Below are 273,410 nucleotides of genomic sequence, written 5' to 3'. Positions count from 1 at the left end.
GATGAGGTTCAAGTCTAAATGTTGTTTCTTGGTTCACTTTGATGGAGCAACGTAGGTGTTCGGGCCGATCGCCCTTCCTTGAAGATCTGGTCCTTAAATAGTATTTTTTCCCTCCTGCAGAGGGCTCCGGGGTTCACTTTTGTCAACCCTCGGAATTTCTTTCTTTTGGCGGACAAGTGTGTTTTTAAAAAGAGCCGTTAGACCAGTTGCTTTTGTGTGGCGCGTCCCTATGATGTGAACGTGTGGTCGTCGTCGTGCCTACAGTGTTTTAGTGGACAATACCGCTTCCATAGTTTGAATTTAATGTGTTCCTACAGTTATAATTAATTGTTTGATCCAGTTATTAATAAATAATATATTCAGTTATAGAAGTTTCTAATTTTAATATATGTGCATAGCAAAATACCTTTGCTTGATTCGTACATATTTAATGGTCCTCCGGTCGTGGATCAGTGTAGGACACAGTCATTACAGACAGAGTGTGAGTGATTTCAATTAAAACATTTTGTGTCGTGCGAACAAATAACTATGGAAGCTCTAGCAATCAAAAAACGGACTCTTAAATCGAAAATCACGCGGGAGGAGAAAGCGATCGCTGCTTTATCGGCAACAGAAACCAGCTTCATTGTGGTTCACCAGGGAAGGGTCAGTGACCTTCAACGGGATTGTTCGAAGCTTCTGGATGAGATTGCAACCATTTCAAATGATGAGCAGTTTCAAAAAGAAGAAGAAGAGCTAGCGGAGATGGACAATCGATTACTGAAGACATGTGTGGTGCTAAGGGATTTACAAGTTGTGGAAAACAGTTCGGTTTCTTCTTCAGAAACAAAGCAAAGTAGTGAGGTGAAATTACCAAAAATACAGTTACCCACATTTACAGGCAATTTGTTCGAGTGGCTTTCCTTCCACGATTTGTTCGTAGCCTCAGTACACAGCAACGATAAATTATCTGGTGCTCAAAAACTGCAATATCTAAAAACATTCCTGAAGGGGGAGCCAGCCCAACTCCTTCAGGCGATGCAAATTACGAACAGTAATTCCAAAGAAGCATGGGACATTCTGAACGCGCGGTATCACAATAAACGTGAAATTGTGAACTCAATTCTCAAACGCTTAATTACGCAACCACCCATCCAACAAGAATCGGCAACGGCGTTGCGCAAATTAATTGACACAACAATGGAGTGTACTCGATCGCTGAAAGTGCTTGAGCAACCAGTGGAGCACTGGGACGTGATTTTAGTTTATCACACCGCGGATAAACTAGACAGTGAGACGCGAAGACAGTGGGAACTTTCGTTAAATTCCAGTGAACAGCCATCTTTCGACAAGCTGGCGGCATTTCTGGACAACAGAGCCCGCGCTCTGGCTGTTTCGAACAATGGAAAGACTCGACACTCCACAAGCAGTGATACAGTGAAAAACCGCGAAAAAGAGGCTTGCATCTTCTCATGTGACAACTGAACAACGGACTCAAAGTTTGTGTGAACTATGTAATTCAAACCATCTACTATACAGGTGTTCCGAGTTCGTCAAACGTTCAGTGGCGGAGCGTATCGTCCTCGTGAAAGAAAAGAACTTGTGTTTCAATTGTATGCGCAAGTCTTGTCGGAAGGACAGCTGTTCATCCGGAAATTGCCGCAAGTGTGACAAAAAGCACAATACAATGTTACATTTCGAACGAGATGATGCGTTACCAGAGCATGATTCTAGTGTCACGTCACATTGTGCTTCCGAAGCAAGTGTGCCGCATGTTCTGTTGTGCACAGCGATTGTAAAAATAAAGGGAAAAAACAGTGTGTCATATCCCTTCAGAGCTCTTCTAGACTGTGCGTCAGAGACTAGTTTTGTAACCGAAAAGTGCGTACAAAAGCTCGGACTACAAAAAATAAAATCCAGTGTGGTGATCTCGGGCATAACGGGAGCAGGGGTAGGATCTGCAAAAGCGATGGTGGACTTGCAGTTTCAGCCGTTAGGTCAGATGAACGAAACGTTCGAAACAAGAGCGATCGTAGTGACGAAGGTAACGTCTGATCTCCCAAAGCAACCCTGTGCCAGTACTTCATATTGGCCACATTTGAAAGGGTTAAAGTTAGCGGACCCCACTTACAATATAGTGGGCCCCATTGACGTGCTTCTTGGAGCGGATGTGTTTCCATTATTAATGCTCAGTGGAAAGCGTGTTGGACCACCGGGTACAACCGTAGCTCTAGAGACTGTTCTTGGTTGGGTGCTTTCTGGTAGCGTAGGTACCACAAGTTGAGCCGTAACAGTGGCGGCATATCGTGCGTCATGTGAAGTGGACACAACCCTTCCTAAGTTTTGGGAGCTAGAAGAAGTTACTCCCAAAAAATACTTGTCCGAAGAAGAGAAGAACTGTGAAAAGCATTTTGCAGATACTCACTACCGTGACGAATATGGCCGTTATGTAGTGAGATTACCATTCAAGAAGCATGCATCGTCCTTGGGAAAATCACGTGACATTGCAGTCAGAAGATTGTTACATTGTGAGCGCAAGTTAGCAAAACAACCTCAACTTCAGGAACAATATTGTGCGTTCATGGAAGAATATCTGAGGTTGGGGCACATGGAGCTTGTTCCGCCAGAAGAGAAGAACGTGGCACCTGAGAAGAGCTGTTACCTCCCCCACCACGCAGTTCTAAAACCCACGAGTTCAACAACAAAATTACGAGTGGTCTTTGATGGCAGTGCGAAGACAACATCCGGGCTTTCTCTCAATGAACGGCTAATGGTGGGCCCGAAGCTACAAGACGACGTTTTCCCACTTTTGGTGCGATTTCGTGGACATCAAGTGGCCTTATGCGCGGACATTGCCAAAATGTATCGGACAGTGATAGTAAATAGAAAAGATGTTGACTTTCAAAGAATTGTGTGGCGCAATTCCGCGAACTCTCCTGTAGAAGACTACCGATTATTAACGGTGACATACGGAACTGCCTCTGCTAGTTTTTAGCTACTAGGTGCCTCCAACAGATAGCAGCAGACGAAGGTGAAAACTATCCCTTGGCAGCAAGTGTACTAGTGAGGGACCTCTTCATGGACGATTTTCTGGGTGGCTGTGAAACTGTGCGCGAAGCGATCGAGCTCCAACAACAGCTAATTCGGTTGCTGAAAAAAGCAGGCTTTGAGTTGCGAAAATGGGCATCCAGTGAACCGGAAGTGCTAGAAGACGTACCGTCTCATATGCGCGAAGTGTCTGTGCCTTTCAAGTTCAACGATGATAACACCATCAAGACCCTCGGAGTGCAGTGGTCGCCAGTCAGTGACGAGTTTGGATTCAGTGTTTCTCCCCCCTTGCAGCGCGACGTGTGGACCAAGCGCATGATACTATCTGAGATCGCCAAAATCTTCGATCCACTTGGTTTCCTTTCAGCAGTAACCATCAAGGGGAAGGTGCTTCTGCAGTCGTTGTGGAAGGAAAACTTGGGATGGGATGAAAACCTCCCTAGTTCAATGTGCGCGGAGTGGAAAGAATATTGCAAGGAACTGTCCCTATTAGAGGAAGCAAAGATTGAGCGGTGCATCATACCTCCCAACACTCAAAAATGTCAAGTAATTGGCTTTTCAGATGCCAGCGAGCGTGCTTATGCCGCAGTGGCGTATTTGCGGGCCGAGCTTTCAAACGGAACGGTCAGTGTGCAGCTAATTGCTGCAGAAACAAAGGTGGCTCCAATTAAAACTGTTTCTCCCCTCGATTGGAGTTGTGCGCTGCATTATTGCTGGCGAAGTTGCTTAACGCAATCTCAAACGCCCTTGTGTTTGAGGTGCAAGAGGTAAAGGCATTTACCGATTCACAGGTTGTGTTGGCATGGATTACTTCTTCCCCTGACAAATGGAAAACATTTGTGGCGAATCGTGTCGCGGAAATACAAGAAACAGCTCGTGCAGCGCAATGGTGTTTTGTAGACGGCTTGCTAAACCCCGCTGATTGTGCCTCCAGAGTTGTGAACCCTAGTGAATTATTGTGTCTTTCATTGTGGTGGAACGGTCCCAACTGGTTGTATGATGCAGTGTTGCCAACGGCTGCAGGACCACCCCTCATATCTGACAAGGTGACGGAAGGAAGTAAAAGGTGTCAGTGCTATGTGTGCAGCCACAGTGGATGATATCAGTAGCCGTTATTCATCTCTGCTCAAAGTGAAACGCGTTGTAGCCTGGTGTCGTCGCTTTGTCTACAACAGCAGAAGCCAAAGTGGTGGACCCGACGTGATAACCTCAAAGAAGGAGACTTGGTGCTATTAAAGGAAACTCACCTCCCCCCTCTACAGTGGAGGCTAGGTCGTGTCAAGGACATCCATAGTGGTAGCGACAAGGATCTTATAAAATAGAGGATCTGCCCTTACAACAAGATCTTGAAGCCATACGTCACTGTTTCGCCACCCCTACTCTGCCCACTCTGCCCAATAGGATTGCAATGTTTCGAGCCAACAATCATGGCGGAAACGAAAGTAGCCAATCAGACGATGGCAGAACGAGAGTAGCCAATCAGACGTGCCGATGCTCGGTTGCTTTTTGGCTTCATCGATTTAATAGGATGAAGATACATATGGGCAGATCCTCTATTTATAACATCCTTGGGTAGCGATGGTCTTGTGCGAACTGTCACCGTAAGAACAGCCGCTGGGGATTTAAGGCGCCCCATTGTGAAGCTTTCTCGTTTATCGTTTGATGCAAATAGATAGATATACTCGTGCATTCAAATATCAACTTTTCATATTGTATTTATGATACTCTTATTCATATTTCGTGTTTTGATTTTCATTTTTTTCTTTTTTTTATGTTGTGCTTATATTATTTATCTCATATTTAGTGTCTCGATTTTCTTTACTTGTTTATTTTGTCTATACATATTGGTGTTGTTTTTCTATTTTGTTGTATTACATATCTCATTATAATATTCATGTTCTTAAAACGCGAGCATTTCAAGGTGGGGGCTATGTTCGGGCCGATCGCCCTTCCTTGAAGATCTGGTCCTTAAATAGTTTTTTTCCCTCCTGCAGAGGGCTCCGGGGTTCACTTTTGTCAACCCTCGGAATTTCTTTCTTTTGGGCGGACAAGTGTGTTTTTAAAAAGAGCCGTTAGACCAGTTGCTTTTGTGTGTGCGCGTCCCTATGATGTGAACGTGTGGTCGTCGTCGTGCCTACAGTATTTTAGTGGACAATACCGCTTCCATAGTTTGAATTTAATGTGTTCCTACAGTTATAATTAAGCTGGATCGCTACTCACCTTTAGGGTAAAACTTTCACACTAGATGGCAGAGCACATTGCGGTACATGCGATGTTGCCACATGCGTTATGGATAGAAAAGTGTTTAGTTCCTTCAAGCGTGGTATTTTGTCAGTTGTATTCCCGTGCAGGTATTTTGTAAGTTGTGTTCCCCAGTGCATATATTTTGTAAGTTGAATGTCTTAGTGTAACTTTACTTTAGATGGCATAATCATCAGGCCCGTATCCAGGGGGGTCTAGGCGGGCCGGGCCCCCCTAAAATTTTCACGGTAGGCTTCCAAATGAACTATAATATGGTAATGAACTATAATATTGTTGGATCGAGCCACCTCTAACTTCAGCCGGGCCCCCTACAATTTTGGAGTGGCTACCGAGATGATAATCATTATGGCTAAAATTCCAGTTTTCTGGACCAAACATGGCTTCGTTAAATGAAAACTATCACCAACTTTTACCATGTTGCTTACTTACATAGATTTTGTTCCACAATCCACGTGGAATGAGGAATCTAAGATAGGGCTTTATGCAGAGTCGTTTTGACGTATGATTAGCGTCATACTAAAGACCTGACTACTGCAGGAAACATATGTTAGTCGAACTCTTGAGTAATCACGCGTCAGAATGACTCTGCATAAGTTCCCGCAGCGAGTAAAACTACTCGATTAGCACGGGTGTTAGGGTGCCGAAGGCGCTATTTTTAATTTTCCAAGATTATAACTCGAATCTAAAAGGAGCAGTGATGATGATTATCGAAATGGTGGACTGAAGGACGTGGGAAAACACCGAGAAAATCCATGCACACTATGGGTCCTACAGAAAGTCTTCCTGGCGAAAAGTGGGATCGAACCAGCGATCTCGTGTACCAGAGGTGATCTATCTACCAAGCTATTTACAGCTAATTTTATTAAAATCTAGTATATTTAACCTACTTCATTTCTCCAAGTGTTTTGCAGAAAGTGCTATTTCGGTCCCAGAAGAAAGTACCCACTTTCCTGTAGATGGTTGTGTCCGATAATGGATACTGCCATTGCATGCTCGCTTTCTTACTTCCGGAATGTAGTAGTGTACCCATATTTCATACCCAGTAACGAATCTCTTCTGAAAGTTACTACCTTCTCGTTTACGGCGTGGCAAAATCTCGTGACACATCAATACATCGCTGCTTCAGTTCGTCTATCAACTGGCGTGATACCATCTTGGCACACAAATTCCAAAATCTGAGCACAGCTTGGATAATGTTACATATTGAACAGTGACTTATGCCAATGATTGTGGCTACTTCATCCAGTCACTCTGCATTGCCCCTTATCACACTTTCAATTTACATAGAGCAAACCGGTAAGCGATAACAAGAAATTATTTGTTGATATAGATTTAGCGTCCCAAGCATGGGTTCCATCTCCGCTCCTTATTCTTATGTTGAAACCGCAAGCGGTAAAGTATCACTTACAAATCGGAATTCACAGATAATATGCGTCAGAATATTGGATCAATAAGAGCTAGACATAGATCACTCACTTCTAGTGAGTCAGGTTTTTGGCTGGATCCCAGCTCGCGCCAAGTGAGCTTTGTGGTGGACAAACCATAAGTGGAGTTTCCTCCGGGTCCCCCCCTTTCTTTCATTCAACCATTTCGTTCGTTGTCATCATCACCTTCTATCTTTCCTTCGAAACACAATGATAGGACATTACAGGAAAAAAAATCATGTCTCTTGGTTATGCCATATAGGCTAAACAAGACGGTGATGATAAGAATGAATTAAATGGTAGAATGAGAAAGTAGGAGCACAAAGAAACTGAGAAAATCCACACACACACATGGTGTGTGTCCACCAAAAAGCTCACCTGGCTAAGCTGGGATCGAACCAGTGACCCCGCATACAAGATGTCAATGCTCTACCACGGAGTCATTGTAGCTCCGGAGTAGAAAAGGATTTGCATTTCAACATGAGTGGTTCCGTTTCTCAAGTGAAGCTATAGGGTCTGAATACTTTCTTTTCATTATAGGAAAAAAAAAAAAAAAAACAACAATTCAAGCTGTACAGTTTTATGAATTTTTAAATACTAAGTAGAGAAGGTCGCGGGATATTACTCTGCCTTCGTTTCGATATTATGCTCAGTCAATGCCTTTTTACATATGAAACAATTAGGCAACCGGAGAAATCGTCGATCGCAAGCGTGTTCGAATTATGAGAGTTAAAAGTTCAAAATTGAACAGATTTTGCAGAAAATTTGAAGTACCATTTCTTGAGATAGACTTTGCAGTTTTGATATCAGGGAGTTCTCCTGGATACCCAACACAGTAATAAGATCAAAAGGTATGCATTTTGCAAGATAAGGGCAATTATTTAGAATGGTGTGAAGGGTAATGGCGTCTCACATCATGCAAATTGCCTCCCATTTGGCATACTGGGAGTCTAGGAGGTTTAGGTGGGTGGGTCATGTAGCTAGAATGGAAGAAAGTAGAAACGCTTTTAAGGTCTTGAATGGAAGACCAATCGGAAAACGACCATTAGGAAGACCTAGGCGCAGATGAGAGAACAATATTAAGATGGATCTCGCAGAGATGGGAATACAAAGTAGAAACTGGATGCAGTTAGCCAAGGATAGAAGTCCGTGGAGAGCTTTTGTGAACGCGGCGTTGAACCTCCGGGTTCCATAGGCCATAGAGTGAGTTAGTTAGTTAATTCGACTATATTGTTATTCAAATATCACTTTCCTGTGTGGCCACCTTCAAATTCAACAATCACATTTGTCTTGGAAACGCTTGCCAGGCGTGCAAAATTCAATGAAGAACGACGTGATATTCATAATTAAACTTGTGATGATCTATATTGTTGTGTTCTTCCCAGGCTCGTATCCTCGGGGGGTCTAGGAGGCCGGATTTTCCCTAAATTTTTACTGCTCCCCTAAAATTTTCACGATAAGCTTGCAAATGAACAATAATATGTGATGATCTATATAATATGGTTTGATCGGCCTCCCTAACTTCTACCGCTCCCCTGCATTTTTGGACTGACTACTGGCTTGGTTCTTCCCCTTCTGTAGCTAGGTCCAAACAGCTCGAGCAGCGCTAGACAGGCTTGCCCTGCCGCGGTACTCCGAATCCTTTCGGCCTATGCTTATGCATCGGAGAATACGGTGTTCTAATACATCATCGCTAACCATGTGCTTAGTTTTTAGCAATTGGAATGTCGATTATGGGGAAATATTGGTCAAGCTCCAGGAATTATTTAAAGATAATCAACGAGAAAATAGACCGAAAAATTTAAAGAAGAAAAAAATGAAAAAAATGTGCGCTCAAAGTTGTGAACCAGGTGACTTTTATTTTCCAGAAAACTACTGTTTGCATACATCATCTCTAGCCGATTGTTTGTTTTTTGGTCACATTTCTCGCGAAATACCGTAAAATATTGTCTGAAGTTTGGCCACTATTTTCAAACATCGCCATTGAAATCCGTTGAAAATTTTAAAAAATGGCTAGCGATGAAATATTGAAACACCGTCTTCCACAATGGATTTTATCATGTCCATGGGTTTTCTCGGAGTACTCCGGTTTCCTCCCTTCTTATCATTCCTTCAATTCTTCCATAATCATTCACTTGCCTTAATCATTGTCTTCCTTAGCCTAAAGGGTATAATCATCGGATGTTAAACTGAATTATTTCATTTTTTCCACAATGCACAGAGGCCGGCTGAGTTGGGAGTCGCGTTGAAGTTAGTCCCGCGGCAAAGCGTTTGGGACACAAATGTCATTGTTTAATGTTTAGGTGGCCACACAGAAAGTGACCTTTGAATGACAATACAGTTGATTTCAAATAAATTTTATTAGCCTATTTATCCGGTGTGCCAAATAGGATGCAATTTGAAAGTTGTAAGACTACATTACCCTTCAACCCTTCCCCAATAAGTTCTCTCATCTTGCAAAATGCGTACGTTTTGACCTCACCATTCTGTCGAGTACCCAAGAAAATACCCCAGTAACAAAAATTAAGCGTGTATCTCAAAAAATAGTTTCTTCAAACTTTTTTCAAAATCTGTTCAATTTTGAAATTTTAACGCCCATAATTCGAACAAGCTTGAGATCGAGGATTTCTCCGGTTGCCTAATTGTTTCATATGTCAAAAGGAGTCGACTGAGCATAGTATCAATATGAAGTCAGAGTAACACCTCACGACCTTCCCTAGTAAGTGGAATTAATTACTATTTTCCACTAACGGGTTCAGGCAACTATTCGTGTATGTATAAAAGCTCAAAAACATATATAGATTATTTTCAAGAAGATATAATATTTTACCTAAGTGAATTAAGTTTCAGCAAACATAAAGAAAGAAAGAAAGAAAGGAAAGGAAAGAAGAAAAAGAAAGAACATATATTAGGCTACATATTTAACATTCAAAATGATAATCAAAATAAACTATCTTTTTATTATTATCTTTGTATTACGTGGAAACAAACAGTTAAATATATATAATTCCTTCCGTTTCCTCGTCACAATTCGCAAGTTTCGCCTCTGGACTTCAAACGCTAACAAAGAATTGCTTTACTACTGTGACTGCAACAGTACACATGTAAGTTTGGCAACGAAGCATTATGGCGTCCTGCGTAAGCATGATATTCAGCCGCTAACACTATTTCCGTAAACACAAAATAATATTTGGATAAAATGTAAAACATAACACGAAAAATGGTAATATAATATCCATATTCCGTAATGAGACAACTACTTGTAAAATAATTTATGCTTATAAGTAAAAATTTCATAAAACCGAGCATAGGAGTAGTAAAATCTAACAGCAAGCGCCATCTTGCGTACTCATCTTAAAACTGATCAAGTTTTCCTCTTATATGTTACTTTTTAGCTAACAGAATACATAAGCACAGAAAATAGTACATCATGTTGTAGCTGACGCATAACTCTATTTTATAGTGTAATACTTATAATATGTGCCATTTATTTACGCGTTGGTTAAGGCAATGAACTAATGATTATACTGACTTCCGGGTAGTGATCCACCTTAATTGTTTGATCCAGTTATTAATAAATAATATATTCAGTTGTAGAACTTTCTAATTTTAATATATGTGCATAGCAAAATACCTTTGCTTGGTTCGTACAGTAGGGGAGGAGGAGGAGGAGATGTACAAAAATCTGTGTAAATAAAAATAAAGTGATAAAGTTTGTGACTTAATAATTATTGAACCACCCAACCGATCCCAATCAAATTTTTAACATAGATGAAGTTTAGGTCTGAAACGATTTTTATCATTTTACTTTGACGGTGCAACGTAGACGAGGGGAAGGAGGGAAATATATATGTCAAAAAATAAAAATATAAATGGCTGTCTTTGTGACATCACTCTCGAATCAGCCGATCGGTCTCAAAATTTCAACATAGATGAGGTTCGGACTTCGGGTGTTTTTTATCATATCACTTTGACGGTGCAGCTTAGGGGAGGGGGCAGGGGCGGACCCAGGAGGGGCGATCGTCCCCCCAGAAGAGGAAACTCTTATATTTTATATATAAATAAAACCCATCCCAGAGTTTGGAGCTCATAAAAGTACTTTAAGTAGCAGTACTACAATAGGGTGGGTCGTTTTGCCACTTTTTCTTCGGAACGAAATGTAATACCTGGCAAAAGTGGCCAATCCACATGGACATTTCAGGTGTAGATTTTTTTTCAAATCAGATAATATCTTCTGTGAGAACTATTGCATCAAAGTTTCAAAATTTACCTGAAAATTACAAAAAATACCAAAGTTGTTCATTAATTTTAGTTATGTTAAAATAAACGTATTTTTGGTTAAATACATGTCAGTTGCTATGAAAACTGACATTCAAGTATAAAAATGCCAGTTATATGCCCTTGGGAGGAATAGGGGTGCCTCCTCTGGGGCCAGAAAAGGGGGCAAATTCAGTACAATTAAGCGTTTCTAGAGCTTTTTTCGTCCTTGCCTTTTCCTTTGGGACCTGCTGGGCCAATATGAAGATGAACTTGACAATTTTTTGGATAGCATCGTCACTGGAGATGATACGTGGTGTTATCACTACGAGCCGGAATCCAGAAGACAATCCATGGAATGCCGATTTTTACAAGCGCGACATGCAGGCTCTGGTTCATCATTGGCAAAAGTGCATAACAAATGGTGAGAACTATGTGGAAAAATGAGTCTGTAGCTGAGATATTGCTCTGTTTAGCTGTGCTGTTGTTAATTATAAAAATATGAACCAGCTACAATATTAGTATTAGTTAGCTCCATTAGTTTCCATAAAAAAAAATATGCATTACTTTGGGAACGACTTTCGTAGATTTGACTGAAACTGTTATGATTGCTCACAGATACAATGTAAGCGAAAGGGCTGCGGCACATATAACAGCTGTGCTTCAGGCAGCTTCAAAGGCTGGAATTATAACTTCTAAAAAATCTAGCGACATAACATCTGCTTTAACTGTAGACAGGAACAAAATAAGGCGTGCGAAACTTAAACTTGCTTCTAGAAATGATGATCCCATTAAAATCCTATACTTTGATGATAGAAGGGATGACACTGAAACACACACAGGCATCGTTAGAGAAGAGCACTTATCACTTGTGTCTGAACGTAACTCTCAATACGTAGGTCACGTGACACCATCCTCTGGCTCTGCACATGACGAGACCAGAGCTATTTTCGAATACATCATGAACCAACTCAAAGTTGACTTTGATAAAGTTGAGGTTCTTGAGTGTGATGGAACATACACTAACATGCTTGGAATGGAGTTGTTCTTCGAAAATTAGAGGAACTAACAGGAAGACAAATGCAATGGGCCATTTGTCTCTTGCATTTTAATGAACTGCTGTTCCGAGCTCTTTTCACGCATATTCACGGCGCTTATTCAAGCCCCTATTCTTACACACGTCTCATAGTTTCAAAACTATCTAACTGTGAAAAAGCTTTCAGTGTTGCTATTCAAACCAATAAAATGTGACTTACCTCATCATAGTCCAGAAGAGCACAGAAAACTCAGTAAGGACCTGAGATGCTTGTTCCAGATATCTCAAGCCATTGATTCCAGAGCATGCCCGGAAGAGCTTGTTTCTATGTTCCCTGGCAAACTAAACGAAGCTAGCTGGTTGACTAGTGCAAAAAGAATTTTAACATTGTATATTACAACAAAAAACCTACCAAGAAATTAATAGAAATTGCGATATTCATACTTAGAGTCTGTGTGGTTATGCAATGCCGTATCAGAACACGGTCTTCCATTGCTGATGGTCCTCTCACGTCTTTGAGGTCATTCAATGTCTAGATACTTACCAAGGGAATACCAGGCTGTAATCCGTTCATCCATTCAGACGAATGCATTCTTTGCACTCCCAGAAAAATTCTTCTCGCCATGATGACTGATGGTCGACTTGCTGTCCGACAAGATGCATTACATAAGATTCTTAGTGCTCGAGAATACGAAGCAGGGAATCTCCATAACTCCATTAGATATAAAATCATTCCCAGACTGAATTTTGAGGCAAACGATTACACTGCAATGATCTTTTGGGAAAGCACTGATGTTTCAATAACTGTACTACCAGTAAGTTCTATGGACGGTACCAAACAAACAGCTCATGGTCAAACTTTCACTTCCTGACAACACATTGCCAGAATAGTCCTTCACCGTCCATCCGTGCCACACGGTGGCAGTAGAACGGATAGTGAAATTGGTCACTGAAGAAGCCTCCCGCGTATGTGCCAGTGAGGCTAGAGGCGGAATAATCAGGTCAACCTTACTTTCTAGGCAAGCTGCGTCTAAATTTCAATCAAAGTCCCAATTTGTGACAATTTTTCCTGACAGTGACTAATCGGATCAGTTCATCCGGCCTAACATATGGTTGGTTGATTGGATAGGCCTAGCAGAGGAGCCCTAGGTGCAGCCACCTCTACATGGTGGGCTCTGGGTCACTTGGCCAAGCTATATTGCCAGGTGAGCGAGGAGCTGCACAACCGCTTAACTGTACTGAATTTGCTCCCTTTTCTGGCCCCAGAGGAGGCACCCCTATTCCCCCCAAGGGCATATAACTGGCATTTTTATACTTGAATGTCAGTTTTCATAGCAACTGACATGTATTTAACCAAAAATATGTTTCCTTTAACATAACTAAAATTAATGAACAACTTTGGTATTTTTTTGTAATTTTCAGGTAAATTTTGAAACTTTGAGGCAATAGTTCTCACAGAAGATATTATCTGATTTAAAAAAAATCTATACCTGAAATGTCCATGTGGATTGGCCACTTTTGCCAGGTATTACATTTCATTCCGAGAAAAAAGTGGTAAAACGCTGCACCCTAGTACTACAACCCATCGCCCTCCCCCCAGAAGTCCGTCCTGGATCCGCCCCTGGGAGGGGGAGGGAAGAGATATTTAAAAATGATCGAAAATGACCAATATTAAAGTAGAATCTATAGTTTTGGGTGTCGCTAAGATAAACAGTGACACTTCCGATGCTGTTTAAATCCAAATTCAGTCCCGTAGCTTGGCGTAGGGGAGGGAAGATATATAAAAATGATCGAAAATGACGAATATTTGTGTCAAATTCATAGTTTGGAGGTCGCTGAATTGAATATTGACACTTCCGATACCGTTTACGACCAAATTCAGCCACGTAACTTCGGGAAGGGGGAGATACATAATAATGATCAAAATGACCAAATATTAGTGTCGAATCCATAGTTTTCGGCGTCGCTAAAGTGAACAATGATACTTCCGGTCTCGTTTAACTGCAAATTCAGCACCGCAACTTGGGAGAGGGGGAGGAAGTATATATATATATATATATATATATATATATATATATATATATATATATATATATATATATATATATATATATATATATATATATTATGGAAAATGACCACTATCAATGTCGAACTCATAGTTTTCGAGGTCATTGAGATGAACAATGACACTTCCGATGCCGTGTCTCGCAACATGGGGGAGGAGATATATAAGTTTATTGAAAATGACCGATATTAGTGCCGAGTCCTTAGTTTTCGGGGTCTCTGAGACTAGTGTTTTAAAGGCCTGGAAAAAAAAACGGAAATTTTGGGTAAAAAACAGTTTTTTTTACCGAGCTTGAAAAAAAAACGGAAAAATTGGAAAAAATTGAAATTTTCGAATATTTTACTACATTATGCTTTTAAAATGAAAACTATTTTATATTTACTAGTTTACAGTTAAGATCATTAAGTAGTTATGTTTCTTGTATTAGAATAGGGAAATTTTGTGGCAACAAATATATTTGTACTACTCCTTCAAAGTTAGCACCGTGATAGAATGGAGTTAATGGCTACAAAAGATCCTAAAATATAATCCTAGTTAGACTAATTAATATAAACGCATTTAAATTATCTTAAGTAATCATATAAAGTTACCGTTTTATGGCAGGGAAGTGTTAAAATAACAGGGCCAGAATCATTTTAGTTAATACCAATATGTTAAAATCAAATTATATTTTATGGAGATGTGTATCTTCCTTGTGCTGTGTAAAATTTCCGAAAATTTTGAACCCATTAGAAAAAATCTTCTGTCTAAAAAAATCTAATATATGTAACGTATTTCGCTAGCAGGAAAAATACTTAAAACAACAGCTTTTAATTTTACTTTTTAGTTTTCTGATTTCTGATAAAAATCCGTCTTTATTATTTGTAATTATATTTTTCGAACAACTCAAAAAGAGAGATTATCTTATTTGCATATATACACATACTGCACAAGTGCGTAAATTTGAGCAGTGACAAATATATTAAAGAATTTAACATGTGAAATATCCGTTCCTTATTATTAAAGACTAGCAGAATACCCGTTCTTCGCACGGGGAGAATAAGTTAATTTGGGTATAAAGGGCACCAAAACTGTCACCAATGAACTTAGAGACCCCAAAAACTATGCATTCGACACTAGTATCAGTCATTTTCAATTACTTTTATATGTCACTCTCGCCCTTTAGGAGTAACTAATGGTGGCTGAATTTGGATTTAAACGGCATCGGAAGTGTCACTGTTCATCTCAACGACCTCGAAAACTATGGATTTGACACTAATATCGGCCACTTTCAGTCATTTTTATGTATCTCTTCCTACCCAAATTGCGGACCTGAATTTGGATTTAAATGGCATCGGAAGTGTTACCCCAAAAACTATGGATTCGACACTAATATTGGTCATTTTTGATCATTTGTAATCTCCCCCAGGGTGCGAATTACGCCAGGGATGAGGGAAAAAATCCCCCTCTGGAAAGCTTTTATCCCTGGCTGAAATTCAGAAAAAAATTCCCAGGAGGATGCTATTTTCTAGGGATGGGCACGAGTCGAGCTGAAACTCGACTCGAATTCGAGTCGAGCCGAGTCAAAGTTGGTTTTCTCGAGTCGAGTTCCGAGCCGAGTTATTGTTTTTGAGATCGAGTTTCGAGTCGAGTCGAGTTTGATACATGGCTCGCTCGTTTAGCTCGTTTTGAAATTATGCCTGATTAAACTGGAAAGCGAAAGCTATGAGAAATGTAAGCCATATTGTGGAATATTTTTAGTGTTGCTCACGAGAGGGGACACTCCTTGCATCTAGTCTCGTCTCGATAACGAGACGACAATAGATTTTTATAAAGAGACAGCCTCAAATGTCGTGAGCACCAATATAAGTATATACTGTAGTTCTTAGCATCAAGGCTGAGACCTGCACTTTCGAATTTCTGAACCTAAGCAGAAGCCCAACTCGGGTAGTGATGTCAACCGACTCGGCTCGGTTCAATTGAGTGAACAGCTCGAGCCAGCTCGGTTTGGATGAGCCATCGGCTTGGCTCAATTAAGCCGATGGCCTGAGCCGGCTCGGTCGGGATGAGCCACCGACTCGGTTCGGTTCGGCTCTGGTGAGCCATCGGCTTTTGCTGGCTAGGTTGGGTGAGGTGTTGGCTCGGCTCACTTCTCGGTTCGGCTCGATAGTAGATGAGCTGTGAGCCGAGCCACTCGAGCCGTTGACAACCCTAAACCCGGGCTGAGCACCGCGGTGATTCAGATAACTGCTACCTACAGAACAGAAAAATAACAGGGTTGCCGGTGTATTCAAAAATGAGTATAGGCCTATACAGGATGTGTCTCACGTAACCCCTCTTTAATCAAATTGATGTCGGTATCAATTTATCTCCTGGTATACACCTTTATACTATAGCCGTGTTGAAGCAGCTCTCACGTTATGAATACTCGTAATTAATTAATTAATATGTAAACATAAAATTTACTATATTTTCGAATATTTTATCATATATATATATCTCGAATTACCCCCTCCAACCATAATTATCAACATTAAATCTCCTTGTCTTTATATTTGTGACTGTGTATAGCTGTGTTGAAATGGCTCCTATTATGAATGAATAATAAAAGGGATAATTCAAAATTGATTACCTTTCTGAATATCTTATCATATATGGAGAAATTTCTAATTTTTTAGTAATAACATATTGCTTTATTAGTCTGTTTTTCCGTTAGTATCAATCATTATAAAGAATTCTAGTGACAAAAGAAATCATACTTAACTTTAAATTATCTTTATAATACTCTTTCGTAATATTCCTATATTGTCTATTTTAAATTCCTCATATTTAGAATTTCTTGCGAGAAGAATAATTGTCATCTAGTTTCTGCATATATTATTATTATTATTATTATTATTATTATTATTATTATTTACTGGTTCTTAAGCTGACCGAGAACACCAATATTTTCATCATTAATAGTGAAAGGATACCAATATTTGCAAAAAGCTTATTCCGGATAACAATGTTGTTATTTGTATAATATGGGCAGCGCGTGGAAACATAATGGTATGCCACATGTTCTAACTTTCGAGTAAATATGAAAAGAAAGTTCATCATTCCTATGGAATGACACACCAAACAAGTTTCCCTTGCGGTTTAATACCAATCCAGTCCACCTAATAACTTAATTTACCAGAAGTGACAATTATCATGATGTTCGCTCAGTCCTCTCATATCATGGTAAATAAAATGCTGACTTCGCTTCTTTATATTTTGTATGGCCGGAAATTCTCTTTTATCTTATCCATTGGAGGTAAACGTTCTTACAGATTTAGACTCGACTGCAACTGAACACATGTGGTTGATTGTTCAACAGCCCTGCAAACAGCATCGGAAGTGTTACTGTTCATCTCAGCAACCACGAAAACTATGGATTTGATACGAATATCTCTCATTTATGATCATTTTATGTATTTCCCCTCCCTCAAGTTGCAATGCTGAATTTGGATTTAAACTGCATCGGAAATGTCATTGTTCCTCTCAGCGGCCCTGAAAACTGTGGATTCACACTAATATCGATCATTTTGCATCATTTTTATATATCTCCCTCCTCCCATAGTTTGCAGGAAGTAAAATGGTAAAATCCATCCCAGGCCCGAATCTCATCTATGTTGAAATTTTTTATCGAGATCAGTCTGGTGGTTGAAGAGTTAAGTTACAAATATAGTCACTTTCATTTTGTATATTTTTTATTTATTTAACAATTACCAGATACAGCTCTGAGGCCATTTTATACTGGATATCTAACAATAACAACAACAACAATGGAAAGGATTTGGGAAGGTATCGGCCAGGGCCTATTTTTTAGTAGGTACCCTCCCGGCATTTGCCTGGTAGGATTGAGGGAAACCCTGGAAAACCCCAATCAGGATGGTCGGCAGCGGGAATCGAACCTGCGACCTCCCGAATGCAAAGCCAACGCTCTACCACTTGAGCTACTTCGCTCGGTAATTCGGTAAATATGTAGATAATTTGTCGCACTTGAAAACAGGTATTTGTTTACATACAAAATTTTGTACATAAAGTTTTTATTAAAGTCTGTATTTAAATATTAAATAATAGTAATTATATGTCTTAGTGCATCAGTATTAGTGAAATTTGCCTACTGCTCTTTCCTTTTAGAAGTAATTTGGTTAAAATTAACAAAATTTTACAAGTTCAAAGAGCACATTAAGAACTCAGTTTCATTCAAGAACCCTATTTGTTGTAACAGAAACGCTTCATGATGTGTATCCAACCGTAAAAGTTATGTAATTAATGCACAACTATTAGTAAACGACTAAAAGGCACATAAAGGAAATGAGTGCAGACTATTAGTTTTCAATAATAATTACAAGTTTTTTTTTTCTAATGCTTCTTTCTTAAATATTCACAATATTAAAATTTCTCAATTTTCATTTTTCACGCGTTTGAAAAGAAACGGTTCCATTACTAGTAAAACTAAAATAATGGGAAGATTTTTGTTATTTTCCCAATTATTCCGAAAAAAAAAACGTTTTTTTTACCAGCCGGTTCAAAATTTCCAGAAATTTTACAACACTATCTGAGACGAATAGTGACACTTCTGATGCCGTTTAAATTCAAATTCAGCCCCGCAACTTGGGGAGGAGGAGGGGAGAGAAACATAGAAATAATCGAAAATGACCGATATCAGAGAGCGCTTTAGTTATAGTAAAAGGTGACTGACTAACGAAATATAGACCTATTATTATTTTTTTTCTTTTAGTTTAACCCAACGAAGTGCTAGTAATCCATATTCACAATTGATGCTAGTAATCCATATTCACAATTGATGCTAGTAATCCATATTCACAAGTGAGACTTCAAATAACTTGGAATTTGATGCCATTATTTTGTATTTCTAATACAGGTCAAAAGTATTTATATAAATTGTGTTTACACAAAAGACGTAGACAGTTGAGTCGTTTTCAGTTTTCACTCAAACTATTGTAAAATTTTAAAAGGTTTGATTATAATCATTATTATTTTAATTTTTTCTCTCTTTTTTTGTCAATATTGCTGAACATATCATCATCATCATCATAGCTATTCTGCTATTATTGGCAGGTTACTTGCTGCAACTGAGAAGCTTCGACATACGGTAGTCCTCAGCTAGCTTCTTCGTCTTGACGTAGCAATTTTCTGTTTTAATACCCTTCAACTAGTCTCCTTCGCTCTCTCCCTCTCTTTCCTTCCGCAATACCCTCTAGCACGTCCCTCATAATGCAGTTCCTCCTCAGCCAAAATCCAAATTAGTTCCTCTTCCTCCTCTTAACAATATCTAAAATTCTTCTTTTTTTTTTCCCTATTGCTAATATTTCTAACATCTCATTCGTTTTCCGTTCAACACCGCTACTTCTCTCCCCCCCCTTTTTTTTTATCCATGTCCATGTTTCGAAAGCCTGCAATTTTTTAACCGCTTTTGCGTAACGTCAATGTTTCTGCCCCATAGATTACATATTGGAATCAGTAAAACAAAATCTCAATATTTAATTATAAGTTTGTTTAATACAAATATCAGCTAATCGTGGTTGAAAAGAAAAATTTAACACCTTTAGAGTGTAAAAATAATGTTGCAATCCGTAATATTTCAATAATCTGCGTTGTCTTGATTTTCTTTCTTGTCTCAGGAGTAGCCTCCCCAGTTTGGGAACCAGAGGAGTGTTGGAACTGTTAAAAAATATAAACAGATTACGAAACGTTGTGATTTATCTTATAGGTAGTGAAGCGTGGGGACATTAAAAAAAATAAAGGTCATCACCTATGTTGTACACTATCATCATACTTACACGAAGGTAAAACTATATTACATTTAGAAACATACATTGTATTTCCGTTACTATTGGCGCATTGTAGCGTTTATTATCCCTTATATCCAGAGTAAAATTTACCTATGAAAAGCATAAAAATGTTTAAATGCAAGACTTGCTAGACTCTTGCAAGCAAGACCAAGACCAGGACTGGATGCGCAAGACCAAGACCAAGACCATTGCTCATCACTACCCAGGATTATCTTCTGTTCTTCTACATTCTCATTTCACGAATTCTTTCGTAATAATTACCTTTCATCTCTTATCTATCTTTATTATTGGATCGGAAGCTACGGCTTAACGTGGGATCCGAATCGCATACACTCTCACCAGGAATCGAAACCGAGTCTCCTATGCCAAAGTTGCACACGCTACCCACATAGTCATGAGTAATCTGCCTTCACTAGCCTAGAAGGCACAGAAGTTAAACGTTATGGACTTCATATCATTTCAGTTCTTCCTCTGATATCCAATTCTGTACTGCGACAAAGTAAGCCTACATCAATCAAGTGAATCTCTCCTTTTCTCTAGCTTAGACGACGTGCTGCGACTATTCCTTGAAATATCACATTAAATTTTAGTTAATGTACTTCAGTTAACGTTTGATAAAATATCCTAGGAATTCTTCAGTTTCTTTAGAGGTCACCCTTGCGCCGCCCCTGCACCACGTCGAATTGTGCATTAATGGTATCTACGGCTAAAAATAGTGGATATTTCCTTTTACTCGACTTCGATCCGACATTTTGTTCTCGAGTTACGGCTGTTTTTGCATTTTTTCGTGGGCTGCTCATAGCGCTGAAAGGAAGCATTTTTTTTATCCAGTTGGTCTATGCTTTTTGTCTTATCTTGGAGTCATAAATCACCTCCCAAACGTTGTCGGTGTTGTTTCGAAACCCGAACTCGGTTACGACGACACCAAAAAGGGCTCAAAAGAAGAAAATAGTGTCGTTGTAACAGACGGGTAATATCATTATTAGCATCGAAGATTGTGAATAATTAAGCATTTGACCACTCGATCAAGCCTATGTTACGGATATATATTGCTTTCTTTTACTATATATAAATTTTATACATTTGTGAAGTCGAAGTTAGCATGGTATAAAATGAAACCACTTTCTTTTGAGAAATTCAGTTTCACTGAATATTTGACGCAACAGACGAAGTGTCGCATAAACCGATGTTGCTACAGCAAGGTTCAACTATGTGTATACATGAGGGACGTTCAATTATAAACAGAATCCAGGTGTTGCTGTGTGCAGCTTGGCGTCCGTGTCCGTCATGTGATAGGGCAGTCTTGACACTTTTCTGCGTTAAGGAGATATAGTCTCAGACTCTCAGGGAGCAGCGATGGACGATAGCATCAAGCCTGGCAGTGTGAAGTTGACGGCATCACCAAGCTCTTCCTGAAGGAAGGCGTGAAACCTGCTGAAATCTTTAGAAGATTACGCGCGCAATATGTCGAAGAAACTCTCTCTCAGTCGCAAGTGTAAAAGTTGAGTCCAAAGTTCAAGGCAGGAAGAGAATCCGTTCTCAACGTGGCCCGTACTCCACGCCGAGCTACTGCAGTCAACGAAACCAAATTCGTCGGGATGAGCAGCTCATTCTGCGTAATCGACGCATCAGTGTCAGAGATTTGAGTGCGAAAACAAACATCAGGGTGGGAAGTATGGAAACGATCATCCTCAGACACTTGCACTTCCGGAAAATCACAGCCATATAGGACCCAAAAATGCTAACGTTCGACCAGAAGCAGTGTAGGGAAAACGTCTGCTATCAGTATCTGCAGCGATTTCAGACATAAGGCGAGAGCTTTCTTGCAAAAATAATCACCTGCGATGAAAGTTGGGTGCATCATTACACTCCGGAGCCAAAGAGCTTCAGCATGGAGTGGAGGCATCCAGACTCCACCGCTGAAAAATTAAGGCACAAGCATCCGCTGGCATAGTGATGCTGACGATATTCTGGGGCAAAGGCGGGGTGATAAACACTGATTTCAAGGCACGCGGGGCCACAACCAATGCCGTGTACTACAGCAACCTCCTTCAGATCAAGGCTTTGAGAAGAAAACGGTCTCAGACGATGTAATCATCCTGCATAACAAAGCGCGTCCTCATACGGCCAAGATAACGGTCACATCTATCGCCAAACTTGATTGGGAAATCTTAGAATATTTCCCATACAGCCCTGATCTGTCGCCTTGCAACTTCCATCTTTTTGGTCCCCTGAAGCAGCACTTGGGAGGACAAAAATTCCACATGGTTGACGAAATCAAAACGTGTGCTGAAATGGCTGAAAGACCGTCCCAAAGAATTCTATGCCGCACGGATACGAGCACTCGCACAACGATGGGACAAATGTGTGCGTGTACATAGGGTGTGTTTTTTTCAAAAAGAACAGTAATTGATTTTCATGTTGTCTTCTCTATGTAACAGAAAAAAAAAGAAATTCCGGTTATAACTTGAACGTTCCTCGAATATACATGTGGAATCTGACTTTTTTAAAAAGATTTTAATTCCTCTTTTGCACTTCCTTTCAAAATTATCATTCGGAAAGTTCATGATAGAGCAGCAAAGAAATATTCTGAAAGTTTATTTAGTACTCAATAAGATACCGTTGCTATATGACCTAAGTAAAAGAATATATTGTACAAATATTTCAATATAAAAAAGTATTACATAATGATAAAGAAAAATGTAAATGAAAATATATATAAACTAAATATATGTTTAACTTGACAAATTATGCGTAATTTGCTCAAAATTACTAAGTAGAGTTATAATACTAAGTCTTAGACATAAATTTGTCTACATAACTTGGAAACAGAGTACGCAAAGTCTACATTTGAAATTTAACTTTCTTCCGTGCATGCCTCGATTCCGGCTGCCGGCATTCATCACAATAGTTTGCAGTTATGCGTCTTTTTTTGATAAGGACAAATCTTGCATATTGTCCATTTTTCTTGCCGGGGAATAGCAGGGACCTCTTCTGGAAGGCGCAGAACGTTGGTTATCATTGTCCTAATGGACCGCTGGATTGTTGGCAAGTTCCGCCTCCGCTCCAGCCAGGGAAAATGAAATGAAATCTTTGAGTTTTACGTCCCACGGTTATGCCGATTAGGCTAAAGGAGACGGTGATAATGAGAGATGAGTGAAATGGTGGAATGAAGAAAGTGGGAGGAAACGGGAGAACCCCGAGAAAACCCACGAGCACGGTGTTTGTTCACCACAAAGTTCACTTGGCGGGGGCTGGGATCGAACCCGGGACCCCAAACACCAGAGGTGAACGCTCTACCACTGAGCCACCGCGCCTCCAGTCCAGCCAGGGAGTTAGTAGCTGGGTGTAGAGCTCACAGAGAAATCTCTTTCTTGATACTGGCTTTTCCTTCTTTGTTCTCAAAATCTCGTTTCGAATAATCCAAGAATTTATGCCAGCAATGTTTAGCATCCCAAAGAACACACAAAGCGGCCATCGTTTTGTCTTTCTTGAACATGATGTTGTGCTGCACATCTGGTCGAGTGCACCAACAGCCCCTTTTTTCCTTTTTGGCCAAGTGTCTTCAAACTCATAGTCAGATATCAGTTCATCTGAGGACGGTTCATAACCTCTGACCCAGAATAAGTCAAAATATTATCATGTAATTCACTGCCACTTTCCTCGAATTCATCACTAGATGTTATTGGAGACTCATCGTCTAACAATTTGGCTATTTCAGATGAACTTAACGCCATGTCCTGCCTAAAAATATGGGATATTTGAAACGTTTTCACAGCACAACCACCAAAACAAAACAAAAAAGTTAGTTAACAAAAAGTAACACTACAGGCAAGCATTCGTAAATTTCACGACTACGCCATCAGATCAGGGGTAAGGAACGGACTCCAGCGGAAGCCGCCACCACACTGACCTTGAGACAGCACGGGGCGGGAATAGCCGGACTGCCACAGATGCCAACGCAACAATTAATTAGTACCCGCCAAAAGTTTAACGCGCTTCATAAAATTTACGAATGCTTGCCATTCTAGGGTTAATTTTAGATATAGTTAGTGTACAATGGGATATAGTGCAATGGAGGCGCAAGGGTGACTCCCAAAGAAAGTGGAGTATTTCTTTGAGTATTTTATCAAACGTTGAGTGAGGGAAATGAACAAAAAGTCAAATTCAAAATTTCATCAATCAGAAATAATAGGGAGCAACTGGATTGCGCACAAATCTGTTGGCTTTTCTGAACAGATTTGTGTGCAACATTTCCACAATGATAGCTTTAAAATCTGTGCGCAAACAGGGTTTTCCTTCAGACTAGAATAGAAACAAAAATTAGAAATAAAATGCAAATTATATTGAGGCTTAATTAAATATTTGATCAGTAAATACAAGTCAAGGTATCTCCAAAACCAAGTTTTCATATTTATAATCCACATGCTAAAACTTTCCTGGTTGCAATTTTGAGCCTACAATTTTTAGAAATTTAATTCTCCTTGCCTGATACTCTGAATATGTATCACCTTTAAGTATCTGATACAGTTTCAATATTAAGTTATGTCTCCTCAAATCTTCCTTTCTTTGTGTATTGATATATCCTTTCGTAAATGATCTTAATTTCAATTTTGTTTCCTGATTGTATCTTCACCAAAGATGAAATCACTTAATAAATATTTGGACCCGGAGAATATACTTGTTCATTGTAATGCTTATGAAATGCTTCCGCCCCAATCGTCGATTGAAGAGTAATTGAGGGTTTTGAAGCCCATATTCTACGTAGAAATCTAAATAAAACGAAGCAAACCATTACGATGACATTCTCAAAGTCATTATTAATAATAATATAGACGCCATACTTCCCACTACTAGCCAGGGACGATAATCTTAGCTTTTTCATTTGCAAATAGAAACTTTTTCTTCATCATGACTTAACTCATCTTCTCTTTCAACTCTTTGCTCAACAGCCTCTGTAATATTTCTCGGATGAACTGGTGCGAGTTTTTTTCGAATACAGTACATCACATCTCTGCACTTCATATGCTTATATATTAATTCCTCTGTATTTTCAAAATTACACTTGTCAATAGTCACACCCATATACAAACATGACAAAAGAGAAAATATTGTCCATCTGACAACATTGCTTAATATTTTTGTGCGCAATCTTGTAGATTATGAGAGCTTGTGAACGGCTTATCAGATAAAACTAATAAAATCGGAAAAGTGTGAGAGAGACATGTCGGAGAGAGAGACATGTGTAATTGATGTATTTTGTCTCAGCACAAAACAAACTCTCGGAAGAAAAATTTAGATGAAACGGAATCTTTAACGTATCACAGTTATGTCTTCTAGGCTAATGGTTGCGGATGATAAATGAACAGCTCCCTGTCCAAGTTAAGAGTGTGTGAAAATTAAAAAAATAATAACTTTGATTAAGTATAGGTTTAAAACGACTGTGCATAGGACAGTCAGGTGGCATGTAAATAAACACAACATGTAGTATCAAAAAATGCAAAGATCATAAGTGAGGAACGAATGTACAATGGAACGTACAATGTCCACATAACACAAGGATTCCCAAATATTTCCTGAATATATATTTGTCAAAAGTAAGCTGGATTAGAGGGTTTCCTCCTCGTAATATATAATTCCGTGGTATATATTATTTCTGTGCACAGAAGCAACAAAAATAGACGAAATACGAGATGATGTACACGTTACATATCGAGACAAAGAAATGCACTGAGTCAGTATACTTGATTATCCGTTAGGTGAATATTCTTCCAGGGATACTTTCGAGGGACTTTTCACCTCTCTTGGAGTTGGCAAACCGCCCCTTACCCATGAGCTACGAAAAACTACATTGCTATTGTGAATATACCAAAATCGCGTCCTAGTGTAGCTCAATTTCATTCTGATTTTGTCATTGTTGTACAAAATTTCTAGAAGAAAGCTCGTTGGAATTACATCCAAAAATGGGGGGAATTTTTTTTTTCTCCGTTCTAATGTACCTTGTAGCTCTCGATGGAATACCTACATGGAAGAAAGAGAATGTGGCATTTTTCCGTACATGTAGCAGTACATACGTAGCTTATAGTACTTTCACTAAGGGCATGATGCTTTGGTCGCACACTACTGAACTATCGTCCCTTGTGTGTCAATTGCGAGTGTCTCGCAGAAGACTATCTTGCAGTTTTGTTGTGGAATAGCGTCAGTTAGCCTGGCTGTGTTATAGTAGGTATCTACGCAACTTGAGTGATATACATAGTACCATGGAATTGCTGTATAACACAATAGCAAGTGATGCGTTCAACGTTAGAGGGTTGTGTCTAGGTATTCACGGTCGATTAGAAGTGTAGACGTGGTGTTTAAGTAAAATTGATTGTGTTAATCTGTATGTGCCTGCGCAATGGCAGATTACCCTATCCATGAGCTGGCAGATATGCAGCTCATTTATGGAGAGGCAAAAGAAATAGTCCAGAGGCGATTCGTTTATATCGTGACCGTCGCCCTCAAAGGAGTGATTTTCCTCGTATTTTTTCCACGCGTCCATATTCGCATTCGAGAGATAAGGTCTCTTTAATTTCCCTTACGTGAAATCGGAATCGCACCATATGGGCAGTTGAATTTGAAGACAGCGAACTTGGTCTGGTCAGAGACCGTCCTGAAACTATCAATAGCCAAGTGTAGTGCGTAAAAGTCCACACTCAACTCTAGTGAAGGATCAGCAGGAGAGATTTAATGCGAGCGTGCTGTGCAGTATGGTGGATAATTTTGTGGCAGGACCTTATTTATTACGGACTCGTCTGTGTGGGACGTATTTTTAATTTTTACGTAATGTTCTCCCGAAATTGTTAGAACATATGCCCTTGAACATAAGACAGCAGATGTGATCCCAGCATAACAACACCTGCACATTTTAACAAAAATATGCAGACCTACCTAAATAAAACATCCCAGATCTTTGGACTGGGGAGAAGGACCTGTGTTATGATGACCTCATTCACCCTACCTCACGCCCCTTTGATTCCTTTTTAAGGGGGTGATTGAAATGCGTTTTGTATGCAACACAGCAATAGAACTTGTTGCTCGAATTAATATAGATGCGGCAGTCATCTCCGACATTTCAAGTGTTTCACTGCATGTGGAAAAATTTTCTTCGCCGATATCATTTTCGCATTACTGTCAATGGTCCACAATATCAGGCTGAACTCTCGTATTATTCACATCTGTCTCGTGTACACACACTGCATTCCACAAATACTGTACAAGGTACCTATGAGTATTTCATAGTTACCCTACTTGTACGAAAAGGGATAAATCGGTAGTTTGAAACTGCATTTCTTTGTATCATTGTGCAACACACGCAACAGCTTGTATATCGAGTTTCATTGCTTCTGTGCTCGGACTTATCTTTTACAGAATTACGTATTACAAGGAGGAAATCTTTTAATACAGCTTACTTTCGCCCAAATTGTATTGACATAATTTCTGACAATCACTGTTGTGATGTGAAGAATTCCTTGTACTCTCGTTCATCATACATGATCTTTGCTGTCTGACTGTCTTATGCACAGTCATTATAAACCTAATCTGGATCAAAGTTATTTTTTCCATTTTCACACACTCTTACTTTGGACAGGAAGCAGTTAATTTGTCATCCGTTACCATTAGCCTAGAAGATATAACTGGGATGCGCTAAAGACTTCTTTCCATTTAAACTTTTCTTCCGAGAGTTTATCTTGTGCTAAGACAAAATAGATCAATCACACATGTGTATTTTTCTTTCGAATTCTAAGTGTTATAATTTGAACTCTGTGCTATTACTTTTGATTGTTGAAATCTTGTACTTGATTAATGTACATTTTCTCATTCAACGTTTGATAAAATACTCGAAGGCATTCTCCAGTTTCTTTGAGAGTCACTTTTGCATCGCCATTGCGCTATACACGATTGTACACTAATGGAATCTACAATTAAATAATTGAACATTTTTTGCCCAGTTTCGATCCGACATTTTGTTCTCAAGTATGACTGTTTTTGCATTTTTCTGAAAATTTTCGCGTGTTCATAGCTCCGATGCATCTCTACACCCAGATTGGTCTATACTTTCCGTTTTATCTCGGGGACAGGAAACACCTCCGGATGTTTAAGACATTAAGTTATAACACACACACACACACACACATATATATATATATATATATATATATATACGTTTGTATGGGCGCCCTTTTGGTAGACTTGTCCACCGCCCTCGTTAGTATCCCAGCACGGCCCTGTTACCTAATCGAATGCCCCATTACTAAATTTGTGTTCACATCGAATCGCCGCTACTGGTTAAATTTATTGAATTATAGTGTACGTTTGGTGTGCAGGTATTTTACACTTGCAGATTGTATAGCGTGCTTCATTAAAAGTATAGTACAGTATTCTTCTTACTTTCCTATTTGGTCTAGGAATTAATTCGTGCGGGTGGACAAGAGATGGCGCAACGAACGGAGCGTCCCACAGTTCCGTGTATCCACACATGTGTTGCAAACCCCTGTCATCGCGTATCGTTCGTAGTATAGGGCAGTGGATTAAAGCGTAAACAACACCAGTTTGTAGTTAAGTGAACATGGCGCAATTTGTGCCTGATAAAGTGTTTTTGCGGGGTGTCCTGCCGCATTACTTTAACATGCAAAAAAGTGCGACTGAAAGTCATCGTATTTTGGTGGAAGTGTATGGTGACCATGCTCTAGCTGAGCGAACGTGTCAGAAGTGGTTTGCTCGGTTTAGAAGTGGTGATTTCGGCTTGGCAGACCAAGAGCGAGCTGGACAGCCAAAAAAATTTTAAGACGAAGAATTGACAGCATTGCTCGAGCAGGATTCGTGTCAAACGCAGGAACAACTTGCAGCAGCATTAGGCGTTGATCAAACAACAGTCTCCAAACGCTTGAAAGCCATGGGAATGATTCAAAAGATGTCGCATTGGGTTTCACATGAATTGAAAGACAGAGATGTTGAAAGACGAAAAACCATTTGCGAATTGCTGCTTCAACGACAGAGCAGAAAGGGGTTTCTGCATCGAATTATTACGGGTGATGAGAAGTGGATCCATTACGAGAACCCTAAACGAAAAAAGGCCTGGGTGAAACCAGGTGAACCAGGTCCATCACAACCAAAACGAGATATTCACTGTGCAAAGGTTATGCTGTGCATATGGTGGGATATGAAAGGTGTGGTGTACTATGAGCTGCTGCAACCGGGTGAAACTATGAATGGAGAACGTTATCGACGAGAATTAATGCGTTTGAAGCAAGCTCTGGCCAGAACACGACCAGAATGGGAGAACAGACATGATAAACTTATTGTTCAACATGATAACGCTCGCCCACATGTCGCAAAACCGGTCAAAACCTATTTAGAAAATGTCGGATGGGAAGTTTTACCCCACCCGCCGTATTCACCAGACGTTGCTCCTTCGGACTACTACTTGTTCGATTGCATGAACAACGATTTGATTGGACAGCGGTTTACTTCTTCAGAAGATATCGAAACATGGGTCTCTGACTGGATCGCTTCCAAGGATGAGGACTTCTTTCGCCACGGAATCCGTACATTGCCTGACAGATGGGCGAAAGTGGTGGCTAGCGATGGACAATATTTTTCTTAAGGTATCTTTGTATTTTGTGTTTGTACTACAGCTTCAATGTGTGCGTACCAACCGCACGAATTAATTCCTAGACCAAATATATTGTCGCAGAATTGCGGAATGTAATTCTTGAATTGCTTCCAGAGAAATAATGTACTATTCTTCATTACGACACTCACTCACGTGAGCAATAATGGAAAAGGAAGTCTTGATCACGAAATTTCTAGAAAGAGCGTATGTAAATGAACAAGATGCATGCACTTGTTTAGTAGTAGTAATAGTTGTAACAGAAGCTACTACACTGTGCTTGAATTACCTTGCTCTTTCTTTTTCAAAGTAAGATCTGACATTGTGTATCATTCCCTACTTTGACTTTTGATCAAAGTACTACGCCCGAACTTTTTAAAAGACCTTTTGTCTTCTATAATCGTAGTTTTAACAAATCACAACACAAGGAAATTTAAAATCATTTATTTAAAAAAAAAGTAACAAATATCTCCACCCAATCCCAGAAATTCAGGGCAGACTTCTTTCTTCTAATTCTTTCCAATTGAGACCCACGCAAGAGCGTAATCTACTCTCAGCTTGTCAAATACACACAAGAACACACAACAATATGCGATTTTTTTGACAATCCCAATTATTGTAGCATCTGGGGAAAGGAGTTTTTCCGAGTTTTTCCACGTGGAAACTGATCAAAACAGTTGAAATCATCAAATCAGCAAGAACGTTTGAAGAGCCACAGTAATGCCTGTCTTTTGAGTATCCTTGTGTTTGATGGATACACTCCTAAAATATCGAGATGCTGTATATTATCTTTTAAGCCTATGTAATTCTTACACAAATAATATCAGTTTGATAAAGATATTCATAAGGTCAAATAAATAGGTTAACCGTATGTCAGCATTCATGTGGACATATCCGCATTTTCTGAGTCAAAGTTCCCGTCTGCATACATTTTTCGAAATTTCTCGATTTGTCCACATTTTCTGAGCTTAAGTTTATTGTCAAGTAAATTTCAGTTATTTTGCATCTAAAGAAATGTTTAACTATTTATATTTAAAGAAGGAATCGTTAAAGAAGAGCAGATCTGCTGAAAAATAGGAATAGGCAAATTCAACATGATATGTAAGAACTCTTGTTTTTATTCATTTAAATGTATTTTTATAATGAAATAAAATCCTTCAGTTTAATGTCCCACGATTATGCCCTTTAGGCTAAGAGAGACGGATTGTTAAGGCAAGTGAATTATGGGAGAATTAGTGGAATGAGAATGTGGGAGGAAATGTGAGTACCTGAAAAACCCACGGGCATGTTATCCGCTACAAATTTTGCCGGGGATCGAACCAGGGACCCCACACACCAGAGGTTAGCGCTCTACTACTGAGCCACCATGCTCCTACAAGAAATCGAACACGGGTCTTCCGCAACTAAGACGCGTGCGCTAACCATATAGCTACAGGAAAGCTCACCCAACTTACAGAATAATAGTACATGGTATCTTCATACAATAGCATATCTTCAAGGCCCCACACATATTTAGCTAAATTAAGCAAGTAGCAAACTTAGAGACACGCCAATTTAACAGGTTTTAAGCTGTATTTAAAGATGATCTGAATGAGTAGCTGGTATGGTGAACAAATATAATAGACGCTTCGGAATCAGGTTATGAACAGAAGGTGAATAATCCCTCTGGTGCTATATACGTATAACGAACGTATAGGAAAAGAGATCCACAATACATATTTATTTACAAGCATAATATCCGTTGAGTTGAGTTGATTTTAGCTTAGTGTCCCTTCAGCAACGAAGCTATATGAGACGTGGACCTACTGATTAACATGGAATCCGAACCACATGAGCTCCTGCCGGGAATCGAAAGCATAATATCCGTACTGTTTATCTGTGTGTAGATACGAACATTTCAATTATATAGGGTATAAAGAGTTTTTTAACATGGCATGTAACAATTCATTATTAACTGTTAACTACGTTTATTGTTCTTAGCAAATAATTAATAATTTTGAACAAAATAAATTCACATTTTTTTTTTTTTTTTTTTTTTTTAGTTAACAAACTTCTCTAAATAAATAGCAAGTAACTAATTACATTTAGAAAACTGACTTCTCTACTCTTTGTATACACCGTCTTGTAATATTTTATTATCTGTAAAAGAATACAAAGGAACTAGGATAGGTTTATTATGAAGACACCTCTCTTCACTGTTAAGGCGGGATGACCAACAATCTATCAGTTCTCTTAGAGTTGTTCTATCAAATATGGCAGGAGATTGTCGACTCATTCTCTTAGCTTCTTCCTGTTAAAAAAAGTAGAAAAAACTAGTATAAAATATTTATTGTTGTCCATTCAGCTGAAAAACTAAGCAGACTGAAATAATTTGATATTTTTTTTATTCAATAATATATGGTATAACTGCTGATAGATGCTATGAAATACACAATGCCCTTTCACAAAAATGAATAATTCAAATATCCTAGTCTTACTTTATAGCGCACAGTACGAGGCGCATCCAGAGAAGTATGTTCAGATGAACTGTAAAATGAAAGAAGATCTATAAAAAGGATTTTATTATCATAAAGTTAGTGATACTTAATCTGCTTTTCAATATATGCACATCCTTCTAGAGGCATTTCTTACAACGTGACCAGCTTTTGTATACCTGTTTCAAAGAATACTGTCGCCAATGATTGCAACCAGAATGTTACCAACCGTCTGTAACTCAGCTTTGCTGTCCGAAAGTTGTCTGGTCATAAATCGCTTTAGCTGGAGAATAAGTGGAAGTCGCTAGGTGCAAAGTTGGAGTTGTAGAGGAGATCATCATATATATTCCAACTAGCTGCGGTCGGCCACTATTGGTTCGTCATAGACATTGGTGCGACCTGCTGTCTTTGAGTTTTACGTCCCACGGTTATGCCGGCAAGGCTAAAGGTGACGGTGAAGATGAGAAATGAATATAATGATGAAATGAAGTGCAAGGAAACGGGAGAACCCCGAGAAAATTATGCACACGGTGTTTGTCCATCACAAAGTTCACATGACGCGAGCTGGGATCGAACCAGGACCCCATGCACCAGAGGTGAACAACGCTCTACCACTGAGCCACCGCGATCCCACGCGACCTGCTGTTAATCGTGTGCACAATTTTCTGACCATACCTTCACTTACGACATCAGGACCATATATTTCATGTAACTGCTTGTGGGCCAAGGACACTGACAGCTTCTTAGCGTGGAGATACTTGTTCACCGCGTGTATCTCGCATTTGGAGGGAGACTATATGCACACAGCCATGTTTATCGTACTACAGTTCTCTCATCACTAAGTCCACACAACTGTGCTCGCGCCAGCTTATAGCTAGATGTTTCTTCTCCACTCCTACGCATGCAAGTTCCGATCTGACCACTCGTGCGATGTTTTAGAACTTACTTTCTGGGTGCACCTCATAGCTGTATTTTAATCAAACAATTTCAGAGTGTGCTGACTCTTCTATCGATGACTTCTAAATACTGCTCAACTGAACACAAGTGTGAAGATCCCTGCCTAACTACGAAACCTCTCTGAAAGAAAAGTAAAATAATATCACTTCTCAAAATTGTAACGAACTAAGCTTTTAGAAAAGGTACGATGCATAGCTTATGGTCTTATCAATGATATTATTTGTTTTCCTTCCTAGAGATGAAGTTGTTGATAACTGTGATTTACTTCTTCAGATAGTTCGAAACTGTAACAAACTCGGATTTTTGGACAAACAACGCTCCACAGATAATAAACTTATCATTGACTTTAATTTCTTGTCCCTCCTTGAGTAAATCTGGTGTTGAATTTCTAATATTGTAACTCATTTCTCAGATAGATACAGAATCTAAGAACAAAAATCTGAATATATACTCAATGCTCTTTGTTCTCTTATTTCAATGAAAAGACAACGTCTGAAACAGTGTGAACAGTCCATAGCGCGATTTGATTCCCACTTCAAATTTCACATGAGAGCAAATGATAGTCTCACCATACTCCTATCGTTTGTTGACAATTCTATTTTGTGCTTTCGATCTGTAGATGAATACACAACTTCCAGCTTTCAATAAAGTAAATCATATTTAAATATGTTCAGTAAACTTATCAGTAAAATATATCAAAATTGCGAACAAAATGTTAAAACGTGTAGAAAATTTGCTGCACTTTCCATCATATTGACATTTATGTAATTACTTAACACATAAGTGTACAAAGAAACGCCATGATGGCATCCAAAAGCCTATATATATTTTTTAACATTTTGTCTTTTCTATAATATTCGTTTCTTCCTACTTTTTCTCATCCTACCTCTCCCCTCAAACCTAATGTTATGTTGTTATAGTTTCCTTTTAATTTAGTTTCCCCTATAATTTGAGTGAAAATGTTTTATCTAACTCCTAGTAAGTAATTTTCCATGTTTATTATTCCAACTTCAATGTATACATATACAGTGTGTTTCTAAATAATTATCGGGGTTGTACTTATGTGTATCTTCTCTTTCATATACAATGTAGAAATAAAACATATCTTGAAAAGGAAAGGTAACTCAAACAGTAAGAAACTGACTACAGACAGACTAAATACTTGCCGTGTCACAAGGGGATACCACATCGAACACTTTCCAATATTTCAACAGCCTAAACACCAGGCGCGTGTATACACTGTGATCGACCAAAACTGACCCAAGCGGTAGTATGGAAGAGACTATTCAATATTCAGTATCTTCAGTTAGTTTTTAGCAGCAGTCACGATAAGTGCTTAACAACGTCCGATACATGAACTGTCACTATATGAGTTCGAACTCGGGCATAACGCTGTGCAGCAATTCAAAATATTTTTCATACGAAAAGAGAAGGTGCAGTGAGCTACAGCACAGCAACTCATAGATTCCAGAAATTTCATGCAGGTTGTTGACTCGATTTCCTTTTATGGATTACTATTTCCCAACAATTTCTGAACGAATCAATTTCGGCACTGTTGTTTTCTACATGTTAAAGACAAAGTAATTATTGGGTCAGGTCATAAATTATTGAAAAAAACTAACATTATCAGTGAGATTGCATCTCGCACTTAGTTGTGCAATCATCAATAAAAAATTGGACTACACACTTCACGTGTTATTTCGCCAATAATTTCCGAACTCATCAACCAATTTTAATTTAATTTTCTTCGATGTACAAAGTACACAACTCTGTGTACGGTACTGAAAATTTTAATTGATTAATTTATTTGAAAATAGAAAAAGAAAAAAAGAAAAGCAGTGTGTATATAAATTTTTGCTGATGTCCATACAGTATATTAACCTTCTTATTAAAATATTGAATACCTTAAGATAATCCGAAACTTTAGAAGGTCTGCAATTCTTCAGCTTAGCTTCTCCATTCAGTTTCACCAATTGAAGCACCTCTCTCAGATCATTAATAGTAGAAAAACCACTAACATCTGCAACTGCTGTGACATAAGCGACTTGCGAAGCAACATCTGTAAAAGTAATACTCATTACTTACATTCTGATAATAATATGAAACTTATGAAATATGAATCTCAATGTTTCATTATTCTTACTTGACAGTAAATATTAATTATAAAAACTACACGAATATTTCAATCTTTATAGGCAACAATGAACTGTCATTACACTACCATTCTTGTAGTTCAATACTAGTGGGGAAAAATGGGATATCAATAGTAATACTTTGTGCATATATATAATGGAGCGATCATGATCTGTCTGAACAAAAAGAAGACAAATGGAGGAATTAGGATCATAACATAACCACAACAGCATAACAATAAAATAAACGAGGACAGAGGATAATTTTTGACTTACCCTCGTGTAATATATATATATAAGAAGGTAAGTAAAAAATTATATGAGGGTAAGTCAAAAATTATCCGCAATGTTCATACTGACCTCTGTCCTTGTTTATTTCATTGTTATGCTGTTGTGATCATGCTATGACAGTTTGATCCTAATCCCTCCATTTGTCTTCCTTTTGTTGCAGACAGATCATGGTCGCTTCGTTAGAAGTTTGTACCAAAGAGGAACAATGAGCAGTATCCGGTTTCTGTAATCGGAAGGTGTACCATGGGTTACAATTCATCAAAGACTTTCGCCACAATACGGGAACAGTGTCTTGCCGCAATAGAGGGTCAACGAATGCATTGAAAAATTCAAAGATGGTCACACAAGAGTTACGCACAAGGAAGGAGCCGCATGAGTTTAAAATAATGGCTCATCTTCCATACAGTCCTGATCTTGCCCCTTCCGACTACCACTTGTTTGGTTCACTCAAATAGGTATTGAGGGATGTCGATTCACCTCTGACCAAGAAGTGAAGGAAGCGGTGCATGCATGGCTCGCAGCTCTTTTCTGAGGGTATCGGTAGTTTGTGCAACGATGGACCAACTGGTTGAAAAGCAAGGGGACTATATTGAAAAATGATGTTAGAGTGAGTTTACTATTTGTATTGCAAAAAAAAAAAAAAAAAAAAAAAAAAGTTATAGCTACATTGCGTATATTTTTTTACTTACCCTCGGGTATATATATATCTCGGGAGACCCTGGTTTGATTCCCGGCGGGAGCTCATGTAGTTCGGATTCCACGTTAATCAGTAGGTCCACGTCTCATATAGCCTCGCTGCTGAAAGGGACGCTAAACTAAAATCACCTCACCATATATATATATATATATATATATATATATATATATATATATATATATATATATATAGAGAGAGAGAGAGAGAGAGAGAGAGAGAGAGATAGTAGAGATGCAAAAAAAGCCGACTCTTTTGAAAAAAAAAACTAGAATTTTGAAAATTTTGGCTTTTTTCATTTTCATGATTTTTCTGTTTAAATAGCTTTCTTATAGTATACTCTAAAGTTAAATAAGATTCCATGACCTAAATGCCATATTTCGCTCTGGAATTCACTCACCATCATGATGGATGGAGCATATGGTTTATGAATTAAAGTAAACATAAAGTACGTAGTATTTGAGAGCAATTTTAGAAACTACGAGGGTGGGCTTATGTTCTCGGTCCGACCCAGAAGGACTTGAGCTGCAGGCATGAAAGTGTAAGGCTATTCAACATAGTCCCCTCGAAGGTCAACACACTTGGCACTTCGATGCTGCAACTTCTCCAACCCTTAAAAAAAAAAAAAAAAACTCAAGGTCTGCAAAAAAAACTGTTCTGCAGCTGTTATCACCTCTTCACCACTGTGAAATTTCTGTCCTTTCAGTGCTGTTTTGAGTTTTGGAAACAGATAATAATCAGAAGGGGCAAGATCTGGCGAGTAAGGTGCGTGGCCAATGCACTAAAACCGTAGGTCCCTCAGAAAATCCATTGTTCTGCCAGCCTTGTGGACGGGAGCATTGTCCTGCAAGAACAAGACAACTCGTGTAAACTTCTATAAACTTCCCCCGGCGCCTTTCTTTAATAGCACCCTTTACCTTAGCCAGCAGACTGCATTAATACTCTGCAGTTATGGTTTGGCCTTTGGAAGGTAGTCTGAGAGCAAAACACTATCCTTATCCCAGAATATTGAGGCAAGCACCTTCCCTACGGACTTTTGTGCTTCGAATTTTTTGGGCCTTGGAGATCCTGAGTGGCGCCACTCGCATGACTGCTCTTTGGTTTCCGGATTAAAGTAATGCAACCACGTTTCATCCTGGGTAACAAGCCGATTCAAAAAATCGTCCTTGGAGTTCGCAAAATGCCGTAAAATCACCTGCGATGATCTCACACGTTCGCGTTTCTGATCCACGTTCAAACATTTCGGAATCCATTTCGCAGAAAGCTTGTGCATGTCCAACTGATCATGGATTATTGAGCCAACACGTTCTTTGGATACGTGCACTTTGTCAGCTATCTCCTGAAGCGGAATCCGTCTGTTGCTCAAAATCAGGTCATGAATCTGGTCCACTTTTTCCGGAGTTGACACTGACACTGGTCTGCCACACCAGTCACCATCTTCTGTTGAAAATTCACCATGCTTGAAGTTCGCACACCATTTTTTCACAGTGGAGTATGAAGGGCACTGTCCACCCAATGTGTCTAGCATGCATCCTTGGGCGACTTCAGTTGCAGGAAGAACTTCATTACACCTCGCAACTCCTCTTTGGTGAATTTGACATCTGGCTCCGCTATGGTTCATTCAATTACCTGTAAAATAAAAACCGTTCATGGTAGAATCGTGAAATTTGGTACTCAAACATATAAAAGATCAACATTTCACATGACATCAATTACATCAAGATAGTACATTCGGAAGGGGGTCGGGCCGAGAACTTATCAGCCGACCCTCGTATTTAACTTTATTTCAACTTCTGAATTATCGACATTTTTTTCTTCTCTAGATCATTTCTTTTTAGCCGTTTCACTTCTTAGAGCTTAGTACTCTAGCTTCTAGCACATAATTAAACTTATGTTTTTCAATATATCCATCAGAGCGTACGTTTTTCAATATATCTGTCAGAGCGTACTTCCACATTTCCGTTGTGCTGTGGTCTGCAATGATTAAACAATAATCTTCTGGACACAACCTTGAGTACCATTTGATAGAAATAATCAGTATCGGATTTAGAAAAATATTTGGGAGGGTTTTTTCTGAATAGTGTTTGGTTTTTCTAAAAATTCCTAACATATTTAAGAGGAGCTTAAGTTTATGAGTACAGGTGTAACAAATATTTCGTTTTGTTTGCATATTCAACTATAATCTTCCAGATACAACCTTGAAGACCATTTTATACTGATAATCAGTGGCGGATTTAGAAAAGTATTTTGGGAGGGGCTTTTCTTATTGGTGCTTAGTTTTTCTAAAAATTCCTAATTTTCTATTTGAGGACAGCTTGAAGTTTATGAGTAAAGGCAAAACTAATATTTAGTTTGTTTTAGAAATTCCGCAATTTCGGGATAGAGGCTTCAATCCGAAAGACATCCCCACCCTAACCCTCTTCGCAAATCCATCACTGCTGGTAATTAGTAATAACAAAGATTTAAAAACGATTAGAAAGGAAGTCGGCCAGGACTCACAGTACACGCACTATCTCTACATTCACAGATGGAATTAAGAAAAACTTTTGTCAAAATGGTTGAATGCGGGATTGAATCCCGGACTTCACGATAGAAGCGCGAAAGCTAACCACTCACTCATGTTTGTTGTGCAGCTGTGCTTAACTTAAATGTATTCTCTTTCTCTATGGCCACAAAAGCTCTCCATTGACTTCTGTTCTTATCCAATTCAATCCAGTTTCTACTCTGTATTCCTATTTCTGCTAGATCCATCTTAATATTGTCCTCCCATCTGGGCCTAGGTTTTCCAAATGGACGTTTCCCGATTGGATTTCCAGTTAAAACTTTGAAAGCGTTAATACTTTCTTCCATTCTGGCTACATGACCTGTCCACCTGAGCCTCCGAGACTTGATGACTCTTAACGATGTTTGGTAAACCGTATAAATTATGTAGTTCCTCCTTATGAAGTTTCTGCTATTCCCCATTCCCGTTCCTCTTGGGTCCAAATATTCGTCTCAGAATTTTATTCTCAAATAATTTCCGCCTGCGTTCTTCCCTCAGCGTAAGCGACCATATTTCACAACCATAAAGTATAACAGGCATGATTAATATTTTATATATTTTAAGCTTTAAATTCCTTGGCAGAATTCGCGACGACAAAATGTTTTGAACTGAATAACAAGAATTTCCTGATTTCAGTCGACATTTAATTTCTTTGTGGGTATGATTTTGGTCTGGTAATACTGATCCAAGATATTTGAAAGTATCCACTGTGTCGAAAGTATTAATTGATATTTTAACGCATTCATAATTTGCCGTATTACGATCCTTGTGAACTTCCTTGTATTTAGATTTCTCTGCATTTACTCATGTCCCTGCAAGCGTTTAATAAGGCCTCTGCATTTCTTTCGATTGTTCTCCTACCAGATTTACTTCATAGCCTGGCGAATACCATACAACTCTAGGCCCTGGTCCCTATCTTTGATTTTTCTTATAGCGTACTCCGGAACAAAGCTGAGTAATAACGGCGATAACGCATATCCTTGTTTCAGGCCAATCTCGATGTGGAAGCTTGCATTTTTCTACTCGGACTTTACTCTGGGATTCATTTAAACACTTAATAAATCTAGATTTTCGGTATTCCAAATTCTGTAAGAATGTTGTACAATGTTTCCCTCCTAACCGAGTTGTAAGCCTTTCTAAAATCAATAAACAGTTGATGTACTGGGTAATATATTCCCATTTCTTTTCGAGTATTTGTCAAATGGTAAATATCTGGTCGATTTCGACTAAATCCACACTGATAATCTCTAATAATTTCATCTGCGTATGGGGTCAATCTTATTAATAGAATGTTAAGAGAAATGCCTCGATAATTATTACAATCAATGTTTCGTCTTTCTTGTGAATTGGAACAGTGATTGATTTTTCTACTCTTTTTAAATGTATTCCATAGTTTTTTGTATTAAAAAAAAGTTTCGTAACGATATGTTGAATTTTCTTGTTAAAAATTCAGAAACCTTCAGGACTGGGTAAACCGTGATGGTGGTTATATATTCTAGGAAACTATACGCTCAGATGAACCGTCTATTACGTATATGATCCATGAACAGAAAATTCGATACTTTCCCGATTCTGAACAAGCTTAAGGAACAGTCAGTGCATTACAGAATTTGGAGCTTTACCAATTTTGCAGATCCGAAGCACCTGATAGGTGGTAACAGATTATTACGTATGTGATCAATCAATGAAACATTTGTTCGAAATATTCATACAATGTATATGAAAGTTAAAACAACTGCAAAATTTCAAGAATGTACAGAACCACCCGAAACGAAACTCTTGATGTGCAAATTTCTCTCATGTTTTTCTTTATTTTGCTTCAAAAGGAGGGTGTGTGATATTTTGAAGTAAAAATACTACATACAATTTTGCTATTTATTTGTGTATCATTTTTTAAAGTACTTATTGTATATAAGAGGTTAAAATATTTCATATATTGGCTAATGCTTTGGAATTCATAATGCCAATGCATCTCTAATAGATAGATATAAAATTTTCACCCCTAGTATCGAACTATAATAACGATAGTTTAACGACAGTTCGTTGTTGCTTATAAAGATTGAAATTGTTGTGTATTTCTTGAATTAACATTCACTGTCAAGTATAAATAATAAGGGTGGTACTTATTTTATTTTTTCGACTTCCGAGTTTTCTATAGTCTTACATGGTTCCATAGCAGACCAAAGTAAATCACGGGAAAAATTAGTTATATTGAATAATATTAACCCTTTAACTCTTTGCGGTACGGAGTTTCTAAAACGTTATGTAAAAGGTGGTATAATGCAAGTACCACGGTGCTTCAAAGAGTTAATGGGCAAGAATTGATAGCATTATTATTTAAATATTTAATTTGCTTTTATGGTTGAACCATGTCTTCTTGACCATAATTTCGTAATTTTTAAAGTATTTTTGTACTTTGGTTACAAAATACAGGGTGTTTATTTCAAAGCAACATGTCCATAAAATAGGTCTTATGTGTAGTTACTGAGCAGCATTGCCATATGATGGTAAAATATCATAAGAATACTCTCAGTAATTACCAACAGTTTCGTTGAAATATTTTCCTACAGAGCAAGAAATCACAAATAAATAAATAAATAAATAAAGAGAAAAGAACTTTCACGGAACGTAGGAGATAAAGCTTCTACAATTCTACAATACTAAATTTGACTTGTCCCCTGTTTGACGAAGCTTAGAAGTATCTAAAGAAGCGACCAACGAATCATGTATATGAATATTGTATGAAAGTAAAAACGCCAATTAAATGATCACTGAAGTTATAATCCGTGCGAATAATGCAATAGAATGCGATGTTGCTTGAGAGTAACGCTGCCCAATAAAGGGTTAAAAGGTGCCCCAAGTAACCTTAAGTTTTTAATGCATTTACAGTATACAATACGAAGCAAAGGTACCTTATAAATGGAACCGCTACGGGGAGTGACATCATATCTGGGATTGGGGCAACGGAGGCAGAATCGCATGTATTAACTGTATAGTACCATAATGGCAATAATTTTTAAGTCCGCCATCTTGAACTCAGGTTCAAAACTTTTACTAGGAAGGTGGTCATCTTACATATCGGTTTGGGGTAGTTTTACATCACAAATATACGTACTTGTCCATTTCCAACATTTCCAAATGACGTTATTTCCAACTAGTATTTAATCACTTAATAATTATTACATTCATAATGTCTCTTACAACTATCGTTCCAAAGTTACAAGGTATATTTGCCTCATATTGTACACTGTAAATACATTCAAAATTTGAGGTCGCTTGGGGCACCTTATATTTTCACACCATTGTTTGCTTTAACATAAACATGTGAATGACAGCATAAAGGATATTCTTAAGCCTTAGCCCCGAAGAGTACCCGTGGGACGTACTGGAAATATCGACAAAAAATTTATTAAAAAGCAACATTAACTTTAATTTTTATATTTTACTCTTGGGTTACTTTGGTCAGATATGTAACCATTTTAGGCGGGGAGGTGAGAAATGAGCAGAGATCTGGACGTCCAAAAATAGCATCAACTGATGCTAACTTTGTCCTGTTGAAAATTTTATCATGGAAGATAGACATGTCACCATGCAAGAGATTTGTGATATACTGGGGCTAACAATTGGAACTGTAGAACGAATGTTTAATGACGATCAAAAAGAGGGAAGGATTCGATCAAGTGTTGCAGTTGACGCGCTTCAGAAGAGGGATGCAATTTCTTGAAAACGGTTGTGATAATGGATGAATCATAGATTCCATTATTCAACCCAGAAACAAAAAGGCAGTCGATGCAGTGGAAACACACAGACTACTCCCCCCCCCAAAAAAAAAAAAAAAAAAACTCGGCAGGTGGCATCTAATGAGACAGTCTATACTCTATCTTCCGGGATTCCCAGGGAGTGATGATGTCCCACCTCCGTTCTTTTCATACAGTAAAGATCATACAATTATGGAAATTTTCGTACACTTTTGGATACAGAATTTTTGCCAAAATTGACTGAGAAACGACCGCAAATGATGATTTCATCCTCTACATGGACAATGCATCGTCGTTTGTGACCTCATTCTTGGCTAGCCATGGTATTGAACTTATGCCACATCCACCTTACTCATCATATTTAGCCCTGAGTGACTTCTTGTAGTTCACCAACCTCAAGGATTCTGTTCGTGGACTCCATTTTGCCAGTAGATCATCCATGGGAAGTGATATTTTTCAATATCTTGAAACAAAGCCCCAAAGATGACTATGCCATATGCTCACAAAATGAACGGAGCGATGGCAAATGTTCATCAATAAAGAAGGAGAGTTTGTTGACAAACACACATCTTAGTTACCTGTATTTATTTGTTTTTGGAAATTAGAAAGAAACGGCGCGTACTTTTGTTTTGCATATCGTAGAACCTAATAGAAGTTCAGTTTACAAAATTAAAATTATTACCGGTCATTTTTGGTATGATATAAGTTTAACAGTGCTAAAAGTTTATTGTTAGCTTCCGACGTAAAAGAACGGGAGATTATAGTTTCACTCTAGATGTACGTGTGTCTATGTGTATGTGGTATTTAATTTCTCGGTAACTACTGACTGGATATAAATGAAACTTGGTAGGGAAGTGGTCCATCCTCTACGAAATAAAGATCGCCACATTTAATGGAGATCGGCCAGCCTTGTATGTGGTACTTTACTTCTTGGTAACTACTACCCAGAAATAAGTGAAACTTGGTGGGCAGGTAGCCCATCGTCTTAAGGAATAAAGATCGCTATATTTAATGGAAAGCTCGGCCAGTCTTATATGTGGTACTTTGTTTTTCGGTAACTACTGACCGGATATAAATGAGACCTGGTGGGAAGGTAGCCTATCGTCTAAGGAATAAGGATCGCTATATTTGGTAGCCGGGGTCGGCCAGGGATAGGCAGCTACACTTGTTGCATATAATTTCCTACATAAAAAGTGTTATTAGCTCCAAAACAGCTGAAGTATTAGTTTATGCATAATTCCTGCTGGATGCATAAATGATAATTTTGTTCCACTAAATCAAACTATTATATTTTCAAAACACTGCTAATATTATTAAATTTTTACTAAAACATTTTTGAGTTTAGTTGATTTTGAGTTTAACGTCCCTTTCAGCAGCGAGGCTATGTGAAACGGGACCTACTGATTAACGTGGAACCCGAACCACATGAGGTCCCGCCGGGAATCGAACCCAGGTCTCCCACACCAAAGGCGCGGACGCTAACTGCTTAGCCACGAAGGAGCTCTAAAACATTTTTGTCTAGGACATTTGCTCAAATAGCTTTTATAAATAATTCGTCCAAGAACTAGGAAATCCAATGCGTTCACCGATTTCCCCTTTTCCTTTTCTATCAAGTGACTAATTAACCTTGACTATATGGAACTTCTCATTTTTTCTTCAGAATACATAAATTAAATGCTTTTTCATGTTATAAAGGGAAAAGAAAGACGAAATATACTGCTGTTTTCATTAAAGTTGAAATGCTCCAAAAACTCAAAATTTCCCAAGCAAAATGCTTTGAAAACATATTTTTTTCTATAAAAATAAATCCAGAGCCCCTGCATCTCTGGTTCCCACATTTTCTAATATTTTGATAGTTAGCAATACAGAATTAAAATAAATAAGTACATATCTGAATTTAATTAAAAAAAAAAAAAAGAATTACGATTTTATTAAACCAGGGATGCAAATAAGCAACAAAATTTTACTAGCCCAAGAAAAAAGCTACTAGCCCAAATCCCAGAATAGAAATAGTTTATTTACTTTCGGTATGATATTAAATACTCGCCCGCAGCGATGAACCACTCGTCCCGGGCAAGTGGTTATTTGCATCCCCGTATTACACATTTGGATTTTAATATTATATATATATATATATCGGGTGTTACAAAATAAGTGTTACAACTCTTGGGAGGTGACTCCTGCCATTGAGACAAGAAAAAAAGTTCTTTTGAACTATCGGCTATCGGACACAGTTTCGGATCTACAAGGTGCCGAAAGCGCGGGAAAATGACTTTCGGACGCCAATAGTTCGGAAACTATACAACGTAAAGAGTGCGGGTAAAAAATTAACTGAAGAAGTCATACCTGCTCTATTGAATTTTGCATGTTTCACAATCCTACAATGCACGCGCAAGGGATTCCCCAAAGGAACGTAGGGAGTCCCGAATAATCTGCCAAATGAAAATTGGTCTAAATGGATATGAATTGATACGGTTTCTACCGGGTAACAATAATTCGTTTGTATTAAGTCGATATCTGGAACAAATACAAAATGGCGGACAACTTCATGCCCGTTGTGTGTGGTTGCATAATCGCCAGGTACGGATCTGGCCAACAGTGACGTTCTGAGTATTAAGTATAGCGAATTTGTACTCAAATACTCTAGAAAGGCTTCTGGAGTGTCGGTAGAGCACAACACATGAAGCAGGGTGATTCACATGTGTGGAAATACCTAACGAAAAATGCCCAGAAATGCACTCATACTCAGTAAACGTGAGTTCAAAGCGTCGGAAATGTAAGGAATAGCATCAATAACATGAAAGGCATTGCCAATTCTCCAATAATATTTTATCAATCCGATGCAATATGATCTGCACGGTTGCATACCAATAAGGATGCAACAACTGAGGCCAAGTAGAAATTGTGCAAGGACACTAACTAAGAAACTTGGTAAACTCAAGAAATGTCAGTAGTGGGATCGCATGATAGATATTGAAATGTGGCCAATGTGTGGGTTGATATCAACATGTAGCTAATGAACAAATATCAAATATCCCACCACTGCTGGAATACCGTCCCAGGTGCGAAAACTAGGAAAGTAACGTTGTACATTCTGCTATTACATCTGGTGCACTTTTTGGTAGAAAGTAACTAGAACACGATTGTATCAATGTCTCTCTTTGTTTGAGACAATGTCCCACAGTCGACACATATGAAAATAAAATTTCTCTTAATCCATGGTTCAATTTCTGATAGAGCGTGAAAATAACGAACTTGTATTATGTCCCACGTCTTCTGGGACATATGACGTACTCGAAATATAGGAAAATACCTCCAGAAATTCGTATCTTACACAGAGTGCACATGCCAAGATAAAGACGAAAATGAACCAATTTGTCACATGTAACACTGCTGCTGGAACACCATACATATGGAAAATAAAACGACATGAGACATAGGAAGAAACGTCTTAAAGCTCTGATTGTTTACAGCTGTGCAGTAGGAGTAACAAAATGAAACACACAAGCATGTCGGGAGGCTGTACAAAAGCGCTCGCCAAACAAAGTGGGTACTCCTCAAAGAAATGAATACAGAGAAAGTGAGGCTCCCTCGAAATCACAGGGCTGGAGCGCTCGCTTTCGCTCGCGTGGTAGCAGTTTCCAATCTTACTGGGAGCCCACGGCCTCAGATTCAAGACCCTAGTAGTTATTTTCCTATTAGCCGCACGTGGGACGTTGTTCCAGTAGTAGTGGGACATGCTGACATTTGTCCATTAGCTACATGTCAATATCAACACACATTCACCACATTTCAATATCGATCATGCGATCCCACTAGTGACATTCAGTTAGTTTACCAAGTTTCTTAGTTAGTCCCCTTGCACAATTTCAACTTTGCCTCAGTTGTTGCATCCTTATTGGTATGCAACTGTGCACATCATATTGCATCGGTTTGAGGGATATTATTGGTGAATTGGTAATGCCTTTCATGTTATTGACGCTAATCCTTACATTTCCGACGCTTTGAACTCATGTTTACTCAGTATGAGTGCATTTCTGGGCATTTTTCGTTAGGTATTTCCACACATGTGAATCACCCTGCTTCATGTGTTGTGCTCTACCGACACTCCAGAAGCCTTTCTAGAGTATTTGAGTACAAATTCGCTACACTTAATACTCAGAACGTCACTGTGGGCCAGCATCCGTACCTGGCGATTATGCAACCACACACAACGGGCATGAAGTTGTCCGCCATTTTGTATTTGTTCCAGATATCGACTTAATACAAACGAATTATTGTTACCCGGTAGAAACCGTATCAATTCATATCCATTTAGACCAATTTTCATTTGGCAGATTATCCGGGACTCCCTACGTTCCTTTGAGGAATCCCTTGCGCGTGCATTGTAGGATTATGAAACATGCAAAATTCAATAGAGCAGGTATGACTTCTTCAGTTAATTTTTTACCCGCCCTCTTTACGTTGGATAGTTTCCGAACTATTGGCGTCCGGAAGATATATTTGCATGCTTCCGGCACCTTGTAGATCCGAAACTATGTCCGATAGCCGAAAGTTCAAGAGAACTTTTTTTCTTGTCTCAGTGGCAGGAGTCACCTCCCAAGAGTTGTAACACTTATTTTGCAACACCCGATATATATATCTATATATATATAGATATAGATAGATAGATAGATATCTTCAACCGGTCTAAATGTAACGAAAACGTTACATAGAGGCCTGTGAGGAAATCTAGTCTGGGGTTGAGCGGTCTCTTTTAACTAAAGAGGTTTCTTTGTAACGGAAGAGTGGGTTCTTTGTAACATCGATAATAACCAGATTCTGTGCACCATGAATGGTCTCTTCGTAACATTCAGTGCTACCACCTTACCTAAAATCATAATTTGTAATTCCGCATTTAAAAGTTAAATTGGCTTACTTTCGACGGTGTACTGAGATGCACTTATGATTTGGTGTCAGTTAAGTTTATTTCCTTCTCTTCAGCTTTCTTCGTTCAAGATATTTCTCAGTAATCTTCTTTTTCTCATTGTCTATATTTATTTGTCGTCTCTGTATAAAGACAACCTATAATATTCACTCGAACTATCACATGGTCGAATTGTAAGCGCTTCTCATACAGGTCGGTCAGTATGGGAAAGATAACATGCTAGCGAATGTTTCCTCTCGTAGCCGGCTAGTAGTTAAACGAGGATATTAGTGAAATCAGATCAATCATGGGATGTCCAAACTGTTTTATACGAGTCTGTATACTATACTAGTTTCAACTGAAAGCAAAAAGGAAATGATCTAAATGTATATTTATTTTTCCCAAAATACAAGTATTTTTCTCCATACTTACGTGCAACACTACTCTATACAAAGCAAAAGTACAACTATAAATACTAAATTACGAAAGAAGATATATCGTTGTTTGTACTGTTGCAATAACATGAGAAACAATACCGCAAAATCACTTATCGTATTTCGATATTCATTACCAAGGAATTGATATTTTTATACTTATGTACGAGAAAGTAGAATAGAACTGGGTAACTAAAATTTGTTGGCTTATCAAAGCCAAAATTGTTTAGAAAATTGAATGTAAATTAATACAATTAATCTTCATTTTTATTATTTAAGGCTTCAGCTACAAAACTGACACAGGTTTTAAAATCTATTTTATTTTAATATTTTTACCAATTCAAACCAACCATAACTATTCCCACTTCCTTTATTCCTGGGGCCGCGGTTTACTCAGTGGTAGAACGTTTGCCTCTGGTGCTTGGGGTACTGGTTCGATCCCAACTAGTGGGCTTTGTGTTGGACAAGCACTGTGTGCGGGGTTTTCTCGGGTTTCTCTAATTTCTTCCCACTTTCTTCATTCCACCATTTGATTCATTTCTCATCATCATCGTCTCCCTTAGCCTTGGTGAATAGTCATGGGACGTTAAATTAAATATTTCATTTCATTTCAGTTTTCTTCATTCCACCAATCATTCCAGCATCATCTATCTTCGCTGAGTTTTAGTTCTCTAATAGCCTTAAAAATTAAATTCACATTCAAATTTATAATCGTATTTTTTAGCTTTCAATTTCTAATATAATTTAAACCCCAAACTAATAATGTCACAAACTACCTATGTACGTTAATATCTTATTAATGGTCTTGCTCTTCTGCTGAGACCACAAAGCCTGCGTACCCATTCTAAATGAGTCAAAGGACGGCAACTTTTAAAAAGTACATTACCTCAGCCTGCGCTGTCTATACAGCGCATCACTTTAATATGAACGCTGGCACTTTAATAGAGGCATCGCTGAAAAATAGTTTGAAGAATATATTCACGTGCAAGTTAGCGTTCTTTTAGCCTGACATGTTAAATACATTCATACATTTGAACAGATTGTTACAATTACAAGAATAAATATTGGAGTTTGACCAGTAAACAAAATTATAAGTCTCTGCACTACCTGCAATACGAAATGTAAAAAAAGAAATATATTTGGTGGGAGCGGGGATCGAACCAAAGACCCCACGCTCCATACATAAGTGATCTACCATATCTTTATTCAATCAGACTTTATTACTATTGAACCACTGAACACATATGTAGGTGAGTAGAGAACATAATACTGTAAACTCGTAGCACTGTTAAATACATTTAATTTCATACATTTGTTCAGACTGTTACTCGCACAAGAATAAACATAAATTGATCATTAAACAAAATTACAAGTATGTAAACTGCCTGGCGTATGAAATCTTGAAAAAAAAAAAAACTGACTTGGTGGAAACAGGGATCGATCCAAAGATAAGCGCTATGCAATATTTTATTTTTATTATAAAAAAAAAACTTTCTCACCCTTTTCTCCATTTTTACCACTTATCAGGCCTACTGGACATGACAGAAAAACGAACACAGAAACATCGAGGACAGTTAAAATCACAAAAGCTCTCCTACCGGACATCAAACCCGGTATCTCCTTCCCACATAAAGCGTACGAGCTAGTCACTACACCAGTAGGGAAGGATATTATTTAGTCACTGAATACGTATGTGAAAAGGAAAAGAGTATAACACCGTAAGTCTACTGCACGTCTTGATACAATTCAAGGAATTCTAAATTATCTCTTACCACTTTTTCTCCTTCCAAAATAGAAGTAGGCTGAAGAAGATTTGTAACTTAATATCTCGTCTAATCGTACGTGAAATGTTTTAAGGACTAAGCATCAACTGTCTAATGCAAAATAATAATAATAATAATAATAATAATAATAATGTCTAGTTGGTGGAAGCGGAGATCAAACATAAGACCCCATGCAACATAGATGAGTGCTCTGCCAGTTTCCTTGTATTTAACCAGACTTCATTACCATTGAGTCACTGAATACGTATGTAGGTGAGAAGAGAAGAGAATAGTGTAAATCGTTGCACTGTTAAATACATTTCATACATTTGTAAACGTCATATATATACTCGTATATGGTGTTCATAGGACAACACACTACATGAATAAAGATTCACCTTAAACTGAAGAAATGGTTATCCTCCGTCAATGCAGTACATTGGTACAGCGTTCACCTCTGGTACGTGGAGTCCCTGGTTCGTTCCCAGCTCGCGCCAGGTGGGCTTTGTGCTGGACAAACACCGCATGCTTGGGTTTTCTCGAGGTTCCCACTTTCTTCATTCCATCACTTTATTAATTTCTCGTCATCACCGTCTCCCTTAGCCTCGATGCATAACCGTGGGACGTTAAAATAAATATTTCATTTCATTTCAACTCTGTCAATGCAGATTTATCGTAATTTGGAGAAATTATTATGTTCCGACCATGAAACAAACGCCGGAGAGATATACTAACCCGATATACAAAGATTTGTTGGATGTATAACTCGCAGGATAAAATGCTTTTTGTTTTTAAATTTCAGAAAATCCTTAAAAGTGAAATAGAGAAATAACAGCCCTTTTTTGAAATATTTAAAGACAACCAACAAATCTACAGAAAATTTGCAATCCGAGAGCGAAAGCCACATGTTTCTAGAGCTTGTAGTTCCCGAGATCTCACTGTTCAAAGGAATCGGAGACAAACATATAAACCTTGACGAGGAGACAAACATGTAAGATTACCATTTTAATATATAGATCATCTTTCGAAACTCTCGAGACGAGACCGAGATTAAAAGTCTTGATAGAGTTTACAATCGAGACCGAAACGAAGATCAAGACCGAATTTTTTAGATCGAGACGAGACAAAGACCAAGACCCCCTAAAAGAATTCAAGGTAAGAACTAGATTTATGTCAATCTAGTCTCGCCTCATCCCAATACCATCCTTAAACCGAATTTTTTAGATCGAGACGAGACAAAGACCAAGACCCCCTAAAAAAATTCAAGGTAAGAACTAGATTTATGTCAATCTAGTCTCGTCTCATCCCAATACCATCCTTAATAAGAAATTTGTTCAAAGAATTATAGTATCAACATTTACCATTTAAGGCACTGGGTCTTCAAGAAATCTTTATGTGATTGGTGTCGTGCTCCTAGCGCACATCGCCTGGGGCAAAGATACCAAAATACCGTAAATAAATTCAATTGGCCTACAGACCTTTATCGTGTTCCTATTGCACTAAAATATTTCGAGGTACTTCTTACGTAAGCAGGCGTCCTAAGACAAAACTGTGCCTATGTCCTATACGGAGTGGTTATATTCATTCTTGGTAATTGCTGCTGCTTATATTGTGTTTCAGTCTGATGTCTTACAAGCTTGATGGTGTTAGGATAGCTTTTCCCAGAGTTTTTGCTGAGTTTAGTTGATTTTGAGTTTAACGTCCCGTTCAGCAGCGAGGCTATATGAGACGTGGACCTACTGATTAACGTGGAATCCGAACCACATAAGCTCCCTGCGGGAAAATAACCCGGGCCTCCCAGAGTTGTTGTTATCACTATTTTTGTTATAATTGTTTTCTCACCTAAAATCTATGTAGGTGTACGGTTGTTTGGAGCACTGAGTTTTGAAAGTAATTTCAGCATGGATTTTAAAATCCGTTTAGTCAAATTGCGCTTATGTCACTTTGTAGTACAGGCAGTGATTAATATTCGATGCTATCGTCTTCGTCAACACTTTTATGCACAGTGTGAACACCATGTTCTTTCAGGCAGATTTAGCCAACTCCATTTTTGTATTTCCGAGTGTGTCACAATAGTCGTGTGTGGACTGCGCATACATGTATCAGCAGAATCCCTTTGTTGTACTAATTGTTCCTGGCAGCAGGAAATATTTTACCCTTTATGTTCATTTGCATATCCCCAAGTGGAGCTAAGATGCTTTGTCTAGTTACATGCGTAAACTAAAACACATATTTTTAGAGGAATATTGTTGAACTCCTGAGGTGCTGTCAACTTCTTCCCCTCGACAGGATTCGGCGAAATGTACCCAGAGTTTCTGCAGGAAATTTTGTGCTTTTAATTATTAATAAATTCTCAAATGGTTATGTTTCCCTATAGCAGACTTCATCCTTAGTGAAGTCTCGAATGCTCAATTTTGAGGGCGTTGTTAATGTGTAAGTAATTTTGAAAGTAGCATAGGTGTAAGTCATTAAAATTAAAACAGCAATTTTCCTGAAAATTACTACCCATAATGAACTCACCCCCTTCCCCCTGGGTTTGGGTAAATGCTCTTAATTCATCACTACCAAAATTTCTATATAGAACTCATGAACAATGAATGAATAGTGCTTGAAAATACACCTAAATGGCAGTGAACCTATTATTTAATATTGCTATTCTTATCGACTTCAACGGTAATTCTTTATGACAGTGTTGATAATCATTTTTCTGTCAGGTCCTACCATTTAAGAGAATCCCTAAAATTGATCGGAATCACAGCCATATTGAATGGGGTCTCTCCCTGGAGAGAGGAAATTGGCCTACTGTTCCCACCCTGACTAGACAAGTTGGGAGAGACAGCCAAAGCTCTTACTGTGATCGCCACTGTCTTTTATTCATAGCAGCTCCACAATTGCATCATGATGCTACGTGGACACGCGTGGCAACACAAATACCCGTGGAAAGAATCCTTGATAGTGCCGAAGTAAACCCTTCAACCCTCAATCCTTATGAGCAGGGTCCAGATCTTGTTGACCTAAAATTTTTTAAAAAGTGACCTATAAAATGACACTAAAATTCCTGTAAAATGACCCTAAAAATCACAAAAATTGACCTTAAAACTTACATTTTTTCAAACTTTTATTTCGTTAAACATTGACATTTTTTAATATCCATTGGATTTTTAATTAGCATTTCTCACTTATATTCAAAAAGTTTTGTTTCAGTTAGTTGCAGTCCATTGATCATTTATTTCTATTGATCAGTCCATTGTACGGCATTGTAAGTATTGAAAGCGTCAATTCACTTCCGAGTTGAAACTAGGAAGCACTCTTAAACAATAAAAGTTAGCAAGTGTAGACTACATGAAAATAATAGATAAAAACCTGTTTAAAACCCTTGTACGCCTTCTAAGCCATTTTTAGTTATTCATCTGATCACATTCTTTGTGGTCAATAACCCAAAACTATCTGTTTGGCCACCTACCAACCCCCACCTTTCGTTAAACAGCTACAGTTCAGTTTTCATTAGCTTGTTAAGAATGCAGTTTTTCCACTACAATGGTCAGAAAGTAAGAAAAGAGATTATTCAACTTCGTAATTTCCACATCCGTAAACCGTGTTCATTTAAAGATGTCCTTATGTAGAAAAAGAAAGAATTAAAAGACCATAAGTGACCTAAAAGTTATCTTAAAATATTAAAAAATGACCTGAAGTTTCAAAACGGCAAAAAGTGACCAAAAGTTGACCCTTAAAAAATTATATTTTCAGAACCTAGAGTTGATGGATAACGTTTTTATTTGAACTTGCCTTGGCCTATGTGTAACAGAAAAAAGGTGACTTGTCAACAAGATCCGGGCCCTGCTTATGAGCAACACTAATAACTATAGTTGTTACTGCAGTACACAAACACATCCAAAACACAGAACATCGCCGGCCCCCCAAAAATTGAGATGCTCAAGGAAGTTAATACTGAATATCACAGAGAGAAAATAATATCACAGGTCATCTGCACAGGTTGTACTAATTACATTATAAATCAAAGAAGCTGTCAGATATCTGACGCGAACTCCCTGTCAAAATCGGGAAAAAACAAATATTTTACTTGCTAGTAGCTCGATTCGGGCGGATTTATCAATATCGAGTACACAAAACAAATATTATTGCTAGAAACATCTTTGGCAAAAATGCTTATAATTTCAAACATTGCACCACTACTTATATTAAATATGGCAAATATCCTTACGGTTAGTAACACTGTTTAATATGTAACATTGGACTTTCTGCACAAAGGCCACACAACTGATTTTTTTTTTTTTTTTTTTTTTTAATCGTAATGTTGACTTAAAAGCATTAAAGACCATTCTCATTTGACAAAACTGTCACAAGTTTATCAACATCATTCGTCGGTATGCAAAGTATGAATGGCATGTCAAACCGACAATGGTAAAAGAGAAGTTTCGAATTAGTGTTTCCTCGTATGAAGTCATCGTAGTCAGTCTTTCTACTATTGTTAAGGAGTTTGGTTTACCAAAACTCCATTATTTATTTAGCATGTTCTTGTGTGTGTGTCCGTCAGGGAGACAAAAAATATGAAGAACTAATTGATGGATCATCAGCAAATTTGGTTAAAATATAGAAGATCAAACTAGTTTGTTACTAGAATCACCTACTCAAACTGGAAGTGATTCAAGTAAACCTTTTCCGGTTTTACCATTGATCACCATACAGCAATAATGGTAATAGACAGCGAGGAGCAGTTTTCTGCAATCGATTAAGCACCTCAAGAACATATTTCAATTTCATTCGCAACTCTTTACTAAAATCGAAAGTGGTTTATATTCACTATAACTTCTGGTTTCAATAAATATTTATCTACATAGAGCAGAAACAGTAAAAGATACAAAAAAGGTTTTTTTTTTTCAGTCGATTCAGCATCCGAAGAATAGTTTCCATCACCGTCGTCAATCTTAAACTAAAACCAGAAGCGTAGAAATTAACCACTTCCGGTTTCAATACTTATCTCAACAGAATAGAAGTGGTAACATATAGCGAAAAGCGTTTTTTTAGAATTGATTCAGCGTTTTAATAAAAGGTTCAATCTCTTCCATTAATACTCTATTTAAACCGGAAGTGGTAGAAATAAAACACTTGCGATTTCAATATTGATCTCCATATAACAGGAATGGTAACATATACCAAGAAACCTTTTTCATAATCGATTAAGCGTCTCAAGAATACACTCTCTCTACTAAAAGCTTAAGTGATAAAAATCTACTACCATTTCCGGTTTCAGGAGGGCCAATTGAGAAAATATCGCACCATACAAACCAAACTCCTTCATGTGGTGTACACATGGCACTACTACTTGTTATAATAAGTAATTGACATAATTGATACTTTGTACTCAAGTTGACTGCCTAATAAATATCTGCGAAATAAATTTTAGTCAGTTGTAAAATTACTTTCGTTTTAAAGTACAACGTTTTAATAAGTAACGTCAATATTTCCAAATAGGAAATGACATGTGAAAACAAGAAGAAAGCGTATATTTAAAATATATTGCTTTTTGTATGTGAACGCCATGAGAAAGTGAAAACTCATCAAATTTTTAAAATTTATGTTATTTTACGTTAGTAGCAGTAAGAAAAACATTTTATTTACTTACATTATTTGTTTATTATTACTTTATTATAAATACATAAATAACAATGCTAAGATTCATTTCTAGGAGTAAGTAAACATAATATTATTCAGATATTGCTGAAATATTAGAAAATTTCCAAGTGATATCAAATTGGAAATTGATTAAAAATTAACAATTATAATGCAATTCTTGTTACAAGTTCGGAAGGTCAGCATCACAGTCACTGCAGATCGTCATCATTAAGTAATTCTGATAAGTCATTGAAATAGTCGACATGAACTGCTTTCTCATTTGCTGCCAAATCCACTAACAGGTCACCAGAACCATCTGCCTCTTCCATTTTCATATGTGGTTGAGCTCTTTCAGGAAACGTTTCATCTGCAACAACAGTAGACTTAATGTTAACAGTTACCTACTTATAGTGAAAAACGTTACGAAATAAATCAAAATTATTGTAGGAATATCTCATCCAGTTCTTTGTCTTTAGGTATGGCTCCCTGTATTGAGACGACATTACCTCTTTGAACTCCTATGTTTATTCTTTGAATTATGAAGATGTAATTGCTTAGTATTACAACGATATTATCATTATTTCTATACATAGGAAAATGTATATTTCATCTGAATATTCGTAGACAGTTTATTAACAACACGTTATACTAGGCTTTAAATTAACGTATTCATTTCATCAAACACTCCAGATAAATTACAAACTTTATGCTGATTTTTTTTATTGCCTTCCTATTTTATATCAAACAAACTCTTAAAAAAATAACGTATTCAAGGCATTTAACAGCCAACTGCAACTGCATCCACAATTAGTATATTCTTTACTCTTCAAGTTTTCTGCCAATGAAAATAATTTTTAAGAGACCATTATTAGAAAATAAATGCTAGGAGTGTTATATATGTGAAGATTGTCTCAAAATACATTTTTTAATATCTTACTACATTTGGTGCTTACACGAGGTAATATTTAAAGTATAGCAGAATTACAAACTAAATCAACTTTTCTTATCAGCAGTAAAAGTGTCAGAAAGTCATTAAAATCGCCTGCAAACTGTGAATGAATCAAATGTTGCCCCCGTTACAATGGGTTAGCCACCTGTCATTATCAACATGAGTAGAGACAGAATGTTAGCCGAATGCCTATTCTTTATTATTAAAGATATGACCAAAAATAACGTTTTAACCCTTTTCCCTTGAATGCGGCGAGAGCCCCGACATTCGAGATTTTCCTTTCCTCTCGTATGTCGGGGCTACCCCGCACTAATTTTGACGCTTTAATTAATCGCATGTCGACAGAGCCCCGCTTGTATGATTTAGTTGACAACTTCTGTCAACTTTTGGCTGTCTATTCAATTCCTTATTCGGCTGTTCCTGCCACAGTTTTCAACAAACGAAAAGCGATATACAAATGTAAACAAACACCAAAGATGGCTGGGTTTGTGAAAGACAAAGATATACAAGGTGTTTTGGAAGCTTCAGATACCAATTTCAGTGATAGTGGTAACGAATATTTAGATAATGATAGTTTGAGTTAAGAAAGTAGTGGTGATAAATCTTCCGATTCCAATGAAAATATGACCAAGTGACAGGTGATGTGTTGACAAGGGACAATTGGACTCCCTATGGTAATGATGATGTAGATTTTCCATAAATACTCTTCACAGCAAATTCCGGGTATAAACCACCAGTTGTTGGAAGGCCAACTACAGAAATTGAATTTTTCCAATTATTTTTAGTGACACTTTGCTTGTAGTGGAATAGCTTAGCGAAAAAATATTTCACTTCCGGATACCAGTCTGTCCTTTTCAGCGCAGTAAGTATAGGTCATAAGAAATTGAAAAAGACCGGGACACAGGTTTTCCCTGGTCTAGGGTGGTTGTGGCTGCCATTTTCTAAAATGGCCGCCCTGTACCACAAAGTGTAGGTGTAAGTCAGGTGCAAGTATCTCAAATGAGCAATATTGGTGTCTATTCATTGATTTTTGATGACGCTGAGTCGATTGGAATAGTTTCTTAACATGTAAAATACATAATGAATGACAAGGCCGCCATTTTTAAAGATGGCGGACCTATAATGCTATTTATGGAAGTAAATCAGAGAGCAAAAGTCCTACAAGTGTAAATTTGGTGTCCATTTATAGGTTTTTGAGGTCGCTGAGTTGATTGGAACAGTTTTTGGAATGGTGAGACATATGCTTGATTGCCGGAAGTCGCAATTTTCAAAAATGGCCGACGTATAAGGCTCAAGCTGAGCATAAATCAGGAAGGAAAAGCGCTAAATGTGTAAAATTCATGTCGATTTATAGGTTTCAGAGGTGACTCAGTTTATTGGAATATTTTTAAGTTGTTTAGTACTGAAACAAATACATTTACATTTATTAAGTGCATTTACAATAGTTAATAAAGGAAAAAGTTGTGAACAATTTGAACTTAATTTTACGAAAAATCAGCTGTAGAGCAGTGTCCTTCGCGTGTGCACAGTTGGGAACATGGTAAACTCTTTTTCACACACTTTCATGTAGAGTAGCGCTTTTTGCAAAAACATGCAACGAGTTGCTTACAACTTTTGGATATGTCTGGAATTGCTGTCTAAATAGGTGTATACTGATCTCCACTTCGTTTCCATCAATAGCTGTCTGGATCTGGTGTCATGTATTCATGATTTGTACAATTTTGCCATAGTTTTGCTTGCAAAGCAGCACGCTTTATATGCTGAATAAGTGCATTCTTCGTAGGTAGTATGTTTTCTATTGCGCGATTTTTCTTCGTATACAGTATCCGTGTACACTCGTTCACATCATTCAAGGGAGACGTTCTATCATATAAGAGAACGACATACCGCTCTATAACAGCAGCACCTCTTCCTCTACCTCAACACCCATTTCGTACATATGTCGAAATGCTGAATCCATTTCTCTGTACTGCATCCATGCTTTCCACGCCGTTCGTTTGCCTATTCCACAGAATGCTGACACAGTGTCACACCCACTAAAAGCATGAAATGCAGGTAGATTTTTCAGGATCTGGGGACATAGGCGGGAGCAGATATCATGAACTGCGATATAGTGCCTGAACTTTCCACATCCATAATCAATCCATAGTTCATCAAGGTGCTGTATCTTGCTAAACACACCGATCGCAATTACTACAACATCTGAGTCTACTGTTCGAATACATACTTTTCTGTGACCATGTTCAGCTGCATTTTTGACGTTTAACATAAGTCGTCCATCTGCTTCCTCATGCCATGCTGGTGAAATCACTCACATCTAGCACTAAGGATGAAGTCACAACATTCTCGCCAATAGTACACACAACTTCTTTACCATCATATATTTCTTGGATGAGCAGCTCCGCTAGAAGCGTAGATAATTGTTCTTTGTTACTATCTTCTTTAGAAATCACTAAAATTTCTAGAAACTTGAGTAGATGGCCGAACACGTACGTAAACGCCTCTATTGCATTTTCTTCTCTGTCTGGTATCGCTCTTAAGAGAAGTGGACTTGTACGTATCAAAGACGACATCTACTCGAGTTACGGTCTTCAACACATAATTTATATATGGTTTAAAAACTTGGTGGAAGTAGTCTTGAAACGTCTTAGATTTACCGACCTTAAGAATGTGCACTATAGCCGCACCATGTAGAATAGTGGCACTGAAGTCAGGTGCGTCAGATCTCTCCTTCTCTTCGATGTTAATACACTCCGAGTACGTCTTGTTTGTTAGCAGATTGATGTAGTCGTCCGTTGTCAGAGAGAGAGGGGGTCATGGTTGGTTCTCGTGAGCAAAGAACTGATAAATATCACTTTCACGTGATTGCGATGCGATGAACAATTTACAAAAGAGATTATAATCTCTTTGCAAATTCACTATCTTCTCGTTTGTGGCACATTTCTTCTTCACGGGTGAGTTGAATATTGAAATATTGTTTTTCGGAATGACATTGTGTATCAAGAGTTTAACATAATCGAGACGATTTGTTACGTATTCCTCATACTGCCGAAGTCCCTTCTCATGCAATTCTTTAATTCTCTGTCTCATTTCATTTTTTGGCGTTATCTGCCGAATGTCAATTGATACCAACACCTCGCCTTCAAATGGATTTCCATGTTCATTTAGAGCAGCAATAAAATTTCTCACGTGTTTCCGAAATCTTTCATTATGAACATTAGTATCTTCGTGATGATCCAGTGGTCGCGATGATGTTGATTGCGCTTGGAAAAATATACTCTCCTCGGATTTGGATAACATTGCAGAAAGTTAGGACCTGCCAACATCCACTTCAATAAAGCGTCTTTGTTATCCAGAATTCCTATGGCACCTCCATTTCCTTTCACAAGCTTATTGTTTTGTTCGTGGTATTGGTCATTGGGGATAGATGAAAACAATGCTCCAGTTCTAGAACTAGTAAAATGGCCGTTGCAGAATTCCGCGTAAATCTCTGGATGTCTGGTTGGTAACTCCTTCAGAGTGCGAACAAATACAGGCAACCACCGAGAATAATGAACAGCATCCAGGGCAAATGTCCATGGGCATGTAAGTTCCAATGTCTCCAAAAACATGTGGTAATTAGATGTTTGGATGCTAAAAATGAAGCATAGAAGCAAACTTTCCAGCTCCATGACTTGATTCCAGAAAAGGAATTGTGGGGACTTTGCTTTCCTTCTTAAAATCCACGACTGAATTGATTCATCATCTGTACTTGAATTTGCAGTCACTTGAAATGCCTGCATTCTCATGTAGTGCAATGATGCGAGGGTTACTTCATGAGAATATCTCGACCGTTTTACGTGAGATGATGTGAGGCATGTTTCTGCAACCCCTGGTGTAGCAACTCCAGCTTCTATGAAAGTTTCCGTCCAACCACTGCCTGGCAGCAGTTTTCCCAGCAAGTTGAGTAGCATCATCTCTATGTGGAGGGAACCCATCATTAGCACAACTTTATTGTCTCCGTACTGATCAGGATATCTCCATTGGAGCTGTTTCCCAACAGCATACACTGGTTGAACTGCTGTAATTACTGGAATCTGTGAATTGTTCAGTTTTGATGTTGCAGCAATGATGATATCCATCGCATGTTTCGCCATCGCAGATGAAGCTATTTCTTCAGGCAAAAGAGGAAGTAACATACCATGGCTCTTTGGAATTTTACAATCGTATGGTACTTTAGCGAAATAAGATGCAAAGGAGATTCGAGTATTTAAATTTTCATTTTCTTCACTTGAAATGAAGTTGTGCACGTATTGAAGCCATGGCTGTAAGAGGCTTTCAGAGTTGAGTGTAGAAGAGGGCATTTCCGAAGTATTGATACGAGGAAGTATCTGATCATGTTTGTTACATGGAGATATGGTGGTGTAACTTTCAGGCAGCTCGCCAATCAAGTTCTTATCCCACTGCGTAATAGCGAAATTTTCATCAGTTGTATTGTCACTAGAAACACAAGGATGCTGTATAATTGTTATACTAGAACCATGGAAAGATCCACTAGATGTAGATGATGATGGATTCTGGTCGATATTGTCGATTGCGGCAGTAGTAAACGGATTTGATACCATGAGTGGTGGACAGACAATGCCATCATCCTGGAATTTTTTGCACAAAACATTACTAACAGTTGATGTCACTTGTTGTACTCGGTCATATGATACGCAGATCCCTAACTGGTTTAGTTTATCTATGATCTTCCTTTCCTGGTGATATTGTGGAGCATTAGTCTCACATATAGAGGAAGCGGGGTTTCACTCTTCAAAGAATGGCGTGGCCGTTGCACACTAGGCTTTCTTTTTTTTTTTCACACTGTTGATACGTATTAGTTGGGCTATCGACAAAGCTGCTAAATGTGTTTCATGTTCATTTGATGATTCAATATCAATATTTTCACCTTCAAGAACCATACGAGTAAAGTTGAGTAAAATGATTGGGACACAGTTTGCTAGAGTGAACTCTGGATGAAAATGTCCTTGAAATTTTGGGAAATCTCTGAATTCTCTACGTAGAATTGATGCAGCACGTGCTAAACACATGTCATCGCTGAAATCATTGAAGGCACACGCATCTTTAATCGCATCACCAACATTTTCCTCGAAGCTCAGGATTACTTCTCGGCCACTTTTATCAGCTCTCAGTCCAGGAACAAAAGAAAGAAAGTTGTCCTTTAAACGAGTTCGATTTACTTCACGTTCGGTAGTGGATACTCCCATGTTGGACATGCGTTGAGCTACAAGCTTCGTCAAGTCAGAAAGTTTAAACACAGGCGAATTTTCACTGCACAAGTATGTGTCTTGCACATACTGAATAAGCTCTGTGATCACTAAACCGTACACAACTTGTTGAGAATTTGGCTTTTGTTCTTCTGCAGACATCCTGCTGGCTGATCTAACACGGTTGAGAAATTTTACGTAGCACAACTTATGGTATTTAGCTTTTAATGCCACCATATCGGTTGAAGTCAGTTTTCTCAGTAGGTTCTCATCCTGAAGCTTTACCGCATGGCTATGGATAGTTGGACCAATGCCCAGAGTTGTAGCAGATACCAGATTTCCATCGCCGAGATCACAAAATATACACACCTCTCTAATGTCAGGAGACGAACAACTGGATCGGGTTGCTTTAGAAGTGTGCTGCGGTTCAGATGATCTTGGCCTACCGGGCTTTCCAGACAGCAACAAACGTTGTACTTTTTGCTTGTCATATTTGTTGCGGCATATCTTGTGATATTTGGCACTGTTTTTAATAAGCCTTTGCAAAAAATCATTCTCGCTCGTGAAAGGTAGTATTTGATGAACTATTCCCGTCAAAGCTCTGTGCTGAGCAAATATGGCTAAATGCGTAGCCAGATTAGAATATCCGTCGGTGGTTGGACTGACGAGTGGTAGTTCATTTTCGCTCTGGCAAAATAAACATAAATTCCAATTCACAACGGGTGCTTTGACATTTAACGAAACATCAGATTCAAGCAGTAACAAGTGCTTCCGCTTCTTCAACTTGTCAGCCTCTTTCTATCACGCTAGTAATACTGCACATCAAACACTATACGCATTGAATACGCATCAACATCCAAGATTAAGCTAGTGCTGATTTTATAACAGCAAAATAGTTCTTTCAATATTTGTATAAGCAATGATTGAAATTAATAGTGCCTTATTACAATATTCATATCAATAGTACAATATAAATATACATATTACATTTTCTTATAACATTTTAAAAGTAATAATAAGATGCACACTGAACCAGTATCCCAGAAAAGTTGTTTTACAACATAAAACGTCTAATTATTCTCAAAGAAGTTGGGAGAAGATGGTACCATCTAGCGAGGAACATTTTAACACTGAGAAATGTCATTGTCATTGTATATATTTGGGAGGGAGCAATGTGCAGTTATAAAATTTTTCTTGAAAAACCCTGATAAATAATAAAGATACGACAGGGAAATACGGTCATGCCACACGATATTGATTTCCTTGACATTTTACTACCAACAATAGATGTGAAGCAATTTTACTGAGACTATATTGATAAATGACAGATTGTAAGAAATTTATCTGACCATTCCAAAAACTGTTCCAATCAACTCACGACCTCGAAAACCTATAAATGGACACCAAATTTACACTTGTAGGACTTTTACTCCCTGATTTACTTCCATAAATAGCATTACAGGTCCGCCATTTTTAAAAATGGCGGCTTTGTCATTCATTATGTATTTTACATGTTAAGAAACTATTCCAATCGACTCAGCGTCATCAAAAACCAATGAATAGACACCGATATTGCTCATTTGAGATACTTGCACCTGACTTACACTTACACTTTGTTGTACAGGGCGGCCATTTTAGAAAATGGCAGCCACGATCACCCTAGGCCAGGGAAAACCTGTGTCCCGATCTTTTTCAATTTCTTATGACCTACACTTACTGCACTGAAAAGGACAGAGTGGTATCCGGAAGTGAAATATTTTCCCGACTTTTGGAGGTTTAGCTACCCCACTATTGAGGAAATTACAAATGAAACAAACAGGTATGCTAAGTCTAAGATACAAATGCCACTACAAAAAAGGTCCATCTGGTCCATTTGGCATGACATGACAATTCCTGAACTGAAGGCATTTTGGGTGTAATACTAAATATGGCACTAAATCCTAAACCAAACATACAAGATTACTTTTCAGAGGAATGGTTGGACAAATGTTCATTTTATAAGGATATTTTCAACCGCGATAGGTTTTTTCAAATTTTTTGGATGCTTCACTTGTGCTCCCCAGCACCTGAGATGCAACAAAGTGTTCGTGCAAGGGGTTCAAAGATAATAAACATTGTGGAACATCTTGACAACAAGTTTAGTAAATTTTTTGTGCCAGGACAAAATGTAAGCATTGATCAAAGTACAGTGGGGGTTCAAAGGGAGAATAGTTTTTAAGTGCTACAACCCACAGAAGCCAACTAAATGGGGGCTACGAGTATTTGGATTGACCGACTCAAGTAGTGGGTATATCTCAAAATAAATCCGAGCTGTACAGCTTGCTGTGTCAAAACAAATTCGAGGGGAAAGGGTTAAATTTTATGTTGGGGATTATAGTTTCGATTTAAGCCAATTCTATTTTGCCTATTTCGACCTTTACTGCCTAAACAATTGCTTTAGTGCCTAATGTCGCCTATTCTATGCACTTTCGTAAAAATAAGCCTTCATTGGGAAAATATATAATTTATATAACATAAATAATACACACATATATACTTATATTAGGTGTTAGTAAACACAAGCACGTGGTACGTTACAATATATATACAGGGTGAACTTCAAAGATGTGCACATACTTTGGGAGGTGATTAGTGATATCAAAATAAGACAAAAAGTTCTCTTGTATTTTGTCGAATCCATGACGTGCACGAGTGACAGTGGTGCCAACTTGGAATCGAAAATCGAATATTTACAATCGGAACGGAACAGAAAGATGTGCACATATGTTGGGAGGTGATTCGTGACATGAAAAGAAGACAAAAAGTATTGTTGAATGTTGTCGAATTCCGCGTCGTGTACAAGTGACACAGGTGCCAACTTGGAATCGAAAATTGAATCCTGACAATTCGAACTGAACCGAAAGATTGTGCACACACTTCGAAAGGTGATTCGTGACATGAAAAGAAGACAAAATGTCCTCTTAAATGTCACTGTCACGAATCACCTCCCGAAGTATGTGCACACCTTTATCTCTCGTTCCAATTGTCAGGATTCGATTTTCGATTCCAAGTTGGCCTCCCTTGTCACTCGTACACTACGCGGAATTCGACAACATGCAAGAGGACTTTTGTCTTCTTTCGATGTCACGAATCACCTCCCGAAGTATGTGCAATCTTTCAGGTTCACCCAGTATATATGGAATGCACAACAAGCTTCGTTTTTATATATACACTAAAAGAAGATATTAACATAAAAGTATGTTTCTATATTCTTTGAACATCATCTACGACTTGAATCTATTTTTTAATAGTATTGAGTATTTATCTTTTTTATTTCGAGTTACATTTTAATGCCTATTTTAAAAATTTTTAGTGCCTATTTGCCTGCCTATTTTCTAGGTTTTTAGTGTCTAAACGTCCGGTCTCTAAACATGAGTAATAAGATGACTGTCTTGCTCTTGTCTTGAATAGTACACCTTTAAGTCTCGACCTTCAGGGAAAAAAGTTTATTTTGTTGTTGAGCAAACCATAGGACTATATCCCTAACTAATACTTAACATATGAACTCAATCATAATAAATTTGTATAGTTTTAAATAGACATTTTTTTGTTCACACTTTGCACTAAAATCACTTAACTTGATATACTTTGCTTTATAATTTATAACCTTACTTTAAAAAATCTAATGTCCTACCTAAATACTAATATATACATTTATTATAATATTATTGTTAGTGAATGATTCTCGGCCACATTTTATACTTACTTAAAATATCCTTCTTTCACGACGCCTTTGGTTCTTTAGGTAAAGTCCTTTCACACTGTCGCACACTTTTCTTGCAAATTGTGAATTAAGAAGTTTGGGATGTGTGTCCTTAATTTTTCTAAGTTCTTCATTTTTTTCTATCATTGAATGTATTTCAGATATTTTTGGAATGTCTCCATTTTCAATATTCACTTTAAATATTTCTGCTAATATTATCCGTTCTTGATCACTAAAAAAGCATCTACCTTTCCTTTCTTGTCTTAGTTCTTGTGGCTGTATATCATGAGTTTCCGCTTCCACTACTTCCGTAGACTGTTTATCTTCTTGACTTGGGACATTTTCCCTCATCATATCAGATAATGCAACGGATGTAGCCGCACTCTCACTGGGTAATGTCAAAAAGTTTATATGTATTTTCTGCTGTGCTGAGCGAGTGGCTCATCAAGCCAGCTAGCTTTCCTCTCTAATCAGGGGCTTTGGTGTGGACAGCAGTTACAGCACTTTTCCTAAAGATTCTGGAGCTTATATTACTATCCAATCCTGCTGATTTCCAAATTCTTTGCACAGAATTGCTAAATTGACTCACTGAAATGGGTTTTCCTGTATCCGTTATGAACACGTATTCATGGTTTGGTTTGTACACATTTGTTACGTATTCGATGTAAGTTTCCATGTGTTTCTTCGTTTTTTCAGACATACAAATATGTGCTGGTTCTTTCCTCCCCATTTTATGCTCCGAAACTTCTACGACGTACATTTTTTTCACGTTGGAACTGTCTTCTTTATCTTGAGGAACGGTTTCAAAAGTTCCGCTAAAAAATTATGTTCTCTGTATATTAACAATTGCTGCAGGTCTTTGTGCAGTATTAAGCATCAAAGTAAGCAATAAATAATCACGTGCTGTTGCATGCTCTGTTGAAGATAAAACTTTGGAGTTTCTGTTTTCACTCATTTTCTCCAGCAATGCTTCTGCGATTTGTTTTATAAAACTGTCTTCAAATTTTCGTACATCTCTACTTGTTATAGTGTTCGCTCTGTCTATTTTATTCACTCGATATCTATCTTTAGACTTGAATGATTGCAGTGATCTCGACCATGCGTTAATAAAACCCATTTGTTCTTCATAGTTATTCCAGTTCATCCTTTTAGCTTGTATAAGATGCCTGAAAAATTTCTTTAAAGATCCTAGGTAAGAAAGTACTGTTCCAGGTTCCTTACTTTCTCTCTGAGAACTGACAAAATCTCTAAATTTGTTCACACCTTCCATTCCTCGATCGACGAAATATTACTCTCATGAATAATAGCTTTAACTTGAGCTACATGCTGACGCCTATTCTTCCTATTCAAAATTGAACCACCATCCATAGATGACAGCCACTTTTCAAATTGAAACCAGAACTCATTTGAGAATTCCGACGTTGTAGGTTCTGACGAAGAATTAGCTTCTCTAGACGCTGCATTCTCATTCTCTTGTATTATGTCTTTAATTTTCTATTCCCTCAATGCGGAATAGTATTCCGGACTACCCTTTTTCAACTTGTGTTTCTTCACTAAATGCTGGTCTAGCCTAAAAACATTGGAAACACATCCTGCTATGGAACACTTCTTTCGTCTTCTCTTAACTTTCTCCGAAGAGCTTTTCGGTAAACCATGGCGAATATTTCTTGCTCTTTCAGGGCTCCACTTGTGAACCTCCCTTACTTGTCTTGGCAGGTGAACGACTATTCTTTTACAAATAGGGCACTCCTTCCTCTTTCTTTTTTGCTTGCATTTCCTTCTTTGAAAGCCTAAAGAAAAAAGGAAGTTGTTAAAATATTTTAAAAAGTAGCTTAAGAAAGATTAAATAACAATTTATTAGCTTAAATGTGAAATAATACTACAAAACATTATGACTAATGGAATTGAAGAGTACAGTAAAAGAAGAGACATATATATGGGAATATATATCAAGAATGGGAATATATATTAAGAGAGAGAGAAAATTGAGTTTGCACTCCTGGCAATTACTAAAGTATGATAGCTAACAGCTAAGGAAGTTCAATCCAAAAGGTCAAATTATCTACAAGTTATCGCTTTTTAAGAATATCAAGTACATGACAATGACAATATTTAAGGCCAGACTTTAAAATACGTATTACCAGAAGTTTTCTTCCATGGACATCTTCCTTTCGCTGTACTCTTCAATAAAAGTTAGAAACGGAAAGAAGTTTGTCTAAACTAGTCGTAATCTGTGAAGATTATTTCTAACAACTTGTTAGTTGAAATTTTTGTTTGATTCAATAGCTGATTTCTTTAAAAATTGGAATACGTTCTTAGCATTAAAGCTTTGTGCAAAGTATAAGATTGCGTTACTGAGCCAAAAGAAGAGGTTCATCTAAGTCAATTTTCTTCAGACTGATACATTTAAAATTGTAAACCATTTGGTCAGTACGTTAAATATAAATAATTTACTGCAAAGAAATTACCTTCAACCCGTTCAATATTTAGGCAATGAGAGGATAACTACATTTTCTTTTAACGTTCACAAAGAGATGGTTAAGGAAGATGATACATGTAGTATATCTTATTTTTTATATCTTATTTCTATATACAAGATAGTATATCTTATTATTTTTTTCAAGAGTGCAGCCTGTTTATGTTTTCATAGAGGTTTTCAGCATATTGGTCTGGATCAGGGACGTACGCAAGGTGTGGGTCCGGTTAGTCCGTACCCCCCCCCCTCCATAACATCCCGGATTTTCTTGAATTAGTCCCAGAAGCGACAGTCCTATTAGCGACAGGAACTGTTATCTGTCCTATGAGCGACCGATTCATTTACATTGAGATGATGGAAGATGATATGATTCCATCTCTAAAATATGTTTGCCTCTGACGTTATTAGCGTCCGAACAACCTTGGTATGAAATATGTACGTTCCAGTCATACTGTTCGTCAAATATATTTTTCCTCTACTGTGAGTGCAAATAAAACTTATGTTAATTTTGAGTTAGATTTGACATAAAACATATCAAATAACTTAACGAGACAAAAGGTATATTTCCATGAAAAGTATATTCCTATGTAATTATTGAAAATACAGTTGTAATATCCCCTTTCTTGAAAAGCTCTGTTTAGCAACTATAGATGCCCCTCCCTAGGAAATTTTCTTCGGGCGCCCCTACCTCTTTCTGATTTCTTCTTATGCCATAAACATATTCAATCTAAACTTATGCTCCGTATCATTTTAACATGAAATTTTTAATTATATTAGAATCATAGACAAAGGCGGAGCTACTCTAAATATTTAATTAATTTTTCCCTTGATAGAGTCAATGTATTCATAGAAATTAATTCAAAATATTAGGGAAAATGTATAAAATATTGTTAATGTAATGACAGCATTCTCACGTATTAAATTCAGGTAGAGCGAAATTTTTCATAGTACATTTTGTTAGGTTCTAAATCACATTAGTATAAAACAAGTTAAAGAAGAGAGAATCTTATCTTCTTCCATTATCTTAGTATGAACGAATCGGTGACTCATAGGACAATTAACAGATCGAATCGGTCGCTCATAGGACAGTTAACAGTTCCTGTCGCAAGTGGGAAGACATCCTTTTCTTTATCAAAACTTCCATATGCTGAATCATCTCTGCTTTTTGAACTGCTTGAGATGGCTTTGTTTTTGACACGGAGCGTTTTGGATTCAGATTTAATATAGTGAAAACTGAAAACCTACATTTTTGAATGAAGACTGCCATACTTATACATCAATAGTAACTAACTAACTAACTCTATGGCCTATGGAACCCGGAGGTTCAGTGCCGCGTTCACAAAAGCTCTCCACTGACTTCTATCCTTAGCTAATTGGATCCAGTTTCTACTTTGTATTCCTATCTCTGCGAGATCCATCTTAATATTATCCTCCCATCTGCGCCTAGGTCTTCCCAATGGTCGTTTTCCTACGGGTCTACCAGTCAAGACTTTGAAAGCGTTTCTACTTTCTTCCATTCTAGCTACATGACCTGCCCACCTAAGCCTCCTAGACTTGACGACCCTAACAATGTTGGGTAAACCGTATAAACTATGTAGTTCCTCGTTATGAATACATCAATAGTATAAATCATAATCCTTCTCAAGCTTAATTATGGAAAACAATTATTGCCATTGATTTAACTAAAGAACGAAGTTTCTAACTCAACCCTGGTAGATGTCATCGTGTAAGTGATAGTCGATATTTCCTAGAGGATAATGTTTGATTGACTTTACAAGCGACATGACATCAGACGTTCACATTTGAGAACCACAAACGTTTGGATGCATGACATATGCCTTTTTAAAAGTATATCTTGTTATTTAATACGTTAAAAGGTTTAATACAGATTTCGTTAATGTTATGAAATTTCTGCCAAATATTTTGCTTTGTATAAAGATTAAGAAAAAGTAAATCACGCATCGTGAACTGCACATGGGGAATGTGGAAATAACGGCCCAGATATACTCGACATAAGATACGAAGTGAGATGGGTTGTTAGTCCCACGATCGACCACCGCCTTTACCTTCTCAAGGTGCCCAGAAGTAACAAATACACTTTGGTACTCATAGTTTGATAAGACGCTGAGTGGACTTCAGAGTGTCACCCATGGGAACACTCTCAGAAGTCTCCAGAGTCTGACAGAGAAGTGAACCTGGGCCGTCCAATTATTAATACAACGCACTACCACATGAGAAATGGAGTCAAGACTATTGTTTGAAATGCTGATTTTTAGCTATACATAAATACGACTATATGCGTATTAAGGCTGGTTTTCTGGTTTATGAATAGAAAGTATTCTAACTCGTAGAATTATTTTTAAATAATTAAAGGATTACTAATAAATATCAAAATGCAATAAATTTGAAAATTTCTAAATATTAATAATGAAGGGCTACATAGTCTAGTAGTTAGAGCATTGGACTCATATCCCCGTGGTCCTGGGTTCAAATACCAATTTGAACATCCTACTTTTCGGCATTCACTCAGAGTCGTGAGACAAACTGAAGAATCAAGTGAGTAAAGATTTGACAATTACTTGGTTTAGAAACCTCCTGATACTACTGTTCGTGGTCAATTTGACGCCTAGTGCTGACTATACGGTCATCACTCAGGTACACTCATGTCCAAAATTGTTGTCGCATGTCTATAAATATGTTGTTGTAGGAATATAATTTGATAACGAATTTGCCCTTTATTTTTTATAATGTTAGTATGTGTATAATTGGCAAAGACATGTATGTGGCGAATTTCATGTCAAAAGAGCAGTAAATAAGAAGAATAAAATAAAAATAAAACTTTCTTGTTTGTTTAGCAACATTTTGTTTTACTCATTCTAATTTTCGTATTTGTAATTCTTTTCGTATAAAACTGACCACAAATATACATTTCCCGATTATACACATAGTATCAGTATTAAAAGTACCCTGCAAAATCATTATCATATTATATTCTTACAAGAAGACAGTTATAGATATGCGACAATAATTTTGGACATGAGTGTACATATACAACCACCAACCGTGGATTATCGGCGCTGAAGAATGCTCAGGACGTTTATGTCTGTAACACTATTCGTTAATAATACACTAGATTCTCGCTAATGCGGCCCTCAATAGTCCGGTCTGTCAGTAGTTCGGCCTACATCCAGCCTCTAGCCACTCAAGCAGAAATGACGCGCACGACAATGAATTATCCTGTGCAACAATGTTGTTAGTTAAAAATGTTAAACAATGCTATGCATACGTATTAGAAATTGTGACATTCTTACAGTAAAGTTCGGTACATACTGTGGCTTCTAAAAGGAAACATGTTACGTTTGACCTCGCGTATCAACATTGCTAGAACTAAAAATTCGTGACGTTTCATAGTGACTGATACTACTGTATATGTACAAACTAAACGACTAAATTTTCTATGTAAATGAATATACAGTGTCTTTGAGTTTTATGAAGTACAGCCTGTATAGTTCCGATGTGTTTAAACTACGACCCTCTCAATAATCCGGCACTTCCGCGAATCCGATACCCATATGTGCAAGGAATGGCAGGATTAGCGACAGTCTAGTGTAATAATAATAATAATAATAATAATAATAATAATAATAATAATAATAATAATAATAATAATAATAATAATAATAAAGCATTTGAACTTTTAATTACTGTTTAACTGTAATAATTCCACAACAATGCAAATGACCAATTTCATGAACGGATTTATCACTAATCTTTCGATGTGTATTAAGAGTTGTAATTTCAATGTAACAACACTTGGTTTTGAGCTCCGATACTAACGGCTTAGGAAATCTCTAATAAATGAATATTATCTTAATTCCTCTGTTGAGAAATCTAATTCCAATCCTTTAATTATTAAAACTCACCTTTTCTTCACGACTTCCTCTGTATATTGGTTGCTTTCTTATCTTCTCCACGTATGTTCTATCTTTTTTCAGACTAAAACGAAAGGACAATTATTAAAAATAAAATTATATAATTTACAATCAACTATTCTTAGAATATAAAACTGAAATTCTAACAAGATAACTTTTTGTTTAGTTACCAGTTAAGAATCGGTGAAACAACAAATGTATCTAACACATAATATAATAATAATAATAATAATAATAATAAACCGACATAAAGAGGATGCCAAAATAGAATGTCAATTAGTTTTGGATTTCTATATATCTAACGAACTATGTAAGAATTACATTTCCAATAGAAAAATTACACCCGGACATAGGTGAATAATGAAGCTAGAAAGTGTTACTTTTTCTCCCAGCTCACATTACATATTTACTACTACTTGGTACGTTTCATCCTTATATTTTAAATTTGGCAAACGGAATTCCCTCCACTTACGCAACAATACGTATATAATTGGAAACTTTTGAACAGCCATTCGGCGCATTACCATTTAAAAACAAAACGTAACAAGACTCGTTTCTCTCGTCCCTTTGAGTTTTACCTATTTGATTAATAACTCCTAATATAATACCCTCTCAAATATACTTACAGCTAACAGTTTTGTTCCCTATTAGTACTATCATCTTTTCATATCTAAATAGCACAATGAAACTGTTCAATTTAATTACTTTAACTCAAATAACAAAGAACATCTAGAATAGTACTGCTTTTGTACAGCATCAAGCGAAGGAAACTTACTCTGTGTAAATAAATGATAAAGTTGTGTCTTGGTTTAATGTAACGCCATATTATTATTATTATTATTATTATTATTATTATTATTATTATTATTATTATTATTTACTACTACTACTACTACTACTACTACTACTACTACTAATAATAATAATAATAATAATAATAATAATAATAATAATAATAATAAACTTTCACATTTAGTGCTCAATATGTGTAATCATTAGAAGCAATACGATACATATACCTGTATGATTAAACCTTATGCTTTTCATAGATATTTTTTATTGTTATTTTCAATGCTACATCTTACGTTTATTTTTTTCATGTTTACTTTGTAAGCACATGTTTGTTGCTTTTTAATTCTACTCTTGACATTTCAGTAGGTTCTACATAAGATGCAAACAATCTCCAAATTTTGAAAAAGTAATTGAAAGTTGTCTTTACAAAAACAGTAGTACTATTTTCTTTTAATGTAGCAAGGATAAAATTTCTAAACTGCATCTGTTCCTGAATTTCATTATATTTCGGATCTAATCTGTTCACACAAATATCTTTATCAATCGATTGTTTCACAGATGTAATGAAATTCAAGAAAAAACAATCAAAAAACACAGATTCCTTTATTTCTTGCTTAATTTAAAAATGACTACTATTGTTATTGTAAAAAAGAAAAACTCAATTCAGATATACTCGTGCAATACTATACAAGAAAAATACAAACTTTAAAGTTTCTATAAGCATTATATTTTAGTGACATTAAGATAGCCCAGCCTTAGCCATCCTTACAAAGCACGTTCAAACCAATACTGATATTTACTTGTATTTCCTTTGAGTGTTAAAAATCTAAAAGAAAGAAAAAAAACGCACTGACGATGTAGTGTAAAACACACTTACCTCTAAAACACTGTCCTCGCTCTCCGATTCATACATTTTTTCCTCTAAATTTCTCAATCTCTGAAAAGGAATGTACAAATCAATAGTATGAATTGCAGAAAAAGCACGTAACGTTTAAAGATATTTGAAAATTTTTAACAACAGAGAAGTTATACCAAACCAATCTCAAGGATTCATACATTATGGCTTGAAAATAATTTGAACTTCTACTTAAGATATTTCATTTATGTAACCTTCCTAAATGTCGAAGCTGTTATAAAACTCTACACCAGCGTTTCTCAAACTCTTTCAGTTGTGGAACCCTTTCACGTCCAAAATAAAACGACGGAACCCACGAAAATAGCATTAAATTAATAGGCAATTTATAATAGTAATTCCATTTTATTATGTACTATCATTGAACAGGAAAGCACTTTTATTAGATTTGATATTAAAATGTAAATTAGCATCACACTAATATTTTAAAATGCAATAAATTTAAATTAGTGTAAATATGATCACTTTTATGCACATGAAAATCTAGGTTTACAAAAACACTTCAAAAATAATAAATCACTGTAAATATGAAATGTTATATGCACACGAGAAATTAGATTTTCATAAACACTTCAAAACATTAAATTACTGTAAAAGTGATCATATTTATAGTAATTTAATATTTTGAACTGTTTATGAAAACCTAATTTCTGAAATATGACATGAAACCTAATGTAACATGACAATAATTTTTCATACAAAACATGCCACATGTGCTGAGACTTCAATTGGAGGAGTGGGCTTATTTTTTGCGACTGCAGAGTTCTTTATTATCAGGTTTTATGGCGGAAAGCTGCAGTTTCATATCTAATTCCGCATCCAGTCTGTTTCGAAACAACCAACTTTTATATAGATACTTACGAATGTATGTTTCGCTTCCTCGAGGTCGGTTTATATGGAACCCGCAGGGACTCTTTGCGGAACCCTTGGGTTCCGCGGAACACACTTTGAGAAACGCTGCTCTACACTAAACAGCAGGTAGCCGTTTATCCTACTTTAGGGAAACCATGTTAGAAATTGAGTTGGTGGACGCAAGTGGTGGCGTTGGTAAGATCTGGGTCCCCTGAGCACAGTGATGATGGCACAAATTGGCACAATTGTACTCATTCGACCCGTACCTTTTTAATGCCACCATTCGCGTGCAAAAACTTCATGTTCAATAGGCAAATGCGTAGAAGGGACCCCAAGCACAAAATTTCGGGACACCATTCCTGGGACGTCAGGGCCCAAGCCCAATTAATGACATCATCGCTGTGCTCTAGGAACCAGGACCTTGCGAATAGTAGTATAATTTACATATATATAACAAAATTAATCTCAATGCACCAACTGAAATCAGTAATGTACGTACATTGTGCACATTGTCCAATCTTTGCTTTGTTTAATTGTCAATTTTGGTCCACTGGCGGATCCACGGGGAGGGTGGAGGGGGTGACCGCCCCTCCCAAAGGTCTGCTTTTTTACTTCCAACATTTATCGTTGGGAAATACTAATATGGTCTTTTCCCGATCGATCGAATCTGTGACAAGCCTAGCTGAGTCTAATCAAAATATGCGGTACTTAATGGTACTTAACACAGACATATTTGAATTGTAAATACTTCTATTCCTAGTTCCATGTGATGGTCACCATAAGCCCCAAAACAGCGAGAATACGATTAATTCGTTGGACGAACAGCCATAGAAAAGAGGGTAAGACGGCTCACAGTTTAAAGTAAAAACGTATATTTTAAAATTGAAAATGAAAAGAAATCTTTGAGTTTTACGTCCCACGTTTGCGCCGGCTAGGCTAAAGGAGACGGTGATGATGAGAAACGAATGAAATGGTGGAATGAAGAGAAGTGGGAGGAAACGGGAAAACCACGAGGAAACCCACGCACAAAATGTTTGTCCACCACAAAGTTCACTTGGCAAGAGATGGGATTATTTTTTTTTTAATTGTATACTAGAGAAAGGATATGGAAATGGAATTCACTGAAAAAAATTCGTTATCCGGACAGCGTTATATTGTACAAATATACGTAACCCTTACTACGGATGATTACTACAGTAATCAGTACGGATCATACGTTATCCATATGCTACATACTTATCTCGCTTAGATGTTACATCATGCCGTTGCAGGATGTATGGCATCTAACAGTCTTCCATATATTACATCCATATACATATGTTACATACCTCAGCCATACGTTAATACGTCCATATGTATGTGAGATCCTGACCGCCTATGTTCTTTCGTTCGTACGGAAAGTATGTTTATTCGGAACTCGAGTACGGAAAGTATTTATAAAGTATGCTTTTTCAGTTATACGTTTGCTGAACGTTAAGTCCACAAACTTAAGGTTTACGAAGGTTACACATGTGACCTTCGTTTTTACGCACGCCAAATACGTTTTTTTAACTCAGTGTTCGAGTCCCGAAACTTCAATTACTTTTACCTTGAATAAAAAGAAATATAGAATCTTCAGCGCTCCTTACCGAAAAGCTCTCTGAATCTGAAATGAGGATTTTCAGTTGGTAGACCGATTGATATGTATTTACGTCGTTTGTCAAAAGCGGTTGGATCTGAACCACTATAGTGCGTTCGATGCTCACTCACCGGGAATCAAACTACAGAACCTCATGCATCAAAGATCGTGTATGTTCGCTAGCTACTAGTTCAACAAAGAGAGCCGTCTGTGACTTACGGAGTTCAACACGGAAACATCAGGAAGACACCAGGGATTTATTTTGACTTTTAATGGCATTCCATCTTTTCTTGGGAAATAACACATATGACAAAGTCCTGTGTGAACAACTGATCTTCGCACAGACCAAACCGCTTAAGCTAGAAACTTGAAATTGCTAAAGTAGATAAGGTTTGTGAGGTAGGGTATTACTAAGGAAAGATTAAAAAACAAAATAAATAAAAAATAAAAAATAAAAAAAAAAAGAAAGGAAGGGGGCATGGGAGTGGAAATTATTTTAATAAGATTTCTGTTTCTACGAATCCCGTAAGGTTAGAGACTTGAAATGTGGTATTTGGATTTCTCATTTAAAATAATTTGACACGCATTCCAACGTGTTTGATACTTTAGTAAAATAGGGAAAAATAGGTAGAAAGAAAAATGGGTGCGGATAGAGCTAAGATATCAATACCTAAGAGTCTTTGAAGATTAGAAACATGAAATTTGGTATATGGACTTCTTACTTAAAATAATTCAATATGTATTTCAATGTTTTTGATATTTTACCTAAAAGGGGAGAAAAGCGGTGGAAAAATTATTATTATTATTATTATTATTATTATTATTATTATTATTATTATTATTATCAGATGTCCATATCTCGGGATCCCTTACGGTTAGACATATGAAAGTTAGTAGTTTGACTTTTCATTAAAAATAATTAATTTGAGCGTTTTTTGCAACTTAGCGTAGAAAGGAAGGAAAAGAGGTGAAGCTGGTTCACTAAAGTGCCTTACGATGTGTTTGAATTTCGTGAGAGTTTTAGCTAAATCCAATTCTATATGAAAGGCACAGAAGGAAGAACTCGAAATATTAAGCCACAGTAGCACGCATGAACATAGTAGGTTGTAATATAACTATCGTCACTCATGAATATTCATGAGTGAGGACTTTTTTGACATGGTAGCAGTTCCTAATGCACGTTTTAAAAAATGGATACACCCTTTTACGCATACTAATGACACATAATGTATGCAGGTGCAGCCGGAGGTAACATGACACATAATAAATAGTTTCCGGTGAAAAGAAATGTTAATTGGACAAGCAGAATACAGAAAAGACCTTTCGGAAATAAAATATGCAGATCACACACGTAGAACAAGGTAATTCATTAATATGCAGCACATGTAACGCGACAGCTGCTGCTGGAAAACATTCTAGAAATTGTGATTGTTGGAATGGGATATCACGTGATGGACGAAGCATATTAAATAGCCGGTGTTTTTAGTGAAAAGGAGTTATAGATTGGTTTTAAAGCATGGATTCAATGAAACCTTTGAATTTTAGTACAAGAGGTGAAAGTGATCTCGCAGAATCATCATCTTTGCCGGGGACAGAGGTTTTATCCCAACCGGTGGTGAGCCCGCACTTTCCGCCATTGGAAACAGAAGTTACCCCGTCTAACTTGGATGTATTACCGGGAACAGAAGTTTCATCCCAACCGGTGGTGATCCCGCAACTTCCGCCACCGGAAACAGAAGTTACCCCGGCCAACTTGGATGTATTACCGGGAACAGAATTTTTATCCCAACCGGTGGTGAGCCCGCAACCTCCGCCACTGGAAACAGAAGTTTTCCCGTTACTTGATGTTGAAAACGAAATAGAAGAATATCCCCCTACACCTTCACCAACAGTGAGTAATTCCCCGGTGGAGAATTGGGAGTTGGAAAAATTTTTGAATTTGCCATGTGAGTGTACTGTGGAACGTACATCATTGGATTGTATAAAAGACTGTATAATATACTGGAAACCAGACGATATATGTATTTGTTTTGCTTGCGGGTTCGGAGATGGCAGTCAATGGACACATGATTGTTTGGTGTTGGATACGGAATCTCTTGAACGGAAAGCCATAGATGCTGTAACGAAATTTGAAGTTCGTGAAGAATTATTATCAATTTACAGAAAAAAGCATGGACAGCCTTTTGCGATGATATGGAATTTCATTGAACGTTTCCGAGATCTTGTGTGGGACTTTGAATATAGACCCATTTTATTAAAAATTTTACTAGAAAAAGATTATGGGAAATACGTGGACATATGGTAAATTGTGTATTGTTTGATTTCCTTTTATTAGTAATCATGTATTGTGATAGTGAGAATTGTGGACAAAACATTAGTGAAAGTTGTGTGTTAGAAACGATAACTGTATACTTACGCTCAAATGGAATAAGTGGTATGCAGCATAATCCTGGAACTTTTCTTGAAAAGCACTTGTTGAATGATAAGACTTTAGTAGAACTCTTTGAAATTTTTCATGAACGGCATCGTGAAATTTCAATCACAAACTTTATGTTAAAAACTGGTGAATGTTTAAAAAATACTGAATTTATTGGACAACTTATTCCAGTTGTCATGGAACGTTCGTGTGAAATTTCAGTTTGCCATAAAATGTATATTGTAGACATACAGGGATTTAAGATTTCCCCGAATGAATTTGTGATACGTGAATTTTGTCTTACTGTGTGTGATGATACTTTAAATTTTCATTGTTTAGTAAAAGTACCATGCGAATTTAACGATTTACCAATAGGTTGCCAAAAACAAATCGATTGGCTTACAAACCACTTGCATGGCTTGTCATGGTCTAGTAAGACTGGCTTTCTCGTATCACATATTCGGAATATTATGTATGATTTTTGTGCATCAGATGCAACTTTCCTTTGTAAAGGTGGGGAAAAATCCATTTGGATAAAGAAAATCTTTGCGTTAGCAAACGTTGTGGATCTGGAAAGAAAAGGTTGTCCACCATTAACAGAATTACAAGGTACCGTTTGTAATGAAATTTGTTCATTTCATAAGCAAGTACAATCAAAATCGGCATGTGCATATCGAAATGCACAACAATTGAATTATTGGTGGAAAAATGAGCGATCCACAACCCTTACTAAGGGCATAGCAAGTTTAATGTTTTCATTGTAATCTTAAAACTATTGTAAGGAAGATATATTTTATGGAGAAATAAAAATATAAAACTTTTAAAAAATTGGTATTTATTTATTTCTAAAAATCTACAAACATCTACTCTTTTTCTTTTTTCATTATGTTTTCTACATGTTTTTTGACAAGCTTATCATTATTTTTTAATTTTTTATGATTAAACATTGCAATACATTTGTCAAATGAAACACCACGTATCATATAATACAGAAAATATAATACAAAATACCCACACATGATAGAATGATTATCTTGAACTTGTACAGTATTTACAAAATAGAGTTTACAATTCCTTTGTAGGAACTGTTGAATTAGTTTAGGCACACCCTGTGCCAGAGAATCAAAATAGTATCCATGTTTATTGTTATTGATATAGATCGCTACCCAATGGCTACCAGGTAAATCAGACTTGTCCAAATTAATAATCAGTCCTACAGGGTGTTGAACAAGTATAGGTAAACGATCAATGGGATAAATTCCAGTCACATTTCCACCGGTAATACAGTCCTTTAGTAACACTTGTAATAATTGATCACTATACATGTTTATTAGTCTATTTCATCCTTACTTTCCTCCTCTTGTTTTATTTTTGATGGAACATACGTTGCACTATTTGGATTTACGTATAAAACATAACCATAGACTTTTAACCCATATATTCCCAAGATATTTTTTTTATCGGGTTTTTAATTTTTCTTTGGTTTAATCTATTCATCAGGTCTCATGTAACATAAAAAATGTTGTTATTTATTTTTCTGACCATAAACCTTTGCGCGGTCAGGCCGCCCCAAAAATGGGGCAGTGGGAACTGCAGGGTATGTGTCACCTGATACAATATAGCTCCAGAAATGGGGCAGTGGGAAGTGGAGGGTAGGATAAAATTAATACCGGATAGACATGAATGTTTCTGTAAACTCAATTTGTGTTATGCATAATATGCGCTTTATTAAATTTAGTGTTAATATTATCCTTAAGGATCTAATGAAGTGCTTTAGTATTAACTTATACAATGTTAGAAGATCTAAGCCTCAAGAAAATATAAGAATTAACAATTTTCGACATACAGACATGAAATCTGCCTTTAAACAAACACAATTAAACATTTTTCAGGCATTCAAAAATGTCTGAAAATAAAAAAAAGAATATCTAAAGGTCAGACAACGCTTTGTGCTACGATCATTATGAGTGGAATGCAAAAAAACACTTAGTATGAAGTCTAACTTCACATTTTAACATATTTTTGTTGTATTCTTGTGACATCGTCCACATCTTTTCTGTGTTTCACTCGAATCAATACCATGTCCTTTTCCGTCCAGTCGAGCTCTTTCTGGAACACGTTTCTTTGCTGGCACTGATTGAGGTGTTCTATTCATTTACAGGTGTACAGTATACATTGCCAGATACTATTGAACCACTATTCTAGTAAAATACAAAAAAAACTCATGCAATTTTTTGCCTACCAATTCGGAGTTAGCCTATAAAGGTGATATACGTTGCACATTGATGCATTCAAAGGGTATGACAGTAGCTGCCAATACCATTTCTTCATTCGAATAGACACCCTATATACGGCAATATTTTCATTTAACCTGTCCACGCCACCCATATACATATTGTACTCTGCCACGCACGCTGGTCGATCAACATCAATTTTCTGTTTCGCTACTTCATCCCAGCGTTTAGTTTTTCCTAGCGGAGCTACACCTACCTTGTTTGAAGGAATAGTTACAACATTATTGTCTTTGTACCTGACAATAGTTACACCTGACGAAATGTCTGTAACTTGATTATACGATCCACGAGGCAGTTTCTTCATTTCTTCCGGTTGTTTTAGAGGTGCCTTTTCCACTCTGTTCATCCGCACAGTCCCTGTTCCATCATGACCTTTGATTCTCAATGTTTCCAACAGACGCACGGATGTAAACAAAAGTTATCCATGTAAATGACGTATCCTTCTCCTGCTGGGAGCCTTTCAACTAGATTTAAAACAACTGATCCCCCCACCCTGACTTCAGGACTTGTGTTTCCCGTTGAAGCACCCTGATAAGGTTCTGCAGAAATTAAATATCCTAAACGTGTACACATAGCCAATATTTTAAACCCAAATCTTATCGGTTTCCCTCGAAGATGTTGCTTACAACCATGGTGCCCGTAGTATGGTACCATGGATTCATCAATGCTCACATATGAATCTTCAGGAAAATACTTTAACCAACGTTCGTTTAACATGGTCCATAGTGGGCGAATTTTACTGAATTTATCACTGCAGTCAAGCTTCGTATTATCACAAACATGTAGATAACGCAATATTTCTTCAAATCAATTTCTAGACGCGGCCTTAGCTACTTCAACATGATGGGTGTCTACACCCAGGTCCCAATACAAACGATACCTGGAAACCATACAATAACCACTAAGCAAAAGAATCGCGAAAAATAGCCGCATTTTGTTAGGAGTAACATCAAATTATTTCCCATCTTTCTGAACAGCGTAAAGTCTCGAATAGTTAACGAAGAGACAAAAAATGTCATCGTCGGAGAATAGTTCGAAAAGATCAACAGGAGACACATCTTCTTCTAATAATTCTGGCCTTTCCCAGGTACGTGGAGGTTTCGAAGGAATATGACCCTCTTCCATTTCCTAATTGGAAGTGAATTACGTTTTACTTATTTTGAGCGCTGTGAGCTGCTGACACTAGCAGTAGGTGGTTCAAGTTCACTTTCCTCTTCCAACCCTCTTCTCTCCACAACAATTCCGTTGCCCGTAATTCTTCTAATTTCAAGCTCAGCGCTTGCACTAAGCTGGTTACCAGATAGGTTGTTTATTGTTGCACTTTGGCAATCCTCGTCCCTGCTGTCTTCGTCGCTCAATTGAGAGTTCTCAGGAGGAGTGATATAAATATTCGCATCTAGGAGGTTGTCATATGCTTCAAAGATGGCAGCAATTTCGTTGACAGTCAACGTGAAGAAAAGCAATATATAAAGGATATATTTTAGTGTGAGTAGAAAATATCGTTCAAAAATTTCTAAAACATATTTTATACACTTAAAAAAGAATATGTTCTATAAGTTAAACTTTAAAACAAGTAAAGCACCATAACAGCCCATAATGTATGCAGAGCTGAATCACAATGTGATCAATAATTCTATAATTCATATGGGATGCTGTCGTACTCGAAGAAACAAAAAGAAGGTAGTCTTTTACAAATCCGATTTTGAAATCTGCATTGTTTCATACGCTAGAACAATTACTATATGAATTACTTATTGTGCACATTACAAAAAATGAATGTTTCAACCTAAATATCAGAAAGAAAATACCATACTTGAAAGATTATAAAGTATTACTTTTTTATGTAGAATTTTAAAAGCTTGTGTAACTAAAATGTGTTAGTTGATGAAAACATTGCGAAACATTGATGAAAACATTTTAGACTGTTATTGTATCATTTAAGTTTCTGAAACATGCTTAGGAACATATATTTTAGCTAGAAGGTCTATTTCTGTTTGACTGTCCTACATTTTCCCTACACTTATCTATACAACCGATAATTATACATATATAATATCCTTACCATCTGTTGAAGCTGATAGAAGCGAGAGAAGGTTCGGTAGAAATAGGAATAGCGATAGTTCTTTCGCTTAAATCAGTCCTACCTGACAGAACTAGGAATATACCCAAAGTGTAATATGCCCAAATGTTAACCATCTCTGGTGTTCCCAATGCCCAAATGTTAACCATCTCTGGTGTTCCCAATGCCCAAATGTTAACCATCTCTGGTGTTCCCAATGCCCCAATAATTGGGCAGCAGGCTTCTTACAGTAGGCATGCCTACAGTTCCCACTGCCCAATTTTTGGGGCACCAAAGTTTTGGTTGAAAAACAGTGGATTATAATAATAATCGCCAATTATATTATTATACCCAAATTACAGAAGTTCGAAAACAACAAATCAATAAAAACAAGTAAAAAAATCAAAATATTAGTACTTCAATATCTTACCTTTTCTGGTCTGACATCGTGTCTTGTTCTTGAGAAAAGTCTTCACTATAAAACACACAAAGGAAGCAAAAGACAGTCACTAACCGAATGTTACAATGTAGCCAGACACTCCAACTAATGACCCATAAATAATAGAGTTTTAAAGAGTTTCTACATTTGTTATTAAAAAATCGGAAATATATCGCCCAATTTTTGGGGCAGTGGGAATATATGGGTTAAGTATTCGGCATATAATAAAGCTTCACGCACACAACACTTAAATTGTCCAAATCTATGTTTTAAATAAGCACAAGAGTAAACATGAAATCCCAAGGAAGACGCTTTTGGGCACTGTAAATCTTCTAAATTCACAACAGTCCGTTCCAATAGTTGCTGCAGATAGTCCTGACGTGTTTTACCATAAGTATACAAGGTACAGGTATTAGCACAATATTGTTTCAATATAGTAGGTAACAATGAGTAATCTACATCGCCATTGTACCAGTCAATACCATAATCATGTTGTACTAGATGTTTATTCGAAAGTATGAGCGGCACACGTAATTCATGTAATGGATATGGTGGTTTAAAAATCCAGCTTTGTACAAAGGGGATATCAGGATTTACAATTGCAAGTTCCTTAATAATAATATGATCATCATTATCGTTGAACGCGGAGAAGTGAACAATAACCCTCATGGCACTCAAATGACGAAATTTTACATTGTATGATCAGTATATACATTCCTGTCTTTATCGATTTGAATGAGAGAGTCAAATTGAGCGTACACAATACATGTAATGGAATTTTGTAAAGGTTGAGAAAATGATAATTTTAAATTGACAGGGGAATCACGTATGACATCCCACGTAGAATCATCTAATGTTCCTGTTGGAGATAGAATGAACGGGTACAAAGTGTATCCATGTCGAAATTCTTCACGGGAAACTGTATGTGAATGATCTTGATAATATATACCGGTACCGGAAAACAGAGTGGAATATGTTTGAACATATAATCCATTTTCAAAATTAGGAGTGAGGGGTGTCGGTGGAAATGATTTTGAACCAACTTGTAATTGCAGTTTGTTAATGTTAAAATGTTGAAATTCAAAAGGATTTACATGTGGTTGACCATTAAATGCAGCGTTTGATACAAAACCTATAACAACACCTTTTGGTACTTTACCCAAAAATAAATTATCGAGATTATATGAACTTACTTCTGCGGGAATGGTATAGGTACGAGTTTCAACACGAGTAAGAGGTATGCTGGCCGGAATGTGTTCCATGCCAGCATTGATTTGCATAGCTAAGTCGGCAGCAATATCTAGACGCCGCACGTGAAGTGTTACGTCTTCAAGTTTGACTTTATATGCTGTATTTTCAGCAGACATTAAACAAAACGTATCTTTTGTACGATGTAATTTTACACGTAAGCTTACTTTATTAGGAAGCATACATCCCACACCGGCAATATCAGCATGGATACGGCCATACATATCGAATGATGCACTATTTCTAACATACTGGGCACGATTTGTAAATCCAGTATTTGCATTACCTAATACATTAAATTGGTTTGCAGTATCTTTATACCATAATCCCCCAGTTAAATGGGTTCGAGCGGCATCACTACCATAATTTAATAATGTTTCGATATAAGCCCGGTACGGATATGAACCAGATGATGAACTAATTAATTTATCGTTTAATAAAACATCCACTTGACTAAATAACGAATGAAGAAAATTATTTACAGGTGCAACAATATCCGCCGCAACTAAATTTGTATTATCGTTTTTTGTAATTTTACATTTTACATAGAGATACAAGTATGCAGTGTGAATAAAATCACCAGTTTCACCAGGTACAACAAATTCAATTGGTCCTTCTGACGATAAAGTAGAAACCGGACGATATTCAACAGTGGAAGATGATTCAATAGCAGTTTGAGTCATTGGAATAGTAAACAAATCAAGTTCACTTGTACAACATTCAGGACTACTTCCACTGAGTAAGGCCATGATTAACTAAATATATCACCGGAATATTTTCGATTACGTTTGACCGGAGGACCGAATTGTACAATAGCAGGAGCCTTACGTTTTCGTGGACGTCTCTTACCACTACCGGTTAACAACTGACTAAGTTTATTTGCAGCTTTAGTTTTTAATGTTTCTCCAGCTTCTTCTACGCGAGCACGAACGGATTCTTTAAATGGACGGTCTTCTAGTACATCACCTGCAACTTGTATTCCTGTTTGTAACGCTTGCCGGCCTACAGCTTTGGCACCTTGTTTTAATAAAGGCAATGCAAAACGAAATAAACCTTTAAAGAAACTACCAATCCCATGACCCCGTTGATAAACTGGACCTGAAAAGAAGGGAAGGCCACGTCCCCGCTGATAATACGTATGTTGCTTTTTCATTTTCCAGGAGAACGTTTAAAATGAAGTGTCACTGTCAATGTCCCGGAACGAAATGGTAAATTTCGTCCTGCGTGGTCCTTTAGTAGTATTTCAACACTGTTAAAGCAAAATTTAGAGAGTGGTATATAGTGAATATCTTGATATCGTAACGTTTGAACTTTTCCATAAGTCATATTGCCAACAGTTGCAATACGTAGTAAGGGAGCTTGCGTATCTCCCACTAATTGATATTCAATAAGATCAGTATACACAAAAATTTGAAAAGGATATCCAATATCTAAGTATGGTTGTTTAAATCCCTGTTTTTGAATAACGAGGTCATTTTTTTCATGAAAACCTAGTTGTATAGCCAAAGTAGGTGAAAGTGTTATAAATTCAACGTTTGGTTCAGAAGTAACATGAATAATATTGGAAGCGTTAAATCGTATAAATTCTGAAACTTTATTTAATTCTTCCAGTATGTGTTCAATGTTTGCATAATATCCAGGAGTAATTTTACTTTTCATAATTTCATGACCTTCTAATTTGTACCAAACGATATTTTCATCTTCGGTGACATTATGACACGTTAAAGGAATATGTATTTCACTTAATCCGACACACCAATCCGTATCTGTTAAACGTACAGTATTTTTCAAATTATTAATGAAATGGGTTGGACTATTTTTAGGATAAACGTCTGTACTTGCATTTGAAACCAGTGTAATGTAGAAACTGTCTTCGATGCTTTCAGAAATCATTTTCGTTTAAAGTGAAGTGTCAAGTTCGAAGTTCCAAAACGAAATGGTAAGTTTATACCGAGTTCATCTTTTAAGTTTACTTCTATCGTATCAAAATATTTCTTTTCAACTTTCACGTACTGCGGGTTATGAAATAAAATATTTTTGATTCGTCCATACCGCTCGTAAAATATACTAATTTTACGAAGTAAAGGTCCAATTTCTTCTTGTTGTTTTACAATATCCACACATACGTTAACTTCTGTTGGAATATTATAATCAAGGTTACAGGGATATTTTCCCTGAGGAGCCAGAAATTGTTCCCTATGTTGATCTTTTATATACACCACTGAATTATAAAATTTTGAATTTTCATTCATAAAACCGAGTATATGTTGTAAACCTTTTGTTATGTCTAGAATACACCGATCACGTGACCGGAAGGAATGTTGAATATACACTTGATTCTTAAAATAATTATATTTTATTATACGTACTTTTTCGGGAATTAGATTTAAGATGGCTTTAATGGATGCATAATATCCCTCCGTTACTTTAACAGGATATCGAATATATTCACCATCAATAAATGTATCGATTGTAATTTGTTCACCCGGACCAACATTATAAAAACTCCACGGTATATTAATTTGTGTTAAGCCCACAACCCACTCTCCGTCCGTTAAATCTATGGCCCTTGCAAGTTTTACTCGAAATGAGGATGTTGTATTATCAAAAAGTGTACTACTTGCATTGGAAGGTAACGTCACGTAAAAACCGTGTTTCAATGACGAATTCATTATGCAGACTGAATACTAGATACTCGAATCCACGAATTTATACTTTCTGGGTAGCCTAACCATTTTACGAAAACCCACCCCTTCTTACGTTGAAGAACTTTTTCAATTAAATAGGTTTTGTTTGAGCTTAGACATATTTTTTGTAATTCTTCAGCATAAAATATTCCTTTAATTTCATCACCATTCCAGTCTTTTAATTTATAAGTTACAGGATTTGATTTTATACATTTATCAACGAGAAATATTTCTCGAGACCAATTTGGCAAATATCCTTTTTCAAGCTTATGTTTATATTTAGTAATACGAACATAATCTCCTGCTTGAAATTTACAAGTTAATTTCTTCTTATGTACAGTCTTTCCGTACAGCGTATTCCACACTTGATTGATATTTGAATCATTTACTTCTGCGGGTGCCATTTTAATAGTTGAATGATAACTATGATTATAATTGTGTACAATTTGATCCAACACATCAATGTACCGATACGTATTTTCTGCAGTAAAATAACGATATATTTTACTTTTAATGGTACGAATTACTCTTTCTACTAACGCACATTTCATTTCCGAATGTACACTATAATGATTAATCCCAAAATCTTTAAACACTTTCTTTACATGGCGATTATAAAATTCTGACCCTAAATCAGTTTGAACGTGAACCAGTAATGGCACTTGGTTTAAAATTGAAGTTATTGCATTAGCCATTTCAGGCCCTTTCTTTGTTTTCACAGGAATGCAATACAAGTACCGTGAAAAAATGTCAATTGCACATAAAATATAGCGATATCCGTCATTATACTTTGCAATATTTTGCATGTCCGCCAAATCGCATTGTAATGTTTCATTAGGACCACTAACATAATATTGTTTCCGTGGAAATGTTTTTCGTATTGGAGCGTGCATTGTATATGCATCTTGTGATGCTAACCATTTTTTAATTTTCTCTCGGGATAATTTTGTTTTACGTTCTAATGTACTAACACTGGATAAAGATGCAGGATCTGAATACTTGTAATAGATTTTTGATAATTTTGTCATTTCTTATTTACATTTTATATTCTTTCCAATACCGAAATACGTTAGCTGCAATTGCGGGAGATACTGCAGTCGAAGAAGAATGCCGTTTTCGAATTTTACTGCCAGTCACTTTCGGGGTTGTAAAAGCAGGTGAAGGCGATCCTGGTGTACGTGAACTAATAAATTCCCGAGGAACATTAATATCATCCAATAACGTTTTAAATGGCTGTAATCCTACTGGTTGTGTTGAATATTTTCGTGTACGAACGACATCATTTACTAAATCGATAATATTGGAACCGGGAATGATATTTCCATCGATAGCTACTGTACCTGTTTGATCCCACGAGATTTTCTGTGAATTAATGAGTTGTTTAAGTAATAAATCCGTTTTCCTTCGAAGTGTTTTTGGTACTGATTGTAATATATCGGGTACAAGAGTTAAAATACCACTATCTGTACGACTACTTGCATTTTCTGAGTCAACAATGGGTAGGGCAATAGGATTTTCCGGTGTGGGACCCGATTTATAATGTAAATATTGATGTAATACTTGCTGATACAATTTCCATTTTTGTTCTCTACTCAAATCTGTACGATGTAAGATTTCGCTCATATCTTTATCTAGTCTTGATTGATGTGCTTCATGCGTCTTTAAATTAGATTGTATTCTATGAAGTGCATTTTCTGGAACTAATAGCATTTTACGTAATTCCGACATGTTATCTTCCAAAAATTGTTGAGGCTAAGGCACCAATGAGTGGCCCGAGAATTAATGGAAGTAATGCACCACCTTTCTGTAGTAATAATTTCTTTTTCTTTTTAAGAGAAAGTTTTGAGGAGAGAGCACGTAAGATCTTCTTATGTCTACGGAGCCTTTGCTTCTGAATTAATGATATGGGAATATTTCCTTTTATAGTATTTTTTGCTACTTGTGATATGGTACGAATCAAATCACCCGGTGCGTTTTGAAGAATAACTTTCCGATCGGATGGCTTGCATTTCGCAAGCGTGCAGAGCGTATTATAATGATGTTTTACCTTCAACATCTTGATGCCAACTAAACATAAAACGGTGTGGCCGCGTTTTTAACACTACTGTACACATGCATTATTTCTCCGGGAAATATATTTGTTCTCAGTCGTAGGGCATCATGTGTTTGTTGTGTAAGATCAAACAATAAATACGTGTGTGGTTTTTGTGTAATTTCCTCAAAGACATTTACGAGTTGTTTGCTTTTACGAGGCATAATTTGTCTTGCTAAATATTCAATTTGTAACTTATCACGTGGATTCTTAAATACCACTATATAATGTGCATTTAAACTAATATCTCGAGCATGCCGGTTTTTTGGAAATAAATTTTGAACAATAAATATTACGGTTAATTTCTTGTGGTGAGCGTACTTGGTAAATAATTTGGCCACATCGTCATTTGTTTCTGACATTAAATCATCTAATATGAGTAATGAATTTTCACTTATATCAAAAGTATTTATATCGGGGATTCCTTCCAGAAAACGTATTTCTGCATCAACGTCCAAGTTTGGTATAACTGCGCCATAACACCATACAATTTCTTTAAAGGAAACATTAAACATATCATTTCTTTCTTTGATTAATCGATTCACAAAGTGAGTTTTACCAGCACGGGAAGGACCAGCTATGAGAATAGTGCACGGATGTTTAAAACGTAACATCTTCGTTGCAAATGACACAATGTGATAGAAACTCTGCTTTTTATTCCCCACAAAACGAGTCTCTGGCCAATCATTTATGAGATCTATAGCCATACGGAACAGTAACACTTCTTGGTACGTCAGTCACAATGTCAGCGTCTATTCGTCTGCGTTTACTGGTCACCATTCGATGTGTCTTTAGTTCTCTTCGAGAAAAGATGCGCAAATCTGGTTTCCGAACAATTTTGGATGGCATTTCGATTACAGTTGCCTCCCGATTCCCCGTCACTAAATCATAAAAACTATCAAAATTAATTTTATCACTTGTTCTGTGATTTAATGTTATTCCACGTATTTTATAGACATATTTCATTTCCCCACTAGCATTGCGTAAAGCGTAGGCGTAATTCTTTGCACCTAATGCTATTACTTTACGTATTTCCCAACCTTCGGGAACTTCATTTGTTAACCCACCCAAATACGAACTTAATTTTAATGGGAGTTGCTCATCTTTTCTTTGTATAAACATGATACTGTCCGTATCGCAATAGATTACATTCTGTTCTCCAACACTTGTTAGTAGATCATACAGCCACAGTCGTGCCCATGATGTTATAAATGATGCCAGCACAACATTTGAAAATGCTAATGGGATATTTTCACTCTCACAGTCTTTATATTGAACAATTAAATGAGTTTCACCAACTGGTGTTACAGCTTGAATTTCATATTTAGGATCTGTTAAAATTTTTAAAAAATCCTCTGCTGTATCAACCATTGTGCACTGTGAAAGGTCTGTTCTTTGTCCCCATTTCCCGTACAGTGAATTCAAAAACAGTTTCGCTGTACTGCGCAGGCCTGGATTATATTCTATGTTCTCATAATTTAACTGTATTCCCTCATGCCTGAAATATTCTTGAATGTACTTTTCCTGCTCTTCTTTTGTACTGCATTCTGCAGGAAAGCCTGAAGCTTCTTGTTTCATTTGTAAAAAGGATTTCACATATGACCCAAATAATCCTTCACAAACATCTTTTTCCGGGACTAATAAATCAAACTCCCATATTTCATGAATTTCAATTAGCTCATACCCATTGTCTAATGCTTTGTGCAGTTCGGGGGTACAAAACGTACCTGTAATGATACGTTCAAGATCTATGTGCGTACATTCATCATCATTTTGTTCATCCATGCACGATTTACACAATCCAAAGATTAATCTTCCTCCCGTAACATAAGGGAGGATTGGAAAATATAAATCGGAGGGTGGAAGAACACTGCATTTTACAAGTCCATGAATGTTTCGCACATTGGGGAAATTGGGGCCATTGTGTACTTTAGGTACATTCACAGGCATGCCTCGTTTACACATTGTTGCGGGATAAAGCGAGGTGACATCTACGTAAACTACGTATTCGTCCTCTGCACAGTCTACATATAACTTAAAATTTTCTGTTCTACCTCCTTGATAGGCAGATTTCGGAATGAGAGGATCACGAATATGTTTGCACCGTTGTTCGAGGATCTTCTGTATATGTTTATCACGTTTTACCATTGCATCCCATTCACATTCCCAAATTTCTATTAAATTATAACCTAATTTTTTCAAATAGTTGCGGCAGTGCACTGTTTGTTCGTATCTCTTTTCAAAAGTGTTGTACGCACCATTTTCTTTGCATAAAATGCTATTTCTATTATCTTTATAACAGCTTTTACAGGAATGCCAGTAACATCCCATGAACTGATATATAGTGTTTGTTTTAGCGTCAAAACCATCGACTTTATATCTGCCAAACCGTTCCTCCAACGCATTATTCGAAGTAACAATAGATCTCTTTGTTACATGTTCCATATACTTCAACCATTTTAATGCTTTAATACTCTGTTGTTGAGTAAGTTGGAACCCGTTTGGAGGAATAACTGGAATTGTGTTTTCAATCAGGTGATGACACCGGTACGTCAACATTGCTAGACTAGCGATCGTCGTGCTAGAAATAAAACATTGAATACCATTTGTTTTCTCTTCAATCATGGAGGTAAATTTAATTACTGCCTCCGCCAATATACGCACATCGTTCCGGCAGTACTCCATCAATTCTTTCTGAAAATCAAAAATATCACCATTCCGTACTCGCTCTTCATGCCACAGCATAAGTTCTGCCCGGTCTGCCGTACTACGTGAGTCCGGATCATAATAATGCAATGCCGGCCATTCTCCAACATAATTTTGATGTTCCTCTGTATTAAAGAGGTATGGAAAATCTCCTTTTTTCAATTCCACATTCAATCCTAAGGTTTTCGGTAATTTGGATAATTTTACACCAAGATAAAGAAAAGTGTCCCGAAAATAAAAACGATTACTAATACTAATTTGAAATATCTTTTGACCGTGCATAAGAACATGTGGAGTTATTTTTTGTTTCTCAATAAGTGTCCGCACACAAAATAGGCCATCATATCGCGAATTATTGTGAGCAAGTGCCACAATGATCTGATACTCTGGCCTTTCCATAAGCACATGTTCAATAAACGCCTCCATGGATGTGAAAGAAAACATACGGTTCCCGGATATTTTATCTCCGCACTTGAAACACAAACTATCTACTCCAGTATTTATGCAGTGGAAACATACATTCAAACAACAACATAAATTTACGGCATGCTCCCGTTCACCTTTCTCATTTGGTGCTAAAAGCATGGTTTCCACATCAAATATAATATACAAAAACCGTTCAGTGCGTTTTAGTTTACACTTTTGAACGAAACATCGATGGCCAACAGTTACGTGCACTTTACAAAGACTACAATAATAGTCGCCGCATACATGAGGAGATTTTCTTTTTCTCACATCGTAAATTACACCACATGCGTTACACAATTTTACGTAATCACATGTGGATTTCTTTACTTTATTTAGTGTTAAATGGTTAGTAAAGCAAATGCCTTCAGGAAAGTTTCTATTACATTGTGTACAATGTACCAATTTCGCATTAGTTTCTTTACCATGAAAATGTTCACAGTACGAACATCTCATCTGACATTGGTGAGCCGCACGTGTTTCATAAAATCCTTCCAAGCATGAAAAGCAAAAACTTGTCTTACCCATAAAGGAAGTAATATTCTTAATGGGCTGGAAATGGCCCACAGTATCCCCTCTCTGATACAAAATAAATATCTTTTTCTCCGCATTTATTCCTGGGTAGCGTACCACAGGTGTTCTGGAATTTTCCGGTAATTCATATACTACAATTTGATAATTCTTTTTCACTAAATAATTTTGAAAAGCAACTACATCTTCCAAATCAAATCCCTGTTTCCGTTCAACGTACATTTTTGCATCATTACACAATTTTTGTGCTTTATTTTCCCAGGTTTTGCGTGTAGGCAAGGTCATATTGTATAATGCATCCTTACTCTCTTCATGTTTCGTAATCCAATATACTATGGATTTTGGCAGACAAAGAAAATCACTAGCCTTTGTGGCCACCACATGATCCTTGAGAAAAATACTCATTTCTGCATATTTTCTTACCGCTGCGCGTTTAGGTATACCCTGTCCGTGTAATCCATCAACGATATCAAACCGAAATTCTAATTGATTCCCTAAAAGAAATGATTCATTGCTATTTAATACGTTCTCCACCGTTCTAAGAACCACATCGGTATTCAAATTTTGACGTTTTCGCCATGGAACAAACACTTCTTTATTCAGGAGATCTCGGTCGGAATTTATTCTTAAACCGACAAAATCGTGGGGTCGTGTATCTCTCAGAACGGTAGAAAGCGCATAATCCATCATGGATGTAATATAATCCATGGGATTTGTAATTATATGTTGCATCGTTGGTTTTACAATAATTTCCACCCCTTTCATATTGAAACGCGGGTACTCTCTCACATTTCTCCCCACAATTTCAAACATATTACACTCTCTTTCATTCCCTCCATACCCTCGCAATGGAGGATGCTGAGAAGTTGTGGGTCGCATATCTTCTGAATAATGTGCATTATTCAGACGATCAACACGCGCATTTTCTTCCTCAATTTCTTGTAATTTTTGCCACAACATCTCTGTAAAGTCAGTTTCGGAATTTTGAATTTCTACTGGTTCATCCAAATTAATTTCATTTAATAGTGCCCAATCAATATGTAATGAGTCATCATCATCATTATGTTCTGATTGAACATTTTCACAATTTCCCGTAAATGAAAAGAACGCGGATACACTTTTGTCACTCACTCGCTCTAACTGCCCCTTCTCAGAAGCCATATAATTTAAATATGACGTAAATGCCGCATCATACAGTCGATCTTCACGGAAAAATCCGTGGTCAAAAAGCTCTATAATGTCCGCTGCTGAGCGAACATTATTCAGTATAATATATTGATTATTTTTAAAATATAGGTACAAAAGCGATAGTAGATCACTTACAATTTCAGACGATCCAATATACCCTGCTGCTTGCAGGTCCACTACTTGTTGCCACGTATGTAAAACACGTTCAGCACTATCCAAGCCTCTCAGTCTTCCCTGGAAAATGGTTTCATCAATCACGTTAAATTCCTCAAAGTAAAACTCCATTTTTTTCTGTAAAATACAAGATAAAAAAGTGCAATCAATATATGTATACAATGACTAAAAAACCTGAAAACAAACAAATTTTGAAAATAATAATAATAATAATAATAATAATAATAATAATAATAATAATAATTATAATAATAATAATAATAATAATAATACTTACCGAATATTAGTTTATCTCTGTTTAAGTGATGATCCAATTGAAATCCACGTCGCTCTCTGCTTTTTCTCGTTTCTATCGCTTATTTGCTTCAGCACCTAAAACAGAAAAGAAAAAAAATGCAATTAGTTACCGTATTACGACTTTTCAAATTACAAAATATAATATTCAACGTAACACTAACGCTCAACCATATTGGCTTTGCATGTAAGAGAGCCATGGTTCGATTCGCGATGCAGATTTTGTTAACTACCTCTCCAATATAAGATTGTAAAATATACCATTTATAACTGACAAAAGTCTACAATGCAAGCAAGCGTGAGGTTTTCCACGTAGAATAGCACTGGTTCGATTCCCGGGAGCACATTCTGCTAACTTTCTGTACAATATAATTTGTATATACCTGTTGTGTCATACACAATTCATAGCTACATATAAGTAATAAGTTCACACTGCAAGCATAAAATTTAGCGTACGGTTCTCCACCTGGGAGAATACTCATTCGATTCCCGGTGCAATGAAAAAATGTTAATTCCCTACATATTACATTATACTATATCTTAGTCAAGTTATAATTCCATAAAAGTACACCGAGTCATATCATTTTTTCAATGCCGGAAATTCCGCAATCAATTCCCGATAAAACCAAACAGTTCCGTCCCCCTTATACTCCCAACAATTGCAATATGTCCCTTTCCCATATAAAAATGAACAAGTATAATACAAGAAAACTACAACGTTAGTACTTACCAATCTTCCAGTCTCTCCTAGTAGTAAAATATCTTCTTCGCAAAGTTAACACTTGTTCTTGGTGGACTCTTCTTTCTAAATGTACACATCATGCAAATGCATCGGTATTTATATGCCCTTCAATCTTTCCAGAAGTTTCGAGTGTGTTCTTTCCCGTATTCCAACAATAATAAATTTAAAAAAGATCTCGAAGTTTCTAGTACTTTCTTTCACTCATACCAACGATCCAAATTTCTAGAATGTTCTCCAGCAGCAGCTGTCGCGTTACATGTGCTGCATATTAATGAATTACCTTGTTCTACGTGTGTGATCTGCATATTTTATTTCCGAAAGGTCTTTTCTGTATTCTGCTTGTCCAATTAACATTTCTTTTCACCGGAAACTATTTATTATGTGTCATGTTACCTCCGGCTGCACCTGCATACATTATGTGTCATTAGTATGCGTAAAAGGGTGTATCCATTTTTTCAAACGTGCATTAGGAACTGCTACCATGTCAAAAAAGTCCTCACTCATGAATATTCATGAGTGACGATAGTTATATTACAACCTACTGAACATCTGCTATATTGTGCTACGCCGTATGTCGAGCAAATTGGGGGTCTGGGAGCGAAGCCCAACCTAGAAGAAGCAGGCCGGTAGCCAGCCCAAAATGTAGGGGGGCCCGGCTGAAGTTAGAGGGCCCGACCCAACCATATTATAGTTTCATTGAGAGCCTGCCGTGAAAATTTTGGGAGGTCCAGCAAAAATTTAGGGGGCCCGGCCTCTTAGATTCCACAGGATACGAGCCTGAGAAGAAAAGCACGAGTACGGAATTGTTGTTGTAAGCATAGCTACAGTTATACTATGTTTCGTGAAACGCACACAAGTATAAGGATAAATGCATTTTGTATTATTCTTTATGCATGTATACTTTTGTTATATATTTTTGCGTAGACCAAGACTGTCTTTTTTCAACTGCTGTTCCTCAATTGTTATTCAAAATATATGATTAGATCAAACTGTACACTTTTTCTTTAAAATGAACATTTCGTCAATACAATATTTTCTCTTATGAAAGTACTGTGCAAGACAGCGTATCCGATATATCGCGGTGACTGTGTGAAGTGAATCATGACACCGTCATGAGTCCGAAATGGAAGTGCGTATTTAAATTAAATCTAACATACTTTCATTAAAAAAAAAATCGAGTCCATAAATGGAATCTGGGAATCAGGTTTACACCTCCCCTCCAGCTCCGGGTTTGTACGTGTCCCATTCTTGCAAATTAAAATTCTGGTCACATTGAGCTTCGCTCATCTAGGAAGCGAACCGCCCCTCCCAAATGATGATTCTGGATCCGCTAGTGTTTTGGTCTTAGCACGTCCGTGTAAGGAATTAGGCCCGTTGGTGATAATTCGGAGCGCAGGCAGGTACGTTCTGCACCGGAGGTGTTATTTTCGCTATTTGTTTGATGATTTCTAGAACAGTCTGTCATGATTGCTCATAGCGGGGGTCAAACCCACGCGCCACCTTTTCCCGAACCGAAGTCCACAACGTTAACGATTCGACAAAACTGGTATCACACACAATGTACTAAAAAATGGCGTCCTTGGAGATAACTCTGGTAAGATAGTAGCCAGAACCTTGATTTACGTACCTTCTGGTTATTCTCCTAGGAAAAAAGCGACGAAATAAAGATAGGCTCGATTCATAGGCATCTTGAGTCAGAATACTCCTAGTTTTCACGAGACAAATGGTACCTAAACTAAACTTCCCCAGCGAACGGACGCAGCTCAGTGAACGAACATTGGTATCCCATTCAGAAGTTCTTAGATTCGATGTGAGTGGCTGGCTCTCCTCAGTGAGAGCTATTTATTTATTTATTTTTAGATATGTTTCTCTCTCCGGAATTAGCTTAAAACCAGGCCCTATATTTGACTACTACCCCAAAATCCCTGCCTCTATACCATTTCGACCTTAGGCAAGGATGTCTCTAAAAAAATGGAATTCAAATTCGAAACATCATGTCTATGGCCAGTTATATACACGAATTCTACGAATTCAATTTTCCATACCAGAGACTGCCTGTGAATTGTTTCAAAATATTTTGAATGAGATTTCGGATTAATATTTTAACTATTATTGACCACATACATTAGCCGTTACCGTTAAAACTGACTCGAAATTACAGTTTTGCGTATTGCTGCTCTTTCGTCGAACCTAACACTCAATTTTGTTTTTCGAAGTTTTATTATGCTCATACTTAATAAAGAATGCTCTATCAGTAGTGAGCAAATGGAAAGGGAAACAGACAAAAACTAAACACAAAATGCATTCGAAAAGGGATTAGCAGAGGGCAATAAACATTTAAACTAAAGATAACATGCCTAGCGCTATCAGGTGCATTCAGCCTCCATCAAATTGAGTACCAGAGTGTCCTTGGTACTCCTGGGCACCTTTGGAGGTAAAAGTGGCCGAGCTTGGGACTGATCACCTCACCTCATATCGTGTCGTAATTCCAGACTCTATGGAGCTCTATCGTTGACGTCACAAAGAGACCGCTCGACCTCAGACTTGATTTCCTGAAAGGTCTCTATGTAACGTTTTCGTTAAATTTAAACCGGTATCCTCTATTCCCTGTTCACAGCACGTGTATGTCACACTAAGACTGCTGTTACAATCTTTTTTAAAATCCTTTTATTCATGATACAAGAACACACGTGTTGAAACTGGCCACCTCACTTTCGAATTTCGAATCAAAACCAACCTGAATCATTTGTTTATAATTTATTATTGATTGTTTTGAAGAAAAAATGGTTTGTTTCGAAAAACATTTAGAGATATTTAGAAAACAAAGTTGGGAGCTAAATTCACACTCGCCCCCTCCACTTTCGAATTTCGAATCAAAACGAACCTGAATCATTTGTTTATCGTTTGTTATTGATTGTTTTGAAGAAAAAATAGTTTCTTTCGAAAAAAATTCAGAAATTAGAAAACGAAGTTGGGAGCTAAATCCACACGCGCCCCCCCTACACTTTCGAATTTCGAATCAAAACGAACCTGAATCATTTGTTTATCGTTTGTTATTGATTGTTTTGAAGAAATAATCGTTTGTTCCGGAAAATATTCAGAGACATTGAAAACAATGTTGGGTGCTGGCTCCTCCCCCACTTTCTACTTTAGACTCAAAACCAAACCCAACGGGTTGTTAATCGTTTGTTATTGTTTGTTTTGAAAAATATTTTGTTTCGAAAAGTATACAGAGATATTTAGAAAATAATGTGATATGGTGTGTTTGTAAGTTCATCCTGATGGCTCAAATTTTGAAATTCGATTGAAAGCCCATACAGATCATTTGCTTGTGTTTAAATACAATCGTTTATTTCGGAGAATAAAAAAGACATTCAGAAAATAGTGTTTTGGATTGTATAATTCACACTGCACTCCCCTACTTCCAAATTTCGATTGAGAAGTATAGTGTCAAGTATGCAGGCAACGGAGATTGAACACATCTTGTAACGCATTTATACTGAGTGTTATTAAACTAGACCGACAAACTGGAAAAGGTGATTTCTCACATCAAAATGAGATAAAATTTCATAAGAACCTGTGACCAAAAGCAGAGCTAGGGTTGTTCAAATCCGTGGGCAAATAAACTTTGGTGTTTTAAGTGGGAACTTTCTGAAAACCTCACGTTTCAAACTTCTCTGAAGCTCACTCGTCCTCACGGGCCCTCATTACCCCTCAACCTCACTTATCCTCAATGTCACGGCTACTCACGATCCTCAACCTCACTCACCCTAAAACTTATCACTCTTTACTACATTTAGACCTCACTCACATTCTCTCTTACAACCCATCAACCTCACTAAAACACCCTCACGACTCTCATTCACCTTCAACCGCACGGGCTCCAGAGATCCCTTAACCTGACTCACCTCAATCTCACCCATTGACTTTGAGTGAGGATTAGTGAGATAGCCTTATGAGGATCAATCTCGTGAGGGTGCCCTCCTTTGCTTTGGAGGTGAATATTTCCGAACCTATCATCAATTGAGTTGAAGCATCTTATCGTCTTAGATTTGTAATCTTCTCTATCCAAAATGCATGGTTCAGAATTTTGTAGTGGCGTAGCAATGAATTCTCCCATAGGAACTGAGAGAGTTGCAGACATTCCGTTAGGAAAGGCGAGCCTGATTCATGACACGAGTATGGAACGGCGTCCGAACAAGTAACATAGATTCGTTGACAGACCATCGATATCTCGAACAAAATCAAGATGGCAAAGGATTTTTAGCGTGTTGTGCGTTCATAATTACATCAGAGGATGAGTATGGTGGATTAAAAATAATTAAATAAAGTCTTCAGTTTAATGATCCACAATCATGCTTTGTCTGTTAAATGAGACATATATTAATGATTTTGAAAGAATTGGTGCAATGAGGCTCTTCAGGGAAATGGGAGTATCCCTCACAAAAATTAATAAACAATAAATGAAAATTAAAAAAAAAATAATAAAATAAAATAAAACTAACATTATATTTTCCATCACAAACTCATTTGGCCTTAACACATATTTTTTCATCTTTTTGTTAAATGATCAATATTGGTGCTTTCATATGTCATTACCTCCCATGCGTTGTCAACAATCCTTTGTTCACCAAAGTGGTGGAGAAGGGAGGGACAAAGTTATTCAGTGGTAGGGTGATAACATCTATTGCAAGTAGTTCCACTTTAGATACCAGGCCAACTGAGTTCGTGGCGGAGAACGAACGTGGCGTGAGTTCGTTTCTTTTCAGGGATAATCATCAATCGCAGATCATCAATGCACAAATTGTTCCAAAATCATTAAATATCATTTATATATGTATTCTTTAATGTAAAGAGCATAATTTTATATTATTAAACTGAAGATTTTAATTAATTTTATTTAATCTACTACACACATTTCCTGCTTTAGTTAAGCAACCATATAAAACACACCAAAAATTCTTCGCTATCTTGGGTCTGTTCAAGGTATCGATGGTCTGACAACTAATTTATGTTATTTGCTTGGACGTCGTTCATTACGTCATGAATCAGGCTCACTTTTCCTGACGAAATACCCGAGACTTCTTCACTTCCTGTGGGAAATTTCTTGCGACGCCACAAAACGATTCTGAATCATCCAGATTTGGATAGTACGAGTACGAGTTTGCCCTGGCTTTCGTCACACTCTAATGTTTCGAGTTCGGTCTTCCTTGCCTGCTTTCCTGATAGAAGATTTTTTAATTTGAAATTTAAAAAGTGAGAAGGCAGTGTAAAATTATAAAAACCAAAACACTATTTACAAAATATCTTTGTGTTTTTTCTTAACAAACCAATTTAACACTTTCGATCCTAAACCCGAGTCAGAGTCGGGTAGGCTGTTTATTCCAAAACGCCGAAGCCCGAGTCCAACTCGTTTTTCACGTAATAGCCCTATGTAACTTATTATGGGTTCCGGTCGGTTGTCGGCCGTGTTAATTACTTACTGACACTCAGTTCTTGAAGAAATACTATTAACCTGACATCCAGCGAAGAGTAAACGAACTTTTGCAGTTTGATTGTTGTGATCAACTTTCTTCGTTTGACTGCAACACGCTTGATAATATAGTGGAATATTTTGTTTAGAAAACTATTTAATTTTACAGAAGTTGTCTTTTTGAAGCAAGTAAAATGAATATAAAATATTTTAAAACAGTATAGTTTAGATCCCGTTTGGAAGGTGAAATTGACAATTCAGATTTAGATTCTGATTTCAAAATTTAAAAAGCAGGTGAGTACATGAGCAGTTCCGTGCTGTGGAAAATCAGCGCCCGGGGCAGGAGTATAAGGCGGAATCCCTCCTCCCTGTACATATGAATAAAGTCGACAGACCAGCCGTAAAGCGCCAATATACCTCCCGAATCCTCACAATAACGGAACTCAGTGGTCAGTTCACGCAGATTTCCCGCTTCTTATTACACATCATTGTCACTGTTCGCACTTCATTCGCAGCGGGAGTATTATTTTACTATTGTAAAAATTTTTTTCGTCTGTTCAAGAAGTACATATTTCAAACAGCAATGTAGCGAACTACCTCTTCTTACATCACTAAATTATATATTCATAATAAAATCTAAAGTCCAAAAACTTGTTTGCAGTGTTTTTAGTGCGTCTATTATTATTTAGCAATGTGCTATAATTTTTTTTTTTTTTTAAATGCCTAAAAACCCCAGGATACTGGAATAAACAAGGTTAGATTAGCCCAGAATCGAAAGTGATTATAAACAAAGAACAAACAATCCACTTGAATTTTGAATAGAACTTCCAAAATTTGAGAAACTAGGGTAAGGTGACCTTATCAACACACCACACCAACTTTGTTTTCTAAATATATATGTTTTCAAAACAAACGGTTATTTCTTCAAAACAATTAATAACAAACGATTCGTTTTGCTTTTGTGACGAAATTCGAAAGGGGGATAGCCTCCAACTTTGTCTACATATCTCTGAATGAATTCCAATATAAACGATTATTTCTTCAAAACAATCAATAGGAAACCAAAAACAAACGATTGGGTTTGGTTTCGTGTCGAAGTTCGACAATGGGGGAACCAGTGAGAACTTGGCCCCCAAATTTGTTTTCTAGATATCGTTGAATGCTTTTCGAATCAAACTTTTTTTTTCTTCATTCTAAACAATCAACAACAAACGAAAAACAAACGATTCTGTTTGGTTTCGTATCGAAATTCGAAAGTGGGAGGCCATCCCCCATCTTTGTTTTCTAAATATATTTGAATGATTTCGGAAACAAATAATTTTTTTTCTTCAAAACGATTAATAACAAACGAAAAACAAAAGATTTGCATGGTTTTTGATTCGAAATTCAAAAGCAGGGGGAGGAGCAACTTCACACACGTCACGAACGCTTCACAAACTAAGCTTAATTACAAACGAGAAATAATTTCAAGGAATTTGTTGGAACTAAAGGCAACAATGAAATTCAATTTAATTCAACAGAATATGATGGAAATGTTATATCAATAATTACATAGAAGCTGTAGCTAGAAACCATCTCTAGTTGTCGTTAAAATACAAATAAAAGTCTCATAGGTGTGAACCTGAAAAATCATACACAAAACTATGTGAACCCGGTTTTCTGAACTTGAGGTCAGTGACAATGACAATAATCTGCAGTTGAAAGTAGGAACTGAATATGATAAATTTATGTTATAAATTACATACAAATTGCACAATTCACTACATGAATCGATATGGTCTTCATTTATTTAACAGAAACTACTTTCCATTATTATGGTTTGGAACCCCAGTAACGTAAAGAAACATCCATATATTTACGATGGCATATTAGTTAAATGAAATGAAATGAAATGAAATCTTTAGTTTAACGTCCCACGATTACGCAAGCGAAGTGCCAAAGGGGACGGATGAAATAGCAAGTGAATAATGATGTAAGAAATGGTGGAATGATAAAGTGGAGGAGACGGGAGAACCCCGAGAAAACTCACGGACACGGTGTCGTCCACCACGAACTCACTTAGCCTGGGTTCGAACCAGGGACCCCTAGAACCAGAGGTGAGCGCTCTACCACTGAGCCACCGTGCCCCCGGCATTTTAGTTAAAATTCTTATTTCGTATATTATTCATTTTAGGTGAAATAAACGATTTTAATATATATATTTTCATTACTCACTTAATAAATACGAATGTACATAGAAATATATCAGGGTCATCTAGGAACATGACACAGATATTAAAGAGGGTTGCTGCAACGAAACTGAACTATTTCATCGAATCAAAATATTAAGTCTTATGAACTTACTCCCCACCCCATCCTCCGGTACAACGACTTAAGTATCTAATTAGAAAGTAGTTGTACTCTTTTGTACCACAATTACCTCTATTTGTACTATACTGCATTTTGAAAATTTAAGAAAAGAAAGTAGGGTTAAGTTCACACAGCAGCTCAACGTCTTGTAATTGATTTAATTGGGTCATTTAAAAGACCATTTGAACTGAAATGTACCATAATTTCTTTCGTATGCACCGTTTTAGATTATGAGAAATTAAAAATCAAGTTAAATACAATAAATAATGGCCTGTAAACGAAGATATACAAAAAGTACAAAATTTGTGCAATAAGTTTCATAACGCCCGTAAGAGAGTACCAAAGAAAATTACTAACGATTGTATACGTTTGACATTGATTCTTACAGGTGAAATTCACTGAATTTTCCAAATTTTATTATTAACATTAGAAGCAGAGGATCAAAATCATACAATGAGCAAAAATACTTTATATTAAGTAATTAATAAATGAAAAGCATAATATATGCTTTTAATTTCTAATGACACATCCCATTCCGAGGGAAATGAAGAGATTTTATACAGGATCTATATAATGAAGAAAGTAAGTTAGTCACTAATGTTCCAATGGAATTTGCAGAGTGTGCGTTATCAACACCGATTATTTTAGCAAAAACCACAATGGAAATACACATTTGTTATGTGGATACACACTTCAACTCACGAGAGACACGCCAATAGATCTTGCAACAACGCTATCATACTCTTAGTTGTGTTTCAAGTAGATGGAACTTTTTAAAATCAAAAAAATCGAACGGAATCTTCGACATAATCGTATTTTCCTGTCGCCTTCTTTTTTTCGTATAACCTTTATGCTGCCCCCTCCAAAAAAACTCTAAATCAGAGTAACAAAAAAGAAAAACTAATAATAAAATTCATATTAAAATAAAACAAACCAGTTAACATGGGTTGTGTGGATCAGGCCGTTTTGTTTTCTTAATTCTCAAAATACAGTAGTGCAAACAAAAGTAATTCTGGTATGAAGTACTTTCGCATCATGTACTTAAATCGTTCTTACCAGGTGGTAGTAGGGGGCTAGCCCCTACTTTGTTCTGTTAATTTCTCATAATGCAGGACGGTACAAACGAAACAAATTACGGTACAATCCGCTAGAAAGGAAAATCTTTCAAACGGGACAAATCGAATACAGTATATGGTGGAGAACTACGTGAATCTAGCCCCACTTTGTTTTCCTAATTTCTCAAAATACAGTGCAGTACAAACAAAAGTAATTGCGGTACAAACCGGTACGAACCAAGTCCTTTCGAATGAAATACTTAAATCGTTTGTACCGGACAATGGGGGCAAGACCCTAGTTTCTTCTATTAATTTCTCATAATGTAAGACTGTACAAACGAAACAAATTATAGTACAGTGCAAACGAAATTGTTTCAAAAGAGACAATTAAACCGATTATAGGAAGTGGAGGTGGTGGGAGTCCTTGAACCTGACGCCCCCCACTTCGTTTTCGAAATTTCACAAAATACAGTATAGTAAAGATGAAAGTAATTGCAGTACAAATCGGCACAAATGAAGTATTTTCTAATTATATACTTAAATCGTTTGAATCGAAAGGTTGGCGGCCAAGTTCACGAATGTCTAATATTACCTTCGTAAATGTGTTTAATTCAAGTAAACGATGACGATCCAAGAATTTGGAAACGCTTCCCATCAAAGAAACACACGACGAAACGCAGAACAGAAAAACACGTTGCAAACAAAACGAAAGAAAACCGAAAATGTAAATGGAGTTCGAACATTTTTCTAAATTCAATACAGCGCACACAACTAAGGGATAATTAGGCTTTAAATATATATATATATACAGTGTATATTTTGCTAAGTAAAATCTCCTTTAATTTTAATTCCGAAGCGATGAAGATCAAAGTATGCGAACTGTGACTGTAGGAGCAATAAATCTCGGTGTATCCAAGAGGTTAATGTTCACGCTCTATGTGCATGTGGTCAGAAGTTCAATTGTCACCAGGATTAATTAAATAGGGCGTGTTCGCAGCCCAATTTACAAAAAAATTACAGGTCTCGTACCTAGAAGCTCAGCAGCTGGTTTAGGAAGTTAAAATTCAATCAGTAATGTACGAAAAAAAAAAAATACCTCACACAGTATTTCATACAGTGCTACAACAAACAAGAGAAGTACTCACCTCAGTAATGCTCTTCTGTTGATTGATTCTGCGTTAGTCTTGCCCATATATATAGCATTCCATTTACCGCCACGTACTTGCCAGCCAATCACAAAACGGTCCATTCTTCTTTTGTCCGTTCAGACTCTCCTATTGTTTCACACGAAAGTCTTTATTCATGTTCAGAAGAAAAAGACATCTCTTCGAACAAAATGCCGTACAAGAATTTCAAAGATTATGAATTGCATTTTATACACTGAGTGACCCACTTCTAAAATAACAGAATTTTTATGCATTGAAGCCAATAAATTAAGGTCTTGTACGATGAAATCGCTTGTTACATTCGTATTGTGGTTTTGGAAGTCTGTTTCAAACCATGTTTATTCACTTTGTTGGACACTGCATTTTCATGTTAAGTTAGTTACATGACGTTTGAGAAGTGGAATATAATTCGGTTATCAGAAATGAAATAACAACATAACGTTCTGAAGTAAATTACCGTTTGATATACCTTTGTCACTAAAGATAAAAGATACATCATTTTAAAAGTTCAAAAAGGATAGTTGGCATAGGAATTGGAATAACCTTGGAACGATCCCAGGGTCGTCAATACTAACTGAGGTTACTGCAAAGAATACCTAAGTCATGTCAGACAAATGCCGGCCGGGATGGTACCTACCAACTAGGTCCAGGTCGACTACCTTCCAGCATTTTTCCCCCTCGTTTTATCCAGGCCTGACTCTCAGATGGATAAAAGCCATGAGAGCCATAAAATCCAATCAAATTAAACAAAACTAATCATATAATTTCCTTTGATATGTTTTTGAATTCCAAGAAAGTTCTCCGCATTAAAAAAAAAAAAATCCCTCGAAAATTTTATTAACGTCAGAAATTAGGTGGATTTTATTGTGAATTAAATACAGGATTCCTCTCAGCATTTGTACATCTGAATTTAATTTGAAACAGAATCGTACTTTTCGTACATTACATTAATCGTAAATATGATTTCTTTACAATCAATTAGCTTTATTTATTTATTTTGCCACAACTCATATTACCGCAATTTTTCTTCCCTACAAAACATGTGTTAGTCTCTGTATTACTATTATCTGTATATCTTTGAAATGTTAGAGATTCTGAAGGTTAATGTAAAGCAGCAATCTCCAACTGAAGATTGCGGCACTATCTCCGTATATATCTCATGTATTTTTATCGTTGCACAAAATATCAATACTGCTCATTGGTATAACTAAAATATTTTTCTAGGGGGCCATGACCTCTTAGTTCTAAAAATTGAAAGAGCCCTTTAGACTTTAATATAATGGTATTGAAAATACGTTTCTGAGCCCCCTTGTCCTGCCCTCACGTTCACAAGTAATAATAATAATAATAATAATAATAATAATAATAATAATAATAATAATAATAATAATAATAATAATAATAATAATAATATATTTTCGAGTGTTGCGAGAATCCGTGAAGATTCCATAAATAAATTAGGGTCAGTGGCTGAATTTCTGAATCTTTAAGTTTAATATAGGATTGCCATATTACCCGATTTTAGCGGGTACCACCCGATTTTCAGGTCCTATATTCTTCCCCCGCTTAATCATCTCTTAATCACGAAAAACTACCCGCTTTCTTGGATTGGAGAAAAGTCTAAGACGACTTTGTTGATAAAGTGTTGTTATATTCAACGTAAACCGATACATCTTTGTGTCAAACTTAATCGCGATTGAGTTAAATTTGGACTCGAGCTCAGGCAGATTCATTATTAGTACTTTTGCTTTTAAAATGTTTATGCTGTATTTCATATACTCTGAAACCGTGGTAATGTTGTATATTAGTATCATTTCAAGTAGCAATCTTTAAAAATGATTAGAAATTTTATAAGAGATGGACCAAGATTCCTAGATATGCTTTACCTTTCTCATGATGAAAATTCAGAAGTTATTTCGTGTTTTATAGAGAAAACCGTATGAACATTATCTGTCATAGCCTATATCAATTTTTTTAAACTTGCTTTACAGGTATCTTACAATTATAGATATCTTACTGTAATACGTACTTAATACTTACTTGACAATTGGAGACTCACATTTGTTGAACTTAATAAAGCATTAAAGGCAAAAACTAAGTATGCTTTGTTTTAGTTTCGTTAGAAAAGTACATTGAAAGTGTCACTTAACAAAGAAATCAGTAATTAAAAAAAATGGTGCGAATGATCCCAGGTCAGTATTTGTAATACACAACTTCACATCAGTACTTACGGTTTAGAATCCAACGCTTTTCTAATTTTAAAATATGGCAACCCTAGTTTAATAGCAAGCACATCCCAGCAAATACTCGAAATGAAATACCGTATTACCCCATCTATAAGACGCACTTTTCGAAATTTTTGGAATTGAAAAGCTGTGAGCGTCTTATATAACGGTAGTGGATTTTTTCCTTGCATTTTCCACTTTGTTGTTTTCACGCTAGTTGTCTTTCGCATTTCTAGTTTCTTGCCTTTGCGCTCATTGTTAGTCCAGCACGCAACAAGATATTAGTAAGATAGTTGATAGATAGTACTGCGTTCTTTGTTTCTGTACGGACTTATGCTCATTGCTGTGTTCATTGCTTCACACTTTTTTTTTATTTTTTTAAACATCAGGTAACGTTTCCCCACGTTTCCCAAGAAATGGGTGAAAGGACATTTGTACAGTGCTGAGTTCAAGTTTAAAGTTATTACATGAATAAAACTTGGTTCAACTACTTTAAACATTGTATATACGGTAAGTTCCATAATTTTCATTTTTTTCTAAATTTCGTGTTCGAAAATCATGGTGAGTCTTATACAATGGAGCGTTTTATGGGGAATACGGTATCTAGTTTAAGGTCTTACGTTTATGCACCGAGGCTAAGGAAGATCGTAACCATGAGAAATGAAGGAAATGGTGTATTAAAGAACCCCTAGAAAATATACGCACATGGATCGAGCCAGAGACTCCACGTACCAGACAACACTTCTGGATTAAATATAACAATACCAGTTAAAACTTTGTTCTTCTTAGTACATTGCTTCCACGCTCAATCGCTCTGCAAATGTACCAATCTGTCCTTAAATGTTCACATCCTCGCCATAACATATCTTAATGTAGAAAGTAGAAAAGCAAAGGGGACCAATCACATTGTCGGGAACAAACTCATTAGGTCGGCGCTTACGAGTGCGGAACTCACGCTCACTCGACCTCAACTTCACGAAGTGAGCGTGAGGTTGAGTAAGCATGAGGTCAGACCGGTGAGGTGAGCGTGAGGTCGAAATGAGTTTGTAAGCGTGAGGTCGAGTGAGTGAGAGGTCGAAATAAGTTTGTGAGCGTGAGGTTGAGTGAGGTTGGATCAAAGTAGACACCTGGTCCTTCCAATAGCAGGGAGAAGTATATTGTAATTCGAAAACACTGTAGATTGTTTGTTCTCTACACAAAAGCTTCTTTTTCTCTATCTGAAGATAATACCTGCTGTGAAACGACGATAGGTAAGCAGGGAGTATCTTTGGGCCGCTACTTTTTTTTTTTTTTTTTTTTTTCATTGGTCAACTTGGGATAGAAGTTTTAGTGTCTTTGTCATCAGGTATTTCTTAGAAGCAAGTAGAAAATAATCATGGAATGTCTTGATGTTTTGTCAGGCACACTAAGAGTATTTGGCCTCGAAATCCAGTCAAGAATATTCATCATTTAGATTTAGTATCATAAAATAACCGATTAAATTAAATTGTTTTGTATTTTCCTACTACCGCCAAAACTGGCTTAAATATTTTCCTTTGTCCCTTTAACTATAGTTTTCTCTTGTGATCTCGCTTGTTATTGTTTAATAAGGATTTTGTAGCCTAAGTCAGTGTTTTATTTACGAATTTTCTAAAAATGAGGTGAATCTTGAATCTTGGGCTAGCAGTTAACCTCATAAGAATTGCAGCCTTCTCCCGCCCTCGGCCGAGGGGAGCCCATCTCTCCAACTACTTGGGCGCAATTTCCCCCCGAATATACTATTCGCTCCCAAAACAGAGTGCTTAAATTCTTAGCGAGATTCCCCCTCCCCAATAAATTTCCACACTGGTTCGCATGTCGAATACATTGCAGGTTACACCACTTAGTAGCCCTTGTCCATTCTTTCTAAACAGGATCAGTCTATACAGTATTTTCTTCCACCTTCCCTCATAATTTTATCCTTTCAAGCCAAAGAGAATACATTCATTCACAGTTGTCGTTCTTAAAAGGAAAATCATAGTATAATTAAAAGTGCGATTCTGTCATTTTGAAAGAAAATATGCCCTCCCCCCAAAAAATAAGTCTATCGGGTGCAACCAACGTCCTAAAATCAGCCTGTGGGCACCCCTGCTTGCTCCAAATAGAAAATAGAATTTACATATTTTCTGGGCGAGTATTTTCGAGACATTATTACATCTTGATAAGTATATAGAATTTTATATACACCGACTATTTACTTGGAAATAAAATTCATATAGTTAGCAAGTAATTGTTTTGGTATAAATATAACTACGCAGAACAGCCATAAATAAATGTTTTGTATTACTGGGGTAAATGTGCCAGTCCTCGACCACTTAATTCATTTTCGTATAATCCCTTAATCGTTGTTCAAAGGGGGAACGGACAGAATGGCAGGAGGACAAAATGGCAGAGGACATAATGGCAGGAGGACAAAATGGCAGAGGACGAAATGGTAGGCGGACGAAGTGGTAGGGGACAAAATGACAGGCGGACGAAATGGCAGGAAGTTAATTTGAATTGTCGGGTTTTAAACTATTTTGTTTCTTACTTGATAAATGAAGATTTCAACATAAATTTTCGATTTATCCATTATGCTCCAAAATTCGAACTGCTAATAATATTTCAATTCTAATTGACAGTCATCTACAAACACCTTACTATTGCAAGCTCTCTATTCATACCAGCAGTGTCTTAATGAAAGAAATTAGTTTTAGTCGTTTTCTTTTTTATACATATTATTTTAGATCTTTTCGGGTATTACTAGAAGGAAGCAGCTTTTATCTTTATTTCTCACTGTGATCTGTATATGCTCAAGTGAAGACAAAAGTTATTTGCAAAACATTTTAAGTAACAAGCAAAAACGGAAAATACATAAATACATACATCCTCCATATTAATTTGCGAATAAACTAACCTCGGTATTGTACAAAGAATCAGATACTTTCTGTGGCAAAGAAAACGAATTAAAATTGGTCGATTCGACTCTTCCGAAGTTTTTGACGAGAGGATATGTAGGATGTGTCCTCATTATTTTCTGGTGACTCTCTCTAGTATTTTTAAGTCTATAAAATATGCATAGGGACAAATTCAAGGGAAGCTCGGGGCAAAAATCATCGGAGGAAACAAATTGTAGAGTACTCACAAGAAATACTAGAACTTTCGGTAGACATAGGATCTCCCGTTTTCAAAATAAAGGATATGATTAATTGTATATATGTCATATGATTAATTGTATATAAGTCATATGATTAATTGTATATATATCATATGCAATTTGATAAGGTAATAGTATGAACACAAGAAAGAGCATTTATCAACGTTTAAAGATACGCAAGTCATTACACAATTTACTTCATTAATAAATATGATTTAAGTGTCGTTATATCAATCTTTCGTGGACTCGTCATAACCTGGAAGAATTCTGATAAATTCTACATGAAACTAAGACGGAAATCACGACACATTTTGTACATAAATTTACAAAACGAGACGAGAAAATTTGGATTCGAGACAGGATTTTTACAAACATTTACGACACGAGACGAGAAAACCTGAATTCTCATCTCGTCTTGAGGGCAACGCTATAAGCAAGCAAGTTAGAAATCAAATATACACGATCATAGTTTCTTTAAGCTGCACTAAGCTGTAAATATACCCAATATAGCATTGGGGGTGAAAGGGGAGCGATTAAAGTAAAATGCCTGATAATTTAAGGTTCCTCATAACTCCACTGAAATTCAGGAAAAAATCTCTGAATTACGAAAAAAAGAAAACATGCAAAATACATTTTCAGGGTAACTCTTACAGCCATTACGTTATTATAAGATTAATGCTACTTCTGAAACTGATTTGATTGAATATGTATTTGGATAACGAAACTACTTTCATAAGTTTTTCAAAGTATCAAGATTGAGAAGAACGAAGTTTGTCTTCCACTGTTGTTATCTCATTGCTCATAGATACCAGTGATGAAATAATTGGTCGAAAATCACGCGGCCGCTTCTTACATCAATTCATGAAGAAAATTAGTTCCTATATTAGGTACCTAAGTTCAGTATTAACAAAAAACACCCAGCCTCTTGCAACGATGCGTAGCACATTTTAATACTTACACTTGAAATAAAAATATGACTGGATAAAGACGATTGCCTTTGTCTTTGAATTTCATATGTGAATAACAATATAGGGCTTTTCAGATAGAGGAGGGGGAGGGACAGGTTTTATTAAACAAGATCGTACATCTGATATGTTTTAACTATAGGCAAGTTGCAGGCTAAACTCAGTCTTCTGAAGTCAAACGACAAATACCATTAAGATGTTCAAGAGAATAACGTATCAGCATTATTACATACTACAGACACAAAGATACCACTAGGCTCCCAAGTTTCAAAATTATATTGTATGTGAAAGCAGTTAGTAGGTTTAATTCTTTGTCACATGATAGCTAGACCCTGAGAGAAATTCAGAGTGAGTCCACGGGAAAATTCTTTCGTCATAAATAAAAGTTGTACTACTTAGAATTATTATAAAACTAAGATATCAATTGGAAGATGGTTAAAAAGAAACAAATTTAAGAAAAAAAGTTAAGACATGGATAACTGATATTTACCCTCTTTTACGCTCTTGGTTCAATTTAGCTGTATTTATATGCTTTGGACATTTGAGGTAGAAATGAATAAATCGAGAACCGTTACCCACTAACAAACACAATAGGTAAAACCTAAAAATACGAGCCCTAGGAGTTATAATTTTTGCCAAATTAACTTCTTGCCATTCTGTCCTTCTGCCATTTTGTCCGCTGCCATTTCGTCCTCCTGCCTTTATTTCCTGACATTATGTCCCCTGCCATTTTGTCCTCCTGCCATTCTGTCCTAAATTCCAACGAGCCAGTTAACATTTCTTTTAGAAACATACACTTGATTTAATTTTTAAACCATCGCCTACTCCGGTCTATTTACAAGCCGGCGATGTTTTAAATTAAAAAAATCTTCCTAGTTACTGTTATTGTGGAATGGCGGAGTGCTTTTGAACTTCATTGATCTTGGACTAAGGCTTAGAAGAAATTTATGTATGTGTGTTTTTAGGGTTCTAAATGAAAAGCAGAAAGAAATAAAGTCACCATATTCCAAGATTGTTGAGTACAAAATTGTATAGGATGCTATTCCCTTTTCCCCGTTCCTTCCTCATGTTTGATTTTTTACCCTTTCTTACATTAAAGAGCAAAATTTTAATTCAGACAGTTATAAATTAATTACCGAAACACCAGATACGTCTTTTTGGTCGTGGAAGACAGATGTTAATGTGTTCTATTCAATATGATTTATAGTAATGACGGTAAGATTAATGTAAATGCTAAGATAAAATGTAAAAATGGTGCGAAAAAGAGCGACGATAACCAAGAGCGGATTACGACTTTTAGGGCCCTGGAGCCGACTATTTCAAGGGGGCCCTATGTTACGAATAATTCCAGCGCATAAATTTTCTTTGGTGCTTTCCACAGCCTCACAGGCTTATCGAAATATCAAAAACTATGCTGTAATATTTTAATGTACTTTAAGTTTTATTGTTAAGGAGATTCGGAAAACCTCCTAGATTTGCTTTAAGTAATGACAGAGATATTTCAAACTAATTGTCACCACAAGCTAATATTTGAGTTTGTAATAAAGGCCCAAAATAGCTCCCTCCCTCACAAAATAAGTATCAAGACGCTGATGGAAGACGACTTAACTCTATCGATACCGCGAGCATAACGAGCGGAAAAGAATTAGTATGGGTCTGAAGCCTATAATAAAATAAGTTGATTGCTATATTTTAATATTAAAGAGAGGAATTTTTGGAGGCCCCGGAGCCTGGGCTCCATTGGCTTCGCCCTTAATCCGCTCCTGACGTTAACGAAAACTGAATCACAAAATGCTGCAACTGACCCAAGCAATGTTGTTTTCTTTTTAAACTGAAACCCCAGGAAAGAATGGAACGTGACTTGACATATTCGACTAATTCAGAACGGCAGCCAGAGATGTTATTTTTCTCCTTCTGTATGTGTATATAATGTATGCGCTCTTTGTATAATTTCAGCCAATATTAGCTTATCTTTTACACCCTTATTTTTACTTGATATTATATTAACAGGCGAAAAACCGAGATAATTGTTTGGTCTCTGAAATAACTTTCTGTTAATACAATAGTCTCAACTATTCGGCCTAATGAACATATCGAATAACAAAAAAGCATTCAATAAATACTCACTTCCTAAACCACCCATTCATAGTATTAAAAACATCATTTTTGTTCAAAGACCAGGTCTTACTTATTTTGTCTACCTCTTGGTGCAGGCCTGTACTTTAATAAGCCTTTCTTGTCTTGTACCATGCGTTTTAGTAATTTATTATAAAAAAAGAAAATGCAAAAATGAAAATATGTGCATTATTGTACATATTTTAAGTCACATCTTTAAAATAACTGAACATTAACCAAAGAAAATGTTTTGTATACCAAAGAAAATGTTTTGTTTACACAAATTACATGTCCTTATTACATCTGTCTTAATTTTATTAAAAAGAAATATTCTTACAAAACTAAGCCGCATAGTACGGAGATCGGACACTAGCGACCCGGACAGTCGAGGGTGCTGCAATTCTTTCGTTTTTTTCTTTCATTTTTAACTGGTAGAAATAAGTTGTGCACGACGTGCAGGAACTTTGCTGTGTTCAAGATGTTATTTTAGTATTTGCAAAATTATGTGGAAGTTTTTCGAAATTTCCAGTGCCTATTTTCATATTTTAGTGCCTAAACATCCGGGTTCTAGTAGGTACATAAATCTATTTGTATAAAAGGTTTTGCGCCCAAACGTCTCGCGCCCATATGTCATGGACCCTCACCATCGGAGTGCTTGTTTCAGGTGAGTCCTCTTGCCTCTCACCATCGTGGTGGTTGTTTTAGGAGAGTCTAATTGCTTCTCACACATCTCCATTGTTTACTGAAACAAATGTTTAAAATGGTGCCCGTTTTCTGCAATACACATTGCAAGAGTTACATATACAACGAGTCGCAGTCCTTGCATCATAGACGGTAACTTAAATGATAAAGAATGAATTGCAAAAAATAGTCAACATTTCGAACGATTTTCTTATTTGTCAACGGTGTCAACGGTGCAAGTCTGAGCGAGTTTTCAACCAAACGGAGGAAATGGATCATCTCAACCGAGCCGATGGCTCACCTCAAGCGAGCTCGTTCTGGACATCGGCTCAGTTGAGCCGAACCGAACTAAGGTCGTTAGAAAAATCCCCTGTCTTTTATCGAGACGCGACTAGATGCGACCACTGTCCCCTCTCGTGAGCAACACGAAAGGAATTCCGCATTACTGTTTACATTTCTCATGACTTTCGCTTTGCAGTGTACTCAGGCCAAAATTTCAAAACGAATTAAAACGAGCTGAGCAAGCAAGCCATTTATCAAACTTGACTCGAGTAGAAGCTCGAGTTCATAAATAGTTATTCGGCTCAAAACTTGGAGCTCGACTCGTGCCCATCCCTAACCAGTGTATACCCATTTTGATTTTGTTGTCGATTACAGCGTCATCTATCACGCAACGAAAAAAAAAATGTTCAATACAAATGTTACGTATTTTTTAACGGAGAATCAGAATATGCAAATAAAAAATTAGGGTTTCTATTTACAATATCAAAGTAAACTCTCCTCTCTTCCCCCGTATCATAGGATGTCCCCCTTGGAGACGAACAACTTTTGTCACAACTTTTTAAAATCCGATTTGTAGTTTTCAAGATACTCCCAAAAACAGTTTTAAATGCCTCACCCGGTATATCCTATACATTTATCTATATACTGTATTAAAATGCTAGGCTTATATGTTTGTCCCTAATGATAGGTTTATATGATTGTCTCCAACGATAGAATTACATGTTTGTTTCGAATTCCTATTGACAATGAGATCTCGGTAACTACAACATCCTAAAACAGGTCGTTTTAGCTGGTCGATTGCAAATTTTGTGTAGATTTGTCAGTTATCTTTAAATATTTTGAGAGAGGGACGTTAAAAGAGGGAATCCCTATGCCACATTTTAAGGGTTATACTGGGAGTTTTGAAATATGAAAACACAGAACGTCATAGGGACCGCGATGGCTCAGTGGAAGAGCGTTTACCTCTGGTGCGTGGGGTCCCTGGTTAGATATAACCTCCCGCCAAGTGAGCTTGGTAGTAGACATACAGCGTGTGCGTGGGTTTTCTCGGATTTCTCCTGTTTCCTCACACTTTCTTTATTCCATCATTTCATTCCTTTCATCACCGCCTCCCTTAGGTCGGTGCATAATCGTGGAACATTAAACTGGATACTTAATTTAATTCAATTTCATAAAAGATCTTATCCTATGAACTACACATTCCAACAAGGATATTTTGTATACGGGGTTAGTATATCTCTCTGGCGTTTGTTTCATGGCCAATGACCATTTCTCCAGATTAAGATGAACCTGTATTGATGGAGTGTGTTTTCCAATGAACACCACATATCAATGACAATATAACTCATTGTGTGTATAGGGCTCCCCGCTGGTCTAGGGGCCAGTAGTGCTGTGCGATATCCGGGTTTGAATAGCGAAAATCGATATAGACAAAATATCGAAACTCGAACGATATATCGAAAAATATCGAAAATCGATATATCGATCCGAAAAATCCATATCGATATTTTGATATTTAAAAATATCGATCGATACATCGAAATATCGCTAGGCCCTAGTGGCCAGCATGTGCGCCTTTGGTGTACGGGGTCCGGGTTCGTTTCCCGGTTGGAGTTCCTTTGTGCCATTTTAACTGTCCTCGTAGTTTCTGTGTTCATGTCCCTGTCGTATCTGGATTACGCCGTGTAGGTGAGCTGTGGCCTTCGGGTCGATTGTCCCGGTTGGGACGAAAATAATAATAATAATAATAATAATAATAATAATAATAATAATAATAATAATAATAAACAGCTTGGTCTATTGGCTAGCACGCTTGTCTTCGGTGCGCGTGGTCCCGAGTTCTATTCCCGGTGGAGGTACTGTTGAACAAAAAAGTGGTTCGGATTCCACTAAAATCAGTAGGTCCACGTCTCCTTTAGCCGACATGGCATATGCGTGGGACGCTAAACTCAATCAAACCAAATCATTGTATGTATAATGTATTTTCTCATTAGACAATTAACATACTTGAAATCTTTTTAATGTTCAATCTATAATGTTTATTATTGTAATACTAACATTGTTGGTAATAAACTTTATTTCATAACTACTACTGAAAAGTAGGGTCGAATAAGCATGTGCAAAAATACGTAAAAGTTAATAAACTGCCTCTAAATATCGATATTAACTCGCGTCATTAATTTGTATTGTTTCTCATTAAGTTTACTTTGTGAAAATTAACCGTAATTGTCCGCAAATAGGGGTAATTGCGATCAAAACTGTTTTTATTTATTTATTTATTTATTTTTTATTTTTATTTTATTTATTTATTTATTTATTTATTTTTTATTTTTATTTTATTTATTTATTTATTTATTTATTTTTTCTTTCTCTGATAACCGATATTGTTGAATAATCTTTCTTATTGATTTAGAAAGTTAATGCCATATTCAAATAACCAAATCAATGTACACTGACGGAAATGGAAATCCCAACACCAAGAAGGAATTATGATAGGTAAATGAAACTTGCACAGACTAATCATGTATATGTGTTATTACATTGATTCAAGTTTGAAGTACAGAACATACAGCATGCAGCTGCACCGCCAGACGTAAGCGGACGATATTCGTCGTTAGTATTCAGTGTAGTCAACGCCTTGTTGAATGCAGGTGTCCACTCGAGCAGGAAATCGATCATAGAGGTGTCGGATGTCATCTTGTGAGATTGCGTTCCACGCCTGCTGCACTTGCATGGTCAGATAGGCGATGGTCGTTGCTGGTTGAGGATGGGTCCGGAGGCGTCGTCCAATCATGTCCTACATATGTTCTATTGGAGACAAATCGGGAGATCTTGCCGGCCAAGACAGCACGTTAACATCTTGAAGAGCACGTAGAGTTGCAGCTGAGGTATGGGGATGAACGTTATCTTGTAGCAAAATGCCACCTCCCATGCCGTTCATGTACGGGTTCGATCACCATTGTAATATAGTCGTGCGCTGTCATAGTGTTAGGAATAATCACTAGTGGGGTTCTGTGATCATCGGCGTCGGACCGGTATGACGACGACTAATGCAGCTTGGAAACAAGCGTTCAGCAGGCTGCATCTTGACTCGTGTACATCCATCACTGGTTTCGAGACAAAAACGGCTCTAGTCCAGAGTTCCATTCCGCCCTCCAATGGGCTCTCTCGCAACACCACTGTAGACGGTTTGACGGTGGATCGGGGTAAGCGGCAAACACTCCACAGGACGTCTAGAGCGGAGCCCACAATCAAGTAGACGATTCATAACAGAGATTTTGTACTGACACCAGATGAGAATTTCGGCTGCAGACGCCCTCCGATCCGCCAAGGCCATTCTGCGAATACGGCGATCCTCTCTTCCTCCGATAGACCGGGAAGGCCCGGAACCTGGTCTTCTGGCAGTAGTGCCTTCCCGGGGCCATTCCTTCCAACAGTTGTATACGGTGGAGATGTCTCCACCGAACCTTGCTGCGATGTCACGAAATAAAAATCCACCCTCTCGCAGCCCTACCATATGGCCCCGTTCAAACCGCGTTAACTGCCGATAAACAGTTCGTTGTAGTTTTCGAGGCATTCTGTACACTCGTAGCACGCGTTACCGTAGACTGGCACAATGACACTAATGCTTCCCATCAGCGTGGCACGTGTCTAATGGCTCCACCCATTCCTCATTTACTTGGCCGCGCACGCACGTCCTTGAAGTTGTGAACTTGTAACTGGTATCACTGGAATCAGTGGCGTACGCAGGGTGTGGGTCCTGAGGGTCCGGACACCCCCGAAATCCCGAATTTTTTGCAAATGTAGTCTACTTTTAAGGGCAATTTTAGAAATTTTTATATAATGTAGCCTCAAATTGTATTTGGACCCCTCTCCCTAAATAAATCCCGAAGCTCCACGGCTCCGTCATCATTGGTTAGCGTCCCATAAACCGGTTCCAAAACGGTAGAAACCAGCACTACAGCAGAAGGAGTTCCTCCTGTGTATTTGGTGGACTGCTCGCGGTATCGTGCATCGGGAACTGCTACTAGCTGGTCAGATCAATGCAACTGAGTGCTGTCAGCAGTTTAGCCGTTTTCAAGAAAAACTCAAAACTCTCAAGCACTTCTGAATAGCAAAGGGGTCCTACTGTTACTGGACAACGCTAAGTTCCACGTGACTAGGATGACCCGGGACACCATTCTACGCCTTGCATGGGAAATACTGTTGCATCCGCCATACTCCCCGGGCACTGCACCGTCCGATTATTACCTGTTCCATTCCTTGGACAATCACCTTCGAGGACGCCACTTCAAATCCCTAGTAGAGGTGCAAAATGCAATCAATACCTTCTTCGCTTCACAGCCAATCAAGTTCTACCGCGATGGAATCCATGGCCTTCCAGAACGTTGGCAGAAGGTCGTCGATGCTGATGGGAACTACCTTTAATCTTCCAGGTACGTTTTAGGTGTCATATCGATGTTCGAAAGTGGTGGGTCAAAAAGCTACGGAACTTTCTTCGTTACCTTTATAGTTCAAGTCTTAAGTGGCATTTATTTAAAACAGAACGAAGAAATCTGAATATCTCTAATGCTTGGCAATTCTTGAAATGAAAGGTACGTTACGTTATTTCATAAAATACCATAGTTCTGATGTAAAATATTATTGATGACATCTAAATATCCTAAAAGTATAACGAAATAATCCCTAAAACGGAGACATCAATGTTTGGAATTCTTGAAACGATTTAGGCATTGGACCACAAGGATTTGACTTAATATTTCACTAAAGTTTCAAACTACATTTGGCAATGAACAAACTGCCTTCATGTGCAAATCTATTTCATTAAATTCAAAATAATTTTACATGATTTTCACAATCTTGTAAATTTTATTCTCTAATTCCTGAAAATAACAATAGCAATAATAAAACTATCGACTAAATAGATAAATACATAAAGCAACGTAACATAAGGATTCTCAACATTTAAAAAACCACCAGCAAAAGTCTAAAGAACCACATTTTGAGCATGTTCCATCTGAATTCCTTATTGAATTTGTGTCGGTATGTAATACAAATAAAGGTCTGGCACATTTTCGTTAAGAATAGCAAGCAACCACTAACCTGTTAAGATAGCTAGAAGACATATAAATAGATTAAGGAGTGGTTTTTATTCTTAAGGTCAGTAAAGTTTTACACATAAAACAACCTTAAATCTTCTGTCTTTTCCTTCTCGAACATATTCATATTTCCTACATATTCGTTCCAATATTTACAATCTTGTTCCAAAACAATGTACCAGGTAAAATATAAAGTAGTTAGAAGGTCACGAATCCTAATTCTTGTTAATAAACTAGCTCAGACTTATTTTCAGCTCTTTGAAATGGTTATTCAGAAATCAGAAACAAAGAGAAGGACTATTCAAAACCATTCTTTCCACAAATCTCTCAAGAATTTAAGAAGACAGAATGTGGAAATTGAAGTTTACTACCTAAGTATTTTTAATTTTTTGAACCAATACTTACCGTTTCTTATGTCTATCCTAAATCCATTTTTCATTATCACTTTACTACTAATTGTCGTAGACTGAGACAAAACATCATAATTTCTTTCCAAGTTAATAAGAATATTCCACAGATCTGAATCTAAAATCCTGAAAAATCAATATTTACATAAAAATCTACAATAATACTTTCAAACACAAAAGATAATTATTCTTATAATTTTTCTATATTTTATTTTCTTCGTTTTCTTTTTTCTTTTAAAAAAAGAAAAAAAAGCATTTCACTTTTTATTATTAAAATTACAGCAATGGAAATATTAGAAGACAAATATCTAATTATACTTAACATTGTTCTCATTCTTGAAAATCTTTTTGTTTCAAATTCATGTTTTTTGTATCCTGGAGGATACGTATCTGCAGTACTTTAAGTTTGGTTGCTGACTAAATGCGTTACAGTTGAAGCATGCATTAGAGGTACATTGCACAAATTATATGTAAAACCCGATGTTCTCTTTTATCACAAATTGTATCTATGCTTCAAAATTTTCTATATTAAACTACAACTGATTTAAATACAATACACAATGTTTACTAAATTTCAAGACTGGTAACACTATAAGATAACCGCTACACCCACAAGCGGTTATTCTGTACAGCTTTTAGTACACAGTGTGTTGTGCATTGTGTGAAGAATTCACAAATTTATGTTACGAATTTTGTGAGTTACAGTGATTTCAGTGAACTGTGTTCTCATTGTTCGTTATGGATGGTAAAGTGGAGCAGAGAGTAGCCGTCAAGTATTGTGTAAAACTGGACAGAACAGCTACTGGAGACCGTGGACATGATTCAAACAGCTTACAGCAATGATGCTCTTTCTCGAGCGAACATTTTTGTGTGACATCGTCGTTTTCGTGAGGGGTCGGGAAGCGGTCATGGACGACCTTAGATCTGGCCGTCCGGTAACCGTTCGAACTGACGAAAATAATGAAAAGGTGCGGTTAAAGCTGACAAACTCGTTGTCATTCCCTTAAGCTGATTGCAGAGGACTTGAACATAGGTAAGGATTGTTCGGAAGCTCGTGGAACAAGATCTACAGAAGAGGAAGATTTGTACCCCACAGTCTGAGAGCAGAGCAAAAAGAAGACTGAGCGTCATCGTGTCAGGACTGGGTAGCCGAAAATGACACAGAATGGTTTAAGAAAATCATAACTGGGGATGAATCACTCTTCCACGCGTACGATCCTGAGACAAAGAGACAATCGGCAGCATGAATGAGGAAGAATTCCCTACAACCAAAAAACATTTCGCATCCAGAAGTCACGTGTGAAGAAAATGCTAGTAGTGATTTTCGACTGGCAAGGTGCTGTGTATAAAGAATTCATTTCAGAAGGACAAACTGTGAATGCTACGATTTACAGAGACATTTTAGCACGTTTACTGCAGAGAATGCAACGGGTTCATCCGGAGATGATTCATTCAGGTGACTGGCTCTTTTTGCACAAGAATCCACCATGCCACAGAGCCATTGAAGTTCAAACATTAAAAGTTACATATTTCAACCATTTGCCCTACTTACCTGACCTGGCCCCAGCAGACTATTTTTTGTTTCTAAAGGTCAAAATGACGTTGAAAGAACAACATTTTGACTCAATTTCGGACATCCAAAGGGCTGTGACAAAGGAACTCAATACTGTTGGACAAGAGGACTTCCAGAAAGAAATCCAGAAACTATACAACCACGCAACTGCTTGTATAAAAGGGTCATATATTGAAGATTAGCAGCCAATCAATGTGATTCTCTTCTGCATTATTTTCCGATAATGCCAGTCTTAAAATTTAGTAGACACTATGTGTATGCTAACACAACTTTTTCATGCAAAAAAGTTTTCAACGCAGCGAAACTATTTGTATAAACCTATTTTCCAACTATTTTAGTGGGAGAATTACATTAGGATTAGCTTTATGAAAAACGAAGAAAGAAAATAAGAAGCCAATTTATGGATGAGATATACATACCCTGGATTAATCATTAAGCTCACATCCAACTTCCTCGATGGAACGTTGCAATCTTCCATTAACTTATGGAACACTACTATCTCTTGCAAACCAAAATGTCTTAACAAACCTATTTCTTCCTTCTTCCTATACATCCAAGTACCACTTGGCTTTAGCCGACCAAGGAGGACTATATCAGGCAATTTTTCATTCCTAGAAAGATTAATATGTAAAATTAGAATTCGTTAATTTATCTAACAATACTTCACAGATTCTGAATACATTACACTATCATATTAAATACACTTTAATTGTCTGTTGACACTAAGGTAAGTTGCATGTTCGTAAGTTTCTGTCCTTTTATTGTATGGAAAATAGAAATATTAACTTTTTTTTTTTTTTTTTTTTTAATACTATAATCTATGTAAGTGTATTCAATGAAAATTCAAGGAAGAAAGTGTGGCTGGACCGCGAAATGAACCTGGGTTTTCTGTTTATCGTGACTTAATCTCAATTTGCAACTTAAAAAGCCATGCATTACTATTCTAAATGGTTGAGGGGAGATCTCAAGAGTGAAAATAGCATTTGTTTCTTAAGTTGAACGTCCTACGAATATACCTCAAAGTTAAGGGAGAACGTAATGATGATAATGAACGAAATGGTGGAATGAAGAAAATGGAAAGAGGCGGGAAAATACCCCAGAAAACCCATGCACATTGTATTTGTCAACCACAAAGTCCACTTACTGAAAGATGAGATCGAACCAGAGTCCCCATGTACCATTGGGGTGTGAGATCTACCATTGAGTCACCGCGGCCTACCTCTGAAAAATGAAATTAATACTTTAACTTTTATGTCCCACGGTTATGCCGGCAAGGCTGAAGGAGACGGTGATGATGAGAAATTAATAAAATGAAGAAAGTGGGAGGAAACGGGAGATCTCCAAGAAAAACACACACAAGGTTTTTGTCTACTACAAAGCTTACTTGGCGCGGGCTGGCATCGAACCAAGGGCACCATGCACCAGAGGTGAACGCTCTATCACTGAGCCACTGCGGCCCCGCCTACCTCTAAAATTTCATGTCTTGTTTATTACTAATGTTTTGTACTGTACCAGGGACATAACGGCAAAACGAAGTACAAAAGGATGTAGAGAGCAAAAAATGATCCGAGATGAAGAATGATGAATAGCTCGCAGGACGCTGGAATCAAGATTAATGAATGAGTTTCTACAGAAAAGGATCAGTGTCACTTTGTGACAATATTGAGACATATGCAAAAACAGCACTTCTTTAATTAACAGAACTTCCATCAACATTAATTTTGCTGTATTGTGATGTGAGTGATGTTCTTATTTTTTATAGTTACAGAACACAACTAGAATTCACTATTACTATTCTAACTTACTTTAATTTAATATCTTGTAACTTCTTTGCAAGCTTATTTACTGATGCATTAACTTCAATTGCTTTCCATTTAGGTCCTTTGCTTGTTCCAGTGGGCTTCGTAATAGCGGCCATATTATCTAACATAGTTCTAATACCAATAACAGATTTCTTTGTATTAACGTTGAAGGCATCTGCATTCTCTCCAACATCCCTGTTTATCCTAAGAAACAGAGAAAGAAAAAAGCATTACTTATATGTAAAACATACACCAAGCTTCCATTATATATGTAACTGTATAGTACAATAATTGTATTTGGTCAAGTAGTATATGTTAATTAAAAGGAGATCTTATCCAGCTGTCCTTTTATCGCGTTTTACGATGTGTAAGACTAACTTTATTTTATTTAAAAGAAAAGGGAAATCAGAATTGAAAGTAAAAGAATGACAATAATTCCAAAATAAAACTAACGAAAAAACAATATTTAACAAAATAATTTTAACAAAATAAGGTAACAGCTCTTGAACAGTGCATTGATCTTTTAGAAACCTGCAAAATTAATGTCAATGCCAGCTGAATCCTTTTTCTGACTCATGTTGTTCTTACAGTAGACGACTCTCTCTTCTTCATCATTATCATCGTCTTTATACAAAAAAAGATCCTCACTTCCACCAAAGGTATTATTGATTATACATTTAAGAAAAGATTCAACCTGAGTTTGTTCGTTCACTTTCGATCAAGATGTCTTAACTCACTAGTAGACCTATGTGTTTGTAGGCAGTTTCAGAGAACCTTTCGGCTTAACAAAGGGATATAACGATCCGTGCCTTTATTTTATAAGATTCACCCCATTTTTAAGATCTATTTTAAGAGTGGAAAAGTCAGTCTCATACGCCGGAAAATATGGTAATTAGTCAATGCTGGAGATTGAACTTAATCATAGATAGCAATAAAAGTAAAAAACAATAAATATAGTAAAAACTTTAAAACAGATGAAAGCTCAAACATTAAAAAAGTCATGGATTTCATTCCTGGTGAAGATAAGTCATTTTCGATAACTTAGCAACATGGAAAAGTTCGGAAACTACTTGAATGAACATGTAGCGGACTGTAAGTCAACAAAGTCAAAAATAATGGAGTTGGCTGCCGGGTAGTTTATAGTTTAACGTTTCTTTTCAGCACAGAGAATCTAGTTTGACGTAGAATCCGAATTATTTGAGCAAGAATTCAACCAGGGTCTTTAGCGTCAACAAACGTGATGATCAAATATCATTCAGTTAAGAAATGAAATGAAATCTGAGTTTTACGTCCCACGGTTATACCGGCTAGGCTAAAGGAGACGGCGATAATAAGAAATGAATGAAATGGTGGAATGAATAAAGTGGGAGGAAGCGGGAGAACCCCGACGAAACCCACACACACGGTGTTTGTCCCCACAAAGTCCACTTGGCGCGAGCTGGGATTGAACCAGGACCGCACGCACCAGAGGTGAACGCTCTAACACTGAGCTACCGCGCCTCCATTCAGTTAAGAATGCGCAACCTGATTGAAAGCACCATTCTTCTTTTTACATCCCTCAAATGTAATTTACAAAGTAATGAGGTATGCCAGGTTTCCTATAGATGTATGGAGATGTTTAAACGTACCACAAAAAGAAGTATCTACTAAAATCAAAGAAGTAAAGAATGAAAAACCCATCCTAAGCTTTCACATATTTAAAATACACTAAATCTCGTGACATAAAGGAAAGTGAAGTTCACGTAAATCCAATAGTAATACTGACGGGATTTTTTAAACCTAAGAGTCTGCGTTTAAATTCAGACACAAGAAAACTACACAAGAACTGGATCACGATTAATGATAAATTATTTAGCTATTGCAACTCTGATTTTAAGCAATATAACATGATGAAGGTAACTACCACACAGTATCTGACACACCCTATAGTACTACATTTCAAAGGGATTCTTACGCTTAGGACTAAATATGTTTTTACCGTAGTTCTACTCCTCCAAAATACATAATTTCCTTAAGGTAGATCACCACCCGGAAGTCAGTACATATTTCAGCTCGTTCCCTTAACTACTGCGCAGTGAACCGTTACATATTTTAAATATTGTGCTATAAGATAAAGTTATGTTTCAACTACAACACAAGACACTGATTGATTTGGTTGTGTCTTCTGATATCGAAAAAGATAACAAATAGAAGAAAATATTTGATTCGTTTTACAATGAGCGCACAAGATGGCAAATGGTGTTAGATCAATGGCAATTTTATGAAATGTTTATTTGAATGTGTAAAGTACTTTAAAGTAACGATCTTACTACAAAATAGATATATTGTTTGACCGTTTTTCGTGTTATGTTTCACACTTTATTTAAATATTAATTTACATTTAAAGAAATAGATTTTGAGAAGAAACTTGTACAGAACGCCATAATGCGTTGTTCCCAAATTTGTACGTTTAATTTTGGATTCTTGCGTTGCAGTTCGAGAAGCGAAACTTAGCTGTGAATTGCGATAAGGATCAAAAACTAATTTTTCCAGTAAGTATGCAAGTAGACTCCCATGATTACTTCCTTTATTATCTGGCAGCAGTAAACACTCGACACTACCTGGCAACGCCGCACTATTCAAGCAGTTTTTATCATAGCACCGAGAACACCTAGTGATCCACCTTAACATACTACTGAGTTTCAATTGAACTCGAAATATAGTACTGAAGTTTTGAAATAATGTTGATTATTGTTTTTTTCTTTTTGGAGAAATGCAAGTACACCATTTCAGAACATCAAGCAAGCAATTTTATTATCAGTTCATACACAATATTATCTTTTTTTTTAAAAAAAAAGTGTTACAAAAATGTCACAATATGTTGGGAATAGATTCCTAACATAAAACAAGTTTATATGGGCCTGTGGTCGGAAGTGTAGTTTCGGAGTTATAGGGAGACGAAATCGTGAAAAAATGAACTTTAAAAGTCTATAGTTCCACTATAGGACCGATCGTAGTTGGGCCAAGACATCACTGAGAAACTAGTATGTGAAATATCCAAATATCCAACTTTCAGAACCTCCGGTACTTGCACAATCATTTTTAGATAGGCTGTTTGAGAGTACTTCATCACTCTCCATCCACCTCTTTGAACATTGGAGTGCAAGTACTGGAGCATTCTTAAACATGGATATTCGAAAAGTTCACATACCAGTTCCTCATTAATGTCTTGACCCGACTACGATAGGTCCATAGTAGTGGACAAGTTCACTTGCTTCACGTTTTAGGCATCCTGTAACTCCGCAACTATCTATTAAGTTTTGAGCACAGGTCTATATGAACTTTTTTCTTATTTTGATGTGAGGAATTTGTTTCCAAAATATTGTGGCACATTTTTTGTAGCACCCTGTATACGAAATAGAGCCAGTAATCATTAATTGATATCAGAGCATTAAAAAAAAGTAAAACTGGAAGAAAATGAAAAAAAAAAAAAAGTAGTAACGAAATACATAGATGGAAACTTCATTTTACTTTGGAATTAAAATATTGTTTTTCTTACTTTGATTCTATTTTTTCTCTTTCAGCATCTTGTGCGAGTTTTTCAAATTTTTGTTTCTCCTCCTCTGGTAGTGCTTTCCATCTTTCAGCCAGCATACTTCCAACTCGAGTGAAGTCAAGTCCTGGGAACTCTAGCAAAACTACTCAAATAAAAGAATAAAAACAAATAATATCTTTATTTTAAAAAGTACGAGAAAGTATGACAGAGGGACAAGTAAAATTTCGAAACGTTAAATTCAATGAATGTTTTAAGTACTCAATATTATTTTCCCAATTAGTCATTAACGCAACATTATCAATTTTTGATTCTAATCACTATGAAATCGTCTCAAAGTTCTGTACAAATGTATACGTATACCTCAGTATTTTAGTGCTACTCAGTTTATTAAATATGTATACAGAAAGAAAAAAAAGGTGTAACGTTTCTGTACTTGTTACTACTTATGTAGTACATTTAACTTAAATTGTTAACATTTTACTCATTGCTTATTTCTGCTGTAAGCTTGATGCATAATTTGGTTTAAAAAAATATGTTTCTCTAAAAAGATAATTTATCTTTCTTTCTTGTATTGGTCTGAACATGAGACAGGCTTCCTCTTGGATAATGACCTATGTAAAACGAGTATGTTTACGAAAGAGCATTTTCAGAAAAAAATGTTTGATATGAGAAATACAAAAATAAGTTTTTTTTTTCTTTCTTCAAATCTACCCTCTAAAGGTACAAATTCGAAAACAAAATTCAGAAGTAACGAAGTCCGAATGGACCGAGGATCAGATGTGGCATAAATTGCTGAAAACTGATCAAGATTTATAGTGATCTTTGCTATGAACTAATTTGGGAAACATTTCTTTCTTTTACATTAGAATGTGCTCTTTATTCACGTTTAATCCTCACTCGTGGGAAAAGAGATAAAAACGTGCTTTCACAGACTCTGCTAATACGTCATGATAAGACTCCAGCCAATGACAGTGCATGTGCAGACGAAATGAATAAAAATGTCCATGTACTGAGGGTTCAGAGATTATATTTTACGCCTGGGTTCCAGAGCCATGGGCAGGGCTTCTTGAGAGAAGGGGAAAGAGCGATACTTTTGTAATATGCCATTACAGTCTAATGTGATGTTGTTTTTAATAGGAGGGTGCCCGAAATTTTTTGCACCGACTGTACTTGACGTTTAACAAAAAATTTCTGGCTGTTCATATAATTCGTAATTTTGTTTGTTATTCTATATTTCAAATTAACATGGAAAGCTGTAAAATATTCATTAGGAATCATAGTTTTGGGAATCAATATCTTCATTTATATATTAAATTAGTTATAAGTCTTGTATATGGATATGTAAATGGATTATTACAGTTCTTACGGTGTCAGTGCGATCTGAAAATATAGGTCCACCATTGGACGGAACTTTTCCAATAAATAACCAATCTAAAATTCGACAGAATTTTCAGGACCACCCTTCACCTCTCTTTTAGATATCTAGGTCCTTCTGAAATCTAGTTTAATCCAGATTTTACCAAATTTTATTCGTTTCAAAGCCCCACCGCCAAAAATGCTTTATTTTGATTGGAGGATTCACACACGCTATGATGTTAGAGCGCGATTATTCCGGTTCCCTGCCGAGAATATATTGTACAGCGGACCCAGATCTTCCCAGCATATAAAAGGTAGAAATTAGCTGGAAAAACTGTATTAACAAGGTAAATCTAGTTGATAATGGAATAGAGACCATCCAGGAAGCTACGGAGCCATAATTTACTAGATTTTCATAGTAAAAAACCGGACTGAAGAACTGAAATAGGAAGTGTAATTCAGTGACGCCATGTTTTGCCGATATCATTAGTGATGGACAGGTTCTACGAAGTGCATCAGTTTGCTAGTTGTTCTTAAATATCCACAGACAGTTTCGGAAGATTAGTGTTTTCTCCCTTAAAATTTTCTCATCCTAAAATTATTCCTTTTAGAGTTACGTAAGGCCTGCCCCACTGCCGTTTGTGTTCGTGTATGTAGTGAATGTGATGTCTTTTTGTACTTATTTAGTAGTAACATGGCGGTATTTAATTTCTTTGTAGTTAGGATAGTGATCATAATGCACGTGTAAAGTTTCAAGAGGGCTCCTGTCTACTCCCAACTTGGGGGTACGGCTTCCAGCAGGGATGGGTCGAAACTATAGTTGTCATAAGGTTCTTTTCCCCTCAGGAAAGGGGTATATATTTCTCAATAAATAGTTTGGGTATTAACTAAACAGTTTAAGAATGTGATTTAGTGAATACAAGGGCCAGTTGGCCCTGTTCCTTTCTTTCCCTTTCCTTTCGTAACCGATAGAGCCGATTTTAAAGAAAATGGTGAAATCTGAATGTTGTTTATGTGAGTAAATAGTAATGATTAATATGTATTATAACATGTATTAATGTAGTGTGTAGTATGGATGTGGCATGTATGTGTTTGTAATGTAGTATTATTAGTAGTGATTGTAGTTAAGTGATGGAAGAGTGTGTGAAATAATGAAGTATGGACAGTGTATCATTCGTATTCGATCAATAGCTAAACGCAACATATTCGACCTATAGTACAGTGAAACCTGTCAACTTGGCCACCTCTCTAAGTTGGCCACCTGCTTATCTTGGCCTAGCTCGTCTTGAACCTGCATTTTCCCATAAGACATTCGTTACTTACTACTCTATAAGTTGGCCACCTGTCTATCTTGGAAGTTGGCCACACTGAAGCAATGTTTACCCTATGATGATAATGCTAAATTTACCTGCGTATCTTGGCCACGAAAAATACAGTTTTGTTATTTTTCTTAACTGTTTTGAATTCCCATATGAGAGGCAGATGTTCTGTATTTGTGACTAAACTCAAAGAAGCATAGATTCGCACGATTTGTTCTTGGAGGTCAATGGCCAGAACACTACCCTCATAAAAGGGTGGTGAAGGAAGATGTGAATAAAAAAAGCACGTACAGGAATTCAGGAAATGGTTGAACGTATTTGTTTACCCCATCTGTTTTGGTAAAACCATTAGCTATATCGGCTCCTTTCATCAGTGGGAAGCTTTAGTAATTCCGGAAAATTCTCAAGGTTAAAGCTCAATTGTCATTTATTGGCACCTGACTGCATGTCAAAAGGTAGCGGAGGTCTTGAGATATGAATTCCCTCAAGATTTTCTCAAAACATCTTTTGCTCCGAAGGAAACACCTCTGTCATTAACAAGAAGTAGTTAACTACAATATTAGAATGTGCATATCTGCCAAAAAGAATAAAGCAAATATGTCTAGAATGAACCACCATTCAGTAACAACTGAAAAGAAGTCATATAAATTGCATATGAATTTCTCAATTTATAACTTAGCTTTTCTTGTTTTCAATCTGAATAACTCAGTGTGCTATAATATCAATTTCAATAAACTGCGTACATACACTTCAATTTCATACTAGTTTTCAGGAAGAGAAAGGTATGCATATATAATAAACATACTATCAAGAGCGCCGATCCTAGGGGGACCGAGGGGGCCCGGGCCCCCCAAAGCTCATGTTGCCCCTATTTTATTTATGAGTATACAATATTTGGTATAATTTGAGTGAGCCAGTTAAGAACTTTTTATCCCCCCATCAGCTTGGTGTTTGTGTTCCTAATGGTGCCGAGGCAGCTGTTCACGCAGCCCGAGTTTATTTCTCTTCCACTCACAGTGCTACTAAGGCGATTGTAAAATTGGATTTTCGTAACGCATTTAATGAGCTTCGCCGGGATACTATGCTTGCCGCAGTGATGAATAATTTTCCTTCAATTTATCCATATGTTTATCAATGTTACGCTCAACCAAGTGACCTGTTTTTCAACGGAAACACTATTTCTTCTCAGAGAGGTGTACAACAAGGTGATCCCCTGGGCCCAGCACTTTTCGCTATAACCATTCACTCTTTAGTTAAATCACTGAATACCGAATTAAACATTTGGTACTTAGACGATGGAACAATTGGTGGTGACCCCGAGATAGTTCTTTCATCTTTAATAGAAATAAATAAGAAGGCATCACTTCTTGGCTTGCGTCTTAACTTTTCTAAATGCGAGGTGGGTTGTCTTGGAACAGATGAAACCGCATTCGACGAAATCTTTAGAAGATTTAATGAGGCTGCACCAGGCATACGCCCTCTAACAATCCAGAATGCATGTCTTCTAGGTGCTGCTCTCACGTCGGAAGCACTCACTAACGTGCTATTGAATAAAATATCTACTTTAGAATTGTTCTTGTCTCGACTTCCCTCAATTTCAGCCCATTCAGCTTTTTTTCTTTTACGTGCATCTTTATCAATCCCTCGCCTAACCTATTTTTTACGATGCTTTCCATCTTGGCATGAGAGTTCTTTGCTGCAAAAATATGATTCTGTCCTAAAAACTGGCCTTGAAACAATTCTGAACTGCTCCTTAAATGACAACTCTTGGATACAAGCATGTTTACCTGTTGGTTTGGGTGGTCTTGGTATTCGACGAGCTGTGGATATGGCGATTCCTACATTCTTAGCGTCATACCACGGATCTCTGCGTTTAATCGAAGCTCTCCTTCCACAGGGTTATTGTTTGGACCCAGATGGTTCAGTTCAAGAAGGTTCTAATAAGTGGGCAAACTTAGCAGATACAAGCCTTCCGGAGATTAACAAAAAGTGTTATCAGTCATCTTGGTATACACCAATTGCATGTCAATTACATAATCATTTGTTACAATCTGTTCTTGTTCCAGAAGATAAAGCCAGGATTCTTGCTGCCTCGTCTCCCGAAGCGGGTGCACGGTTGATGGCGATACCTTCTCCGCCTTTAGGCCTTCATTTGTCAAATGAAAGCTTTCGAATTGCTGCAGCCTTACGTTTAGGCTTAGCAGTTTGTGAGCCTCATCGCTGTCCAGCTTGTGGGGATGAGGTTAACCAACGTGGCCTGCATGGCCTTTCATGCATGAAGAGCGCTGGTAGATTCGCCCGACATTCCTCGGTAAATGATATAATACTACGAGCCCTCAACACAGCTGGATTTCCTTCAATACGGGAACCTTCTGGTTGCTGTCGTTCGGATGGAAAGCGACCGGATGGGATGACACTGATTCCATGGATGAGAGGTAAATGTTTATTGTGGGACTTCACATGCGCTGATACATACGCTTATTCAAGTCTCCCTCTGTCAGTAATGAACGCTGGAGCTGTTGCTAACCGCAGGGAAGCTGAAAAGCAAAGAAAATACAACAACCTTCTCGAAAAGTTTGTTTTCACTCCAATCGCTATTGAAACAAGTGGTGCTTGGGGTGCAAGAAGTCTAGAATTCATTAGGGAGGTAGGAAGACGCATTTCTTGTGTTTCCGGCGAAGTTCGCTCCACATCCTATCTAATACAGCGCATATCCGTTTCTATCCAACGTGGTAACGTCTCGTCGGTCCTTGGCACTTTACCACCTGGCAAGGAACTGGATGAGGTGTTTATACTCTGAGAAGAATTGTCTTTGTAGAAGAACGTAATCAGAATCTAACTGCTTGATATTGTAAAGATTTTAAATATATTTGAGATGACAGGAAAAGGTTTTGTAGCTGCTGGTGCTAAATGTAATTTCCTGTTGGTTGGTTTATATGACGTCCTAGGTATTCCACTCGGATAAATTTCGTTGATTTCCTTGACTATTGACATTGTTCCAATTATTTATTTGCTACAAAAATACTTCTAGTAGCCTCTAATAATGGTAAATTACTGAACTTATTAATTTACAATTATTGAAATGATACAACCATAAGTAATTACATAAGAATTGTAAAATAACAATGATTATTAAAAAAACTGTTATTTGAGTGCAATTTGTCTTAAAATCTTCATATATATACCTTTTGCATCTGAATGCTCCCCCCCCCCCCCCAAATTTACAGAGAAATCGGCGCTCTCGCATACTATAGTAATATTTTCTAGTACTTATATTTTTATGATTACTCTATATACATTATTTATAAGTAGCTGTCGTGCCACTGCTTATTAAAATTTTAACAATCAAGTAATACTAGAAATTCTATTCTAAAAATACACAAATCACACTTATTTTCTGTAAGTTGGCTACCTGTCTAAGTTGGCCACTTTTCGATGGAACCGATGGTGGCCAACATAGACAGGTTTCACTGTAATATCAGAAAATGAGAGTGTCATAGTATCAAAATTTCCGTGTACAAGGTCACATTCGGTGGTTCAAGGGTTGATCATATCGTCGCTAGCCCCCTAGTATCAAAAGTCAGTACTAACCATCATTCCTATGTCGATGTTCTTAGTGATTTAGTTTCCAAGAAATTGACCTTTCTTTTCGAAACAAAACCTAGTAAAAATAATTCCCAGCCCAAATGCACATACAGTTAGGTTAAGTGATCCGAAATTAATATTTTCCGAATTATTAAGTGATCTGAAAATTACAACATTCTACTTAGTCTAGAAATCGAAATATTTAAGTAAATAAACAATACGTAAATGCTTAACAGAAGTCGGGCGATATGATGCTAGTTTTTCGCTTTGAAATTATATTAAATGTTCATTTTTTTTTCTTTCTCTGTGGCTACAGAATAATTTCATTGTTGTCAGAATTTTATAAAATTGAATAATATCGCGGAGAACTCTGCTTTCTGTGAACATACATACATATTTTTTTTTTTTTTTTACATGAAGCTACGAAGTATAACATAATATTGTTTGCGTGGTAAGGGAGTCTTGAGTTCGAGGGATGTTTTGTGTGGTGGCCGGAACATGAAATGTTGGCAATGATTTATAGATTTAGAAGTATATGACGAAGTGTGCATATAGTCTGGGTGTAATTAAAGAAATAGGGTGTTCATGAAATACGACGTCGTAATAAAAGAATAAAATGATAGTATGAATATATTGTGAAACGAAATGAATGAGAGGACACCCATATACATATATATATATATATATATATATATAGATATAGATATATATATAGATATAGATATATATAAGCCCAGTTTATGATTAGTCACGTTTCGGTAAAAGAATATATATATATTTTTAAGGATTATGTGTAGCTATCCACATCTCGGGTTCTGGCCCCTACACCGGAGCATCCTGTGAACATGTGGGTGAGATATTGCTGGACTATGTTAGTGCTTAATAGTTTAATTTGTTATTGCAGTCGTATTCGTTCATAATAATCTCGTTTAATAATAGTTGTAGCATCATATAATCGCTGACTGGAGATTAATAATCAATTATGTAAACACAATAGTTGTTACATAACGGGGCTGTAGTGAATTATATTTTTCGGTCGGTCTTAAAATAGAATATCCTGCTCCGTGAGATTTTTTTTTTTCACGTTACCTACTCGGGCTAGCTTACAATATTCATGGAGGCGACAGCTCTGACAGGGTTACAGAATCGAAACAATTAGTTATTGAAATTTATTTTCGCGTACCCGGATGTCGACCCCTAGTCCCCTTAAGTATTTTCATTTCTTTTCTTAGTTTAATTAGATGAGGGAAATTAACGACATCCCAGACTGTGGCATGTCTGCGCAGGGTAGCTATCGGTGATGTTTTGGTAATTGAAATCACCGATCCAAAATTCAGTTTATTTAATTTTTTTTTATTTTGGCAAATCATTAGTTAGGGATATCTTAGCTAATACTTTTACTCTAGTTTCATTACTGTCCTACAACCTTCTTAGTTCTTTTGAGGGGTCGAATATTTTTTTCTTAGAGATTTCAAAATTGGGGACGCAGTTACCTGGTCCCTTCCCCCTCTCTTTTTATCCTGCTGGTCTGGGCCGGATACGGGGCTCGGATTTCAATCTTACAAGCAAACTCTTGTGGGATTGGGATCTGATGGACACAGAACTTGCATCCTTGGCAGCAGGACCTCCCTCCTAGTTTACGTATTTAAGTAAACCACCCTCTTTCGGCATATGTGAATATTTTTGGCTATGAGTTGTTATATATTTAAATTCGATCACTCTTCTGTGTAGTGAGTAGTACTTTAATCTTTCTCCTTTCGTTGGCGCCGCTTTCTCTCTCTTGTCACTTTCTTTCTTCTTACTTCGAGATTTTTTTTTTTAAATTTTCAACATCCCCCCCTCCCAATTTTGAACTTGTCGCTTACAAGTTATTTAACGTACAACTCTGATCTGAAATTACCAGCTGAGATGTTGCAAGACACAATTCATGGATAGAGTAGATAATGATTGGGTCCTCCATCACATTTTGACCTATTGCCAAAATGAATAACGACTTCATATTTGACGACACTTCAATTACGTTCTTTCACCGTCGTCCCTCTAAGTTTTTTTTTTTTTTTTTTTTTTTTTGTCCATTGGTCACTTTCCTTCCGTTTTGGTTTTCGTTTATCTTGTAGTTAACCTGGGCCCAGAAATTGTATATTGGTCTATCTATTGATATCTTTAGGAATGTTCTGTGTTACGTGCCTGCCTCACAAAGTTGTTTTTTTTTTTTTTTTTTACGATTCATGCACGAATTGACTATATGAAAGTTAAAATTTATAGACGCGCGGTATCAGATAAAAAAAAAATCAATTCTTTTTCATATGTAATGTCGGAAGTCATTTGTTTTTTCTTGTACAATGTTTGCAACCTTTTCTGAAATTATTGTTGGGGTTATTATTTTAAATGTGTGCGCGATTATTAAATATGAATATATATATATAGAGAGATAAATGAATACGTCGAAATGTACATGTGCTTAGTATGTGAATATGATGTTAAAGTAAAGTATGATATTAAATGTATTATATGGATATATGTAAGAGCGCTCGTGTCTGTCCCCCCAAACGTGTATTGGTTGCTATAGTTTACCAGTAAGTTTTCCGACGAATATAATAATATAGATTTTTGTCAAGAATACCGCAGTGCACTCAAATAATTTTCCTTTCTTCTGAATAGATGTAAATCATAACCTATGTAATTATTTAATGGCATGTATTAAGAAGTAACGGCAGGTCTAAATGTAACCCACATCATAATGAATATTATTCCTGAGCTACCAACCTAAAACCATTGTGGAACGTGTACCTTTAATCCCTCTCACCTGCATATGTATCCTATGACTTGACCAGTGTTTTTTTTTTTTTTATTCTCAATGTAAATCATCATACTCCTTACACCTGTGGAAGATCGTCTTAAATTCGAACCATATATATATATATATATACAAAAGTGATCCTAAGGAAAGGTTTCATGACGTGTCCCAGTGTTAAACAAATAATTTGAAATTATCCAATTAATAAATTTGGAAATGGACTGACTAAGAGGAGAAACATCCTCTGGCGGAAAGTGATTTCAAAATCCCTAGATGGGTATAAATGTTACAGTATGCGAGTGCAGCTATAAACTGCTAATAGTCACAAACTAAATATAGTTGATGAATGGTTTTATAAACCAATAGTTATATATATATATATATATATATATATAAACACAAACTAAGTTAAATGGAGCGAAATGTTTTGGACGCTACAAGTAGTGCGCGATTTGTGATTTGAACGCTCAAAATTATTAATATTTCATTGCTCAATGTGAAGTAGAGACTCATAAGTGCTATTACACCCAAAAGCTTTATTTCTTTTCTTTTCTTTGTCTTTTTTTTTTTTTTTTGGTAAAACAAGTGTCTTCTTTGCGTATGTCGCAAATCATAATTTTGCTTTAGCATGCCTAAGATATAATATATGTAATTATTATTTTTTTTTCTTTTTCCATTTGTCAAGATGATTGAATATATAAAGATTTACTAAAATATAACTCTATGTATTCTATTGATATATAACCAAGAACTTGTATTTTTTTTAATACTTTCTTTATAATTATTTTTCCTTTTCACCATGAATGTAATAAACTATTTGTACCTTTTGTAGCTAGTTGGTTTCCTTTAGAAATATATACACTGTCCTGAATGAGTGAGCGAGTGAATGCATGATAGATTTAATTTAAGTAATTTTAGTAATATCCTTTGTCATATTAATGTGTATAATATATGTGTCATATTTTAATATATGTGGTAAGGTAAATAACCTAGGTCATGAAGGACCGCTACTAACAGTTTAAATCGGCTCTAGGAGTGAGACGAAGGTAACAGGATGAGCCTAAATACGACATTTTTCTTCCAGGAAGTTGAAACTCTTATTGATACGATACATAAATTTATATTGAGTTTATAAGTTTGATTTTTTTTTCTTTCTTTCTTGGCTAATTCATATGTGTGGTCGATCCTAGAGAACAGAGTTCAGATGCTGGATGGTTATCAATCACCGGTTAGAATAACATTACAGAGAATGATTTCGATTTTCTCATTTCCTGGTCTAGGTCTGGGCAACCCCACGAACGTGGTGCCTGGAGCTAGGTCTGGGTGGTATAAGGGAACATGTGTCTATTCCGAAGCATTCCAAAATTGAGTAGTCGTTAATAACACTTAGAATGATTCATCTTTCAACGATTTTCCCGACTTCTTACTATATTTCCGAAATTATCCAGTAATCTGTTTCTTATTAAATACCCTATTTGTTTGCTTTTTTCTTTTTCCTCCCTTTTCCTACCTCCTTCTTTTACCCTTCTACTTTCTTCTCTTTCTTTTCTATTTCTGAATGAAAGAAAACGGAGTCATGACTGAGAGTAGTCGCTATTGGCGCGGTCAATAAGTTGTTTCGATGAGTTTCTTCGGAAGTCCGATATGGGATAATTAACCATGAGATGAGTATGCATTGAGGGACGAACAATAACAAGAAAGTTTATTGAATTTTACTTTATTGGAAAATAATCATGATTTCAATTAGTAGGTGATGTTTCGTAATCGCCCTCGTTAAAAAAAAAAAAAAAAATTAATTTTAGGGACTCCTCTACACTACATGCAGTTCCACTTCTTCGTTTACTACTACTACAGATTTTTTTTTTTTTTTTCGTTTTCTTTCACTTTATTCTTCAACATGGACACGGAATTGTGAGACCTACATATCTTTGTACTCAAGTATCTATAGAGTGATCGGATTTGCATCACGTTTTGTATTTAATTCGTCTCAGGATCTTGTTCTCAAATTCTTTCAGTCTATGTTCTTCTTTCAAAATACGCTACCATATTTCGCAACCACATAGAACAACAGGCATGATTATCGTTTTATATATATTAAGCTTCAAATTCCTCGACAGAATTCGCGACAAGAGATTTTCAACTGAATAATAACATGAATTCCCTGCTTTTAGTCGATATTTAATTTTTTCGTGAATATGGTTGTTGAGTAGTAATTAAATCATATTCATTTAATTACTAATCAACAACATTTTTTAAAATTTGTTAACCGAAACCAAACAACGTAAGTATGTAGCTGTTCTAAACTTGTCAAATATATTAAAATTGAATTGCGGATGCATTGGATTCATTGATCCTCTCGTTGTCTATTGTGTGCTAGGTCCGCCTATTTTAAGTTTCTATATATGATGTTATTTCAAGCAAACGTATCTTGCTTAAGTTGCTGCTTATTCTATAACTTCTATTATAGTGGTTTATTGCGGTTGTTTGTGGTGAGGTTGGAACAAAACTTCGATTTGTTTGAATGACATCACAATTAGCAGGGAAACAGCATTTGTGTGTAGGTTGCTTTGTATGTATTCAGGTCGATAGCGAAGCTATCAATGCACAGATGCTGAACGGATTCCAAGTTCGATTCAAGAGCTTGATTATCACGTTGGCTTCTTTTGCTAGAGTACTCCAGATAGCTAATAATTAATACACCAGCATGGTAAGCTGACGACCTACGTTCGGAACACATTCCAGTCGCATTTTTCACTCTTTGCATTATACATAAACACTCTCTTGTATTTGGCAAACTGCAGAAATAAAACTAAAAACAGTTTTAATGACACTATTTACGGAATTTATTTCCTAAAGACATTATAAGGTGAATGAAAGAGTGAGAAATAATTAAAGCATCAGTAACGATATTATGTGTCACAGATTAAATTGGTGCGAGTGAAATGTCCACCTCAAGCGTGTAATTTCCAAAAGACAAAAAATGAAAACTGTAATTCTTGGTTTTACCAACAACCAACCAACACTTTTGACATTGCTGAGCCAACGATTGGATTCTGTGGCGAAAGAAGGCTGGAGTCTCGATACAAAGAAATCCTTAACCACACACTACATCACCCAATCATTAGTAAAGATCTATCTTCTTAAGAGTTCGAGATGTCTCAAGGAATGGTAGTCGCTGAAATAGACGGTATGCCTAACTCGTCTGCAACGGAATATTTTTCCTACGGTCTGCTTCCACGGTATTACTTCGGAGTCCCTCCGAGCATGACGTTGGTCGGTTCCCATGGGCACGGGGCTCAATTTGTAATGCTGAGTCACAGCAACGAAATTTGAAAAATGAACGGCGAATAGTGCGTTCATTCACCATTCTTCGTCCAAATACATTATTTATTATTATTATTATTATTATTATTATTATTATTATTATTATTATTTTACGGCTTACTATGCAGAATGTCTCAGTTCGAATTCAACTCTCAATTGTATGTTCTCCATCGTGCACTTTCATATAACTCCGTAACTCCGTTCAACAATGCGCAGTCTCCTGATTGTCTGGGTACCTAAGTCTGTTAATCGGACGTGCACATACTTTGTGACACTACATGCGTGACCTTACACAGTCCTTGTATGGTATTGTATTGCTGAGTGAATCTCCTACCAGACGTTAAACAGGACATTTCATTTGTACCATCCTAATACACGAAGAAGAGATATGACTAGTGAAGACTTGTAAGAATCAACTGAAGTTAAAGCGAACATAGCAAACTTCTACCATTCGATTCAATCGGTATTTGTGTGTGTTTCTCTGTTTGCCCTTCTGTTCCATGATAACTCTCACAAAACTTATTAGAGTTTAATAAGACTTCGGAAATAACTTATAATTTATTATCTTTGAATGTGTGTGATATTGGAGGATGGAACGTCAGGAATCTAAGCATAGCTAGAAGGTAGAAAATCTAAAGAAAGTGATACAACGACTGAACGTGAATATAGTGGGGATCAGTAAAGTAAAATAGAAAAAAACAATACGATATCTGGTCAGGTGAATATAGAATTATTAACTCGGGTACAGAAAACGGTGTCACTGCAATTGGATTTATAATGAATAAGAAGATAGGACGACAAGTATGAAATTACAACGAAGTAAACGACAGTGTCTATAGCAATAAAACCAGCTACCAAAACAACGGATACAACTATTAACCAGTACTATGCCAACAACAGTGCTCGATGATCAAGAAGAAGAAGAGGTTTATGAAGCTATTGGAAACATCATGGAAGGCGTAAAGGAAGAAGAAAATCTCATTCTGGTACAACATTGGGGTGCGATTGTAGGCCCAAAAAAGAAATACAATAGGAAAATATGGACTAGGAAAACGCAAAGAAAGAGAAGAAAAACTGATTGAATTTTGCACGAAGAACAAGCTAGCAGTACCAAATACAGTACTTTGTTCAAGAAACATAAGCACAGAATTTATAAGTGAAAAATGCCAAGAGATTTACTGAGATACAAAATAGATTATACACTCATTAAGGAGAGGTTCAGAAACCAAATTAAGAACTGTGGAAGTTACCCGGAAGCGGATGTGGACAGTGACCACAACTTAGTCATGATGAACACTGAGTTGAAATTTAAGAAATTTGGAAAACAAAGAAGAAAAATGAAATATTTAATACAGGCAAACTGAAGAAAAAACAAATTCAAAAAAGTTAAGAGAGAAAAGTAGTACAAAAATCAACGAAGGAAGAAATTAGCAAGGAATGATTATTCATAAAACCGGCCTGCTTACTACCGCAAAAGTATTAGGTAACGAAGAAAAACTAGCACGGAAAAAATGGATCACCGAGAAAATTCTGAGTTTAATGGATGAGAGAAAGCAATTGAAGAATATCAACAACAATGAGGCAAGGACGCCGTATAAAAGAATACGAAATCAGATCATTCGTAAACGCAGGCTTGCTAAGGAGAACTGGATAAAACAATGTCAAGAAATAAAAAAGTATATACAGGAAGAGTAGATGTGGCTTATAAGAAGGTTAAAAGGAACTTCAAACCACGGAGACCAACAATTAATGTACTAAAAGATAGAAAAGGAAGACGAATGACTAAACTGGAAATAAAATGAAAGCGTGGAAGAAATATTTAGAAAGGCTCTATGAAAGCAATATGAAATTAGAATTAAAAAAAAAAAAAAAATTAAAAAAATGGAGGAAGTAGAAGAATTAGCACGAGAAAACATCATACTGAGATTTGAGTATGACAAAAAATATTACAAGACTTAAAACATGGAAAAGCTCCACGTGTAGATGAGGCACCAGCAGAAATCACATCAAGTAAGGGACAGAAAGTTTAGTATAAATTGTATAAATTAATTAGCCAAAAACAGTTAAGTGCTGAGAAATGCGAGAATCACAAAACGATAAGCTTGCTTACATATGTTTCAAACATCTTGACAAGATAAATTACAAAAGATTGGAATCCAAGATAGAAGTATTACTAGCAGATGACTAATTTGGATTTAGAAGGAAAAGTGGAAAAGGAAAGAGATATTAACATTAAGAGGATTGCTAGAAGAAAGAGTTTGAGTGGGAAGAATAATTTACGTAGCAGTTGTGGATCTAGGAAAAGTGGTTGATAATGTAGAATGGAGTAAAATGCTCAAGATTCTCAATGAAGCAGGAATAAACTACAAGAAGCGAAGAATAATATATAATCTATACAAAAAAGGTAAAAACAGAGGTAGAAGGAAAGAGAAGAAGCAGCAGCAATCCCAGATATATATATATATATATATATATATATATATATATATATATATATATATATATATATATATATATATATATATATATATTACAGATCAACTCATCCGGCAGCGACTAAAGCAAATATATGGAAGTACTTTTGTTCCGTAGTTATACGACTTATCTCATTAGCCAGATATGACCACTTGCCAAAGCTAGGCAACATTAATGGATATCCAAACTCCGTATTATTAAGTTGGTACAAACAGGTTAAAAATAATTTATGTTCCGATAGAACTGAAATCGGAACCAATGAACTTAAGTAGGATTACCAATGTACCCCAGACTGACAACTGCATTAAATAAAGATTTCTTACACAATACGGTTTTCGTACTGCGTTAACCCCCCCCCCCCAAAAAAAAAAAAAAAAAAAAAAGTGAAAAAGAATATTTCCCAATTGAAGAGCTACTACACTGATCTCAACGAAAAATCACAAGTGTGAAACAAAATGCAGTTGCTAGGATGAGGGTTACATGGATATAACAAAAGGAAACCTCAAAATACGGATTAAATAACATCTCAGAGATACTGGGAAAACATAAAACATTGACATAAAAATAAAAATTACAATATGAGCTGAACCTATCACGTCTGAACAAAAGAATACACGAATTATATCCGCCATGTTACAGCGTACTGTTTCTCCATTAGATGAGTGACCAGCAGCTTTGAAAAAGTGTTTCTATGCACTACTCTGCCACGGTGAGTTCGTTCCTTTTGCTTTCTTGGTGCTTTTATTATTTTCTCCTCCTGTTTTTAACCTTTGTGATCAAGGCTCCAGGGAAGAGCCGAAAGCAGAGTAGTGCAAGAAGCTTTCAGGAATTACAGTTACATGTAAATAGAATGACTGTGAAAATACCTGAGAACGTTAATATGAAGGGTAAGGGGAAAAAACAAGGAATGTCCATGTATGTGCTTTTTCGGGTGCTTTAGCCTATCTGTTGGTGACTCTTGGTACTATTTGACTGTATATGCCATGCATTCGTAGATGTAAAAATGTCCATGTAAAAAGGGGCAAAAGATGTAACTAACCCTATTCTTCTCAATATTTCAATATTAACGCGGTTTTCAATATTAAATCGCAGTTTTCACGAAAATGCAGTTTTGTGACATTCCTTCTTTTTCCCCCTTACCCTTCATATTACGTCTGTACATGATTATTCTCATTATTTCTGTAAACACACACAAGTCCTCAACAGATACATGGGTCGTTCAATATACAAATTTCCCTAGGCTGTAAAATATTTGTTTTAAGTTGCATTTGTAAACTATACTGTGTAGATGGGTCCTTCCTCACCTCTCCATATAATCTCAATTGAGATTCAGGCATTTGTCTCACCGTTGCACCAATTTGTCCGAAACCCTTTGCAAAAAATTAGGGCATTGACTATTTAGCATGATTCTCACACTCCGCCTCACTTCTTCATCTGTTTCGAAACGTTCACTTTCTAATGCAGACTTTAACACCGGAAAAAGACGGTAGTAACTCGGCGTTAAATTGAGGCTATATGGAGAGTAGGGCAGTCGTTCTTACCCTAATTCTTCAATTATGTGTCTTATTGGCGTGCTGAGTAGAGGGTGGGCGTTATCATCAAGAAGAGATCAGGTCACTTATGTCGAATTGCGTTTCTCTGACGAATAGTTTAGGTTTAACATAAGCGAGCTGGTTTCCTGTTACCTAGTGAAGAAGTGAAGCGAAATGTGAGAATTGTACTAAATACCCAGAGCCCTGATTTTTTGCAAAGGGTTTGGACACATCAGTGCAACGGTGAGGCAAATGCCTGAATCTCAATGGGGATTATATGGAGAGATTAGGAAGGAATCACCTACACATGTATATAAAGTTTATAAATATATCTTAAAAAATAAATATTCTACAGCTTAGGGAAAATTATATATTGAACGACCCACGTAGAAATCATTTAAGCCTGCTCTACGAACTTAGGTTTCACCAGCTAATCCATTACCAAGGTATAATTGATAAATCAAAATAGAATACCCGAAAAAGAGAGATTAATACTTGCATCTAATTATTATATACATTAAAAGAAATCTATACGTACTTTTGCGTCTTTCATCCTTTGAAAATATTGTAAATGCTCGCATTTCTTTTCTCCCCATTTGACTGCAAACGCTATGATTTATCACAGAAATATCAACAGTTTCAACTTTCTTCTTAGCAGGACAGTGATTTTTCGAACGAACCGCTGCTTCAACATTCATCTTTGTATTTGGAACAAGCATCTGCGCACCAGACTGAAATAAACAATACATAAAATAAAAAATAAATAAAATAAAAAATAAAATTTCAGAAATGGTTCTGAAATTTTATGGATGCACCAAAAGAAATAATAATAATAATAGTAAAGAAATAGGTAGAGAAAATCAATCGACTTTAATCGTAAGTCATTAGTTAAGGGTTAAAATTCCAATCGAAGTATGATACGATTTATATAACTAGAAATACAATTGGAGAAAGGGTAAACCGTATATAATTAGGTATATGCAAAAGTTCTACTCATTTCTGATGTGCATATGAAGTGCAAACAACATAAAATGTACCTTACTTAGGTCTCTGTATAATTATCATCATTACTGATTATATCTTGGCATCTTTCTGATAGAGAAATTCCGCGCCATACAAACCAATTTTCACAGCCTTCAACTTATCGAAGATTTTCTCAGAGAGGAGTTCTACAATAACTGAAACAGGGGATATTATATAGGAGCCAAGTGAGGGGAGTATAGAGGATGGGATAAACCTCCCAACCAAAGTTAATTAATTAGTACAGGGTGTCTACTAAAATTTCAAAACGAAATTTCGTGACTTTTCCATGACCTTTTCTTTTCCAAACCATAAAATTTAGTAACATTCTCAAGAGCGAATTGGGCCGAATTTTCATACATACGATAAAAGCGTGCTTTGCTTGTGATTTGGTAGCATTTAAAGCCGACCATAGATATTTTTGATGGTGAATTTTGACGTTTTATAGAACAAAATTTTCCGGCCTACACTTATAACGTGTCTTCCAAAAGTCCTGCAAAAAGTAGAAAGCTGTAACTTTGAAAGTACTACTTACAATTTTGTATTTTGTTTGTAATGTTTAGTGGAAATATTAAAAATTTTTGTTGGCAACAATGAGCGGATGTAAACGTTGACGTCATAACCACAAATCACGTGACAAAGATGGCGTCTACTCAAGAGAAAGCGCAGTGTGTGGCGTGGTTTTGTGAGTTAAAATCTAGTGTTTTGGTGAGAAGAAAATTCCGACAAAAATATCAGAAACAACCACCTGCAGGTTCAAGTATCAAGAGATGGTACAATAAGTTTCTAGCTACTGGAAGTGTCTTAGACTTGCCTCGTAGCGGAAGGCCAACAACCAGTGTTGATGTGATTCAGTCCGTGCAGGAAAGCGTGTTGCGAAGTCCAAAGAAATCGTTGAAACGCAGATCCTTGGAGCTGCGAGTGCCAATGTGAAGACAAAAGTTTACAAGCAAAAACCGAAACATGTTCAGGACCTCCGGAAGAAGATACGTGATGTGATTGGGAGTATTACGGATGAAACACGTCGAAATGCCATTATTGGATTCCCGAAAAGACTTTAGCAATGTTTGGATGTGAATGGTGCTCAACTGGGGGTTTGGCGTTGAAAAAATGCTTGGAAACAAAATTTCTGACTTTCTTACAAGTCCACTAAAAGTTTTGTACAAATACAATAAATGGTTACAAAGTTACAGCTTTTTATATTTTTGCAGGACTTTTGGAAGACCCGGTATTTGTAGAGATTTTAAAAAATCATGACCCAAAAGCTAAATTTCGTGATTTTTTTCTTGACTTTCATGACCGTTTTCTGATTTCGTGACTTTTTCATGACTTTCGTGCCTTTCGCAACCGACAGACACCCTGTTCTAGCATGTCATGGCAGCCATATGCAGTCTAACATTATCATGTGGATGATGACTTCTTGAAGATTGACGAGGCCTGGCCTCTTCGATCGCAATGCTCTGTGCACTCTTTCCAGCTGTTAACAATAGAAGGTTGCTTTAATGGTTTGGTTAGGTTCTAGGACCTCCCAGTGAATCACGCCTTCCACCAGCAACCTATCAGAAACGGTTACAAAAATGCAATGAAATCTTTGAGTTTTACGTCCCACGGATATGCCGGTTAGGCTAAAGGAGACGGTGATGATGAGTAATGAATGAAATGGTGGAATGAAGAAACTGGGAGGAAACGGGAGAACCCCGAGAAAACCCACGCACACGGTGTTTGTTCATCACAAAGTTCACTTGGCGGGGGCTGGGATCGAACCCTGGACCCTAGCACCAGAGGTGAACGCTCTACCACTGAGCCACCGCGGCCCCAGAAACGGTTACAACTTACACAGGTTATGGCGTATGCTGATGTTAATTTATTAGGGGATGATAGGAGAACAATAGAAATGGAGAGATCCTATTAAACGCTTTCAGGGACATGAGTTTAGAAGTAAATGCAAAAAAAAAAAAAAAAAAAAAAAAAAAAAAAAAAAAAAAAAACTAAATACATGGAAGTTCGTTAGGATCGCAGTAAGGCAAATGATGAATGCGTTAAAATATTAAATAATACTTTTGATAAAGTGGATACTTTCAAACATCTAGGATCAATATTAATACACCAAAACCATATTCACGAGGAAATTAAATGTCGATTAAACGCAGGAAATTCGTATTATTATTCAGTTCAAAATCTCTTGTCGTTGCGAATTCTGTCGAGGAATTTGAAACTTAAAATATATAAAACGATAATCATGCCTGTTGTTCTGTATGGTTGCGAAATATGGTTGCTTACTCTAAGGAAAGAACGTAGACTGAAAATATTTGAGAACAAGATCCTGAGACGAATATTCGGACCCAAGAGGAAAGGAAATGAGGAAAGTTCATAACGAGGAACTACATAATTTGTATGGTTTACCAAACATTGTTAGGGTCATCAAGTCTAGGAGGCTCTCAGGTGGGCAGGTCATATAGCTAGAATGGAAGGAAGTAGGAACACTTTCAAAGTCTTAACTGGAAGACCAATCGGAAAACGACCATTAGGAAGATGGAAAGACAATATTAAAATGGATCTCGTAGGAACAGGAATACAAAGTAGAAACTGGATCCAGCTGGCTAAGGACAGAAGTCAGTGAACAGCTTTTGTGAACGCGGCATTGAACCTTCGGGTTCTATAGGCCATAAAGTTAGTTAGTTAGTATAAATATTTTCGTTGGACATTCGAATATGTATGTCAGTTCGAACTTCGTATAAAATAAATACAAATATGAATTGAAGTACTTGTGTAATATTTACATATAGTGGTATATCCTGGAAGTAAGTAATGATGTATATATTGCGTTCGCGCAGGTTGCTAGTACATGGTTTTAGATGTGATTATCTTCAGCAACGCAGTGTGAACACAATAGGAATCAACATCATGCTGTGGGGAGCCATAACTTACAATGGCCATTCGCCTCTACTGTTTATATAAGAAATATTGACCACTAGAACTGTATGTATCTTCTAATACAACAATATCCACTTGCACTACTCAATGCGCTCTCCAAGGCGTGCGTTTTTTTCCTCTGGCCTGCATGATTGTCAGATTTATACCTATTAAGCATAATCAGAACTCGATTAGATGGCGTTTGGTAACCATGATGCCAAAATTTGATCAACTGCACCATCGGGAGGAAGAAGCGTATAACTCCATTCCTTAGGATGACATCCGTCACTTCCAAGACCATCCCAACGCCAGAATGCAGGTCTGTATTGCAACTGAAGCATCATACTGACATGGATCCATTCTGTACATTTTGTCCAAGAATCCTATATACAGTGCGTCCCACTAGCTTTCGAACCCCCCCCCCAAAAAAAACGTTATAATTTCCGAACAAATATATATAGGAAAATGAAATTCACAATACACGTACCTTGTTTCATGCTGAATACATGACCGTCACAGCAGGTGCTGAAAGTGTCCTCCCTGGACGTCAAGACATGTTTGTACACGGCATTCCATATTGTGAAAAGTCCGATGTAGAGTCTCCGGTGTGATCTCATGAATCTCATTCTCAGTGTTGTTTCGTAACTCTCGCTGTGATCGTGGGTTGTTTCTGTAGACACAACCTTTAAGAAAACCCCATAAGAAGAAATCAGGTGGTGCCATATCCGGGGATCTTGGCGGCAACAATCCTTTGGAGATTATCCTGATTCTGCCATGGCTACGTTGGAAGTATGGCATGTTGCTCCATCTTGTTGGAAATAAACACGACGCAGTTCTTGATCGTCCAGCTGATTCACAAATTCACTGAAGATGTGTAAGTAAACTTGTGTGTTTACTGTATCTTCAAAGAAGGTGGGTCCAATGATACGCTGTCGGGAAATTGCACACCAAACTCCCACCTTCAAGGGATGAAGTGGAATCTCATGGTACACATGCGGATTTTCGGCGGCCCACATCCGAGTATTCTGCAAGTTCACATAACCGGAGAGATGAAACTAAGCTTCATTTGTGAACCAAGTATAGTCTAGGATTCCTGGATTGTCATGAAACAAAGCTTGCAACCAACGACAATACATCACGCGCTTTTCCCAATCTGTAGTCTTCAACTCCTGGACGACTGTAACGCGATATGGAAACAGCTTGGCTCTTTTGGCGGCTCTTTGCACAGTTGACTTTGACATCCCTACCTCTTGTGATAATCGACGCAGGCTCTTCTTAAGGGACTGCAAAAGACGTTGCCGCACATTCTGTACTGTCTCCTCGGACATCCGTGGACGCGCGCCTCCATGTCCCGTAAGCAACGTTCCTGTTGTTTCGAACTTGTTCACCAAATGATGTATTGATGATTTCGATGGTCCTTTACGGCATCCAAATTCACCGCAAAATTCACATTGAAGGGTCTGATACGATCCCGATATCCAATATTTTTTAACAATGAACACGCGGTTCCTGTATGGTGTACAGAACCATCCTCGCGATGCAGCAACTCGAATCTCACACTAACGCACGCGCACCACGCCAAGCAGCACTTCCCCTGGCGCCACCTATCGTCTTTGTTTTGACGTGTGCGCTTCTGTTCAACCCTTTCTCGTGTTTAGCATGAAACAAGGTACGTATATTGTGAATTTCATTTTCTTATGTACATTTGTTCGGAAATTATAACGTTTTTTTCGGGTTCGAAAGCTAGTGGGACGCACTGTAGATCATGTACAGTATACAACATATAGTACGTTTGTATAAAATTGCCTTTACATGGATCCATAGGTTCTGGACATTTTTAATTTTCCACCAATGTATATATTACAATTACTAGCACCAGCAAAAGTTTTGACTACTGTTAACCATCTGTTGATGGTAACTAGAAAACGAATTACTGGAGTTCTGATTTTCTTCATGTACTTATTGGGCTGTTAAGTATACGAAGTATGTCGCCTGGTACGGAGTTAGAAAACGAATTTTTTTTTTTTTTTTCTTAAGTTTTACGTCCAACGGTTATGCCGACTAGGCTAAAGGAGACGGTGATGATGAGAAATGACTGAAATGGTGGAATGAAGAAAGTAGGAGGAAACGAGAGAACCCCTAGAAAACCCACGCACACGGTGTTTGTCTACCACAATGCTCACTTGGCGCGAGTTGGATCGAACCAAGGGCACCAGAGATGAAAGTTCTACCACTGAGCCATCGCGGCCCCGGTACGGAGAAAAACTGATAATGTCAGTTGTAGGTTCGAGTTCTGCTTACCCTACTAGGAATTAAAAGTTTCCAACTCAACTCTTACTAATGGTTTGGATTTCGATTTCGTTCCATTTAACAAAACTCGCTGTTACGTAAGAATATAAAACATTATCAATAAAAGGAATCGAGTCTTGCGTAAGGTGAGAATATTTCGAACGTGAATTGCTGCTCCATTACTCATTTTACAAGTATGAGTCATCTCTCATTCTTTCTCTTAGTACAAACACATAACAGGGAACTTCAAATAATAAATAAATAAATAAATAGAAGATGTTGCGAATTCGATTAAGTCAGTTAATAAGTACTAATATTTTGCTCTCAGCACTGAATCTGTGTATATTGAAAAACACGTTGTACTTCGAATTCACATGCAGTGATTTACAGTCGTAGTTTTCACAAGAAGCAACGTGTCAGGCACAGAGTACCAGAGTGTCCATTTTAAAATTTTGATACGCGCCAGTTTAACACAGCGTTTGCTGTGTCCAATAGGATCAAGTTACCTAAACGAAACCTCCTACCCATATAGAGCGAAACATTGTCAATCATTTGAAAATATTATACAAATGAAACCTCTCTAAAGAGGACAGCCGTGGGGAATCAAAAATTGTCCGCTATAGAGAGGTGTCGCCTTACAGAGGTTTCAATATTTTCTTACGTAAATTAGTACACAATGTAATATGCAACTAGAAAAAATATGTTTGTATATTACCAAAATGTTACTGTACCTGCATTATCCTCCGCCATCCAATACTCCATACTCGAGGCCCCGGAAATAAAAAGTTATAATTCTCTCACTTTACACTTATCACTATTTACTACATTTTTGGGACAATATGCGCACCCACGGGCAAAATACTATTACATTTGTCTTTTGCTGGGTCAGAGATTCCAGCGGGACACTAGAATAAAATGTCATCCCAAACGGCGGGCAACTGTCCATCACTTTTGTGTCTAAAACAGATTAGGTGGGAATGGAATGCAAGCAAAGGACATGAAAGTGTTGTTAAACAGAGAAGCTTCATCTGGGTTGCTGAGCACAGTTGAGGAAGCAAAATGGTTACACATGTATGAATTACTAAAAATGTATTTTTACAGTACTTTTCAACTTGTTTCTAGAGAAAGTGTCTGTAATACAGAGGAAAATAATACCTATAAAAGACAGAAAAGACTGTCCGTGTCCGTACTAGTGTGTGCCCGCTTTAGAGAGATTTGCCTATATGTTTTTTTTTTTTTTTTTTTTTTTTTCCTATTACAGTGTGTGTGGATTACAAAATGTGTCCGTTACGGGAGATGTTCGCTTTATAGAGGCGTCTGTTAGTAGAGGTTTCACTGTATTTAACAAAACAGAACGTTTCGGCCTATAAGCTCTTCCGGCCAACTTCATAATTCCATTCTTAGAAGATATATATTCGTACGTTATATATATATATATATATATATATATATATAAAATGCTTGATGACAGAAAATTAAATGTCAATTTCTCGGATGCCGTGCTGATACTCGACAACTGATATACAAGTAACAGAATAATTTTTGACTTTCTTTCTTTCTTTTCAATAAGCAACACATAAAAAATGATGGATCTACTATTAAATCAGAGGTTAAGCATTCACCCAATAAGCGTGAGACTGGGATTTGATTCTTCGTCCGTACAGTCATCAGCAGGGCCCGGATCTTGTTGACAAGTCAACTTTTTTCTGTTACGCATAGCACAACGCAAATTCAAATAAAAACGTTATCCATCCACTCTAGGTTTTAAAAATATACTTTTTTAGGGTCAACTTTTGGTCACATTTTGCTATTTTGAAGTTTCAGGACATTTTTTAATATTCTAAGGTAACTTTTAGGTCTCTTATAGCCTTTTGATTCTTTTTCTTCTACATAACGAAATTTTAAAATGAACACTGTTTACAGATTTGAAAAACAGGAAGTTGAATGATCTTTTTCCTGCTTCTTGACTATTGGGGTGGAAAACTGCATTCCTAACAAGCTAATGAACACTAAGCTGTAGCTGGTTGACGACGGGTGGGGGGTTAGTAGGTAGCCAAAAAAAATTGGTTTGGATTGTTGACCATAAAGTACGTTATGCGATCACGTGAATAACTAGAAATAGATTAGAAGGCGTACAAAATTTTAAACTGGGCTTTTATCTATTATTCTCGTGTATACATGTCTACACTTGCGAATTGTTATTCTTTAAGCGTGCTTTCTAGTTTCAACTCAGGAGTGAATTGACGCTTTCAATACGTACAATGCCGTACAATGGACTGATTAATGGACACAAATGATCATTGGACTGCAATTAACTGAAACAAAACTTCTGGAAATGAGTGAGAAATGGTACTTAAAATCCAATAAATATTCAAAAAAAATGTCAATGTTTAACGAAATAAATGCTTAAAAAAACGCAAGTTTTAAAGTAATTTTTTTGTGAATTTTAGGGGTCATTTTACAGGAATTTTAGTGTCATTTTATAGGTTATTTTTTTAGAAAATTTTAGGTCAACAAGATCCGGACCGTGGTCATCAGATTATTTTTTTTTTCAACGTTTTTCTATACATATCAGTACTGTATAAAAATAAATTAACTTAAAGTATTATTATATGTTTCTATTATTACGATGACTTTGAATACAAAAAGACAATTAACAACCGCAAGTATCAAAAACAGTCATTAAGATACCAACTTTAATGTTTTCTCTCTCCAATTCCAAATAATCACACGCAAAATGCGAAGCATCATATCTAGAGATGGTTTCATTGTCAAGAATGACATCTTTTGATACCTCTAACGTGATATCTAAGCATATAGCGCACATTTTCGTATTCCTCGTCACATATATACAGGGTGGGCGGGAATTAATCCCCCTATTTATTTTCTTAAAATAACCTTTTATCCTTAATCAATTTTAATGTTCCTTGAAATGACAGAATTTTATTATATGGTATCTCATTACCGTCATTGCAGGTATTAGTGGCACCATGGTGCAACGTTTAATCTTGCGTAAGTGGGCTCAGCTTGCATTTCGATTATAGATGCATCTATATTAACTCTGGTGTTCATTTTTTCTACAATACCTGGATCATTCAATTTTGAATATCTATTCTTCTAAGTGTTCGGCTCAAGCTGCTCCATCATTTTACTTTCTGTTGAAAAGTCGAATTCTATGAACATAAAAGATGTCAAAGAACAAGATTTTTTTCAGATATTTCCTTGAATACATCCATAGTGTTGTATCTATGGATGAATACAACCATGTATGAAGTTTCTTTGTAAATGTAAGCATAAGTTACGTTCCACGATTATGCCGGCTAGGCTAAAGGAGATGGTGATGAGAAATGAATGAAATGCTCGAATAAATAAATAAATAAAAAAAAAAAAAAATTAAGGAAACGGTAGAAACTCAAGAAAATCCATGCACACGGTGTTAGTTTCCCACAAACCTCCCTTGGCGCGAGCTAGGATCGCACCAGAGGTGAACGTTATACAACTGAGCCACCGCCATCCCTACATGCAACAAATGTTTACCTGTATTGCAAAACTTCCTGGTGAGATTCATCTCCCTTACATTACTATTCCAGCAATTATCTGCCTTTATTTTTCTTTCTTTCAAATTGAACATAGTTTAATTCCAATATTACTTACCTCCATACCTAAGAAGTATTTAAATAGGTGAACCTAGCAAAAAAGTAGTTCAGAAATGTTTAAATGCAAATGAAAATCAGAAAAATTTACTCCGAAAATAAGGGGAGGAGTTAAAAATAAACAAAACCAGCACTCACAAACAAAATAATAATAATAATAATAATAATAATACTTATACTTTGTTTTGACAGTAATTAACTTACACTGAAATAAAATTAAGACATTTCTAGTAACCTCCTACATAGCATTCGATACGTTGTTTGTGAACAAACCTTAATACACTTTAAAACAGATACAGTACTAGCAGAAAAAAAAAAAAACTGTGAAGTAGAAGAAAACTTACTTTCACCACTTTTCCATCCTTAGTCATTACTTTTCCGACACTCCAATTCTCTGCTGATAAGTTCTCGACATTTGAAAGGGGTTTCACATTATTACTTTCACTGGAAACTAACTTAGACGTGGAAATCGTTGTTACCACGGGTGTCGGACCACTTGTACACACCACGGGTTCTTCTATGATTTTATAATTGTCAACTGCTTGTTGAAGACTAGAATTCTGAAGGGGTGATATAACAGACTCACTACACTGAAATGGAGGTATTTGATTGTTTTCCTTGTTTAAGGTTGACACTTTTGGATATGATGGTTCAGATTCCATTGATTGACAATCATTCATATTAGCACTCATACTGAACCTACTGCTATTAATAATATTTTCCATATTAGCATTAACACCAAACTTCCTAACGTCGTTAACTGCATTTTCCACACTGGCACTGACGTCAAACTCCCTAACCTTGTTAATTGTATTTTCCACACTAGCATTGACACAAAACTCCCTAACGTTATTAACTGTATTTTCACTTCTACACGATTTATTAACGGTACCTGGATTACTTGCTGTATTAATTACAACTTTAATAGGAGTTTCTACTCTGACTTCATCATCTCTACGCTTATTAAAATCATCGCTTGTTTTCATTCTTTTAACTGCTCTTTCAATCTTGCAATCATTTTCATTGCTTTCCGAGACAGCATGTTTTTTGTTCTGCAAAATATTTGCATTTTCAGATACTGTAGCTATCTCATTATTTTCAACTACGTCCAATGAACGTGTTCCGTAATATTCAAGCAATAGTCCCTCCACCTTCGTAAAGACCACATCCTGAAATAAAATATTACTTATTAGTAAGGCAAACTAAAAATAACTGTTAATTCTTTGTGACGATTACGAACCTACTTAAACAAATGAATCTATAAAAGTAATCCAAATTTTGATTATTTCTGTTCTTTTACGGAATAAAAACTATAAATAAGATATACGATAGTACACTTTTATAATTCATAATTAAGTTGATTTTGAGTTCAACGTCCCGTTCAGCAGCGAGGCTATATGAGAAGTGGACCTACGGATTAACGTGGAATCCGAACCACATGAGCTCCCGCCGGAATCGAACCCGGGCCTCCCATGCCAAAGGCGCGTACGCTAACCGCTTAGCCACGAATGAGCTCTATAATTCATAATTAATTATATATTAATTTTATTTTAATTGAGAATTATAAACTGAATTTCATAAAAGTGTATATTTTCCTTGTTAATAATAGTTAATATATAGTTAAATGTATTACATCTAGTTAAATAATGTGGTCAACTCGGAGATGGAAAACTAAAAGCTCGATTTAAAAAAAAGAAAAAAGAAAAAAAGAAAAAACGTGCAAGAGAATTCCTTAAATATGTAAAATTAAAACTAGATGGTTCTGAATTTAAATAAATCCTCTGTTCATATACAAGAAATAAATAAATAATGGTGTATATCATCCAGTAATGATACAGCTTTGTTTATCTCATTAACCTTAAGTAATCAAATTTATATTGTTTGTAATAGAAATAAAAAATATATACAATATTTGTTCCTTTTTAGTAAGTTGGTAACAAATTTTGTTGATTTTAATTTCAATCAAATTGTGTTGTAACAAAATAAGACTAAAAGATTAAAGACTGAACGTGCTTGAATAAACTTCCAAACTAAACTTTAATGTTAAAAGTTTTAAAATATCATAATAAAAGAAGACCGAAAGACTGAGTTATAGCTGAATTTTACTGAAAGACTGAGTTATAGCTGAATTTTAATAATTTAAAAACATTGTAATAAAATATTATTTTCAACTGATTATAGTTCCTTTGTATTTTCAATTCACATGAATTGTTATTTTAATTTTTGCACATTTTTCAGTTATTTTACCTTTACTGTATTTTCTACTTTGCAGCCATTTAAAATGTCCCTTCTTGGCCAAGTGATTAACACGTGTAGTATCGAAAAAAAAATGAAATCTTTACTTTACCATTCCACAATCATGTCTTTTATGTTTCTTTTATTAAAAAAACGGATAATGAGTGATAAAGATTACTATAAAAAAATTCGTAGAATGAAAATGGACGAGAAAAAGCAAGAGTACCAACAGAACCCATGGACACAATTATGTTCACCATGAATTCACTCGAATCAAACCAAAGAGCCCTAACACGAAAGGTGAACACTCCTCACATAATTAAGCCAGCAGTGCCCCTTACGTGGTCTCGGTTTCGATCATCTATCCTCCGATAAAAACTTATGAGTAATGGTTACTATTCTATTTCAAGCGGTAGATTTTGTCTCAGTCTCAGTGTTGAAACGGGATATTAAATTCAAATTCACCAAGCAATTAAATTCAGTATTTCGAAACAGTAATTAGAGAGTTTAGATACAAAATGTCGCCTGGCCAAAACCCTCACAGGCCAATATTTCGCCTGACTAGAACATCGCCGTTGAAAACCTCGCGTCTCAAAATCTCGCCTGGCCAAAACTTCGCGGTCCTAAATCTCACGACACAGAATCTCGCCTCGCCTAAATCGACAAACTTCGCATACGTGTTCAGGACCACAATACAAGAAAAACGTTCATCTGGAACTTTGACCGGAAACGCTTAATTACTGAGATATGGCTAATTAAAGCTAATTAGTAGAATTGATAGTGACGACACTAATTAGGCAACCGACAAACTTCACGTTTGTGTTAAGGACCTCATTACAAGAAAAAGTGTATCTGCAGCTTTGATCGGAAACGCTTAATTAAGGACACGGAGCTAATTAAAGTTAATTAGAGGAACAACCATTCCCGCTAATTATCTTTAATTAGTCCTTTCTCCATAATTAAGCGTTTCCGACCAAAGTCCAAAACAAACGTTTTACTTGCATTGAAGTCCTGAACACGTATGTTAAAGTTTAACGGTTGTTTTATTCAGTGCAGTCACTCAAGACATCAAATACAAGGATCTGAGATTGTGTGTTTATTTTATATGTACATGTCCATTCATTTTAAACCAGTCAATATTTTTACGCTTCTAATCTCTAAAATAAACATGTTACTTAAGTCTCTTATAATAATAATAATAATAATAATAATAATAATAATAATATTTGTAATATGGATTGCATATTGAGAAATTCATTGGGTAAATTTTGCCCAAGCGAGATATTGGTCCGGCCAGATTGTGGGCGGCGATGTTTCGGTCGTGAGATTTCGTCCGTATTCCTAAAAAGAGATTAGCAATTATTCTACACACGGGAACCGCTTAAGAAAAAACTCCAAGAACAGAAACTGGATCTGAAAACTGGAAAGACATTGACTAAAGAGAAGAAGAAGTAACACCGATTACTAATGAAGAAATAATTGGCAAATGTTTGACCTCGGGGAGAAACGGTTGAAATAACATGACTCTCAGTTGGTAGAAACAAAAGAGAGAAATAATAATAATAAGATTATTACCTGACATTTTATGAGAACTTTTGACTTATTTGTCTCAAGATTAATATCCATATCACTCGGTTCAACTCCAATGGATACTATCATGAATGGATACCTACTTTGTGGTATTTCAAAGTAATCGCCAACACGCTGTGATACAATCTGTTAAAAGTAAAAATAAACGTCAAATTAATCCAAAAGTGAAAACACTGAAAAGAATTGTGTTTCAAGTGTGAATATCCAGTCTTATTAAATTAAATAAACATACGAAAGTATAAAACTATCTATCACTTTGAAACAAAGAAAGTCGTTTCGCGTTTATGGTAACAACTTCGATCATTGGGCAGCAGTACATATGCACACACTAGAGTGTCATCGTCGATAATTACAAAGTGCTGTGTGTTGACTAACAAGACATATGGCTGTAGTGTATGTGAGTAGTCCTATAGCTTCTAAAGTCGCGACCTTTTGGGAGGGCTAAATTTGTGTCCTTTCCGATATTAGTTATAGTTATAGCCGACAGTGCATGAGAAAAGGTTTCCCTGCATCAATATGAGGAATCAACACAGCATACAATCACAACAAAACGGGCAAGCCTGCTGTTGCTGGGACCTCCAATAATGGGGATCTTACATATTAAAGGTCCAGGCGTTCCCTCGATATTGCGGAAAAAAAAAAAAGAGAGAGAGAGAGAGAGAAAGAAGTAAAATGTTCCTAGCGATATTAAATCGCGTAACTGCCCAAGATCGCATAACTTGCAAAGAAACAAAGACTCGAGTTTATATTTTGCGTCCTCCCACATTATGGAGAAGACGACGAACAGTTGAAAGCTTACGAACGCCACCTTTCACGGGATCACTGAAAATTTATAATGATTTTGAACAAATTATGGATTTATCTGTGATATATATATATATATATATATATATATATATATATATATAGGGTCGTTTACTATCAAACATGATTCCATAGGTCGTTCTAACCGTATATGTGAATTTTCTGAAAGTTTTCCACGTGTCTTTATGGTTGTTGGTAGTTACTTCTATAATGAAGAACTTCCTCTACACAGAGCACAAAATGGCTAAAGTCAATGCAACTTGTTACCATCACATGGAGCCCTTTGTCGTCTTGACATTCTATCCCTATACGGCAGCGCCAGATTTTGCGTTAAGGTATCCAGTCATACGCCAAAGTCAACGTTAACGTTAACGTACATGGTTCGGATGGCACGTAACTGGAATTCATGCAATCACTTTTTCGGATATTCCTGTAAAATTTCCTGATGTCTCCTCCACGAATCTTTGTAGATTTCCATTCACGAAATGATCTTGGGATGTCGACGGAAGTGCACACTTGATAGTCTATGCCAAAAAAAGAATGAAACTGTCTTGATTAATGTGTTCTTCAACCTAATCTTTAGTGGAAACGCTGATGCAGGGTAGTGTCTGACAAGATAGATTTCTACATCGAGCTCATCGCTGGCCTGACGGCGTTACGATATTTGTTATGAAGTACGAATGACCGACTTCGCTCTCATGAAATGAAATGACATTGCATAACAGCGATCTTTCGATCTTCATTCATGAGCTTTTCAAAAATAAAAATAAAAATAAAAATAAAATAAAATAAAATAAAATAAATAAATAAATGTGCGATGTGTTACCTGTAGTACCACGTTTCAATAAGATAAAATAGAATATGGATAGACACCGTTAAAGTCGCCATTATTGGTGAAGATGATAATGGATGGACTCGATATAATGGCTCTATCTATCTATTGTAAAAAAAAAAAAAAAAAAAAAAGCTTTCGTTCATGAGTTATCGTGCGGAGTAACGGACAGACGTTCTTGTAAGTCCATTGCGTGATTCTAATAAGAGGAATAATTAGTAAGTTTTGCTGAAGGGCAAAATTATAATGTTAATCCAATGTTGGGAGGCATTAAAGAAATTGCGTAAAACAAGAAGTAGCACAATGTATTCAGAACAATATTTACTGCAATCGATATAATGACTATTCAACATGTAAAGTGAAAGCCATATCCAGATGAAACCTTGTACTTAAGAGAAATGAAGATATTAGTGTCCACACCTAAACTGTATTTCAGTAAATAACCATTTTACTCAGGTAACAAACAAAAGAAAAACCTATACTATTGTACAGAGGTACAGACGTGTTCAAATTATTAGACTCAACATTCAGTTTCTGAATATTTTACTGTTCTTACAATATTACGTCAGAAAACGCGTTTGAACTCGGTCCAAATTACTGTTCTGTAACTCTGTTCTAATTTCTTGAGGTCATAGCACATGCTTTTCAATATTAATAAAACAAACGCATACGTGATATTCAAATATAAATAGTATACAGCGTGTGTATCTAAATCGGAAACGAAAAAATGAAAAAAAAATGAAATGAAATATTTGAGTGTTACGTCCCATGGTTATGTCGGTTAGGCTAAAGGAGACGGTGATGATGAGTAATGAATGAAATGGTGGAATGAAGAAAGTGGGAGGAAACGGGAAAACCCCGAGAAAACCCACGCACACGGTGTTTGTCCACCACAAAGTTCACTTGGCGGGGGCTGGGATCGAATCCGGGACCTTTTCCATTGCCAAAGCTACAAATAATCGCTATCATCATGCATAATATCCCATTGTAGCATCCTACCGAGTCTGGGTGTGTATATATACACACGATCTCTTTAAAGACTTCTTCCCATATCCTTTTATACTTTATCCTCTCAACTGTTTCCTTTTCTTAAAAAAAAAAAAAAAATATTTCTTTGTACTACAAGGATTTCTTAGATAAGCGTTCTTCTTTAGCTCTTTGTGTATGTTCACACCATATGACCTACATTTTAAAACCGTTCCTCGGACACAGGCATGGTTAAGTTCATTACTGATTTCCATTGCTTGGATTCTATTCCCCTGTCAATCCCACATGAGATGTTTCACACTTTGTTAAGTCTTCATCCTTGATGTGGTCCCCTAATAAATTTTTCTTTCATATGCAATCAGCTGTCATTCTAATACAGGTATTAAAATTTCTCCTATCCATCACCACTGGTTTTCCTTGCCACTGTATTTGTATTTTGTTGGTGTTTAATTGTTGAATTGATCAAAGATTCACTTTTCTCTTGGCGTATACATAGGTCACATTCTTCTGTACGTTTGTCCCAAGTATCCTGTTGCATTTGTACCTCTTCTTCGGTTTCTTATAAACCTTTGTATACAGTTTTATGTAACAAGTCAAGTTACAAGAAATAACATTAAAGTTATACAAGTTCTTTGTACATAACTTTATTTTGAATCATTAATGGTGTTCAATACATGCGTAATCTTCGTTTTTCAGCCCATTGATTTGAATCACGGGGTATTATGTTTCTGCTTTCGTAGAAATGAACTACAATTTTAATGATTTAATATTAATTTCTTCTTCAAATCTATTCAAATGCTCCTTACTTCGTGAAAATTAAAAAAAAAAAAAAAAATGTTATATGTAATTTTAATATTTAATTATTAAATTTAAAATAATATTTAATTTGTATTAAAAATGTAAATCCACTTCGGCAAAGCAATTTAAAGTAATATTAAATTTATTTAAAATATAAATTCATTTCGGAAAAACAATTACATCTATATAAAAATGCAATTCATTTCAGTGAAGCAATTTAAAATAATATTAAATTTATATAAAAATGTAAATATTCATTTCGGAAAAACAATTTAAAGTAATATTAAATTTATATAAAACTGCAAATTCTTTTTGAAAAAGCAATGGACATTTAACTAAACTTGAAGAAGAAATCGGTACAATCACCTGATTAAAATTCCAGTACATTTCAAAAGAAAACAGAAAAATAATTCTTCATACAAAATCAATGGACTGAAAGAAAGAAGGTATAGGTATAGGCGCACTGTTAGTATATTTACTATCCTCAAAAATATCATCATAGCATTAACAATATAGCAATGCTAATCAGTAACTTTAAAATTGATTCTCTAGTTTTATTCCGTAGCTTAATTCTATCTAATTTATTAATATATTCAAAAGATATAATATATGCACTTTAATGACATTACATTGTAATAAGCTAATGTGCTCAAATGTTGATAACAGTTCTGTTGAGTATCAAGTAGTACAGGTGTGTGTTACAATGTTAATAATGGACAAATAAATGTTTTTGGTTGAACATGCATAAGGAAAATCATGTTTGATCTGAAACAATATCTCCTTAACTAAGTTTAAATAACATGTACATAAACAGAACAGTCCTAAAGCAAATCACATAGTAGAGGTAACTTTATATACAAATCAAATTTCTTCTTCTAGCATAAAAAAAAAAAAAAAAAAAAAATCAGATGACATAAAGAAAGGTGTTTTAAAGAAGAAAAATCTCCTCTAGCTCTTTACCTGGTGGTATGGTTCCTAATATAGAGGTTACATTACCTCTTTGCACTGCCATACTTATTCTCTGAATTAGGAAGGTGCTTGCTCTATCATCACCAGATAATTGAGTGATGCGTTTACCTACTTCCTTTATAACTCTGAGACCTTCTTTGCTCCAGGATCCACTGAATTCAATGGCAATGGGCACAAATTGGTACTTCTCTGTTAGGTTACTGTATTTTCTTCTTTTTTCTGTTTCCTTTCGACTGGCTACATTGCCTGCTTGGAGTGAGGATGAAAGAAAACGTTGTCCGTTGCCATAGAAACCGCCGTTTCCAGGGCAACAGGTCGGTTAGCCAATTGTAAGAAAACGGTAAAAATAAAAAAAAAATAGTAAACGAAGAAGAGCAATGTAGAGGAGTCGCTAAAATTAATTCTCTTTAACGAGGGCGATTACGAAACATCACCTACTAATTGAAATCCTGATTATTTTCCAATAAAGTAAATTTCAATAAACTTTCTTATTATTGTTCGTCCCTTAATGCATACTCATCTCATGGTTAATTATCCCATATCGGACTCCCGAAGAAAACTCATCGAAACAACTTATTGACCGCGCCAATAGCGACTACTCTCAGTCATGACTCCGTTTTCTTTCATTCAGAAATAGAAAAGAAAGAGAAGAAAGTAGAAGGGTAAAAGAAGGAGGTAGGAAAAGGGGAGGAAAAGAAAGAGAAAGAAACAAATAGAGTATTTTATTAAGAAACAGATTACTGGATAATTCTGGAAATATAGTAAAAGGTCGGGAAAGTCGTTGAAAGACGAATCATTCTAAATGTTATTAACGACTACTCAATTTTGGAATGCTTCGGAATAGACACATGTTCCCTCATACCATCCAGACCTAGCTCCAGGCACCACGATCGTGGGGTTGCCCAGATCTAGACCCGGAAACGAGAAAATCGAAATCATTTTTTTTTTTTTTGTAATGTTATTCCAACCGGTAATTGATAACCATCCAGCATCTGAACTCTGTTCTCTAGGATCGACCACACATATGAATTAGCCAAGAAAGAAAAAAAATCAAACTTATAAACTCAATATAAATTTATGTATCGGATCAATAAGAGTTTCAACTTCCTGGAAGAAAGATGTCGTATTTAGGCTTATCCTGCTATTTTCGTTTCACTCCTAGAGCCGATTTAAACCATTAGTAGCGGTCCTTCATGACCTAGGTTATTTACCTTAACACATATATTAAAACATGACACATATATTATAGATGTTAATATGACAAATGATATCACTAAAATTACTTAAATTAAATCTATCATGCATTCACTCGCTCACTCACTCAGGACAGTGTATATATGTTTAAAGGAAACCAACTAACTACAAAGATACAAATAATTTATTACATCCATAGTGGAAAAAAAAAAGAAATAATTATAAAGAAAATATTAAAAGCACAAGTTCTTGGTTATATATCAATAGAATACATAAAGTTATACTTTAGTAAATCTTTATATGTTCAATCATATTGACAAATGGAAAGAAAAAAAAATAATTACATGTATCATATCTTAGGCATGCTAAAGCAAAATTATGATTTGCGACATACGCAAAGGAGACACTTATTTCACTTAAAAAAAAATATGGACAAAGAGGAAAGAAAAGAAAAAAAAACTTTTAGGTGTACTAGAACTTATGAGTCTCTACCTCACATTGAGCAATAAAATATTAATAATTCTGAGCGTTCAAATCACAAATCACGCACTACTCGTAGTGTCCAAAAACATTTCGCTCCATTTAACTTAGTTTGTGTTTATATATATATATATATATATATATATATATATATATATATATATATATATGACTATTGGTTTATAAAACCATTCATCAACTATATTTAGTTTGTAACTCTTAGCAGTTTATATCTGCACTCGCACATTGCGACGTTTATACCCATCTAGGGATTTTGAAAATCACTTTCCGCCAGAGGATGCTTCTCCTCTTAGTCAGTCCATTTCCAAACTTATTAATTGGATAATTTCAAGTTATTTGTTCAACACTGGGACACGTCATGAGACCTTTCCTTTATCCAGGGTCACTTTTGTATATATGTATACATGGTTCGGATTTAAAACGATCTTCCACAGGTGTACGGAGTATGATGGTTTAAATTGAGGATAAAAAAAAAACACTGGTCAAGTCACAGGATACATATGCAGGTGAGAAGGATTAAAGGTACACTTTCCACAATGGTTTTAGGTTGGTAGTTCAGGGATAATATTCATTATGATGTGGGTTACGTTTAGACCTGCCGTTACTTCTCAATACATGCCATTAAATAATTACATAGGTTATCATTTACATCTATTCAGAAGAAAAGAAAAATTACTTGAGTGCACGGCGGTATTCTTGACAAAATCTATATTCTTATATTCGTCGGAAAAATTACTGGTAAACTATAGCAACCAATACACGTTTGGGGGGACAGACACGAGCGCTCTTACATATATCCATATAATACATTTAATATCATACTTTTACTTTAAAATCATATTCACATACTAAGTACATGTACATTTCGACGTATTCATTTATCTCTCTCTATATATATATATATTTAATAATCGCGCACACATTTTAAGTAATAACCCCAACAATAATTTTAGAAAATGTTGCAAACATTGTACAGGAAAACAAATGACTTCCGACATTACATATAGAAAAGAATTGAATTTTTTATCTGATACCGCGCGTCTATAAATTTTAACTTTCATATATTCAATTAGTGCTTAAATAATTTAAAAACAAACTTTGTGAGGCAGGCACGTAACACAGAACATTCCTAAAGATATAACTAGATAACCTAAAATACAATTTCTGGGCCCAGGTTAACTACAAGATAAACGAAAACCAAAACAGAAAGGAAAGTGACCAATGGATTAAAAAAAAAACTTAAAAGGACGACGGTGAAAGAACGTAATTAAAGTGTCGTCAAATACGAAGTCTTTATTCATTTCGGCGATAGGTCAAAATGTGATGGAGGACCCAATCATTATCTACTTTATCCATGAATCGTGTCTTGCAACGTCTCAGCTGGTAATTTCAGATCAGAGTTGTACGTTAAATAAATCGTAAGCGACAAGTTCAACATCTGGGGGGGGGGGGGGAAGGTTGAAAAATTAAAAAAAAAAAACTCTAGAGAAGAAGTAGAAGGAGTATAGGTAAAAAGAGAGGAGACAGAACACTACAACTACGAAAGATAAGGGGTCGAATTTACGTATACAACATACTATAACCAAATATTCTCTTTTATGCCAAAAAGGGTTCGGCTTACCAAATAAATAGCCGAAAAAAGATGTCTGCAAAGTTGAGACAAGTCTGTGTCCTCGATGGGATTTTCGGAAAGACGAAGGCTTTAGGGAAATCCCACCACTCACCGTATCCGGTCAACACCCTTGCAGATCCCGGAATCCTCCGGAAGGTTAGAGAAGGCGCTAATTTAGAATTTCAAAAGGAAAAAAAAAAATCATCCGACCTCTCAGAAACTAAAAGATTCCAGAATAGTAACGAAACTAGAGTAATAGCTAAGATATCCCTAATGAGAATTTGCCAAAATAAAAAAAAATTATTAAACTGAATTTTGGATCGGTGATTTCTATTGCCAAACTTCACCGATAGCTCCCCTTCGCAGAATGCGCTAAATTCTGAGGCATCGATTAATTTCCATCACTATCTAGTTTGGAAACTAAGAAAAGAGAACGAAAATATTCAAGGGGGGAGGGGTCGATGCCCGGGTACGGTAAAATAAATTTCAATAACTAATTGTTTTGATTCTGTAACCCTGTCAGAGCTGTCGCCTTCATGAATATTGTAAGCTAGCCCGAGTAGGTAACTGAAGAAAGAAAAAAAATCTCACGGAGCAGGATATTCTATTTTAAAACCGACCGAAAAATATAATTCACTACAGCCCCGTTCTACAGCTAATTTTGTCTTTTGCATAATTGATTATTAAATATGTCCAGTCAGCGATTATATGATGCTACCCATGCTATCAGATGATATTACTATGGTTGATAATTACTATAACACATCAAACTACAAAGTATTACCATAGTCCGACTATATATCGCCCTCCGGTCCGCGTGATATTCCGGTGCAGGGGTCAGAACCTGAGATGCTTGTAGCTATACGTATCTATTCAATATATATATATCAACACGTGGCGAAGTATGCACTGGGCTACTATATATTTAACTATATGGGTGTCCTATCTTCTATATTCATCTACTACAATATTCATATACTTCATATTCATATTCATATTAATATTCATATAATATTCATATCATCTTTTTCATTTACTACGACGCTATATTTTACAAACACCCTGTCTCCTCTATCTACGCCCAGCCTATATACACATTTCATCATAATACTTTAAAATCTATAGTCACTACAAACATTTCCCATTCCGATCACTGCACGACAACCTCACTCGAACTCAAGACTCTTTCACCACACACACAATACTATGTAATACCTGGTAGCTTTATTAAGAAAGAAAAAAAATCATACGTATGTTCACTGGAAAAATAGAATTATCTGCGATAATATTTAATGTTTATGAAATTCTGACAACAATGAAATTATTCTGCAGCCACAAAAAAAAAAAAAAAAATGAACATTTAATATAATTTCAAAGCGAAGAACTAGCATCATATCGCCCGACTTCTGTTAAGAAATTACGTATTGTTTATTTACTTAAATATTTCGATTTCTAGACTAAGCAGAATGTTGTAATTTTCAGGAAATATTAATTTTGGGTCACTTAACCTAACTGTACATCCATATGGGCTGGGAATTATACCTTCTAGGTTTTATTTCGAAAAGAAAGGTCAATTCCATGGAAACTAAATCACTAAGAACATCGACATAAGAATGACGGTTAGTACTTACTTTTGACACTAGGGGCTAGCGACGATATGATCAACCCTTGAACCACTGAATGTGACCTTGTACACGGAATTATTGTACTATATTACGTTCACTTTCAAATATTGTTTATAAGTTCATTTAATGACGGAATAATAAAAAAAAATTATCGCATAGTAAATACTACACTGTCCATATTTAATTATCTCACACACTCTTTCATCACTTAACTACCACAATTACTACTACTAGAAAATGTTTACTACATTACGAACACATACATGCCACATCCATACTACACACTACATTAATACATGTTATACTAATAAATATACACAGACAACATTCAGATTTTACCATTTTAAATCGGCTCTATGAAAGGTAACGAAAGGAAAGGGAAAGAAAAGAACAGGGCCAACTGGCCCTTGTATTCACTAAATCACATTCTTAACTCAACCTGTTTAATCAATGCCCCCGAGGGGACGTATCAAAGTGTTGACTAACAATAGGACCCCTGCCCTGAAGGGGCAGGAACCCGGAACAAACTACATGTTCAACTCATCCCGCTGGAAGCTGTACTCCCAATTTGGGAGTAGACAGGAGCCCTCTTGAAACTTTACACGTGCATTATGATTACTATCCTAACTACAAAGAAATTAAATACCGCCATGTTACTAATAAATAAATACAAAAAGAAATCACATTCACTACATACACGAAAACAAACGGCAGTGAGGCAGGCCTTACGTACCTCGAAAAGAAATAGTTTTTAGGATAAGAATATTTTAAGGGAGAAAACACTACTCCTCCGAAACTGTTTGTGGATCCCTAAGAACAACTCGCAAACTGATGCACTTCGCAGAACCTGTCCATCACTAACTATATCTGCATAACATGGCGTCACCGAGTTATGCTTCCTATTTTAGTTCTTCAGTCCGGTTTATTACTATGAGAATCTAGCAAATTATGGCTCCGCGGCTTCCTGGATGATAGTTATTCAACTATTATATTATTTTTACCTTTTACTGCAGCTTTTCTAGCTCCTTTCTACCTTTCTGAGCTGGAAGATCCGAGTCTGGCTGTTGTCAGCAAAATTTTCAGGCATGGAATGGAATAATCGCGCTCTAATATCATAGCGTGGGTGAATCCTCCAATCAAAACAAAGCATTTTTGGCGGTGGGGCTTTGAAACGAATAAAATTTGGTAAAATATGGATTAAACTAGATTTCAGAAGGACCTAGGTATCTAAAAGAGAGGTGAAGGGTGGTCCTGAAAATTCTGTCGAATTTTAGATTGGTTATTTGATCTGAAAAGTTCCGTCCAATAGTGGAGCTATGTTTTCAGATCGCACTGACACCGTAAGAATTGTAATAATCCATTTACATATCCATATACAAGACTTATAACTAATTTAATATATAAATAAAGATATTGATTCCCAAAACTATAATTCCTAATAAACTTTTTACAGTCTTCCATGTTAATTTGAAATAGAATAACAAACAATATTACGAATTATATGAACAGCCAGAAATTTTTTGTTAAACGTCAAGTACAGTCGGTGCAAAAAAATTTCGGGCACCCTCCTATTAAAAACATCATCACATTAGACTGTAATGCCATATTACAAGGAGAAAGGAAGGTTGGAAGGAGCGAAAATATCTGTGCATGTAAAATCCCAAATCAATGATTTGCCTCTCTTCCAAGGTATTAAGGTCATCCCATCTGGTCTTTTATCATCCGTTCTACTACATCCATTTGGCTCCCTTATTGCCGGTATACCTGCTGAAATGAGTGCTCTCATTATAATGTCATTGACATTTGAGTGTCGGGGATATCTACCTGTACTTTTTATGTAAGACAGTCCATGCAGTCCTTTTTTATCTACTGGATTCCTACATGCCTGACATTTATGAGGTTCACATATATTTGCTCCCAACCGTAACGCAACAGCTATTCGAAAACTCTCATTACTGAGATGAAGGGAATTTCCATTAAACGTAGTAATTCTGTCTCTGATATACACTACCACGTTTCGGAGTGTCGGGAGCCTCTTCTTCAATTGCGTAACAATTTAGTTTAGTATCAATATATCCCTTTGAGTCCTAGTTGCATTACCATATTTCAAAACTGGGGGAAATATGTACATTACAATAAAATATGTTTACATGTAAATGCCAAGAGAACACAACGGCAAAACTTTCTTTCTTTTTTTTTAACATCAACCACAACATATCACACTCTCGGTACTGGTCTAGTAGTAGCATGTGCGCTTATCTTATCTAGCCTTCCAGCTGAAAAGGAACGCTAAACTTTTCAATAAATAAATGAGCAACACACAACAAGCCACAGTGCCCTTACAGCATTACAATGGATTATGATTTTCTTCTTGTTTATTCGTTTTGTAATATTGTCCATCAGTGTCAGTAATAGATAAATATGGGAGCTTGCAATACATGTCATCAACATTAATAAACAAACAGGAAGCACTTTTAGCCATGACTTAACGATATGTAAGATAATGAAACATACCTTCTCAAGCTGTTTGATCTGTACTGGCCGTTTGTTTACGAAGATTACCATACAGTCAGATGATGATTGAGACACTTCTGAAATATTAGCTTCCTTTTTTGGAATAAATAGTGTTATCTTCATCTATAAGAAAAAATAAATATCATAATTAAAACTAGTGTCTTTTTCTTTGCAATAATAACTACAATTAGTAATAAGAATAAATGATCCATGTGAGTACTACAAGACAGAAGGTACAGAAAATACTCATTGGAAAAGACATGTTTTAATGCTATAATATAATATAAACTCAAGACACTCCCTTTTTCATCCTTCTATTCGTTTATGTTCATTCCAAAAGAATGTGAATAACGTCTGTTAATATATATATAGGGTGAGTCAAAAGTCCTTGGATACCTGCATAAGTTTGAAAATCGACCGGAAAAGTAAAAAGTGATGATGGGAACAGAGGTTTGATGAGGGGCCGCAACTTTTGGAGTGTATGTCATTCATAGCCTCCATCTTGAAATCCGCCATTTTAGATTCAAGTCACTTTTTCTTTTAAATGGGAAGGGGGTGTATGACAGATCAAATAACATTAGCTTGAGCTCAGGAATTTAGTGGTGTAATTTTTTTTTCTATCTTGTAGAGCTTAGAAGTTATTAATGTTCAAAGGTGGGAAATTACCTTGATACTGAATGCTACAGCACATGTTCTATGTGTTGTCCATCAAGTGCAATGCCGCCTCAACCACTCTGACTGCACACGGAGGAGAATGTCTCCTGAAATTTGGTCACAGACTTGTTGGATGCGTTCCTCCAGGTGTCTCAAATCACGGATTGTCTCAGCATACACTATCTTCTTGAGATGTCCCCATAGATAAAAATCAAGAGGCATTAAGTCAGGGGATCTGGGCGGCCACTCCACGAGACCACGGCGACCAATCCACTTCTCTGGCAATTGTTCATCCAACCATTCACGGACACCAAGTCCATAGTGTGGAGGGGCTCCATCGTGCTGAAAATAAGATGGGAAAATGCCGTCAGCGTTCAGTGTGGCAGGGAACACAAGGTCATGCAGCAGCACCAGATACAGTGGTGCAGTTAAGATGTTGTAAATGAAAAAATGGCCCAATGATGCGGGTGTCCCATATGCCACACCACACCATCACCTTCCCTGGACTATGTTCTCGACTCGGATCAACCCAGTTCGGATTTGCGTCACACCAGTATCGACAATTATGTCGATTAACCTCCCCGTTCAAAGTGAAATACGCCTCGTCGCTGAAGAGTATGCCCTTGGCAAAACGCAGAATCCAGTTCGTGTTGTTCAGTAGCCCACATGCAGAACTCCAACCGGCGATCAGGGTCATCCTCGTTCAGTTTATGTTGCATGTGCAACTTGTAAGGATGCCACTGATTGGCGTGCAATATCCGGACAACGGAGGATTGGCTTATTGCACATGCTAGGGACACACGACGGGTACTTCGTTTAGGACTTTTCACAAACGACGCAATAACCGCCGTTGCAGTTTCCAATTGGTGGCAGTCTTTGGTCACCCGCTACGTGCCCTATCTTGAACAGAGCCCATCTCCCGGAATTTGGTGATCACATGAGCCACCGTGCTGTGCGATACCGGTTCTCTGTCTGGGTGCCGTCTGTTGTAGTCAGCTGCTATTGTTCGGTAGCTGCGTTCCCCTGATATAAGGATGATTTCGATCTTCTGTTCACGTGTCAGACCCATTTTAAATCACCTGGAACCAAGAGAGAACTGGGTCAGTATCAAGGTAATTTCCCACCTTTGAACATTAATAACTTCTAAGCTCTACAAGATAGAAAAAAAAATTACACCACTAAATTCCTGAGCTCAAGCTAGTGTTATTTGATGTGTCATACACCCCTTCCCATTAAAAAAAAAAAAAAAAATGACTTGAATCCAAAATTGCGGATTTCAAGATGGCGGCCATGAATGATATATACTCCAAAAGTAGCAACCCCTCATTAAACCTCTGTTCCCATCATCACTTTTTACTTTTCCCGTCGATTTTCAAACTTATGCAGGTGTCCAAGGACTTTTGACTCACCCTATATATATATATAACGAACTATTATAATTTTGATATTTACAAAAGGGGCTTCTTTAAAGAAGGCATAAAGGAACTTTGAACCCAGTAAGAAGGAGACAGCACAAGTGGAGAACGAAAGAAAACTCGGATCATTACACCAAAAAACCCTTTGGTGTGTTCATTTTAAAAGTGAATTCAGTGTAAGAGTATATCTTTCATAGTAATTTATTTTACAGTGCAGGAATGTTACCGGTAATGTGATTCTCCAAGCAATGTAAAATTCCTTAAGAAGTCGTACTAAAGAAAGTGATAAACCGATCGCTGGGACCTCTAAGGTGAAAATTACGGGTGCTTAGATGATTACAAACATAATTCATGTTCGATTTGATTTGATTTAAGTGTAGCGTCCCTTTTAGCAGCAAGGCTATGGAGATGTGGAGCTACAGCTTAACGTGGGATTCAAATCACATGAGTTCCAACCGGGAAACGAACCCGGGTCTCCCACGCCAACCGCTTAGTCACGAGGGAGTTCAATTAATATTCGATATAAAGCCTATAAGATCATGGAGTGATTACAAGAACAACCATTTTCTAACAAAAACTGAGAAAGTATTATATTCTCATTGCTGAATACGAAGAAAAGAACTTGAATTCAGTTAAGATATAAGCTACATAGGAAATGAATTTACTTCTAGTATTTATACTTTTACCCTTTTTCTTAGTTACCAATGGTGGAAATAACGTGTTATAACATAAATGACTCCACCTTGTATCGTGTTTAGACTAGTACTGTTACTTTTGTTCAATAAGAAAAAAACAAAAACTAAATAATTCTGGCCCCTTAACAAAACAATTAGGTATTGATCGCAACATACGGCAAAGACAGATTTTATTGTAGTTTAAAATTACAACCATCACACCAGCGAGGTATTCACTAGCTTCAGCATTTAGGCGATATTATTCTGAAATTTATTGCTGTGTGCATCAAAAGTACGTTTTCTGTTTTAAATATATATATAATATATATATATATATATATATATATATATATATATATATATAGATAGATAGATAGATAGATAGATAGATAGATAGATAGATAGATAGATAGATAATCTGGTGTAGTAAAAAGTAATCCATTATTTTGGCATGACATTGAAGGCTTGACTTACCATAGTTAGAATGATCCGATTTAGGTCACATATGCGCCGTTTTGTTCGATAACGTGTTGCCATTTGGAAGGTAATATCAAGATGCCTCTCTCATAGAAGCCCTTGTTCCTAGTGGCAAAAAAGTGAGACAGTCGATTTTCACAAGCCTCTCTTGAAGCGACTTTTTCACCAGCAAACGTGTTCGCCATGGATAGGAACAGATGGTAATTACTCGGTGCCAGGTCCGGATTACAAGGTGGATGCATAAGAACCTCCCAACTAAGCTCCCGGAGCTTCTGGCGAATCACTATCGATGTGTGTGGCCTGGCGTTGTCCTGGTAGAACACAATGCCTCTCCTATTGGCCAAAGCTGGCCGCTTCTGGGCGATTGCTGCCTTCAGACGGTCCAATAGTTGACAGTACAGTTCCGAGTTAAGGATTTGACCGTAGGGGAGCAGCTCATAGTAAATAATTCCCTACCAATCCCACCAAACACACAGCAAAACCTTCCTGGTCGTCAATCCTGGCTTGGGGACCGTTTGCGCCGGCTCACCGCGCTTCGACCACGACTCTTTCAGCGTGTCGTTGTCGTAAGTGATCGCTAGTCATCACTTTTCATCGCTAGTCACCAACCGCTTCAGAAATGAGTCGATTTTGTTGCGATTGAGCAGCGATTCGCAGATGAAAATTCGGTCCATGAGTTTTTTTTTTTTTTTTTTTTTTTTTTTTTTTTTTTTTTTTTTTTTTTTTTTTTTGTAACTCGTGTGGCACCCATACATCAAGCTTTTTTTGTATCCAGTCTTATGCAAATGGTTCCACACGATTTTTTGTGCAATGTTTAGCTCTTGGGCAATCGACACAGTGCTTACATGACGGTCGGACGGGACAATGTCCATGATTTTATCGACATTTTCGACACTTGGCCTTCCAGTGCGTAGTGCATCTTTGACGTCAAAATTACGGAATGGAATCGACGAAACCACCATAAAAACTATTAACATTTGCAGCCGCCTGGCTTGCGTTTTCGCCTTTATCGAATAAAAACTGTAAAATATAGCGTATTTTCTCTTTGCTAGTGTCCATTTTGACTCGAGCTCATACAACACTGAGTCCACTCATCAAAATTATCTGAACAGTGTTTGTAGTACACAATCTCATCTTTTGAACGCCATCTCGTTGAACCCGATCGGACTTATACAACGAGATACAGATCACTGAAGCCATCTATTGGCAAAATAATGGATTACTTTTTACTACACCAGATATATATACTGTTTTAAAGTTTATATATTTACAACTCTATAATCTAAAAAAGAAACGTGTAACTATCTGGATTTTTGGTCTGCTTGATCTGCCTGGACTATTAAATATAATAATAATAATCCACACTAACATTTTTGGATATTATTATTATTAGTAGTAACAAATTGTTAGAGCCTATCCTTATTCTAACAATTAAAACATTCTGAATTTTACCAAGTGCCACTTGTAAGGTGAGAAATAGACAACAGATGATTTCTTTGAGTAGTTTGAAGCTTATTCGAATTTCTGTTTCTGACAGGCTGCTTTGCGGTTGGTACTTTACCCTGGTATGTTACTTAGAAACTTCAAGCACAGAAAAAGTGGCAAAGAGATCTAAATCACCTTACCATGAATAACAATCTTCTAATCCATGAAAGTATTACTATAAACATTTATAGACGTTTTGTGTATGTCTTATATCATGCGGATATCTTCATCGAACCCTTGTGTCTAAAACAAGTCTTGCGGGTTTTAATAAATACAAATAAATTTGTAACTTAACGTCCCAGAGTTACCCTTAAGACTACAGACAATGATCAATAAAAAAGAATGATGATGAAATTGGTAGAATGAGAATATGGGAGGAAACAGAACCCCACACTCTCCCGTCGTGGAACGTAACCCAGGGACCTTTCACCACTGATTCACCGTAGAAGATTTTACTTTATTTTAACCTCTAGAAACAGGTTCTGTTTAGCATGGATACGAGTTGTGACATCCATATACCTTCAAGTTCAACGCCGTGATGATTTGCTTAAGCTACATATTTGCCTATTTGTCAATCAGTATGTAGTTATTTTAATAATATTTATTTACCTCATCACTAAACCAGGTCAGTTCATGTAACTGTGTTGTTACAGTATGTCCAAATGCTTGCATTATTCCTTGCTTTATTGTCGTAACTGCAGACTTCTGCCAAATTAAGCATTTGTTATGACAGAAAGAAACTCTTAATTGAGGATGTATGATGCCATAACATTTAATAAGATGTTCAACTTTTTTAAGTTCTTCTGCCATTTTCTTTGTAGAGCTGCAAAACTGTTTTCTTACTGGCAAGTTCCGGAATATATTGCTGACTGAGATTGTGGTTCCTGAAACAAAGTTTCAATAAAGATATACTGGTAACGTATGGCACAATGGAATAAATATTTAGCAATTTTCTAATATATTGGGAGCAAATTAAATATATCTATGCGTTACATCTAAGTATTCGCTAATTTTCTATAATACACTAATTCAGATTTAATATTAAATGAAGTACAACAATTAGTTTTCCTGAATCAGACAATTCAAATTACACTTATAATTAGTTTTATTTTGGAGAACAATTTAATACTAGCCAGAGATATAATATGAATAAATCCAGACAACGTGAGGTGAATAGGTGCTTATAGAAAACGATGCGCTGACTACTATAACGAAGTTCACAGAATGAGCGTTAGAATCTTTGTACACATGTGATGACTCTGTAACAATCTTATATTGTATTTATTATGGTTTTCTATGAAGACATTTACCTCTTACGTGTCTGAGATTGAGTAAGGTAGTGGCCAATGCATTCTTCAAAAAGCTGGAAAGACAATGATCTACCAATTGTAGAATTTTGTACTGACACTGAGTGTTAATGTTTCAACACAGTTAACAATAAAATCTTCCCCCTGTTGAACCCGGTCATCAGTACCACAGCAAAGAAAACGACACACAAACATCCAGATAACCCTCAGCCAATCAATACCACGGACTACGGAACATAGCCAGCCAATCACAGCTCCAGTTTTTCAGATTGAACCAGCCAATCAGGAACCAGCATTTTCAGCCAATCAGAAACCAGCATTTTCGCCAGCCCAGAGTATATATTACTTATATCCGCTGATCTCTACATAATTGCCCTGATGATGAGAACGATGACAGCTCTCGAAACGTTGGCCTATCCACCAGTTTTCACCTGGCTGATTGCCAGAGAAGAACTTTATCATATACGCCGCCAGGAAAGCTTCAAATCTTACTTCAATAAAATCTTTGTTTATAAGTTTGCGATTTGAAATCGTCTGATTTTACTTTATTGAAGTGAATGCCCTCTTACAAGTGAATAACCTCCGTACATAAGAAGTTCAATGTTAAAATTCAAATTAATACTTTTTTAAAAACGAATCCATGACACTAGTTTGAAAAAAAAATTGCCATACAGTTTAGTGGGTCAATTACGAACAATTGATTCACGAACAAGGAAAAAAAAAAAAAAAAAAAAACATACAAAATGCAGAATTACTGAAATGTACCAATTCATGAATATATATATATAAATGAATCTATACTACTCTACAACCAAGATTTAAATTCTTTTAAGCGAAGACTTCTATAATTTACTAAAATATTTATTTTAAGAAATGCTTGGTATTACCGTGTGAACTAACAATGTTTGCGAAAACAAGATTATTTTTGCAAAACTGCTTTCGTCGCTAGCTATAACATAAAATTTCCGTATATCTGCATTGAATTTTATGTAAGTCGAATTTGTAAATGGCTTAAGCACAATTTAGTAAGAAACTGCAACAGTTACGAGTATTATTATTATTATTATTATTATTATTATTATTATTATTATGTACACATACGATTACATATGATAATATTTTATAAATGAAGCATAATGCAGCAGTATTTACTCGGATATAAACTATAAAAGTAACACTTTTTTTTGGTTTGATTTGAGTTTAGTGTCCCTTTCAGCAGCAAAAGCTATATAAGACGTGAACCTACAGCTTTAACGAGAGATCTGAACCATATGAGCTCCCGCTGGAAATCAAACCCGGGTATCTCGCACCAAAGGTGACTACGCTATTCGCATAGGTACAAGAGAGTTCCTAAGAAAATATACAGCTTGTTTCTATATATTCATTTGTTTAGAAAAATATACATTACATATCCTCGCATACTACAATGGGTATCAAAGACGCAAACAATCGCATACATGTTCATACGCACTGGTCGTTGTAATTTTTGATATTTATTACTGTATTGACATGTTTTCAGAATTGGATCGACTAAAATGTCGCTTTTCCCTACAAGTTCAACACTAGTATTGATTATTATTTGCTCTTTAATATAAATCACAAACATTAGTATATAATTTTTGATTAGAAATTCTAATTTTTAATTAATAATTACAAAACAAAAATAAATAAAAACTGAAACTTCAACTGGATTTTAAAGCTTTTTTCTTTCTTTTAGATTTTCTTCCTTGGCTTACCAAGAATAAACTGAATCTGACGCGTTACTATTAAATAATATGTTCAGCATCGTTCAAAAACATGGTTATTTATTTTCAGAATCGTAGGAGTGTTTATGGATAAGTAATTGAAGATTTTGAACTTGAACTCCGGTGGGGCACAGGTAGTTCGGAACTGATGTTAAACTAGGGTCCACACCTTAAGTCTCTCTGCGCTGAAATAGGATATTAACTGCACAAAAATAATTCCATCAAATTACGCATAGTTGCTTTCAACTTGTCATGCACCGGAACACCCTAACAGCATTGTATTCTTTATACACCCTATAGAAATGGGAGAAATAATGTAGAATATGTTATACACGACAATTACGTGGGAAGAATGCTGTTTCAGTCTGAAAAACGAAAGAATTATTTCCAACATCAAGGAATGGAAGAAAATTTGAAACGAAAGAAATGAAAGAAAATCACCTGTGGATAAATGAGAAGGTTTCTTTTCCAAAATATTCCCATCTTTGTCAAACACATAAGTCAGAGCAATATCGTCTTCTAATGTTTTCGTTGTAATCACCACGTCAGCAACTTTACACAAGGCAGCCAGTGCTTCTCCTCTAAATCCATATGTACAAAGGCTATCTGAAAAAATAAAATATTTATTAGCTTGTGTAAATAAGAGCTTACATATAAGATACATGAAGTTTTGTCTCTCTTTCAGTATTTTAAGAACAAATTCAATCGAAATACATCGAAATAAATCTCCAAAGGTTTCAATTATGAACTTCTCTTTAAATGAGATTCCGTATTACTCGAGGCAATTTGAGTGTATTACATTTCTTTTCTTGTCATTTTTCAAAAAGTCGTGCTATTGAGGAACTATGAATTTAGACATGATTCATTTAGTAAAATACATTCGCTGCGAACTTGGAGAAAAATGTACATTTTTTTCTTTCTTGGTTTGTTTCGAAACTGAACATTTTTTGCGAGTTACTAAAAGTATGTTTATAACTTTTTCTTTCTTTGATTTGCGTCTATGAATTCGAATAGTTCTTCAATAAGCCATGCACTCGTATTACCCAGAAAACTGAAGCATATCCAAATCACTGAACGTAGAGTCTAGTTGATATTGTAAGCTGTATTTGAGCCACGCAACTTGAGTGAGCAACTCATAGGGTGCTCAACGTTAATACCTGACGATACAAAAATAAATATGAATTAGTATTTATTTTTTTCCTTTTTTTATTATTAACTCATTATTATAACAATCTTTTATATATAACAATGTGTAGCGAATTTTACATAAGATAAAAATTTGAAGATGTCTTGATTTTATCGTAAATTTTGAATATATGATTGTTATTTGTATTCCAACTAATTTTTATTTGTTTTGAGCAGGACCTCAAATCCTTCGGCTCTTGGGTGTTATACATCCCGCATTTCAATAAATTATTTGTAAGACCATTTACTCAAATATCTAATTGAAAAACAAAAACTGCCATTACACTAGTCAGCCCATAAACCCCGTGAACAATTTTTTTCACTACCAAATAACAGTCTAACTACCAATGAATATTTTCTTTTACCAGGATTTCCAATATCTCATCATTCGTATTAACACAATAGAGATACCCTATTAATTTCTTGAAAAGAATATATATATTTTTAAAAAAATGTACAATGAATTGGCTCATTGTTTGAAAAAAAACAAACTATTCTATACCTATATAGACTGAAACACTACAGAGTACGTTTGTGAAAAATTACAGACGGCAGTAATGAATGTTATTACTAGAATAATGCTAGTGTATTGAACTGTTATTGTATAAAAAAAAAAAAAAAAAAAAAATTGTGATTCAGCATATAGATGGAAACATTGATGATGAATATTGCTTATACAGGTTAAAGTGCTGCCACCTATGAACTTACGACGGTTGGACTGACCTATCGAACCTTGTACTTGCACAAGGTAATCATGAACAGTTGACACCTATTGTGGTTGTGATTGAATTGTTTCGGTTTTGTGTCGTGAAGATGAAATAGAGAAAATATAATAGTTTGTATAGAGAACCAGGATTAAATCCCAGTGTGTGCTTAATATTTACTCTTCTAAATTTTAACCTTTTTGTTTTTTGTGTGGTTTGGATTGAACATAGTGGTGAGCATTGGTCGCCCACTTGGGATATGACCCTAATTCCTATTATATCTATTTTTCATGTTATTTGTAGTATTTGGTATTGTAACCTAATTCGAATTAACCTTGAGAGTCAAAATTTGAAATTTGAATTTAATCTAAATTATCAAATCAATGAGAAAATATGAAAATGTGCTTTCACCTTCCGACATTTAAACCGTGATTTAATGAAGCAATTTCATAAAGGAATCGGTTCTTTAGTTGTTGTTATATATAGGTATATTATTTGTTTAGTTATTTGTTATAATAAATTTATATGTCTGTTGAAATTGATTCCTCCCCATTTACCAACTCTAAAACCCTTTCACCTAAGTCTGAATTCCGTAACCACTCAGAAATGCAGTGTACTTGTCGTTCCTTTGACATGATTGCTGCAGTACGCAATGTTAATAATAATAATAATAATAATAATAATAATAATAATATGGCTACGAAAAGAGAACTCACTGTCGAACAGCGCTCTCTCACAAAAGTTGACGAAGTCACTTCACATTAAGTGATAAGCACCAAGCATATGGAAAACGAGAGCCTGAACTATATGAAAAAATTCTGCAGCAATCAAGTGACACAACAGTACTGCCTGGTTTCACTTCACAAGCAATGACTGAGATAACGAAGAATATATCCAGAAGAGTTATTGAAGAATGTTTGCTTGACGAAATTGACAGTTAACACGACGACCACATCTAACACGAAATTCACTAGTCATTTTGTTGTGATTTTGTACAAATTTAAATACTATTCAAGAAACAAATAGGATATCATTTCGTGTGCCATCTTGTGTTTTAATTTGAGTCTGCAATATTTTAAGCTATGAATCAGATTTATATTTTTGTTTCATACCATTCCTTACAGTGAATTTAAGATTTCTTAAACGCCTTTAAATACCTCTGCTATGGCTTTCCGAAGAGCTAGTTTCCGCTAATATGGGCCACGTTCAAAAACATAAAAGCATAAGTGGTTTCTTCATAAAGTTATACTGTAGACCAATGTCTCATACAGGTTCAATGATGAAAATGAACGAAAAGCTAAAACATGAATAAATAATAAATCACTCCCACTTACACATTTATTTTACTGCATGAATCAGTGATGAAGAAATACAAGTATTAATTTCTATAACTCTTTTATTTGTAACTGGAATAATTCGCAAATATAAACAATTTTAAAGTATACATGAATATAATCAGACATGTGTTCAAAACAGTCGCATACCGTAGTAAATATGTAGTGAATAAAATTATGGTTAGCCTACTTACCCAAGTCTTCGAAATTCAAAATCTTGGACGTGTAATGAGGATGACACATGCGACCGACGTCTTCTTTACGAATTCCCGACCCATTGTCTCTAACTTCAATCTTTTCAATGCCGTGTTTTTCCTAAAAAGAACACATTAGCTCAGTTGAAAGTAATCAACTTGCAAATGCATATTGAAACAAAAATTAATAAAGATAACATGACATTTATAAGGAAATAACTTATTACTAAATAAGTATTACTTTCTATCTTACAAATAATGTATGTAGTAAAAACATTTCCCGATATATAAGAATTTTACGGATAACAATAATTACCACTTACACACTACTTTTAATTTATTTACGTCCCACGGTAATGTCGGCTATGCTAAAGGAGTTGGTTATGATGAGAAATGAATGAAGTGAGAGGAAACGGAAGAACTTCGAGAAAACTCACGCACATGGTGTCTGTCCACCACCAAGCTCACTGGGCGCGAGCTGGAATCTAACCAAGGACTCCATGCACCCGAGGTGAACGCTCTACCACTGAGCTACCACGGCCCCTACATACTACTACTGAAATTTTGTTAATTCAACACGCTAACTGCCTTTAAAAAAATGTTACGGTACATATAGCGGGTGCATTCTAGAGCAGCAATCAGGAAAAATAAAACATTTCTAAGATGGTCCGAGGTACCACTGAGTCTTTGAAAGGAAAACTCGGTCCTGAAGAATATGAATATATATATATATATATATATATATATATATATATATATAAACTCAAGGGTGATTCCAGTGTATATATCTATTTTTTTATCTTTACTATCAACATGTACGGCAGTGCATGGCAGCCAAGTTCCGCGAAGCAAATGAAAACTGGCCTGCACTGCCGTAAGCATATTATACACGAACAAGAGTTTTGGGTAAAATCGCCGATTTCGAGGCTTTATAAAAACGATTCTATTAAAGGTAGAAACATGAAATTTAGAATGTAAGGTGATATCCCACAGGTGTACTCATACACCAAATCTCACATTCCTACCTTCAACCACATTCGAGTACTGGACCCCCAAAATATGCAGTTTTCGGGCTCACTGGCTCACTTATCAAATTGATTAGGTACTTCCCAATGAGATAGAAACTTGAAACTTTGCATAAAGGTACCCTATAACGACCTGAGTATGGAAAAAGTCAGAAATCTGAGGAATGTGCTATGGGAAATTTTTTATAGGCAAAAAACTGTCCTTAGCCAGGAAAAAAATCGTTTCACTCACTCACCCATCAAATTGATTAGGTACTTCCCAACGAGATAGAAACTTGAAACTTTGCATAAAGGTACCCCACAATAACTTGAGTACGGAAAAAGTCCGAAATCTGAGGAATGTGCTATAGGATTTTTTTTATAGGCAAAAAACTGTCCTTAGCCAGGACGAAAAATCGTTTCACTCACTCACTCATCAAATTGATTAGGTACTTCCCAATAAGATAGAAACTTGAAACTTTGCATAAAGGTACCCTACAATAACTTGAGTATGGAAAAAGTCCGAAATCTGAGGAATGTGCTCCGGGAATTTTTTTATGGGCAAAATCTGTCCTTAGCCTGGAAAAAAATCGTTTCACTCACTCACTCATCAAATTGATTAGGAACTTCCCAATAAGATAGAAACCTGAAACTTTGCATAAAGGTACCCTATAACAATCTGAGTATGGAAAAAGTCCGAAATCTGAGGAATGTGCTATGGGAAATTTTTTATAGGCAAAAAACTGTCCTTAGCCAGGAAAAAAAATCGTTTCACTCACTCACTCATCTAATTGATTAGGTACTTCCCAATGAGATAGAAACTTGAAACTCTGCATAGAGTTACCCTATAATGACTTGAGCATAGAAAAATTCCGAAATGTGTGGCATGTGTTATAAGAAATTTTTTATTGGCGAAAAACTGTTCTTAGCCAAGTAGAAATCGTTTCATTCTCTAAATCATCAAATTGATTAGGTAATTCCCAATGAGGTATAGACGTGAAACTTTGCATAGAAGCACCCTATAATGACTAGAGTACAAAAAAAGTCCGAAATGTGATTAATGTGCTATGGGATATTTTTATGGGCGAGAAACTGTCCTTAGCCAAACATAAATATTTTCGTCTTCTCACTCATCAAACTGATTAGTACTTTCCAATGAGATAGAGACGTGAAACTCTGCATAAAGGTACTGTACCTTATAATGGCTTAAGTGTGGAAAAATTTCAGTATGTCTAATGTTTTTCAGCGGTTTTTAGCTTATTTGAGGGTGGTGAATCTGAATCTGCCGGGTGTACAAATGTACACTTTGAGCATTTTGAGTAATTTAAGATGGCGGCCAATATGGCGGCTGTAAAAGTGATAGGAATATTTTTGTATATTTTATCAAGATGGGTATCAAATTATATGTTTTTAGGGTTGCAGATTCAAATAATAAAGTCAAAAATGTTATAAAATTGATACAAATCGAGATATTAAATATGGCGCCCAATATGGCGGCTGCAAAAGAAGTTTATGTTGTCATTTCTGAAACCTATTTTTGAAAAAAAATATATACTGACATGACTAATAATAAATCGTAAAATCTTAATTTTGTGCTCACAGATGGCAGCATTTTCATAGAATTTAGGAAAAATATCTCAGAAACAAAATAAGAGATACTTCCAAGTGAAATACTAGAACGATTTATGAAAGGCGAACATGTTCTGCGTCACAAACCAGGTATCTGGAATGCTATATGGTTAGACATGTTCATTGAGAATACATTTATGCGTTATGGCATGGACCAGGAGGTATAATCGGACTTACACTAAATCCATCAGCAGTGAAGCGATGGGCTTTCAGCCTTCACACCTGCAGTCGTTTAGTAAATGACATTTACGTCATGCGAGATGCTGGACGATATGGAAATAACTAAGCATAAGGAAGGAATGCCATCTCGAGTAAAAGGAGATCCTGCAGACCGAATTAAGTTAAAGGAAAAGCTGTTTCATTGTATAAATCCTCTGAAGACCGATGATCACCCAAAAACTATTGTGAATATTGTGACAGGGAAAATTTGTTCCCAGAAAGTGAATGTTGATAATGCTGTTGACATAGGTGAGAAGACATTGTGTTCTTACGAAGAAAAACTACCAACTGGTTTTCACGATCCAATCTAAACAACGGTTCGTAATGTTTCTTGCGATGACGTCAAAAGAACAGCTAGTATTGGTGTAATTGACACAGAACTCTTGTACACGCGTGCAATGTGACTCACATCTACAAGAGATATTGATGCTAAAGGAGTGATTTCATATGAGCTTGCCGCTGTCCTCAATATCTTTGTTTGGTGAATATGGGGCTCCCAGGTTCTGCAAAAGTCAAAACTGAAACAAATATTACAGGTAGAGAAGTCTATGAGATCGTACAAGCACGAAGATGCTATCATACTTGGTTGTGCTGTTTTGTGGGTGATCAACTGGCCATCTAACGGAACTGTTTTTGACTTCATAAAATTGTATCGGTCATATGTGCTTGAAAAATTGAACAAATGCAACGTGTACCTGATATTTGACAAATACAAGGAGTACAGCACCAAAGGAGGAATAAGAAGCGTCAGAACAGGATCAACATATAGCAGATATCATAAATTGTCTTTCAACATGTCCTTGCCCTCCCAACAAGTTGTGCTGAATGTTACGAAGAATAAGGTACAACTAGTACAGCTGATCTGCAAGTATCTAATGACAGAAGGGTTGCCATCAGATTCCACCAAAAGCCTATTCATCACTGGACCAGAAGATGTTACAACAGAAATAACTGCTGATTGTATCAAGGAACGTCCAGATATGAAAAACACTCACGAAGAGGCTGTCATAATTATCTCACAAGTAGCGATGTTAGCCAATCAGCTGGACAGAAATTGTACAATAAATGTAATTAGTGATGACACGGATGTTCTCCTCCTGATGCACCACTACCACACACAAAAACTTACTTGTAACATTTTTATGGAGGCAACTCAAAGTCATTGAGGAGTTATTGACATTGGATTGTCTGTGTCCAAACACAGTGGTATTGTTTCAAACTTACTAGCACTTCATTCTCTTTCTGACTGCGATACAGTTCCTACTCTTTATGACATTAGAAAGCAGAAGGCAATGAAAGTACTACAAAGTGGGAAGGAGCTTAAAAAGCTTGGAAATAAGACAGCATTACTTGAAGATGTGATTCAGGAGGAAACTGAGTTTATAGCTTCTTGCTATGGTAGTAGGATAACTGGCCCTACAATGTCTGGTGTCAGAAGAGATGTCTGGCTGAAGAAATTGTCAAAGAAGTCTGACGTACATATCCCGAAATTGAATAGCTTGCCACCAACTACGGAGGCATTCTCTGAAAATGTAAAAAGAGCTCATTTCCAGGCTTGTATTTGGAAACAAGCAGATAAACCAGACCCACCAGACATGGATCCGACACATTTTGGGTGGTATCGTGATGAGTTGAACAAAACATTGGAACCAGTTACTGTACCACCGGGAACTGTGATGGCACCGAAAGACATCTTGAAGATGGTGAGTTGCGGCTGTTCTTCTGAAAACATGTGTAAAGGACGTTGTGGCTGTGTGGCAAATTATAATAGCTGCACTGACTTCTGCAATTGTGAAGCCTCTAAACGATGCCAGAATATCTTCACACGTCAAAATACTAGGAATCTAGAAGACGAAAACATGGATACTTTTTCTGACGAAGACTGACAAGTGACTGATCTGTGATATTTATTATTTTGTTGCGGAGTAACATAGAAACATCGGCATTTTGTATTGTAAATGTACATATTTCGCATTAATGTGGCTAGCAACATAATTCTTGATTAAGAAAACGTCCAGGAAAAAAATGTAAGAAAATCTTCAAACCTAAGTTTTTTTTTTTTTTTTTTTTTTTTTCACACAGAAAGGAATGGTTTTGTAAATAAATATAGAGAAGCCCAAAATGTGGGGGAAAATGTTCTGGAGCGCAAACAAGGTGAGTTGCAGTGACGGAGAAAGCATCAATACCCAGTCCAAAATTTCAGTGTATCAGATATTGTTCTAAGTATGTACTTAGCTCGAGGGTCGCGAATCTGAATATTCCAATTGAATATATTGATTTATAACAATTTCATAAGGTTTCTGAAGTAACTATTGAAATTTGCAACCCCAAAAACATATAATTCGATACCCATGTCGATACAATACTCCAAAAATATTCTTGTCAATTTTACGGCCGCCATATTGGGTGCCATATTGAATACCTCGATTTGTATCAATTTCATAACATTTTTGACATTATTATTGGAATCTACAACCCTAAAAACATATAATTTGATACCCATCTTGATAAAATATACAAAAATATTCCTATCAATTTTACAGCCGCCATCCTGGCCGCCATCTTGAATTACTCGAAACGCTCAAGGTGTACATTTGTACACCCGGCAGATTCAGATTCAGCACCCTCAAATTAGGTAAAAGCCACCGAGAAACATTAGACACACTGAAATTTTTAGTTTCGATGGATTTCCTCCAGACTATAAAGGATACAGACTGCTGACGGAAAATTTTAGCTCTTAGCCTCATAAAACGGGCTTCGTTTGTAACAAGTCATAATACGCATTGATGACATAAGTATTCTGACAACCAAGACCAACCTTAGTATCCAAATTGATATTAAGTTCATAACTACAACCTCTATGTATCCTGAAAACAGATATTATGAATGATCATCTGCAATATTTCAAAGCTTAATGGGACTCCTTCAGGCAGCAAATGATTGCGAACTTTAAATTTTTATTTTTTCTCACATTTTGCAGTTGTATAAAATCCTCCAATATATCTTATATCAAACTTGAAATAAAAGAATGTAAACTTGCGAAATAATCCAGGTAAAGAACTCTACAGAACAGCCTTACAAGTTCGATGTTCCTAGCCAGCTAGCTTATAAATACAAATCATTATGTTTAGGTGCATCTATTTACATAATCACTTTTTATACACTACAAATAACTGTTTATGTACTAATGCTGCTAATATCCGAACGCAATTCGATATGTATATGAGGGAACTATGTTGGACAGTAGCAAGAAAAAAGTTAAGGACAGAATCAAAAGGGGATTAGTTTGAAGCACAGATTATATCCCATATCGGTGAGCAATATTCAATTTTAGGAGATACGAAAACTTTGGAGAAAATACTGAGCGAGATCGCTTAACCTGAAAAGTAAGCCTGAAGTAAAGCTGGAAAAATAAATAAATAAAATAAAAGTATTCTCATAGCACTCTTTACAGTAAGAGTGCTGTGCTCAGCAAACGTTAGTTTCTCATCGAATAATACTCCGAGGTCTTTATGTGTCGCAGCTCTTTCGATAGGACTGTTATTAATACAATATCTGTGATAAACTTTATTTTTCTTCAAAGAAATACTAAGAGTGAGGGTTTAGTTTTAAATTCCAACTCTCACACCAGTCAGTAAGTTTAGCGTGAATTTGTTGAAGTCGTACGGCATCGTCTTTGGTAGAGATCTTATTGAAAATTTTACAATTGTCAGCAAAGAGAAGAATGTTCGTAGATGGTAAAGACAGGAAGGAAGGGAGATCATACATGTAAAGAAGAAATAGCAGTGGTCCATGAACACTACCCTGAGGAACTCCAGAAAGAACTTGGGCAAATTTGGATGATACAACTGGCAGAACATGTTGCATACGATCAGTAAGACAATCCTTTAGCAGAGACAGGAATTCGTCATGAAGATTGAATCTATTGGATAGCTTGTAAAGAAGCAAATGGACGTCAATGTTTTCGAATTATGCATCATATCTGTTCAAGCTTTGGAATATTGCAGATGATTACTTATAAAATCTGTTTTCAGAGAACATGGAAGTGATTGTTATAAATATAAATAAGTGATCCTTAAGTTCTTTAAGTAATGATATCAAGTTGATAATAATTTCGAAGACTATTTTATTTTGTCTTCTTTGGAACACTTAATAAGGCAAAGGAAACAACACAGTAAAATAATCGTCCATTTTACCAGTAAACACCAGTTCTGAACCTACTTAACTTAATTTTATTTATACAAGTGTGTGTATCTAGTTGAGTTTCCAACGGCTTCATATTTCTATATCTAAGAACGTTTATGACAAGTAGTAGTACTACTTTAGCATTGCATATCTGCTGTAAGTAAGAAATAAATTTTACACATTCACGAAAATGTTATTTTGCGTGTGTTTGTCTCAATCGACAAAACCATAATTCTCTTTGTTGTGTTAAGGTTAGGAATTAGATTTCTGGGCCTTCGGCATCTATCATCATGTCAGACCGTCCCGTATGAACTATGACGTCCCTCGGCGATCACACTACCCGGGGAACTGGGGAGGAAGAAAGAAATGGGAAAGGAAAGAAGCGGCCTGGAACTATTATGTTAGGTACCAACCCGGCATTTGCCTGGTATGAATCAGGAAAAAAACCTCAATCAGGATGGCTGGCCTGGAAAAGCTTTAACTATTTTTCGACCGAGTGTACCTACTGAGAATCGAACCCGGGGCCGTATCTTCTTGTGTTTAGTACCCTACTATGAGTATATGCTAAAAGATATGAAATTCCAGAAATGTACTTCAATAAAATTCTGAACTGTAGATGCAAACAATGAAAGAACGTTTATTGCGAACTGTAAAATACATACCAACTTCACATCAATACAAGTAGCTCCTGCATCCAGTGAATTTTCCACCAATTCTTTCACCACACTCGAAACTGATGTTATTATTTGAGAACTCCCAATGAGCCTCACAGTAGCCTCTGACAGCTGGATTAATGGCATTTCTTCTGTACTAAAGAGAAATACAATTACTAATATTTAGTAACATTTCATTGACCGTAAAATGTGAACACCTAACAAAAGACAAAACTAAAAATCAACAAATAACCTTAAAATACAAATGGAAGTCAAGCCCAATATTCTTCTCTTTCGAAAAAAAAAAAAAAAAAAAACATACTGTTCCTTTATGCAGCTATGAAAAAAAGATAATGAAACTAGATTTCAGTTTACCTAAAATTAGTGCTCCTGTTGTCATTAGTCCATTGCGGAAAAATAAAAAAAATAAATAAAAAAAATATAAAAAGCAATGCGAAATCCTCTTCGCAGCACTTATGAACTTAAAACATGAATGCGAATGAATCTTAGAAGAAACTTACTTTTGTGCAAATTTCATATAGCTTAGTGATACAATAGAGCGCATAATAAATGGCTGAAAGGACTCGCTTTAAGCATCCATTAAATTAACTGGTTGCATAGAATTTTTACGATTCTGTCATAAAATCGTGCAGTACGCCGTACCACATGTACGCATGAATAGAATTGTGAAATATATTCTCGTTTGAGGAAACAAGATCACTGAATATAAGATAAGATTTACTTTTTTATCTTTTATACATTATAAGCGTTTATAGACTAAAATGTCTAACTTACTGAAATTTTAAATTATTAAACCAAAAATTATTCCAATGGTTCAAGGCATTACTCCAATGTAATCACTGAAAGAAAAACTTAGTTACTAACATTTCTGTCTTTAACTTCAGTGAACATTTCTTGCATAAGTGCTATTGAGGACTAAGTGTGTTTTTATTCATATGCACTAGTCATTTAATTTTTGTTCCAACGATTTCAGGTTTCAAGAAGTTAGACGTATGGTACAACATATAGAATCTACGATTTAAAAAAAAGATAAAGGAAAAAAAAAAGTTTTGTCCCTTGTACTCAGTTATCTTGTCTCTACAAGTAAGAAGATAGTGCACAATGAAATTCTTATAACAGCGGAAGTTATTTCATGCCGCACTGAGGACGATGACAAAGCCATAGAAATCATAATTAGTCTTCAGTCTTTTAGGCGTATACAACTAGTTTATTTAGTGAATGTTTACGGTGGGCCTTTTTCAGTAGCATTGATATTCTATGCAAAACTCATGGTGTTGGAATGAGTAGACAACAATATTTTTGAAATTGGCGTAATACTGTTACTGCGATAATTATACTTCTCACGAATAAAAGGATCCCAACTGTATGCCTTTGTGTTCAAACAAGATAAAGTTTCCACTGCTCGACTTCATAAGCAGTTCTCTTAACACGCGTAAACAAAACATATAGGGTTCTAAGTAACGCAGTGCTGCTATCGCTTATGATATTTACCATTTCTAGGTGAATAATAATACTCCTATAATAGCATATAGCAACCACAATATACATATATATATATATATATATATATAAACATTAAAAATACAGCTTTTTTGAACAAGTTGAGCATTTAGATGCGGCAGTCCCGTTCTTAATGAGGTAATCTTGACGATATGGTAGCTATATTTATATCGTTGTTGATACTACAATATTCCATATGTTAAAGATGTAATTTAGGTTTTTTCTTTCTAGTTTAACATCCCACATTTATGCTCTGGGGCTAAAGGAGACAGTGATGACGATAATGAAACGATACTGTGGACTGATAAAGGTGGAAGCAAATGGGAGAACCGCACTGTTTGTAGACCACAAAGAAGTCATATAGATCGGACAAACAGCGACTAGTTTTTAAACATACGGCATACTGCAGTATCAACGACGTGGTACCGGCAATTTTGATTACCAAGTTACGAAAAACTGAAATTGACTGTTCTTTTATGTATGACATATTGCAGTATCAACGACAAAATATGCTTGGATAAGTAGCCGTATAACGTTGATTATAACTCATAGCTATACGTTACATTGCGTAACATGTGATCAAGAATTTGTTAGTAAGGACAGAGATTCGAATTAAACATGTGGATCCCGTATTGTTAAAAATGTTTAAATGCATTTTATGAACATGTAAGTTTTCACTTTAATATTTAGTTCTGTCCCACATAGTTTGTTATTTACAGGTCTTTGATAACTTAAAGTGAGTGGAGTTTTATGTAGTGGAAAAAGTTGTTCCCGTGTAGAAGGTGCTCTTATGGTGGCTTTGGGATCAAAGTCAGGTTAAAGTACGTACGTTTTATTCATATACAATTGCTGTACAGTAGGTGGCTTAGAATACCTCCAAACTCAGTGAGAGATTTATTTATGATCGATCGTAGGGCAGTTGATGAAGCTGACTTTTCTATGTTGATATGTTTTAGGGCTTCTTCAGCCGCTAGTGTTTGTGTGTATGCAGGTCATGGACTTTCATTCAGTCTTTTAATATTTATTCATAGTACTGACCTGAAACTACTCTGAGAAGATTAACACTTATTTCAAGCATATATCGAGTGCTCATTACGATGGTTTAAATCATGTTGCGTAACTGGCCAATGACATGCTGAAATATGGTACTTTAGTAGTAATAAAGTAATTAGAAGAAATGAACGAGTTCCAGTACTAAATATAGTAACAATAACTCCCAACAGAGATTATTTAATATACATTTATTTCAAGCTTCGATACCTCTATAATTGACGAAATAGTGCTGTTTTTTTTTTTTTTTTTTTTTTTCCTATAATAACTACCTATACGTTTTCTTAATATACATAACCCTTATGTATTGCAGACAATTGTAAGCAATAATATCGTGTATGTTTATTTATTTTTGATTCCCTCAGAAATTCTTTGAGGAGAGTTAGTAATAATACAAGATAATACAAAAAAGTGAAGATCAATTTCCCTGACATAAATTCTTGTTTTCCCTGATATAAGTTCATGAATATAAATGGGGAGATATGGAATAAATTATATCATACACTTTTTAACGACCTTCTCTAACCCCATAGCCATCCAACACACTCCTTTAATTACCATTTACATATCTGTTATGTTCAATATGAGAAATTGTTCTTTGCACAAAATTTATCATGTAAGCATATAATAATATATGTATGATACAGTACCACATAAACTTGACATTGCAAATTAGACTTTTTTTTTTTTTTGCTTGAAAAAAAAAAAAAAAAAAAAAAAAACAATACAGCATGCAGTCAAGAATATATTGCCAACTGTTCCTGAGACCTATTACTGTTAGTCCTAAAATGAAACGAAATGAAATATTTTAAGATTTACGTCCCACAGTTATGCCGACTAGGCTAAAGGAGACGGTGATGGTGAGAAATGAATGAAATGGTGGAATGAAGAAAGTGGGAGGAAACGGGAGAACCCTGAAAAAACCACGCACACGATGTTTGTCCACCACAAAGTTCACCTGGTGCGAGCACCCCATGAACCAGAGGTGAACACTACCAATGAGCCACCGTGGCCCACTATCAGTCCTAATATTGCTAACTCTGAGGCATGTTAATCCTCACATTTACACGTTTTAAATAGAATTTTGTTTCGCTTTCAGTTCTTGAATTTGTTTTACGAGAGCATCTTGTTCTTATTTGTAACATAATTTCATTTGTTTCTCCTTGGCTTCCAATTTCTTAATTTCAGCACTTAGTTTTCTTTTTTCACCTTTCATTTTACTTTCCTCTGCACTTTTGATTCGTTTCTGTTTAAGATATTCATCATAATGTTTCCGAGCTGAACGAATGCGAAAAGCATTCTTCGATCACCAGGAACAGATTCTATACCACCATAGTACATAATTACATCATGCACCCGCTCTGTGCTACCAGAAGATCTTCGATTTGATTTTCTACAATAAGTGTCTCATTGACTAAGAACCCACCCTCCACTAAGACACTGTCGTGGGATGAAAATTAAACATTTCCACAACAGTCTAGAGATCAGAATATTCTTGTTTCTTGGACGTTACCTTTGCAAAGAAGTAATCTAACCTGATGCTGTCCATCTTCTCTTCGTATTCTCTAAAGTCATGAGACCCCTGGATCTCAGTACAGAAAAACCTAAATTGACACTTTGCTTTCTCAGCTACAGAATCAGATATTTTGTTATAATCATGCAGAGTTTGCAGGATGCGTTTTATCCTAGTCTGAGCAAGTTCTGGGTTGTTGTTCTGTAGCTTTTGTCCAAAGCTGACAGAGCACCTATCAGTTTGTACTTTGTATTTCAGAGGGCTGCTTTCTTCTTGATTGTGCCCTGCAAAAAGTTTCGACAGCCAAGCCCGAAAGCTAGTTTATCTGATGCTTTCAATTCTTTCAGTAGTTTTTATTATATTTCTTAAAACCGATGTCCACGAAGATGACAAGTCATATATCGATTTCTGCTTTTACATGAATAATTAGCCCCCTCTCTGACACGATTTATATTTTGAGCTGCGGTAGCGAGTTCACCGCTTCTGCAGGGGATCTGTGCTGCAATCCCAAGTCGCGCCAGGTTGAGGTGGACAAACACCGTGTGCATGAGTGTCCTTGAGGTTCTCCCGTTTCGTCCCACTTTCTTCATTCACTTATTTCATTCATTATCATCATCCCGTCTTCCTTAGATTTGGTGCACAATCCTCGGACTGTGCAGAATACATTTAATCTATGTTAACTTCTTTTCTCCTCACCCAGTAAAGTTTGTCATTTCCTTTGGTAAAACAAAATGGTCCTTTTGTATCCTCCTTCCAGGGATGCTTATTTATGGAACTCAGATAGGGGGAGTCTTCAAGGTCACAATAGTGGCCGAACTAAAAAGCGTTTGTTCCATGGAGTGTGGTAGTGTTTTGTATAGTTCTATGCTGTTTTAATTTGTGTTGTGTGCTCACTTGGCGTGAATCACAGCCAAACTTCAAAATTATTTTATGAAGAGAGAGGCTGATAGTTAAAAACCAAGCAATGAAAACAGGTACTGATACATAAGCGGTTCGAGTTATTGATGTTTCAGTAAGTACTGATTAACAAAAATGGTTAAAATTAAATAAGTAGAATTAGGTATGGCAGATGATTTACCCCAACCCGTATCCCGGGCTGTCTCATTAGAGCATGAGAGGCAGGTTTTAATTTTTTTTTTTATTTTTTTATAGAAGTAAGTAAAAGAACTTTAATTTATTTTAAGATGCTTGGTATAATTTTTATTTTTATTATATATACACACACAATGAGATTAATTGCATAATGTTTAAGATATAATTTATAAGATTTACGTTAGGAGATCAACTATTATGGCTTAGAATTTTTTTTTTTTTTTTTTGTTTTGTTTTGTTTTTTTAGTTGAGTTTTACTAGAGGAGGTAATTGAATTTATAGGTAAAGGTAGAAACCTCTCATCCAAAGTTTGTGCTTTTTTCCTTTTCACATGGCTCACTCCAATCACCCTCAACGTCTAGGCTGTATTCGTGATTTTTTTCTTTCCCTCTTCTGACAGCCTGAGTCCCCTTATATTTCTAATTTTATTAGTTATATATATATACGAGGGTTGGAACTTAAATAGTGGCAATACTGCTGTGGAGACACTATGCAATGAAATGTACTCTTGGCGCTGATACCGCACGTTGTTGACATACCTACCTAACCTCCGAGCAAATAGACTCGCCCGTCCCACGTCACCGGCAGGTGCACAAGCGAGGGAAGCACAGTCACTTGTGAGCGAGCGGTCTAACGCAAAAATGCCACTATGTTTTAGAAACAGGAAAAACGGAGTTGGATCAAGATTGAATGTGCCAGAGGTCGTACAGCACGACACTGTCATCAAGGGCTTCGAGAGGTGTGTGGGGAATCGGCATTGCCGTACAGAACAGTGGCACGGTGGGTAAAAGCCTTCAACGAAGGTCGGCAAATTGTGGCAGACATGCATCGGGCAGGTCGTCTCTGAAGAAGAAGTGCAAGCTGTTGCCGCGTTAGTGGACAGTGATCGACGACTGACGATTCGTGAGCTCTAGCGCATACGACTGTGCGTTGCATCCTAAGGAACGCCTGGGCATGCGCAAAATTGCAGCACGATGGGTTCCGCATGAGTTGACGGAAATGCAGAAATGGATGCATTACGACGCTGCTCAGACGCACTTGGAGTGCTATAAGCACGAAGGCGAGGCTTCCTTACTCCGTATCGTAACACTGGATGAGACATGGGCCAGATCTTACTAGCCAACACTGAAACGCCAATCCAGCGAATGGCGTCATTAGGGGTCGCCGCGAAAGTCGAAATTGCGTCAGAGCCCCAGTGTGGTGAAAGTTATGGTGATTCTCGTGTACGACTGTGATGGTGTTATCCTAACGCATTACGTTCCTCCAGGGCAGACAGCCAATGCCCTAATCCGGTTTCGTAGGCGAGCTCACGAATCGTCAGCGTCAATCACTGTCCACTAACGCGGCAACAGCTTGCACTTCTTCTTCAGAGACGACCTGCCCGATGCATGTCGGCCACAATTTGCCGACCTTCGTTGAAGGCTTTTACCCACCGTGCCACTGGTCTGTACGGCAATACCGATTCCCCACACGCCTCTTGAAGCCCTTGATGACACTGTCGTGCTGTACGGCCTCTGGCACATTCAATCTTGATCCAACTCCGTTGTTTCCTGTTTTGAAAACATAGTGGCACCTTTACGTTAGACCGCTCGCTCACAAGTGACTGTGCTTCCCTGCCGGTGACGTGGAACGGGCGAGTTTATTTGCTCGGAGGTTAGATAGGTATGTCAACAACGTCCGCTATCAGCGTCACTAGTACATTTCATTGCACAGTGTCTCCACAGCAGTGTTGCCACTATTTAAGTTCCAACCCTCGTATGTATATTGATTTTTTTTTTTTTTTTTTTTTTTTTATACAAAACATTTTCATTACCTTCTATATCAATTGTCCCTTAGGACAAGATCGTTATAACCAAAAACATCTTAATGATTCCTCTTTCTTTTTTCTTTTTTAAATGTTTTCAACACAGTACATTAAAACGTGTTTTGAATGAGTGCGAAAAAGTCAAATTAATAAGAACGAGAAGAAGAAACGAGCACAAAGGAAAACAAAAATCGTACTGGATGATTTTGAGAAGTGTGTTGTTCGTCGAACTTATTCACAATCAATGACCTTCCGTAAAAGCATTGTTGCAAATATTCGAGCAAAAATTAATTTTATTGGAAGTACTTGATATTTACAGAAAGTAATCCAATCCTTAGAATTTCGAAAGGAAAGTAAAGAAGAAACGAGTATTCACAAATATTTCAACAAGCATGTAACAATTATGTTGAGTGTTTGTCATTCATTGTTAAATTGTACTTATATTGAACGTTAGGATCCGCGTGGGTTAGAAACACTACCAAAAAATGCCCCCTCTCTTTCCGTTGCAACCTCCCTAACCACTAACGTTCTTCCTACCCTTCCAAGATCATAGCTCATGCTATACCTCTTGGCCTGTACACACATACACAGTACTTTACTCCCTCAGCACGAAATAGTAATATTGAATCACTGTTATCATTGTGGTCCTCTTCACATGTCAATCTGTACAACTTCTAGAGAGGAAACTATATTAGATTGGAAAAAAAAAAAAAAAAAAAAAAAAAAAAGAATGTTATACTTGCATATTTACGTTCCCTGACTGTCCATGACATTTTACGCAAAATGCATGATTTCCCTGATTTTTCCTGACACGTTTTCATTTCCCTGACATTCCAGAATGTGGGAACCCTGTAATATATGCTCTTTACGCTCCATTAGTATTTTTCTTTTCTTTTTTCTCCCTGAAAAAAGAAACGATACATTCTAACTAAAGAAAAGGAAAAGAAATTATGTTTTTTAACTGCACAACTCTGAAAAGTTAATAATATAACAGAACATTATGCTCTTAGCTCTGTTAAGTCTAAATGAGCCTTGAACATTTTGCGACTATTTGTGTATTTGTTTATTTGTTGCTTCCGAAAGTTTCCGACGTAAGGCAACGCCGAAGAACACATTGACGAGGCAGTTATGGTGCTGAGAGGGCTTGTTGTTGGATTATTTGGGTGACGTTTTGTAGTTGCAAGGGAAGAGGACTGAGCCTCTGAAATTATATATGAGGAAAATACCTCTACGTAATTGACGTATACTTTAAATTAAGAAAATGGGTGCTGACCGAGTGCGTTGTGCTTCTCCCTAAGTGCCAAGCCGGTTTCACTTCATATTATTACCTTCACCAATTAATGAATCTTCGTGCAAAATGTTTCTTATATCCCAAATTCGAATGTCGTTAGGATCTCAGTTGTGGATTAACCTCAAGCAAACTATAATGTACTTCCTATTAAATTTTAAAATTTTATTGATGTTCCATACTAATAACAGAAAATTTACGCGTAGATGAAGAACAAATCAAAAATTCTTGTTGTTTACGTCAGAATTCATTCCTTGATAAAGAACACAATCTTTTAGATAGTGAACCGTGATTAAAGGCTAAATGACTTAACAAAAGTACATACAAATTAATAAACTTATTAAGAACATTTTTCACAGAAAGACACTAAGATTCCAACATTCAAATAGACACTACAAAAGATATTGACGGCATTGTAAAATTTAAAGTATAAAAAGTGAGTGTTATATTTCTTTGCGAGAGCTTGCAGAGACACTACAACAAGATGTCACGGCTCTCAGCTCTAAATTTGATCCAATCTCTGTTTTACTGATGTTCTGCTGCCATTCTAATCACCTGCTTGTTTAGTTCTCTACAGTTTTCATAAATAGCTGAGCATCGGAAATGGTACGTCCCCTGATTTTGACTCGTTTTCTTTTCCCCTGTTCCGCGGGCTCGAGTGAGATGAAACTCACAATGCTTGTAAAGCCTTCGTATTATTTACGTCTCCTAGTACAGATTGGTTTGTGGTTTTTGCACCGTAGCTTATCGTACATTCCGGACAATGCATTTATTCGCAAACCAGGGTGGAAAAAAATCATGATTTTTTTTAAAAAAATATCATTTTTGTTGTTTTTTTAAAATTTAAATCGATTTTTTTTTTTTATTGAAATCAAATCTTTCTCCTCGTAAATTACAAGTCGCGAACTGAAGAAAAAGCAATAGGAATTAGTATTAAATGCTAATTATGCCATTTAAGTGAAAGTATTAGGGTTGAATTTTGAATTAATCCCCAATTGTTAACCTGTATCAATCCCAAACAATGTTCCTTAACCCTTTTAAATTATGTCTTTTTTAAAAGGAAAATTATACTTTCAGTCAAGCAGCTACATCATCCCTATTTATCCTAGGATCATCGTTCATACCTCATTCTTTTCAGAATAGAACAGCCTTTGAAACGGTAACATTCACATTTCCCTATCATGTCCCTGAAGCAGGAAATTTTGAGAGAAAATGGGATTTTTCAGATTTTATTTTCAAATTTTGATCCCCTCTGGACTCCCTTGTGTTAACGCACATATCTCAAAATCAACTGGGGAATACTAAGGGGTGTACTAAATGTGTGTATAAAATTTCAAGCTATCTTGAATAGTAAGGGCGGGGAAAATATTTAACAATGAGCTAAAAACATCCCCACAATGCCCCAGATAACCTGCATGTAATATAAAAATTTCCTCAGACATCTCTATTTATCCTAGGGTCGTGATTTGTACATTATTCTCTACAGAATAAAAAAAAGATTTTCAATCGTACCATTCAAATATCTCCATCGTGTATCTGGGACGGAAAAATCACGAAAAAAGGGATTTTCTGTTAAAAATATCCGATTTTACTTTTTACCCCTCTGGACCCACCCTCTGTTTTAAGGTAGAGATCTGAAACCTGAAAAATACTAAGGGTGCATTGAATAAATGTGGAAAATTTCAATCTTCTAGGTACTAAAGTAAGCCCGTGAAAAATAATATTCCCCAAATACCCCAGATTCCTGTATAAAACAGGATCTCAGGTAAAAGTTTCCTGAGTCATCCCTATTTATCCTAGGAGCATAGTACGTACATCATTCTCTTCAGAATAGAACAGCCTTTCAAACGGTAACATTCATATGTCTCCATCTGAATCGCCAAAAGAATATTTTGTTAAAAATATCCTTCTTTTTTTTTTTTTTTTTTTTTTTTTTTTTTTTTTTTACATTTTCCCGTCTGGACCCCCCTGTTTTCACGCAGAGATCTGAAAAATACTAAGGGGTGCAGTGAATGAGTGTGCAAAATTTCAGTCTTTTGAATGCAAAATGTAACCTGCCAAAAAATAAGAATAATAGGCATAACAAAAAATATGTTTTTAAATTTATGATGTCATCACGCACTATGACTCGACGCAGAAAGGCGTGAAAGCATATGCAACATGTTCTACAATGCCTTTAGTCTTGAAAAAACCGAAGTAAAATGGTTTATTGGTACTTTTTTAATCGAATAACGAAGATTCGATTTTTAATAGAATAAAAATAGGTAATATAATATAAAAGGATAAGCATTAAGGAAAAAGTATACCAACGTTTATCAAAATGTCACTTTTTTCACAAACGTTACTGATATTTGGTAGGGGCATATTAAAAAACAATGGAACTAGCTTGAGGCACGAAATACACAAATTTCGCCTAAAGCTATAAATCTTTTTAAAAAATGGAGAGGGGATAGGACCCCTCTAAATACGCCCTATTATCTGGGAACAAACAAGCAGATGCGCACGCGAAAGAATTTTCATCTTAATGTCGATGGTGATTTCCCCGTTACAATAGTTAACGATTTTGAAACCCAAAGTCATTGTTACGAAGAGAAGAAAGCATGATTGCTCTGTTACCTGTTCAAAACGGAATTTTCCCTAATCATCCTCTGCATGACACTTATTTTCATACTATACTGTACATTTTAGCCTCATTGTATTATGATTATTAACTTCCATAATTGAAATAAAAGAACAGAAACGGGATTTTACTTATTTTCACTTTAAATTAACTTATTTCCGAATTTGATTTAAATCAACGATTTGTATTTACTGATTTAAATCAATCCACCCTGTCGCAAACAATAAAAGAATTGTGTACTTAATAATAATAATAATAATAATAAATTTTATTGCAGAAACATCTGAGAACATCAGATGTATTACAATCGTCAGAAATAGAAGTTGAAAATTTTAGTTACATATATAACATACCATAATATAAACAAAGATCACTACATAACAGACGCGAATATTTTAACTATCAATTTTGAGTTCAAAAAATTCTTCAACACTATATATACAATTATTAATAAGTAATTTCTGTACTTCTTTTTTAAAAGCCAGAAATGGAAGTTCTCTTAGAGATATAGGTAGAAAATTATAAAATTTAACTGACATATAGTAAAAGGTCTTTTGTGTCTTACTATATTCACATCTAAATAATCCTAAACAGTTCCTGTTTCTAGTTTGATAAGTATGAGAGTACCCTAACTCATAGTAAATATGATTGTTTTCCTTAATGTAAAGCAAACATTGGTATATGAAAATTGCAGGTACTGTCATAATTCCTAATTTAACGAAGCTTGACCTACAATGTGCACGACTATAACTCGACAAGTTTCAAACCAAGATGCGCAGATCGCTGCGGAGCACTTCGTATTCCACCACCCTCCCCACTACTCTTCCATCCACTGATCTGGCCTTGAAAATACCAGTGATACTAACTCAGCAAACTTATGCTACAACAAATATCACCTGCTAAATAAATGACAAATATTACCGTGTAGCGTTACAGTATCGACTCGTAATTCTCATATCAGTGGTCCATTTCATTTAATCCCGCTTTTAAAAATGCGTTCCGGTGATAGCTCTTAGTATTCCACGGTAGTATATTCGCGTATGTTCGTTATTAAGCTTTATGACGAAGAGAAACCAAAAGGCGAATGGCTTAATTTTCTGGATTCCACATTAAAGACAGCCGAGCCTACTAGAACATTACGACACTGAACCAGGGGCGAAGACAGAACGGGGGGCGCATCTTTGTGAAAGGGAAATATTTCTGTCTTACTTCAATGAGACGAGTTGACAAAAGTATTTTTGTCAATATAAGACAACAAATAAGCTGCTATCAATCTATTGTTAGTACAAACTATGTCTCAAGTGTTATAATGTTTAACATTTTGCGCCCCCCATCCTTCTGAGTAAGAATGAATAATTATTCAACTTCCAAGGCCGAAGATACAACTTGTGCCAAAAAAAACAAAAAAAACTATAACAACTGATGACTAATAGAGAAAACTTTGTTCAACGATTTCTTTTATTTCAGCTAATTCCTCTTCCAGAAGTGCGGATCAAAATATTTGGTATAGTTACAATTAAAATATTTGATTTAATTATCACCCTAGTTATACGTTCAAGGCCCCAAAGGACATGTGGGCCCCCTATTGTATTTATGAATATACATTATTTGGCATAATTTGAATGCAATTTGTCTTAAAATCCTCATGTATATACCTTCTGCATCTGAATGCCCCCCTCCCCAACTTTACAGAGAAAACAGCGCCCTTGGGTCGAGCCTAAATGCTAAAACATATTTCTAACTGGAGTCGGGCCTCACATTATTAATTCACAGGCCCGGCCTGAGATGAAACCTACATTCACGCATCACATTCAGTACCGGCGTGTTGGCAAAGTAAGAATGAAATAGGTGTAACAGAAACTGTTGGAAAAGGGCCACGTCTTATTATTGCCCATGCAGGAGGGGAATTTGGGTTTGTTGATAATGCTCTATTAATGTTCAAATCTAAGTAAAAAAGTGGAGATTATCATGATGACATGAACAGTAGAAATTTTTCAAAATGGATCGATGAAAAACTACTTCCTAATCTTCCCGAAAACAGCGTTGTTGTCGTTGATAATGCCAGTTATCACAATGTTCAAATCAATAAAAGACTATCTATGTCTTCACTTAAAAGCGACATGATACAGTGGCTATCAACGACAGACAAACCTATAAACGAAACCGAAATTGAAGCAGAGAATAGAGTAAATACATTGTGGAGAATGAACAAAAGACAACTTTTCTTAAGAATTCAAACTGTACCTTATGTGAAACAATACGCGATTGCCAAGAAATTTATAAACGCGGGGCACACTATAATAAGACTTCCACCTTACCACGCAGACTTAAATCTTATTGAACTTGTGTGTGTGTGGAGGGGGGATGGAATCAGGAGCAAAGCAAGGCAATGCATTTCCAATTCACTTGATGCAAAGAAAGAATTACTGGGAAAGTTATTTAATGAATATTCACCACAGAAATGGGTAAAATGTTGTGAACACGTGAAAAAAATTGAAGACTCTTACTTTGAAAGAGACGGACTTATGGATGAGTGTGTAGATGAACTGATACTAGATTTGGTGAAACCGATTCAGACTCAGATTCATCGGCCGATACAGACTCAGATGAGTGGGAGAGTGAAACTGAAGGAGAAGTGGAAAACATTTAGAAGGTGATTTCTGTTATAATTTATTTATTTATTTTTCATTAAGATTCATTGCGAACTTTTCCACCTTTTAATTCATATATTACGTTGGTAAGGAGTACCCCTAATCATACTTAATTCATTTAATATTCAAAGAGAAAATATTAAAATGCATTAAAAATTTAGTGCAGTCAATATACAGCATTTATACTCAAATGTCGTAGAAAATCCTCAGACCATTCCGCTCCCTCCAGATTGCAACACTGCAAAACATCATCGTCGCGGAGAAGGGAGTGGGGAAATGTAGGATTAGGTGCGCAACAACTAGGCTGCAGCGTTCTGTTTACAAACTTTTTTACTTATAGGGAGACCAAGCATTAATCTTACACATATCTTTCGTATTTTCAATAGGCTTTTAATGGAGGACTGATGACCCCAAAGTATCGTTCCATAACTTAAATGACTGTGAATTTGCGCATAATAAACTGTTTTAAGTACCTTTAAACGTACGCACAATCTCAATCTACGAATAAGATAAACTCCTTTACTAGCTCTAGATTCCACCTTAAGGATATGGTCGTCCCAGTTCAAATGATTATCAATTAAAAAACCCAAAAAAGAAGCGGAATATTTTTTAAGTTCTGCATTCGAATTTTTGTTATTGTAGGTAAGCACCAAGTCTTTGATCTTATCAGAGTTAATACAAAGCAAGTTGGAAGTACACCAGTCTTTAATAATATCTGAGGTGTTGTTTAATATAGACTGAACTGAGTCTTTTTGTCATGAGTTAACACAAATATTGAGATCATCAGCAAATAAATAACTATTAACGAAGGGTGAAGCGACGTTGTATGGGAGGTCATTGATATAAATAATAAAAAAAATCGGACCAAGAATAGATCCCTGAGGTACTCCGTATCTGACAGGCAGCAGATTAGACTCTTCCCATTCATAAACAACTCTTTGATATCGTCCATTTAAATACGAATGAAGAAGTGACAGAGCTGCATTATCAAAACCATAGAATTCTAGTTTTTGCAACAAAATATCATGAGACACCGTATCAAATGCTTTCGATAGATCATATAGTTTTCCATGAACAAAGTTTTTACAGTCCAACCCAGAAATACAATTTACCAAAAATGAGACAGCAGCCTTAACAGTTCCTAGTCCGGATCTATAACCAAATTGAGAATTACTAAATAAATTATTATGTTCAAAATAGTCAACAATCTGTTCATTCAAAACAATCTCAAAAACTTTAGATATGACTGGAACCAGTGAAATTGGTCTATAGTTATCAAGAGAAGACTTATTTCCTTTTTTCATTATAGGTACTACTTTCACTAATTTAAAGCATTCAGGAAAATAACAGTCTAATATACAAGAGTTTAAAATGTGAGTTAAAGGTTCCTTTATGAAATGTACTCCATATTTTAACATAATAGGACTCAGATTATAAATATCCTCACATCTACTGCTACTCATTTTAATAATCGCTTTCTCAACATCTTTAACTTCAATTGGATGAAACTTAAACGTAGTGGTAGGTTTAGACAATTTATTTAAATAAAAACCTGAATCATTATTATGAGGATATGATGAAACTTCCCTCAGTATCTCTTCAATTTTGTTAACAAAAAATTCAGAGGCATTCAGCTGGATATCAGAGATTTTTATGTTATTGTATATAGTGTCAAGACCATAGATAATTATTAATTATTGGTATAATTTGTTTAGTTTTATTGTAGTATGGTCTTGAGTTTTAGGAGACCTAATTTACTCTTGTTTGTTGTTATAGAGATATGTGCAGAGAATACAGTATTTGTATACTTCAAATTGTATGAATTCTAGTCTATCAACAAGAGCTTGTAATGTTATGTAATAAATTTGTTAACATCCACACATTTCTTCGGACAATGAGGACATCAAGAGACATTGTTTCGTGTCATCATGATTGAATTGAGGTTATGAGAATTTGGTTGAATAAGATCTTTTTAGATCTGGGACGCACGTGGATGAAAATCGGCCCGAGTGCTGAAACCGTATTACTGGAACGTCAGCAGTTTGAGTTGTATAAAACCCTTTTATTTTATTCAAAGGGATCATTATGAGAGTATCATTATCAGAGGATCAATATTAGAGAAGTAGCATTCAAAGTTCTACGATTCATCAAGTTTAGCATTAGTATCTTCATTACTAAGAGAATTGTCTAAGAAGTTCCAACGTTGAAATACAACCGACTGCTGTTACTGGTATACGATCATTCAGTGCTTGGTTCGACTAATCACCAACAACAGGTATGTGTCACAACCAAATTCTGTGCTAATCCAATTCGCTATAAATGATTCACACATTAAATTACACTTTCTTAAGTCTTCATTACACAAACAACACTTCACACATAAATGATTACTAGTTCTGTTAAAATACACAGGTTTAAGTAGACATTGTTGTTATCATTTTAATAGGGCTCTGGTTGGCCCTCAATCAATGCAACCAGTGGTGGAGTATCCCTAAAATTACCTCTCATATAAATGTAAGTAAATATAGAATTGCTTCATGCAAATTAGATCAATCTGGGGAGCTCAGAGTGCTCTACATATTCAAGTTTTACTAAATTTTTATCAAGAGCAACCCAGGTTGGCAATAGGATAACTTTCTTTTTTTACGATATTCCACATTGCTTTGGTGCTTATGGTGGGAACCTTCAATTTTTATTTATGTGAAAGAGGATAGTGTCATGGGGCCCAGCGTAAATCTTTTGGAGGACAATAACAAGAAAATAATTGATGAATGGGTTAAGTGCTATATCGTCGGATCGGGTCAATTGGACAATTTATTTTGGTACGTGAAAAAGAGTGAGTGAAAGTCAGGTGAGAGGAATAGTCGAAGTTAAGAAGTGGTAATTGCTGTTGGTTGTTTTTGATGTAAGCGGCACTATAAATGGAAGCGGAAGGGTCTATATGGCGGAAAGGTACACTTGTTATGATTTAGTCGCAGGAGAAGCAATGTAGAAATGGCGCGTATATTTCTATACGATTGTACACAACTTTCTACTCGAAACTGGAAAAGTTTACATGCGTTTTTTGAAGGTCTAACCTAATATTAGTACATTTTGATACTTCTTTTGGCATTTGTGCCATATCGTCGGACCACTTTGAAAATTGAAAAAAAAGCACCAAAATATATTGCATTTCGTTTTATTTTGTTGGATTACATTAAGTAACTTTAGATGACGTTACTTTACGTTAGGGGCATAAAAACTACAGCGCAAAAATACCAACCTGCGCTAGGTGGCCAATAAAAAGCACGAATGCTATCTAACCGAGTCAAGGTAGAAGCGCAGCAGGAAGGCCCGAGCGGAGCGAGGGGGTGCGTCCGAAGGGAGTAGGGACAACATGTAGGTTTTGGCCATCATAAAGATTTCAATACCATTTGTCATGGTTTCATACTTGCAACACTTCACATGTTAACATACAATACAGCTTCTGTACACTGTGCAGGAATACATTTTAGTCACTTACCTTCGAAACCGACTCCTGTAAACTTTTCCGGTTTCAAGAAAATCGTGTACAACAGTTTCCTGTTGTTTCCTTTCCTTAAATAAATACTCCGCTAAATAGCACTCAAAATGCTCTTTCTATTCTTCCCCAACGCCATGCCTCTCGCGGTATCATATCATAACGGTATTTAGTATCTTCCCCAATCCACACGTATGGTAACTGAATTATATCCTAATCTACGTTTCGTACTATCCTCGTTTATGTGTATACCCATCATCACTGACGCGCTTACCCCATACGCATGCACCCCCTCGCTTACGCTCAGTCCTCCTGCTGCGGTCCTGCTCTAACTTGGTTAGATAGGATTTGTACTTTTAAGTGGACACCTAACATAAGTTGATTAGTGTCTTTTCGACAATAGTTCTTATCCCGTACATAACTCCTCCTAAAGTGAATCTGCACAGAGAAATGAAAGTTAACATCCCCTGTCGACAGCCCTGGAGAAGGTACTTGAATTAAGGAGTCACTACCAACTGATTTGGTTGGAACATTAAATATTACTCTTTTTCGAGGTTATAGTTAAGGAGCCGTACTTCCCATTTAGGGAAGGACGAGAAACGCCATACTTTCAGGAATTATTCATTGACTATCTAGGATGTTAAAAAGTAGGTAATATACTGAGTTCTTGCCCTTGTACTTAGGGTGTTGAGGTAGTGCAACAGTAAGATGTATCCTCGTGTACGGGAGATGAGAAGTAGCTGTTCTTAACTATTACCTTTTTCGCTTTCCTGGAAAAGTTTATACGCATCTGTATGAAAATCTACCCAACCTATCCTAATTTAGTGAATTTTGGAACCTTTTTGTGATATTTCGTGTGGTCCGGCGATACAGCAGTAATGCCGAAAGAATTTCAGTTTGTCTAAACATGGTCTGCCCAAAGTCTGTATGGCTATTGCATTTGAAAAGTAAAAAAATACGTAATAATGAGGGAAAACAATAAATTAAATACTTACTTTTAACTTTGCCGCCTACCATAGTGCACAGATCTTTCTCTATTCTTTTTCTTCTTCTCCTAAAACAATTACGATAAGTAACACCTCGGACATAATTCATGGAGGCTACAAGTGCAACTAGCTATCCAAACAAGATACTATGAAATGGGTATATTAATAATATCGGGATGTACCATATACTTATTATGTATGTGTGGCTATATACATGTAATATTACACCTGTTTGTAATATGATGTGTTATAAATACTACGCATGTAAGTCCGAATCTAGTAATACTTGTATTAAATTGTAAATTTAAACAAATTAAATTATAATACATGTATATTTTGAAATTAAAAAGTGTGCTCGTGAAAAAAAAAAAAACGTAGTGTGAAAATTGTCTTATATGTACCTAGCAGAAAGGATTTTTAAATGAAAACGAAATTTTTCAAAAGTAAAGGTCACGATCAGGGTAAGAAAAGCCAAACTCAGAAAAGTGTCTAAATCAGGAGAGAAGTTGAGACAGTAAAGACGGCTAAGTACCCATATGAACAGGGGTAGAAAGTGAAATAAATTGTGACAAAAGGTTAAAGTATAAAATGTATACAGGTAGTTATTGTGTATCTCATAGAGTCTGATGAAGCCAAAGAGTTAGTTGGTGAAACTTTAACACATATTTAATTTTTAATGAAAAAATATATGGTTTTGCTCAGCAAGCAATTAGTCTGTATGTAAGGGCTAGAAAGGTGGGAAAAGTGTGAAATATATCATAAAAAAGAAAAAAGTGTAGAGTTAGTAGTAGATGAATTAACGAATAAATGTATTAGGAAGAGAGATTTAAGTGTAGTGCGTATGTGAAGAAAGTCCCACTTGATCCCCTTCCTCGGCACAGCACCACCAAACTAGGATGTGCACTCGAAAGCTGTCACTGACGAACTCCTTTCACCATTGACAATCAATACTACCATGTTCTCTTTCCTTCTTCAGTTTAGTGACAGCGAACAATATTTCATTTTCTTCTCGTATGTCTTCTTAAAGTGACTAGTTGACGATGAGTGCCTTCAGAAAAATTAATTTGCGAGTTACTCCAATAGTAGATTACAGGAATGAAGGTTATAAGCCCACGCCGACAGAGGATCCGAATGGAAACTACTAACTCAACTGCGTACTTTGGACCCGAAAAGATGTGAATGCGATTTACATCAACATGTCTCTTTTAAAATACAATTCAAATTTTACGCTTGAAAATTGTGCCTTAAGCTTTAAAGAAAATGATAAGCCTATTAGCATTTATCACTTAACTAGAATGAAGTAATTTTCAGCTTTTACCATACTGCGCTACCAGAGACATATTCAGGGGTTAGTTATAAAAGTCCCGACTCTTCGAAATTTCAACTTTTGTGTAGATTTAGTTTAATTTTCGGAGCGATTTTACAAATTTTAATTTAATTTACTCTCACATTGAATTTGGATTTCCCCAACCCCTTCCAAAATAAATTCATGTACGTTATTGTGAGAATAATAAGCCCCCCGCCCCGAGCTAGATCCGCCACTGTATGTAGTTTGGAGTTGGTGTACAAACACAATAAATAAATAAAAAAAAAGTTTGTTAAATTATGCGATCAGAGTTTTTAATCATGCATGATTTTAGCCTATATCGTACAGCAGGCAAGGCAAGGTGTGAACTCCTGGACGTTGGGTTGGGAAGAATTCCCCCACTTAATATTTTTGAAGAAAATTAGTTTTACTAATAACTTAGTAGGGACGGTGAATGAAGTGAGATTATTGTCAGAGGTTTGCAGTACTTGTTTTTCCTTCAATAGTATTTTCAGCATCAGAAGTTCGTAACTTTCGAAACAGAGTCCGTGACCAACAAACTAAAATCAGCAGGCCATGCACGTCGACTGATGAAACAACGTCAATAGCAGTATTGGCAGCATTTAGCAAGAGTCTAAATTGAAGCACTCGTCGATTGTTCCAGGAAAGTGGCGATAGTCGCACATCCGTCATGCATGTTATGTCCCTGCATTAGTGGCCCCGCTACAAGATACAAGTTCATCAGCATCTGTTAGAGGATGACCACGATTGGTGTTTAGGCTTTGAGGAACATAGTAAATGGGCCAATATCTCCATTTAGCTTACGACGTCTTATTCACAGATAAGGCCAACTTTTGCGTTTTCGGTGGGGTGAACTAGCAGAATGTTCACTATTGGTCGGACAGCAATTTCCATTCCATCTGCTGGCATTCCTGGAGAAATTATAGTGTGATGTGGCGTATGGAGAACCCGTGTTGTGGGTTCTTGGTTTATCAGTGGTACTACAGCAATCAATTATCGTCAAATGTTAAACGAAGAGATCTTGCCATTTCTCTTATCTGAAGATGGGACATTCCCTCTCTTCTATCAACACGATGGTGCCCCTCCACATTATGGAATACTTGAATGTACAGTTTCCCAACTCGTGGATCGGTAGATATTGTGCTGTGGAGCAGCCGCCAAGTTCCCCTGGACTCACTCTCCTAGATTTTTATCTTTGGGAACATCTCAAGTCCATTGTGTATTCAGTGAAACGTTGGTATATTGACCACCTAAAGAAACGTATAACAAAGGCTTGTATAAGCATCCAGAAAGCACTTTAAGCAAGGTTTTGGATGAAAGAGAAAAAAGAGTAACTAATAATTCTACGGAATGGACAACACATAAAACACATCTTTAAGCCGGAGAAATTTGTAATGTGTGACTGACGTTATAAAAACCAAAAACAGACATAACTTTGTTGTGGTAAGTGGTAAATCAAAAACAAATGCAGCATTGAATTCCTAAGAAAATTTCAAACGAGAACAATGTATCACAACATATGGTTTATATTTAACAAAGTGAAAGTGAATTCATAATGGCGGATTTCAAGATGATGTCCATCGATATCACACGTCTTAAAAGTTTTTCCTCCTCCTGTATTACCAATTACAATGTTCTTTTGCAATTCTTTTAAACTCCTGCCTTTTATTTGAGTGTTTCCACACTTTTGGACCACCCTGTATATCTTTTCCTTGTAATTTTGATAAATGGACTTGATTTCCTTGCTCTCTGAATGTTCCAAATGATCACATTGATCGAATCCTGGTGTTCTAGTACATCAATATTGTTCGTTTTCCCTGAAAATTAAGTGAAGCACAAACATATATATATACCCGAACACAAAGATAGGTTCTTTTATTCTTGCTACATTATCTCATAATCTATATCAGAAACAGGACTGGGTATAATTTGAATAAAGGAATTCAATGCAAAACTGTTATAGTTCTGGCTCCTATAGGATCAGCACATCAATTTCAGTGTCTGGTTAACTTTATTTTCTAGCGCAATCAGTGTTTCTTCCAGGCACACTTTGGAGGGTTGGCAAAGCTAAGAAAACTAAATTGCTGTTGCCAAAATGATGTCTCAGTGTAGTTTTATCACACGAAGTTTTCTGGAGTGCAATTATCCTCAGCCGAGTCTATGAATAAGGTTGAGTGAAGTTTGTAATTTAAACAAACAAACAAAAAAAACAAAACAAAAAAAAAACGCAATCAAAATACTTTTTAAATTTGCTTTTATTACTAAGAGAAAAGCAGAGAAACAAGAAAAGCAGAGCAATTTTTAATCAAGCCTGGGTCGTCATCTTAAAAGAACCATTACTTCTCTGATGTAACAGCCATTATTTGGGACAAGGTATGGGCTTCGAGTTTTTGCAGCAGAAAGGTTCGGGAGAAGATAGCCCTGTGTACATCCAGCCAGTGTTGCACACATTGTGGAATAGAGCCATCTGTAAAAATATAAATAATAATTTATTATTAGATAAATGTGTACAGAAAAATCTATTCATAGTATAAAATCATTTTTACTTTCGAGCGAAGGGAAGAAAGTATAATGATTGTGGAGATAGAATGGAATTTGAGACTTAAACTGATTTACACGTTTCATAGCACCTTCATACCGAAAAATGTGATTTTTCGATGTCTGTCCGTTCCGATGCTACATCGTTCAAGGTATCGAAACCAAATTTTAAACTTAAAATTTTTACATGATTCTCCAGTGGATGAGATTCTAAAACAAATAAATTTTTATATCACGTGCAAGGATCCCCACATCACAACAGATGCACGTGTCAACTCAACACGTGTTATTATTTATAAACAACATAGCAGACAGCAAGCCAACGCGGAAGGACACCGAGGAACGCCGAAAGCAGACGGACCTCACGAAAGGACCCGAGGAGGACAAATAAAAGGAGGAACACCGAGGGACCCAGCATCAGTCGTCCAACTGATCAAATCACCTACACCGCCCTGAGGTCGCACTGGACTAGGGATCCTGTCAACAACAAAGCCTTGCGAAGCTGCCTTGAGCTGAGGGGGCTATCCTTCCAAACTCACCGAACCGGCAGGTGCCTTGGAGACTGCCTTGAGAGAAGGGGCACCGTGCAAAACACCTATACTTCTCTACTTGGACATTTAATAAGGAAACAGCATTATTATCTTTGTAATCAAAGACGTTTTGTATTTATCAAATTTTATAATAAATTGGTGAAGGGATAAAATCTCGGTCCATTATTGACTCTACCAAATCATTGCAATATATATATATATATATATATATATATATATATATATATATATATATATATATATATATATATATATAACTATTTTACAATTTCCATAAATCACTATTTCATTAACAACCCCATATTACGATACAAGTCATTTCTCTGGGAAAAATCCAGAAAGGGTAGTTTACTCTTGGGTTGATTTTCGTGGATGATTTTAAACAACTCAGGGAATTTTCTTCATATTTCATAAATAAATGTTCCAATAAGGAACTTATTAACTACGTAATTAACTCAACGACCCACAGAATTCGGAGGTTCAATGCCGCGTTCACAAAAGCTCTTCATTAACTTCTGTCCTTAATTAACTGGATCCAGTTTCTACTTAATATACCTATTTCTGCGAGATCCATATTAATATTATCCTCCTATCTGGACCTAGGTCTTCCTAAGGGTCGTTTCCCAATTGAATTTTCAGTTAAAATTTTGAAAGTGTTCCTATTTTCTTCCATTTTGGATACATGATCTTTCCACTTGAGCCTTCTAGACTTGATGCACCTAATGATGTTTGGTAAACGATATAAATTAAACAGTTCCTTGTTCTAAAGTTTCCGCCATTGCTCATTCCCGTTCTTCTTGAGTCCGAACATTCATCTCAGAATTTTATTCTCAAATACTCAGTCAGCGTTCTTCCCTCAGAGCAAGCGACCATGTTTTCTGAACCATACAGCACAGCAGGCATTAGGACGGGAAATATTTTTTGTTCTACTCTCGACCCAATGTGACTCCAAAATTAACCCAACCTATTTAAAGTATTGCCTGGGACAGCCTGGCGAGCAGTGTTACCACACTTGGTACAATTGTTCCAAATTCACACCTTTTTATCATTCATCGACCCGTTGGTACCACGCTAACATTTTCAGTCTCTTTTGTGAAAAAGTTGGTACAATTCTATCCAATTGAACATCATTTAACACATATTTGTTACATTTTCAAAATGACAGTAAAACTTTTCCTACATCTCACGTTATTCATACTGTGTGTTGAACTCTTTAAAAACGTCAGTTCACTTACTTTATATTCTTCTCACAGTCTATTATCCTCCTTCGGTCGTGAAATAAGCGAGAATAAGGGGCAATCATTTATATTTTTAATATTTTACTATAACGTAGCGTTTACACACAAACTCGGAAATGATTGATTTCTTTCTCGTTTTATATATTTGTCCATATAAGGCCATAATACCGTTTTGGTTTATTGGTCACTTTGAAACAGAGGCGCGTTTAGTTTCCTTACAATACATACCGAAGATGATAACTGTTTTCCCTTTTAATTTGTGACCTCTGTTATACTTCCTACGTGCGTGAAAGGTTTCATTTACTTCCACGGTTGTTCCTGATTCTCCTATTTGGATGTTTTTAAAAAGTAATTTTTAAAAAGAGCACTTTCTTGATTTGGAATCGTGGAAGACGGGGGAGGACTTCTAGAACTTTACCTCTTTTAGTTTCGGGTTATAGAGCCATGTATTGCACTGGTACAAAATAATGAATTCAGCCCTTTCTGTTTCAAGTTGGTACTACTTTTCAGCCCATTCTAGAGCTAGAACTGTGGCAACACTGCTGGCGAGTAATGTTGGCCGAAAAGTTGTGTTGATTACACCACCAACACTAATAAGAAAATTAAGAAGGTGTGGAGCCTTTGCTTTTACACCAGTCCTTTAACCTTCTAGGCCTATCCAGAAAATAAATATGTATTTACTTTACTTAGTAACATTATTAGCTTTGTCATGTGAATGTGAGAAAGATCTCAAAGATATGGAAAAATAAACTGTTACAACAAATCTTTCTACGTACAAACTTGAGTTCAGAAGTGTTCAAAGTGATGTATTTGACTTTTTTAAAAAACATTATTTTAATAAGGTTGTACTGTACATTCATGAAAAAAAGTTTGTTCATTTTTCATGAAACTCTTCCGTTATGTAACTTTTGAGTAAAAAGTGTAACTTAAAAGACAGTTTTGCTTTTATAGTTGCTGATACTATTTGTTTTATATTTTGAAAATACTGATTTCATTGGCAAGCAATGATAGTATCTGTTAAGCCTCCAAGGAAACTCGTTTGTATTTTTCAAATTCTAATAGTAATTGTATATATATATATTCTTTTTTTATTTCTTTTGTGGTCGACGAAAGTAACCTTGGAATGCATTCTTAAAGTTGAAGATGGGTTTTGAAACCATTGCTCCATGCTGATGTTAGCTTAAAACAATCTCACATAGGGAAGCACCTTTAAAAACAAGAAAGAAAGGAAGGAAGGAAGAAAGAGAAAAGAAAAGAAGCTCAATCCATCGTTCAAAAAGTTCATAAGTTTTGGGAATATACGTTTAAACATTTCCTTTAGATAAACTTCACCGGAAAGTCTTAAAGCAAGCACTTGCCATGTTTGATAAAAATCAAAAAGTGATCGTCAGGCAGTTTTTAAAAGATGTGATAAATTTACTTTCTTGACTCGTCTTAATTTCAGCCCCACACAGAAAATGAATATCTTATGTCTCTAACAGAATATGCTGTGTTACGTACAAGTCAGAAATTTTACACAATTTATTGTATTTTTTTTTTTAACTGAACAAATTAAAAATTCTTCCTCTCCTTCTCGACCATTTTCAACCTTCAACTACTAGAAATCGATCTTACAAGGTACATTCGTGAGTGTCCCCCTCGGGATTCATGTAAAACTGATTCAAATGCAAAATTCTCGGCGGCCCAGTGTGTATTGTAATAATTTTAGTGACCCATACTGGTAATTTGCACATTTATGAGCTTCTATATATTAGAAAATCAATCATAAACTACTACAACGCTCGGACATAAAGTTGCTTTTAGTTTCTTTGGATGAACCTGGACATGAATATGGGCATATGCAAAAGAATTAGTATGTCAGAGAAGTAGTACTTGATCCAATTTCTTTTGCATATGTCCACATTCATGTCCAGCTACATCTAAAGAAACTAAAAGCAATTTTGTGTCCGAGCGTTATAGTAGTTCATGATTGAATTCCGGATACTTGAAGGCTTGTAAATACGTAAATTATCGGTATGGGCCGCTAAAATTAGTACAATTCACATTGAATCGCGGAGAACTTTGTATTTGAATCAATTTTGCACGAATCTTGAAGGGACACACGAATGTACCTTGTTAGCCCCACAAAAAAAAATAAATAAAAATAAAAATAAAAAAATAACGAAAACATTTTTTGAAAATTATGGTGAAACATGTCTTATAATACAAGATTAATTCATTCCCTTCGCCTAGCTGATATTAACCTTAGGCTAAAGCTTCCATTGGAAATCTTAAAGAAAGCACGCATTCATTTCTGATAATTTCTACGAAATTATACATATTTTCTTGAACATATACGGTATATTAGATTGAAAGATAAATTCCGGACCTTAAAGGCAGAGGGGAGTAAGTCGTTTTTTTTTCTTTCTGAAAATGAGTTATTGCCAGATTTGAAACGCGTGTTCTGATATCTCTTATTCTTAGAAACCTTGTAGTTGTATTATAAATACTTTATCAAATAGCAACAATAAAATTGGATGTAAGTCCGAAGGCACTTAAAGGCAAAAAGAAGTAAGCCACTGTTTTCTGTCTCTCCTGAAAATTTAATAAAAATGACTTACTCCTCTGCCATTAAGGTCCGGAATTAGTTACCTTGTTTTTGAACAACTTGAACCTTAAGTAATGTGAATAATTGTGAAGCCTGAAAGAAAATATACACCATATTGCATCAAAATCAAATTACGTTTAAGAAGATTGGAGAGTTGAAATAACCTACTAATCTGAAAGAATTCTAGAAAATTCTTACCTTGACTCCTGTCTCGGTGTTCTTCAGAGCACCACAAATGATAACATTGGCGATCCCCTTGTAGGACTTAGCCTGGAAATTGAACACCACATTAAGAAATTGTTAATTTTGATCACGTTAATTCTCAAATGCACACTGGTACGCAACATCATTGTGTACCACCAGAAAAAAGTACTTTAAATATAGGATTGTGTTATGTAGAATAAATGTAATATCGTGATATACGTAATACCGTGATATGTCATATTAACAATTAGCACATCATAGCCATGCTTGAAGTTGGAAGTTTTACACCAGTAGCGTCATTTGGGTCTCCAGGAACGGGAACCCCCACGAGTTTGAGATATTTATACATTTTAATCAATAGTATAATAATATACTAATGAAATATTAACATATACTTACATCATAGAGTCTCCACCCCCCAGCAAAACCTGAAATGATGCTACTAATTCACGCTTCTCTTGTTTCCTAAAAAGTACGCGCAGAAGCGGATTCAGAGTTGTATAAGATGGAAGCCACATTAGCAATGGTTGAGACATCGGTTCCGTTCCCCTCTCAAAATCAACTCCCGGCTTCGGAACCTTCACAAGTTTTTACGTGAAATATATTCTTTAAATTCTGATGTAAGATACAATGTTACAGAAAAACAAGAATTTTAGGAATGATAAAAAAAAACGACTCAAAAGATTGTGATTTTGACCATTAATTATTTTTTGGATTAGGGATGACAATTATTCGTATTTTCTACGGAATAAGCACATCATACTGACTTAAGTGATAGTTTGGGTTTGGCTACACTATATGTAGTTCTCCAGGTATAAGAAAATGTTTGATTGAAATATATTGGATCTTTTGATCCAAAAACAGCGAATTTGACATTGCATTACAATAGTCTATACCCATTATATGTCCTACATAGAGAATTAATTAACTTAATCGTTAATATTGTAACTAGCCAGTTATAAACATAACCACAATATTTTACTCAGTGCAAAGAATTCGATTTATTCAGGAAGTGGAAAATAATGTAATTGCCAATAGTGCTTAAACTATTTATTCAATTTGAATTTCTTAATCGATTCTGTAAAGTTAATTTGGTTACATATCCATTAACATACATAGTTATTAACAGTGTAATTAGAAACGGCTAAAAAAAATTGGAAATGATGAAAAGTTATCTACCCGCATTTCTCGTATATTGATAATGCTCATTAACTTGTAATATTTTATGATACATTGAAATTCAAGAATGCATTCGATTTCGATTATTGCTAAAGCAAATGTATAATTCATCTAACCATTTATTTTCAGCGCTAAGATGTAGATCTATTGTTTTACGTAGAATTTGAATCATACGTTCTCCTACTAGGAATCGAATTGTAATATCCGATGCGGAAGATGTGTTTTTTAACCATATATCCACGAGAAAAACCCAAATATGCACAAAGTTGCACAATTCTAGCGATAACCAAATTTACTTTTTGGGAAAGTTCTCTGACTTACACATATTCAGTAAGACTAGACAATTGTTTATACTCTACTTATTGGTATTTTTATAATACGTATTTTTTTAAAATTACAACTGTAACACTTATATATTTATTTGTGGCTTCACTTACTTGCTTTCAAAGTAACATTTTAAAGGTAAATTTAAAATATTTTTCCAGTATATACATTCATTCCTTAAATGCTTGAAAAGAAACTTAACATACATAATACATTATTAAATTCCAAAATTGCAAAGAGCATTAAGAAAATATTTTATTTATTCTTTCATAATAATTTGTATATAAGCGTCGCAAAGAATGCTTCGAAAATAATGCATCCAAAGGCAAGTTGTCTCGCTTTGAAACAATACGATTCCGTCTTTTACCCCGACAAATACGTACTTTTCCACCTTCATCGTGAGGAGAACGCAAAACCAGCACAGAGCTGATAGGCTCAATTCTCCGACACTCCTCCTTTGCCTGTTTCCTCTCTTCTCCCTACACTCGAAAGGAGGTAGGTGAAATGACTTTTTTAATCATGTTAAAAGTAGGATTACATCGTGCGTAAGGGCAGGCATTTAAAGGGCTATTCTTTGAGGAACGCGCGAAGGAACCAATTCAAACTGTGAAGGGCGTAGAATTCAGCTATAACAATCGTTTTGTTCCGGTCACAGTGACTGCTATGTACGTGACCGTAGACGTGCAATTGAGCGGGAAATCCTGCATGCGTTCGAACTTGGTATGGAATCCACATTTCGTATTCTGATATGAGGATCATAAGCAATACTGCCTACTCGTCTCTGGTCTTCATTCAGGGGGTTATGTACATTCATGAGTCTTTAATTTAGTTCTGCAAATTTATCTGCACACTCTGCGAGATTCCATCCTCCAGCAGGATAACGCACGTTCCTAAACTTCCATAGAAACCAGTGCTGTACTCAACAAACGCCTTCTACTCTGACCCACTAAGGTTCCTGACCACCAGCCGGACTCTAACAACGACTATCGCCATGCCTATAGATACGAAAGTATACGACTTTGTTAGGATGGACTTTTGTTTTCCATTCTCTAGCTTTTTCACTATTTTGGACTTTTATGATCTTCGTACTACGACTTCTGATTTCCTATAGTGGATTCTACTATAAGATTGAGAAAGTACCGATACAGTATTTGTTATCCTTGTGTTCAGTTTGGCGCTGGCCTATCACGATTGGTTTTTGAACTGGAACTAAATTGTTTGCCTGAAAACGTAGTTTATGCAACTCATTCTACCACTAGCATCGTTTTTCACACCACATCAGTACCTGAAAGTTACACATCTTGTCATAAGTGTTTCTGAAATTGTCTAAATTCACATTAACAGTCAAGAAAATACCAGCATGGAAAAAGTTAAAAAACTATTCTTGTTTGGTTTAAAATTACGCTTACATTTGGTTCTCTGTTCGGGAAACACTACTTTGTGCTTCAGATATTCTATTAGAAAAACTTAATATGAATAGTTTGCAAATAAAGCAACAAACGGCCATTATGCGTATAATGTTAGTTTAACACGAGAAAAAATTCATTGTTCACTGAATTTTCTCATTCTTTAGTGTTATATCGTTTCAATATAGTATTTATTTGTAATCGGAAAGTTGGGAATAACATTTTTAATTTTCTTCTTCTTCTTCTTCAAATGCTAACGACTTCTACAAATCCAATATGTGTCCTTTTTTAAAACTATGTTCTTAAATAAAATGCGTCTTTTTCTCCTAAAGTAATGATGGGCAACTTTTTAAAGGACAGAACCAAAAAAAGAAAAACAAACTTTAGGCGGATTAAAATAAATTATTAAAAATAATTATAGTATAAATTGGAACAGTTACGTATTTATACCCGAAAAAAGAGGAAGTTTACGAAATTTTCGTAAAAACTTGTCCGAAAAATATTTAGGATCCGAAAAGAGAACATTTTCGGGTAAAAAAAATGGACGTCTGTTAAAACTATTCTTTGTATTCGTCAGATTAGCATTAGATATTATTTGCGGACCGGAAAGAACTTTTCAAGGAGTCGTGTCTGTCCCGGTGGCCGTAATTATCCCGTAAGTCCTAAAGCATATTATTCACTGAACTTTTAGTTTGCGCATAAATTGTAAGTGATAATTCAGTGGAACAAAATCTAACCAATACGTTTTCAGTACATTGGATTTTATTTGATTTTCAGTTTAGCGTCCCTTTCAGCAGTGAGGCTATCTGAGACGTGTACCTACAGCTTAACGTGGAATCCGAACCACATAAGCACAACAGTTTGGCTAATGCTAATATTATTAATCTCTCCTTGTTGAACATTGCTCGAATATCGACCAACAATAATTGAAACTAGAAACCCAAAATACTCACTGATTTCCCCCTTTTCTTTTCTATCTTCTTTGACACTTGAAAATTTTCCTCTTCTCTATTTGGTTCAGAATACAATAAGTAAATACTTTTTTGCCATAATGGAGAAAAGAAAGGAGAAATGTATCTAGTTACTATCACTTTATTATTGAATTGAAATATTTTTAAAATGCCGAAATTTACCAGGCAAAAATTGCCCTGGGAAAAACTTTTTAATTTTTATTTTAAAACATTGTCTTTTTTATGTTTTGCATCTGTAGCCTCTTTCAGTCCAAGATCCACAGCAAAAGCAGGATACCATATCCAATCTTCCAGCTGCAGACTACACAACATATCAATATGTTTACTTCGTGAGAGTGTGCCAAAATTATGAGAACAGTTAGGATCTGGAAATGCGGCTTAATCAATGACCCCAAGTAGTGAAAATGAAACGAAATTTTTAAGTTTTACGTCCCATGGTTATGTCGGCTAGGCTAAAGGTGACGGTAATGATTAGAAATGAATGAAATGGTGGAATGAAGAAAGTGGGAGGAAACGCGAGAACCCAGAGTAAACCCACGCACACGGTGTTAGTCCACCACAAAGTTCACTTGGCGGGGACTGGGATCGAATCCGGGACCCCAAGCACCAGAGGTGAACGCTCTACCACTGATCCACCGCACCCTCCCTACCCCAAGTGGTGTTGGTGCTGCAAATGGTTAGATTTCAGACCCGAAACTCACCGTGGTTCGTAAGATAAACGTTTTAATTTCAAAAACTACTTTTGTAAATTAGAGCAGTGTCAGTAGCTGATACAATGGAAGAAATCTTTCTAGGAAGCAAAACTGAAAGCATAAACATTTTAGGAAATATTTGGAGAGTAAATGTATTTCGTGATAGGTGAAAAAGTGATTGGAAAATACCAGATTAAAGTTTTAGTGAGTCAATCGTTCCTTGTGCATTTAATTCTGGAAGTAGAAAAGTGTATTTCATTCTGGAAGAAATATACTAAGTTAGTAGTAACCTAACATGGTAGACAGAATCCCAAACACTGACTTAGTAGTAAAGAACTAACACTCATAACGTGCTCATGCTTGGATAAATTTCTAGTTGCGCTATATTTCCGTCCACGGAGTCAGGAGAAAAAAGGACTTAAAAATTAGGATATATTTATTTATACTTTGAAGACTTTCCTCTCGTCATCCCATAGACGAATATTTATAAAAATAATTCCATTGGATGCAGCCAGTGGCAGATTTAGAAGATAAAAATGGGGGGGGGGGGCAGAGCCCAAACTATGATAGGTATATCGTGAGTTTACAATTTTTCATGGGTCCTGCAGAAGTTTCAAACAGAACTCTTTCCCGGTGGATATTATGGCTAAATTGGATGTTGATCTTGTGGACATCAAGTATTATTTCATACATCGCGTAACAGAAAAATTTCAGCTGAAACTATATCTAACATTTCAAAAAGTTTCCAATAAAAAATAAAAGGCAACGCTTACTATAAACTTTCAAAAATATATAGATAATAGCTGCAAAAACCTGGGGGGGTCTAAGACCCTGACCCCGAGCTAGATCCGCCACTGGATTCAGCATCATCAAATTGGCATTTAAAAACGCAATGATTGTAAAGATTTATCGAAGTGTAGACATTTTTAAGCAGTTCCAGGAGCGTTAGTTTTTCTTTAGGCGAATCGCTGTGCACCTGTTGGATATGCAGCTCAAATTACTGTGTGGATTGGCGGGTTGCATAAGGTTTGGGTACGCGTAAGAAACCAGGTATGCAAATAAGCACTCGCTCACTCGCCCGGGGCGAGTTGTTCTTCAGTGCGGGCGACTATTTAATATTATAGAGAAGGTAAGTAAATGATTTATATTGTGAGATATGGGCTAGTAGCTTTTTTTCTTGGGCTAGTAAAAGCTTCTTGCTTATTTGCATCTTTGTTATAAACACTAGTTGACTTCTCCAAACCTTCGGCTTGCTCTATGGTCTATGCTATAGGTTAAAATCGTAATTCTAAGTTCAAATTATTTACATTCAACTGTTTTGTGGTTACTTGCAAATATTAATGCTAAAATCTAAATATCGTTACAGCCTGTAAACAGTAGTATGCTTCATATCGGTTGGCGGCAGGTGTGCACCCAGAAATTTTTGGTGGGAAGGGTCAAATATTTGGAGGAGAGGCAATACTACAAGCCACTACGTCTACGCAGTCTTGAACAGATACTATTCTGCATCGAAAAAACGATAAGTAATTGTAAAATATTTCCACATATATTTTCAGAAAAAAATATAGAAGTACATTGTTTTCATAAGAGAAAGAGTACAGATGAAGTGAAAGAACAAACTTTGATGCTACATCAATGACCTCCTTGTTAAACAAGTACAGTTTTATTGAGAAAGTTTACAAATATATGTTGATTTAGGGAATTTTATGGGGTCCTGACCCGACGAACTGCTCGTGGATTCGTCCCTGGTTGGCGGTAAAGCTTATTAAATATTGCACTGTCCTAAAGATAAATGGTAGCAACTCTCTTTACCGTGCATATATTGTTAAGTGAATAAATTATATTGTGCTTTTATTTTATTTATTTATTTATTTGCCAAAGTTCCAGATACAGCAAGGCAGCCATTTTACACTGAAACTATATAACATAGAATATAAAATTAACAATAACAAGTATAAACAAAAACCTATATAAAGGTCCATAAGTGTAGCAATAAGAAATTGAAATAAAACTAAGATTCCATAAGTATAGCAATTATTTCCTGTCGGAATACATTCTCAGATTTAAAAATATCCACGTCAGAAGCAATGGAGTTAAATTCAGAAGCCAATCTATAGAACAAAGAACGCTGAATAATTGATAATCGAGGCGTGTTGCAATGAACTACTTTACTATTTCTAGTTCTTGACATGAAATAAATACTTGTGGATTCCATACAAGTATTACAACCTTATTTACATTTAATACGGCTCTTGTCTTAGTAATAAACACTAAAGCAGTTCATGTTCAGCACAGTCCCCATCCATTTTCCAAATAAAGCCAGGAAATGAACGTAGCAATTGTAGCGATTGTTAACTGCTACGAATTAACGTTATTCAGAGACTAAAGTGGTCTTGTATTATAAGTAGATTGGAATCAAAATACGAGCTCCACACGTGTTTTATTAAATAGATGTCCAAAATGAAGTAATACATCATAAGATAAGCACTTTTAATTCTTGACTTAGTCATTTTTACTAGTCAGAATGCTCTACTAACCATCCCGTTCTTGCTCCTTCGAAAACAATTTCATTTTTAAATGTCTTGAGCACATGTCAATAACTGTATTATTTACTTATACCTGTATAAACAGTGTTATTTAACATTCTGTTAATCTTATATTGGTACTAACGGAAGTGCCCGGCTGCCCACGGGAAGAATAATGTTTAGTTGAAAATAAAGAACTGAGTAGAATAAATAACGACAAACAATACTTTAACGTTACCCCTATCAACTCTCGGGCCAACTAAAATGCACATTGTTCACTAAACATGGGATTAAAATGCCATCAGGATTGTTACTACTCAGCTTAGCAACCCCAGAAACTATGGATTCGATATTAATCTCGATGGGACATCAAAAAGTTCCCATCATGGTAGTGTGAAGGTGGTTTGTGCTCCGCAGATTTTTGTGTATTAATATGGGAAGAAATATCCAATATTGAATTAGATTTAGTGTGAAGTGAACAGTAAGTACTGTAGATTATAATGGATTATTAACTTTACTAGCTACTGGTTCATTTCAGTAAATTATCAGCAATGAAACATTGAAGTGATCGGTCTAAAGAATATAAACAAACCAGTGACAGCATTGGAAACTCAGTGTGAGAAAATTATTGTGATGGAAATTCAGTGTTACTAGGTCACATCTCGAAACTTTCATAACTGAAATTGCCGTGTTATATCAGTGTCATAGATACTTTTTAAAGCTACACTACGACTAAATACTTTTATTAAATATGGTTAACATGAGATTTCCCAGCTTTTGTTAATAAAATTACGAATTTGGAGCAAGTTTTTGTACTTTTTGTTAAATATCAAGAAATTTATTGTTAAATATGGGAGTTTGTAGTAAATGTTCCAAAGCTGTTCCCAGGCAAGAATTGAATCTGAAAATTCAATGCAAAGCTTGTAAAAACATATATCACGGTACTTGCGTTAATCTCGCGGAAGATGATATTAAATTTCTTCGATCGAATGATCAAGCTTGGCGTTGCGACAATTGCGATCGAGCTAGGCGTTCTAGTATGGATAGTGACAAGTTACTGGAGACAACAACACAGTGTCCCTCCTTACTTGAAGTTTATCATTTACTGTTATCTATTAAAGAAGAAATTAGTGACTTGAAAAAATCGAACAAAGAAGTCGAAGATGAATTAGGAAAGTCGTTAAACTTAGCACACGAAAAATTAGATGAAAATTCGAAGCTTCTCAAAAATCAAAGTGAACTGCTAAAAGCATGCCAGGAAACTATCGATAATTTAAAAAGTGAAAATTTAAGGTTGCAAAAACAAATAGATAAAATGAACTTACAAATTGATGAGTTGGATCAATACGGACGGCGTAACACGTTGGAACTGTGTGGCGTTCCTGAGCTACCAAATGAAAACATATTAACTACTGTAAAAAATATAGGTCGTGCTATAGACGTAGATATTAATGACAACATGATTGATGCGTGCCACAGAGTTAAAAAACATCCCGGTCAGGATGCTGCTAATATAGTTGTTAAATTTGTAAGGAGAATAGATAAAGATAGGTTCTTACATAGAAGAAAGGTTAAACGTAATTTAAATTGTAAAGATATTGGCTTTACTACGGGGGGACCTATTTACGTAAACCAATGTCTCTCTGTACAAAGAAAAATTGTATTCAGTGAGGCGCGGAAAATTAAAAGAGAAAAAAATTACGAATATTTGTGGGTCGATTGGTCTGGTAACATTAAGTTGAGAAAAAGAGCAGATGACTCTGTAATTTATACACTTCGTACAATAGAGGATATTCGACAATTAACATAATTTATGAGTAATAATGATAGAGTGATTTCAATATGTTATCAGAATGTACGAGGAATTAATACTAAATTAAATGAAATATATACTAGTATTTTAACAGAAAACTATGATTTCATTGTATTGACAGAAACATGGTTGAACAATAGTGTATTTGATAGTGAATTTATTGATGACAGATATATAGTTTTTCGACAAGATAGACCAAATAAAATAGGAGGAGGTTCACTTATAGCAGTATTAAAAAAGTTTCAAGTACAAGAAATTAGGATAAATATTGAACATGTTCAAATTGTCTGTATTAAGATGATAACAGGAGGTAGTACTTATATTATTGTATCAGTATATTTTCCACCTAACTCAAAAATTGAATCATATTATGATTTTTTTAGAAAATTTGAGGAGATCACTAATTTTCAGTTCTATAATATTATTATCGTAGGTGACTTTAACATACCCTCAATTACTGATTCCAGTTTTAATCTTATAACTGGAGGTCATATTTGTGTTGCGCTTGCAAACTTTTTGTCTTTGTTTAATCTTCAATCATACAATAATATAAGGAATAATAATGGAAGAACATTAGATTTATTATTAACAAACTTAAAAGATATTAATATTACTAGGAATAATTGTCCTTTAGTAACTGAGGACTTACATCATCCTCCTTTATTAATTGAATTCTCTATTACATCTAAATGTTTAAAAACAAAGTTTAGTCCAACTATTATCTTTAACTATTGTAAAGCTGACTTTTACAATTTGTATAAGGATCTACATAAAATGGATTGGGGTCAGATATATCAATATGAGAACCCGAATGATTCATTAAATTATTTTTATAAGAAACTTGATGCTGTAATTAATAAGAATGTTCCTAAACGGAAAATAAATAAAAGAAGATCTTATCCATGTTGGTTTACAGCTGAGATTATAAATCTTATAAAACAGAAAGAATATTTTAGAAGAAAAAGGAATCATTCCAATTTTAATTTCCTCAAATTTGTTGAACTACGCAAAAAGTTGAAAGGTATGATAAGTAGATCTTACAAATTATACATTAGTAAGGTAGAGAATAATATAATTGAGAATCCAAAAACATTTTGGAGTTTCATAAATAATAAAAAGAGGGATAACAGGAAACAGAATCAGATGACTTGTGAAGGTAAATTGCTTAATTCAGTAAAGAAATAGTGGATTCTTTTGCAGATTATTTTAAGTGTGTTTATTCCTCGGATTGCTCTTCTTATACAATTTCTGAACCGAGTTATCAAGAAACAACCCACTGTTTAAATATTTCTACTATCACTGTAAAAGATTACGAGATATCTGTAAAAAAATTAAAATCAAGTAAAGTGAGTGGTTATGATGAAATACCTACTTATATATTTAAAGCATGTGGGGAAGTTCTTCGTGTTCCTCTTTTATATATATACAATAGCATCTTGAAATCTCAAATATTTCCAGATATTTGGAAAATTAGTAAAATTGTACCTATTTTCAAGTCGGGCAATCCGTGTGAAGTAAAAAACTATCGGCCGATTTCACTTATATCTGTTCCTTCGAAAATATTTGAGCAAATTTTGTACCAGAAAATTTTTGAGCATGTTAAATCTTATATATCAACTTATCAACATGGCTTTTATCCGAAAAGATGTACTGTTACTAACCTGGTCACATTTACTCAATTTATATCTGATTCTTTCAATGATAGCTACTCTGTGGACGCAATATACACTGATTTTGCTAAAGCATTTGATAAATTGGATCATACCATTTTGCTTCAGAAGTTGTCTAATTTTGGTTTTTCTTATGAATTACTAAAATTAATTTCTTCTTATTTAAGCAACCGGAAGCAGCTTGTAGTATATAAGCAATTACACTCTTTTATGTTCAATGTAAATTCAGGTGTACCACAGGGATCCAATTTGGGACCATTGTTTTTTTTACTATTTATAAATGACTTACCACGTGTTATTAACTTCTCAAAATGTCTTTTATTTGCTGACGACCTTAAAATTTATAAGAAGATAACTAATCAACTCGATTGTATTGAGCTACAACACGATCTAGATAGTTGTTACATATGGTCGCTGCAAAATAAACTTAATTTTAATATAAAGAAATGCTTAGTCTGTACATTTTCAAGACAATGTACTCCATACATCCATGAATATGTTATGAATCGTGAAACATTAACCAGAGTAAATTTTACTAAAGATCTGGGTGTATGGCTTAACAACAAACTTACATATGAATTACACATTGAAAAAATAGTTAATGAATCTTATAAGGCACTTGGTTTTGTTCTACGAAATTCTAAAGTTTTAAATAATATTCAAACTGCATTCAAGCTATTTAATAGCTATGTAAGAAGCAGACTAGAGTACGCAAGCGTGGTATGGAATCCTTTTTATCACTGTTATATTAAGAAAATTGAAAGAATTCAAATTAAATTTTTGCGACATATGTACTACAAGAAATATAGAAGATCTTCATATGAAGAAAATATTTCTTATGATAATTTGGTTAATGAATTTACTTGTGACACATTAGAATTAAGGAGAGAAATAACAGATCATTTATTTTTGTATAAAATTATAAATGGCCTTCTGGAATGTGATGAGTGTTTACAACTATTGAACTTCAATGTTAAAATGAAGGCGTTACGTAATCGGCAACCATTCTATTGTAAGAAATCTAATTCAGTGTCTCATCAAAACTCACCACTTATAAGACTCTCCAGGAAACATAATAATGCCATTAAAGGAAAAAATGAAATCGATTTTTCAATGACAATGAAAGTATTTTTGGCGAATTTAAGGGAGAATTTAAGTACATGAAATAATAGTACTGGTAATTGTGAATAACGCCAAGTATTACTAAATTTAGGAATTATTTTGAAGTATTGAATTTATATTGCCTTAAAGAGATTATTGTTGTGTAATTTTATGTATATATGTTTTTGCTTTGCTTCGATTTATTGTGTTATTTTATTCCTTAAGTCTTTTTTTTTCTTATTTCTGTTATTGGTATATTCTTCTTCACAGTATGCTGTGGCTGTAATGTTGTGCAATGGTTAAGAATTATCATGTAATTGCAAATATTTATATTATATTAATTATTTGTACAATGTAATTTCGAATATGTATATTATATATTGATTATTTGTACAATGTGATAGCTTATGTATGTTGTGATGTATGTTCGTAAATCTGCATATTACTAATTACATAGTTATAATGCCTATTGTAATTGGAGCTCAAGCTCTGTTATAGGTGATAGATAATAATAAAATAAATAAAATAAATAAAATAAATAAATAAATAAATCATTTTGCAGATTTTATTTTTCACACCTTCTCATTCTTCCCCCATAATGGCGGGGACTGAAATTGGACTTAACGGCACAGGCAGTGTCACTGTTCACCTTGGCGACAGTGGAAGCTGAATTCGACACTAATCTTGGTCGTTTTCGATTATTTTACTTGTTACCTTCTTTGCACCCTTCTTGTGAGTACTAAAGATGGTTAATTCCAAAGTACTTATTTTTTCAGACTGTAAGTCATATGTCTTTGTTCACCTGTTTTTTCTTGTTTAATGAATTTACATACTGAATTTCATCTTCCTAACATGAGGAACTCGCGATATTCTCTATTTTTGGATAACAGATTTTAAACAGTTGTTTCCTTTTGAAACACTCTCCCTTCCTCGTGAGACACGCATCAAAAAAACTATAACCTACGGCCTTTTTCAGACTTCGGTCTCTTCGAAATATATCAACCAACAGTGTAAATTTGTGAACCGGGCAAACATTCATTTTAAAATATTAATAGAATAACATAATGTTTGTTTCTTTTTAATATTTTAAAGCTTTCAAGAATATTCTATAGAGAACATAGAATAATATACGTGTTTCATAAAGTGTCAGGCCTGGTATACAAAAGAAAAGACTCTTCCTTATGTAATATCCAAATTATGTTAGAGATTCTCAACTCTTGCGCGTGATACAAAATTAACTTGAATTTCTGTTTTCCTGTTTCTTTGGACTACTGTCCAATCTAAGAGGACAACTCTCGAGGATCACTTGTGGTTCGAGGATCATAGTTTGAACAATGTTGTTATGCAATATAAATAAGTAAGTCCATCTGAGTTTAAACATATACAGATAAACAAATGTTGAATGTTATAGTCTATAAGAAAAACATTTTTAATATCCAAGCATTTAAACAGTCGGAATGTACTTTTCTCCACGAGGTTGTGGAAATTCCAAGAATAAAACGAATACAATTATAGATCTCATATGCACAAAGTATGGAAGTATTTAAGGTCAACATTGGTCAGGTCACTATGGTAACTCTAGACGAGATCATTAAACATGTGCGTCAAATAATAATCTAACACCTACCGTGTTTAAAGTGAAAACATAACTAGAAAATACTGGTAGTTTTCCTCACTTTTTTTTACAACTTCAAAATATACTAAAACCTAAGTTCCCCTCATTCTTGTATAATTTGTATAAAATATACAAATTACACAAGTAGCCAAATTAAGCATGTAAACCGGTTGAGTTCCACTGTGGTTTACAAGTGGTCACTTTGATAAGTTTTATTGTAATTGAAAAACGAAGGACAGTGTCAAAATTAGAATTCATAGTATTCCAATACTTATGATATACTACGACACAAAGTCGTCCGTAGTATCTTTGACGTAAGCATAGCGTCGAAGGAACAAGTAGTCCCCTAACTGTTTCGCCAGGAGTGGCCAACTTTCTTTAGAACTTATTCACTGAATTGCTAGTGATAAGTTTCCTTTGGAAATGATTTTCCAAAAGTTTTGGTAAAGCCATTTCACTGCTTTGAGGTATTGTCCACGTTCCCTTAAATTGATTGCCTCTTCTATGTTTACATACATCATGAACGATCAAATTTCTTGATAACATAAAATATTGTAAAGAAATTTACCATTTTGTTTGTGCTATTTTGTAAGTATAAGTACTACTACTGTGACGATCGAACTTTGACGTAAATTCTTTGTTTTCCTTATTTAAAGTTGTAGTTGTTTAGAGACTTTAAAAGAGTTGTATACTAAATAAATGATTGTACTTACCATGTTGATACATTTCTTGGTGCATTTCACGTGGTTTTCCTTTTCGCAATTGGCCTCGAAGTCCACTGGAGCCACAAAATATGGCTTCTGGTCTCCTAGGTCCTTGTTGATGGCGCTGGCTTCGAAGACACCACAAACGCACTTATCTTCAGGCTTTGCAAGATCCTCATTATTGACGGGACCAGCACTAAAAACGGAAATCAAAATCATAACGGTTATTACAGTCCTCACCTAGTAGTCAACAGTTCTGCAGTTCGACCGCGGTCAAACTGATTAAGAATGTTTAGAACTTTCTTCAAATCTATCAGGCGAACTCCACATTAAATTAGGTCTATGTTTCACACAAATTTTGTTTGCTGATTTTCGAAATGTTAAACTAAATGAGAAAAGTAGTAGTAAAATCAAATAATGTGTTCTCATTTTAAATTTAAATGCCTACCGAGATTCAAAAATTAAAACAGAAGGAGAATAATCCCAAACCATATAGCTATTTGGAAGCTAGAAACAAAATAAAATAATGCACTATAGAAACGCCGTATGACTTGTTTCCACAAATTTGTATTACCAAAAGTGTTTGGAACGTATTGCTTTGTTATTTGTTTATTTTTAAATGGAAGAGTTACAGACATAAATAAAATTATTAGGAAGATTATTCAGCTAGCCAACTAATTAAAATTCAAATTTATGACATTTTGACATTGTATTAGTCTTATGTGAATAACTACAAATAGTTCAATTTATTTACTTCCGAAAGATCTAAGTGAAATCCAATAAAATTTTAGTTTAATGTTATACGATTATAGCCTTTAGGCTAAAGAAGACGGATCAGCAATGAGTGATTGTGAAATTATTATTATTATTATTATTATTATTATTATTATTATTATTATTATTATATGTTCTTTGTTACCGGAAACCTAACGCGAAACCACGTTCACCAAAGATGCACACGCTAGTCACTAGACTAAGAGGAAGGCCTCAAGCACCCAACTTTATATATAAATTACATTTACGCACTAGTTAAACATAAGTTAGAATTTTCTACCACGTTTAAATTTTAAGGTTATTTCATTTCCGTATTAGTAATCGAAAATGACCAAATCGCTTTTTTTTAATATTATAGCTAATATTACATATTTCCGGGAGTTATGCAATATATATATATATATATATATATATATATATATATATATATATATATATATATATATATATAATAAGAGAATCAACTTTCCATATTGAAATATAACTTGATATTGTTGTTCAAGATATTTACGTATTAATTTGTTCATGTTTAAAAAAATATAAAAAATACTTGATGTATTAGTCCGGTATCTAGAAATACGAATTATCACAAATATTTAAAAAGAACGTGTAATTGTGATCTAAATTGTTAGCATGTACTGTTGCAGGATAACAAAAGTTGATCACTGAACAGGCAGAGAATTGAATCAAAGTCTCTTATTGAGGCGATTTCACTACCACTTAGATACCAGGATATTACTATTTTTGCAATACCGTTTCGTGGCATTGTTGAAAACGAAATAATTTGAAATGCATCTGTTTCTATGTTCAAAAAAAGAAAAAAATATTTAATTCTGATAATAAACGGCCAACAAGTTTGTGCATTACATTGAAATCATAATAATAATAAACAATGACGCTAATAAGCATTGCTCGCTACTCATTCATTAAAATCAACACAATGTGTTGTAAACGAAGGCTTTGCACAATTGCATAAATAAGGTACCGGTATGTAGTCAGTGGCGGATCTAGAAGGTTAAAACTGGGGGGCCAGGAAGAACCCAGACTATGATAGGTATATCATGAGTTTACTATAAACGTTTAAAAATATATAAATAATAGCTTAAATTATTTTTAACATTCTTAAAACTGAGGGGCCTAGGCCCCCCGATCCCGGGCTAGATCCGCCACTGTATGTAGTTTAGGGTTGGTGGGCAAACACAATAAATAAATAAATAAGTTTGTTAAATTAATCAATCCGAGTTTTTAATCATGCATGATTTTAACCTATATCGTACAGCAGGCAAGGCAAGGTGTGATATCCTGGATGTGGGGTTGGGAGGAATTCCCCAACTTAATATTTTTGAAGAAAATTAGTTTAAATAATAACTTACTAGGAACGGTGAATGAAGTGAGATTATTGTCAGAGGTTTGCAGTACTTTTTTTTTTCCTTCAATAGTATTTTCAGCATCAGAAGTTCGTAACTTTCGATTTGGGGTTGAAGGTGAAGTAGTATCCTTAATCTTATGTAGTTTAATAATTATATATGTTGAGATATGTGAGATCTATGTCGAAACAGTCCAGTGCAATGAGTCTTTTTTTTTTTTTTTTTTTTTTTACACACACTTGTGTCTCCCTTACTCCCACCCTCACTTCAGCTGTTATAATTTTGCAGTCCCGGGCGGAATAGCTATTAATCCAGAATAGTTTGTTGCTTTTGGAAAATAACTCCGAGTAGGCGCTAGGTTAACGGAGGCTTAAAAAATAACTAACACAAGAAAGTGACCATATCGGTGACAGTTCAGTAATGAAAAAACTATCGATGGGTAAAGGTTTATAATTCCGTTCCAGCGATTTACCTGCGAATGTTCTATCATATGGATCAAGATAATTTCCATGATACTCGTATTGTTGTCAAGTCTTGTAATGCAGAGGCTACTAGGAAACAAAGTTCTATAGTTCATAGTATCTACACAGAGGATTCTTAGAATAGAGGACACTAATTTTTCCTCTAGATACCTCACCAAAGACGTAGGAGTACGTAGATGAACTATTATCTATCAACGGTTTCTGCAGAGGCCTACTTCACAATTCTCCTTACTTCAAAATTCACATTCCTGAACTGGATCCACATCTCATCATCGTCACTTAGGTTTAACGTGGTCTTAGTATCTTTGATACCACCAGCCGAATATCGAGATTGTACAAGTAGATACGTAACTTCAAAACTTGTTAATAAATAAATCATAAATCTATCGAAACATGTTTAGACAACAATAATAACAATAATAAAGTTTTTCATGAATATGTTGTAAAACAAATACCTCTATAGCAATATAACAATAGTTATTCTTTTTAAAAAGCAGACAGAGAAGAGAAAAAATAATTTAGATCAAGATCATAAATAGCAATTTGTTCATATCTGTATGTTTTTTTTTAAATATTTTTCAATTTTTTTTTTTCTGTAAAGTGGAAATGTAACAGTAAATGATTAGAGTTGACAGAACGCAAGCCAATTAATCCTCTTACGAAAAGCGTTGGTAATAAGAATTTGATTTCGTTCAATAAATTTCTTAGTCTTTGAAAAGTGTATCCAGTGATCTGACTGTCTTATGGAAGCTGACACAATTCGTTTGCATGCTCAATATTATTCTACAGGTTTTGTACTACGTATCAATGCGACAAGATTTAAATGTTTCTGTCTCTCTCAGCCTTGGAGGAACCTCACAAAGTCATGCTGTGTTAAGAAAGACGCTCAACCAAAAATGTTCACAGCCTTAAGTACGTAAACGGAACAGAGGAAGCCCAACACAGATTTGTTACTGTAGTGCTAGAAGACGCTGTTGAATTACTGGATCGTACCTCGGACGGTATAGCATCGCTATCTTATTCCACTATGTTAGAGTGTGAATGTTAATTTAGACATTTGTACCGTGTTAAATGCTCAAATGTAGACTACAGAAAGCTAACTCCATCCATTGGACAATCCTTGGTTAAATTCCAATCAATTATGTGTATAGTGTAACCATCTAATCTGCTTTCGCAAGGATATTAATTCCTACTGTTGTGTGATGTTCTGTTACTCGAAGCTGATCAGGTGCTGAAAGCTTAATATCATAAATAGAGAAAAAGTCTGGAAATATTAGATGCTGCCTGCCTGCCTCATCACTTCTGCCTGTCTCAACTTAGGAAGGAATGTCTAATTCGTTCTCGATATTTTAAACATTCGCAGCTACGCAACTTCACGCATTGAACGCATAAGACAGAAAATGTAAAAACTACCCATTTCTCAACCTACAACATGCGAAGCTTCGGGGAAAATATTTTAAACACTAGAAATTCTTTGATTTTTTCCTTATTGAAAAAGTAGTTAGTTTGTTAGATTTTTCACTTCTAAAACTTTACTTGAAAATTTTCCACTTACTGAATTTTATTTTGATTAAAATTTTTTGAAATTTTTTGCACTCATTGATTTTTTTTAAAATTTGAAATTGTTTCAAAATTTTTAGAATGAAAATTTTTGCACTTAATGAAAACAATAGAGATTGAATTGTTCTTTTTTTTTTAAAAAAAAAAAAAGAAAAGAAAAACTTTTCACAAGTGATTAATTTTAAGTATGTGCAATTTAAAAGTGCTGAAAATGATATTATGAGCGTTTTCTCATCACCTTCCGCCTATACATTACTAACAAAAGGTTCATAAATATTATCTCAGTAGACTATCTGATTTCTTAGAAACAGCGAAATGCTGTATATTCGTGATGTATAAAAAATTGCTAGTATGTGATATTTTATTTCATAGCCTAAACAAATAGAAATTGTTGGAATATATATAACGAATTCCGTAAGGAATTCGTGCCACGATTACAAACATACGATCAAAACTAGAGGTAGTTTGGGACACCGTTTAATATATATTAGGGTAATCCTTATTTTTTATTTCCTAGTTTTTTTGAGTCTCACTCTCTAACATTGTTCCATATCATACTGAAGTAACTCATGAGAAAAATATTTCTCAAATTGAATAATATTAAATAGTGTTCCAAACAACCTGAAGTTTTGAATACATGTTTGTCCTCCTGGTGCGAATTCCTTATGGACAACACCTTCAGAGTAAATCAAAAAGACAATGAGCATGGATTTCGATTTGTTTATTCGAGACTTCTTTCAAAAGAGAGTGACGACAGGGCTTTCCGTATCACAGCAAGCATCTCTGTAGCGGATTTTTAAAGTAAATACAAAATTCTATCTTATATTTCTGCTCGATATCCCTCTGCTTTTTGACCGTTACGCAGGCCTAATGCTCCAAAGCTGTTCACTTCACAAGCCAATATATATCGCAAAAATCTAGAACCAATTGTCCAGAAATCGGTAATTATGTAACATCTCTCAAAAACCGTTATACCTGACGACTTCGCCCTGCCCTTATCACTGGACCAAGGAAATCAGTTTCATTAATTTCACAACAGATATATATATATATATATTCAATAGAAAATCAATTTTATCACCACTTATACTGAAAATATTAATCATTTTCATTTCAACCATCAATAGATAAACACTAATACATAAAATTTAACTACACATATAATTCACTGGTTATGTAAATTACAAAAAAGTCTAAGTCTGCATAAATTTAACCCAATTGAGAGCCTATGAAAGAGAAAGACGTATCTGCACTTTTGAAGATCGGAAAAATCGAAAACCAAGCCCGTTTCTATATGACAAATGCAATGTACTTCTTATTTTCGTATCTGTAGGAAAAGGGATAAAAGTTTGTAAGTGCGATAAACACGTCAAAACATATTAGCAAGGAGTATTGTGTTAATTCGTCCGGAAGTGAAGATAACCTACACTGGTTCAAGATCCTACAATTTCTTCAACTGTAAAATAATATCTTGTAAATAAATTAAAATACTTTTTAATTGTAAAAAAGTATTTATCTTACCAAACAGCAACGCTGATGGCAAGAAGTCCAACAACAACGCAGAACTTCATCTTGTGTACCTGAAATACGAAAGTAAATAGTTTAACTTTCTGTTTTATATTGATTATTATTAGAACCAATCAAAGCATAGAGAATATGTCTTACTGACGAGGAGCGGCTGCACCATTTTGGTTTCTCAGACCATTGATTTATAAAAGGAAATATTTTTCTTATATTTTTGATGAACAAAAATACTGATAGTTTGAGTTTATCAGTATTTTCTTCAAGTCAATTTTAACTCTCCTTTACTTTGTACCAGTGGCGGCCATTGAGGAAATTCATTAAATTTTAACGCTACAAACTATGTGAAAGAAATTTTACCTAATGTACGTACTAATTCTTGTATCTCAGCATGCTTCCCTTTCTTAGCTTGTAACGAGAAAACTTAAATTTTTACTGATGTGATTTCCCTCAAGAGCCACCACTGCTTCGTACAAATGAATTATATACAAACTAGAAATTGCTTAAATTAAAATTTTGACCAAGACCTCCTGCCAAAATTTGATCTTGAACTTTTAACTTTCAAACATTTGCCAAAATTGTATATTTCTTTTATATATATATCTCTGGTGTCCACGGACTACAGACCACTATTCTACAAGACAAAATAAAGTGAATATATATATATATATATATATATATATATATATATATATATATATATGTTGTTCTGTATGGCTGCGAAACATGGTCACTTACTCTGAGGGAAGAACATAAACTGAAAGTATTTGAGAACAAGATCCTGAGACGAATATTCGGACCCAAGAGGAACTTCATAACGAGGAACTACATAATTTATATGGTTCACCCAACATTGTTAGGGTCGTCAAGTCTAGGAGGCTTAGCTGGGCGGGTCATGTAGCTAGAATGGAAGAAAGTAGAAACGCTTTCAAAGTCTTGACTGGAAGACCAATCGGAAAACGACCATTAGGAAGACCTAGGCGCAGATGGGAGGACAATATTAATATGGTTCTCGCAGAGATTGGAATACAAAGTAGAAACTGGATGCAGTTAGCTAAGGATAGAAGCCAGTGGAGAGCTTTTGTGAACGCGGCATTGAACCTCCGGGTTTCATAGGCCATATATATATATAAGTGTATACGTTTTGGGTACTCGTCTGGAGACGTGAATTCCGCTATGTGGCAACATCGCAGATAAAGGATCGTAGATTAAATCTACCAATCATCTAATAATAACATCAATTCTTGTTAGCTGGCAGTTAAAGTCAATAGACGTTGACACTATCACCTATTATTAGCTTAAGAATAGATATAACTGTTTGATGGATTCGTAGAGCGTAGTTAATGGTTCCAAGTTAGCATACGAGTTTGTCACATTGTGAAACTTTCAATTTACTATAGCGGCTGAAGGAAAACCCTGAGGATATACCATTATATAGCATTTTCGCTTTATTTTGACCTGAAGAATAGTACTCTGTTCTCCGTGAGCGACATTTTAGAACACACAATATATATATTGTATTTTCAATTAAAATATTTGTACGTTTGACAGAAAATAAATGTGATAAGAAACAAATTATGTGACAGTTTTTCAACAACATTCACTGTCAGTCTACGATTACTAAAAACCTTGGTGAGCACGGTGGCTCAGTGATAGACCGCTCACCTATGATGTGAGGGGTCGTTATTTCGACTCTAGGACAAATGAGTCTTCGTCGACAACATTGTGGCCATTGTGGCTAAGTTTTCTAGTGACACTCCAGTTTCCTCCCACATCTCATTCCAGAAATTCCTAACATAATCATTCACTTCCAATTAATCGTCCCTCTCCTTTAGCCTAAAGGGCATAATTGTAAGACATAACACTCAAATGTTTCATTTTCTTTTTAAAAAATGTTAAAATTAGTTTTATTTTATTATAAAAAGTATAAGGAAAGAAGAAGTATTTAAAGGGGTTTTAAAGGCACTGTATTATTTAGAAATAGGTCATATGCGATTCTTACATCAAGTTTTTGTTTCGCTTAGTCAAGTGTCTCCGGTTTCCAAAAGTCTTAATATAAATCCAATCTAAAAATCAATTGTTTCAAATACTATACAAATAATTATACTAAAACGTTGCTACAATCATTTACAGTTAGAAAGTCAATTAAGAAGAAAAATATTATATTTACCTGCAAATCCTATTCTCCAACTGAACACTAAGAGATTGTCTTCACGACTGATAAGGGTGTGACCAGCAGGGAGCTTTAAGTTAATCTATTCAGCCAATTGAAAACAATCTCACCACAAGCCAATCAGCGCATCGAATTCACAACGGAAATCATGTGACGATTACGGGAAGTTGAATAGTTCTAGAACATTCTAGATCCTTCTAGAACCTTCTTTATCGGATATTACACCATTTTCCATTGTATTTCTACGTCTAACACACGTGATTTACGGTGGCAGAGGCTGATAATAAACGTGGTCAAAACAATAGTGTTGGGTTTCTTGGAATTATAACATCACATTAATTACTTTGGAATCCCAACTATTTAGTAAGACAGGAAGTATAAACGATACCTGTTTACAAACTGTTCCTCAGAAATGTTTATAACAGGAAGGGAGATGACGCAAGAATATATACGTATAATTGTTCTGTATGACTCGTTCTATTATGTAAGCTCTTAGAAATGTAACGTAATACCGAAGTTCCTAAAATAAAAATTGAATAAGAAATGTCAAAGTATTTCTTCTAAAGAAAAAAAAATGTATCTTTTAAATAAAATTGAATGTTTGTTTGTCCCGTGTATAAATCCGCATAACTGGACAACTTGAAAAAAATTTTGGAACACAGTACTTACCTCGGGTTGGATCGTAGGTTGTTTAGAATTATTTGTGCTTATCCTACGGGGGAATAAGGGTATCTGAGGAGGGAATGGAAGTATTAAATTTTTACCGAAAAGTTTCTCTCAAGGTCCTATTCTAAAAATGGCAACTACAAACAAAAGAGCACCATTCCTTAGGTCAAAATGAAGCGAAAATTTTATATAATGGTATACTATTCAGGGCCTAATTCAGGAGCTATATGGAATCAAAATTTTACTATGTGGCAACGTCGCAGATTAACTTGGACTCATTAGCATTGCTCTACGAATCTATCAAGAAGTCACATCGATTGTTATGATAATAAATTGTATTGGTGTCAATGTCTCTCAACTTCCACTGCTATTTAGAAAGAATCAATGTAACCATTTGATCAAGGTGACCAGAATTTTTACTTGCAAAAACGAGATTCATACGAATCGGCGACGGTGGGAGGGAATAAATATCTGACTTCTAGATTGCATTTTGGGACTCAGCAGAGTTTTCAATTTACAAAATACAGAAGTAAGAGTGGTAACATAGTGTTTCTAACTTAAGAACTACCCAACAACACTTTTAACTACTAATAAACTATTTACCTCAGTTTTAATATCCATTACTCTCTACTATTTCATCTTGCGTAACTTTCACTGGTATTTTTGGTATGAATGGATCTTATTTAAAAGTTCTTTATTTGCACTCAACAGTTTTTAGAAATGGATACAACTGTGAGCAAAATAAATTACTCGTCTCTTTATTCTGGAGTGCTTTTGAAACTTTCTCCAGCAGGAAACGTTAATAACAAACCCGTTTTTAATATTTGTGATAGATATTACCTTAAAATAAACAAGAAGCAAAAAACATTAAATTGACCGAAATCACAAAAATTACCAACTCTGCTAAAGTGCGAAATTTTCAAGAATGCGAGGGAATTTTGTAGTTCAACACAAAGCAGCGACATCTATGTCATTGAGAGAAAGTGTGGATTAAATCTACGAACGAAAATGTTAACGAAATATTTCTAATATATCTTATTACGTGAATTATCTGCGAACTCCAAATATATGAATTTATGTAAGAATTAACGAAGAGATAGAGCTAACAGTTGACATTGCCTATCGAAAAGGACGAATTTGTAGCACGATCATAATGAAAATCGTGTTTACCGTAGAGCAGGTTCATTTGACGTAAGCAACTGAATAGCTCAATTAGTTAAAACAAAGAGGCTGTATGCCGGAGGTAGCTGGTTCGAGCTCCATAAAAGTGCAATTTTCATTTTTATTACTTTGGTTATTTTACTTTTTTTTAATGTGGGAAAGGATCAAATTGTAACATATGTGTAAAACTCATAACGATACAAAAAAAAAAAAAAATGACGTTGTCGCACTTGCATTAGAGTCCCTATTTCCCCTATGCCCACAGCTCACTACATGATCACTGGTGCATAACGAATGTTTTCCAGTAAGTGTTAATTCAAATTTGGAGAATTTTACAAAGTTTCACTATGTTTATCACTGGATAGTCTTCTATCTGCTTTTTTGGACACTTTGATAACAGATTTTCCTATTAAATGTTTAATTTTCCCTACATATATTTAATTACGGAAAAGTTTTACAATGTAATTTGTCTTAAATTGAAATTGTTTTGAATTTACCACATGAGGTAAATAGCCCGAAGGCGAACTCAAGTAACTGATATTCTACGTAAAAGCAACCAATTGTAGAATGATGATGCTTCTTACCTTCAGCACATAATCTTTACGTAAGAGAGTCAGACAGAAAAATTCTATTTTTTTCCTCTCCTATGACCACTCATCTTAAACCGTTATATGTAATGATTCGTGTCATAATTTCGGCACTCCAAAGACATTCATATTTAATAATAATAATAATAATAATAATAATAATAATAATAATAATAATAATAATAATAATAATAATAATAATAATAATAATAATAATAATAATTATTATTATTATTATTATTATTATTATTATTATTATTATTATTATTCCTGGATATGCCACCCTTTTATAATGTAGTAACCTTAAACATATTAGTTTAAAGTGCTTTCTTTAGTAATAATTTGAGCAACCACGTAACAAAATTTAAAATGTAAGAGGGGGCATCATGTTTTATTTTGCCCCTCTTTATTCAGCACCCTTCCAACAGAAAGTATATAATTTATGACAAGCAGGGCAGACAAAATGAATAACAAATATATTTAGGGCATCCTTTCCTCTTTCGTGAATGGAATATCACGTAGCATTTTTTATTCTAAAGAAGATGACCCTAGGCGGATATGGTTAGGTAACAAAAGAAATACCTAATATGTAGGACTCCTTGACTGTAATATTACCGTTTCTTTATTTGTTCGAGAGCGCCCTACACAACCAAGGGTGACAAAAAGAATAGAAAAAGTGTCTAAATATTACAAAGCACTTTATATTTTGTCAGAAGCAAGGCAGTGTATACACAGCATTGCTTTCGTTAACAAGTGTTTCATCCTTGAGTAGCTCATAAAATTAGGCAGAATAAACTTTACGCACCTTCGGAGTCCCCAATATCTTCTACCAGAATTTAAGGAAGGACGCAAAGCCCCCTTAACCCGCGTCTTGTAACGCCACTAAAATTAAATCTAGCTGATCGTAAATAATAGTAACGAAAGTTAACAGGATCTGCAGGAGTTGACTTCGACATTTCCAACATACTTCCAGTGTTTCAAGTATCAGAAGCAACCTGTTTATAAAAGGAATGACTACTAAAACGATGCTGTATTTCCAATTCAAACATTATTATCATAACGATAACACTTTAATATAAACTACTTTACAGTCGCTTCAATTAAATTAATTTTAACATATTACATTATCACATCAATAAGAATAACAACGAGTAATAATAATAATAATAATAATAATAATAATAATAATAATAATAATAATAATAACTTATAATCTGATTTCCTCTCACTATAAATTTCTAAGTAATATTAGTAGTGTAAAAATTGTTGAAAGTGTATAAAGAAAAAATTCTAGTATCTGAATGTTACAATGATACGTATGGGGACAGTGTGTTGAGGTATTTAATCCTGGTATATTAAAGCCTGAGAATGTAATGATTAGATTCTGTACTAAATTAGCTCTGTACTAAATTAGAAGTAAACGTTTTAAATAAAACAAAACATCCATTGTAGGCCTATAATTATGCCGAATCTATCTCCAGTAGTAAAAGGATAAATTCAAGTGATATAGTAAACGATAACGTCAATTAACAAACTGGAAAATATCAATGTCTTTGTTCTACATTTCATGTTCACAAGGAAAATTTCAGGTCTCTTCCTCTTGCCTATTCACAAGTGTATCACAAGATTTTAGGAACTTCTGGTTTCACAGAGACAGATACAGAAAAGCACAGGTTACTTATTTGATCTCTAGTACTGTCAGCTGTCAAATTTCAACAGAAAATGTCTTACAGCATTTGGGTATTGTTACCTATAGGAACAAGAGAATAGAGTGCTGTAGAATCTCTGGCTTGAGTAATTACTGTAAGATTATTTTTAACTGAAAGTAGTTATTAGTTTGCGAATAACATTTTTAATTGCTTTTATTTGAAAGAAATGTATTGGACCTAAAAGTGCGAACAAAATATATTTCATCTATTTTAAATTAATGAAAACTGAAACGCGTGCCTTTTCGTCTTTTTCATTATGTAGAGAAATGTAGGAAAGGTAATGTGCGCATGATGTTAATATAGATCTATGGTCTGAGATCAAAATGCTTGCTTGAATAACTGTTTTTAATTTCGTAAACCTTTTAGTAAAGTAAGATGGATCTCGCAGAGATTGTAATACAAAGTAGAAACTGGATGCAGTTAGCTAAGGATAGAAGTCAGTGGAGAGCTTTTGTGAACGCGGCATTGAACCTCCGGGTTCCATAGGCCATAGAGTTAGTTAGTTAGTTAGTTTAGTAAAATAAGAAACGAAAATGTCGTGAAAGTTAGCCGATTAATTTTGCATACTTAGATGTGATGAAAATTATTTTTAAAATGCTGGAGAATGAAATAAATGGTGCAGGATGCTTGATACGACATTGTCAATGTCTTTTACTTTCATCAGGGATGGCCAACACCTCGACCGTGGTCTACTACTAGGAAGTAAATCCTAACAGGTAGACTTCGGTGCACTGTGTCATTCTGTCTAATCCAATCAGGCACACCTATTTCGATGGACAAATTGCTAATTTCTGATATATTAACTTTTTTGATCATTTAAAACAAAACAATTACGTTTGTTTTAAACATTCTTCAATTTTATGGTATTGACATTTATTATTTACTTTTCATTAGGTCCTCGTTATTAATTTATATCAGTGATTTCCAACCTGTTTTCTATAATGATTCCTCTTTATCACATCATGTTGCCAGCCACTGTTATATCTAAGTTTCTGTTCTTAAGAAGCGTTTATGTGGGGTGGTGGTTAATCTATCTATTGCAAAGGGATCACGATATTAGTTAGAAGAGGCAATTTAGACTTTTTTTTAAAAAAAAAACTTACACACATTTCGGAGAAATGTTAACGAGCATAAGGACGTTTTTGTTTCATAAGCCACGTTTACGTTCGGTGGCCAACAGTCTTAACTAACAAGTAAGAGTTTTCGAGTCTTTTCCTCTTTTCCACTAGGAAAATGCTGGACAAGCACTATTAATGTAGATCCTCAGCGTTTTTTGCTTCCTCTTCCTTTTATATTTTTATTTGGTTTGATTTCAGTGTAGCGTTCCTTTCAGTAGCGAAGCTATATGAGACGTGCACCTACCGAACCACATGAGCTTCCGGCAGCAATTGAATCCGGTATCCCTTTTCCATTGTTATAGGTATCACTACTGTTCACCCATTGCTAAATATTAGAATGCAATGGACATACAGGTTGTATCAGCAACTCTTTAGTAAATAAAAATAAACAAAACCCTCCTTACTAAATTACAGTAAAACAACAACGAGAGTGTAAGTGAGGAATTATATCGACTTTGTAATAAAGATTTCATTTCACTCGTAACTGTAGTTCCTGTATGTTTTCTTCCGTAATATTTATTATCAGTTTATTTCCCTAGACTTAGTTGGAATAGCATGCCACTAAACTACTAAAGGGTTCTCAGACTGTAGGGATAGTGTGAAGGTGTTACTTCACAGCGTATTACCTTCGTCTAGCTGCTAGCGCGTGGGACTCTTGAACGAAAGTCGGGAGTTCGATTCCCAGTTGGTGAGTATTATGCATTTTTTGATAAATTTAAGATTTCTAGATGCGCTTCTTGTTAGAAGTTGCAATTTCTAATTCTATTTTTTTGGGGGGGGATTTATTAATGTAGCCCTCAAAAGGACTGTTTTATGTAAACTCGTCTCCAAATTAATAAGACGTCCAATGGCCATCTGCATCAATAATCGCTTGTATTCTTTGCGGCATCCTATCAATGAGACGACGGAGGTAGCGTTCGCCCTGTGCAACTTTCTCCCATTCGTCTTCTACTAACTTTCACAAAGCAGCTTGTGTCGTGGGTTACGAATTAGGAAAGCGTTCCTTAATCACTCTTTTCATCTCAGCTCGCACATTTTCGACCTGGTTCATGTCAGTCCCACGTGGAGGCCAATCAAGAACATCTGGATCAGTCTGTTCTGGTAGCCAATTCACAACTACCCGACATGTGTGAACGAAAGATCTGTCGTGCTGAAAGTTGACTACGCTATCAGGATAAAGTTCTCTAACAGATGGCAGCATGATATTCTGAAGAATGTACAAATACTGCGCACTCGTCAAACGTCCCTCTATCTGAAGGAGTACTCCTAGGCTCTTTGATGTTAAGAATCCCCAGGCCGACACTGACACGACCACAGTGTCGTCTGTGATGGATGTATCGTTGGTCATACCTGGTTCCACGCGGATGATACACAACGACTGGTCCTGAATTTTCAGAGACGAACACGCACTCGTTGGTGAAAACAATATCGTTCCAGCTGCGATGCCTGTTCGCTTCTGCAAATTCAAGTCGCAGTCGAATGTGAACGTCCGAGAGGACTTTCTTTTGAGCTGCACGAAGAGCGAAAAGGCCAGCTTCCCTAAGCCGTCTTCTAGTAGAGAACCTAGAAGCTGGGAAATTTGCTAACTCACATCAGCTGTCGAGAGGTCCTGTGCGGTTGTTGCTGTGCAACATCAATTAGCTGATGATCTTTCTCTTCTGTTGTCACACGTTTCCTTTCCTGAACCGGGGAGTCTACCAGCTTCCCCAGTTTCTCGGTACCTCTTCACCTACCGTTAAGCTCTTCTTGTGTTAACATCAACACTTACTGCTCCTTGCGAGATGCTGTACCCCACGTAAACAAGGGCAAAAATACCTTCCATTGCGTTCTCTGCCTTTGCGCACTATCGAATGATTACACCTCCAGGTTGGGTTTGTAAAATATTACTCCTAAGAACAAACGTGATTGGCAGATAGCAATACTGAACAGAACTCCACAGAGATGCATGCTGAATTTACGTTTATAGCTACTCTTTGGTGATTTGCCCTCAAGGTCAATCGAGTGATAACTCAGTTCTGTCCCTGTTCTTAAGCCGTGTTCGTATTGCTTCGAACAGTTTTGACGCATTTGTTTCCCAACCACCATAGGAACAGACAGGCAGGGCAAATCATAGCATACAATACATTTAAGCAAGTATATTTGTCGTGAAATTATTGCACGTTACCCAAAGACTCCTAATATATGAATCTATACATTTATTTATATAGATAAAGCAAACAGTGGAAACTACCCATCAAAAAGAATAAATTTATTGCACGATCATAATGAAAAGCATGCCTCGTAATATAACAAATTTCTTTCGCGTAAGAAATCGAAACTCAGTTGGTCAGTGCAACTAGTCTGTACGAAGGAGGTTGTTGGTTAGAGCCCAGTAAAAGTAAGGGTTTTTATTACCATTGTTTCTCTTTTTTATGTGAGGAAAAATCAAATTGTGACATCGCGATATCAAATGTATTTGGTTAGGTAACTTTGACTTAGCTAAACTTTAAATATCAGTAATCGTCTAAATTATTTCATTGAGATAAATGTTGATTAAATCTACAAACAGAACTTTTAACGAAGTAACGACGCATGTGTTAACTACACCAGGTTCATATTACTCTGATGTTTACTTTGGTTACCTCACTCATTCTGCTCACGACATTTCCCATGTTCATAAACGAAACTATTTTGCAAACTTTTACCTTAAGTGTATAATGTTGGTTCGACTATCGTAAATGTATATCTGTCTTCTTTGTTTTTTTTATGCATGTCCTATCTTGAGCTACTCTATCTCTGTATAATTGATTTCTAAATAAAGAGCTTTAAAAAAGTTAGAGCAGCGAATTTGTAAGCAGGAGGTAATGGGAAGTTGTTTCGAATTCTGTAAAAGTGAGATGTTCATTTTTACTTGTTCACTGTACAACGATAACGTTGTATGTATCATTGGAAATCTGTGCCTATTTACAGAAAGGGGATCAGAGGCGAATTATGTGAGCAATATAATGTATAATGAAAAAGAAAGACATATAAAGATTTCGAGATTATTATTTTGTAATCGGTAGCTAAAATATGAGTTGTTGTTACTATAGCAACGATATAAATAATTGTACATATACGAAGACATCTTAACGAGTAAAGAAGCGTGTATGAAGGTCTATATATATTTTATTATATGTGCAGAAAAGTTAATTATATATACTTATCATGGTCAAATATTAAAAGCCAATTAAGAAAGTGATAAAACGCGTTGTGTTATTTTGAAGATTAATTACGAACCAAGGTGACCCCTTATAAAAATTGGTGCCTCACCACGGGAGTTATATAAAGTGTCGTTTCAAAGGTCTAGTAAAAACGGCATTTCAACGCGGTCTTAATATCACAATTTTGCGAAGTGGAAAAGTAATTAAATGAAACATGGCCACGGAAAGTAATAATTTGGTTGATTAACAAAGTGTGAATCTTGAATTGACTCCGAGGGACGATTTGGCAGACCTTCTAAAAGATTTGGCTCAACAGATGAAAAACCAATCGGAGCAAATGCAACATGTGAATGAAAAATTGGACCAGCAAATGCATATGAATGAAAAATTGGACCAGCAAATGCAATATCTGAATGCAAAATTGGACCAAACAAAGTTTAGTCAACGTATCGATGAACATCTTGCAAAGATTAACCAACGTATCGATGAACATCATGCGAAGCTGATCCAGAAACTGAAAAACTGGGACCAAAAGTTAGATCAATTGCAGCAATGCAATGATAAGAAGCGAGAGCAACTTCAGCAGTGCAATGATGGTAAGCAGGATCAAATGCAGGAACTTGAGATAAGATTAGCCGAAGGTTCATATAAGCATACTGTTGTATTGGTTAGATCGGATTATCCCGACTTCTCTCTTAGTTTGAATGTTTTTGACTGCTTTACTGATATTGTTTGTAGCGGAGACTCTGTACGTATCAGTATGTGAAGAGTTATGATTATCCTTATCTTGGGAACGCTATTAATTGTTTGCGTTACCCGTTAGTAAGAGACAAGTTGATTCCCATATTCATAAGATGTAGAAAGAAGACGTGTGTTTGCAGCAGTGATTGTATGGAGTGGGCGAATGAATTAAATCCGTTGAATTGTGCATTCAATGAAAAGACCGGTATGATGTCAGTGAACAATCCGATGATGCTTTCACAGCATGTGATACAGTGTGTTGGTTTCCATCATGCAAATATGATGCTGCAAAGATTAGAAAATACATCAATGTTTCAATGCAGTAATAGTTTACATCAAACTAATCTTCGTAACCAAGTTCGAAGTGGCCGTGGGAGACCAACGTGTGACCCCAATGTTGAAACGTCAGTTTGTACGTTACTCAGAATCCTGAACTGGGGTGCCAAACTTGAAAAGTGGCTATTTACGCTAGTTTGTAGCTGACATTAAGGAAACGAAGGAAAAGAAAAAAAAAACATTGGGTCGCCGTTATTCCTTCTTACACTATAATTTATAGACCAGTAAACACAACGCTACTTACTCCAGATTCTTGTACACTACTTGCGTTGTCAATGCTAAGGAAAAGACGAGGGAAAAAAAAGAAATCATTTAGGATAACGCCATATATCTTGCATCTCTGTTTATTTAACTTTCCTTGTAATAAACGTATAACAAAAGAGACTCTCATTGACACTTATGATCGTGGATAGCTAGATTCAGAAAAAAAAATCTTTGTATTCCGTTTAAGTTTCTCAAACCTTTTAACGCCGACACAACTCAAAGGTAAATAACAATATAAATTAAGCCGCACTGTACTAACAGTAAGAGAGTTGTTTACATTTCTAGACAATATCACAAAGTCCTTGGTAGGCTACTTCACCAAAGGAAAATTACCAATTTACATTACCACTCGTGAACATCTCATTGCAAAGAAGAGACCTACGGCTGCGTCGATTAACCTTCCCCCTTTTAGTACATAACTTCTCCACTTCACCCGCATCCAACTGCTAAGAGGGCATTTCCCTCGACATTTTACTATTAGCAGCGGCGGTAATAACATTAAACTCTGTAGTACATTATGGGGAACACAAAACCAGCCAGTGAAATTAGACTCGACTTCTGACACTCCCGCATTGAAGTACGAGTGGTATCGTACACCCACCGTCTTAACGTGCCTCACTGATCTAGTGAGCAACATCACAATCAAACGTAACAGGACAACTCGAGAATGTAAACTTGGGGTGCGGCGACTTAATGCTTAGATTGAAAATTATATAGATATACTTATGTATATAGTTATTGATAAACAATACGGAATGCCCGCTGCTAGACAGACATAAACTAGCCATCGCTAATCAATCCTTAATTTATCAAATAGAATACCTGAGAGAATAGACAACACGGAATACTTGTTGCTAACATACATGTGCTAGATGGCAGCGAGTAATATATTATACATCTAGACAACTCTAAGAGATGATTTTTATTCAGAGCAAGAGAGAAACGGCTTTGATATCAGACTACCCCGCTGGCGTATGATTCAACTTACTGGATAGAGACTCACTCTCGTTTACTCGGACATATTACGGACAAAACTCATTTCGGACAATATTATGGACATTATAGACTGACTCGGATAATATATATATGTATGTATACACCAAGAAAACTGAGAATTATTGAACATATATTATTGTTTGTTCATAAGTAATCTGTAGTAAGATAATAAACGCACGAAGACATTAATATGACGTTAGATATTATATTTAAAACAATTTGGACAACTATAAACGGTGGACAATTTCTTCCGCAACTTCCCGGATGATACCAGTTTCTTCACAAGACGGAATAAAAAGAAATAGACATATTTACCTAGTAGACAGTTACCAAAGCTCACCCGACTGTGGTTTCACTTTACGAATAGGGACACTGAGGAAACACTGTGAAACAGCACTCCAGGGTGGTGACCGGTCCTGACGACTCCTCCAACATCTCACCATGTGTACAGCCATAACTTCGGCGTGGATTGATCACACGACGACCCCTCCTGGGTTAACAGCAAGCATACGTTCCGCTACTATCTCCACCAGGTAGACAAACAATCACCGCAAAGCTGCTGCAATGTTCATCCTCACAACAGCAACCACAATTAGACACACTAAATTCCGGAGAGGCAGGCTGAGCTGACAACAAGTTCAGTCTCGGAGACAGCACAAAAGGGATTTCTGAACTTCAGCTTTCATCACATTAACAGATTAGGAAATATCTAACCAATCCCAGCCGTACTCCAAAATGCAGAGGTCGAATATGCGACGAATCACTCACGAAACTTCAACAAATTTGAATGAGAACCGTTTGTCCATTGGCAGTCCAGGAACATTTAAATTCCACAAAGCAAGTACGACAGTAACCAGTAATATGTCAGACACACACACGCTGAACAAGTTTTCGACGAATCCCCCTTTTTAAATCACCACGTATTCATTCCTCCAATATATTGTTTAACCACAGCGAGACTTAAGAGGATATCGATAATAAAAAAAAACGACCACTTATTACATGGTTCACTGTAAATTTATATCCAAATTATGGACAATCGTGCTTCTCACCACATCACGGCCATGTTCGCAGTTCGTAGTACAAAGAAAAGGTGAACCAGAGGGGGCTCTCCGCAGCCCTCTCACTTCCGGATGGGTCATTCCATACTACGCATCAGAGCGTAGAATGGAAATAACAGATTTTATAATAAAACAAATATAACTAAAGGAGAATAAAAATTATATAAACGAGCATTTATATATGCAGATTCATAATAATCCTTCCGTTTTACATGAAACACAAAAATTTAAATTATTTCAAACGATCCGAGCTACTCTCAAAAGCCGCTCAGTGCAAACCATAGACATACAAAGAGAAGTAGCATACTACATCTACACGCACTAGTCCAATTGTCGACCATCTTGAATCCTTCATGAGAGTCGAGAATTGAGAAAGTATAATAAGAAATAATATTAGCTGAGAGCTGATTGAACATTTCCGCAAATATTCTCTTTGAGAAAATGTAACGCTCAAAGAGGAACGTTACATCCACCCAGAGGACAAGAAAAAAAATCTCTCTTTTTTTTTTACCCTATATATTAGTTAGAAGTTATTTATATGGATAATTTCGAAGAAGTTCATCTCTTCGTTCTTTGGAACAGTTGAATTTCTTCAAATTATGAAAATTCTGCGTTCCCACACTTTCCCCAGTGAGGGTATGCAAAATCACTGAGTTTTTCAGAACCCTTCTAGCCAAGAAAGGGCCCGAGAAACATTTCATATATTTAGCAAATTCTCCTTTAACTGAAGAGGAAAGATGGTGAAGTTTAACCATTACTAGGTCTCCTTCTTCTAACTTAACCTCCCTTCCTGTTCGTTTTAAAGATTTCTTAGTTTTATTAGTAACTTTAGGATACAATGTAATATGACGATCTTGGGTAGGTGTCTTCTCTAGAACACCAGGCCAAGGAAAATTCTTTTTAAATGCTTCAGTAGCAGAATAAGATAAAAATAGCTCTGCAGGCGTACAATCAATACTACTACATAATGAATAATTTAGGAGTTCCTGACATCGCTTCAGTACAGTACTCCACTTAGAATGATTACTATGACACTCTAAACGTATAATTCGGTTGAGTTCTTTATGGCTCCTTTCTGCCAAACCATTCGAAGACGGGGAATAACTAGACGTTAATACGGATTTCATATTATGCTCCTTACAATAGTCCTGCCAGAGGCGCGAGATAAACTGTGAACCTTTATCCGAGACAATAGCATTAGGATAAGGGAACAAATAAAAATAATTCTTTTCCAACACTGAAATTATACCTTTAACATGAGCAGTCTTTAAAGGAAAGAAACAAACAAACCTAGAATAAACATCAATAATAGATAAAATATAATAATAACCATTACTAACTGGGAGCCTCCCAACGAGATCTACCGCTAGGCGGTCGTGAGGTCGACTAGCTTCTATATGAATTTCTTCTTTAAGTATTACCTGATTGGCAAACTTTGTCTCAGCACAATCAAGACAATCTCTAATATACTGTCGAATTGACAGTCTTTGTTTCTTCCAATAAAATAAAGAACGACATAAAGACATACATTTCCTAGCTCCAAAATGACCACGTGAATGGACTATTCCAATTATTTCTTTTATTAACTCTTGAGGAATAACCAAAAGCCATTGGTTCGAATTCCTATGCTTGAAATATAACAAACCTTGATAACAAGTGACATGTTCCGAGGAACTATCCAATAAAGACCTTAACTTAATACAGAAGTCGTCGTACTTCTGCTTTTCCCTGACTTTCTCCAGGTTGAAAAGAGACGAATCTTGAACAGACAAGAAATTGACATGATACTCTTCTAACTTCGAAGGCACTTCCGGTGGATTTCTACTCAATGTATCCGCGACAAAATTCAGACTCCCTGGACAATGCTCGAAAACAAGGTCAAACCTTTGTAATTTAAGAAGCATACGAGTCGTCCTAGTATCTAAGTTCTTCATAGAAAAGGAATGAGTGACTGCAGCATTATCCGTATGGATATATGCAGTTCTTCCAAGAATATATTGTGAAAAACGTTCACACAAAAATAAAACAGAGAGCAATTCCAACTGAAAAGAAGACAATGAAAGTTCGTGAGGTTTAACTCTACGACTAGCGTAGGCGATGACATTTGGATGATCGGACCCATCAGGGTACTGTGCCAGAAAACCAGCCAAATTCTCAGAACAAGCATCCGAATGGATGTGAAATGGCAAATTGAAATCTGGTTGTCCCAACGCAGGTGGATTACTGACGATTTCCCGCAATTTATAAAAGAGATCCAAAACTTCAGGAGTGAGTTTGTACTTAACATCCTTCTTAATAAGATCGTACAACGGAGAAGTAAGAGTCGAATAATTGGGAATGAACCGCTGTCGCCATCCCAATAATCCTAGAAATTGACGCATCTTTTTCTTGGTTTTCGGGATGGGATAGCAACAGATTGGCTCATTATGACGTGGGTCAACTTTAACAGTCTGACCACTAATGATATGTCCCAAGAAGTTCACTCCCGTCAGAAGGAAACGACACTTCCGGAAATTCAGGGAAAAATTCCCACGTTCAAAAATTTCGAACACACGCTCCAGATGGGCGAAGTGTTCGTCTAGAGAAGTGCTAGATATTAAAATATCGTCCAGAAACAAAGTGACAAAATCTTTAGTACTTTGATCGAAGTAACTATGCATGACGCTCTGGAAAATAGCGGGCGCACTCTTGATTCCTTGAGGTAAGACCATCATTACGTATTGTCGCCCTTTATAAACAAAACTCGTACAGGGGTATGACGAAGGATGGAGACCTACGCCATAGTATCCTGACGAACAGTCAAACTTCGAAAAGTATTGCGCTTTCGCTACACGGTTCAATATATCACCTATTGGTTCCACCTGAGCCTTAGGAGCTCGGACACGGTGGTTCAGTAGGCGAAAATCAATTACAGGTCTAACAGCACCAGACGCCTTGCGAACACAATGCATGGGGTTCCGGTACGGTGAGGTCTGTTCACGGGCTATGCCTAATTCAATCCATTTTTGTAATTCTGCCTCAAATTCCATTTCCATGGATTTTGGTACAGAATAACACGGTCCTACGACAGGTTCTTCGTCAGTTAATTCTATCTTGTACAAAGGCGTTCGTATCCTACGAGGATACTCGCAGAAAATATTACGATATCGGAGTAACAAATTATATAAACGTTGCTTAACGTTAGTATCTAAATCTTCTCGAGATGAGATATAATTCTGAATTTCAGTATCTGAAAGGTTAGATTCAGGAACTATATACACATCTGACACAGAAAGGGTAACTGCATTTTCTACTGAAGGAAGAACCTCTAAAATGTTGACATCAGAACACAAAAGTTCGCAAGGAAGCGATTCCTGCTTATCGGATGGCCATTCAATCCTCCCGATCTCAACCTTGTTCGAAGACAAAGCTACTATAAGAGTACTAGGTTGATTAGTCGGAATTACGACATGACTACCAGCATTATCACGCAATCGGATTTCTTTCCTCTCCCTGTCGATAACAGCTTTGAATTTGTCTAAAAATGGACAACCCAAAATAAGATCTGTTCGAAGATATTTTATAACAAACAATGGAATATCAAATAAATGACCCTGAATATTTAAACTAAATATCTGGACACCTTGAACCGAAAACTTCTCTGTACCAGCAAAGGCACCTAACGACAAACCAGTATATGGTCGCAATTTAGCAGATGAAAATTTTAATTTTAACTGCTTCCAAATATTCCAGTCCAAAAGGCATAAATCTGATCCACAGTCAATAGTACAGGTTAATTGGACTCCGCCAATGTTTCCTTTAACAACGGGGGAAGAAGAAAAATAATAGTCGGGCTTTTCTTTTCCTTCATCCTCCTCAACTACAAAGTTTACGTTAAATGATATGACATTATTACTCTCGTTATTATTTACATCTCCAGATAATGACTCCACCAAGACATTATAAGTTTTGACGTTAGTTTCCGAATCATTATCTACGGGGACTGGAGAAATACAGCAGTCGTTTCCCCCCGTGTTCGGAAAAGACTGCAACCTTAGTTTTCCGAAGTAGATGAAGGTTGATCTTCCCTTGGATTGGAAGATGCTTCATCTCGTCTCCTATCATTATTTTGATATCTCCCGTTACGTCCTCGATTTCTTCCACGATAACGGTTTCTACCATTTCCTCGATATCGATTATTATACTGATAATTATTACCATTATTGTTATTGTTATTGTTATTTCTATTTTCAGTCTGAGCATAGCTTAAAAATTCAGTTTGACAGCTACTGTCAACATGTTCTGAATTACGATTGATGATTTTAGCTTGCTTAGCGAATACTTTCTTTGTCGGAGGCCTAACTTCATGCATAGAGGTATCCTCAATCCCAGATAATAACGCTACTTTACTCATTAATTCATCAACACTATTATATTGCTGAACGGACAGCAAACGCATGTCCCTAGGCGGTAAACAATTCAAAATTAATTCAACAAGTTCCGAAGTACTCGGGGTTTCGCATATATTGTAGTAACTTTCGACTACAAACCAAACGTAGTCTAACAATGAAGCAAACTTCGTCTTATCATAGCGCAAAGATTGCAACGACTTCTTCTGTGCACGCTCTATCTGAGGCGAACAATACTGATTCTTAAAAAGACGCACAAAGTCTTGATAAGTTTTGATTTCCGGAGCTACTGAGCTATACCAAGCAAACGCGGCTCGCACCATACAATGTTCTACGACCCGTAGTTTGTCTCCATCAGTAAGTGAATACATACTTAAACATTTTTCAAGATCCCTCAAAAACTTCCTTGGGGCTCCAGGTTTGATATCCCCAGAATACGAAGGAAAAGATTGTAAATCTTTCTGCTTAATCGCAAAAGGCAATGAATGCGGTGCTATACCACTAAAGGTGGCAACACTGTTTTGCGGTACCAGATTATTCGGCACAATAATAGTGTGAAAAACACTAGGATCATAACTAGGCTTTAAATAGCTAGTATTAAACACTGGTGGGCTATTCCCAACATGAGAAGTGATCCCTCTCGACATTGACCATGTGACAGTGTCAGTAGTACGAGTACTATTACTTACATTATTGCTGTAATAAACAGAAGAATTAACATTTGGAAAAACATTTAAAGCACTAGCAATTACTTTGGTTTCACTAGGACTAGCTGGAAACTCGTATTTAATATCTGGTTCTGATTGCACAAACACAGGTTTACTCAGATAACTAACAGAACTAGTAACAGACGCATTGCATTCAGCAGACGTACTAACAATAGTATTAGCAGGCAAATTATCCCTTGACTCAGAAAACGACACAAGAGAATTTTCACTAGTACAAGGACGTTTACAGGGGACACCTTCTTTACTCAGGCTCCCACACTCAACTGACGTAAATTTCGATTTCTGCAATTTATCCACTTTATTAGTTAGGGTTAACACTTCAGAGAAAAGCTTAGATTGACTAGTATTACACCCTTCTAGTTCAATTTTCACTTCCTCATTTTCATTTTCAAGTTTTTTTATTCTATCAAAAACAACCTTTAATGCTTTATGATGAGATTCAGCCTCATTTTCAATAGAATCAACACGAGATTCCACGGAGTCAACACACGACTTAACAGACTCAATACATAACTTATTATTATCAACTTCCGTTTTCACAGATTCAATACATGAATTATTATCCTCAATTTCTACTTTAATACTATCTAACTGCACTTGCAAATCTTTTTGATTAACAGTGAGAGAACTACAAAGGTTTTCTACACTACCTATTCTTTCATCAATTTTGTTAATTGTAGTGGAAAGGTTATGTACATTTTCAACAATGCACTCTTGAATTCTAGCATTATTAGCGTCGTTACTTTCTTTTATACTTTCTATTTTACTATTAGTATTAGCATTACTTTCTTCTATCTTACTCAATACAAGAGCGAACATTTCAGCAAGTTCACTAACGTGCTCCGTCCCTTTTTCGCTACCTTGCGGGGACTTAGGCGAAGAAAAATGCTTGGGAGGTGATTCGTTCTCACGCTCCGACGCTTCAGGAGAAACATGCACGTCGCATTTAGGACAAACCCAAACAAAAGAATCTGAGCTAACAGCTTCAAAAACACTAGAAGTATCTTTTAACTTAACACAAACAAAATGTGACCATTCGTGACACCTGTCACAAGATATAGCACGTTTCTTATCAGAATCAATTTGTTCCGCGGCAGCAAGAGGTTCGCTACAACAAACGCAAATAATATCATCTCCATTAGGAGGAAGATTCCTCGACTCAGCCGACATTCTTACTTACTGACTTATAAGTCTAATAAACATAAACATATGTGAGCTCTATCCAGTATATCTCATCAACACCAACGCGACAGTCCGTATCACTCGTTTCTTCCCGCATGACACGACAAAAATAGTGTAACATTTTAAACAATAAAATAATCCTACAGCTGGGTTCGCCAAACTTGAAACGTCAGTTTGTACGTTACTCAGAATCCTGAACTGGGGTGCCAAACTTGAAAAGTGGCTATTTACGCTAGTTTGTAGCTTACATTAAGGAAACGAAGGAAAAGAAAAAAAACATTGGGTCGCCGTTATTCCTTCTTACACTATAATTTATAGACCAGTAAACACAACGCTACTTACTCCAGATTCTTGTACACTACTTGCGTTGTCAATGCTAAGGAAAAGACGAGGAAAAAAAAAGAAATCATTTAGGATAACGCCATATATCTTGCATCTCTGTTTATTTAACTTTCCTTGTAATAAACGTATAACAAAAGAGACTCTCATTGACACTTATGATCGTGGATAGCTAGATTCAGAAAAAAAATCTTTGTATTCCGTTTAAGTTTCTCAAACCTTTTAACGCCGACACAACTCAAAGGTAAATAACAATATAAATTAAGCCGCACTGTACTAACAGTAAGAGAGTTGTTTACATTTCTAGACAATATCACAAAGTCCTTGGTAGGCTACTTCACCAAAGGAAAATTACCAATTTACATTACCACTCGTGAACATCTCATTGCAAAGAAGAGACCTACGGCTGCGTCGATTAACCTTCCCCCTTTTAGTACATAACTTCTCCACTTCACCCGCATCCAACTGCTAAGAGGGCATTTCCCTCGACATTTTACTATTAGCAGCGGCGGTAATAACATTAAACTCTGTAGTACATTATGGGGAACACAAAACCAGCCAGTGAAATTAGACTCGACTTCTGACACTCCCGCATTGAAGTACGAGTGGTATCGTACACCCACCGTCTTAACGTGCCTCACTGATCTAGTGAGCAACATCACAATCAAACGTAACAGGACAACTCGAGAATGTAAACTTGGGGTGCGGCGACTTAATGCTTAGATTGAAAATTATATAGATATACTTATGTATATAGTTATTGATAAACAATACGGAATGCCCGCTGCTAGACAGACATAAACTAGCCATCGCTAATCAATCCTTAATTTATCAAATAGAATACCTGAGAGAATAGACAACACGGAATACTTGTTGCTAACATACATGTGCTAGATGGCAGCGAGTAATATATTATACATCTAGACAACTCTAAGAGATGATTTTTATTCAGAGCAAGAGAGAAACGGCTTTGATATCAGACTACCCCGCTGGCGTATGATTCAACTTACTGGATAGAGACTCACTCTCGTTTACTCGGACATATTACGGACAAAACTCATTTCGGACAATATTATGGACATTATAGACTGACTCGGATAATATATATATGTATGTATACACCAAGAAAACTGAGAATTATTGAACATATATTATTGTTTGTTCATAAGTAATCTGTAGTAAGATAATAAACGCACGAAGACATTAATATGACGTTAGATATTATATTTAAAACAATTTGGACAACTATAAACGGTGGACAATTTCTTCCGCAACTTCCCGGATGATACCAGTTTCTTCACAAGACGGAATAAAAAGAAATAGACATATTTACCTAGTAGACAGTTACCAAAGCTCACCCGACTGTGGTTTCACTTTACGAATAGGGACACTGAGGAAACACTGTGAAACAGCACTCCAGGGTGGTGACCGGTCCTGACGACTCCTCCAACATCTCACCATGTGTACAGCCATAACTTCGGCGTGGATTGATCACACGACGACCCCTCCTGGGTTAACAGCAAGCATACGTTCCGCTACTATCTCCACCAGGTAGACAAACAATCACCGCAAAGCTGCTGCAATGTTCATCCTCACAACAGCAACCACAATTAGACACACTAAATTCCGGAGAGGCAGGCTGAGCTGACAACAAGTTCAGTCTCGGAGACAGCACAAAAGGGATTTCTGAACTTCAGCTTTCATCACATTAACAGATTAGGAAATATCTAACCAATCCCAGCCGTACTCCAAAATGCAGAGGTCGAATATGCGACGAATCACTCACGAAACTTCAACAAATTTGAATGAGAACCGTTTGTCCATTGGCAGTCCAGGAACATTTAAATTCCACAAAGCAAGTACGACAGTAACCAGTAATATGTCAGACACACACACGCTGAACAAGTTTTAGACGAATCCCCCTTTTTAAATCACCACGTATTCATTCCTCCAATATATTGTTTAACCACAGCGAGACTTAAGAGGATATCGATAATAAAAAAAAAAACGACCACTTATTACATGGTTCACTGTAAATTTATATCCAAATTATGGACAATCGTGCTTCTCACCACATCACGGCCATGTTCGCAGTTCGTAGTACAAAGAAAAGGTGAACCAGAGGGGGCTCTCCGCAGCCGTCTCACTTCCGGATGGGTCATTCCATACTACGCATCAGAGCGTAGAATGGAAATAACAGATTTTATAATAAAACAAATATAACTAAAGGAGAATAAAAATTATATAAACGAGCATTTATATATGCAGATTCATAATAATCCTTCCGTTTTACATGAAACACAAAAATTTAAATTATTTCAAACGATCCGAGCTACTCTCAAAAGCCGCTCAGTGCAAACCATAGACATACAAAGAGAAGTAGCATACTACATCTACACGCACTAGTCCAATTGTCGACCATCTTGAATCCTTCATGAGAGTCGAGAATTGAGAAAGTATAATAAGAAATAATATTAGCTGAGAGCTGATTGAACATTTCCGCAAATATTCTCTTTGAGAAAATGTAACGCTCAAAGAGGAACGTTACAATGTAAAAGGTGATGTTAGATCCATGTATGCCGATAATGTAACCAAGGCTACCTACAGAAGAAAAGGAAACCGTGGTAGGACAGATCACCGTGGATGTCACGCAAAGGACGAAGACCGATCTGTTAGAAAACATGATATTTCACCCTCAGTGAAACGAAGGAGAACTAAACCTAGTGTTATCGATGACGAAAAATGTGATACCAGGAACATAACCGAAACTAACATTAGTAGTGAAGTTCGATTACGTTTGCGTAGGAAGCCTGTAAGTGCAAGGTCTAATCTCGTTCAACGAAAATCACGTAGAAATACCGGAGATGACGAAAATCCTCAAAATAAGAAGCAAAGATGCATTGGTCAGGTAACTTGAACTGACAAAAAGGCGTCCGATGGATTTGTACTAAATTGACCTTTGCTTACGTCTATGGTTAATGTGTTTTTCATTCAATCTATTATTAAAATGTACGTTGAAAAGCAAGTTAATTATTGGCAGTTAATTGAAAATATTATTGAATTTATTCGTTATAGTCTTGTTGCAATTTCCTTTCATAGCATTAACTGAGAAAATGTTGATTTGTGTTTCTTGATAAGAAATTATCTAAGAGCTTTATTGTAAAAAGCTACTATTATTTTCGTGTTTTTATTTCATTCGGATTTCATTTGAATATTATGAATCTTTAAAAATAAAAGATCGTAATTTTAATGTAAACTTATGAAAGTAATGACAGATATATGAAATAGATGCAATTTATTATATGTAAAGAATAAGAGTAATGAATATGGAATCTCTTGATTTTTCAAAACTTATTAATGTGTTAAGAGGACCATCAATGCGTTTATATATTCCAACCTTGTTGACTGATCCTATCAATATTTAATAGTATGAAGATCTTTGTTTGTAAAGAGTGTTGTTTGCATACGAAGGAATAGTTGAATTTGTACCCTAGAAGGAAACTATTAGTTAGGATTAATTCCTGAATAGCCTTATTTATGATAATTGTAATTCGTCATTATTAATACTGAGATATATTGACAAAAATATAAAATTATGTTATGTTATAGTATATTATATATAAAAGGAAAAGTATGATATTATATATATGTGAGGGCTATTCAAAAGATAAATGTTGCATGATATCTAACCCAGGATTCTTTCCTTCATAGTAAAACTATTATGGAAGTCCCGTTCGAGGCGACATCTACAACGATAACGTTGTATGTATCATTGGAAATCTGTGCCTATTTACAGAAAGGGGATCAGAGGCGAATTATGTGAGCAATATAATGTATAATGAAAAAGAAAGACATATAGAGATTTCGAGATTATTATTTTGTAATCGGTAGCTAAAATATGAGTTGTTGTTACTATAGCAACGATATAAATAATTGTACATATACGAAGACATCTTAACGAGTAAAGAAGCGTGTATGAAGGTCTATATATATTTTATTATATGTGCAGAAAAGTTAATTATATATACTTATCATGGTCAAATATTAAAAGCCAGTTAAGAAAGTGATAAAACGCGTTGTGTTATTTTGAAGATTAATTACGAACTAAGGTGACCCCTTATAACTGGTAAATAACAAATGCTTTCCAGTAAATTGTAATTCTAATTTAGGAAATTTTATAATACGTTTTTCACAGCGCTTATCATTAAATTGTCCTTAATCTCTTTGTTTGGACAGTTTGGTAACAGGTTTCCCTAAAAATAGTTATTTATCTCTGTCTTGTCATTCTGTTACGGGATTACTCCAAAAGTGGGAATTGCCGAAAAGTGGGGATTCCCCAAAAAGTGGGAATTCCCCCAAAAGTAGGAACTCCTAGGAAGTTGGAATTCCCATAAATTGGGGATTCCCTCATAAAGTAAGAATTCCCAGAAGGCGAGCATTTCCCAAAAAGTTGGGACTCCCCAGGAAATGAGGATTCCCGAGAAAGTGCGGAATACCTAGAAAGTGGGAATTCCTCCAAAAGTAGGAACTCCTAGAAAGTTGGAATTCCCATAAATTGGGGATTCCCTCATAAAGTGAGAACTCCCAGAAGGCGAGCATTTCCCAAAAAGTAGGGACTCCCCAGGAAGTGATGATTCCCCAGAAAGTGCGGAATACCTAGAAAGTGGGAATTCTCCAAAAAAGAAGGGATTCTCAGAAAGTGAAGATTCATCAAAAAGTGTGAATTTCCTAGAAAGTGGACATAATACTCCAAAGTGTGAGGTTCCATAAAGTGTAGGGGCTCCATAGGAAGTTGGAATTCCCCAAAGTGGAGATTTCCTAGAAAGTGGAGTTCTTTAGAAAGTAGGAATTCCAAGAGAGACGGAATTCCCCAAAAAGTAGGGATTCCCCCAAAAGTGGAATTCCACCAAGTAAGATTCTCCCAAAAAGTGGGTATAGCCTAGGAAAACGGATTTTCCCCAATAAGAAAAATACGGATTCCCTAGGAAGTGGGAATTCCTACAAAACAAGGACTCCCTAGGAAGTGGGATTTCCCTACAAAGTGGGATTTCCTAGAAAGTGGGGATTTCTCATTAAAGTGGTAGCTCCCAGAAAGTGAGGATTTCTTAGAAAGCGGGTATTCGCAAAAGTGGGAATTTTCTTAGTAGGTATTGCCCAGGAAAACGAATTTCCTCAAAAAGTGGAGTTTACCCAAAAAAGTGTGTATTCCCATTCAAATGATTCCTTATAAACCATAACGTCCCTTAACATGGAGGTTTCCCATAAAAACGGGATTTACCATAAATTTGGGGTTTCCGAGAAAAACGGGGTTTCCCAGGAAAAAGAGATTCTTCAAAATAGCGGGATTGCCCAGAAAAAGCAAACAGGATTCTCCCTACATAGGATTTCCCAAAACGGAATGGAAAAGAATAGAAGAGGAGAGAGGGGAAGGAAATGACCGGGACGCGAGAGAGCCCCTCGTGGCAGCTAATTTTCTTTATAAACTGTTTTTACGGGGAAGTTTTGCAATATTTTTAGTTATGTAAATTTGTCTTAGCTAAACTTTAAGTATCAGTAACCGTGTAAAACGTTTAACTAGCTGATCAATTAGTGAACATACGAAGCACTCTCTCACGCAATTCACTAACAATTTCAGTAACTATACTACTAACGTGGAAACGAGAATATTTTTTCTAGTAATCCAATGTGCCTCAGGAGCGAAAATTATGAAATTTAATATATAGTTTATATGAAGACATTAACCAACATGCTTCTAATCTATAAAAAAGATGGACCTAAGAGCATAAAGAGTAGAAATCATTTTTTCAAAATAACAGTAGTTATTGATGTCTTGTCTGAGTCAAATGTATTATTTATGTTCACACAAATAGAAAGAGTTGTATTCATCGGCTGTTTTTCACACCAAAGGCGTTTTCATGGACTCTTGATTCAAGACGTCGCGTTTAACGATGTATTTCGTTTTAACCTACGCATTCTATCCCTTTCGATACTTTTACTGATTTATGTGTGTCTGTGAATAAACTATTTCGTAAGTCATAGCCATCTGCAGCATTATAAAGAAAACGAAAACGGGGACTTGAATATACGTTCTTTAGATTACAAGCATAATGCCTTAAATGCTTGCACTATTTTGTTGGTCTACCAACAGTTCGCATAAACCGTGATGTATTGAAAATAGCCTTCCTTTTTCCTTGTCTAGGCAAAGCGTTTTGTAGTGTATAATTTACTGTAGTTTCCGTTAACTCTTCGAGTAAACGTGTAGTGCATCCATAGATGCTTTCGTGTTTTAATTAATGTTTCTTTCTTTTCTATTTTTATTTCCTTTCTCTATCCAAATATATTTCAACAGCTTTTTTTTTAAACAAATGAAGAATGAGGATTGTTCATCGCCACAGAGCAAACCTTTAGTAAAACGTATTCTACCTAAAGGAACTCATTTTGGAATGATTATGCTTAACTTCTCATCATCATATGTTTTTATATATAATCGTTTTCTGTTAAAAGGGCGTACGTGTCCAAAGTTCGATATTTTTTGTAGGTTAACAATAACTTACAGTTACTTCCTAACAAACTAATAAACATTCAATACCAATATGCATTTACATATACTTTTCTTTTTTTCATAAACCAAACCAAATCGTGAGAAATATGTTTTTTGCCTTTTCCGGAAAGTTTTATTTATTGCACATACGTCCTTTTAACAGTAAACGATTCAATACAGTATATGCTTCCTTCACCCTGTTCTCAATTTCTCTGAAAGGGAAAGATGTCGTATGATTGTAACTAATTGACTGTAAAATGCCCCCAGTAGTAAAAATTCCCGGGCCACTCATGGGGTTCTAGTAATTTCCATATCGACCATGTAGAATTTAAGTGTGCCCAGCAGAGCCCAAATGGGTCCCCTTAGAGACTCATATCGATAAACGATATAACTTATATTTATTGATTTGTACAGATTCTGCCGAATTGGAACGTAAATTACTAATTTCTTTCGGAATTTTTGTGTTAACGTAACTATAAGACGATTTAAGCCAATGTAGCAGTCTGTATGGGGCAATGCCGTCCAAGATAGTTTTACCTAACCTCTATCATTCTTCGTAGTTTTACATCGCGCCATCTGTAATGAGACGACTTGTTAACCATTCTAGGTGGACCAACTTCGAGATCCACATAGATCGATGTCGCCCTTTTCCATCTACCCATCAACGGCCCACCGACATGTGCTACTGGGGTGGTTTCGGCTTGTAGTTACATTATAAGAAGTAAAAATTGCTTTGTCCCTTTGACATAGTCATTATTATTTCAACTTTATTCTTAGTAATTTAAAACAGTACTTCTCAAAGTGAGCATTAAAGCACTACAGGGTGAGTTCGCATTTCCAAAGGCAACACTGGAACAAAAAACAGCAATTAGAAGCGTTTGAGATTTCATGACCTTTTAGACTTTTTCTTATTATTGGACGAAAGCAATTATGTATTTTGCAAATTATCTAAAGTTTAGACTTCTTTAGTAAGTCTAAGGTGAGTTATCTCAAAAGGTTAATATCTACGGGAGAGAGAAGAACAATCCAATCTCTGTTTTTCTTTCCATCTTTTACACTTAGTGATATTATAGGCCTAACGTAATTACATAATTTGTACGACGGCAACATGTCACTCATTGACCGTTTGACGTTGAGAATGGACATAGATAGTACTGACCATTGGGCAATTGTACTGCTGATAAGAAAACATGGTTAACTTTGTAAATTTACCAATATCATCATTGCAATACGATAACCATTATGCGGTTAAGTCTACAAGATTAAGTTAACTAAAATGTTGTAGGAAAACATAGTAAAGAAACATTAATGTAAATAGAATTCTCCACGATTAACTAACTAATTCTATGGCCTATGAAACCCGAAGGTTCAATGCCGCGTTCACAAAAGATCTCAACTGACTTTTACCCTTAGCCAACTGGATCCAGTTTCTACCCTGTATTCCTATTTCTGCAAGATCCATCTTAATGTTGTCTTCCCATCTACGCCTAAGTCTTCCTAATGGCCTTTTTCGAATTAGGGTTCCAGTTAAAATTTTGAAAGCCTTCCTACTTTCTTCCATTCTGGCTACATGGCCTGCCTACCTGAGCCTCCAAGCTTTAATGACCCTAACAATGTTAGGTGAGCGGTATAAACAGTGAAATTCCTCCAGGATTACTACTAAACAAAATAAAGAATCAAGCTACACCTTTTCTACCTGTTGTTCTAAATAATCTTAGCAAATTAGTAATGTTGTTTTAATTTAAGGAGTAAAGTTACACTATCTTAAAAAATAATACAAATGTTATTCTTTACTACCAGCCTGTAGGAATTTATATCGGGAAAGGCAACGTTGAGTTGAAAAGGTGGGAGAAAGAATTATATAAATAAATGCATGCTGAATGTGCTAAGCTGCGAGAGGGCGTCATCGCCCAGAATATAACTTTTGCCGATTGTTGCTCTAGAGGGATTTGTCCAGGATGGTTTGATGTTGGGCTAATAACGATAAGTATGTATATTTACATCACCGTTAAAGAAATAGCGAACTTTCTGAAAGGAACTTACTTAGGAAACATCAGATCTTCCTTATACTTAGCCAGATTCCATTCTGAAATATTGCATCTGCCGTTCTGGGTGAAAGTTCTATGGGACTATTAGAAAAATATATATTCCCGTTTCCGTACAGCTATTGAATTACGTTCAAAGCATAGGAGTAAATAGGGAACCGCACAAGCTGCAAGGCCAAAAAATATATAGAATGTACGCAGTGGGGACCATTCCAAATTTTCACTCGGGCAAAGTGACTTATTGGCACCTTCCCCCTAGTACTAGCCTATATTTTACAATTTATCATAGTGTTTTTAATATTTAAATCCATTTTTCAAAAAGACATTCATTACCTAGGAGAACTTCACAAAGAATATGGCCCGCTATGAACAATACCAATACCGCCCCCCCGCTTGGTCCAGTGGCTAGCACGCCTGCTTTCTGTGGTCCTGATTCCAATTCCCGGTGGGTTACTGTTCAACGATAAAAGTGGTTCGGATTTCTCTATCCACATCTCTTTTGACCATTAAGGCATAACCGTGGAACGCTAAACTCGAGCAAACAAACAATACTTACTCCCTCTCCACTCTTCATTCTACATGCTGTCTCTCCATTTGTCGATACAGCCCCATTAGTGCTATGAAACTCTCTTCTTCCATGATGAAATGAAAAAAGATTATGTAATTACCGCTACTTTACAAGAATATAAACCAAAAAAGTCAATAGAAAACACATTATAAAATTTACTTTTTGAGGCCTCGTTTTCACGTTCCGGGCAGCCACACGGGTTGCCCGGCCTTTGGTCTGCCCTTGAAAGTACGGACGCATAACTAAGGGCTGCGGAGGAGAGGTTAACCTTCATGTTATGCTACTGGATTGACGTGGTTGAAATGTTCAGTAACTGATCGGTTAGTGAAATAATTTCGGCGGTAACTGATATTTAAAGTTTAGCTAAGACAAAGTTCCCTAATCAAATACATTTGATATCGCGATGTCAAATTTTGATTTTTCCTCACATAAAAAAGACAAAAACAATAGTAATAAAATCCCTTACTCGTACTGGGATCGAACTAACAACCTAATGCGTACAGACTAGTTGCTCTGACCAACTGAGTTTCGATTTCTTACGCGAAAGAAGTCTGTTATATTACGAGGCCGCTTTTCATTATGATCGTGCTGTTAATTCATTCTTTCGATACGTAGTTCAACTGTTTGCTTTATCTATATAAATAAAAGTATAGATTTATATATTAAGAGTCTTTGGGTAATGTGTGTAATAATTTCACGACAAATATACTTTTTTCAGCAATAACATCGTTTCAATTACGTTATTCCTAACAATGGTAGTGAATTGTGTGTATATTAAATCGAAGTTTAAAATCAATTCTTCTGTTGTTGAATGGTTTCAAACATGAATGTTTGTTTAATTTACCTACCATTTGTTTAATATTTCGACCGGACACGATACTAGCGCCATGCCCGACAATGTCGATTACTCTATGTCATTGAACTATAATGATGACCCGGGCATTCATAATTTCAATATTACTGTGCACCTATACATAATGATTAAGTATGTTCTCAGTGCAACAAACAATTACTCAATGCAAGAGCCCTAGCAATCCACAACAGAAGTGCCATCTCACCAGTACCAAAGCCAAACCTTATCGTCCAATGTCACTGCTATGGTTTCGCCTTCTTCACACAATTCTACCTTGAGCAACTGTATTTTTAGCCCCAACGAGATGTCGATTGAAGCATGCAACACCCTCCTCGTTAAACTCAAGTTCATAACTCCTATTCTTCGTAGAATTTCTCGAGGAGCTAGACCAGCGTTGGCTGACTCCCTCTGTCACATTCTGCAGAATATTATATCTACTAATAGCTTGCAATCGTGGAAGGAGCTCTTCTTCTTCCCCTACGTAACTCGTTTACCAACAAGGACGAACAAAATGTCCAATCTCACTACATGAGTGGAACAAAGAATCACAAGTTGGACTAATTCTCGCTCCGATGCCCTTCTTTATCGCCACCAACGACCCTCCAAACCTCGCCGAGCGACAGACCGAATCTCCTTCAACATCAAGGTTATCGGGAACAAATTTTCCGACGGCGATCTCCATGGAGCAGTCAGAATCCTCATCTCTGATGACACTTTGGCTCCTCCAGAAGCTACAGCGCTAGATGCATTACGCAACAAACACCCTACACACGTCATGCTTCCTCACCTCCTGCACTCATTGACAACGCTACAGCTGTCAAAGAAGTACAGAAAGCTCTTCGATCCTTCCCTTCCGGCTCTGCAGGAGGTATGGACAGTATACGCCCTTCCATTCTCAAGGATCTTTTGCTGTACCAGGTCACCGATTCTAGAGACCGTCTGTTAAGCACTATCAGTGATTTTTTCACATAATCCTCACTGAATCCTCATAATTCTTTTTTTCATAAAGGTACCTATTGAAATTAGACCACTATTTTTCGGAGCGTCACTTATAGCGTTAAGGAAGCAAGGTGGTGATATACGCCCCATCACTGTTGGTAACGTTTGGAGACAGCTATCAGTTAAGATAATATGCCAAAGAATTAAGGAACCGTTATCTACTTTCTTATCAACACATCAGTTGGGAGTGTGCGTTCCTCATGGCTCAGAGGTTACAGCCCATGTTGCCCGACTATATTATTTTCATCCCCACAAACAAGAGAAAATTTTCTTGAAACTAGATTTCCGGAATGCATTCAACGAAATCAACAGAGTCTCTATGCTTACAGCTGTAAAATCGCACTTCCCTTATATATACGCCATCATACGTCAGTGCTACTCACAGCCTAGTCATCTATTTCTTGGTGAAGATATCCTACTTTCCTAGCGAGGTGTTCAACCAGGCGACCTTCTAGGACCTGCTTTATTTGCGTTAACACTTCAATCTATTGTCAGAAATATCAATACAGAGTTAAACATTTGGTACCTCGATGATTGACCTATAGCTGGAGATAAGGAGGATGTCATCAAAGCTTCGTCAAAGATTCGTACTCAATCTCGTGACATTGGATTACACCTCAATTTCTGCGAATGTGAAGTCGGTTTCCTCGGAGTCTCAAACAAACAAACCCTTTACTCCCTTTTCAACGAAGTTGCACCTGGAATTCAACTTATATCATCCGACAGAGCCTCCCTTTAAGGTGCAGCGCTACACACTGATACTCGACGCATTTTGTTATTGGACAAGATATCTAAATTAGATCTCTTCTTCACTCGCCTATCTAAGATATCTACCCACTCAGCTTTTTATCTCCTACGAGCCTCATTAGCCATTCCTGGACTGTTATATTTCCTTCGTAGTTCTCCATCCTGGTGTGAGACATCTTTAGGAACATTACGATGAATCTATCCGACTTGGCCTAGAATCTCTTCTCAACTGGTCTCTCACAGATAACTCATGGCTACAAGCATATCTCCCAGTGGATCACTTAGGTCTAGAAATTCGTCGAGCCCTTGACTTGGCTACTCCATCTTTCCTTTCATCCAAGTATAGCTCTATGAGTTTGTTCATTTCTCTTCTTCGCCAGGATATTAATCAGGATTCAGAAGCTGAGATAAATGATTGTATCTGCCAGTGGATATCGTGCGGCGGACTCGATCTACCTGATCATGACAGGAGAAGTTTTCAATCTTCATGGGACACTCCTCTTATAGACTCCAGATTATCTTCTATTCTTCAGTCCTCCACCAATCCTGAAAATAAGGGACGTCTTCTTGTCACTTCTTCCCCTGAAACAGTTGCCTGGTCTTAAGCTATCCTCTCTTAATCCCTAGGGCTGCATCTTCCCAACGAAAGTTATCGAATACGTAGAATCGTAGAGATTAATAGGAGTGGCAATAGACTTTTCCATCAAGAGTTGAGACTTGTTTCCTCTTCTTTCACTTAACATAGGCTTTCATACGACACTCAATTTGAACCCCTTCCTATTTCAACATTTTGAGTTTGAGCCCGTCTGGGGCCCTGCGAGGGACTCTGGAACATTTTCTTTACTTTGAATCATTATACTTTTGAAATAATTACATATCCGTGTTTTTGTTTCTACACCTATTCCACCGTTTCAGATATACACGAGTCAGGGCCGGCTTTAGGTGGTGCGGGGCCCGATTGGGAACAAATTGCGGGGCCCCAGGATTACAACTAACTTGCACTAAGGTCTGTAGAACCATATATATATATATATATATATATATATATATATACTGCTCGACAATTGCTAAGGAACAACTTATTTGTGGCACGTAGCATTCCAAGCAGCCGACCAATTACAGTCAAATGCAATGCAGAGGGCAAAGTTAAGTAGAACCTGTTATCTGTATAAAAACAGTGCACGAAAGCTTTGTATTCAGTTGAAAGTCCATGCAGTAAGGTGTTTGACTAAATAGGGCCGTAGGCGGTGGAACTCAGTTCTTTGAAATTTTGTGTGGTGGGGCAATAATTAAGTGCAAAATGGTTTCAAGACATCATTTGAATACTTACGATCATGAACGTGCAGTTGGATGGCTAGAAGCTAGTCAAAATGTCACTGTTGTGTCAATAGCAATGGGAGTGTCGAAAAGTGTCATCTCGCGATTAAAAAATGCCGCGGAAGGTGGAAATTCGATGCGAAAGTATGTCGGTGGTCATCAAAGGAAGATCACACCTCAAGACCATCGATATGTATCCCCAGTGGCGAAAATAGGACAGCGCACTCCGCATCAGATATCTACAGCAGCGTTTCCCAACCTTTTTCAACTTGTGGCACACTACGGGTACAACTTGAATTCTCGCGGCACACTCATAGATATTATTATTTGTAAATATAAAATACCATGGTATTTTTTGCCTGTGATTACTGATCTCCTTCTCACAGAGAAGAAAGCTCGATCATTAGTTTTCCCCGTGGTAAATCATTATACTCATTTTTCCTTGTAATTTAAAAATAGAAACCAATTACAATGAAATATAGGATTCAGGTTATTAAAAATACACTTCCTCTTTCGAAAACTGTATCCAGCCTTTCAGTAAGAAGGAAGATCACTCAAGAACGAACGAAGAAATACATTTCTCGTACTGTTAAAACACAAATGTAGGTAACTTGCATACATGTTTGCTTTGTCGAAAGGATTGAATGATATTTTAAAATTTCGTTACCGAATAGTTTGCAACAATAAAGAAGCAATGATGGTCATAACAATGATAACAATAATTATTCTCAACATTAAAAATGTCCAGAAAAGTAAAACAGTATGAAACTTACAATTTATTAACATGGTTAATATACGTTACAATTCTTAAATATTATATGAAGATTAGAGCTGTTCAATAATATTAGTAATGAATAATTTTTCAATAATATCTATTGAAGGTTACAATTTTTGAAAAATAAGTAAAACACGTTGGTTCACGATTCAAAATTAATGTGCAACTTGAGCTTGATGTTTTCTCATAATCTTCTTCAATTGTGGATGGATAGTTGACAAACACACTCTCATATCGTGTTCAGGAGTTAACAGTTGTGACCTGTTCTTACACTTGATTGTGTTTGCAGCAGACAATCCTACTTCACCTAAATAAGATGTAGAAAAGAGAATGAAAACTTTCAGAGCCTCTGTAGAAATAGCTGGGTGCTTTTTCCAGAGACAAATCCAGAACGATGCAATGTCTTGCTGTGAGTGCTAGAGCTTCAAACCTCGGTTATTCCTCACATCGAGAGACTCATAGTAATGTGAAATACAAATATACATTTTTCCTATGTCTTGCAATTTGATTGCTATAGAATTAATAATTTTCTTTCTATTTCCTCGCGGCACACCAGCGAGCAATTTGCGACACACCATTGTGCCGCGGCACATCGGTTGGGAAACGCTGATCTACATACTTTGCAACTGCTACCGGTACACATGTATCTACCAAACCCAGTTTGCGACGCTTAAATCAGGTTGGTTCATAAGCACATAAGCTTGTTAAATACATCCTACTTCAACCATGTCATTGTCGCGAACTATTACAGTGGTGTCAAGAACATGTTGGTCGGGATCAGCAACAGTGGTCTAGAGTGATGTTCTCCGATGGATCCCGTTTCACTGTGACAAATAATTCTGACCACCAGTTACTATGGAGATAGCGGTGAACACATTGCGCACAACATAATGTTCATGAACGTGATCGCTATGTCAAGGCGTGATGGTGTGGGCAGGCATTACGCACAATTCCAGAACCCAACTTCACATCTTTCAGCGAGGTAGCGTGACATCGCAGCGGTATTGCAGGGAGATTCTTCTGAATCACGTTCGTCGTTTTCGTATGGACTTTCTATTTATGGACGATAATGCGGACCCAAAGAGGACTGCTGAAATATCTGACACAGTTGAACGTGAAGATATTACACGTATGCATTGGCCTGCTTACTCTCCGGACCTTTATCCAATTGAGCATGACTGGGATATCCGTGACAGATGTGTTTCTCAACGAACTCCCCTTACCCGAACGGTGCAATAACTGACAAACGCCTTGAGAGATGAGTAAGACAATATCCACCAAGGACTCCCCATTAGTTTAGTGGCAAGGAAGAATAGCAGATGCAAAATTGGCATTAGTGTGCGCGGAGGTCACACATCTTACTGAGGTATCCATATCTGTGTCCTTCTGGCAGAAAGATCTATTTTGTGTGGTTGTGGGATATGCTCTATAGAACATTTTTTTCTTTTTTCGTTTTCTTCTTTTTCCATGCGGCACAATATATACCATTTTCCACTAGAATAATTGCACACTGTCTCTACTGTATATGTATTGCGTTTCATTTCTTCCCTCAATGTTTATTCTGAATTATTCCGAAAAATATCACTGTTCCTTATTATTTCTCAAGCAATGTATATATATTGCGTTCTCCTTACTGGTCTAGTGGTTAGTGCGTGCGCCTGTGGTCTGTATAGTCTTGTGCCCAATTCCCGGTGGGTGAGCACATAAAATTTAATTTTATAATCACTTTCTTTTATTAATCATTCTTCTCCTAAGAACACATCCTTGGAGTCAATAATAATAATAATAATAATAATAATAATAATAATAATAATAATAATAATAATAATAATAATAATAATAATAATAATAATAAAATTATCATTTTCGTTTTATTTCAAAAGTGTAATAATAGAGAGTTTGCATTCAGAATTGACGGCAATCAAAATGTGCTATTAAATAGTGCGTGAAAGTTAATAGACTAAACATATATAAGGTACATTTCAATATAAAATTATTTATACTAAATCTACAACTAGCAATATTAGTATATCATATCTGAAAAGGACAGTCATAATAGCCTACTACTTGTTTTAGTGACCCCCGAAATTTTGGAAAGTTGTTAAAACCTAAAATTACATTTTCAGTTCCCACATTATCAAACACTGAGGGCTCCCGCAGCCCCCGAAGGTTTTAAAGTTGTGAAAATAAACCCTGAAATTTCGTTTTAGTTTCACCATTGCCGATAACGTTCCGGAGGAGGACCCCGGACTCATCCCGAAATGAAATCCTGCTTACGCCACTGTACATATATTAAATATATTAAATATCCATAGTACTATAGAATTTCATCATAACCTATTAAATACAACAGTGTATCAACAAGTTAATCTAACAAGTTTTGACATGTATTTCGAAGAATTGAACACTTTTCGAAAATATCGCTCAACTAACTGATCCCCTGCCCCACCCTGCGGGCGGCCATGCATACAGCAATAATTTAATTATACTTTAAGATGTGTTTTTAAAATTTAGCGAAAGCTACCAACAATTTTTATATTATGAAAAATATAAGAGAATACCGTTTTAAATATGAAAATAAATAAGAGAAGAGAGTTGAGTTGACTGAGTTTTACGTCCCGTTCAGCAGCGAGGCTATATGAGACGTGAACCTACTGATTAACGTGGAATCCGAACCACATGAGCTCCCGCCGGGAATGAAACCCGAGTCTCACACGCCAAAGGCGCGTACGCTAACCGCTTAGCCACGAAGGAGCTCTAATAAAAAAAAAAGAGAATAACGGTACCATACCACTTGGCCGGGGTCACCTCGAGCAGAATGGCATGTATTTATTACATGTATTGAAAGCAAAATTTAGTCATGGGGATCACAACACACTTGTTTGGTCTAGGGCCTAATATCCTGTTAAAACGACACTGGAGAGTAGATTAGACTGGAGAATAGAGTAGAGGACACTAGCACGGGGCCCGATTGGGAGCAATTGGTCCAATCGGCTTACAGCCGGCCCTGGTTAGAAGTATTGGCCCTGGCTGTGGAGGTACTTGTCCCTCTGGAACACAACGTGGTGAATGTCTGTCTCGAAGAATTCCCTGGGGTGCGTTGCAATCCAGTTCCGAACATACTGTTGGACATCGTAGTCCGAGGTGAATCGTTTGCATCCTCAAAACCTTTTTAAGGGGACCAAAAATGGCTTAATTGCAGGGAGAGAGGTCTGGCTTGTATGGAGGGTGACCGAGAACCTCCCACTTGAATTTCTGCAAAACTGCCCTGTCTGTGTTGGCCGTATGAGGTCGGGCATTGTCACGGAGTAAAATGACCCCATGCGTGAGCTTGCCTGGTCGTTTCGATTTGATCGCTCGATCGGTTGGTCAATGTTTGCACGTAACGCTGGGCATTCACTGTTGTCCGTGCTGCAGGAAGTCCATCAAAAGGGGGCCGTCTTGGTCAAAGAAGAACATCAGTGTTACCTTTCATGCACTTCTGTGGTTGGCCTTGGATTTGTTTGGTGATGGTGACCCTCGTTGCTTCCATTGGAGACTCATTTCGATTCTGGCTCGAAGTGATGACACCAACAGGCCCGTATCCAGAAGGGTCTAGGGAGGCCGGGCCCCCCTAAAGTTTTACTGCCCCTCCTAAAAATTTTCACTATAGGCTTGCAAATGATCTATAATAATTGATGAACTATAATATGGTTGGATCGGGTCCCCTAACTTCTACCGACCCTTCCTACATTTTGGGGCTGGCTACCGGCCTGGACACCAAGACTCATCTCCAGCCACCACTCGTGCCAAGAACTCATTCCCTTCTCTGGCATAGCGCTGCAGATGATCAAGACAGTGGGGAATTCGACATGCTTATTGTTGTGGTTGAAGACTGGCATCCATTGCGCGTACACTTTGCGCCAGTTCAGTCTTTCCATCATGATGGTGTGACCTCGGCGGCTACGGCTTTCACTATAACTCTGCGGTCCTGGGTAGCGAGTGCACAATCAGCTGGACAATGTCATTGGTGATGTGGTGTGGGGTTCCAGACAGTGCATCATCGGCTAACGACCCTTACAAGGGACATGCAGTGCTCCCCGTACACTTGTGTCATTCTTCGATTAATGCCCGTTCTCCCTACTATTTCCGCCGTCAGAAAACGAACATCTCTTTGCTCTTCCTTTGACGCTTCCATTTCATGTTGTATGAAAGATTTGTTTCATCATGCATGTTGGAAGAATTTTTTTGCCCACACACGCACCAACATGCTGTCCAACTTACTAGAAATAATTTGAGAAATGTGGAGGACTGGGACCGGGAAGAGTCGAATGACAAGACAATATGATTGCTACCAACAAGTAGAACCATCGAGGTCTGACATGTCGAATTCTATATGTCAGTACACAGGAATAAGTGTGAAAATAAAACTGGTTGCAATATTATATATATATATATATATATATATATATATATATATATATATATATATATATATATATTACAGACAACTCCTCTCACCACGGCATGGCGCGTCCTCAGGTTGCGGATCAAGGAGAAGGGCTCTAGATATAGAGGTTAGCTGCGGATATACTGAATAAGCAGTCGCGGACAGACGACGTGTAGAGTCGTCCTCCAGCTTGGGGGTTTGGGTAAGGCTAACAACCTCATCCTGTAAAAAAAAAAAAAAAAAAAAAAAAACACTTGTTCAGAAACATTCACAAAAGCCTCGGACAAGGACTGATAACTTGGCACGACCTCAGCAAAAGAAAATGGACATGAGATTTGGAACATGGAATATTAGAAGTCTTTATAGGGCAGGCGCGTTAAAATCTGTAACTAGTGAGTTAGAGAAATACAGGATGGACTTAGTAGGAGTTCAGGAAGTTAGGTGGGAAGGAAATGGATCTGAGAATTCCGGAAATTTTACGTTCTTTTACGGGGAAGGAAATAAAAATCACCAGTTAGGAACAGGGTTTTTCGTTCACAAACGAATATTACCAGCAATTAAATGGGTTGAATATGTTACTGACAGACTTTCTTTTATTACTCTTAAGGGGCGGTGGTGTGATATTATAATTCTAAATGTACATGCTCCAACTGAAGATAAGGGTGACGA

The 273,410-nt window shown here is 36.2% G+C and overlaps 3 protein-coding genes across 9 annotated transcripts; 1 reads left to right on the top strand and 2 right to left on the bottom strand.

Moving 5' to 3' along the window:
• Positions 1–2,587: 2,587 nt before the first annotated feature.
• LOC145667580 (uncharacterized) lies at positions 2,588–2,974 on the top strand. The gene has a single exon (XM_081735048.1). It carries the CDS (start codon positions 2,588–2,590, stop codon positions 2,972–2,974), a length of 387 nt encoding a protein of 128 aa, XP_081591174.1.
• Positions 2,975–31,508: 28,534 nt separating this feature from the next.
• LOC145668121 (PMS1 protein homolog 1-like) lies at positions 31,509–205,892 on the bottom strand. Of its 7 annotated transcripts, XR_014127973.1 has the most exons (18): positions 205,697–205,873; positions 187,673–187,820; positions 179,974–180,094; positions 176,998–177,162; positions 174,114–174,388; positions 168,800–168,922; positions 156,949–157,089; positions 153,483–154,307; positions 143,802–143,994; positions 126,879–127,017; positions 123,344–123,544; positions 121,958–122,149; positions 119,964–120,091; positions 105,017–105,145; positions 73,154–73,213; positions 71,476–71,548; positions 65,080–66,866; positions 55,366–55,503 (listed from the first exon to the last, which is right to left on the bottom strand). XR_014127973.1 is itself a non-coding variant. In XM_081735666.1 (15 exons), the coding sequence occupies exons 2-15, from the start codon at positions 187,808–187,810 to the stop codon at positions 31,653–31,655; spliced, it is 2,985 nt and encodes a 994-aa protein (XP_081591792.1). In that variant the 5' UTR covers positions 187,811–187,820; positions 205,697–205,881; the 3' UTR covers positions 31,509–31,652. The 7 variants fall into 7 exon arrangements, 5 of the variants coding, with proteins under 5 accessions (XP_081591792.1, XP_081591798.1, XP_081591793.1 ...); XR_014127974.1 differs by lacking the exon at positions 105,017–105,145 and having other exon boundaries at positions 205,697–205,870; XM_081735666.1 differs by lacking the exons at positions 55,366–55,503; positions 65,080–66,866; positions 71,476–71,548; positions 73,154–73,213; positions 105,017–105,145 and adding exons at positions 31,509–31,841; positions 34,887–35,041 and having other exon boundaries at positions 205,697–205,881.
• A 3,359-nt stretch (positions 205,893–209,251) lies between these two features.
• LOC145669184 (uncharacterized) lies at positions 209,252–236,125 on the bottom strand. Its single transcript, XM_081737510.1, has 5 exons — positions 236,007–236,125; positions 233,837–233,895; positions 228,142–228,328; positions 214,127–214,198; positions 209,252–209,481 (listed from the first exon to the last, which is right to left on the bottom strand). The coding sequence occupies exons 2-5, from the start codon at positions 233,884–233,886 to the stop codon at positions 209,374–209,376; spliced, it is 417 nt and encodes a 138-aa protein (XP_081593636.1). The 5' UTR covers positions 233,887–233,895; positions 236,007–236,125; the 3' UTR covers positions 209,252–209,373.
• Between the last annotated feature and the right edge of the window lie 37,285 nt (positions 236,126–273,410).

This window comes from Thermobia domestica, chromosome 13 (assembly GCF_964235325.1).
Source record: "Thermobia domestica chromosome 13, izTheDome1.hap1.1, whole genome shotgun sequence".
In the NCBI taxonomy this organism is placed as follows: Eukaryota; Metazoa; Arthropoda; class Insecta; order Zygentoma; family Lepismatidae; genus Thermobia; species Thermobia domestica.
Note: the sequence above shows the minus strand (reverse complement) of the source record. Positions and strands in the feature narration are given on the sequence as shown.

Excerpts from the sequence above, each read along its gene's own strand:
- LOC145667580 (XM_081735048.1), top strand. The coding sequence starts at position 2,588 with ATGGAGCTTGTTCCGCCAGAAGAGAAGAACGTGGCACCTGAGAAGAGC.
- LOC145668121 (XM_081735666.1), bottom strand. The coding sequence starts at position 187,810 with ATGCCATTAATCCAGCTGTCAGAGGCTACTGTGAGGCTCATTGGGAGT. Across the intron at positions 177,163-179,973 it reads TTTGAATTTCGAAGACTTGG|ATAGCCTTTGTACATATGGA; the intron begins GTAAGTAGGCTA and ends TTATTTTTTCAG. Across the intron at positions 120,092-121,957 it reads AGCTTAATGATTAATCCAGG|GATTTTAGATTCAGATCTGT; the intron begins GTATGTATATCT and ends TTGATTTTTCAG.
- LOC145669184 (XM_081737510.1), bottom strand. The coding sequence starts at position 233,886 with ATGAAGTTCTGCGTTGTTGTTGGACTTCTTGCCATCAGCGTTGCTGTT. Across the intron at positions 214,199-228,141 it reads CCAAGAAATGTATCAACATG|GCTAAGTCCTACAAGGGGAT; the intron begins GTAAGTACAATC and ends TTCAATTTCCAG. Across the intron at positions 209,482-214,126 it reads ACACCGAGACAGGAGTCAAG|ATGGCTCTATTCCACAATGT; the intron begins GTAAGAATTTTC and ends ATATTTTTACAG.